The sequence below is a fragment of the Artemia sp. Qi Xiang Cuo genome, chromosome 10 (genome assembly GCF_049724085.1).
Source record: "Artemia sp. Qi Xiang Cuo chromosome 10, ASM4972408v1, whole genome shotgun sequence".
Taxonomy (NCBI): domain Eukaryota; kingdom Metazoa; phylum Arthropoda; class Branchiopoda; order Anostraca; family Artemiidae; genus Artemia; species Artemia sp. Qi Xiang Cuo.
In genome coordinates, this window is record NC_142803.1 from 75,360,401 (window position 1) to 75,648,758 (window position 288,358).

General features: G+C 35.5%; 4 protein-coding genes and 1 long non-coding RNA gene across 5 annotated transcripts; 4 read left to right on the forward strand and 1 right to left on the reverse strand.

Moving 5' to 3' along the window:
* Positions 1 to 2,973: 2,973 nt before the first annotated feature.
* On the reverse strand, positions 2,974 to 21,255 carry LOC148948175 (uncharacterized). The gene is made up of 4 exons (XM_089095723.1): positions 21,096 to 21,255; positions 19,201 to 19,365; positions 8,075 to 8,236; positions 2,974 to 5,571 (listed from the first exon to the last, which is right to left on the reverse strand). Exons 1-4 carry the CDS (start codon positions 21,163 to 21,165, stop codon positions 4,436 to 4,438), a joined length of 1,533 nt encoding a protein of 510 aa, XP_088951849.1. The 5' UTR covers positions 21,166 to 21,255; the 3' UTR covers positions 2,974 to 4,435.
* A 23,028-nt stretch (positions 21,256 to 44,283) lies between these two features.
* Positions 44,284 to 183,362, forward strand: LOC148948176 (uncharacterized). The gene is made up of 7 exons (XM_089096125.1): positions 44,284 to 44,422; positions 69,723 to 69,887; positions 127,794 to 127,958; positions 161,277 to 161,441; positions 167,927 to 168,091; positions 181,730 to 182,188; positions 182,273 to 183,362. The coding sequence occupies exons 1-7, from the start codon at positions 44,284 to 44,286 to the stop codon at positions 182,950 to 182,952; spliced, it is 1,938 nt and encodes a 645-aa protein (XP_088952251.1). The 3' UTR covers positions 182,953 to 183,362.
* On the forward strand, positions 146,140 to 242,890 carry LOC148948177 (uncharacterized). Its single transcript, XM_089095730.1, has 6 exons — positions 146,140 to 146,276; positions 219,834 to 219,993; positions 222,948 to 223,112; positions 227,219 to 227,222; positions 237,038 to 237,051; positions 241,163 to 242,890. The coding sequence occupies exons 2-6, from the start codon at positions 219,924 to 219,926 to the stop codon at positions 242,383 to 242,385; spliced, it is 1,476 nt and encodes a 491-aa protein (XP_088951856.1). The 5' UTR covers positions 146,140 to 146,276; positions 219,834 to 219,923; the 3' UTR covers positions 242,386 to 242,890.
* A 23,071-nt stretch (positions 242,891 to 265,961) lies between these two features.
* On the forward strand, positions 265,962 to 267,929 carry LOC148948178 (uncharacterized). The gene has a single exon (XM_089096126.1). It carries the CDS (start codon positions 266,076 to 266,078, stop codon positions 267,927 to 267,929), a length of 1,854 nt encoding a protein of 617 aa, XP_088952252.1. The 5' UTR covers positions 265,962 to 266,075.
* A 9,270-nt stretch (positions 267,930 to 277,199) lies between these two features.
* On the forward strand, positions 277,200 to 283,621 carry LOC148948179 (uncharacterized). The gene is made up of 4 exons (XR_016142349.1): positions 277,200 to 277,270; positions 278,972 to 279,131; positions 279,706 to 279,865; positions 283,351 to 283,621. It is a non-coding gene; the product is annotated as an uncharacterized LOC148948179 (long non-coding RNA).
* The last annotated feature ends 4,737 nt before the right edge of the window (positions 283,622 to 288,358 follow it).

Consider the following 288,358-nt stretch of genomic DNA (forward strand, 5'->3'; position numbering starts at 1 on the left):
TAACAGCCAGTGAAAAAATTGAAAAATTATGCAAACATTTCGGTCAAGACCTCCGCTTGACCGTCCTCAGTGCAGAATAAAACTGATAAAAATATAAAAACCGAACCTTGAAATAAAAATACGAACCTAAAATTGGACGACCCTTTCTTAGTAACGGAGAAAGGGTAGCTGAATACAAAACACAAGTCTAAGTGGCATTTCGCAATTTCATTTTACGTAAAGCACTCTTAAATACTAATCTCTTTCCTGTTTGATTATTATCGGAGAACCTATTTGATTGCACAATATAATTTTGTGGATGTATGTAAAAATGATCAGAATTAATAGTTTTGTCATTAATGGGACTTAGAAAAGTTTCTCCAGTGTCTCTATTAAGAGCTACCTTTTGTGAATGTGCTTTTTTATTTCAAATGCCTCCCTAAAAACTTGCGTGAGACCTTTAATGAGGCCAACAATGGAGGTTTCATCAAATAAAATGAAATGGTGTGGCCTCTCATACACATGTTGAGCCAAGGCGGAATCAGAAACCTCAGGCCTTTGGCGTAACCTCATGGCCTTGTCGATTGAGGACTTATGTTCAGATAGCCTCTCCTCCAATTGCTGTTGGGCTCTACCAACATAAATACAACCACAAGAAATTCTAAACACCACTACCCAGAATGGGGCTGGTTTTATCTTTGCCATTGTTAAAAAAGTTCTGTGTTATATTTGTATTCTTAAAGGCAACATTAAGTTTATGTTTTTTAAGGATTCTTTTCAATTTGTCACTCAATTTTGGAACATAGGGTAGAACAGAGAAAAGTTTCTTATCATCCACCAATGCGACGGTATTTGTTGGGGTTTGTGGATTTGATGCATTCTTTTCTGCCTTTTTTCGTCTTTAGTCTATAATGGTCTCAAGTATTTTTATAGAGTAGACATTGCAAAATAAATGTCCTTAATATAGATCAATTCTGAGTCTATGTGAGGCTCTGAGCATATTCTTATTACTCGGTCAACCAAAGAAACAACAACTCCTCTTTTTATGCAGGGAGAGTAGTTGGAGGAAAAATGCAAATACCTATCGTTATGCGTAGGCTTTCTACAAATAGAACATTCAAGGCCAGGAGACTTATTGGAAATTAAAACATCTAGATAAAGAAGTTTGTGGTTATGTTCTAGTTCTAAAGTGAACAGATACCGTCCCATTGGTGGATGATAAGAAACTTTTCACTGTTCTACCCTACATTCCAAAATTGAGTGACAAATTGAAAAGAATCCTTAAAAAACATAAACTTAATGTCACCTTTAAGAATTCAAATATTACACAGAACTTTTTTAACAACGGCTAGGACAAAACCAGCCCCATTCTGGGTAGTGGTTTTTATAGAATTCCTTGTTCTTGTGGCTGTTTTTATGTTGTTAGAGCCCAATAGCAATTGGGGGAGAGGTTACCTGAACATAAGTCCTTAATCGACAAGGCCATGAGGTTACGCCAAAGGCCTGAGATTTTTTATTCCGCCTTGGCGCAACATGTGCATGAGAGTCCACACCATTTCATTTTGTTTGACGAAACCTCCATTTTTGCCCCCGTTAAAGGTCTCAAAGCATACACATTTATTGCCTGAGAGGGGGCGCGTTTCCCCCAAAAACCAATAGATTATACACTGGAATCAAAGAACTGTTTGAAAAATAACAGCAAAACAAGAGCCAATTCAAAAACCATCTACTACAACTAATCTAAACTAGGACACTGGCAAACTATAGAATATTTTTGAACACGGTAAATGCTGTCATTTGGGGTCACTTCCGTGTTAACCTTCGTAAGAAAAATCGCGTAAGAAAGAAAAAGAACACTTTAAGGGTGTGCTTGTATAAACCAATAATATGAAGTTTGAATGGAGCTTCAAGTGTTACAAATCTAGTAAGTTGTTTAAGAATAGTTGCTTTTTACATTTTACAAAATATCCTTCCCGTGGACTTAGTCTAAGGGCAAACCATGGAGACCGTCAGTCCGCAACTTGCGAACGAGGACGCGTCCACTAGGCATACTTTTGTATATTTTTCATCTTTATTATTTATTTTATTTTCTTATTGGTGGACTACTTACCACAATTCCTAATATCTATCAGGACTGGCCGGCCAGATGTTACTAGCAGGCCACTTTTTCATTAGTACTTTCTTATTGGTGGACTACTTACTACTATTCCTAATATATATTGGGACTGGCAGGATACCTTTACATAAGCACTAGGTTATTGGTGTACTCAATACCACTATTCTTTACACAATTCCTCTTAAAACTAAAATGAAGTGAACATATTGAACAAACAAGCAACATTTTTAATAGGACAAAGAAAAAAGAAAAAAATCAAATATTTTGGATTTACGTCTGGAAGACTTTATCAACAGGAAAAAAACACTAAAACCTTAGGTTAAACAACATATAAAAAAAGTATAAGAAAAACATGACAAAAAAATACCATACAAAACAAAAAAAAATTAAAAAAATTTCACATCTAGATGAAGTCCAATATGGTATTTCAATTAATATATCACAAGGCGCAATTAGCATGTCTGATGTCTTAACTATCTTCTGATATTATTAACTCCTAATAACTACTAGGAGAAACAAAAATATCTTTTGATATTAAAGAGCCAGAAACAATGATTTCCAGCACTTTTTGAAGCCTCTGTCCAACAGAAGAGATAGTAACACTCTTGGCTACAGTTAGAGCATAAACAAGAGTTTTTTTTTGTAGTTGTATCAAGTTGGAAATTCCAGAAAAAGTTATTTATGGGGTGGCCTGGGAGGGGGGGGGGGCATAGCATTTTTTTTTCCGAACTAAAAGCCATAATAACAAAACTCACTTCTTTAGATTTGAAAATTTTATTCATTGAGTATCCAAATTTTCTTCCTGATTAACTGCATTCCACATTGCATCCCTATGTCTATGTCTTAAAATATTACAATGCTTTTCTTACAGATAGAACACAGAGATCGAGGCGTTTTACTAATGAAGCAGAATTCACCCTCCTTGAGAGATGTGGAGTCACCAGTGGTGTCCCACAGGGTACTGTCTTAGGATCTATGTTTTTCAATATCTGCATAACTGATATTTTTCAATTAACTAGATATTGACTAACTCTCTATGCTGACAACTCAAAGTTGTTTAGTGTTGACAACCAGTGCAAATTCCATTCAAACTACAAGAAGACTGTTTCTCATGCAAACTCTGTCCTAGCACTCTTAAAAAAAGAACTATATCCAGTAACTCTCCCTTTATTTTTGTGAGGTTGTACAAGGCCAGCATATTGCCATTGACAGGAGGGGAAATTAAAAGAAGCTGTTCAAGCCATCTGTCAAAACTCGACATCAACAACAGTTTTTCTCCTGCTGTGTAGGTTGCACAAGGCCAACATATTGGCATCGACAGGAGGGGAAAGCAGAAACTTTCAGAAAATATTAGAGGACAGGCTGTTAAATTAAATCACAAGATACTAATTTCAAAGGGCGAATCAGCAAATACTCAAAAATCGCTAATGGCAATATGTGCTATTATAATTGGTCCATTATGCTTTAAAACTAACTGTTGCTTTAAAATTAATTAAAAAAAACATTGTGTTTATGGTTGCCAATAAGACACCTCGGCAATATATCGAGAACGACTGGGGGTATTAAGTTGAAACTTTTGGGGAATACTACTATCACTATTTATCACTTACAATTTAAATAAATAAAAAGATTGTAAGTGTATCCAGGTTGTCCAAAAGCATAGATAAAATCTTTTGGGAATGACATTAAGTTTTACCTTTCAGGTAAACTTCATAAGCTATAAAATTAAATTAAAAAATACTTATTTTATCAGAATTAAAAATTGTTGCAAAAGTTTTTCAAACATAAAAATAGCAACCCATATTAAGAATTCTTGTAGAAAAACACTGAAAAGATATAAAATATTATTTTTTCCATAAAATAGACTATGTCAATAAAAAACGAACAGAAATTATTCCACAAAAAAAAGTTTTTCAACGAAAAGTAGAGCTCCATTAAGCCAACAATGAGCAAAAATGAAGTAAAACAATATTTCAATGATAAAACTACCACAAATCACCATCAATAGATAAATGAAAACTCAAAAGAACAGAAATTACAAAAAAGAGCCGAGTCAAACTCAAAACGAGCAAAAATTAACATTAACAGGGCTGATAATCCCCATGCCTTCCCAAGACCAGAACACAATTTGTGCTTTACTGAAAACAAACTACATATGAATTGTTTTTACTTTTCTTACTTACATAAATACAAAATTATCAAAAATTGAAGGAATATACCTAAAATATTTATATTTCAATTAAACTGACTTTTTTTTTTTTTTTTTTTTTTTTTTTTTAGCAAAGCGCAATCCATAAGCTTTCGAGAAAAGCTTTTCACATACATAACATTAATTGGCTACTAACCCATATGCACTTGTTGATGGCTGTTCAAGCTGCTCTTTCGAGAAAAGCATGATTTACATACAATGCATTTAAACGGCTTCTCACCTGTATGTACTCTTTGGTGCCGGTTCATATGTGAAGAATGAGAAAAGGTTTTGTCGCAAACATTACACTTAAACGGTTTTTCACCCGTATGCATTCTTTGATGTGTGTTCAAAGTATCAGCGCGAGAAAAGGTCTTGTCACATACATCGCATTTAAATGGTCGTTCACCTGTATGCAATCTTTGATGTGTGTTCAAATTATCAGTGCGAGAAAAGGTCTTGTCACATATATGACATTTAAAGGGCTTTTCACCTGTATGCAGTCTTTTATGTGTATTCAAACTGTAATTTTGCGAAAAACGCTTCTCACAAACATCACACTTAAACGGTTTCTCACCTGAATGCACTCTTTGGTGCACGTTCAAATGTGAAGAATGAGAAAAGGTTTTGTCACAAACGTTACACTTAAACGGCTTTTCACCCGTATGCATTCTTTTATGAGTTTTCAAATTTTGAGGTTGAGAAAAGATCTTGTCACAAATATTACACTTAAACGGTTTTTCACCTGTATGTAGTCTTTGATGCTGGTTCAAATGTGATGAATCTGAAAAGGTCTTGTCACATACATCACATTTAAATGGTCGTTCACCTGTATGCAATCTTTGATGTGTGTTCAAATTATCAGTGCGAGAAAAGGTCTTGTCACATATATGACATTTAAAGGGCTTTTCACCTGTATGCAGTCTTTTATGTGTATTCAAACTGTAATTTTGCGAAAAACGCTTCTCACAAACATCACACTTAAACGGTTTTTCACCGGTATGTACTCTTTGGTGTTGGTTCAAATGCTGCTTTCGAGAAAATATCTTGTCACATACCTCAAATTTATATGTTTTCTTCTTTTTAAGAGTTCTTTGATATATTTCCAATTTTCTATACTTTTTACTTTGCAAGCAACTTTTTAAACCAGTTTTCTGATTTCCTAAGCATTTCCCTTCAGATTCCGATGCACAAGCATTTGAGAAACCACTCGTAGATGGGCTTTTTGAAACAACTAGTGACGTATGTTCCTGTAAGTGTATTCTAAACACGTGTGGAGAAAAGTGACCTAAAATTTAAAAGTCTATATATTTAAAAAAAAAAAAAAAAAAAATGAATAAAACAAAATATCAAAACTCAATAAACCGAAAATAAAAAATAATTCTTTCAATATGTTTTAAAAGTCTACAGAAAAAACAGTATATGTTTCGACATGTTTTAAGAACTAATTTTATTTTCGATCCCTCTTCTCTCCCTCATAATGATAATTATATTAGCTTTTAAAATTAGTTATTCTAAAGCAAGGAAAGAGTGAAAAAGAAACCCTAAACGATCAAAAAGTGCACTGTGTTGTAAATCAAACCATAAGTGACGGAAAGGAAATATTACAACAAATATAATAGGCAATTTTCTTTAGCAATACATTTCTTTTGTGATTTTCCTTAGTTAGAAAATTTGTGAAGCTGTTACCCTATCATAGGCAGCGCGCTAGCGCTGCCTATGATAGGAACGCTCAAATAAAGTAAACAGATTTTTTGCGAATGGTTTCTTTGAGCTGCTCAAAGAAAGTAAACAGATTTTTTTGCGAATGGTATCAAGTTTTCCATTACAGGTCAACTAGAGAAGTTATGAAACTTAATTAAACAGTACTATATGTGTCCAGATTTTTAAAAGGGTGAATTCTGTTAAAAATTGCTGAAAATTTTTCTCTAGCATACAAATAGCAGGCCAAACTATAAAGTCTTAAAAAACAAAAAGATTTAAAGTATTATTTTCATTTTCTCTACAAAGACAATGTCAGAAGAAAACAAACAGAAATTAATTAATAAAACTTTTTCCACAAAAAAAGTATTTTAAATAGAAGTAAAGAACTTCATTAAACAAAAATGAGCAAAACTAAATCAAATAATCTACCAAGCGTGAAACTACCACATATCAGCCTCGATAGATAAATGAAACCCAAAACGAACATAAATTACAATAAATAACCGAACCAAACTCAAAACGAGCAGAAATTAACATAAGCTGTGCGCAAAACCCCTATGCCTTCCCAAAGCCAGAAAATAATTTGCCCTTTACTGAAAAAATATAAATGAATGTGCATTGTCAGTTAAATATAAATATACTGAAATTTAGTAATCAAAATGTTAATATTACTTGATTTAGTACAGTTATAAAAGTAAAAACACTTATATTTTTTCAGTAAAATGCAAATTTTGTTCTGGCCTTGGGAAGGCAAAGGGGTTTTGCACCCAACCTATGTTAATTTCTGTTCGTTTTGAGTTTGACTCGGTTAATTATTGTAATTTCTGTTCGTTTTGGGTTTCATTTATTTATCAATGGTGATTTGTGGTAGCATCAAGTTGGTATCGAATGGTATCAAGTTTTCCATCTCAGGTCAACTAGACGTGGTATGAAACTGAATTAAACACTTCTATTTGTGTCCAGATTTTTAAGAGGGTGAATATCTGTTAAAAATTGCTGAAATTTTTTCTCCAGCATACAAATAGCAGTCCAAATTATTAATCTTTAAAAAAACGAAAAGATTTAAAGTATTATTTTCTTTTTCTCTGAAAAGACTTTGTCAATATAAAACGAACAGAACTAATTAAAAAAAACTTTTTCCAAAAAATAAGTTTTTCAAAGAAAAGTAAAGAACTCCATTAAATAAAAAATGAGCAAAAATAAAATCAAATAATCTACCAAGTGTGAAACTACCTCAAATCAGCATCGATAAATAAATGAAACCCAAAACGAACAGAAATTACAATAAATAACCGAGTCAAACTCAAAACGAGCAGAAATTAACATAAGTTGGGCTCAAAACCCCTATGCCTTCCCAAGGCATGAAAATAATTTGCAATTTACTGAAAAAAATACAAATGAATGTGCATTGTCAGTTTAATATACATATACTTATATTTAGTAATCAAAATTTTAATATTATTTGATTTATTAAAGTTATAAAAGAAAAAACATTTATATTTTACACATTTATATAACACGCATTCATGATCTTTCTTCTAGCAAGAAATACAAAATTCCACATTTTTGCAGACAAAAGCTTGAAACTTCAACAATAGGGTTCTCTGATACACTGAATCTTGATGGTGTGATTTTCCTTAAGACCCTCTGACTTTTAGGGGATGTTTTTCCTTTTTTTCGAAAATAAAACAATTTCTACAGAAAATTTTCATAACCTTTGTTGGGTTAGACTAAACTTGATGAACCATATATATTTGAAATCCTCATTAAATCCGACTCTTTCGATGTATCTATTGGGATCAAAATTATATTCTTTTTAGAGTTTCTTTTACTATTGAGCCAGGTTGCTCCATACTTACAGTTCGTTACCCCGAACTGTTTGGTAATAAAACTTACCAAACTACTTTCTAGTGAAAATTCAAAAAAATTCATGAAAGACTACAAAAACGGTTTGGCAAACAACTGCACATTGGAATAAGATAAAGCCAAAGTTCGATCTTACGATTAAGTCCCTTTATCCTATTTTTGTCCAATAAAATATTACCCAATACATTTCAATAAACAAAAACACAATGTTTCAGATGTACCTTCATTGTTAGAACATTTGGATTCTTGGGTGTCGTGTTCAAATTTACATGGTCCTGATATGCTAGGTATATTAAGCAAAGGAACATCTTCACGTTTTGGTGACAAAAGATGGTTTGGAAAATGAAAGGGCTTCTTGCTGTCACCTAGTATAGCATCTTTAACTTCTAAAACAAAACTTAAATTAAACACACATAGAAAAATTTAACAGTAAAGCTTACTAAGCAAATCTAACGGCTTTTTCTTTTTAGTTAGGTACCGAAGTGTGACCTCGCAGTGACTGAAGCACGATGGAAAGTCTGCGGAGAAAAGAAGCTCAAAGCAGTAAACAGCAACACGACTTATAAGGTTCTGTACAGCGGAAAAGCGGACAGACATGCAGCTAGAGTCGCAGCTATATTGAACCCAAATGCAGCAAAATCTCTCTGCTCGTGGAAGCCGATTAAAAGAGAATCCTGTATACAAGATTTGCATCTTAACATGCAAAGCTGTCGCTAGTCATCTGCCATGCATCAACAAATGATACCGATGAAATCTCGAAAAACGATGAAACCCTCCAGTCCGTCCTAGACTCCATCCTTCTCCATGAGGTCACTTGCCTGGCAGGCGACCTAAATGCGAAAGTTTGTCAGGATAGATCTTATTGCACCGAGATGTTTGGACATCACGGGCTTGGAACTATCAACGAAAATGGTGCAAAACTGGTCAGCTTTGCCATTTCGAATGACCTGTTGGAGGTACATTATTCGAGCACAAAGATATCCATAAGTATACATAGACATCCCCAGACAAAACTGTCAAAAATCAGATTGACCCCTTTCTGATCCTATGACGGTGGAGAACTAGTCTGAAAGACATGAGAAGTAACAGAAGTGTGGACGTCAGGTCGTACCATGAACTTCTTATAGTAACACTGAAGTTGAAACTCCGTTCCAACAGATCTCGCCAACCAACAAATTACAAAGAAATTTCGACGTGGGGAAGCTCAGACACAAGGATGCTAGGAGACAATTCAGCATTAGACTTTCGAACAGATTCGAGGCACTTGTTGATATAGCACAAGACGTCGAAAAAGCTTGGACGGCTGTACAACAGAACTACACAGAAACTGCTGAAGAAGTTCTTGGCTTTAAAAAGTCAACAAAGGAACAGTGGATATCCCAGAAGACATGGGATTTGATCGAAGACCGCAAGAAAATAAAACAGAGCAAGCTCAGTAATGATCCCTCTGCTGATGTCATGAAAGACATAGCGTATAAAGAAGTGGACTTTGAAGTGAAGAAAAGTACTAGATCAGACAAGCGACAGCACCTCAATGAGGAAGCAAGAATGGCAGAAGAAGCAGCCGGACGTGGTGACACGAGAGCTGTGTACCACCTAACTAAAGAAATCGTTGGGAAGACCAACGTCCAAGATGGACATGTAAAAGAGGAAAACGGAAGAGTGCTAACCGATCCCGATGACAGGAAAAATAGATAGGCGGATTACTTCGAAAGCCTTCTCAACCACCCGTCCCCTTCTGTTCCAACAGATATTCCGGACATCCCATTTTTGGATCTCCTCATTAATGAAGACGAGCAAAAGGCGGATGAGATCCTTTCAGCCTCGAATAAGCTGAAGAATGGAAAATCTTTGGGTAGTGACCGTATATCTGGATAAATGGTCAAGGAATCGATCCGCAGGTCCCTTTCGGTGTGGCTAGGCTTCTTTTCCCTCGTCTGGCAAAAAGAAAACGTCCCCAAAGACTGTAGAGCAGGAACCATTATTAAATTGCTCAAAAAAGAAGACGCGACAGTCTGTTGCAATTACAGAGACATCAACCTCCTCTTGATACCCAAAACTCTTCTGTATATTTATCCTAACAAGACTTCAAGCTGCCTTAGACCCGCATTTACGCGAGGGGCAGCATGGTTTCCGACCAAATAGATCTTGCGCCGATCTGATATTCACACTGCGCACCATGCTTGAAGAATTAAACGAGTGGAGACAACGCCTATATCTATTGTTCGTCGACTTTGAAAAAACGTTTGACTCAATAGAACACCCAATACAATGAAGGATCCTGATCTTCTACGGTATTCCTGAAAAGCTGGTTCACCTTATCAAAGCAATGTACGAAGACGCGGAATACTGCGTGAGAGCCTCCAAAGAAAATACAAGATATTTCAAAGTGATGACAGGTGTCAAACAAGGATGTAAATTGTCTCCATTCCTCTTTATTCTCATAGTGGACTACATATTCAGATAAATTGATGGATACAGGATCAAAATTGCAGGCAGACTAGTCCAAGATCTTGACTTTGCAGACTATGTTGGATTGATGGAGAAAGACAAAAGCAAACTTCAAGACTTTTTATGCAAGTTAGCCGATAGGACCGAGCAGTTTGGGTTACATATCAGCGCCCCCAAAACCAAAGCGATGTCAACCACTAACTCACCGATGAATATCGAATTGTGGACTGAAAGCATAGAGCAAGTCACCAACTTCCGATATCTTGGTAGTACCGTCTCGTGTAGTGGCGATTCCGAAAAAGGGCTGAGAACACGAATAGCCTTGGCAAGCTTGGCATTTCAACGACTTTGACCAGTCTGGAGTTCAGCGAAGTACTCACTCCAGCTAAAACTTCGCCTTTTCAGAAGCAACGTCCTTTCGATCTTGACGTACGCGATGGAATGTTTAAAACTCACAGCTGAGCAGTAAAAACAACTCACTGCATATGAAAACAACTGTCTTCGCAGGACAGGAGAGCCCTTCATGCATCCTTTATCCCAGAGTAGGAGGACATCTACACCGCAGCTCATTTGCGGGATGATTGGAGGCTGTTAACGGACGCCCTGTGTGCCTCTGGAGGAAAAGGAAAAGCTAAGGTCTAAGGTAAGGTAAAAATGTAAATATACAGACATTATATATATTTATATATACATAAAATCAGATATATATTCAGGTTTTTATCACAAATCGTTTTTAAAAATCTAATTTTCATAAAAAAAAAAAAAAACAGAAACATTCAAAGCAAATTCACAAACATAGAATGAATAAAAACTTGAAATTCATAACATAGAAAGAGTTGTTGGATTAAATTGACCCAAAATCATAAAACAAAAACTCCAAGGATAACACAGCCCATCCCTCCCCCCAAAGAACCTGGGGACAAGGGTTTTAAGTTAACCCCTGGAACATATAAGGTTTTATGGAAGGGATGGTAGCATAAACTTTAGAGGGGGATCATTCGATAGTAAATCGGAATTTCAAGTTATCTTTTTGAGAGTCAAAATTAATATGGTGGCAAATAGCCCCCCCCCCAACCAACTGTTTTTCCCCAAACGCGTCTGATCAAATTTTTGAGGTTGTCATTTTATCCAAAATAGATCACAGATCATATAGTAACATCTCCGGGGTTTATACAGTCACCCAGAACCCGGGGGTATATGAGTTTTTTATGGAAGGGATGATGGTATAACTTCGACGGGGGCTCATTCTATTGGGAATTGAAAGTTTTAGTTCCCTTTTTAAGAATGAAAAGGCAATCAGCCCTCCTGACTTCTTTACTTAAAATCCATCCGATCGAATTTTTGAGATAGTCATTTTTTTTAAATAACGGGGACTTAAGCCCCCAAGACCACACAAACCTATAATGAGTCTAAGATCTTAGAAAGGTTCATACCAAAAAATGAATTAAGAGGTAATTACACATGTTTGATTAATAATTCTTCATAGCTCTTTACAAAATATGGCACATTAATCATCCAGCCAGAATTTTTTTAAATACTGGATTCTAAATCGCGACCAGCAGTTATAACTTTCAGTCTTGGGAGTTCTGCTGTGGTCTCTTCTTGAAGAGATGTTTCGTTATAGTCAAATAAATGTTTGGTAGTTGCGGTCTTCAAACATTTTAGTACTTTTGCTTTAGTTTTTTCCCTGTGCTTCTGCAGAGTAAACAAGCCGATGCCTCTTTTATTGCGCTTCTTTACCATCTTTCACAAAGGAATTTTGTGAACTAACTATGCCAAGTTCTTCTTTAATTGTCTTTCTCGTCAGTCAAAATCTTTGACCGCAACCTAATTTGACGGAGCAGTCCTATTTGCATAATATGTTGAAACATTAACTTGTAATGTCAGCCGAGACAAGATGAAACGCTGACCGTTCATCACCTAGGGACCGGTATTTATGCCCACCTATTGAAACTAAATATGCAACATTTCAGGAGATTCTAAGATAAAGCTGATGGTAACGACTTTTAGTAGAAGCAAATAAACTGATGAAAATTTCTTTTTTGAATTAATTAGGAAAAAACTTAAAATTCAAGTTGTTCCTTTCAAAATCCTCTATAAGTCCATGTTAAAATCATTAAACTTGTGCATACCATTTTCTTAGAAAAGTTGAAATTGAATTTGCACGAAAAAGCCCAATTTAGAAAGGCCCGTAAAAAAAATAAAAAAAATAGCCAACTCAGGTTATGTTGCTAGATCAGAGGAAAAGATAAAAACCAAAATCGATGCCTTTATGCGTCTGTTATCGCCAGACAAGCGAAAAATATTTAACATGGAAGAGATAGCCGGGAAGTTCTCTATACCGGTCCCCCTTATAAACAGTGAAAAGCGATGACAATAAAAATTTTAGATACTTCGGTCACACATTCAGTGACACTGTCATCAGCAAATATCCGGTATTTTTTTTTTTGTAATTGTTTTTCACTCTCTTTTAAAATGATTTATCCAGACTTGAACTATTATTTGAACGACCTAAGAAAACGTGACTTTCGTCGTTTTTTTTTTTTTTTTTTTTTTTTGATCCAATCGGACTCGCCATGCTCTTTTAGCTATATAGTAGTTCAGTCTAGCTTCTATGCAGTTCAAATCATAATAGCCAATTTTGGGCTTATTTCAAATTCAACTTGAAATCAATATATTAGACAAATTTATCTCTAAATTTATTAAGAAATATATACAATATAAATATGAATTGTATAATCTATATAGAGATGTAGTTTTAAGACTTATTATCAAGCTTATTGAAAAATTAAGTAAATAAAAAACAAGTTTTTTCAACTGGAAGTAAGTAGCAACATTAAAAACGAACAGAAATTATCACGTATATAAAGGGGGGTACCTCCTCCTCGACACCTCATTCTTCACGCTAAAGTTTTTAATACTTTTGAAAAAAGATTCTTATTGTTCCAATTAAAGAAACATAGTGTTCCAGAAGTCCTTCTTAAAAAATTGGAACAAAATTAAAAAGTATGCGCAAAGAGCGAGGTGTTGAGGAGGAGGCAACCCCCTTCATCTAAGAAATAGTTTCTGTTCGTTTAAGTTTTAATGTTGCTCCTTACTTCCCGTTGAAATAACTTTTTTTTAATTTAATTTCTGATCGTTTTATAAATTATTTAAAAAAACTTTCCGAAAAATAAGTTTTTCAAAGAAAAATAAAGGCAATTTTAAACTTAAGATCAGCAGATACAAATACCTGTTAAAATTCAAACTCAAAACGACCAGAAATTACTATTAAAGAATAAATGAAACCCAAAACGAACAGAAATTAAATAAACAATCATAGCAAAAAACATACAACAAGTAATAATATAAACGAATAAATAGATCTTAAAGCGAGTAATGCTTAGATTGAATATGAAAATCAAGCTTAAAACGAAAATAAATATTTTGCTATTAAAGTATAAATGAAACTTAAAACGAACAGAAATTAAATAAACAATCAATGCGAACAAACATACAATATATATTAATGTAAATAAATAAATAAATCTTAAAACGAGTGAAGCTTAAATTGAATATACAAATCAAGTTTGAATCGAATAAAAATAACTACAAACAAGAGTCTGGGTATCGTGTCACTGCAGAAGCCTAAAACCTACTGCGTCATTGGCGCTTTACTGAAAACAATTCTTTGAAATATTTTCACTTTTGTTACTTTAAGAAATCAAAAATCAATTAAGATTTTAGGGAATAAATATCAGCATATGTATATTAAATTGACAATGCAGATTTTTTTTCAGTAAACTCATTTGAATTTTTTTCAGTAAAGTACAAATTATATTCTGGCTTTTAGAAAGCATAGGGGTTTTGAACCCTACTCACATTAATTTATGCTCGTTTTGAGTTTGACTCTAATATTTATTTTCATTTTTGTTCGTTTTGGGTTTCATTTATTTATTGATACTGATTTGGGGTAGTTGTATGCTTGGTAGATTATATGATAGTCCGGACGCCAGGGGTTGAAAATGTGAACCATACCACGAAGGAATGGGGCTACGAGAATTAGCCTACCCTCCACCCCCTAAATTGACCAAGCGGATTCAAAAATACCAAGGGCACTTTCTTGCGAGTGGTGGAACATTCCGAAACTTGACATTTTATTATATTTTGGTGTTTCATGCAAGAAAATGCATGTTCCACAAAGTTTGAGGTGCAGTTTTCCGCTCAAATAAAAATGCCTAGATGCCATAGAATGTTTTCATAACAAACTAACACGATTAGTTTAAAAAAAATGGCAAAACTATATGAGTCTTGAACAGCCTTGGAAAGTATAAACAAAATCAAATTGAATATTAGATATGTAATGATATTAATTGTTGAAAGATCCATCAGTTCAAGATTTTTTTTTCGCTGTAATTTTATTTTTCATTTTCAATGCTGTAAGAACTGGAAAATAATAAATTTGTAATATACGAATAATTCATTTTCAGTGAAGCACCAATGACGCAGAAGGCTTTCGGTTTTTACAGTTAAAGAAGGGGGCAGTATCCAAATTTTGCTTGTAGTGAAACTATATTTGTCTCGACCAATCTTGAAAATAACTAATAAATTAAACGGAATATTTGATGCATAATGATATTAATTGCTAAAAGCCCATCAGTTCAAAATTTTACTGTAATTTTAATATTTATTTTCAATATTAAGTACAAAAGAAAACATTTGTAATATAATTAGTTTTCAGTAAAGCGCCAATGATGCAGTAGGTTTTAGGCTTCTGCAGTGAGACGATACCCAAACTCTTGTTTGTAGTTATTTTTATTCGATTCAAACTTGATTTGCATATTCAATTTGAGTTTCACTCGTTTTAAGCTTTATTTATTCATTTACATTAATATCTATTGTATGTTTGTTTGCATCAATTGTTTATTGAATTTCTCTTCGTTTTAAGTTTCTTTTATACTTTAATAACAAAATATTTGTTTTCTTTTTAAGTTAGCTTTTCAAATTCAACCCAATCATTACTTGCTTTAAGATCTGTTTATTCATTTATATTAGTACTTGTTGTATGTTTTTTGCTATGATTGTTTATTTAATTTCTGTTCGTTTTGGGTTTCTTTTATTCTTTAATAATAATTTCTGGTCGCTTTGAATTTGAATATTTACAGGTATTTGTATCTCCTGAGCTTTAGTTCAAAATGGCCTTTACTTTTCTTTGAAAAACTTATTTTTCTGAAAGTTTTTTTTCAATTAAATTTTTTTAGTTTTTTATTTCAAAAAGTTCCAAGTTCTTAAGGCATGGGGGGGGCTGCTTACTGTCCGAGTATTCTTGACTTTAAAAAACGAATCTAGAACTTTCAGTTTAAATCGAAAGAGGCTTGTTTCAAAGTCTATACGATTACCTCTTTGATAAAAACCTTATATATGAACAATAGACAGCTTGCATAACTTGTGGACAGCGATATACAACAATGAATGGATTGAAAAAATAGCTCCAATAAGGGGGTTTAGACCATTTCACTTGCTGACACAAAGGGATCACGACTGTTTGGAATTGACCTTAATAGGAATTTGTCTGCTAAAGCAATTTTGCATCTGTCACAGAGTATGTATTTTAACCTTATAATTGGATAATTATAATAGATTTCCTATGTGTTCTTCCCATACAAAACCCCTTCCCATAAGTTATAAACACCCTTAAAAAGTTAGGGGCTAGTTGCCCTTCAATCTCTTTTGACTCTTAAAAAGTGAACAAGAACTTAAAAATTTCAATCAAATGAGCCCTCTCTAAAGTTTATACGAGCATCCCTTCCATAAGAAATAATATGAAGGATTCAGAGAATCCTTAAATTACAACCCTTGCCCTGAGGGCTTTGGGGCAGTTATAATCCTCAAAGACCTAATTTGCAGAACTTAAAACTACGTTTAATAAAATGGCTGTCTTAAAATTTTGATTGGATGTGTTTGGGGAAAAGGTGGGCGTGAGAGGGGGGTTAGTTGCCCTCAAATCACTTTCGACTATTACAAAGAGCACTAGCCCTCGGAATTTCCAATCGAATGAGCCTTTTTTGAAGTTTCTACGACACCGCCATCTATAAAAACCTTATATGCCCCCAGGGCATGACTTAAAACCCTTGTCTTGAGGGATGTGGGGGATTGTCCTCCTCAAAAATATATTTTCTATCTGGAAATCAAGTACGCTGAACAAAATGGCTATCTCAAAATTGTGATTGGTTGTATTTGGGGGAAGGATGGGTGTGGGGGGGCTAGTTGCCCTCCAATCACTTTCGACTATTAAAAAGGGCATTAGGCCTTTGAATTCCCAATTGAATGTGCCTGTTTTGAAGTTTCTACGACAACACATTCTATAAAAACCTTATATGCCCCAGGGCATAACTCAAAACCCATGCCCTGAGGGTTGTGAGGGAGTGTCCTCCTCAAAAATATATTCTTAATCTGGAAATAAACTATGCTGAACAAAAATGGCTATCTCAAAATTATAATAGGATGTGTTTGGGGGAATGATGGGTGTAGGGGGGGGGGCTAGTTGCCAACCAATCACTTTTGACTATTAAAAAGGGCACTATCCCTTTGAATTTTCAATCGAATGAGTGTTTTTTGAAGTTTCTATGACAACGCCTTGTATAAAAACCGTATATGCCCCCAGGCCATAACTTAAAACCCTTACCCTGAGGGTTATGGAGGATTGTCCTCCTCAAAAACATATTTTCTATCTGAAAATCAACTACGATGAACAAAATGGCTATCTCAGATTTTTTATTGTATGTGATTCGGGGAACTATGGGCTTGGGGGGGGGCTATTTGTCATCTAATCCCTTTTGACGATTGAAAAGGGCAATATCCTTTCAATTTTTTAATTGATTGAGCCTTTTTTGAAGTTTATACAACAACGCCTACTATAAAAACATTACATGCCCCCAGGGTATAACTTAAAGCCCTTGCCCTGAGGGATCTGGGGGAGTGTCCTCCTCAAATATTTTCAATTGGATGTGTTTGGGGAAATGATGATCGTGGGAGGGGGGCTAGTTACACTCCAATCACTTTCGACTATTAAAAAGGGCACTAGCCCTTTAATTTCCAATCGAATGAGCATGTTTTGAAGTTTCTATGACAACGCCTTCTATAAAAACCTTATATGCCCCCAGCGGATAGCTTAAAAACCTTGCCCGGAGGGGTGTGCGTGAGTATCCCCCAAAAAAAAATATTTTCTATCGGGAAATAACCGCCCTGGAACAAATGTCCCAACAACAATTTGTTATGTGATGTGTTTGGCGGAATGATGGGGGTGGGGGGGGGGGCTAGTTGCCCTCCAATCATTTTCGACTATTAAAAAAGGCACTAGCCCTTTAATTTCCAATTTAATAAGCCAGTTTTGAAGTTTGTACGACAACGCCTTCTATAAAAACCTTATATGCCCCCAGGGCATAACTTAAAACCCTTGCCCTGATTGTTGTGGGGGAGTGTCCTCCTCAAAAACATATTTTCTATCTGGAAATCAACTACGCTGAACAAAATGGCTATCTAAAAATTTTGATTGGATGAGTTTGTGGGAATGATGGGCGTGGGGGGGCCTAGTTGCCCTCCAATCATTTTCGACTATCAAAAAAGGCACTAGAACTCTCGATTTCCAATCGAATGAGCCCCCTTTGAAGCTTCTACGACGACCCCTTCCATATGAAGTGCCTCTGGAAAAAAAAAATAATAAAACATTGGAAACGTATGGCCTTTACTATAGGCAACGCTACAGCGTTGCCTCTGATAACCCCAGGAAATATGGCCTCACCTCAACGGAGAAATACCCTTCTCACGAATATATCCTCTATACAATTCAATCCCAATGAAAGGTTACCCAGGCAACTACCGTTAACAACTCCAAGCGTAAAACTGAGACAGAAAAGAGATATCAAGAAATAAAAAAATTAAAAATGTATAGGAATTCTGGCAAATTCCCAAACTGTATAATGTTCTATGACAAATTCACCCCCTGAAACCTTCCATCCCCATTAAAAGTTCACCCGTGAAAAAAAAAAACAACAAAACATTTCCTTTCTTACCCTAAAATCCATATATGCTTCCCAACAACAAATACTATGCGTAAAGAATGGGAAATTTTTATAACTTAAAGACCTTTCCCATGGAGCTATGGGGGGGGGGGTCATGTTATATCCAAAGGCACGGTTATTGATTTTTTCAACTTTGATGAACAAAATGACTATCTGAAAAAATTTTCGGCCGATTTTGGGGGAAAACGGGTGGGGAGAAGGCCTAGTTGCCCTCCAATCTTTCTGGTCACTTAAAAAGGGCACTAGAACTTTTAATTTCAATTTGAATGAGCCTTTTCACAATATTATAGGAGCATTGGGTTGATATGATTACCCCTGAAAAAAAAAAAAAAAAAAAAAAAAAAAAAAAAAAAAAAAACACCATGATCTTTCTTCTGGCAAAAAATGCAAAATTCCACATTTTTGCCGGTAGTAGCTTGAAACGTCAACAATAAGGTCCTCTGATACGCTGAGCCTGATGGTGTGATTTTCATTAGGATTCTATGACTTGTCAATGGATGTTTCACCCTTTTTTCGAAAAAAAGGAAAATTTGTCAGGCTTATCTATTGGCATCGATATTCCGTTTTTAGAGTTTCAGCTACTATAGAGCCGGGTTGCTTCTCACTTACAGTTCATTACCCCAAACTGTTTGATAATATAACCTACCAAACCGCTATCAAGTGAAAATTTAAAAATGTTCATGAAAGACTACAAAAACGGTTTGGCAAATACCCTTTCCTTTGAATAAGATAAAACAAAAGTTCCATCTTCAGATTAGCCCTTTTGTCCTATCTTTATTCAATAGAATATTATCCAATTCATTTCAATCAACAAAAACACAATGTTTCATATGTACCTTCATTGTTAGAACATTTGGACTCCGGGGTGTCGTATTCAAATTTACATGGTCCGGAAATGCTAGGTAAATTGAGCAAAGGAACATCTTCCCGTTTTGGTGACAAAAGATGATTTGGAAAATGAAAGGGCTTCTTGCTGTCACCTGGTAAAGCATCTTCAACTTCTAAAACAAATTTAAATTAAACAGTCATAGAAAAATTTAACAGTAAAGTTTACCAAGCAAATCTGACTGCCTTGTCTTTTTAGTTACGCGTAAAAATGTAAATATACAGATATTATATGTATACATAAAATCAGAGGTAGGGGCAGGTTTTTTCGTTTTTTAAAATCCACTTTTTATACACCAAGAGAAAACCAGAAGCTTTCAACACAATTCACAAACATAGAACAAATTAAAACCTGAACCCAAATCATGGGAACTGAGCCCTCGTCCTCCTTCCCTCTGGTCAATTTATTCAAGTCAACTGATTAAAAAACAAAAAAATTAACATTTTACAGAGAAATAGAGAGATAGATAGAGAGAGATAGATAGAGAGAGAGAGACAGAGAAAGATAGAGGAAGTGAGGGAAAGAGAGATATAGAGATAGTTAGATAGATATAGAGAGAGAGATATATAGATATATATTGTTTTATATATATTGATAGTTAGTTTTTTTTTTGGTTTTTTATATTTAGATTTAGCGTTATATATAGAGTTAAAGATAGAAAGAATGAGAGATAGATAAAGAGAGAGAGAGACAGAGAGAGAGAGAGACAGAGAGAGAGAGAGACAGAGAGAGAGAGAGCGACAGAGAGAGAGAGAGCGACAGAGAGAGAGCGACAGAGAGAGAGAGAGAGAGCGACAGAGAGAGAGACAGAGAGAGAGAGAGACAGAGAGAGAGAGAGAGATTCCACAGCTGTGGTCCTGCAAAATGCGGAAATAAAGATCCACGTTGAGTACTCCAAGCCTCAGACACTATCTAAGAAGAATATCTAGTTTCATAACAATGATAAAACAAGTTAGACTTATTCAAACATTGATAAACAAAAACAGCTACTTGATAATCTCTTAACTTATAAACGTTTAGAATTTTCATTTTAGTGAAGCAACTCAAAGTGCTATTTTCAAATCTCACCGATTCTCCTAAGACACAAACAACTTTATTTTGTAAAATTTGGACTCTTTTAAAACTTGACACAAAAGAACTAATTCACAACAAACAACCATAAGAAAGATACAGATTGATAAGAGAATGATAGAGGATCATTAGAATTCTTGGTGGAAGTACATTCCTTAGCCTTTTTATAAGACCCAATCCTCTTGCCACTTTTGCTGCTATTACATCATAGTGTTGTTTCCAACTCCAATTAAAATCAAGATAAATCATATAAACACTTTAAGCTTGATTTAAGAATAGGCCATGATTTAAGAATGAGGGCCATGAATCTCTGCATGGCCCTCTCCCTCCCCCAAAAAACTTATTAACAATATTTTATTCCTAAAATCAATATAAACACTATAAGCTTCATTTAAGAATAAACCATTCAGACAAATTTTATCATTTAAAATAATGGGAGTACCAATTCTTACAGAAATCTGCTTTGATAGAAATATTTCGTACATCATACCAGCACAGTGAAGATTGACAGAAAATTCCTCAACCGGATGATTTAATTGTCTCACCAAACTTAAAAATTAAAGCTAATAAATTGAATTTAAATGTGTTTTGCGTCACAAAGAAGGCACTTTATCACCCCTCAGCTCTTAATTATTAGATTCAAGTACATATGCAGTTAAATTTTTTTTCTTAAGACCACTTCATGAGCAAGAAGGAAATAAATGAATAAATATTTTCTAGGACAAAGTAGCTTTTCTTTTATTCTGACACAAAAAAATAAACTGTACAACTTACCGTTTTTAATTAAACAATCCTCAGAAACTGTGATGGGATCGGCCATTTTCAGAATTTGTGGCAAGTCCATTAAAGATCTTGGAACGGAGTTAGTACAAACTATGAGAAGTAAAATACTATCATCAAAACATGGATACAACACAGATTTTAGCCAAGAGAGTCCTAAAATACGAAAGATATTAGGATTGATGACTAATAATAACTTTTAACCACTGCAGAGCAAATTTTATCTTCATGTAGTTGAAAGAAAAGGCTCAACTCCTTCAGCAGTCAAAGGAATTACAAAATTTGATTTTTTTTGGGAGTGTGCTAAAATTCAAAAATCTTTTTGATTAAATTTTAAGTGTAGCTGTGGATTTTAAGTTATAATAAACTTACACGGTAAAAAATCAAAATACAGCTGTCAGCTTTTTCTGTTAGCTGTATTCTGTTAGTAAATTTTCCAATCCGAAAACATGGAAAAATTTGGTTTAATTCCAGAAATGAAAGCTTTATTCATTTTTTAATGCTTTAAACACTACAAAGTGGGGCAGGGAAGCACTTGTCCCCTCGCCCTTGCTGAACAATGTTTATCTTTAATTTTTACCTTCTCTAAAATAATTGATTAAAAGGAATATACAAGGAATATTGCACTTTTAAATATTATATTTCTACAGTTTCTACTGCTTTGCAGGAGAAAAATATCATTTTCTAACCGTTCACTCGCCCTTTAACAGAAATCTTTCACCGCTTTAAACCACTTCTATATATATAATATAGTCATCAAGTTTTTGATTTTGTCTTACATTTTTACAGCCCTCTCCCAAAGGAAAAGGGGTAGTGACATCTTTGGCTACAGCTATAAGTACTTTAGACAAGAGTGTAATTTTATATCGTGACCAAGCCCCTACCCCCTTCCGGGAATCCTTGATCTGCCTTTGCATCAATTTTGTAAATATTAGAAAAAAACTTTTAGTTTGAAAATTTGCATAATTTTCTGCTGCATGGTAGCAAAATTTTTGAAAGTCCCCCCCCCCCACCAGGATTCTTCTGTATTCACGCCACTGCTCTTAAGCATTAAGTTTAAAAAAAATATCCTTGCTCTTAGGCCTCAGGTACGAAATTCAAAATTATGATTACCAGGCACCTAAATCACCAAAATTACAACCCATGCCAAATCTTTCAATAGCTTCATGAAAATAGGTATATAAGCAAGAAGCTTTAGATGAACCAATACCATCATATATCTAATTATTTGAGCAGATTGTAGACTGTTTAATCATGCCTGGTCCATTTTTTTTTCCATTGCTATCTTAAATATCTAATTTGTCAATTCTTTAAATTCCAACATAAAGCTATGCTATTTCAATGTATCAGTAATGGTTTTTTTTTTCTATTGTTTTTTTGTAGCATGTCCACCCTTGCTTGCATCAGGCATTTCTCAAATACAAGGAGGAAGCAGAAAAAAAGTATTCTGAAAGTAAAAGACTCTTAATGGATGTTGAAGGAAATGAAGATAGCATGGAAAAGGGAGCAGTGTAAGATCTATGTTCTCTCTTCCAAGTAAAAGTAGCTCTGAAAAGCTGCCAAATTATGAAAGAGCAAGAAACCAAAATGGAAAATTTTTTTGAAAAGAGAGTGGCAAACTGATTGAAAGCCAAGTTGATGATTTGATAGTCAACTATGTAGTTGAGTCTACTTGTCCTTTAAGCACAGTTGAAAAACCTGCCTTCAGAAAACTGGTTCAAGGATTGGCCCTATATGGAACCATAATGACGTAAAAAGCGCTATATTTGTGTGTTGAATCAAAGTATATGACAATGAAAAAATCCTTGACTGAAAACTGACTATCTTTGCACCACTGCTGACATTTGGAGCACAAATCACAAAAGATATATAGGTGATACAGCCCATTGTCTTGACACTGAAAATGTAAGGAAGTTGGCTGCAATTGCATGGAGAGGTTTAATTGGAACCCATGATTTTTCTGCTTGTGCTTCTGATCTAAACTCAATCAATGAAGACTTCAGCGTATGCCAGACAGAAATATTCAAAACAGTCATGGATGATTGCAGCAATTTTGATAAAACTTTCAAAGAGTATGCTGCTCCATCAGTGACATAAAAAGAGAATGGACTGCCAGTCTTTAGTGTTTTGGAAGATATTGATGATGGGTTTGATGGTGATGAAGACACTGTTGCCATAGACTCTGTTGGTCATATTTTTGACAACAGCATGGATGATATTCACATTGAAAATTTTTATATCCCAGAGTATTTGAGATGTTGCAGTCATGCACTGAATCTGGTTACACAAAATAAATAGTAAGCAAGCATTTGTTAAATGTTTCATTTCAAAGACTTTATCAATCTGCCATGTCCAAATGCCACAAATAATAGTACAAAAGCTGCTAACACGTTTTTGGAAATTACTGGAAGGGGCCCAGTTGTATCAAATGCTACACACTGGAACTCTCTCTATGATGCAGTAAAACATGATGTACAAATATCTCATTCAGAAAAGTTATCCAGTGCCTGAGATGAACTGAAACTTCCAAAGTTGAAGCCAGTGGAGAGGGATCTGCTTAAGGAGTATGTGCTTATAACAAATTCCAAGCCTTAGATTTTTTGCAAGGTTGCTGGTGAAAAAAAACTGCTATCTTGGTGCTTTTCTGCCAGCACTTTACAGTTTGGAGACTAAACTAAAAGGACTTAAGAATATATATATTCTCAAGCATGCTTTGCCATTAGTAGAGACAATTGTGGGTGGTTTGCATGAATGCTTCTGGCATGTTTTCCCAATGGAATTGGAAGAAAAAGCCTTCAGTGAACTAGTAATAGCTACTTACTCTTGCTCAAGTTCCAAATTATGATAGTTGACTCCAGCCTTGCAAGGAAAAAAACGAATAATAGACATAGTGAACTTAGAAATAAAAAGTGGCCATGCTTGTCTCCCGTGATGAGCTGACTGAAGGTGCTGAGAAGTCTGGTACAAATGAGACTAATGATTTAGTTTTGATTATGGAAGATGATGATACTGTCAGTGATCAAGAGATGAATATAGACTCTAGTCTCAAAGCTGAATTCTTAAAATTTCTTCCAGACAAGAGGAGGACCCTTGATTCTCTGAAAAACCATCCAAAAGTTGGAAAACTGCTGAAGAAATTGAATAACCCTCTCCCATCATCTGCACTTCCTGAATGCTTATTTTCTGCTGCAGGAATAAACTACTTAGAAGATGCTAAATTTTGTTACTAAAAGTAAACAAAGATGTCATGACTCCTCACTAAAGTTAGGACTTTTTTTCTGATATCTTTTTTTTTTAAGTAGAGAGATAATAAACTGTGTTATTCATCATTGTGCTATGGTAACTGTTTAAGTTCAGTCTTCATTGACAGATTCTGGTGCCAGATTCCAGAAACCAGACCAATAAAAACCAGTCATTTATTATGACTGGTTTTCATTGGTGGATTCTGGAATCTGACGCCAGAATCTGTCATTAAAGACTGAAATTTAGTCTTTTTAAGTAATTGTAATGTATAGCTCACATTGATGTGATAACCAATGTTACCTCACTACACCAGAATATAACAAAACAGTCATGTAAAGCTAGTATATTGTTCATTTTGACTTCCATATCTTTCTTGGCACATTGACACCATCAATTAAGCATTCTGATTGGTGATGCATGCAAGAAAATAGAATCAAGCTTCACTTTCCTTATTCCTCTTATCATATCAATGTGAACAATAATAAATGCAGCATTCAGACAGGTTAGATAAGGTTCCTGTCATGATTTAAAAATGGTCAGAAATATAAATTAAAAAAAAACAAGTTTTTCAGCTGAAAGTAAATAACATTAAAACTTCAACCTAACACAAATTATTCCATATATAAAGGAGGCTATCTTTTCCTTATCCCCTGTACTTTATGCGAAAGTTATACTTTTCTTGTCATTCTTTCAGAACATGTCCTGAAATATAAAGGCTGTTGAATTTACTGAAAAACTGCAAAATAGCCCTTTACTGAAAAATATACAAATGAATGGGCATTGTCAGTGTAATATATGTATACTGATATTTAGTAATCAAAATGTTAATATTATTTGATTTATTAAAGTTATAAAGTAAAAAACATTTAAATTTTTTCACTAAAGTGCAAATTATGTTCTGGCCTTGGGAAGGCATAGGGATGAGCCCTACTCATGTTAATTTCTGCTCGTTTTGAGTTTGACTTAGTTATTTATTGTAATTTCTGTTCGTTTTGGGTTTCATTTATTTATCGATGCTGATTTGTAGTAGTTTCATGCTTGGTAGATTATTTGATTTTATTTTTGCTCATTTTTTGTTTAATGGAGTTCTTTACTTTTCTTTGAAAAACTTTGGGAAGGCATAGAGGTTTTGAGCCCTACTCATGTTAATTTCTGCTTGTTTTCAGTTTGACTCAGTTATTAATTGTAATTTCTGTTCTGTAAGAAAATAATTCTTAAAATCTTTTTGTTTTTTTTTAAGACTTTATAGTTTGGCCTGCTATTTGTATGCTGGAGAAAAATTGTCAGCAGATTTTAACAACATACACCCATTTGAAAATCTGGACACAAATAGTAGTGTTTAATTTAGTTTCATACCTCCTCTAGTTGACCTGAAATAGCAAACTTTATACCATTTGCAAAAAAAATCTGTTTACTATCTTTGATAGCTTGGAGACACTTATGCTGTTTTGATTTGGTTAAATTTTAAGAGCAGAAGCAGCACTGAAAGTTTGAACATAATACCCTCTGTCATTCTTGGGATACTGCTGAGATGCCTTATTGAAAAATTAGCATTAACACAGTACATCTTGATTTAATCTCAAGGCAACATTTACTTTTTAAACATAATGGGCAAATGGGAGGGAGGGCATGGGAGAGGGACTAGTTGCCCTCCAATCACTTTTGACTATGAGAAAGGGCATAAGGCCTTTCTATTTTCAACTGAATGAGCCCTTTTCGAAATCCATAAGAGAACTCCTTTGATATGAAGTGCCCTGGTCTAAACAAAAAAAAAAGAAAAAATAATAATACCTTGTACCCACATTGATCTTTAATATAAAAATTTCAAGCCTTCCAATAACATTTTACTATTAAAAACGGCCCTAGCCCTTTCAATTTCCAATCAAATGAGCCCTTTTAGAGTTTCTACAACAATACTTTCTATAAACACCTTATATGCCCCAAGGGCATAAATTATTTCCTTGCCCTGAGAGCTGTGAGGGGGTTGTCATCCTAAAAGACCTAATTTCCAGAACTTTCAACTATGTTAAACAAAATGGCTATTTCAAAATGTTGGTTGGATGCGTTTGGGGAAATGGAGGGCATGAGAGGGGTGTTATTTGCTGTACAATTACTTTCAACTATTAAAAAGGGCACTAGCCCTTTCAATTTCCGATCAAATAAGCCCTTTTGAAGTTTCTATGACAACACATTCAATAAAAACCTTATATGCCCCCAGGGCATAACTTACAACCATTGCCCTTAGGGCTGGGGGGGTTGTCATCCTCAAAGACCTAATTTACATTGGGAGGGGGAGTGGGCTAGTTGCCTTTCAATCACTTTTGACTATTAAAAAGAGCCCAAGCCACTCAAATTTTCAATTGAATGAGCCCTTTTTGAAGTTTCTACAACAACTTCTTCAATACAAAGAGCCCTACTCTGAAGGAAAAACATAACAGAATAATATATTGTGCCAACATTGTTCTTATATGCCTGAGGGCTGTGGGGGAGTGTCATCCTCTTAGATATAATTTCTATACCTTTCAACTACTTTGAACAAAATGGCTATCTCAAAATTTTGATTGGATGTGTTTGGATAAATTGTAGGTGTGGAAGGGGTGTTATTTGCCTTCCAATCACTTTTTACTATTAAAAAGGGCACTAGCCATTTTAATTTCCAATTAAATGAGCCCTTTTCAAAGTTCCTACAACAATGCTTACTATAAAAAAAACTTATATGCCCCCAGGGCATAACTAACAGCCATTGCCCTGAGGGCTGTCATTCTCAAAGACCTGATTTCCATAACTTTAAACTATGTTGAACAAAATGGCTATCTCAAATTTTTGATGGGTTGTGTTTGGGGATAAAGTAAGCATGAGAGGAGGGTTATTTGCCCTCCAATCACTTTCAACTATTGAAAAGAGCACTAGCCCTTTGAATTTCCAAATGAATGAGCCTTTTTTGAAGTTTCTATGACAATGCTTTCTATAAAAACCTTAAATGCCCCCAGGGCATAACTTACAACCCTTGCCCTGAGGGCTGTGGATGACTGTCCTCCTCAAAAACATAATTTCTATCTGAAAATCAACTACACTGAACAAAATGGCTATCTCAAAATTTTGATTGGATGTGTTTGGGAAAATGGTGGGTGTGAAAGGGGTGTTAGTTGCCTTCCAATCACTTTCAACTATTAAAAAGGGCACAAGCCACTCCAATTTCCAATCAAATGAGCCCTTTTCAAAGCTTCTACAACAACTCCTTTGATATGACATGCCCTGGTCTAAGACCAAGAAACCAAAAAATAAATAATTCATTGTGCAACATTGTTCTTTACTTAGGCAGTGCTACTGTGCTGCCTATGATTTTAAAGTTGAGTAATAGAGTGCATTTGACTTCAAATTAAATAAGTTATTTTAAATTATCCAAATATATAAAATCTTATGCATGCCTATGTGTCTTTCTCTCCTATAGGCCTACTTTTTACCTGATTGCAAAAAAATTGAAGTTGTTGAGTGCACTCTAGCAAATGCTTTGGGCATAACTTAGGTACAAGCCTTTACCTTTTTGGTTTTTTATCCACACAGTTCAGTTAAGTTTTATTTATATTGGACAACACCTAAATATAGCAAACAGTCAGTATGCTTTATAAAACTTGTTTATTAGCTTCACAGAATTGTTCAATACAAATGATTAAAAAAATAAAACGATTAATACAAATGATTAATAAAATTTACTTTTGGGTGTTGATTTTCTTAATTCTTTTTTCACAAATAGAGGAATAAATCCTTTTTCTACCAAAAAAGCCCCAGACATTCTGTGAGTGAACTAAAATTAAAAGAGACCTAGTGTTGCTCATAGAGAGTGTAGCAGTCATCATAAGTTTAAAAAAGGCCTACAATATATTTCATTCTATATTGTTTTGGATATAAACATGGGTTATAACATTTGTTTCAAACTTACTGTTTCATTATAATCCATTTTGTAAAAGTTGTATAATTCATAAGCATTGATTTGTCAAGAGTTGTTTAAAAAAATTAAGACAAACCTGCCACGTTTTCTTCAAAAATCAAAGCTGAAAATAGAATAGGTTAGGAAAATGAAACATTCAGGGATGGATCTACACAAGGCCATACCAAGAGAGGGGCTAGGGGGTTTGAACCCCACTCAAAATGTTTGACTGACTTGTAAGAATGTAACAAGAATGAATAAAAACAAATTTTGTATGCATTTTTTGGTGTAACCCCCCCCCCAAAAAAAAATTTTTTTTTTAGTAAAACCCCCTCTGAAAGAAATCCTGGTTATGGTATTGGGTCTAGAGGCTAAAGTTTGTCCCGGGAAGGTATTTTGAAGTACCTACCTCCACTCCTTCTCCCTCTAGAGGGTGCTGAAATTAGCCTGTACTCTTGTACTAAACTGACTCTTTTATAGATCTCAAACTTGAGACGTGTTGAAAAAGCTGTTTTTATGGGATGATACAAAACAAAACTGTAGAGAAATACAGTGTATAGCATGGTTTTAATTGTGTATACAATATTTAAAGTGTTGTTTTTTGTTTTTGTTTTTGGGGGGGGGGGAGGTACCTAGGTTAGGTTACATATTTAATATGCTATGCTTTGTCCCCCTAATGTGCAAATATATAACCCAAATTTGTTTCTAAACTAATATACAGTCATCCTATTTCATTTTATTTCATTAGCATTCACCAAACTAACACTAGGGTAAAGGCACCAATGATTCAACAGTGCAATTTTGGAACCACTGTCGAGATTTTCCTTCAAAATGGGATAGCTCTGCTTAGCCGTGACTTAGAGCACCATCTCTTGGAGCCGGTGTTATATTTCGACGGTGCAAAACGTGGACACTATATCCAGTACACCCAGATAAGAAAAGAACATTCAATTTGGTCAGTTTCCTTTTTTCAACATGAAAGGAGCTCCCGACAATTTTTCAGGTATGTAATGTTAAAACTGTCATTACTTGGTTATTTATTGCAAGAAAAAGTTGGGATAAGCGCCAATGTGTCGAAATACATCTGATCTTCTCTGAAATGTAGCCACATTAGCTTTTCTTAATAAAATTAAATGAAAATGGCAACAGAAATTGCATTGTTGAAACTAGGCTCCAAGTGTCAAAAATTCTTGTTTGATGTAGTGGAATACCAGGCGGACTAAAAATGTTCCTTCAGCCGCATTCAAGCATAAATATCAGCTTCTATCAAGGGATTTATTTCTTTGGCGAATATCTCGTAGTAACCTTGTCAAAATTTTGGACAGACAGCAACAGGCCCTGTCAAAATATAGGTGACTTTGTCAAAACTTCACTGAACATGTAAAACAGGTGAGAAATAATAGGTGTTGAAATTCCAGGATCCACTGACAAAACCATAGGCACCATAGCTGTCAAATTTACGGGTGCTTTCTGTGCAACAAGAAATTTTGATGATTATTATTTCTAATAATATTTCAGATGAAAGAACATTTAAACAAAAGATTTGTTTTAAACTTTGAAGTTTTACTTACAGACACTGGATTTTTCCATCATCTGTGGAACTGCTGCTTGGCCTCATACCTTGCAGGGGCATAATTTGCTTTGGGGCAGGGGGGGCAGTTGCCCCCCAGACCTGATTTTGCCCCCCCCCCCCAGATTTTTTTACATTATACCCTTATTTATCCTTCATCCGAATAAAAAATACAAATTTTATTGAATACAAAATCTTATACGAAATGAAGCCTAGGCCTATGTTTAGGACACAACTAAGAATCTGCATATGAAAATAAAATCCAATAAATCAAATAAACTTCTTAAATTTCTTGAAATCCACTCCCATTTTCCTAGACCCTATCCCTTCTAAAATGCTAGTGAAACAATTATGTTAAACTTAATACTTTTTGTATTTAATAATGTATATTAAAATTTGTTAAGTAAATTTTGTTGTACCAAATACTACACACTTGAAACAATTTTGTTAGTTTTATCGCTTCTACTTTTTGCATAGTCTTTTACACTTTTATACATTAAATGAAGTTGAAGAAAAACAAAGAAACAAGAATATACGTGTCAAATACACCAGATTCAGCCCACAAGTATTCCCCAAGTATTTTGACAGGTGTTGAATTGGGTTCCAACTTGTGTTGAAAACAGGTAACTTTTTTGTTCTGTCAAATTTGTAGTTGAAAATGCTGTAATTTCGAAAAATTGGAGTTTTGTACCCTTTCCAGACAAAACTTCAAACTTCTCATCAAACAGTTAAATTCCTAGATGTTTTTCCTACATACTGAAACCCTTTTCAAACAAAAAGTCTTTAAATTAAGACTTCTAGAGTAGAAAAACTGGTTTTTCACAAAAACTGTCAAATCATTGGTTCAACACCCAATACAGGAGTTGAATTGGGTTCTGACGTGTTGAAAACAGGTAACTTTTTTGTTGTGTCGAATTTGTAGGTGAAAATGCTCTAATTTCAGAAAATTGGAGTTTTGTACCCTTTCTAGACAAAACTTCAAACTTCTCATCAAACTGTTAGATTCCTAGATGTTTTTCCTACATACTGACACCCTTTTCAAACTGAAAGTCTTTAAATTGAGACTTCTAGAGTAGAAACACTGGTTTTTTTAAAAAAATGTCAAATCATCAGTACCTTTGCTCTATATAAAAGAGTCCATTTAGTACAAGAGTACCAATTTGCCTACAAGACCATGACCTATCAAAATTTTGACAAAACAACATTTTAACTTAATTTTCAGTTATTTGAGTAGAAGGTAAATATATACTAAATCATATTATTGAGTTAGGACAAAAGTGAATACACCATTTGATGCCTTTTTTATGCTGATTACAAAATAATAAGCATTTCTATTGAAAATGAATTTCAGCCCCCCTAAATAGGCTAATTCAGGTATAGGTTAGGTATAACCTATATAGGGGGGGGGGAGGCTGGAATTTATTTCCAATACAAATGATTACAATATTTGTAATAAGCATAAAAAAAGGCATCGAATGGTGTATTCAATTTATTTGAAAATCAATAAAATGATTTGGTATATATTGACCAAGTAGAATTTTAAGCCATATTAATTTTTTTTCAAAATTTAGTAGGCCTAAATGTATTTGCTTATCTTTAAAACCTTATAAATTAGAATTGAGCAAAGTTGCAAAGCTGAAAACAATTTTGTTGTACTTCATTTAAGCAGAAGATCTATTTTGAAAGGTTTCACTTTTATAACACACATATTTCTAAAGGTCAGGATCCTCTAGAGGGAGAAGGAGTGGAGGTAGGTACTTTCAAAACACCTTCCCATGTTATGCTTTAGCCTGTAGACCCATCCCTAAAAAATTCATTTTATGAGATGAGATACAAGATATACATTTATTAAAAAAGAAAACAAACACTATTTGCCTTTTGTCTGGCAAGAAAGTCAATTTTCCTAGCATAAAAGGTACCTAAATTAGAATTTTACCCTAAGCCTACTTTCTTAGACAGGCAAAAGCCCCTTTGATAGAATTTTATCAGTCAAAGGCATAGTAATTTTGTCCTAGATTACATAAAAAATATTAGCCTATTGTTGTTTTCAACTGTCTTTATTTGGCAATAAGAACAAAGTGAAGATGGGGAAAGGAATAAAATATTGCACCCCTATGAATTTGGGATTCACCCTGGTTGGACAGGGGGCTAGGATACAACCATAACTGGTGATTTGTATGCCTAGAAAGAGAAATCCAATGATAGGCTAGGCCTATGGACTTTGTTTCTTCCTAGTCTATGCAATAAATTCACTAATAGGTCTATAACATGGCTATTGATAAGAAACCATTGCATTTTTTAATTTTCAATATACTTTAATCCAATAAAGTAGACAAAAAACAAACCAAAGGCTATTCAGAGCAAATCCAGCTCAAAACATCTAGGCAAGTTAAGGGGCTTGGCACCAGGGTTGCCAACTGCCAACGTCAAAAAAGAGTGCAAATCAAGTTAAAAAAAAGAGTGCAAGTTGATAAAAGGGTGTGCAAGTCAAAAAATTTGCGCGACCCTTTTCCAGACCCTTCCACTGTTCTGACCATTCTTACGCCATTTACACATAATTACCAGTTATTCTTCGATCGATAAACAAATTATCTTTAAATTTTTCAATTGTATTTTAAATAAAGTTAGGAAATCAACCTCTAAATAATTAGTTAGATAATGATTCTTAGTCTTTTTTTAGCTTAAAAGGTAATGTTCTGCATGAAATTTGCAAATGTTTATTTTGATTGCTTATATCTTTAACTGAATTATAGTTGGCTGCATCAAATGTTTAATTAACGTTTTGTCGCCATTTTACCCAAGCCTTTTGAAAGGAATATAAGAGGTCCATGGGTGCCCATAAGCTGAATTCCAGGGGGGGCAAACCTCGTTTAATTGGCACTGTAAATGCTATATAAAAGAAATATCAGAACAAAAATATAAAAATAAGGCAACATCATTCAGCTAGGGGGCGGGAGCCCCCCCCCATATGGGTGCCCATGAAGAGGTCCAAGTAACTAGTCGTGAACTATACCTGACTTCACTGTAGTCAAGTCTAGTCAGGTTAAGTACCGTACCCTAGCATAGCGAAAACAAAATGGAAGCAGAAACAAAACAGGTTTATCATCCTTTAAAACAGCACAAAAACTTGCGCGTTTATTGCATTTTCATTTGCATTCTATCACGTTGTGCCTCAGTGTCACCCATCAAATTCGGAAACCGTTGAAGAAACGGCGCAAGAGTGTCCACATCTCCAGAAAAGGCAACATTTGGACTTCAGCATTTGAGATTTTCCAACGCTAGGTCATTGAAGTCAATCTGTTTGCTCATTCGTGACCACAACTCCAAAAAAAATTCAGACAACTCATACGGATGCTAAAAACCTGCTGAGCACTCAATAGGCTAGTGTTTTGCCAGATTTTCATGAGGCAAAGTGCATTTGGTCTAAACTTTATACAATCAAGTACTAGAAAATGAGCTGGGCTCAACCGAATTTTAAATGGATCTTCTACCCGCCCTATTTCTTTCTTTTTGACATAGCACTTGAGGAGCAACAAATACGTCTTTCGTGATGTTTCCAAAAGCCTGTGGATCCATGTTCCATCAGCTTGAAGCTTTTTGTTTAGTATTTTGATCTTTTGTAAGACAATTGAAAGAAAATACAAAATAACTTTCACAGATGAATCACGAATAAAATAAAGAACTTTATTAGCCTTTTCTTTGGCTCCTATATCTCCAGCGGAGTCACCTTCTCCATGGTTGGTAAAGAATAAAAGGAGCGGGTTCCACTGCGCAAAGTTCCGTTCAACGGAAGCTTCAAGGGTGAGCCATTATAATGGAGGGGGGGGGGTTCTAAATAAAAAAGGGGGGAGTTCTTGTTTTTCTACCTTAAGTTATCTTTTTGCATATAAATTCCTCATTTAATTATTTCTATTGCTAATTTTCAGTTAAACTCTTAGTTGACGGTTCGTGAGTAGCATACCTGAGCGGAGGCAGAATTTCGCGTGTGAGGAGCTTAAATTAGTGGTTCAAATGGGGAGCTCGTATTAACGGCCATACTGAGTCGAAATCAGATTGAAGGGGTTCAGTTTCCCCTGAGAACGAGTGAAGCCACAAGGATTAGCTCTCTTGAGAAATACTAAGATAAGGAGAATAAAATAAGAAGGTAATGTATTTACTTTAACTCATTGAGTTGGTACAGCTTTTGGTGGGAATATCACAAGCACTTTGTAATAACATACACTAAAAGTTGCTCACTGGGGTAAAACAAATAGCGTTCAATAAATTGTTTTTAGATTTGCGTAGAAATCATATAAAGACTCACGATCAATTTCAAAAAGACTGTCCTAAGACCTATACTCTGAGACTTTAGCCGAAGGTTACATTCAGGCGTTACTAAAGAGCGCATTATACTGATTCTATTGGTTCAAATTTTATGTCCTCTATTACTATTGGCCAGTGATGTACCAATCAGCTAATCAGCTCCCCCCTAATGTGCAAATACACATGGGTGCCCATAGGCTGAATTATAGGGGGGGGGGCTTACCTGGTCTAATTGGCACTTCCAGTATAATTAAATAAAATCTGTATAATTAAATAAAAGCTGTATAATTAAAATCTCAAGACAAAATATCATAGGCAGCACTATTTTGCTGCCTAAGTAAAGAGCAATGTGGCCACAATATACTGTTTTGTTTTTTAGACCAGGGTACTTCTTACAGAAAGAAATGTCACAGGAACTTTAAAAAGAGCTCATGGAGGGCAACCAGCTCCCCTTTCCCCTCCCCCACGTCCCCTTCCCCCTCCCCAAACACATCCAATCAAAATTTTGAGATAGCCATTTTGTTCAGCATAGTTTAAAGGTCCATAAATTATGACTTTGAAAATGCCCGCCCCACCCACAACCGTCAGAGCAATAGTCCAAAGAGAATGTAACAACATACTCAGTAATCAAATACAAGAAATATTTAGGGAGACATTGAACTAAATCAAAAAAAAATATGAGCATGTGGACTTTCAAAATGATGACAAAGCAATATCTCAAGAACAACTTATATTAATAAGTTAGATCTTTAAGAGTACATTGTGGGAGATTTTGAACTAGCCAGAAGGCACTATGTGTGTACTTTTAGTACTACAACTACAGTTACTGTAACTAATGATGCTAAGAGTACTAAGGTGAAGATGACCCCCATCCTCCCCTTGTTCCCCCTTATGGGCGGCTATGCAAATATATGGTCTGATTTATATATGGTAAAATTCTAGACAAGCTATTTGTTGCTATCTTAGGAAGGGGTTAGGTTACAAAAATGAAGCTTTCTGGGATGGGTTTACAGACTAAAGTATGTCCTTGAAAGATATTTTGAAGTAGCCAACCCATTTCTTCTCCTTTCCCCAATAGGGGCACTGACCTTTGATGTCCTTTAAAAACCTTTATTTTATAAAAGTGAAACCATGCAGAATAGATCTTCTGCTTAAAAAAAGTACAAAAAAAGTGTTTTCAGCTTTACAACTTTGCTCAATCCAAATTTGGGAAGTTTCAAAGATGTGGAAATACATTTCCTAAATTTAGGAAAAAACCCTTGATATGGCTTAAAATTCTACTCTAATAACAGGAATTGCATTTTCAAACTAAAACCAGAGAAAAAAACACTCAAATTAAGATATAATGTTATTTTGTCAAAGTTCCAAGACTTAGAAATCAGAAGGGGTTTAACATAGTAGAATGGCAATACCTTCCCAGAGCACGTTTTTTGCCCTGGATTCATCACTGAAAGTTTTGTTTTCCTAACCTAACTCTTCTTAGATATAAAAAAGTAGCTTGTACAGGATTTTACCTTACATATTTCCTGCTCATTATTACACTCACTCTTTACTTAACATTCTGCCCAAAAATTGAATCAATAATGACAAAATCAAGAAACAGAAAATATATTGGAAATATAGAATTTGGGCTAGGCTAGCCTATATTTTTGCACATTAGGGGTGGGGGGAGGGAGTAAAGTTGAATTACAATCAAAATGTGTTATCTATAATTATTTAATTTGCAAGGTTTCACAAGGATTGTTTAAGGTCATCAAATTTCAGTGCTTTCTAAAGGGAGAAGGAGGTGGAGGTAAGTATTTCAAAATATTTTCCTAAGACATTATTAATTATTATCTTGATGCATTCTTGAAAGATTCATTCACCTGACTCAAATATTATCCAAGACAGCAAAAAGCCACTAAACTAGAAATTTACCAAAACATAAATCAAGGTTTATTAGTCTTAAATCAGAGCTACTGAATAAGAAAAATATAAAGAAAATAATTCTCACTTACAAGTACGGAGAAAAATTGTAGTTAAGCTATTTTGAAGGCACTTCCAGTATAATTTACCCCTTCCCTTAATCTGCAAGTATATAGCCCTACTCATATATTTCCCATGCATCACTCTTGTTTAAACCCTTGTTTTTTTTAAATTAAATTAATATTGATGAAGTCAAGAAACAGAAAAACAGAAGGGAAATATACAATTTTGGCAATACATTTGCACATTAGTGGGGTGGGATAAAGTATAAGGCCCGTTTTTTGACATTAAGATCTTACATCTAAGATCTTACATCTTTCTACAACGATAATCGTTTTTTAACTCATCTTTGTTCAAAGATCTTACAGCTCACTGATGCTAGCAAAAAGTGTGAAGACCGCCACTGTTCTGCCATATAGAACAATGATGAGAGAACTTTGATGATCTAATCATCATTGTTCTCAGACCGCTAATCAGAGCAGAATTATGAAAGACGTTTGCACAAAAACGACCAAAGATGTAAGATCTTTGTTCAAAGATTTCACTTTTAAGCGTTTTCTGACAAAAGATGTAAGATCTTAGCACATTGATGAGTGAAAAAACAGGCCTATAGTTGAAGCACCTTCAAAATTCTTAACTACTTTTTGTTTCATATTGTAAAGTAACATTTGTTGTCTTAAAATGTTTCCTTTTCAGTAGCCCCAACTATAGGCTAATACCAAATCAAGTAGTGTGCTCACCCATCCCTGTATCAACTATTGAATTGTATACATCTTTTACCTAAGTTTATTGACCTGCCAAAACCATTTGATCTATATCTGATTGTAGAAGACTTTTAGATATAGTGCATATCAAACATTAATTAAATAGATTTATGAATATAGGTAACAATGAAAATGAACTTGATAATATGATTCATAAAAACACGTTGTATGTTGTAAAGAAATAATTATGTGGTTTGAGTGTTTTTGTTGTCCTACATAAACATATGTCCTAGGCCTATATATGGGACTATGAGAGTTGAAGGATACATTTTTTGAGTGAAACAAGTATTACAATTAGAATTAGAAAGAGTAAAACGTATTTATTAGTGTTCCCCTTGTCCCTAGTTCTGATATCGAAATCTTATTTGAATTTACCAAATGTACCATTCACTTCTTTCCAGTGGTATTTCCAAGTATAGAAATTGCATCTCAACCCTCTAATGGCTGTCAGGTAGTGGTTGCATTTTATGCTGCTCTCATAATTAATGATGATCAATTTTGGCTAGAATGTCTTCCATATTGCCTCAGCCCTGCCCATCAATAATCTCTGTTCTTCATTTGTAAAATAGTTAGTTATTTTCATTATAGTCAGGAGTTGGGTTATAAATAGGCTGAACACAATAAGCCTTAACCAAATTACTGATCTAGTCGATCTAGATAATATCCTAGCCTCTTTTGAGTCTTAAATCTCTTAGTGCCTTCTGGATCTAATTGCCTTTCTTTTTTGTTTTTGTTTTTTATCTGTACGTATTATTTCATCTTGGGATTACGAAGGCTTTTCTGTTAACCCCGTTCTCACGTTTTTTTTAGGCCTGAGTTTAAACATCAAGTTATCTTTAAATATTGTATTGCAACTGTACCAATTAACGTTTACCAAAAATTTTTATGCGATAATAAACCAAAGATATTGTATGTGTTCGGCTTGTAGTTGTTACTAGCGTACGTATTCATTGGAATAAGCTTTATTAAATTCTAAAAGTTAATAAAAAGAGTTCATAGCTGTTTAACCATTATGACGCATAAAACTGCAGCTAAAAACACATGAATTTTGGTGGATCACATAAATTGTTGTTCTTCCGTGAAAGTGGAGCAGGATGAACAAAAGGTAGGCAACCAAGGTAAAAGTAGAATTGGCTTAGAAGCAAAACGTTTTCTGATTTTAACACAAAAGAACTGTTTTAGTGCTACTTTATTATTTTCATCATTGTAGCATGTGCTTCAATTTATAGTACTTTTGTGATATAATTTTTTAATTTTGGAATGAATGAAATGATGAGGACTTTGAAAAGGGTTAAGTAATTAACAAAAACGTTTGGACCGCATTTTTCCGCATTTGTTTTGAGAGATTTTTGCAAAGTTTTGTTTAACCAGGACCACCATTTTGCCGTGTTTGTTTCGATTGGTGCTAAGTTTGAAATAACCGGACAGAAAAACTGATCCAGAACTAATCCAACTACACTTTTCGGGCCATGTGCGTGTCTCGGCGCAAGCCGCGACACGCGCAATTTTTTTTTGTTTTTAGCACGGAAAATTGTTGTGAAACACACAAATTTGGGCAATTTTTGAACTTTATGAACTGACCATGATGGCAGTCTTGTCTTTCAAAGGCTCGGGCTTTTCTTTGTTTGACTTTCTGGCAACCCTACTTCAATTTGTGAATAAACAATTAACAGAATCAGAATTTGGTGCTTAGCTAAAACTACAAATTTAGGTTCAAATTGTCATTTATAGCCAATCAAGAGAGCTTATGCTAACAAAACATTCAAAATTGTAATCCCTATTTATACTGTTACAAGATAGTGGATGAGATAAGCAAAACATTTGCCTTAGTTGGCTTCCCTTTTATGTCTGGTGTTGCATGTTTGCCTAAAATAAAAACAAAACAATTAATGAGAAAGCAAAAATGAAATTTCAGTTTAAAAATGTAAACATAAATGATGAAAAAGTGGAACTTGACACATTCTGATGGGCTGTAATTGAAAATCCTAGACATTGATTTCTAGAGTATAGAAATCCATGTCTAGCCAAGTGCCTTGTCTAGGGTGTCTAGCTAAGCACCAAATTTTACTTGTGAATGGTCATTGCCTAGACATTAAACTCTGGCTAGACATGGGATTCTAGCTAGACATGCTTGTGAATGCGGCTTAAAGCATACTGTTTACCATTACTGTTTTGTCCAATATAATTAATTAATGTTAGGAAGACTAAGTCACTAAGGCTAAGAATAAGTGAAGATGAAAAGGTGACGTTGGGTAATGAAACGATTGATCAGGTGGGCAGCTTCACTTACCTTGGTAGTATTATTAGTAAAGATGGTGGGAGTAGTGAAGATGTTAAAAATTGAATAGCCAAGGCTCAGGGTGTTTTTTCACAGTTAAAAAAATCTGGAAGAATAGGAAGATAAGTCTGCAAACCAAGATTAGAATCTTAGAAGCTACAGTGATGACAGTGGTCAAATATGGCTCTGAAGCATGGACGCTCCGAAAAGGGGATGAAGATTTGCTAGATGTTTTCCAGAGAAATCGCTTAAGGATTCTTCTGGGTACCCGGCTGACTGACCGTATTTCAAACAATAGGCTATATGAAAAATGTGGTTCAATACCGCTTTCTAGGTCTATAATGAAAGAAAGGTTGAGGTGGTTAGGGCATGTTGTGCGGATGAAGGATGACAGATTGCCGAAGATTGTTCTTTTCGGCCAACCATCTGGGGCTAAACGGAAGGCAGGTCGTCCCTGTCTGGGGTGAGAGGACGTCATAAAGAAAGATTTAAAGGAAATGGGAACTTCGTGGGCGGGTGTAAAAAGGGAAGCTTTGAATAGATTGGGGTGGAGGAGGAGCGTGCGCAGCTGTGTTGGCCTCAAGCGGCTTGGTGCTGCGATGAGTTGTTAGTAGTAGTAGTAGTAATATAATTAAAACTGAACTCAACTTTAAGGATAAAGAAAACAAAATGTAAAGGCTTGTGCCTAATTTATGCCCAAAACCTTCGCAAGAGTGTACTCAACAACATCAGTTTCTTTGCAATCAGATAAACAGTAGGACTATAGTTATGCACAAAGGAGAAAAAGAAACACAGACATTAGATTTTTTATATATCTAGATATTTTAATATAGCTAATTTAAAACTATTTTTGAAGTTAAATTCACTTTATTAGTCAAGTTTAAAATTATTAGAAATAAGCAACCAAATCAGAATTTAATATGGAGAATCCTGATGATGTTAACATTGGTGTTGGATGCTTTATTCTTATTAAATAAATAAAAAAAATGTCTTACAGCTGAAAGTAAGCCATAACATTAAAATTTAAAACAAACAGAATTAATTGTGTACATGAGCGGGACTGCCCCCTCCTCAACCCTTGCTCATTTTTCTTATGTCTTAACATCTCTCAAAGTATTTTTTATTCAAATTGTACAGCTCTTGCATTTCAAGACATGTTCCTAAAGAATGGTGAAAAAAAAGTCTAACTTTAGTACAAAATGCAACAGATAATAAAAGGGTACACCCCCTGATATATGAAATAATCTTTGTTAGTTGAAAATTTTAATGCTCCTTACTTTCAGTTGAAAAACTTATTTTAGATATTCAATTTCTGACCATATTTATCATGACAGGACCCCCCCCCCCCCTCTCCCTTTTCTGTATAAATGTACTCCTTGGCAATTCTCCACGGAAACTTTCATCTTCTTGAAAAATTCCCCTATAAAGCTTCTGTATATTTCCAAATAAAATACTATATATAAACAATGTGCAATTTGCATAAATTTCCCCATGGACCATTTTGGGGCTTGCCACAGGGGATACTATTATCCCCAGAGGCATAGTCATTGGAGCTTTCAACTATGAAAAATCAAATAACTATCTCAAATCTTGATTAAATGCCATTGGACAAAAAGCTTGGGCTAAATACCCTTCATCTTTTTCTCACTTAAAAATGGCACTAGAACTTATAATTTTTATTCAAATGAGTGCTCTCCTAATCTTCTAGAACTATGGGTTTGATACAATCACCCCTGGGAAAAAACGAAGAAATTAACATGCATCCATTATCTTTCTTCTGGCAAAAAAACACAAAATTCTACATTTTACAGATAAGAGCTTGAATCATCTACAGTAGAGTTGTCTTATATACTGAATCTGATTGTGCAAATTTTATTGAGATTTCTTTGGTTTTTTAAGGATGTTTCCCCTCTTTTTCAAAAGTTAGACACATGTTCTCAGGCTTGCAGGGTTATTACTTGTCAAAATGTTTGGGGGGGGGGGGGGTGGTGTTATTTTACTGACTAACTAATCATTTTCACACACTATTTATTTTTTATCAGATAATCAGCATAATGTCTTCTTCCAATATGATGCTTGAGAGCACAGATGCAGCCAAAAGCATTGTATAGCCTGAAAAAAATTAGCTTCTTTGTTCAGTTTCTTGTAAGAAGCATATGTACAAATAGCCATTGATCTAGTGGAGAAAGGAGTAAAATAAGAGGAATAAAGTGCTAATATGATTTATATACAAACAAAATACAGAAGTGACAACTTCACAATTCAATTAAAATATACAGATCTAACACAGAATGAAAAATTGCAGCTAGGGTAAGACCCCTGGCAACCAGCCAATGCCTAATCTTGGCCAGATATTCTAATTGAAAACTATCTAATCTTGGCCCTTATATGTAAAGGGTTTGATAGTTATGATTGGCTGATGAATAGGACAAGACCATTTGGGATTGATTGACTACAATCTTAGAAAACATCTGATTTCCAAACATTTGAATTGAGACAAAAGTTGCGTCTACAACCTAGTCTATTTAGATACAATTATTTTGTTTCACAATACTTTTCTTAGATTAATCTACCCAAGGTTGACTGTGACTGTGATTAGGATGTGTTGCTATAACTTCAAGATCTTGTGTCAAAGATTAGACAACATTTTCCAACATTAGATTCAAGCTATAAATGTGTTGTCAAGATTAGGCTCCACTGTTGTCTATCAGTATATTTGAAATTATGAGTGTTGTATAGGCCTATAGTTAAAATATTCAAGCTAAACACATGCTTGTTAAGATGATTTTGACACATTCAATTTTGAAACAATATGCTTTCTAGGTAGTAGGATAGACATTATACAATGAATTAGCTGTTAAAGCATAAATTAGCTTGCCAAGTACTGGGTATCTTACCCTACAATACTTCAATTAAAAAGTCAAACATATTGCTTTGCACTCTCAAAGCACATCATTACACGGTGATCAAAACGGTCATCATCCAATGTTGTGCATAAATATGTCATGACCAGTTTCAGTTGTCAGAAACTTCTTTTCACTTTTGCCAAAGTTGGTGGAACTGTCAAAATCCACTTGTAAATTGACCAAAGAGTTATGAATATCAATTTAAATACATGAATTTCACAGAATAGTGTCTTAAAGATTGTGCAATCAATGAATGTAAAGCCTTTCAACCTCAGTCCTCGCCAATAGGTTTCACATGAGTTTTGCAAGATCTAGGTCTCTTCCCAGAAATATATTTGTGGCTTTGGAAAAGCTTTCATAGCTCTTGTCCATTTTGCAAAGTAGAATTCAGTATACTGGCTCCAGAAAAGAAGAGTTATCATGGATTGTATTCTCCAAGCCATTTATTAGGGCCCTGAGGATACTGCAGGAATTCTTGAAATAGAACAACTTCTAATGATCCAGCAGACTGGCCCTAGGATTAGAAATAGTCTCTGAATAATGAGCAGGTGGATGCCTAGGATGCTTTTTATTCGATTTGAATTTTTTTTAAAGACAAAACGAGAAAAATATCAGTGAATACCAAGATCAATGGTAAATTACCCACAAAAATAATTTCAATATAGTCTCTCCCATACTGCTCTATAGCCAGGAATAAACAGGGGAGAAACAAAACTAAAAAAAAAACAAAAAAAAAACAAATACATTCATCAAACATTTTTAAAATAATAAACTCACATCACCAAACAAAACAATACCCCCCCCCCCCTAAAAAAAAATCCAAGCTAGACAAGGGAGTAATTCATGATTCCACCCACAAAAATAAAGTGCAGAACCAATCCAGAGACATCAACTCATCAGAGAACCAGGAAAAAAATTAATTATTTGCAAGAAAATCTTGAACATACTTTTTGAAGATACCATGTGAGTATCAGCCCTGTGCAGACTCCATGAGATTGTTCCAAATCATGTTACAAGCTATCAGAGGGTTAAAAGTCAGACTGTATTGACAGAGTATAAGGTATATGTAAATTTTTGGAAGTGCAGAAATAATAAGTCAATTGATCAGAAACTAAAAGCATATTATTACTTAGGGCAGCAGGAAGCTGGCCATGTAACCTCAAAAAAATTAAAAGGGGCACATCACAGAAAATAGAGAGATCTCAAGTCAAGCTAGGGTTTAAGTAGGGAATGGTTAGCATAAGAGTCCTTGCTTTATCATATAGTTTTGAAAGTGGCTTCAGTGATGAAGGAAAAGTTGACATCCAAGCAATAGAACAATATGAAATGAGGCTGTTCCTGGCTGTAGAATAGGAATCTAAGAATTAACCCTGGAAAAATGTGTTTAAATTTTTTAAGGATCCCAAGGCTTCTGGAGACTTTTATTTTAATGAGATCAATGGGAGGCTTGAAGAAGAGACTTTGATCAAGCAAAGTGGCGTTCACAAGCGTGTCTAGCTAGAATCCCATGTCTAGACACGTGTCTAGCCGGAATTCAATGTTTAGGCAACGACCGTTCACAAGTAAAATTCGGCGCTTAGCTAGACACTCAGACAAGGCGCTTGGCTAGACACTGAGTTGTAGACTCTAGAACTGAATGTCTAGGATTTTCGATTACAGCCAAATAGAATGTATCAAGTTCCACTATTTTCATCGTTTTGTTTACATTTGTAAACTGAAATTTAATTTTTGCTTTCTCATTAATCATTTTTTTCATTTTAGGCAAATATGCAAGACCAAACATAATAATGAAGCACACTAAGGCTATTGTTTTGCTTTTCTCATCCATTAGCTTGTGACAGTGAAAATAGAGATTACAATTTTGAAAGTTTTGCCCGCATAAGCTCTGTTGATTTGCTAGAAATGACAATTTGAAACTAAATTTGTAGTTTTAGCTAAGCACCGAATTTTACTTCTGAACGGTTGTTGCCTAGACATTGGATTCTGGCTAGACACTTGTCTAGACATGGGATTCTAGCTAGAAACGCTTGTGAACGCTGCTTAAGATGCCTAGGAATCGAATGCAACGTTTTTAGGCCTAATAAGAGAAACTCTGGATACAAGTATTTCATTTAGACAGAACAAGCCCTTGAAATTCTTGAGAAAATAAGAAAACACGACTTTCCAACATGTAAAAGGCAAGATAATTAACATCAAACCACTGAAAAACTTTCAAAAAGGGCAATCATGTTTGAACAGAGATCCGACTCAAATCTACCAGCTGTGCCAAGAGTACGTGTCATATGTAAAAGCTATAAATGTATTGGAGAAGGACAAACTCTTGTCACAAGTAGTGACACATGCAAGTTGACAAAGATAACAGCAAGTAGCAAGTTTTAGATATTTAATCGCATTTATGAGGTGAATTAACATAAATTAAAAAGGGTTTCAGCCCAATTACAGATCCTTTTGGAACACCAAACTCTATTTCAGACGGGTTGGAAAGACAGGATCAACTGAGATAACTTGACCATATAAATATGATAGAAAGCAAGAATAAGTTTTCCTCAAATTCCAATGTGGGATAGTTGTCAAAGAAGAATCTCTGTGCTACTGAATCAAGTGCTTTACATACATCAGAAGAAAGAGTAGCAGGTACCAGACTAGAGTTAAGAAATGTATGTATATAATTCAAAAGATTCACACATGCATGCTCAGTTGAGTGCTTTGCCCTAAAACCAAACTGGGAATCATGAAAAAAAATTTTATTGAGAAAATCAAGAAGTTGAGAAAGCATAGCTCTTTCGAAAATTTTACTAAACACTGATAAGAAAAATATCGGACGATATCTAGCAGGGTCATTCCGTGAACCACCTTTAAAATGTATAATAACACAAGCATGCTTTAAAGTCCCTTAGGAAGACACCATTTTGAAAAGGCATATTGACAAATCTCATAAGAACAGAAACGATTACAGGAAGAATGAACTTGACGACCTTAGTAGAAGTTCTGTCTGGGCTAGAAGATTAAGGACCTTTCAAACCGTTAACAATTCTGGCTATTTCAACTTCATAGGTAGGCTCCAAAACCTTTGATTTAAGATTAAGAGGTCCTAGATAAGATCTAAATCCATTTAGAGAAGAAGAAGGACTTACAGAAGTGGCTGTAGTTTTCCCAATATTAGAAAAGTAAGTGCGTCTTGCACTTTCAGCTCACCCTCTATGATTTTACCATCAATCAAAACATTGAAGAGAAAGAAGGGGGCTGAGAATTTGGCCTGAAAGCAAAATTTATTACTTACCATGTTTTCCTAATGTCTTTACCTCACACAGAGAATTAACTATAGTAAAATAACAATTATAGTTAGTAAATATAGTAAAATAACCGCCTGCTGTGAATTAGAAGAAGAAGAAGAACAATTTAGCCCTCTAGCAAAGTGAATTGTAAACTCTTCTATAAGGCTTAAAAGTTGAAGTTGATAATCACGTGTAGATGACTTAGAGGACCTGTATAGGCCTTCCAAAGACTATTTTTTTCCTACAGCCTTTAAGGAGTCATCCAAGGATTCAAAGGGGTTGTTCTCTTTGATCCTGGATTCAGCTGGGACGCATAACAAGTATCCAATGTATTTTCTTTCAAAGAGTCATAAAAAGAATTCGAAAGTAAATTACATCAGATTTGTTTTCAAAAATACCCGACAAATGACCTGTCCTACTGTGATCTAAGAATAGCCATTTCCTGATTGTTAAATTTTAAAGACAAAAAACCTTTCAACATTCAGTGGATAAAGGTGATCTATTAAAAGTGAAGACTATATTAACTTGAACAACCAAAAAAAGGTCCCAAAACCTCAGGTCTATCACCCCCAACTAAATTTCCCTGGTTAATAAAAAAACTCATGAATTATAAATTAAATGATTTTTTTTATTTTCTAAATTAGCTGCAGTCCGATGACTTTTACCAGCTTTGACCTCATCCTGACTTTTGTTTGCAGGGTTATCACTTGTTCCAGGACAATTATGTAAGTCACCACTGGTTGACAATTTTACCTGCTCCTTAATTAGATTATTATAAATTGAATTTATTCTAAAATCTCCTTCATCTCTATTAATACTTATACCCATATAGATAATTTTTTATCTATGCATTAATTTTTTATCTAGATAATTTTTTATACCCACATACATAATAGATAATTACGTTTTACTATTATAAATTGAATTTATTCTAAAAATTCCCTTCACCTCTATTAATACTAATACCCACATAGATATCTTTTTTTATTCTAATAATTTCTCTAAAACTTTGCAAAAGTCCTATAGACGTATCTACAATGTTTGTTTGATCAAATAAAATATTATCCTGAGGAAAGTCAAATACCTCTACTGCTACAGCTGATTCAAAAGTTTCTGGTTTTTGATTATGTTTTAGTGAGCAATCTATGGCATTTGTGTGTTTATGTGACCTATTTTCTAAATTCTGTTGGGTCCTTCCTACATATAATTTACCACAAGAAAATGAATATTGTATACTCCCGTTTTTATGTTTTTTGGAACCTTTTCTTGTCCATTATTTATCAAAGAGCCTATAGTTTATCCAGATTTAACTGCTGTACTTATATTGTGTTTATTTAGTTTTTTCCTTAATTTCTGTGACAACATAGGGTTATAAGACAAAGTTATGCAATTTGTATGTTGATTTGACCCATCTTCTTCTAATATTACTAGTTCCTTTAACTTTTTTTCTTTTTCAATAATTTTAGAAATCATCTTTTTGGGATATCCATTACCTATTAGAATATCCTTGATAAAAGTTAATTATCTACTCATGTTTTCTGGTGATGCTAGTTTCAATACCCTATCAACTAAAGAAATAACTACACCCCTTTTACTTGGATTGGGTGATTTGATGCAAAAGATAAATAATGGTTAATTTTTGTTGGCTGACAGTTAATTTAAAAAAGCTAGTTCATTATAATTCTTATGGATTCAAATATCCAAAAAATGTAAATTATTCTATGTGTCTTTTTCTATTGTGAAAACTAATTCCCCTCCCCAATTATTTAATTGCTCCAGAAAACCTTCATTTTTTTATTCCCCAAAATTCCAAATAACTAACACATTATGTATCTGCCCCAAAATGTAGGTTTGAAAAAATGTATTTCTGTAGCTAAAGTTTCTACATACTCTACATAGATATTTTCTAACAGCAGACTTAAGGGTCCTCCCATTGCTAATCTTCTAATTTGATGAAATTTTTTTTCTAAACCTGAAATAATTAGTATACCTTCGAGTTATTTTAATTAAATTTAATATAGACATAGTTTCTATTTCAATTCCTGCAGACAATTTTTCTGTCTCATTTTGATGTTTGTCAAATTTTTTGGATAAAACACTTAAATATTTATCAAAATGTAACCTATATATGTATACATGTATTTTATATCAAAACTAAACAGCCTAGATTCATTTGATATTTTGATATTAATAAGTTTATTATTTAAGAATTTTAAGTTTTTTATATAAGAATTTTGGAGATATAATAAAAGTTTAAGTGTCTTTGCTATCTATTTTTTTTTTTATCTTTTCTGTTGGTGAATTAGCTGTTGATACTAAGGGTCTTAGAGGAGACCTATTTTATATATTGTTGGTACACCATATGTTCTTGGGCAGACTGATCCTTTTGGAAAGAACTTGTAATACATCTATGGTGTGATACTTCCATTAGTTTTAAGGCATTCTAAAAGCAGTATCTATTCTATATCTTTGAACGGCACAAGAAACGGGACAAGATAATTGTGTATACAATATGAACGGTACATGAAAAAATACATGGCAAACCCAATCCTTTGATACTATATTTAGACATGGACATTTTAAAAAGCTGGCACGCTATAATGAATGTTATGAAACAATAGTCGAGGTTCTATTGCACAAGAAATTTCACAGGAATGTGCGTCGTAAGTTGTAATTGACATTAATGTCAATTGCACAATGAATTGCACTTCAAGTTCACGTGGACATTTTTTTTTAAAGCTGGCTCGGTATAAAGTAGTCTAACATGGTTTGGGAGTATGGTCGAAATTATATAACTACGGCAGAGGGTTATTTGAGCCAACATCTATTTTTTAAGAGCCAATCGAAGACATTGGTGCTTGCTCAATATACGGTAAGTTGATTGGTGATTGGTTCAAAATAAAAGTACTGGTTTTTTATTCGTCCTTGATATTCTGTATATAATTCTCATATCTTACGATTTAATTTTCATTATGCTTTAACATATCATAGATAGTACACTGAATATTATTAACTTTAAAGCAATGGATACTTCAATTTTCAATCTGAGTAGAGTTTACTAAATTTCTTAATTTATTTCCAAATAAAATCATTTTACCAGTAAATTTAAATTCAGGGGCCTAGGCCCCCCTCCCCTCCAACAATACTAACCTTACAATAGTATGAGTATACTCGTTATAAAACGCAAAGTACGCTTTTTTTTCTATTATGTAAACAAAAACCCTCCCCTACTGCTCTGTTTACGTGGTTAATTCTGTAGTTTTAGTTATTTCCGTCAAAAATGTCAGTTTCCTCATTCATTCTAATTAAAATGCGTTTTCTTTATCTGTTTAAATAGAAGTTTCTGTGTTTACAAGGAAGGGACAGTTTTGGGACCAAATTTCGCACGCTCCTGTTATCGCATTGATTAATGGCACATGTTTTATGGAATAGCAACATGGATTTTGACAAAGAGAGAAATTGCATTCTAGCCTAATTAGACGAAAGATATTCTATTTTTCAATTGTATTCCATGATTAAGAGAGTTTTACGATGTGAAAAAACAAACTATTTCATCGCAAGGAAAGTAAGGGTGAGGGAGGGAAGAGGGGATTCTTTGTGCAGACTAATTTTTCTTCTGTAAGAAAGGGGGGTTTCCAAGGATGAAATTTTCAGGGGGAAATTTTACCAGTTTTTATTTTCCGGAAACGTGAGCTAACTTTCAAATTAAATTTTAGGTCTTTTATCTTAAGAGATTTACTCCTCAAATTTTTAAATTGAAAAATGAGTGTGCTGTTCTATTAGTAAATAGAATTTTTCAAGCTTTTATCATCAAAAATGTGTAATTTTGCAGTTTTGACAGAGTAGAAGGATTTTTTACGGGGATTAATTTTACATGAGGAGGGCGGTTTCCAGGGGTGAAGTTTTCAGGGGGGAAATTTTACCGAAATATTTCTAAAGCACAAACAGTTAGTTTTGGAGAACAGGGTAGCACGCTCGTATTATAATAGATTAATAGCATATGTCTTTGTCTGATTCAAAACACGTTGACTAGCAAAAAACCTGTGTGAATGAGTTGAAATAAAAATTTTTAACAAGAAATCCCTGAATAATTATTTTTTGGGGGTTGGTTGATGGATGCAGGATCTCTTAGAGTACTTATAGTGTGATAGTGGGTGCGTTATTTAATACCCCGGTAAGCATGTGACTAGAAAAGACTGAAGTTGATTTTTTTCCAGGACTTGGATATTCAGATGACAACTTAAAAACGAACAAAGCTTATTCATGAGACACGCAGCACTAACATGAATTCGACGAGAGAAAGTGTTATTCACTATGCACCACAAGCACTTTGTAGCAAGCTAACTGCAACTTCTATGGTAAGCACCATTTATCAGATAGCTAAGGGGGGTTCAGTTAAATGAGGGTTCAGTTAAAGAGGGTTCAGTTGCATGGGGGGATTCAGTTAAAGAATACCTCATCGACAGATATTGTTTTTTTAATGTATTTTATAGCTATTACCAAAACGTTGCGATGTCTTTCTCACACCTACTAGTAAATATTTATCAGGCCTTTATTTTTTCTGTTCAATTATTTTCAGTGTAAGCCAATATACTGTTGGGTAGGGGAATGTCACCTCCTTGACAGTTATTTATTTAATGTATTTTATAGCGATTAACCAAACATTGCATTATGTTTCTCAAACCAACTAGTAAATATTTATCAGGAATTTATTTTTTCTGTTCAATTATTTTCTGTGTAAGATAATAAAATGATAGAAAGGGGGAAATTAAGTTTTGAGTGGATAAAAAAATAAAACAAATTGGCATAGTATTAACTCTATAAAATAATGAATATTTCACATGGAAAATAAAGCCATTTTTACCAGTTCAAGCCTGAAAAGAAAATACAACAGAATAACATAAGAAAACTGGAATTAAAAACAACAACTGACATCTGGAATGCTGTAACATTAAGCATGGAGGAGGAGATGCATCTCGTAGAGTAAACTGCTTCAGTTGAAAGATGGTATAGTTTCGTGAAGAGCTGGGACCATCAAGCACAGTGCTATGAGTTAGACCCCTATTATGCATTTTCATTTTAAATGTTATTACTGATCCGAGTAAAACCAATTCAAATTTACCTCATTCTTTTATTCTAACTTAACTTGTAGGAATAGGATTTCATTCCAACAACTAAATCAGTTTATTTTATATATAATAGTGAAAAAAAAGAAGAAAAAAAGATTATTAATTTTCCCCATTTTTCTTCTTCTCCTGATCTTGCGCCCATGCCTTCTCACTCGGGGTCAGTTTCCGTCTTAATACGCGGTAGAAATTGCATACCCCGCTTGTTCTCCATACCTCATAATATCCGTCATGAGTGATACAGTGAGTGTCATCGATCGTAGGTTCCAGATCTAAACATGAAAATTAAAAGTCTTAAAATATATGGAATATCTATAAGATGAAATGAAAAAAAATTATTACTTCATGATCGATCTAATATAAATAAAGATAATGTATTAAAAAGAACTTCAAAACATTTTTCCCAGGATTGTATTCATGAGAATGTGGATAAAGTATGGTTCTCATTCCCATTGAGCGAAGAAAAAGAATTGGTACTCGGCAATCTAATTGTGGAACCTAGAATTATAAAACCACTGGTACACCAACAAATTCAACCGTTAAGGTGTCGTAGGAAAATACACGTTGAAAATACCCTTTACACATTTACAACGACTCGAGTGATACGAGAAAAAGGATAAGGACACTTGTAAAAATACAGAAAAAGGACAGACATAGCCTTATGTATAATGCTAAAGATGTGAGACGCTTTAGTCAATTAATTCACGCAATGAAATATCGCGTGATATCGTTATGCTAAGCATTCCAAAACAAGAAAATGATTCACCGACCAGAGATTTTTTTTTAAGGTTTCTGTACATTATATTTTAGAAATTAAAGGCTATCGTTATCATGTCAATGTTACAAGTTAAATTATCTAGGATGGCCATGTCACCAAAACAATCATGGGGAGATGTTTTTAAAATCCTCCTTCCCCTCAAACTCAAATTTTCCAAAATTCCACTTTAGAGACCTTCTTAAAATATTTCTAGAGCGCTAAAAACATCAGAATCGTTATTAGAGGACAATTCTGCCAAACGTTTTTCACAAAAGTGTATTTTTATTGCATTCAAAACCCACAAAAATATCCAGCATTTCCGTATACGATAAAAACTAAATAAAAAATATTATTTTTTATTATTGGAATTTTAACGTTAACGCCATGGATTTAAGGAGGATACATTCAATTTTAATAATAAAAATAAAGAAAACAAAATTACACTTCCGTCTCAGGTGACTGACGCTTCTAGAATTTTATTTTTATTTTTATTAAAGCTGACAGCGGGCCATCTAACGGGGAGGGAGACAGTTAAATGTAACTGGTGTCCCTGTATGCACTTTACTGGGGCAAACCCCTTCGATCCCTGGTATCGGCATTTTTTTTAAATCATCCATAACCCCTCTATTCGTTTCAGCACACAAATATCCCGATACCTTAAGCACACACATATCCCAATTCTTTAACAACACGCATATCCCATTACTTAAACGATACACATATCCTATCATACCAACGACACACATATCCCATCATTCCGACAAGACACATACCCCTTCATTCCGACGACATGCAATTTGCTGATTCAAAAACGAGAACTTTAAAATCGATTCGTTTTGCCAAAAACATATTTTTTCGATCAGAAAATGATTAGATATTATATTTATAAATCAAACTTTTTCAAATGAGATTAAGTTTCAACATTAAAGTTTAAAACGAACAGAAACTTGTGACTTCACGAGGGGGCTACCCCTCTCCAGTCCCTCGCTCTTTACGCTAACGTTTTTTCGATTTTTATTTAAGAGAAACAATGAACTTGATTTGTTAATTAATTAAGAAATTAATGAATCAATTAAAAAAATACACCTGATTAGTTGTTTCTGTTCAAGTTTAAGTTCAAGTTCTGTTCACTGTTCATTGTTAAAGGCTCAGTCTCCCCCTTGCTCTAACTACGAGCCGAAACAAAGGAGCAAGCTGGATTTTGTTTTTATTTCTTGAGGTGTATGCAGGAATAACTGAACTATTTAGTACTTTCTTAAGTAATATTTTAAATTTATAACTGCACAATAAAAATTCGCAAAAAAAAGTATTTCAGCAATTTTGAGCATAATTTTCAAAATCAAATGAACTTCACTGAAAAAATGAATGATGATTTGAAACAACTTTGAGGAAAAAGAGTTTCTGAAATTTAAAATTTGGAAGCTTTCTTGCGAGAAGCTTCTTAGAGAATGAAGATAGAAAAGTTCTTCAATAATTAAATATCTGAATATCTGATGGTAGAAAAGCGCAAAATATTAAGAATCTAATTAGTTGAATCTACCAAACTTGTTGCATAAAAAAATATTTTTTATCGTGTTCAGCACACGTGGCGCAATTGGCTATGGCACGAAAAGAGCTGAACTTGATTTCGATCAGAAAACGATTAGATATTATATTTATAAATTAAACTTTTTCAAATGAGACTAAGGAGCAACATTAAAGTTTAAAACGAACAGAAACTTGTGACTACACGAGGGGGCTACCCCTCTCCAGTCCCTCACTCTTTACGCTAACGTTTTTTCGATTTTTATTTAAGAGAAACATTGAACTTGATTGGTTAATTAATTAAAAAATTAATGAATCAATTAAAAAAATGCACCTGATTAGTTGTTTCTGTTCAAGTTTAAGTTCCAGTTCTGTTCACTGTTCACTGTTCAAGGCTCAGTCTCCCCCATTGCTCTAACTACGAGCCGGAACAAAGGAGCAAGCTGCATTTTGTTTTTATTTCTTGAGATGTATGCAGGAATAACTGAACTATTTAGTACTTTCTTAAGTAATACTTTAAATTTATAACTGCTCAATAAAAATTCGCGAAAAAAAACTAAATATCTTTAAATATTAAAAATATAAAAATTAAAAATTAAATATTGTTACAGCTGTAATTTCCAAGATATAACGTATAAAACACGTTAAAAATGGATGATGTACATTCAGTTCCTTCTTACGACTTGGAGCATGAATAGACGAATATATTTTGCGAAACTTGGTGAGCAAATTTATTTTCAGGGTAATAATCTTTGATTGCAAAAAAAAAATCAGTTCCTTCTTACGACTTGGAGCATGAATAGACGAATTTATTTCACGAAACTTGGTGAGCAAATTTATTTTCAGGGGAATAATCTTTGGCTGCAAAAAAAAAAAATGTTTGTGCCTCGTAGGGTGCTGTTCCGTTTTTAAGGGTAGTTTCTGCTCTTTTCGTGCCATAGCCAATTGCGCCACGTGTGCTGAACGCAATAAAAAAATATTTTTTATGCAACAAGTTAGGTAGATTTGACTAATTAGATTCTTAATATTTTGCGCTTTTCTACTACCAAATATTCAGATATTTAATTATTGAAGAACTTTTCTATCTTTATTCTCTAAGAAGCTTCTCGCAAGAAAGCTTCCAAATTTTAAATTTCAGACTCTTTTTCCTCAAAGTTGTTTCAAATCATCATTCATTTTTTCATTGAAATTCATTTAATTTTGAAAATCATGCTCAAAATTGCTTAAATACTTTTTTTGCGAATTTTTACTGAGCAGTTATAAATTTAAAATATTACTAGAATAGTTCAGTTATTCCTGCATACATCTCAAGAAATAAAACAAAATTCAGCTTGCTCCTTTGTTTCAGCTCGTAGTTAGAGCAAGGGGGAGACTGAGCCTTGAACAATGAACAGTGAACAAAACTTGAACTTAAACTTGAACAGAAACAACTAATCAGGTGTATTTTTTCAATTGATTCATTAATTTCTTAATTAAGTAATTAACCAATCAAGTTCAGCTCGTTTCGTGCCATAGCCAATTGCGCCACGTGTGCTGAACGCAATAAAAAATATTCTTTTTATGCAACAAGTTTGGTAGATTCGACTAATTAGATTCTTAATATTTTGCGCTTTTCTACCACCAAATATTCAGATATTTAATTTTTTTTCGCGAAATTTTATTGAGCAGTTATAAATTTAAAATATTACTTAAGAAAGTACTAAATAGTTCAGTTATTCCTGCATACATCTCAAGAAATAAAAACAGAATCCAGCTTGCTCCTTTATTTCGGCTCGTAGTTAGAGCAATGGAGGAGACTGAGCCTTGAACAATGAACAGTGAACAGAACTTGAACTTAAACTTGAACAGAAACAACGAATCAGGTGAATTTTTTAAATTGATTCATTAATTTCTTAATGAATAAACCAATCAAGTTCATTGTTTCTCTTAAATAAGAATCGAGAAAAAGTTAGCGTAAAGAGCGAGGGACTAGAGAGGGGTAGCCCCCTTGTGTAGTCACAAGTTTCTGTTCGTTTTCAACTTTAATGTTGCTCCTTAATCTCATTTAAAAAAGTTTGATTTATAAATATAATATCTAATCGTTTTCTGATCGAAATCAAGTTCAGCTCTTTTCGTGCCATAGCCAATTGCGCTCCGTGTGCTGAACACAATAAAAAATATTTTTTTTATGCAACAAGTTTGGTAGATTCAACTAATTAGATTCTAAATATTTTGCGCTTTTCTACTATCAAATATTCAGATATTTAAGTATTGAAGAACTTTTCTATCTTCATTCTCTAAGAAGCTTCTCGCAAGAAAGCTTCCAAATTTTAAATTTCAGAAACTCTTTTTCCTCAAAGTTGTTTCAAATCATCATTCATTTTTTCATTGAAGTTCATTTGATTTTGAAATATTATGCTCAAAATTGCTGAAATACTTTTTTTTGCGAATTTTTATTGAGCAGTTATAAATTTAAAATATTACTTAAGAAAGTACTAAATAGTTCAGTTATTCCTTTATACACCTCAAGAAATAAAAACAAAATCCAGAAGGCTCCTTTGTTTCGGCTCGTAGTTACAGAAAGGGGGAGACTGAGCCTTGAACAATAAACAGTGAACAGAACTTAAACTTGAACAGAAACAACTAATCAGGTGTATTTTTTAATTGATTCATTAATTTCTTTAGTAATTAACCAATCAAGTACATTGTTTCTCTTAAATAAAAATCGAAAAAATGTTAGCGTAAAAAGCGAGGGACTGGAGAGGGGTAGCCCCCTCGTGTAGTCACAAGTTTCTGTTCGTTTTAAACTTTAATGTTGCTCCTTAATCTCATTTGAAAAAGTTTGATTTATAAATATAATATCTAATCGTTTTCTGATCGAAAAAACATGTTTTTGACAAAACGAATCGATTTTAAAGTTCTCGTTTTTGAATCAGCAAATTGCCTGTCGTCGGAATAAAGGGGTATGTGTGTTGTCTGAATGATGGGATATGTGTGTAGTTGGTATGATAGGATATGTGTATCGTTTAAGAAATGGAATATGCGTGTTGTTAAAGAATTGGGATATGTGTGTGCTTAAGGTATCGGGATATTTTGGGGCTTAAACGAATAGAGGGGTTATGGAGGATTTAATAAAATGCCGATAGCAGGGATCGAAGGGGGTTGGCCCCGGTAAAGTGCATACAGGGACACCAGTTACATTTAACTGTCTCCCTTCCTGTTAGATGGCCCGCTGTCAGCTTTAATAAAAATAAAAATAAAACTAGATACGTCAGTCACCTGAGACGGAAGTGTAATTTTGTTTTCTTTATTTTTATTAATAAAGTCGAATTTATCCTCCTTAAATCCATGGCGTTAATTTTAAAATTCCAGTAATAAAAAATAATCTTTTTTATTTAGTTTTTATCGTATACTGAAATGCTGAATATTTTTGTGTTTTGAATGCAATAAAAATATACTTTTGTGAAAAAAGTTTGGCGGATTTGTCCTCTAATAACGATTCTTATGTTGGTAGCGCTCTAGAAATAATTTAAGAAAGGTCTCTAAAGTGGAATTTTTGAAAATTTGAGTTTGAGGGGAATGGGGATTTTAAAAACATCTGCCCATGATTGTTTTGGTGACATGGCCATCCTAGAGGATTTAACTTGTGACAGTGTCATGATAACGATAGCCTTTAATTTCCAAAATATAATGTGCAGAAACATTGAAAAAAAAATCTCTGGTCGGTGAATTATTTTCTTGTATTGAAATGCTTAGCATAACGATATCACGCGATATTTCATTGCGTGATTTAATTGACTAAAGCGTCTAACATCTCTAGCATTATACAGAAGACTTTGTCTGTTCTTTTTCTGTGTTTTTACAAGTGTCCGTATCCTTTTTCTTGTATCACTCGAGTCGTTGTAAATGTGTAAAGGGGTATTTTCACCGTGTATTTTCCTATGACACCTTAATGGTAGAATTTTTTGATTTACCAGTGGTTTTATAATGCTAGATTCCACAATTAGATTGCAGAGTGCCACTTCTTCTTCTTCACTCAATGGGAATGAGAACCATACGTTATCCACATTCTCATCAATAAAATCCTGAAATTTTTTTTTTTTGACGTTCTTTTTAATACATTATCCTTATTAAAATCAGATTGATTACGAAGTAATAATTTTTTTCATTTCATCTTATAGATAGTCCATATATTTTGAGCATTTTAATTTTCATGTTTATATCAGGAACATAGGATTAATGACACTCACTGTATCTTTCATGATGGATATTATGAGGTATGGAGAACAAGCGGGGTATGCAATTTCTACCGCATATTAAGACAGAAACTGACCCCGAGTGAGAAGGAGGCATGGGTACAAGATCAGAAGAAGAAGAAGAATGGGGAAAGTAAATAATCTTTTTTTTCATTATTATATATAAATAAACTGATTTAGTTGTTGGAATAAAATCCTATTCCTACAAGTTAAGTTAGAATAAAAGAATGATGTAAATTTAAATTGGTTTTACTTGGATCAGTAATAACATTTAAAATGAAAATGCATAATAGGGGTCTAACTCATAGCACTGTGCTTGATGGTCCCAGCTCTTCACGAAACTATACCATCTTTCAACTGAAGCAGTTTGCTCTACGAGATGCATCTCCTCCTCCATGCTTAGTGGTAGAGTATTCCAGATGTCAGTCGTTGTTTGTAACTCCAGTATTCTTATTTTATTCTGTCGTATTTTATTATCAGGCTTGAAATGGTAAAAATGACTTAATTTTACATGTTAAATATTAATTATTTTATAGAGTTAAGACTATGCCATTTATTTTTTTACTTTTTTTTACCCACTCAAAACTTAATTTCCTCCCTTTCTATCATTTTATTGTCTTACACGGAAAATAATTGAACAGAAAAAATAAATTCCTGATAAATATTTACTAGTTGGTGTGAGAAACATAATGCAAGGTTTGGTTAATCGCTATAAAATACATTAAATAAATAACTGTCGAGGAGGTGACATTCCCCCACCCAACATTATATTGGCTTACACTGAAAATAATTGAACAGAAAAAATAAAGACCTGATAAATATTTACTAGTTGGTGTGAGAAGGACATCACAACGTTTTGGTAATAGCTATAAAATACATTTAGAAAAGTATCTGTCGAGGAGGTATTCTTTAACTGAATCCCTCCATGCAACTGAACCCTTTTTAACTGAACCCTCATGTAACTGAACCCCCCTTAGCTATCTGATAAATGGCGCTTACCATAGAAGTTGCAGTTAGCTCGTTACAAAGTGCTCGTGGTGCATAGTGAACAAAGCTCTCTCTCGTCGAATTCATGTTAGTGCTGCGTGTCTCATGAATAAGCTTTGTTCGTTTTTGAGTTGTCATCCGAAAATCCAAGTCCTGAAAAAAAATCAACTTCAGTCTTTTCTAGTTACATGCTTACCGGGGTATTAAATAACGCACCCACTATCACGCTATAAGTACTCTAAAAGATCCTGCATCCATCAACCCACCCTCCCAAAAATAATTATTCAGGGATTTCTTGTTAAAATTTTTTATTTCAACTCATTCACACAGGTTTTTCGCTAGTCAACGTGTCTTGAATCAGACAAAGACATGTGCTATTAATCTATCATAATACGAGCGTGCTACCCTGTTCTCCAAAACTAACCGTTTGTGCTTTAGAAATATTTCGGTAAAATTTCCCCCCTGAAAATTTCACCCCTGGAAACCCCCCTCCTCATGTAAAAATAATCCCCGTACAAAATCCTTCTACTCTGTCAAAACTGCAAAATTCCACATTTTTGATGATAAAAGCTTGAAAAATTATCTTTACTAATAGAACAGCACACTCATTTTTCAATTTAAAAATTTGAGGAGCAAATCCCTAAGACAAAAGACCTAAAATTTAATTTAAAAGTTAGCTCACGTTTGCGGAAAAAAACTGGTAAAATTTCCCCCTGAAAATTTCATCCCTGGAAACCCTCCTTTTTTACAGAAGAAAAAATTAGTCTGCACAACGAATCGCCTCCTCCCGCCCTCCCCCATACTTTCCTCGCGATGAAATAGTTTGTTTTTTCACATCGTAAAACACTCTTAATCATGGAATACAATTGAAAAATAGAATATCTTTCGTCTAATTAGGCTAGAATGCAATTTCTCTCTTTGTCAAAACCCATGTTGCTATTCCATAAAACATGTGACATTAATCGATGCGATAACAGAAGTGTGCAAAATTTGATCTCAAAACTGATCCTTCCTTGTAAACACAGAAACTTCTATTTAAACAGACAAAGAAAACGCATTTTAATTAGACTGAATGAGGAAACTTACATTTTTGAAGGAAATAACTAAAACTACAGAATTAACCACGTAAGCAGAGCAGTGGGGAAGGGTTTTTGTTTACATAATAGAAAAAAGAGCGTACTTTGCGTTTTCTAACGAGTATACTCGTACTATTGTAAGGTTTGTATTGTTGGAGGGGAGGGGGCCTTTGCCACTGAATTTGAATTTACTGGTAAAATGATTTTATTTGGAAATAAATTAAGAAATTTAGTAAACTCTACTCACATTGAAAATTGAAGTATCCATTGCGTTAAAGTTAATAATATTCAGTGTACTATCTATGATACGTTAAATCACAACGAAAATTAAATCGTAAGGTATTAGCATTTTATACAAAATCTCAAGGACGAATAAAAAACCAGTCTTTTTATTTTTAACCAATCACCAATCAACTTACCGTATTTTGAGCAAGCACCAATGTCTCTGATCGGCTTTTAAAAATGGATGTTGGCTCGAAAAACAGTTCGCTTGAGTTATATAATTTTGACCATACTCCTAAAACATGTTGGACTACTTTATACCATGCCAGCTTTTAAAAAAAAGTGTCCACGTGAACTTGAAGTGCAATTCATTGTGCAATTGAAAACAATGTCCACGTGAACTTACGACGCACATTCCTGTGAAATTTCTTGTGCAATAGAACCTTGACTATTGTTTCATAACATACATTATAGCGTGCCAGCTTTTTAAAATGTCCATGTCTAAATATAGTGTCAAAGGCGTGGGTTTTCCGTGTATTTTTTCATGTACCGTTCATATTGTATACACTATTATCTTGTCCCGTTTCTTGTGCCGTTCAAATATATAGAATAGATACTACTTCTAAACCCTTTCTTAATTTTGCAACATACGATTCAGTTGGGTTTGAGTTAAGTTTTTATATATTGAAATATCTTTTAGAATTGTTTATATTTTACTATCGTAATCATCTTTTTCTAGGATTACTACCGTATTGCTTTTATCAGCTTTTGTTATTATTAGAGAATTATCTTTTTTTAAATCTTTAAAAAAATATTTATCTTTGTTCTCAAGGTTTTATGGAAAATTATCAAAATATTCACGATCCGCAGTCTTAAATCATCTTTATTATTAACGTGTTTTGAAAACTTATGAATCCTTTTCTCAACCTTTGAAATTATTTCTTCTATTGGTAATATTTTAGGATTTAATCTGAATTTTACACCTTTCTCAAGCATTTATTTTTATTCTTTGGTTATCTTCCTTTTGCTTAAGTTAATCACACTTGGGCCCGGGAAATGTTTAGGTTTATACACTGATATTTTTTTATGTTCCCATTTCAATTGCAAAAATCTCTGGTTTAATTATTCTCTAGATAATCATAAAACATGTTCAAAAGAATTTTTGAAAATTGATATAATTTAATTGAAATCATAGGCATTACGAAAACCGCAAAGGATATTTAAAATATGTTTTTGGGGAGAAATATCCCCCACATCCAACAAGGCAAGGATTTTAAGGTTTTTAAAGACGGTGTTGTCGTAGAAACTTCAATAAAAGCTCATTCGACTGGAATTTCAAAGGGCTAGGGCCCTTTTTAATAGTTGAAAGTGATTGGGGGGCAAGTAGCCCCCCCCACCTATCTTTCCTCCTAATACATCCAATAAAAATTTTGAGATTGCTATTTTGTTCAGGGTTTTTGATTTCCAGATATAAAACACATTTTTGAGGAGGACACTCCCCCCCAACCCTCAGGGCAAGGATTATAAGTTATATTATGGGGGCATATAAGGTTTTTATCGAAATCTTTGTCGTAGAAACTTGCAAAAGAGCTCTTTCGATTGTAAATTCAAAGGACTAGCACCTTTTTTAGTAGTCGAAAGTGATTTGAGGGCAACTATCCCCCCTCCCACGCCCCCCTTGTCCCCAGACACATCCAATCAAAATTTCTAGATAGCCATTTTATTCAACATAGATGAAAGTTTTAAAAAAATAGGTCTCTAAAAATGACAGCCCCTCCCCCAACAGCCCTCAGGGCAAGGGTTTTAAGTTATGCTATGGGAGCATATAAAGTTGTTATTGCAAGAGTTGTCGTAAAAATTTCAAAAGGGCTTATTCTATAGATAATTTAATGGGCCAGTGTCTTTTTCAATAGTTGAAAGTGATTGGATAGCGACTAATGCCCCTCTCACGCCCACCATTTTCCCAAACACATCGAATTAAAATTTTGAGATACCCATTTTGTTCAACGTAGTTCAAAGTTCTGGAAATTTTGTCTTTTAGGATGATTATCCCCTCAGAGCCCTCCGGGCAAGGGCTGTAAGTTATGCCCTGGGGGCATATAAAGTTTTTATTGAAAGCATTGTCGTAGAAACTCCAAAAGGGCTCATTCAATTGAAAATTGGAGTGGCTAGTGCCCTTTTTAATAGTTGAAAGTGATTGGAGGGCAACTAGCCTCCCCCCCCACGCACATCATTCTCCCAAACACATCCAATCAAAATTTTAAGATAGCCATTTTGTCCAGCGTAGTTGATTCCCAGATAGAAAATATATTTTTTAGGAGGACACTCCCCCAAAACCCTCAAGGCAAGGATTTTAAGTTTTGCCCAGGGGGCATATAAGGTTCTTATAAAAGGCGTTGTCGTAAAAACTTCAAAACAGGCTCATTTGATTGGGAAATAAAAGGGATAGTGTCATTTTTAATAGTCGAAAGTGATTGGAGGGCAACTAGCCCCCCCCTCCACGCCCATCATTTCCCCAAACAGATCCAATAAAAATTTTAAGGTAGCCATTTTGTTCAGCGTAGTTGATTTCCAGATAGAAAATATGTTTTTGAGGAGGACACCCCCACAACCCTAGCCTCCCCCCCCATAGCGTAGTCTAAAGTAGTGTAATTTACTTAATTAACTCAAGTTTGCGTTAATTAAACTTGCTACTAACGCAAGTTTATCAGATCAATCTATTTTGCGCCCCCCCCTAAAAAAATTTCTATCGGATCAACATATTTTGCCCCCCCCCCTAAAAAATTATGGATCCGCCCGTGTGTTATTTAGCTGAAAATTAGAGAGATGCTTGACAATATTCATCAGTAATTTCATATGTACATCGTAATCAATAGTGAACAAAGATATACTTACATTTGAGTATGACATTTTGGCCAATTAATATATGTTAGCTTTCTGTGAACTAAAATTTGACTGGAGAGATTACATTATAGATCAATAATTCAAGTTTTATAACAGAATAAAATGAATTTTTCATTAGCTGTGAAAGAATTGTCTTTCAAAAATTTTCTGATCTTTTTGTTGTTAGCATAAAAACTCGGATCAAGGAACTAATTACTTTTGTTTTACTAATTAAAAATTCATGGCTTATTTAGACATCAGCTGATATTAGATATCAGATATCAGCATGTCCTAGGATGAAAGGATTAGAATGACTTTTCAGTCTTTGACGGAAAGTTAATACAAAACAGAATGTAAAAACAGGGGTTAACGCTAAACCCTATGTTTTCTAAAAGCAAAATGACTGTAAGTTATGCCCAGGGGGCATTTAAGGTTTTTATGGAAGGGATAGTTGTTTAAGTTTAGAAGAGGCTTTGTCTTTTTCCCTGAAGAAGACTTTGTCAATATAAACGAACAAAAATTAATTAAAAAAACTTTTTCCACAAAATAAGTTTTTCAAAAAAAGGAAAGAACTCCATTAAACCAAAAACGAGCAAAAATAGAATCAAGTTATATACCAAACATACAACTACCACAAATCAGTATCAATAAACAAATATAACCCGAAACAAACAGAAATTAAAATAAGTCAATCTCTAAACAAGCAGAAATTAACATGAGTAGGGTTCTAAACCCCATGCGTTCTAAAAGCTAGAATATAATTTGTATTTTACTGAAAAAATTTTTAATGAATTTAGTGAAAAAAATGTGTATGGTCAGTTTAATGAATAAAATAGAATCAAATAATCTACCAAGCATAAAACTACCACAAATCAGTATCAATAAAAAAAATGTAACCCAAAACAAACAGAAATTAAAATATGTCAAACTCAAAACGAGCAGAAATTAATCTGAGTAGGGTTCTAAACCCTATGTTTTCTAAAAGCTAAAATATAATTTTGTACTTTATTCAAAATTTTTTTTTAATGTTTTTACTTTTATAACCTTAAGAAACCAAAAATTAATTAAGATTTATGGAATAAATATAAGCATATGTACATTAAACTGACAATGCATATTTTTTCAGTAAATTTGTTTGAATTTTCTTCAGTTCTTTACTGAAAACGTTTGACACTAAGAGTTCAAAATCCTATTCTATGGCCAAAAAAATTATTCATAATTAATTATATTTCTAAAAACAACCTTAATAGCAGTTGCGTTGTTTAAAGCGGGCAATGATTTGGAGAAAAATGATTCTATAGCCCATGCTCTTGACTTTTTGAATGGCAGGGGTGGATCCAGTATTTTTTTAGGAGGGGGGACTACAAAATAGGTTGATCCTATAAAAACAATTTAGGGGGTGCAAAATAGGTCGATCCGATAAACTTGCGTTAAAAGCAAGTTTAATTAACGCAAACTTGGGTTATTTAAGTATATTACACTACTTTAGACTACGCTAGGGGGGCGCTTGCCCCCCTCGCCCCCACCCCTTTGGATCCACTACTGTCAGATGAAGATCCATCTTGCCCCCTCCCCAATAAAGTGTTGTAGCTACATCCCTGCTTGAGAGCTCCGATTCAATTTTGTAATTCCCAGTAATTTTAACATGACTGTTAATAAGGTAATTTTTAACATGAGAAGAATTGTTATTGTAAGTTAGTCATCATTCGAGCTTAAATTATTACTAGACGCCCACCTATGTGTGTATTTATAATTAGTCAAGAAAATGTGTCAAAAACGGTATTAATTTTTTTTTTTCATTTTAATTTTTCAATTGTGTTTTTATTTTGCATTCACAGAATTTTCATTCCAAATTTTCAAGGGAAATGCTACATTTTAGTCTAAATTACTACGATGCAAAAAAAATAAGCAAAGCTATTTCATTAGATTCGTAGCGTTTTTCGTCCATAAAAGCTTAGACATTAATAATTTGATGAGTCCAAAGACAATCTATCCTTCAAAAATAGTTCAATTACATAGGCTATTATCTATAGGTTTAGGTGTTTTCTATTGAAAAATTCTCAAATTCTATTAAGAATACTTCCTGAGGAATATTACCCCCTCTCCCAGTCATAGTTGAAAACTTTTTTTTAATTTAATTTCGATTTTTTTTTTTTTAATTCATGCCAAGGCTTAACCAGGACATGATGTAACCGAGACTTAATCTCAATAGGGTTCTAAACACTATGCTTTCTAAAAGCCAGAATATAATTTGTACTTTACTGAAAAAAAATTCAAATGAATTTACTAAAAAAAAATCTGCATTGTCAGTTTAATATACATATGCTGATATTTATTCATTAAAATCTTAATTAATTTTTTATTTTCTAAAATTATAGAAGTGACAACATTGAAAAGAATTTTTCTAAAGAATTGCTATGTAAGAATTAAAAAGAAAAAGAACACATTGTTTTGGCCATAGAATAGGATTTAGAACTCTTAGTGTCAAACGTTTTCAGTAAAGAACTGAAAAAAATTCAAATGAATTTACTGAAAAAAATATGCATTGTCAGTTTAATGTACATATGCTGATATTTATTCCCTAAAATCTTAATTAATTTTTGATTTTTTAAGGTTATAAAAATGAAAACATTAAAAAAAAATTTTGAATAAAGTACAAAATTATATTCTAGTTTCTAGAAAGCATAGGGTTGAGAACCCTACTCAGATTAATGTCTGTTCGTTTGAGTTTGACATATTTTAGTTTCTGTTTGTTTTGGGTTTATTTTTTTTATTGATACTGATTTGTGGTAGTTGTATGCTTGGTAGATTATTTGATTCTATTTTGTTCATTAAACTGACCATACACATTTTTTTCACTAATTCATTTGAATTTTTTCAGTAAAATAGAAATTATATTCTAGCTTTTAGAACGCATGGGGTTTAGAACCCTACTTATATTAATTTCAACTTGTTTTGAGTTTGACTTATTTTAATTTCTGTTTGTTTCGGGTTATATTTATTTATTGATACTGATTTGTGGTAGTTTTATATTTGGTACATAATTTGATTCTATTTTTGTTCATTTTTGGTTTAATGGAGTTCTTTACTTTTTTTGAAAAACCTATTTTGTTGAAAAAAGTTATTTTAGTTAATTTAATATAAAACCCAGGTCACAACCTGTAAACAAAAACATATATAAGAACAGAAAAACCCTTAATTCTAGAGAATGTGACAATTGCCATTAGCCATTTTCGAGTATTTGCTGATTCACCCTTTGCACTTAGTATCTTGTGATTTAATTTAACAGTCTGTCTTCTAATATTCTCTGAAAGTTTCTACTTAACTTACGTTGTCAGCTAAGTACTTATGTAATCGATACATGTATTTGATACCGTCACTAATGTATTTAATGTATTACATATCCTCCTTTTTCACAACTTGGATGTACATGCTGTCCTTAGATTTATTGGAGCATCTCCTAAAAGTTTTAAATAATACACTTTGCTGTTCCTAAGATATTGAAAATACCCCCTTTGACAACCTCATTGCATATTATGATTTTATTATACATGCCATGAAAGTTTCAACTTCATACCCCTAACTCTTCTTGGATACTGCAGAAATGCCGTTTTGAAAACATCAAAGTATACAGTGTCGTCTGGTTTAGTTCAACATCATCCTCAACATGCCTAGGTAGTTTTCACTTAGTACTCCTATTCGTTCTCTATATATAGTAATCAGGTGTTTTTCGCGACCAGGATGCATACAGTGTCTTTTGAGTTACATGAACATCCCTCTTATCATTTCCTGAAACCTTCAACTTACGCCCTTTTAACAACCTGGATGCAGATGTTTCATTCAATTTATTTCAGCATCCTTCTCAACACTCCATGAAAGTTTTGACAAGGTAACCTTGGCCAATCTTCAGTACTGAAAGTACGCCCTTTTGACAATTTGCTAGAACATGGCGTCTTTTGAATTACTTGTCTACCCTCCTGAACGTTCCCTGGAATTTAAAATATATACCGTCAGCCGTTCATGAGATATGGCAGATACGCCCTTCTGGTAACCATGATACACATGGAATCTCTTGATCTAGTTCAATATTTTTGTCAACTTGTTCTAGATTTCAACTTAATACCCTAAGCCGTTCCCGAGAGATTGCAAATATACCTTTTCGGCAATTCGACTGAACGTCGTGTTCTTTGATTTAGTTTTAGGTCCTAAGCATGTCTTGCAAGATGTAACTCAATAAACGTAGCCGTTCCTGAAATATAGCCAATTATTTTGATAATTAACATCCTTAAGACTTTTCCTTCTGTTACCTCTCCTATGCCCCCGTTAAATGTTAGCTACCACTATGAAACCAAACCGTGTTTAGGAATTTGAATTTTTGAACGTTTTTGAATTAATGGAGGTTTTAATTTTGGCCCACCGTACATGAAAAATTGCATATTAAGTTTACTTTTATTTGGTTGAATGGCTTTCTCAAAAGTTGTTTTATTTACGGACGTTTTCATTAGTAATAAATATACGTATCTTACAAATTAACTTACGTAACGAACTTCTATATCCATATATTTTTAATACGTATATTAGGGGGTTCGCCGCCTAGTCAATACCTCGTTCTTTATGCTAAAGTTCGAATTTTCTTCCAATTCTTTAAAAATTATTTGAAAAAAACTACGTTTTCTAAACAGTTAAAGAGGCTGAGTTACAAGGTCCAACCTTAAAACGTACAGGGATTAGGAGGCACAGTTGGGGGACTGCCGCCCCCCAAACCCCCCGCTTTCGCAGCCTTTAAATAAAAAAAATTCTTTAAACTGAAAGTAAGGAGCGACATTAAATCTTAAAACGAACAGAAATTATTCCGTATATGAAAAGAGCTGTGCCCTCCTCAACGCCTCGCTCTTTACGCTAAAGTTTGACTTTCTCACAACTCTTTTTTTTAAACAATAAAAACTTTAGCGTAAAGAGCGAGGCGTTGAGGAGGGCACAGCCCCTTTCATATACGGAATAATTTCTGTTCGTTTTAAGATTTAATGTCGCTCCTTACTTTCAGTTTAAAGAATTTTTTTTATTTAAAGGCTGCGATAGCGGGGGGTTTGGGGGGCGGCAGTCCCCCAACTATGCCTCCTAATCCCTGTACGTTTTAAGGTTCGACCTTGTAACTCAGCCTCTTTAACTCTTTAGAAAACGTAGTTTTTTTCAAATAATTTCTGCACGTTTTTGTACAGTTTATTACTTATTATTGCTTGACTAACTGTTAGCTGATCGTGTCAGGAGTTAAAGTTGGGAGGCTGCGCCCCCCAAACCCCCCGCTCTTGAACATTTTTGTGTTAAGGCTTTTAATTCCTGAATACTCAAATCACGTCGTAAAGGGTGCCTCCTAATCCCTGTACGTTTTAAGGTTCGAACTTGTGAGTCAGCCTCTTTAACAGCCCCCCAACTCTGCCTCCTAATCCCTGTACGTTTTAAGGGTCGACCTTGTAACTCAGCCTCTTTAACTCTTTAGAAAACGTAATTTTTTTCAAATAATTTAAAAAAGAAACTGAGTTTCTTTCTAAAGTTTAAATTCAGTATATAAAAAATTTGCTCTGACGGTGAATCAAACCCGGGTTTCCCGCCTGACAGTCTGAAGTATCAAGCGCTGGAGTAAACAGACACAATTGTAATTGTTTTTTAATAAATGGAAGCTATTTTCGACGCAAGCATATTCCCACGAAACTTGATATTTGGTTTTTGGAAAACAGGGAAGGAGTGATCAAATTGAGCTGAAATTTCGAGGATAAGCTACCACGCCCCAGGAAAGCTTATTATCTAAATTTCAGCCCGATCAGAAAACGTTAAAGGGGGGTTGGGGTGGGAAAAATTAACAGGGGCTATTATAGGAAGACGAGGTTTTTCGTAAATGTAAATTCGGGGGATAATTTTTTCGGTCTGAAAATATCAAAAGGCCCTAACAGATCAAATTCTGCTTCGAATGAGTCCTCATTCACCCGGATCAGTCGCCAACTGTGGCCTGTAGGCGTGGCTAAGAAAAAAAAGGCATGATGAATTTTAAGTGGCTAGATTTGTTTTTTTGAAAACAGGGAAAGAGTAATTGGATTGAGCTGAAATTTCGAGGATAAGCTCCCGGGCCCTAGGAAAGCTTAACCTCTAAATTTTAGCTCAATCGGACAACGTTAAAGGGGGGCTGTGGTGGGAGGGTCGAAACTTCTGGCCCAGTTTACCCCATGAAGATAAAGTCGGAGGAGGATGAAATTTTGCAAGTTTCTTAGTTTGAGCTTGGGCTACAAAATGCAATTACCGCCGTCTCTCTGCGACCTCTAGGACCTGAAATCGTTTAACATTGTGGTGGGTCGCCTCTTTATAGAGGCACAAGTGTGCCTCCTTGATGACCCCTTAATCACAAAGGCCGTTAACTAGAATAAATTGCTCTTATGAAAGCACTAAAAAATCTTTGGCTTAAAGAGTGAGGTATTGACTTGGGGGCGAACCCAATCATATACTTAATAATTTTTTTTGTTTTAAGTTTTGATGTTGCTCCTTACTTTCAGTTTGAAAACATGTTTATTTTTTTACTTTCTGATCGTTTTTTTAAGTAATACTGAGAAATCCGGTGCCCCCTAATAGCCATGTCCCTTCCCCCATGAAAACTTCCTCCATGGAAAGATCCACCCACATAACCCCCGACCTCCCCCCCACTACCTGAAAAAAATCCCCCTTGAAAACGTCTTTATGCTTCTCAATAACCAATGCTATATGTAAACATTGGGTAAAGTTCATAACTTTCAGCCCTCTTCCCGGGGACTTTGGGGGATTAAGTCATCCTAAAAGACATATTTATTATATTTTCGACCATGTTGAAAAAATGGCTATCTGATAATCTTGATCGGGTGACTTTGGAAAAAAAATGAGTGTGAGATGGGGCCTAGTTACCCTCCATTTTTTTGGTCACTTAAAAAGGGCACTAGACCTTTTAATTTTCATTTGAATGAGCCCTCCCACGATATTCTAGGACCACTTGTTCGATATGATCACCCCTGGGGAAAAAATAAACACACATCCGTGATCTTTCTTCTGGCAAAAAATAAAAAATTCCACATTTTTGCAGATAGGAGCTTTAAACCTCTACAGTAGGGTTCTCTAATACGCTGAATCCGATGGTGTGATTTTCATTAAGGTTCTATAGCTTTTAGGGGGTCTTTCCCCCTTTTGTTCCAAAATCAGCCAAATTTTCTCAGGCGCATAACTTTTAATGGGTAGGACTAAACTTGATGAAACTTATATATTTGAAATCAGGATTAAAATCTGATTCTTTTGATGTATCTAATGGTATCAAAATCCCTTTTTAGAGTTTCTTTTACTATTGAGCCGGGTCGCTCCTTACTAATAGTTCGTTACCACGAACTGTTTGATTTGCTTTAAATGTTACTGTTTTTTTTCTTTGTAAAAATTAGATTTTTAAAAGCGATTTGAGAAAATAACCTGCATATACATCTGATTTTATGAACACATATAATGTCTGTCAGATTTGCTTAGTAAGCTTTACTGTCAAATTTTTCTATGTCTTTTTAATTTCAATTTTGTTTTAGAAGTTGAAGAAGCTTTACTAGGTGACAGCGAGAAGCCCTTTCATTTTTCAAACCATCTTTTCTCACCAAAACGTGGTGATGTTCCTTTGCTTAATTTACCTAGCATATCAGGACCATGTAAATTTGAACACGACACCCAGGAATCAAAATGTTCTAACAATGAAGGTAAATCTGAAACATTGTGTTTTTGTTGATTGAAAGGTATTGGGTAATATTTTTCTGGACAAAAATAGGACAAAGGGACTTAATCTTAAGATGGAACTGTTGTTTTATTTTATTCCAATGTGCAGGTGTTTGCCAAACCGTTTTGTAGTCTTTCATGAAAGTTTTTAAATTTTCACTTGAAAGAAGTTCAGTAGGTTTTATTACCAAACGGTTCTTGGTAACGAACTGTAAGTAAGGAGTGACCCGGCTCAATAGTAACCAAAACTCTCAAAAATGGAATTTTGTTACCAATAGATACAGCAAAAAGATCGGATTTTATGGTGATTTCAAATATATAAGTTTCATTAAGTCTTACACATCGAAGGTTACGAGCCTGAGAAAATTTTCTTTATTTTCGAAAAAAGGGCGAAACATTCCTTGAAAGTCATACTAATGAAAATCACACCATCAGATTCAGCGTATCAGAGAACCCTATTGTTGACGTTTCAAGCTTATATCTGCAAAAATGTGGAATTCGGTATTTTTTCCCAGAAGAAAGATCACGGAAGCGTGTTTTATTTTGTTTTTCCAGGGATGATCTTACTGATCCAGTGGTCCTAGAATATAGTGAGAGGTATCATTCAAACGAAAATTAAAAGCTCTAGTGCCCTTTTTAAGTGACCAAAAGATGGGAGGGCAACTAGGCCCCGCTCCACCCCTTTTCCCCATAAGAATTTTTAGATGGCCATTTTGTTCATCATAGTTGAAAGGCCCAATAACTATGCCTTTTAATGTAACCTGACCCCCCCCCCCCCACACATACTCACAGCCCCAGGAAAATGGTCTTTAAGTTATAAAAGTTGTCCATCGTTTACGTATAGTATTTGTTATTGGGAAGCATGCATACATTTTAGGTAGGAAAGATGAATTTTCTTCTGTTTTTTTTTCACGGGGGAACTCAATGGGGTGGGAAAAATCTAGGGGGTGAACATGTCACAGAAAATTATACACTGTTGGAATTTTCCAGAATTCCTATACAAATAATTTTTTATATTTCTTACTTTCTCTTTTCCGTCTCAATTTTCCGCGTGGAGTTGTGAAGGGTAATTGCCTTGGTAAGTTTCCACCGGGATTGAATTGTTTAGATAATATATTTGTGGAGAGGGTACTTTTCATGGAGGTTGTGCCAGATATCATGGGACTATTTAAAACGCGATCAGAATTTAAATTTTAAAAACAAGTTTTTTCAACTGGAAGTAAGGAGCAACATTAAAACTTAAATCAGAAATTATTACGTATATGAAGGTAGTTGCCCCCTCATGGGCGTAGGCAGCATTAGGCAGCATTTTGTCTAGGGGGGGCAGTCGATAGTGTGATGGAATTTTATCAACTGTTTTTTCCAAACCATTTGCTTTTTAGCCATATCTAATGTAAATTTGAAGGTCTAGGGGGGGGGCAGCTGCCCCCCTGCCCCCTGTCTATGCCCATTTGCCCCCTCCTCAACACTTCGATCTTTACGCTAAAGTTTTAATTTTGTCCCAATGCTTTAAGAAGGGTTTCTGAAGCACTATGTTCGTTTAATTGGAACAATAAGAAGCTTTTTTCTAAAGTTTTCCTTCAGCGGAAAGAGTGAGGCGTTGAAGAGGATATATACACTGTAAAAAAATTGTTTGAGATTCAGCAAAAATTGTTTGTTATGTTTATCAACAAAAATCACACAAGAGTTCTCTTTATTAATTAGAAAAATTAAATTCAGAGGGTAACATATGTTGAGCATTGGTATTTTTAAGAATAGGGTAGTAGTTTCACAAATTTTCTAGCTAAGGAAAATCACAAAAGAAATGTATTGCTAAACAAAATTGCCTATTAAAGTTTTATACAAATATAATATTTATACATAATTTTTGTATTAGCACTTAGTAGACGTATAAATTCAATTTCATTCAACTCAAACAACCCAAAATTTCAACTCAATACCCTCGGCTGTTCTTAGGCCATTGCTGATAGTAATTTTTAGCAACCCTCGTGCAAATAAAAGGCTCTGATGTTGATCAATAACACCCTCAAAATTACATGAAAGCAGTCGCAATTAGAAATGGTCATAGTCGTAAGTAGTTAATGTCAAATTAATGAATGGTCGCAACCGTTGTTGAAGTAGCTTCAGTAAGTGGCCTGAAAGTTTCAAGTTAAAACCCTTAGCTGTTCCTAAAGTATTACAGATACACCTTTTTTATAAGTCATTTGTACATAGTGTCCTTTGAATTAGTTGAAAATGCCCCTCAGCATTCGCTTAAGTTTCACAATGATACCCTAACTCTTTTGGAACACAACTGGGTTGAAACATACCTCCCTTTCTTAATGATAAATCTTGTGTATAAACAATCGAAAATTGCGCAATTTTTAAATTGCCCAATAATTTGCCTCAAAATAAGCGTATTCTTCATTGTTAATATTTTACAGTTTTTCCTTGCTTTTTTCGGTAAATAAGTATTTTTCGAATTTTACTCTTCCTTTCATATAACTAGGGTGCATTATCTATAATTGTCAAATAATTTACCCTAAATAAGCTGAGTCACCTTCTCAGTAGGGGCCCTCTCCAGGCCACTCAGCGCGTCCCCAGGTGGCGGATAGGGGTGCGCCCTACAGATATGTAGGGTACCTCCATTGAGTAGGAGGCGCGGACCAAGAGGGGACCCAGTCCCTGGGGGTCCTTAATTGAAACTGGGGCACCCTCGCCCGGGGGCCGTAAATACATGTGGAGGAGGAAGAAAGTCTCTCGGATTTACACTTAGCAGGGTCCACCAGCGTGTGGACACGTCCCGTCAGTTGTAAACCTTCTCCCAGCAATAGTTTAAATTGCATGTTGAAGCGGAACACCATCGTGGGAGGATCCCCTATAGGAGGACAACTGTGAAAGGGCGGAGGATCCAGATTTACGGACAACAGCCTCTGCAAGGTGGTGGAGAGTGGCTTGCCACCACCACTCATTTAGCCACCATTGGGGTAGGTCTGGGGGGTACCGGCCCCACGGTCAGGGATCGGCGACCCTGCCCCTAGTCGAGCCGAAGACACCGGTTGGGCAGTGGCCTAGCACGTCGCTCCCGTAGAAAAAGAATGTGCTAAAGAAACGTCAGTGAAAAGCCTCGGATCAAATCCCAATATGATGACGACCCATGCATGCCCCTTGACCAGATTTCTGAACGCGAATAAACCAGTACGAATCGGATTTTGGAACGTACTATGGAGGATCCTGATCTTCTACGGTATTCCTGAAAAGCTGGTTCGCCTTATCATAGCAATGTATGAAGACACGGAATGCTGCGTGAGAACATCCGAAGGAAATACAAGATATTTCAAAGTGATGACAGGTGTCAAACAAGGATGCATATTGTCTCCATTCCTCTTTATTCTCATAGTGGGCTACATATTCAGGCAAACTTATGGACGCAGGATCAAAATTGCAGGCAGAATATTCTAAGATATTGATATTACAGACAATGCTAGATTCATGGAGAAAGACAAAATCAAACTTCAGGACTTTTTTCGCAAACTAGCCGAAAGAGACGGGCAGTTTGGGTTACATATCAATACCCCAAAACCAAAGCGATGTCAACCACTAACTCACCGATGAATATCCAGCTGGGGACTGAAAGCATAGAGCAAGTCACTGACTTCCGATATATTGGCACCACCGTCTCGTTTAGTGGCGACTCCGAAAAAGAACTGCTAACGCGAATAGTCCTGGCAAGCTCGGCATTTCAACGACTTCGACCAGTCTGGAGATCAGCGAAGTACTCACTTCAGCTAAAACTTCGCCTTTTCAGAAGTAACGTCCCTTCTATCTTGACATACGCGATGGAATGTTTAAAACTCACAGCTGAGCAGGAAAAACGACTCACTGCATATGAAAACAACTATCTTCGACGTATCCTAAACATTAACTAGAAGGATAGGATAACAAACATGGAAATTCGCCACTACACAAACCAGACTGATGTCGCTGATGTAGTCAGGTAACAAAGATGGCGCTATCTTGGCCATGTTATCCGTATGCCAAGATTGAGACTACCGAATATGATCCTCCAGTGGCAACCAGACGGCACGCGTCGGCGAGGAAGGCCCAAAAACACGCTTCACATGACATATGAGCGGGACAGGAGAGCCCTTCACGCATCCTTAATCCCAGAGTGGGAGGACATTTACGCCGCAGCTCATTTGCGGGATGATTGGAGGCTGTTAACGGACGCCCTGTGTGCCTCTGGAGGTACAGGAGGAGCTAAGGTCTAAGGTAAGGAAATAAGCGTATTCTTTCTTGTCAGTGCTCTATCAATGCCCCTCAAATTTTTCTTTAATTGATTTTTTTTACTCCTTCCTCAACGTGACTATAAGGGGTATTGCTGTGAGTGAAACAAAATTCTTCTTATCTGTTTGATTTTTACCTTTTTTTTATATGTCTTTTAAAATCAGTTGATAACTTGAAACCCTGCTATTAAAATTTCGCTTACTCATAGAAGGAAGGCTTTTTAAACCTGTTTGCATTCGTCAAAAGATAACCGTCCCTTTTTTGTACAGTAAGATCTCTTCTACATAGATAATATCTGGTAGTTTTGTGAATTTCTATCACTGTTATCAGCATCACCGTCTATTAAAAGGATTTTATCCCTATTTGAACTGAAATTTATCCTATTCTGAAAGATAATTTTCGGTAATCACACAGTCCAGCCTTTAAAAGATTTATCCCTATTTGAATTGGTATTTGTAAGATCTGAGGAAAACGTGACTTTCGTCGTTTATTTTTAATCCACAGCTTTGCGGCTACCCCAAAAGTTTACCTTCAACATATGATGTGTATTCTATTAGCTCTTCCTATTTTAGTTACAATAATTCCTAATATTTGTTTTAATATTTCCTCTTCTTCACTTATGGTTTGATTTACACGACGGTATACTTTTTGATCGCTTAAGGTTTCATTTTCGCTCTTCCATTACATTAGAAAAACTAATTTTAAAAAATCATATCAGTATCACCACGAGAGAGAGAAGAGGGATCGGAAATAAAGTTTGTTGTCAAAACATATCGAAAGACATACTTTTTTTTGTAGATTTTTAAAGCAAATTGAAAGATTCATTTTTTGTTTTCGGTTTATTGAGCTTTGATATTTTGTTTTATTTTTTTTTTTACCCTGTAGTCTTTTAAAACATATTGAAAGATGTGTTTTAGTTTTCGTTTTTTTTTAGTTTTTATTTTTGTTTTATTCTTTTTTCTTTTTTTTTAAGTCTATAAATTTTTAAATTTTAGGTCACTTTTCACCACACGTGTCTTGAGTACACTTACAGGGAGATACGTCACTAGTCGTTTCAAAGAGTCCATCTACGAGTGGTTTCTCAAATGCATGTGCATCGGAATCTGAAGGAAAAGGCTTAAAAAATAAGAAAACTGGTTTGAAAAGTTGCCTGAAAAGTAAAAAGGATAGAAAATTGGAAAGCTTTCAAAGAACTCCTAAAGAGAAAACAACATATAAATGTGAGGTATGTGACAAGATATTTTCTCGAATGCAGGATTTGAACGAGCACCAAAGAGTGCATACAGGTGAGAAACCTTTCAAATGCAATGTATTAAAAAATGCTTTTCTGAACGAGGCTGTTTGAACAGGCACCTAAGAGCTCATACCGGTGAGAAACCGTTTAAATGTGATGTATGTAACAAGACATTTTCTCTGCCTGCAAATTTGAAAACACATCAAAGAATACAGATGGGTGAAAAACCGTTTAAGTGAAATATTTGTGACAAAACCTTTTCTCATTCGTCATATTTGAACTGGTGCCAAAGAGTGCATAAAGGCGAAAAACCGTTTAAATGTGATGTATGTGACAAGACCTTTTCTCAACCTGCAAGCTTGAACAAACATCACAGAATTCATACTGGTGAGAAACTGCTTATGTGTGATGTTTCTGAGAAGTGTTTTTCGCAACCTTACAGTTTAACAGTTACTAGTTTAAGCTTAAGTTACAGTTTAACAGTTTACAATTACAAGCTTACATTAAAGATATAGTTACAGGTGAGAAACCTTTCATATGTTATGTTTGTAGAAAAACTTTGCTATTTATTGCTACTATTGCTATTATTTGCTATTTATGAAAGTAAGAAAAGTAAAATCATTTCAAATGTATTTTGTTTTCAGTACCACAAAGCACAAATTGTGTTCTGGTCTTGGGAAGACATGGGGATTATCAGCCCTACTTGAATCAATTTTTGCTCGTTTTGAGTTTGACTCGACTATTTATTGTAATATCTTTTCCTATTGAGTTTCATTTATTTATTGATGGTGATTTGTGGTAGTTTTACCCTTGAAAGACTGTTTTACTTTATTTTTGCTTAGTGTTTGCTTAATGGAGCTCTTTATTTTTCTGTGAAAAACTTGTTTTTAGTGGTAAAAGTTTTAAAATTAATTTATGTTAGTTTTTACTGACATAGTCTTTTTCATAGAAAAAATAATATTTTATATCTTTTCAGTGTTTTTCTACAAGAATCCATAGTATGGATTGCTATTTTTATGTTGGAGAAACTTTTTCAACAATTTTTAATCCTGACAAAAATAATATTTTTTAATTTTATTTTTTAGCTTCTGAAATTGATCTAAAAAATAAAACTTAATATCATTCCCAAAATAGTAATAGTAGTATCCCCAAAAGTTTCAACCTACTACCCCAGTCGTTCTTGATATATTACTGAGGTGTCTTATTGGCAATCATAATCACAATGCCTTTTGATTTATTTTAAAGCAACAATTAGTTTTAAAGCATAATGGACCAATTGCAATTGTACTTATTGTTGTAATCTTTTTTGAAGCCAGGTATTATGTTGGGCAATTTAATTTAAAACCCAGGTTGCAACCTGTAAACAAAAACATATAAAAGAAAAGAGAAACACTTAATACTAGAGAATGTGACATCCTCTTTCTTTCACAAAAAGGAACAATATACTCAGAGGTTGCGTTTTAAGGGTGGCTTGACTTGGCGTCCACTTCTGGTGGTTGGGACACGCTGTTGTTCTGTTGCGTCTCTAGCCTCTTGGACCTGGACGACGGCTGGTGCATCTTCTAGCTCCATTGGTGGGACATGACGTTGTATTGGTTCAGGTGAGTTCGCTTGCTGCGGATGGCAACAGAGGGTCGTATGGAAGGCTGACTTTCTCGTCTTTCTGCTCTTGTATCTGTTGGACTAGACAGAGTGGTATAGTCTTCAATAGTCTCTCGTAAATGCCTTCTGTTGCGGTGGTATCTTTTCTTGCTCGACGTTTCGATTGTAAACGACCTTGGTTGTTCTGGCTTCTTGATAACAGTCGCCTTTTCCCAGGTACCGTTTTCAACCTGGAGTCTCACAGACTGGCCGACTTGCAAGTCTTTTTGGGTTTTGGTGCGACTGTCATAATTGAATTTCTGGCTTGCCCTTTCTTTTTCTCTTGAGCACTGGAATTCCGCATAGGGGATGATTGTTGGTCTGAGGTGATCGACGGTGCATGGTAGGGTAGACCTCAGATTCCTACTCATAAGAAGCTGAGCTGGAGACGCCATGCCGTCTATCGGCGTATTCCTATATTCGAGCAAGCCAAGCAGCAATTCTTCTTTAGACTTGCGAGTTTTCTTAATTAGGGCTTTTGCGATTCCGACAGCTGTTTTTGCGAGGCCGTTTGACTGTGGGTGGTATGGGCTAGAAGTCAGTATCTTTATGCCCTAGTCCTCTCCAAATTTCTTAAATGTTTCGGCGCTAAATTGGGGTCCATTATTTGTCGTCATAAGGTGTGGAATGCCATGTCTCGCAAAGTGGCACTTCAGGCAATCTATTACATGGACAGATAGTGCGATTAGGCCCAGATAGTCGATTTCGATGAATTTACTGTAGTAGTCGACTGTTGCCATGTGAAACTCGTTTTTATCGTAGAAGAGGTCGACTCCCACGTATTCCCAAGGGTACGTAGGGATCTCATGCTGCAAAAGTGGCTCTTTTGGGTTGGATCTTTGGTAGGTACAGAAGGCGTCACATTTTTTGATGAATCCCTCAACAGAACGGTTCATGCCAGGCCAGTATACTATGGAGCGGGCTCTTTGCTTTGTTTTATCCATGCCGGGGTGTGAGGCATGGAGATTGGTCAAGATTGATTTCTGCAGTGTCTGTGGTATGACCAACCGATCATCTTTCATTATGATGTCTTCTACCACAGTTAGTTGGTCTCTGACGAACCAGAATTTGGCTGCTGCAGCTGGAACCTGGCTCCTGGTTGCTGGACAGCTGTTTTCAATGCATTCCCGCACGGCGGTAAGCTCTGGATCAAGGTATGTTTCTTGTTTTAACTGTGAAAGCTTTTCACTGCTGATTGGAAGTAATCGCATCCCTGAGTGGACGTAGCATTCGAGGTTGGTCTGCATATCTTGGTCTTTTGTAAGCGGGAGAGAGTGTCAGCTAGGGTAATGACTTTGCCTGGTCGGAATTTGATGTTGTAGTCGTACGGCTGGATCTGGAGGAGCATCCTTTGTAACCTTGGGGATGATTTGCTGATGGGTCTGTTTAGGAGTGTTTCTAGTGGCTTGTGATCGGTGATGATGGTAATTGGACGTCCATACAGGTATTGATGGAAATGGTGACAGCCAAACACTATCGCGTAGAGCTCCTTCTCAATTTGGGAGTTTTTTTTCTCGGTATCAGTCAGAGATTTAGATGCGAGTGATACTACTGAGAACTTCTGAATCAGCGCCGCTCCCAAATTGGACATCGAAGTGTCTACTTGCATCTCGACGGACTGTTCAGCAGGGTCAAAGAATGCAACATTTTGGCAAATGGAATCTTTAATCTTTTTGAGAATGGTTACATGTATCGCCGTCCACTCAAACAGTTTTTGTTTGCCAAGTGTTCTAAGAGGCTCGTACTGGCTGGATAGGTTGGGTATGTAGCGAGACAGATAATTCATCATACCCAGGAGCATTTGTAGCTGCTCGTGACTAGTTGGGGAAGGCATTTCTCGGATGGCTCGGATCTTGTTCGGGTCCGGGTGTATTCCCTTGTCAGACAATGTGTGACCGAAGTAAGGGATAGCAGTGGCCTTTAGGATGCACTTGTCTTTATTGAATTTAACAACTTTTTTCTGGCTCGAATTAGGGTGTTTCTGAGGTTTTTGTAGTGCTCAGCATCAGATGTTCCTGATATGATCATATCATCTTCAATGACTGAAAATCTTTCAAGTGCTTCGAAAGCCTCTTCTATCCGCCTCTAAAATTCGTCTTGTGCCGAGACTAGACCGAAAGGCATTGTTTTGAACTTATAACGGCCATATGGCGTGTTGAATGTGGTGAGTTCGGCTGATTTGGATTCAAGGCACAGTCATCAGTACCCATGCCTTGCATCAAGCTTTGAGAATGATGTAGCACCAGTGTGTTTCTGCACGGCTTCTTCAAATGTGGGCATGGGGTGGTGAGGTCGTTTTATGGGCTTGTTTAAGTCGTGGGGGTCGATACACACTCGAAGTGTACCATTCGCTTTTTGCACCGCTACTGCAAAGTTTACCCACTCCGTGGGCTCGGCCACTTTTTCTATAATTCCCAGCATTTCCATTCTACCGAGTTTATTTTTGAACTGCGATTGGATCGCTAGGGGCATCCGCTTTACGGGCTGGATAGAGGGATGTGCTTCTTCTTTTGGTTGTATTTTGCATTCTCCTTCTAGCTTTCCAACCCCTTCAAACAGATCATGGAATTCTTCAAACAGTTCATTAGATTCATCTTTCTGTTTGCAACAAATCCAAGTATTGGTGTGGGCGCTGTCTCGACAACATTGAAGTCTATGGATTGTTCTTTACAGCCCTTGTAGGAGCATTGGAGCTGGATTGTTCCCAGTATTAGAATCTTTTGTCCACAGAAACTTGTAAGGATGTGCTTTGTGGGTTGAATCTTGACAGATGGTGTGAGTTTTGCTGCATGCTGTCGAGTGATAATGCTTGCTTGAGCTCCAGTGTCGATTTTGAAACGCACGTGGAGTTGGTTCTGGAGACACACAGTAGCATATGGCTGATTGTCACTGTTATTCATCTGAACTTCATGGATGAACAGTTCGTCATTGCCTGTGTTGCTGCCTTGGGATTCGATGTTGTTTATGTTTTTTGTAACAGTCCGACAAACACGGGTAAAGTGGTTGGATTTCCAACATTTGCTGCAAACTTTGCCTTTTACCGGGCAATTATGACTTGGACTGTTTTCGTCCCCACAAAAACAGGACTCTGAATTTAAAGGCCTTGACTGCATCCACCTGCTAGGGCGTCTTGAGTGTCTCCTGATGGCATCGATTTCTTGCTTTATTGTTACACTGTGGTTAGTAGATTCTGCCAACATTGTTCCAAGTTGTGCCTGGGTCTCTGTATATGCACGTGCTATTTGTACCGATTCAGATAAGGTAAGGTCTGGTCCTGAGTGCAGAAGCTTTTCTCGTATTTTTTCAGATTTAGTTCCACAGATTAGTCTATCTCGCACTATTTCATCACTGATTGTCACTGGGTATGCACAGTCACGCACCAAGATCTTTAACTGAGTCACATACTGTTGAATTGTCTCTCCGTTCAACTGGTCACGCTTGTGAAAGACAAAGCGAGAAAACATAGCATTTGCCTTTGGATTAAAATGTTCGTCAAACTTTGTCAGATAGGTTTTGATTTTGTCTTTTTCTTCTTCTGCGAGTATCCAAGTACTTAAAGTGTCTCTTCCCTTCTACCTCAGCCAGATGAGGAGATAGGCACATTGCACTTTTCCAATCTTTCCGCTCAAAGGGCCATTGAACATCAGTTGGGCGTGGTTTTTGAACCTCGGCCATGCTTCCTTGAGGTTGGGAGCCTCCCAATTCAGCTCAGGATAGGGAGTTCCAGCATCCATCATGACACCATGTAATCTTTTTTGATGCCAGGTATAATGTTGGGCAATCATAGGCAGTGCGCTAGCGCTGCCTAAGTAAAGAACGATGTGGGCACAATGTGTTGTTTTTTGGGTTTTTTTTCTCCATACCTGGGCACTTCGTATCGAAGGAGTTGTCGTAGAAACTTCGAAAAGGGCTCATTCGATTGAAAATGGGAGTGGCTAGTGCCCTTTTTAATAGCTAGAAATGATTGGAGGGCAACTAGACCCCCATACCAATCATTTCCCCAAACAAATCCAATCCAAATTTTGAGATAGCCATTTTCTTCAGCGTAGTTGATTTCCGGACGGAAAATATGTTTTTGAGGAGAGAACTCCCCCACAACCCTCAGGGCAAGGGTTTTAAGTTATGCCCTGGGGGCATATAAGGCTTTTATAGAATGCGTTGTCGTAGAAACTTCAAAACAGGCTCATTCGATTGGAAATTCAGAGGGCTAGTACTCTTTTTGATATTCGAAAGTTATTGGAGGGCAACCAGCCCCCCCCCCCCCAAGCCCATCATTCCCCCAAAAACATCCAATCAAAATTTTTAGATTGCTATTTTGTTCAGCGTAGTTGATTTTCAGATAGAAAATATATTTTTGAGGAGGACACTCCACCACAACCCTCAGTGCAAGGGTTTTAAGTTATGCCCTGGGGTCATATAAGGTTTTTATAGAAGACGTTGTCTTAGAAACTTCAAAACAAGCTCATTTGATTGGAAATTCAAAGGGCTAGTACTTTTTTTAATAGTCGAAAATGATTGGAGGGCAACTCCCCCCCCCCTCACGCCCATCATTCCCCCAAACACATCCAATCAAAATTTTGAGATAGCCATTTTTCAGCGTAGTTGATTTTCAGATAGAAAATATATTTTTGAGGAGGACACTCCACCACAACCCTCAGTGCAAGGGTTTTAAGTTATGCCCTGGGGTCATATAAGGTTTTTATAGAAGGCGTTGTCTTAGAAACTTCAAAACAGAGCTCATTTGATTGGAAATTCAAAGGGCAAATGCCCTTTTTAATAGTCGAAAGTGATTGGAGGGCAACTAGCCCCCCACCCACGCCCCTCATTCCAAAAAATACATCAAATCAAAATTTTGAGATAGCCATTTTGTTCAGCGTAGTTGTTTTCCAGATAGAAAATATGTTTTGAGGAGAACACTCCCTCACAATTCTCGGGGCAAGGGTTTCAAGTTATGGCCTGGGGGTATATAAGGTTTTTATAGAAAGAGTTGTCATAGAAACTTCAAAACAGGCTCATTTCATTGGAAATTCAAAGGGCTAGTGCCCTTTTTAGTAGTCGAAAGCGATTAGAGGGCAACTAGCCCCCCCACGCCCATCATTCCCCCAAATACATCCAAACAAAATTTTGAGATAGCTATTTTGTTCAGCGTAGTTGTTTTCCAGATAGAAAATATGTTTTTGAGGAGGACACTCCCTCACAAACCGTAGGGCAAGGGTTTTAAGTTATGGCCTGGGGGCATAAAAGGTTTTTATAGAAAGTGTTGTCGTAGAAACTTCAAAACAGGCTCATTCGATTGGAAATTCAAAGGGCTAGTACCCTTTTTAATAGTCGAAAGTGATTGGAGGGCAACTAGCCCCCCCACGCCCTTCATTCCCCCAAACATATCCAATCAAAATTTTGAGATGGCCATTTTGTTCAGCGTACTTGATTTCCAAATAGAAAATATGTTTTTGAGGAGGAGACTTCCCCACAACCATCAGGGCAAGGGTTTTAAGTTATGCCCTGGGGGCATATAAGGTTTTTACAGAAGTATTTGTCATAGAAACTTCAAAACAGGCTCATTCGATTTGAAATTCAAAGTGCTAGCACCCTTTTTAATAGTCGAACGTGATTGGAGGGCAACTAGCCCCCCCCCCCACGCCCTTCATTCCCCGAAACACATCCAATCAACATTTCGAGATAGTTGTTTTGTTCAGCGTAGTTGATTTTCAGATAGAAAATATATTTTTGAGGAGGACACTCCACCACAACCCTCAGTGCAAGGGTTTTAAGTTATGCAAGGGTTTTAAGTTATGCCCTTGGGGCATATAAGGTTTTTATAGAAGACGTTGTCTTAGAAACTTCAAAACAGGCTCATTTGATTGGAAATTCAAAGGGCTAATGCTTTTTTTAATACTCGAAAGTGATTGGAGGGCAACTAGCCCCCCCCCCCACGCCCGTCATTCCCAAAAATACATCCAATCAATATTTTGAGATAGCCATTTTGTTCAGCGTAGTTGTTTTCCAGATAAAAATATGTTTTTAGGAGGACACTCCCTCACAACCCTCGGGGCAAGGGTTTCAATTTATAGCCTGGGGGTATATAAGGTTTTTATAGAAGGCGTTGTCGTAGAAACTTCAAAACAGGCTCATTCGATTGGAAATTCAAAGGGCTAGTACCCTTTTTAATTGTAGAAATTGATTGGCGGGCAACTAGCCCCCCCCCCCCCAAACGCCCATCATTCCCCCAAACACATCCAATCAAAAATTTTGAGATAGCCATTTTGTTCAGCGTACTTGATTTCTAGATAGAAAATAAATTTTTGAGGACGACACTCCCCCAAAACTCTCAGGGCAAGGGTTTTAAGTTATACCCTGGGGGCATACAAGTTTTTTTTAGAAAGCGTTGTTGTAGAAACTTCAAGAAAGGCTCATTCGGTTGGAAGTTCAAAGGGCTACTGCCCTTTTTAATAGTCGAAAGTGAGTGAAGGGCACCTAGCCCCCCCACACCCATCATTCCCCTAAATACATTCAATCAAAATTTTGAGATAGCCATTTTGTTCAGCGTAGTTGTTTTCCAGATAGAAAATATGTTTTTGATAAGGACACTCCCTTACAAACATCAGGGCCAGGGTTTTAAGTTCTGGCCTTGGGGCATATAAAGTTTTTTTAGGAGGAGTTGTTGCAGAAACTTCAAAACCGGCTTATTCGATTGTAAATTCAAAGTACTAGTGCACTTTTCAACTGTCAAAAGGGATTAGAGGGCAACTAGCCCCCCCACACCCTTCATTCCCTCAAACATAAACCATCAAAATTTGAAGATAGCCATTTTGTTCAGCGTACTTGATTTCCAAATAGAAAATATGTTTTTGAGGAGGAGACTTCCCCACAACCATCAGGGCAAGGGTTTTAAGTTATGCCCTGGGGGCATATAAGGTTTTTACAGAAGAATTTGTCGTAGAAACTTCAAAACAGGCTCATTCGATTTGAAATTCAAAGTGCTAGCACCCTTTTTAATAGTCGAACGTGATTGGAGGGCAACTAGCCCCCCCACACGCCCTTCATTCCCCGAAACACATCCAATCAAAATTTCGAGATAGTTATTTTGTTCAGCGTAGTCGATTTCCGGATAGAAAATATGTTTTTGAGGATAAATCTCCCCCACATCCCACAAGGCAAGGATTTTAAGGTTTTTAAAGAAGGCGTTGTCGTAGGAACTTCAAGAAAGCTCATTCGACTGGAAATTCAAAGGGCTAGTGCCCTTTTTAATAGTCGAAAGTGATTGGGGGGCAAGTAGCCCCCCCCCCCCACCTATCTTTCCCCTAATACATTCAATAAAAAATTTTGAGATTGCTATTTTGTTCAGGGTATTTGATTTCCAGATAGAAAACATATTTTTGAGGAGGACACTCCCCCCCAACCCTCAGGGCAAGGATTATAAGTTATGTTATGGGGGCATATAAGGTTTTTATTGAAATCTTTGTCGTAGAAACTTGCAAAAGAGCTCTTTCGATTGTAAATTCAAAGGACTAGCACCTTTTTTAGTAGTCGAAAGTGATTTGAGGGCAACTATCCCCCCTCCCACGCCCACCTTTTCCCCAAACACATCCAATCAAAATTTCTAGATAGCCATTTTATTCAACGTAGATGAAAGTTTTAAAAAATTAGGTCTTTAAGGATGACAAACCCTCCCCCCACAGCCCTCAGGGCAAGGGTTGTAAGTTATATCCTGGGGGCATATAAATTTTTTATTGAAAGCGTTGTCATAAAAACTTCAAAAGCGCTCATTCAATTGGAAATTGAAAGGGCTAGTGCCTTTTTTAATTGTTGAAAGTGATTGGATAGCGACTAATGCCCTTCTCACGCCCACCATTTTCCTAAACACATCGAATTAAAATTTTGAGATACCCATTTTGTTCAACGTAGTTGAAAGTTCTGGAAATTTTGTCTTTTGGGATGATTATCCCCTCGGAGCCCTCAGTGCAACGGTTGTAAGTTATGCCATTGGGGCATATAAAGTGCTTATAGAAAGCATTGTCATAGAAACTCCAAAAGGGCTCATTCGATTGGAAATTGGAGTGGCTAGTGCCCTTTTTAATAGTTGAAAGTGATTGGTGGGCAACTAGCCCCCCCCCCCCACGCACATCATTCTCCCAAACACATCCAATCAAAATTTTAAGATAGCCATTTTGTTCAGCGTAGTTGATTTCCAGATAGAAAATATGTTTTTGAGGAGGACACTCCCCCACAACCCTCAGGGCAATGGTTTAAAATTATGACCTGGGGGCAGATAAGGTTTTTATAGAAGGCGTTGTCGTAAAAACTTCAAAACAGCCTCATTCGATTGGAAATTCAAAGGGCTAGTACCCTTTTTAATAGTCGAAAGTGATTGGAGGGCAACTAGCCCCCCCTCCACGCCCATTATTCCCCCAAACACATCCAATCAAAATTTTGAGATTTTGTTCAGTGTAGTTGATTTCCAGATAGAAAATCTTTTTTTGAGGAGGACACCCCACAACCCTAGCCTCCCCCCCCCATAGCGTAGTCTAAATTAGTGTAATTTAGTTAATTAACTCAAGTTTGCGTTAATTAAACTTGCTACTAACGCAAGTTTATCAGATCAATCTATTTTGCCCCCCCCCCCTAAAAAAATTTCTATCGGATCAACATATTTTGCCCCCCCCCCCTAAAAAATTATGGATCCGCCCGTGTGTTATTTAGCTGAAAATTAGAGAGATACGTGACAATATTCATCAGTAATTTCATATGTACATCGTAATCAATAGTGAACAAAGATATACTTACATTTGAGTATGACATTTTGGCCAATTAATATATGTTAGCTTTCTGTGAACTAAAATTTGACGGGAGAGATTACATTATAGATCAATAATTCAAGTTTTATAACAGAATAAAATGAATTTTTCATTAGCTGTGAAAGAATTTTCTTTCAAAAATTTTCTGATCTTTTTGTTGTTGGCATAAAAACTCGGATCAAGGAACTAATTTAAAATTCTAGGCCAATTCAAATATCGATTTTAAATAATTTACTTTAATTTTCAATTTGTTTCATTTAATTTTTTTTTTTTTTTACCAGAATGAATAAAAATCGAACATAAATTAGATAAACATGATATTAGATATGGCTGTGCTAGAAAAATTCAGAAATAAATATGTTAATTATGATTTTAAAACTTACTTTTGTTTTACTAATTAAAAATTCATGGCTTATTTAGACATCAGCTGATATTAGATATCAGATATCAGCATGTCCTAGGATGAAAGGATTAGAATGACTTTTCAGTCTTTGACGGAAAGTTAATACAAAACAGAATGTAAAAACAGGGGTTAACGCTAAACCCTATGTTTTCTAAAAGCAAAATGACTGTAAGTTATGCCCAGGGGGCATTTAAGGTTTTTATGGAAGGGATAGTTGTTTAAGTTTAGAAGAGGCTTTGTCTTTCTCCCTGAAGAAGACTTTGTCAATATAAAACGAACAAAAATTAATTAAAAAAACTTTTTCCACAAAATAAGTTTTTCAAAAAAAGGAAAGAACTCCATTAAACCAAAAATGAACAAAAATAGAATCAAGTTATATACCAAACATACAACTACCACAAATCAGTATCAATAAACAAATATAACCCGAAACAAACAGAAATTAAAATAAGTCAATCTCTAAACAAGCAGAAATTAATATGAGTAGGGTTCTAAACCCCATGCGTTCTAAAAGCTAGAATATAATTTGTATTTTACTGAAAAAAATTTAGATGAATTTAGTGAAAAAAATGTGTATGGTCAGTTTAATGAATAAAATAGAATCAAATAATTTACCAAGCATAAAACTACCACAAATCAGTATCAATAAAAAAATGAAACCCAAAACAAACAGAAATTAAAATATGTCAAACTCAAAACGAGCAGAAATTAATCTGAGTAGGGTTCTAAACCCTATGCTTTCTAAAAGCTAAAACATAATTTTGTACTTTATTCAAATTTTTTTTTTTAATGTTTTCACTTTTATAACCTTAAGAAATCAAAATTAATTAAGATTTTATGGAATAAATATAATCATATGTACATTAAACTGACAATGCATATTTTTTCAGTAAATTTGTTTGAATTTTCTTCAGTTCTTTACTGACAACGTTTGACACTAAGAGTTCAAAATCCTATTCTATGGCCAAAAAAATTATTCATAATTAATTATATTTCTAAAAACAACCTTAATAGCAGTTGCGTTGTTTAAAGCGGGCTATGATTTGGAGAAAAATGATTCTATAGCCCATGCTCTTGACTTTTCGGATGGCAGGGGCGGATCCATGATTTTTTTAGGAGGGGGGACTGCAAAATAGGTTGATCCTAGAAAAACAATTTAGGGGGTGCAAAATAGGTTGATACGATAAACTTGCGTTAAAAGCAAGTTTAATTAACGCAAACTTGGGTTATTTAAGTATATTACACTACTTTAGACTACGCTAGGGGGGCGCTTGCCCCCCTTGCCCCCTCCCCTTTGGATCCACTACTGTCAGATGAAGATCCATCTTGTCCCCCCCCCAATAAAGATTTGTAGCTACATCCCTGCTTGAGAGCTCCGATTCAACTTTGTAATTCCCAGTAATTTTAACATGACTGTTAATAAGGTAATTTTTAACATGAGAAGAATTGTTATTGTAAGTTAGTCATCAATCGAGCTTAAATAATTAGTAGACGCCCACCTATGTATGTATTTATAATTAGTCAAGAAAATGTGTCAAAAACGGTATTAATTTTTTCTTTTTCATTTTAATTTTTCAATTGAGTTTTATTCCGCATTCACAGAATTTTCTTTCCATATTTTCAAGGGAAATCCTACATTATCGTCTAATTTACTACGGTGCAAAAAAAATAAGCAAAGCTAGTTCATTAGATTCGGCGCGTTTTTCGTTTTTAACAGCTTGGACATTGATAATTTGATGAGTCCAAAGACAATCTATCCTTCAAAAATACTTTAATTGCTTAGGCTATTATCTATAGGTTTAGGTGTTTTCTCTTGGAAAATTCTCCAATTCCATTAAGAATACTTCCTGAGGAAAATTACCCCCTCTTCCAGTCATAGTTGAAAACTTTTTTTTAAATTTAATTTCGATTTTTTTTTTTTTTTATTAATGCCAAGGCTTAACCAGGACATGATGTAACCGAGACTTAATCTGAATAGGGTTCTAAACACTATGCTTTCTAAAAGCCAGAATATAATTTGTACTTTACTGAAAAAAAATTCAATTGAATTTACTGAAAAAAAAATCTGCATTGTCAGTTTAATATACATATGCTGATATTTATTCCTTAAAATCTTAATTAATTTTGATTTTCTAAAATTATAAAAGTGACAACATTAAAAAGAATTTTTCTAAAGAATTGCTATGTAAGAATTAAAAAGAAAAAGAACACATTGTTTTGGCCATAGAATAGGATTTTGAACTCTTAGTGTCAAACGTTTTCAGTAAAGAACTGAAAAAAATTCAAATGAATTTAATGAAAAAAATATGCATTGTCAGTTTAATGTACATATGCTTATATTTATTCCATAAAATCTTAATTAATTTTTGATTTCTTAAGGTTATAAAAGTGAAAACATTAAAAAAAAAATTTGAATAAAGTACACAATTGTATTCTGGCTTTTAGAAAGCAGAGTTTTTAGAACCCTACTCAGATTAATTTCTGCTCGTTTTGAGTTTGACTTATTTTAATTTCTGTTTGTTTTGTGTTTCATTTTTTTGATGATACTGATTTGTGGTAGTTGTATGCTTGGTAGATTATTTGATTCTATTTTGTTCATTAAACTGACCATACACATTTTTTTCACTAGATTCATTTGAATTTTTTTCAGTAAAATACAAATTATATTCTAGCTTTAGAAGGCATGGGGTTTAGAACCCTTCTCATATTAATTTCTGCTTGTTTTGAGTTTGACTTATTTTAATTTCTGTTTGTTTCGGGTTATATTTATTTATTGATACTGATTTGTGGTAGTTGTATATGTGGTACATAAATTGATTCTATTTTTGTTCATTTTTGGTTTAATGGAGTTCTTTACTTTTTTTTGAAAAACCTATTTTTTGGAAAAAGTTATTTTAGTTAATTTAATATAAAACCCAGGTCACAACCTGTAAACAAAAATATATATAAGAAAAGAAAAACACTTAATTCTAGAGAATGTGACAATTGCCATTAGCCATTTTCGAGTATTTGCTGATTCACCCTTTGCACTTAGTATCTTGTGATTTAATTTAACAGTCTGTCTTCTAATATTCTCTGAAAGTTTCTACTTAACTTGCGTAGTCAGCTAAGTACTTATGAAATCGATACATGTATTTGATACCGTCACTGATGTATTTAATGTATTACATATCCTCCTTTTTCACAACTTGGATGTATATGCTGTCCTTAGATTTATTTGAGCATCTCCTAAAAGTTTTAAATAATACACTTTGCTGTTCCTAAGATATTGAAAATACCCGCTTTGACAACCTCAATGCACATTTTGATTTTATTATACATGCCATGAAAGTTTGAACTTCATACCCCTAACTGTTCTTGGATACTGCAGAAATTCCGTTTTGACAACATCAAAGTACATAGTGTCGTCTGGTTTGGTTCAACATCATCCTCAACATGCCTAGGAAGTTTTCACTTAGTACTCCTATTCGTTCTCTATATATAGTAATCAGGTGTTTTTCGCGACCAGGATGCATGCAGTGTCTTTTGAGTTACATGAACATCCCTCTTATCATTTCCTGAAACCTTCAACTTACGCCCTTTTAACAACCTGGATGCAGATTTTTCATTCAATTTATTTCAGCATCCTTCTCAACACTCCATGAAAGTTTTAACAAGGTAACCTTGGCCAATCTTCCGTACTGAAAGTACGCCCTTTTGACAATTTGCTAGAACATGGCGTCTTTTGAATTACTTTTCTACCCTCCTGAACGTTCCCTGGAATTCTAAAATATATACCGTCAGCCGTTCATGAGATATGTCAGATACACCCTTCTGGTAACCATAATACACATAGAATCTCTTGGTCTACTTCAATATCTTTCTCAACTTGTTCTAGATTTCAACTTAATACCCTAAGACGTTCCCGAGATATTACAAGTATGCCTTTTTGGCAACCCGTTTGAACGTCGTGTTCTTTGATTTAGTTTTAGGTTCTAAGCATGTCTTGCAAGTTGTAACTCAATAAACGCAGCCGTTCCTAAAATATAGCCAATTATTTTGACAATTAACATCCTTAAGACTTTTCCTTCTGTTACCTCTCCTATGCCCCCGTTAAATGTTAGCTACCACTATGAAACTACTGGGTGTTACCATCTCAATTTACTTAAAATGGGATTATCATATTAACCATATTTTAAAACGCGAATGAATGTTTGTCGCGTCACATGCTGTCACGAAAACATGAGCAAGAATGTTTTGTCTTGCAATAGTTTTAGCTCGTCTGCAATTTCAGAGGTACTTAAATTGCAGACGAGAAAAATTGCAGACGAGAAAAATTGCAGACAAGCTAAAACTATTGCAAGGCCAAACATTTTTGCCCAATCTCATTGGTAAATCCTTTTGTCATTGTTTTTGGCTTGGTCTTTAATTCAGTGTTTGTTCTCTTTTTGTCGAGTAAACTCCAAAAGGTTAGATTTTTTTTTTCACTGAGGACGACTTGGCCGAGGTCCTTGTCGAAATATTTGCTTGTTCTTTGACTACATGTTTTGCCACTGGCTGACAAAATCCTCGTTCTTTCACCCTTTTTTTATTTTATTTTTCATTTATTATTTCCTTTCCTCTCTTAGCTTCATATAAAAAGTAATTTTAGCTAATGCTTGATGTCAGAAAGACTGGCTAAATTTATTTTACCGAGTTGTATCTTCTTGGAGCCGGAATAATTTTTAAATCAGTACTGTGCATTTTAAGCTACGTGACCATTCTAATATGAGACCACATCAAAATAATATACGACCACGTCAAAATATGCTCTTAGAATAATAAAATCTTAAAAGAAAAATTCTTAGGATAATGAATAAAAAAATTGAGTCTGAAAAAAAAGTATTTCTCTACTGGTTTACTGATTTACCACTTTTTACGAGCTATTTTTGTTATAAATTTTGGTTAAGTTTGCTGTTTCATTTTCTCCCTTCATAGCTAAGGCACAGGAATCGTATCAAAAGCAATTCTTAAACAGTGAAAGTTGAAGCAAAGCTACAAAATTGGAGCTTTCATTTTGTTTCTATTTTTCACAGTTAAAAAGAAATTTCCCCTATGTAAGAGCACCAAACTTTTAATTTTAGAAATATTTTGTAACAAAAATACTATTAGTGCTAAGAATGCTTTGGCCTTTTGAAGACATAACGGTTAAATTTGACAACAATAATTCGTAGTAGTTAGTGTCTGAAATTTGACTCCTTTAAGTTTGGCTAATTTCTGCTCCTTTAAGATTTTGCTACTACTTTATTTTCATTTCATGAATTCTTTCTTGGAAAGTGTTTTTAATTAAATTTTATTTCTTTTAAATTGACATGTTGTTGCCGTTACTCCTAATATTCCTATCTGGAAATTCAAAACTTATGAAATAATTGCCAAAAACCTTTTGCTGAACGAGATTCAATAAAATGATCAAATGGGAAAAATCGGTTCAGTTAAACTTCGATTCTCCTGAAATACATTTTTTTCCCCCTTTTTTTTGCTCATATTATCTTCGAAAACATTGTATCAAACCGTGTTTAGGATTGGTCCTATAGGTCTAATGGTTACAAAATATGTGAAATACGTTAGTGTACTATTATACATAGTTCAGTTAAACTCGGTTTAACTGAACTATGCATAACTGTGTATTTGTTGGCTAATTTCTCTAGCTCTGACGTCCTTGTTTACCACAATCCAAGGCCATACTCGGGGAGGGGGTTCAAACCCTCCTAACTTTTTTGAAAGTTAAATGATCAAATGGGAAAAATCCGTTCAGTTAAACTTTGATCCTCCTGATGTTTTTTCTGATCTTGTCTTCGGGAACAGTGTAAGCCTAAGGGTGACAAAATATGGTGACGAATATGGTAGCCTAATGGTGACGAAATCTGTTAGTGCACTCTGACTATCGCTATCATATAATTGTAAAACTAGTTGCCACGTTGATCTGATGGTAAGTGGAGAAATATAAGTGACATGGAATGTTGAGGAGCAGTTTGAGAAATATAAAGCAGTTGAGAAAGCCTAAGTGACATTCAGCTAATGAAGATATCTTTTGAAAACATGCAGGGAAAGTTCTAAGGCTAGAACGGGGGTGTCGGCTAAAAAAGTGAGGTTTTTCTTAGAAAGACGGAAGATCTAGAAAAGAAACTGTCATATATCAAAGTACTTATCTTTCTATTTCATTCTCTTTATATTTAGTAGGAAAAAGTATAAAGGGATTTACTCTACTTAGAGGCAAAGTTAAATAAAGAGAACCAACATAAGATAGAATAAATAACATTTGTTATCGGAACATTTTTACAATTTGGTAATAAGATAAACATTGATAATGGTGTTCTTGAAGTTTTTATATTCCTCAAATTTGAAGGGAAGAGTAGAAAGATTCATTTCTTTCTTTAGTTTTTTAGAAAAAATCTGGTTTTGAGGGTGAAGGTTTCGTATTTTTTTTTGAAACTTCTCTCCTAGCAAATTTTCGCTAGAAAGATGCTTTACCACCAGTTCTAGTGATTTTTTTATATTGCCTGAAGAAAAAATCACTAAATTAGCATGTAAATCACTAGATTGTTGAAGATAATCACTAAATAAACCAAAAAATCAGTAAAATATAGTCATTTTTATTTGAACAGGTTGCAACCTTACACATCATATTTAAAAGCTTAACACGCGGAAATATTTTGAACTGAATTTGCTTTGAACAGCCTTTGGTTTGTTTTTCGTGTACATTATTGGATTCAAGTATAGCCTATTGAAAATCAAAAGGTGCAATGGTGTCTTATCAATAGCCATGATATAGCCCCATTAGTGAATTTATAGTATATCCTAGGAAGAAAAAACGACCCTAGCCCAACATCAGATATATCTCTAAACATAAAAATCACCATTTGTGGTTGTATCCGAGCCCCCGGTCCAAACAGGGTCAGGGCCAATATTTACCAAGTCATATTATTGAGTTAGGAATAAAGTGAATACGCCATTTGATGCCTTTTTTATGCTGATTATGAATATAATGAGCATTTCTATTGGAAATGAATTTTGGTAAAGTTCTAAATGAAAATCATATCATATCATATAATTAAGACTAAAGTGAATACACCATTTGATGCCTTTTTTATGCTGATTACGAATATAATAAGCATTTCTATTGTAAATGAATTTCAGCCCCCCTATATAGGCTATACCTAACCCAACCTAACCTAACCCTGAATTGGCATATATAGGGGGGGGGCTGAAATTCATTTCCAATAGAAATGCTTAGGCTATTATATTTGTAATCAGCATAAAAAAAGGGGTCAATATCTACAAAATCATATTATTGAGTTAGGAATAAAGTGAATACACCATTTGATGCCTTTTTTTATGCTTATTACAAATATGATAATCCTCTATAATGGAAATTAATTTCAGCCCCCCCACCCCTATATTGGATATACCTAACCTAACCCTGAATATATAGGGGGGGGGCTGAAATTCATTTCAGATATAAATTCTAATTATATTTATAATCAGCATAGAAAAAGGCATCGCATGGTGTATTCACTTTTGTCCTAACTCAATAATATGATTTCGTAGATATTGACCAAAAAAGGCATTAAATGGTGTATTCACTTTAATCCTAACTCAATAATATGATTTTGTAGAACTTTACCTGAATTTCAGCCCCCCCTATATAGGCTATAACTAACCCCCTAACCTAACCCTGAATTGGCATATATAGGAGGGGGCTGAAATTCATTTCTGATAGAAATGCTTATTATATTTGTAATCAGCATAAAAAAAGGCATCAGATGGTGTATTTACTTTAGTCCTAACTCAATAATATGATTTGGTAGATATTGAGCAGGGTCAGATGTCAGTTAATTTTTTGTTGTTTATATTATTGACTTATAAATAAAGTAAACATAGCCTACCATTTGACACCTTTTTTATGCTCTTTCCAAATATAATAATCATTTTTGCTGGAAATGAATTTTACCCCCACCCCTATGGATACAAATTCAGGGTATATATTTGCACATTAGGGGGGGATAAATTTGATTTCTGATGTAAATGATTGGTAATTTTAACCCCCCTCCCACTAATGTGCAAATATATACCCTGAATTGGTATATATAGGGGTTGGGGTAAAATTCATTTCCAACAAAAATGATTAGGCCAATTATATCTGGAAATAGCATAAAAAAGGCATTGAGTAGTATGTTTACTTTATTCATAAGCCTAAGTCAATAATATGAACAATGAAAAATTTACCCTGATGTCTCTGAACTAAACTGTACTACAATTTTGTAGGGTTGCAATATTTGGTAAATTTTCCGCTGTTCATTTTATTGTCTTATGAATAAATTCAACATACCATTTGATGCCTTTTTTTATTCTCTTTATAAATATAAAAAATGCTTCTATTTGAAATGTAAGCCCTTTTTGAGCTCTTGAAAGTGACCAAAATAGTTCTAGTTTTTGGGTGTAAAATGGTTTAAAACATCTGTTTTAAACGTACTGTTTCATTATAAATCTATCTTTTAATGTTATATAATCTACAAGCACTGATTATCCACAATTAAGTTGGATAAATGAAGGTTCAGTAAATAAATTTTGCAATATTATGCTTTTTTCTTCTTCCTTGAAGCCAAATGTTCAAGAATATATTTTCAACAAAATATCAAAAATATTAAAGCCAATGGAACAAGGTTTAGCCACAGAAAAGTCATACATCCTTCTTCACTGTTTTGTTGCTTTCTTGACATAACACTATCATGGGAGATTAGCCCCTCTTTTTGAAAGTCCCTTGTTTCTGTTCTGTCAATAAATTGTGGATTTCTTCCACAATAAAAAAGTGAACTTTTCATTGCAGGAAGAAAGCCAAACAAATCATCTTATGACTGGTATTTTTGGCCAGGAATGTCTTAATCATAATGGACATATAAATTGTGGCTATTATTGACTTGGAAACAAAAGAATGCTTTTGTGTCTAGATAGCCAAATTGTTCAAAGTAGACTGAAGGTTAAATAACTATAATTCCTGCTTTGGAAATGCCCCCCCCACATTTTTGGGTAAGGGCTATAAGTTATGCTAACTGCTCATTGGCATTATATAAGGTATTATGGGCCTCTAAAATAGAAATCCACAATTTTGTCAGAACATAAACCAGAGAGTTTTTAAAAGAGGGGCTAATCCTCCATGTTAATGCCATCTCAAGAAAGCAACAAAAACAAAAAAAGAAGGCTGTACCACTTTTCTGTGGCTCAGCTTCTTCTCCTGGCTTTAACATTTTTGATAGCATAAAAAGGCATTGAATGGTATGTTCACTTTATTTGTAAGAATAATATTAACTGCAAAAAATTTACCCAATATTTGATGCCTTTTTCCATCTTCAATTTGTTCTTACTTCAAATAAAGACTGTTAAAAACAATAATAGGCTAATATTTCTTATGTAATCTAGGACTAAATTACTAGACATTTGACTGGTGAAATTTTATCTAAGGGGCTTTTGTCTGTCTAAGTAAGTAGGCCTAGTTGTGTTAGGTAGGCTAGATGAAATTATCAGGAATGAATCTAGAGCCTCAATGACACATATGAAGTTATTTTGAAGTTCAGAAATAGGTAAATATTTAGCTTTTTGTATTATTGACTTATGAATAAAGCAAATATAACACTCAATGCCTTTTTTTATCCTCTTTACAAATATGATAATTGCTTCTCTTGCAAATTCAAATTTAAGCCTTTTTTGAAACCTTGAAAATGACAGAAAAAAATCCTAGTTTTGGGGGAATACAAAGGCTTAAACCTAAAAAAATCCTAGTTTTGGGGGAATACAAAGCCTTAAACCTTGGATTTCAAACATACTATTTGATTATAAATCTAATTTTTTAAGTTATATAATTCAAAAGCTTTGATCTATCATGTTTAAGTTGAATAAAATATTCAAAACAATTTCTCCACTTTTCTATCTATCATGTTTTTTCTGTTGGCTTTGATATTTTCCAACAAATATGTGAAATAGCAGTTTTTATGCAGCCTAACAGAACAAGAAGACAACATGGCTGATTTGTTTTGATTGTTTATTCAACTTAATTTTGACAAATCAATGCTTATGAATTATACAACTTTAACAGAATGGAAATAGTAAGTGTGAAAAAAAAAATGTTATAGCCCATTTTTTATAAAATAATAAAAACAAATATAGAATGACATTATTATTTTCAAGGATCCTAAAAAGGCTTAAAATTGGATTTGCAAAAATTTCTCCATTTGTTAATAAACAATTAAGAAAACACCGAAAATTAAATTTGATACTGTTTTTAATTTTTTTAATCATTAGTGTTAAGCAATTCTGTGAAACAAATTATAACAAGTTTTATAAAGCATACTGTTTGCTATACTTAGGTCTTTACCAATAGAAGTAAAATTTAACTGAACTGTAAGGATAAAAAAAACCAAAAAGGTAATGGCTTGTACCTAAGTTATGCCCTAAACCTTTGCAAGATTGCAAATCAACAACTTCAGTTTCTTTGCAATCAGATAAATAGTAGGGCTATAGCAATACATATTGGAGAGAAAGACACACATAGGAGTACATTAGGTTTTACATATCTGGATATTTTAATATAACTTGTTTAAAATTAATTTTAAGTTAAATGCACTTTATTAGTCAAGTTTAAAACTTGACTAATGTCAAGTTTTACCCCCCCCCTCTACCCAGGGGGGGGGGTGACTCCCCACACCTCAAAAAATGTTTGTCTGACTTGTAAAAATGTAACAAAAATGGATATAAACAGATTTTTAATATGCTTTTTTAGTTTTTTCTGTGTACCCAACCCCCCCCCTCCCCCCAAAAAAATCTTTGAGTAAACCCTCTACTCTCCAAAAAAAAAAATCCTGGGTATGGCCTTGATCTCAATGAACCAGAAAATGTATGGTATGTGAAAATGAAGACTTCTCTGATATGAAGGATTGTGATGATGTTAACATTGATGCTGGATTCTTAATTCTTATTGAATTAAAAAAAAATTATTTATTTTTTCAACTGAAAGTAAGCCATAACATTAAAATTTTAAACAAACGTAGTTAATTCTGTACAGGAGTGGGGATGGCCCTCATCCACCCTTGCTCATTTTTCTTAAGTCTTAACATCTTTCGAAGTAGTTTCTATTCAAATTCAAGAGCCCTTGTATTTCAGGACATGTTCTTAAAGAATGGCAGGAAAAAGTATAACTTTAGCATAAAGAGCAATGGATAAGGAAAAGGTAGCCCCCCTCATATATGGAATAACTTTTGTTGGGTTAAAGTATTAATGCTTTTTACTTTCAGTTGAAAAGCTTGTTTTTTTTAAATTTATATTTATGACCATTTTTCAAATCATGACAAGAGCCCCCCCTCTCCCTTTTATTTATAAAATTTCTCCTGGAAAATTTCCCATGGAAACTTTCAACCTCATGAAAAATTCCCCCCCCCCAAAAAAATGCTTTATATTTCCAAATAGCAAATACTACATGTAAACTTTGGGCAGATTGCATATTTTACAGCTATTTCCCCATGGCCTATTTTGGGTCTTGCCTCAGGGACCATGGGGGATCACAGGGGTCAGTGACAGAGTAGTTGGACCTTTCATTTATGGCAAATCAAATAACAATCACAAATTTTTATTAGACTTTTTATTGGGGGTAAAGCATGGGCTAACATCCAATCTTTTTGGTCATTTAAAAATGGCACTAGGACTTATAATTTTCATTCAAATGAGTACTCTTCTAATCCTTTAGAACTATTGGTTTCATACAATCACCTCTGGGAGAAAAAAAAATAAACATACATCCATGATCTTTATTCTGGGATATAAGCACAAAATTCCACATTTTGTAGAAACACGCCTTAGCCTGGACATGTATTCTGCCAAGATTTGCCATGCCCTTCGTTTTGCCGAGAGCCATGCAGTTCCTTTTCAAAGAAATTGCAAAGGTATTATCACGGGTTGGTCATCAAATCCTGATCTAGTTAGATCATGGAGAAAAGCAAAATTTTGGTTCAATCTATGGAAAGATTGCAATAAACCGCGATCTGGTATCGTGAATGATCTACGCCTCAGTATGAAAAGACTATTTGTGAAGGCTCTTGCTTTTCATCCGAAGTTGCTTGTCAATCGGAACTCTGCTAGAGCCAGACATGACCGTACACTACTCTTCAAATTGGCTTTCCAGTCACGTAACCACGCCCCCTCTGTGCATCCCTCTGATATTCCTGATGATAAATGGTATGCTCACTTTGAATCGGAGTTTTTGTTTCCTGATCCCCATCTTCAGGATCAGTATGATAAAGATTTAGATGCCTTCTTAGCTTCTTTACCAAAAACACATTACACTGTGACAACTCAATCAATAGAAAAAGCAACCCAAAAATTAAAGTGGAAACCTTCCAGCGGCTGTGATTGTGTGGGAGCTATGCCTCTAAGGAACGGAGGCCCTATTTTTGATCGTTTTCTTTCTTTTTGATACTGGCAATAATCCACAAATTTTACTGCAATATTTATAATTCGTTCACGTAAATGTTTATGTTTATTGATTAATCCTATGAATTATCATAAAATACATTTGTGTTAAAATTTTTGATCACGTTATTATATACCCAACATCTCACACTGCTAATGCAGATGATATTCACTCAATGCCATGTGCCCTCAACATTCTGTATTGGTGACCTTACTCTGATCCCTAAGAAGGGAAAAGTAATACCCCAGTGTACCTTGTTTTGGCCCATAACTGTTGCAACCTCTCTTTGTAAGCTCTTAGAGCTTCTCTTTAGGGACGAACTCGAAGTAACTTGTTATACACCCCCACACCAATTTGGCTTCAAATGAGGAACTGGCTGTGCTGACGCTCTTACTGTAGTGGCAAACACTCTAATTGATGTCGATTCTGCGGGAGAAAGTCTAGTATTGCTGGCCACGACGTAAGACGCGCATTTGACTCACTCATTCACTCCACAATGTTTCTTAGTGCTGGTAGGTGTGGACTGCACCCGGATATAATTTGTACACTTAAGGATATGTATACATGGTTATCCATTGAACTGAAACTTCCGCCAGTGAAGAATTTGCCTCCGATTCCTAAGAAAAGGCTCATACCAGTCTTAAAGGGCACTTGACAAGGTGCAGTTTCTTTCCCCAAATTCTTGAATAATTATGTCCTTGAGGCTCAAGACCAATGCCCCCCTCTTTAATTTTGGCATCTACTAATCTGTCGTTTGTGTGCTATGCAGATGATATTCTGAATCTCAGTTGTACAATACCGCGAATCAGTGAAATTTTTGCTATCCTTCAAGATGAATACCTCAAGGTTGGGCTTCAGTTCGATTCGGCGAAGTCCGATATAGTTCTATTCAACTGAAAGAGTCCTGCACCTCCTTCAATAGCACTTGGGAACTCAACGGTTCAGCCTGCTGATCATATAGTATACTTAGGTCTCCCCATCAGTTTCTCTTTACGTCACACTAGATCTCTTCTCATTGAGTATCTTAACCATCGAATTTCAGCATCTTACGCTTCTATTGTCACTTGCAACTTCCACTTCAATCGTCATCTCTTAGCTAGCCTGTTCAATGCAGCAGCCCTCCCCCATATTTTGTACATTTCCCCCTTTTGGAAAATATTTACAAAATCTGAAAAGTCAAAAATCCATTTGCTGTTTTTCTGTTTTGTAAAATACTTATTACGTCTACCACCTTGGCACAGAAATTCATCTATAGTTAAAATATACAAAATTGCAGACCCAGAAATATCTATCTCTTGAGTTATTGGAGAGCATAATAGAAAAGTAGCTGGTCATGAGCTATGCCCACTTCTAGTGCAATAACTTTGTCTGTTGTTGATTTTTCTTTTTTTTCTTATTTTTTTCTTATTTTTATATATATATAATTATATTTGAATATGTTGATGTTGTATGTCTGAATATGCTTTTTCTTTTTTTTGATTTTATTCCTATTTTATCCTTGATTTATTTATAATTAACGTTCTTATTTGATCTTATTGGTTTTGTTGATATTTGTCTTGTACTATTTTTTTTTTCTTTATTTTTTCTTATATTTTGCTGTCCTTTTCATGTTTTTGTAGACGGGTTTTTGGTTAATAAATAAATAAAAAATTTCTGTTGCTTTGCACTTGAAATCAATCATCCAACACATGTAATTTGTAAATTTTGGAATTGAAATATTGTTACCTTGGATAGGCATTACTCTCCTTACCACCCACAGCTCTTAACCTATCAATCACCTAGCCTTTCAGAAAGCGTAACCATAAACTTAACACTGAATTTAACTGGTACTAATTTCTACCAAATGAGGGTTTCACCTATTCCTTTGAGTCATTAAAACCCTTGCATTTAACAACTTAGATCAGAATTTTTGGAGATGTCATGTCAGTATTTATGTGTTCCTTATTCAACCAAATGAAAAGTTGGGATGCTGTCTGTAAAATCACTAAAATGTTGGTAGAACTACTATATTTACCAACCAAGATCAAGATTACATTACATGTCCTGTTATTATTTTCATATTCTTTATTTAACCAAATAAAAATTTTGGCACTATCCTTGAAGTCACAAAAAAAAACCTGAATTTACCGACCTAGATTGAGAATTAATTAGATTTCAATTCAGTATTTTCATGTTTTTATTCAACCAAATGTAAAACTGTGGTGCTATCTATAAAATCTTGAAGGGAGTCAGTAAAACTGTTGTGTTCACCAACCAAGTTCAAGATTTCTGTAAATGACATGTCAGTATTTATATGGTTTTTATTTAACCAAACAAAAAATTTTGGCAGCATTGGAAAAATCACAATTTTACCAACTCATTTTGTTTTTACCAATTTTCCAACACCATTAAGGAGGGAATCCCCCTGTATATACGACCCTGCAGGCTTGTAGCTTTTAATGGGTGACATTGGACATATGGTAATTGATTTTATATATTTGAAGTCAAGTCAGCACCAAAAATCAATACTTTTTATGTAATAATTGTTATCAATTCCACTTTTTAGACTTATGGTTAATATTGTGCCAAGTTGCTCCTTACTTAGCTGATCCTCATTTATGTGCTTTGCTGTGGACAGCCTTTGGATATCGGGCCAAGATATTCATTAATGGTTAAGCAAAAAAATAAAAAAATAAAAATACCCTCTTAGATTAGAGAGACAACACTCCTTGTCTGGTACTGGGCCATGAATAATTTTCTTTGACCTTGTAATTCCTGCTTGACATAAAAATACCCAAGGGACAATGATGAAATTTTCTTGTGAGGAGAGCCTGTGTTGCATCACTCTTCATTAAACTCTTAATCATTCTGCATTGCTTTCCAGGTAGCTATTTCTGTGCCTTCTTTGACTGCCCATTGATGTAAGACCGGCTTGCTTATTTTCTCAGCTAGTTCTCTTGGCGTGTTGCTTGCTGGCAAAAATGTAGTGCTCAATATTTGAAAAGATACATTCAGCAATCAAGTTTTCCCAAATTTTTTTTAGCAAATTATCCCCCCCTCCGTTCTTAGCAGGCATGTAGATACGATTTTTGTCATTCTTCGTTTTAATTCTTTTTCTGCAATATTCATTATATAATCAAGGTTCTGATCTAGCTGTGATAAAGAGTAGAGGATTAGTAATTCAAGCTAGTGGCCTTTCAATGTTGTTTTGGAAAGGATTTGTGGTAAATGGATAGCAGTTTTTACAGTAGCATAGACAATGTTTTGATATACGTAAAATTTTTCACATTTTATTGTTTAAAATTTAAAATGATTGTGGAATAGAAAAATAAAGAGCTAAATTAGTACAACAGAAACTAAAATGAAAAGTTACTCAAGTTTGAGAGTATTCAGAAGAATTTTTCTATGTTTTAATTTTAGTTAGTCTAGTTTGAATTTTTCCAATTTTAACAAGTTTTTTTCTCAAACTATAACAGATTGACGCAAATATACATGGTCCTGTAATGCCAGGCAAATTGAGCAAAGGAGTATCTTCACATTTTGTTGACAAAAGATGGTTCAGAAAATGAAAGGGGTTCTCGCTGTAACCTGGTAAAGCATCTTCAACTTCTAAAACAAAATTTAGATTAAACGGACATAGGAAAATTTAACAGTAAAGCTTGCTAAGCAAATCGGACAATTTTTTTTCTCTTTAGTTATGTGTAAAAAATGTAAATATACAGACATTATATGTACACATAAAATCATATATTTGCAGGTTTGTTCACAAATCTTTTTTAAAAATCCACCTTTTGTGAAAGAAAAGAAACCCAGAAACATTCAACGAAATTCACAAACATAAAAGGAATTTAAACTTGAAATTCATAACATAGAACGAGTTGCTGGATTAAATTGACCAAAAATCACATAATAAAAGTTCCAGGGATGACACAGCCCCCCCCCCCAGAACCTAGGGACAAGTTTTGTAAGTTATGCCCCAAGGACACATAAGGTTCTTATGGAAAGGATGGTAGCAAAAACTTCAGAGGAGGCTCATTCGAATCTAAATCGGAATTTCTAGTTCTCTTTTTGAGAGTCAAAAGTAATCTGATTGCAACTAGTCCCCCCCCCGTCATACAACCAACCGTCTTTTCCCAAAATGCGTCCGATCAAATTTTTGAGATGTCTAATTTTTACAAAATAGACTTAAGAAGAAAAGACTAGAGAAAAGACTAATAGACTAAATAGACAAAATATAGTAAAAACTCCAGGGTTTACACAGCCCCTTGGAACACGGGCATATAAGGTGTTTTATGGAAGGAACGATTTTATAACTTCGTCGGGGGCTCATTCTATTGGAAATTAAAGGTTCTAGTTCCCTTTTTTAAAATCAAAAGTGACCGGAGGGCTTTCTTTACCTCAAATCCATCCGATCGAGTTTTTTAGATAGCAATTTTGGTAAAATAAGTCAAAAGATTGGATAACAAAAACTCCAGTGTCAACACAAACCCCCAGAGCCATGGGGCAAGTGTTGTATGTTATGTTCAAGAGACATATAAGGTTCTTATGTGAGGGTTTTGAAAATATTTCAAAGATCAGATAAGCCAAACCTCTACCCCAACTAAAAGAAACGAAATTTTATTCTAAAACACAAGCGATCTGACCCCAGGCCTTCTCTGCATGGCCCGACCCCTCCCCCCAAAAAACTTGTTAACGATATTTTAAAAATTATGGCAACTCACCATTGGCCCTCCATGGCCCGACCCCCCCCCATAAAAAACGACTTATTAACAATATTTCATTCCAAGACTTATGGGATTTGACCTCTAATCCCCCATGGCCCGATACCCCTCCCTCCCCAAAAATTATTAATAATAAATCATGGGAAATGAACCCTGGCCCTCCTTTCCTCTGGTCAATTTATTCAAGTCAACAGAATAAAAAAATAATAAAATTAACATTTTATAGAGAGAGACGAATAACTTATTAACAATAATAACGCTTACATCTTCTTTCGACAATCATCCACCACCTCTAGAACTGGCTATAATTACCTGCCCCTTTCATAACCTCACGAAGAGAATTCCACAGCTTTGGTCCTGCAAAACGCGGAAATAAAGATCCTCGTTGAGTACTCCGGGCCTTAGACACTATCCCAGAAGAATATCTAGTTTCATAACAATGATTAAACGAGTAAGACTTAAAAATTTCCCAAAAGCACTCCGGCGAATAAAGATTAAAACATTAATAAACAAAAACAGTTACTTGATAATCTCTTAACTTATAAACGTTTAGAATTTTCATTTTAGTGAAGCAACTCAAAGTGCAATTTTCGAATCTCACATATTCTCCTAAGACACAAACAACTTTATGTTGTAAAATTTTGAATCCTTTAAAACTTGACACAAAAGAACTAGTCCACAGCAAACAACCATAAGAAAGATACGGATTGATAAGAGAATGATAGAGAATCATTAGAAATCTTGGTGGAAACTCATTCCTTAGCCTTCTTATAAGACCCAATCCTATTGCCAGGTTTTGCTGCTATTGCATCATAGTGTTGTTTCCAACTCAAATTGTAATCAAGATAAATTCTAAATATTTAACACCATAAGCTGGATTTAAGAATACACCATAAAGACAAATTTAATCTTTTAAAGTAATGGGAATACCAATTCTACAAAAAGTCATGAAATTCATCTTAAAAACATAAACAGATAGACAGCTAAATCTCATATGACTTGTCAGTTCATTTAGGGATTTATTAGCCTTTTCAATAAAACATTTTTTGCAAGATGATGTTACTGTAAACACAGTGTCATCAAAATTTAACTACAGCTTAAAAATCACAAAAAATTGACAGTCAAAACTAAAAAATGCCAATCATTAGGAGTTTTCTACATTAGTTCCCATAACATAATATACAAAATATTGTCTCCCAAAGTTTAGCAGCTGAATTAAACTAACCTTGTTCATCTCTTAATGACCTTAAACTGACTAATATTTGAATTAATCCAACAAAATAGGTTATTTAAAATTTACTTTAAATTAAGCTTTAAAGCTGGAATCAAACAAATGTACTTGCAACTAAATTCCATGGCTAGTTTATAAAACCTCGATGGAATGTGAAGTTTATGTCTTACTTCATGTCTGAATTTCCTGGTCTTGCAACCTGCATTCCACTTCTTTGACTACCCAACCCCCTAGCCCATCACTCTCTACGCTACAGAAGCTATTATTTCTCATTGCCTCAAGATTGAATCCTCTCACTTAAGAATGGTATAAGCTAATAAAGGTTTTAAAATTAAACGTTTCAATGGACTTCTATGAGAATGAGAGATTATTTATCCTGCTTCCCATCTCGACAATTAAGGAACCGCGTTTATGGACGTATTTCGACATGGTGGGTAAGCATCTCAAACGATCAAAATTTTACTTTAGCATCTAGGATTTAATACTTGATTTTTTTTTTTTTTTTTTTTTTTTTTTTTTTTTTTTTTTTTTTACATAGCCAATTTTCAGGAAACGCAGCTTGTCGTTCTTTAAGAACAGTTTGTTCTCAGGTGTTAGAAGAAAAATAGGAAGCATTTTGTAAAGAAAATGTTTTATATAAAAAGAGGCAACATCTTACAAAGAAAAGCATTACTTATCATTAAAATTTTAATTCTAGCTTTAAATTTCAGACTTTAATTTGAATTAAGTTTTAAATTCCATTTTGTCAATTCCCATGCAGTTTAAGGAGCCAGAATAAAAAAATTCAAAACAATTAGAAATAAACTATCACTTTCCTTTAAAGCTTTGACAAACTTGTAGTTATCATGAATAAAAATAAGCTTTTTTACACGGTGTGGGACCAACATAGAACTTAGCAGCAACGATTAGTCCTTCATTCCTGAAAATCCTTTCTGCTACGGCACTTGTTACCGCCAACAATAGAACTTTTCTTGCCAACGCTGCAATCCATGGCGGCTGAGTAAAATATATTTTTCAGAAAGCAGTGATTGTATTGATTGCATCAACTAGGGGAGGATCGTTTGAACTCCTGGTATGGGCTGACAGGCCTCGATATAAATCTACTTGACGCCAAACTACATCTTCATTTTCATCCTATTCTGCATTGTCGTTCTGACACATTATTTGCTTGAGGAGCGTCGTTTCTATCATGTATGATCATGAAAATATTTATAGTTTCTGCTCTTATGAGAAACCCCACTAGTCACATTCACACAACTGTTTGGGGTAGCTAATCCACTGACAGTACCAGAGATAACATCCTCCTCGTCAGGCTTTTCGAGTGCCCTCTCCTCTTTGTACGAAAGAATTTCTACTGAACTAAAACGCTCACCACAAATTGAAATGCAGGGACCTAAAGTTGATTGGACAAATACGGTTCAAAGGAGATGTGATAAAGTACCTTATGTCAGCCGCCAGCACTAGAGGCTCAACCATTTTGAACAAGAATTCCCTTCTTGTCAGTGAACCATCCAGAAGGTTAGACGCTCATCAGTTTCATTTATCTTGAATGTTTCAAAGACCAAAAGTGCAGCTGTTACCATGAGATCATCCCTTGGGAAGCAAAGTCAAACTTGTTTTTCGCATTTTCTTTCAGAAGCAAAATACAGCTACTATCAATAGGCCGCTCCTCAAGGTGACCTTTTAGGAAGTCCCGCCAGAGCAGAGTAACATTTTGGGTGGGAAGGAATTCCCCCTCAATAACCTCGACTGTAGCAGAAACATTTTGTAGTAGAGAGAAAAGGTAACGCAAAAGTTCATATTCCTCATCATCGAGAACATGATCAGTTTCCCAATTTTACACAAAAACTTGTTTGAGGGCCTTTGTGTTGAATAATACTTTGCATCATACTATGTTGCATTCCATCTTGTGGGCAAACGCCCTTCCAGGGACCTGCATTGTTCATATCTTGATAACATAGGAGGTATATCATCAGCAACCTGCACAATGTGCAACTGAGTATCAACATCAATAACCTCATCTAAATCACAAAATATTTGAAGGAATTCATTGCTATTTTAAAATTGATTTTTTTTAGATGGATGTCAGGAGGACAAAAAATCGTATATAACTTTAGTTCTTCCACTTTGTGCATGCTTCAATGTAGGCTACATAAGTATGAATACATTTTGGGTGGGGAAGTGGGGGGCTAATCATAAATTTTTTCCATCTAGCTTTCAGGCCTAAGTATTTTTGCATATGGTAATTTGGCATTATGGTAATATGGCATTTTTGCATATGGTAAGAAATCAATAAATAAGGTAGTCAAGGAATACCAAGGCTAGTCAAAACTAATTTTAGTTAGAAAATATTCCATTGTAGTAGAGGACAGAAACAAGTGAATGATAATCTAAAGTCCATGGTTGACGAGCGCCATCTCAACACTCTTTAATCTAAGTCACTTCGTAAAATCTAGGGAATCTGATGGACAGATTTTGTCAGCAACGACCGACTATGAAGTATGATTTCCCAGTCACCTTTGTCAAATCTAGTTGCTGAGCAGACAGTTTGTTGGTTTCGACATCTTTTGCGATTAACTGCCGATACTCCAGCTCGGATTCTTTGCGACTTTGAACCAACCAGTGGTGGCTGGAAGCGTCTAAGTGGAAGACCCAAGTTCCAGTGAAGTGATAGTCTTGGGATTTTCCTGGATCAAGCTGGAATTTTTCTGTCTAATGCAGACGTCCTAGCTGCAGACCGTCCCACGTGGAGAAGGCTGGCGATGCTCTAAACGCCACCCAGACATTAGGATTAACAACGTAACATAGTCGAAGAGTAGATCCAAAAACACTTTGAGAGGATCCAACATTTTTGCATGTACTGTTAGATAGTAGATTTTGCATTATATTTGCCTCTCTTTAATATCAAAAAATAATTTGGCACAAAAAATTTCCTGCAGCACGCCACCACCGACCGTATCGGCGGCGACATCGACGCGCTGAAGTCTTTTCAGCGGGGGCGCGCTATAAGCTTTTCGGTGGCGCGCCGCCGGTTTTCGGCACGGCTTCGGAAATTAACTGAATATTGGAGATGTCTACCTAATGGAGATATATTTGCAAATCCAATCTAAAATTTAATCAAGAATATTAAACTGATGGAGTCCTGCTACACTGTATCAACTGATAGGGGGGGGGGGTCATCCCCAAAATTTCTCACTCTTGCTCCTCCCTCTGATTTAAAAAAAATACCTTTTTTGGTAATTTTAGCAGAAAAAGTTGCCCCCTAGATTTTGAAGCATGTATTTTGCCCCCCTTCGTGAACTACTTTAACTTATGAAGGTTAACTTTATTGAAATAAATTAAGTTCAATAATTTCAACCAAGTTACTGTATAAACATTTACATAAGAAATACCAATTACTTAAATTGACATTTCTCAACAAAACTATTTAAATTGATTATACTGTTAATCCTTATGCGTCAATCTGTCATAGTTTGAGAACAAAACTTGTTAAAATTGGAAAAACTCAAACTAAACTAACTAAAACTAAAACATAGAAAAGTTCTTCTGAATACTCTCAAACTTGAGTAACTTTTCATTTTAGTTTCTGTTATGCTAATCTAGCTCTTTATTTTTCTATTCCAAAATCATTTTAAATTTTAAACAATAGAATGTGAACAATTTTACTTATATCAAAACGTTGTCTATAATACTGTAAAAACTGCTATCCATTTACCGCAAATGCTTTCCACAACAACACAGAAAGACCACTAGCTTGAATTACTAATCCTCTACTGTTTATCACAGCAAGATCAGAACCTTGATTAGATAATGAATATTGCAGAAAAAGAAATACAACAAAGAATGACAAAAATCGTATCTACATGCCTGATAAGAACGGGGGGGGGATAATTTGCTAAAAAATTATTGGGAAAATTTGATTTCTGAATGTGTCCTTTCAAATATTGAGCACTAAATATTTGCCAGCAAGCAACACGCCAAGACACCTAGCTGAGGAAAATCAGCAAGCCGGTCTTACGTCAATGGGCAGTCAAAGAAGGCACAGAAATAGCAACCTGGAAAGCAATGTAGAATGATGAAAAGTTTTATGAAGAGTGATGCAACACACGCTCTTCTCACAAGAAAATTTCATCATAGTCCCTTGGATATTTTTACGTCAAGCAGGAATTACAAGGTCAAAGAAAATTATTCATGGCCCAGTACCAGACAAGGAATGCTGTCTCTCTAATCTAAGAAGGTAATTATTTTTTTTGCCAACACTCTAAAAGGTGGAATTGATAACAATTATTACATAAAAGTATTGATTTTTGGTGCTGACTTGACTTCAAATATATAAAATGAATTACCATATGTCCAATGTCACCCATCCAAAGCTACAAGTCTGCAGGGTCGTATGCACAGGGTGGGGTTCCCTCCTTAATGGTGTTGGCCAATTGGTGAAAACATATGAGTTAGTAAAATTGTGATTTTTCCAATGCTGCCAAAAATTTTTGTTTGGTTAAATAAAAACCACAAAAATACTGACATGTCATTTACAGACATCTTGAACTTGGTTGGTGAACACAACAGTTTTGCTGACTCCTTTCTTGATTTGATAGATAGCACCACAGTTTTACATTTGGATGAATAAAAACATGAAAATACTGAATTGAAATCTATTTAATTCTCAATCTAGGTCGGTAAATTCAGTGTTTTTTTGTGACTTCATGGATAGTGCCAAACTTTTTATTTGGTTAAATAAAGAATATGAAAACAATGACAATACATGTAGGGGAGAGGGGGGCCATATCGAACGATTTTTGCTTTTCCTGCTGCTGTAAGCTTATTTTTCAACCAAAAGACCCGGTTTTCACGGAGACTTGAAAGCAGATACTAAGCGTTCTATAGTGATTTTATGAAAATTTTAGGAATCAAGGTAAAGCTTTCACCACCCTAAAACCAGTAGCTTCTCACTCGTTCAGAATAGCCTCCACCACAGGACAAAAGCGGATAGCGTAGTGGCTAGTCCGGAAGGGATAAATATTTCAGCTATTTATTTGAAAAACAACGTAAAAAACAAAAAATGACCAGATTTTCAACTATACAAGCATAAATGGACAACTCGTCACTTAACATTGTAGGCAGAGAGGTCGTATCCAAATACTAGGCCTCTCACTTACCTTCCAGTTCCTCCTGTGAACTGAGGGACTCGGAGTCTAAGCTCAAGATCAGTTTGGTCTAACTCTGCTCTCTCAATTCGCTTAGGGAATATAAATTTCTCGCCACTTCGTGCAGAAAATTCACCGTAGCGCATTCTTTCCTTATTTCTGCGATCTCTCCTCTATAGAAAATTGCAGAATTTCCTTTTTTTCAACAGAGAACTTTACTAAAACAAAATCTCCGAGACTGTATTCCATTGTTCCGTTTTCCTGCTCACTCCTGATGTGAAGTGACTCATCTGAGCCTTCATTCGTACCAGTAAACTCCTCTGCGTCCTCGCTACTAACCGTCTCTGTTTGCTTCTGAGGCTTCTTTACTTTCTTGACTTGTGCTGGGACCTTTGCCTTTTTCGAAGCTTTTGCCTGAGCTTCAAGCTGGTTATTCTCTGGAGTGTCTGTCAGCATCCTGGTCCTTCCGCTCCTCCTAGCACCGCACACCTGCCGCACAATGGTGGTTTTGGGATACGGCCTCACCGCTTCTGGTGTCTTTGAACTTGACCTTGACAGTGCTCGCGTCCTTCGTTGAGCCAGCTGCTTCCTCTTGTGCTGCTAGCCTTTCAGCTTGCCGCAAACTTTCCTCCTGTGGTTCAGCTCTGTCAGTTACACTTGCCGGGAGAAAATCAGACTCTCTAAACACGTCCGGGTTTAATGGTCATATGCCAGTCTTGACAAACCCAGCAGTTATGTTCTGAGGATTAAGCTTTTGAGTAAATGGCACTTTAAAAAGTTGTGCGGCTTCATGCACCGATATCCTTTGGCCTGGGTTTTGCTGAAGCCACAAATCATAGGACTCTTTGACAGCGTGTTTCAAAGGACTATAAATCGACACGTCTAGTGGTTGAAGGTGATGTGAACAGTGGGGCGGTTTTTCCCAAAACCACAATGGTGGTTTTGGGATACAGCCTCACCGCTTCTGGTGTCTTTGAACTTGACAGTGCTCGCCTCCGTCGCTGAGTCAGCTGTGTCCTCTTGTGATGCGAGCCTTTAAGCTTACAGAAAACTTTCCTCCTGGGTGTCAGCTCTGTCTGTTACACTATCTGGGATAAAATCAGACTCTCTAAACACGTCCGGGGTTAATGGCCATATGCCAGTCTTGACAAACCCAGCAGTTATGTTCTGAGGATTCAGCTTTTGAATAAATGGCACTAAAAAGTTGTGCGGCTTCATGCACCGATATCCTTTGGCCTGGGTTTTGCTGAAGCCACAAATCATAGGATTCTTTGACAGCGTGTTTCAAAGGACAATAAATCGACACGTCTAGTGGTTGAAGGTGATGTGAACAGTGGGGCGGGAATATGAGAAGATGGATCCCTTTCTCCTTGCAGAAATTAACGACTTGAATTGAAATGTGGCTATCATGATTGTCGAGCAACAAAAGAACCGGATTTTCAGGAGTTGCTATACCGCTATAACTGAAAACCCGTCTACAAAAACTTGAAAAGGACGGAGCAAAATATAAGAAAAAAAAGAAAAGAAAACAATAGTACGAGCAACAATTTTCCGATGAAAAGCAAGAGCCTTCGAAAATAGTCTTTTCATACTGAGGCGTAGATCATTCACGATACCAGATCGCGGTTTATCGCAATCTTTCCACAGATTGAACCAAAATTTTGCTATTCTCCGTGATCTAACTAGATCAGAATTTGATGACCGACCCGGGATAATACCTTTCCGATTTCTTCGGAGAGGAACTGCTTGGCTCTCGGCAAAACAAATCGCATGGCAAATCTTGGCAGAATACATGTCCAGGACAGGCTAAGGCCAGGCTAAATCAACAAAATGTGAAATTTTGTGCTTATATGCCAGAAGAACGATCATGGATGTATGTTTATTTGTTTTTTTTCCCAGGGGTGATTGTATGAAACTAATGAATCAAAAAAATTAGAAGAGTACTCATTTGAACGACATTTAGGACGACATTCTTTAGGAAGCATTTTGTATAGAAAAGGTTTTATATAAAAAGAGGCAACATCATATAAAGAAAAGCATTAATCATCATTAAAATTTTAATTCTAGCTTTAAATTTCAGAGTTTAATTTGAATTAAGTCTTAAATTCACCATTTTGTCAATTCTCAGGCAGTTTAAGGAGCCAGAATATAAAATTTCAAAACACTTAGCTAGAAATAAACTATCACTTTCCTTTAAAGCTTTGACAAACTTGTAGTTATCATGAATAAAAATAAGCTTTTTTACACGGTGTGGGACCAACATAGAACTTGGCAGCAACAATTAGTCCTGCATTCCTGAGAATCCTTTCTGCTACGGCACTTGTTACCGCCAACGGTAAAACTTTTCTTGCCAAAGCTGCAATCCATGGTGGCTGATTAAAATATCTTTTCCAGAAAGCAGTGGTTGTATTGATTGCATCAACTTGGGCAGGATCGTTTGAACTCGCGGTATGGGCTGACAAGCCTCGATATAAATCTACTTGACGCCAAACCACATCATCATTTTCATCCTGTTCTGCATTGTCGTTATGACACATTATTTGCTTGAGGAGCCTCATTTTTATCATGTATGATCATGAAAAGATTTAGAGTTGCTGCTCTTCTGAGAAACCCCACTAGCCACATTCACACAACTGTTTGGGGTAGCTAATCCACTGAAAGCACCAGAGATTACAGCCTCCTCTTCAGGCTTTTTGTGGGCCCTCTCCTCTTTTTACAAAAGAATTTCTACTGCACTAAAACGCTCACCACAAGTTGAAGTGCAGGGACCTAACGTTGATTGGACAAATACGGTTCAAAGGAGATGTGATAAAGTTCCTTATGTCAGCCGCCAGTACTAGAGGCTCAACCATTTTGAACAAAAATTCCCTTCTTGTCAGTGAGCCATCAAGAAGGTTAGACGCTCATCAGTTTCATTTATCTTGAATGTTTCAAGGTCCAAAAGTTCAGCTGTTACCATGAGATCATTTCTTGGGAAGCAAAGTCAAACTTGTTTTTCGCATTTTCTTTCAGAAGCAAAATACAGCTACTATCAGTAGGTCGCTCCTCATGGTGACCTTTTAGGAAGTCCTGCCAGAGCAGAGCAACATTCTGGGTGGGAAGGAATTCCCCCTCAATAACCTCGACTGTAGCAGAAAAACTTTGTAGTAGAGAGAAAAGGTAACGCAAAAGTTCATATTCCTCATCATCGAGAACGTGATCAGTTTCCCAATTTTACAGAAAAACTTGTTTGAGGGCCTTTGTGTTTAATAATACTTTGCATCGTACTATTTTGCATTCCATCTTGTGGGCAAACGCCGTTCCAGGGACCTGCTTTGTTCATATCTTCATAACATAGGAGGTAGATCATCAGCAACCTCCACAATGTGCAACTGAGTATCAAAATCAATAACCTCATCTAAATCACAAAATGCTTTAAAGAATTCACTGCTATTTTAAAATTGAATTTTTTTCTTAGATGGATGTTAGGAGGACAAGGATATTGTATATAACTTCTTCCACTTTGTACATGCTTCAATGTAGGCTACATATGTATGAATATATTTTGGGTGGGGAAGTGGGGGGCTAATCATAATTTTTTTCCGTCTTGCTTTCACGCCTTAGTATTTTTGCATATGGTAATTTGGCATTATGGTAATATGGCATTTTTGCATATGGTAAGAAATCAATAAATAAGGTAGTCAAGGAAAATCAAGGCTAATCAAAACTAATTTTAGTTAGAAAATATTATATTGTAGTATTCAAGTGATATATTTGCAAATCCAAGGAATCCAAGTGTTCTATCAATGAAGGTACATCAGAAACATTCTGTTTTGTTGACTGAAGTGAATTGAATGATATCCTATTGGACAATAATAGGAAAAAGGGGCTTAATCTTAAGATAGAACTTTTTTTTCTTATTCCAATGTGCAGGTATTTGCCAAACCGTTTTTGTAGTCTTTCATGAACATTTTTAAATTATCACTTGAAAATGGTTTGATAGGTTTTATTGCCAAACAATTCGTAGTAACGAACTGTAAGTAAGAAGCAGCCCTGCTCAATAGTAGCCGAAACTCTAAAAACGGAATTTTGATACCAATAGATACAGCAAAAGGATTGAATTTTTATGCTGATTTCAAATATAAAAGTTTCATTTTGTTTAGTATTACGCATCAAAGGTTACGAAACTGAGAAAATTTTCCTTATTTTCGAAAAAAGAGTGAAACATCCTTAAGTCATTGAATCTTAATGAAAATCACACCATCAGATTCAGCGTATCAGAAAACCCTGACGTTGAGTTTTCAAGCTTCTATCTGCTTCTCTGCTGCCTGAAGAAAGTTTCTTTTCAAGCTTCTATCAAACTTCTTTGCCTGAAGAAAGATCACAGATGCGTGTTGATTTCTTTTTTTAGTTGATGGTTTTTTTCCCAGGGGTAATCGTATCGACCCAGTGGTCCTATAATATTGTGAAAAGGCTCATTCAAATTGAAATCAAAAGTTCCCGTGCCCTTCTTAAGTGACCAGAAAGATTGGAGGGCAACTAGGCCTCCTCCTCACCCCTTTTCCCCCAAAATCGTCCGAAAAAATTGCAGATAGCCATTTTGTTTACTCTAGTTGAAAAGTCCAACAAATATGCCTTTGGATATAACTTGACCCACTCCTCCCATAGCCCCATGGGAAAGGTCGTAAAGTTATAAAAATTGCCCATTGTTTACGCATAGTATGTATTGTTGGGAAGCATGCATGCATTTTAGGGTGGAAAGACAAATTTTCTGCTGAGGGTTTTTCCAGAGGGGAACTATCAACGAGGAAGAAAGGTTGCTGGGGGCGAATTTGTCATAGAAAATTGTACACCGGGGAAATTTGCCAGAATTCCTATACATATTTTTTTCTTCTTGCTTTCTCTTGTCCGTCCCAATTTTACGCGTGAAGTTGTTAAGGGTAATTGCCTGGGTAAATTTTCACCAGGATTGAATTATCTAGAGGATATATTCGTGGGTAGGGCATTTTTCCGTGGAGGTGAGGCCAGATTTCCTGGGATTATACAAAAAACTATCAGAAATTAAACATAAAAAAAACAAGTTATTTCAATGGGAAGTAAGAAGCAACATTAAAACTTAAAACGAACAGAAACTATTATTTATATGAAAAGGGTTGCCTCCTCTTCAACACCTCGCTCTATATGCTAAAATTTTAATTTTTTCCCAATTCTTGAAGATAGACTTCTGTAAACATTTTGATTACTAAATATCAGTATATGTATATTAAACTGACAATGCACATTCATTTGTATTTTTTCAGTAAAGTGCAAATTATGGTCTGGTCTTGGGAAGGCATAAGGTTATGAGCCCTATTCAGGTCAATTTCTGCTCATTTTCAGTTTGACTCGGTTATTTATTGTAATTTCTGTTCCTTTTGGGTTTCATTTATTTATTGATGCTTATTTGAGGTAGTTTCACGCTTGGTAGATCATTCACTTTTATTTTAGCTCATTTTTGGTTTAATGGAGTTCTATACTTTTTTTTGAAAAACTTGTTGAATGGAAAAAGTTTTTTTAATTAATTTGTGTTCGTTTTATATTGACATAGTCTTTTTAAGGAAACAGAAAGTAATACTTTAAATCTTTTCGTTTTTTAAGACTTTATAGTTTGGCCTGCTATTTGTATGCTGGAGAAAAATTTTCAGAAATTTTTAACAACATACACCCTTTTAAAAATCTGGACGCAAATAGGTGTGTTTAATTTAGTTTCATGCCTCCTCTAGTTGACCTGAAATAGAAAACTTGATACCATTCACAAAACAAAACTGTTTACTTTCCTTGATTGCTTTGATACACTTACACTATTTTGATTTGGTTAAATTTTAAGAGCAGAAGTAGCCCCGAAAGTTTGAACATAATATCCTCAGTCGTTCTTGGGATTACTTTCGACTATTAAAACGTGCATAAGCCATTCCAATTACCAATCAAATTAACCGTTTTCGAAGTTTCTACGACAATTCTTTCGATACGAAGTGCCCTGGTCTAAAGAAAAAATAATAATACATTGTGCCAACATCGTTCTTTACTTATGCAGCGCGAGTCTGCTGCTTATGATAGATGGAAAAGTTGTCTCTGGTCCCATGAGTTTATAATTACAATGAGAGGTCCCATTCAAACGGAAATTAAAAGTTCTAGTGGCCTTTTAAGTGACCGAAAGATTGGAGGGCAACTAAGCCCTGTCCCACCCCTTTCCCCCCGAAATCGTACTATAATTTTTTTAGATATCCATTTTGTTCATCATAGTTGAAAGGCCCAATAACTATGGCTTTAGATATAACTTGAACCCCCCCCCCCCACAACCCCAGGGGAATGGTATTTAAGTGATAAAAGTTGTACATTGTTTACGTATAGTGTTTGTTGTTGGGAAGCATGCATACATTTAATTTTTATTAGACTTTTTATTGGGGGAAAAGCATGGGCTAACCTCCAATTATTTTGGTCGTATAAAAATGGCACTAGAACTTATAATTTTCATTCAAATGAGTACTCTTCTAATCTTTTAGGTTCATTAGTTTCATACAATCACCCCTGGGAGAAAAAAACAAATAAACATACATCCATGATCTTTCTTCTGGCATATAAGCACAAAATTTCACATTTTGTTGATTTAGCCTGGCCTTAGCGTGTCCTGGACTTGTATTCTGCCGAGATTTGCCATGCGCTTTGTTTTGCCGAGAGCCACACCGTGTGAAAAAGCTTATTTTTATTCATGATAACTACAAGTTTGTCAAAGCTTTAAAGGAAAGTGATAGTTTATTTCTAGCTAAGTGTTTTGAAATTTTATATTCTGGCTCCTTAAACTGCCTGAGAATTGACAAAATGGTGAATTTAAGACTCAATTCAAATTAAACTCTGAAATTTAAAGCTAGAATTAAAATTTTAATGATGATTAATGCTTTTCTTTATATGATGTTGCCTCTTTTTATATAAAACCTTTTCTATACAAAATGCTTCCTAAAGAATGTCGTCCTAAATGTCGTTCAAATGAGTACTCTTCTAATTTTTTAGATTCATTAGTTTCATACAATCACCCCTGGGAAAAAAACAAATAAACATACATCCATGATCGTTCTTCTGGCATATAAGCACAAAATTTCACATTTTGTTGATTTAGCCTGGCCTTAGCCTGTCCTGGACATGTATTCTGCCAAGATTTGCCATGCGATTTGTTTTGCCGAGAGCCAAGCAGTTCCTTTCCGAAGAAATCGCAAAGGTATTATCACGGGTCGGTCATCAAATTCTGATCTAGTTAAATCATGGAGAAAAGCAAAATTTTGGTTCAATCTGTGGAAAGATTGCGATAAACCGCGATCTGGTATCGTGAATGATCTACGCCTCAGTATGAAAAGACTATTTTCGAAGGCTCTTGCTTTTCATCGGAAAATTGTTGCTCGTACTATTGTTTTCTTTTCTTTTTTTTCTTATATTTTGCTCCGTCCTTTTCAAGTTTTTGTAGACGAAAATTCAGTTATAGCGGTATAGCAAGTTTTTGTAGACTCGTACTATTGTTTTCTTTTCTTTTTTTCTTATATTTTGCTCCGTGCTTTTCAAGTTTTTGTAGACGGAGTTCAGTTATAGCGGTATCGCAACTCCTGAAAATCTTGCTCTTTTGTAGCTATGCAATCATGATAGACCCATTTCAATGCAAGTATCCAATTTCTGCACTGACAAATTCATACCTCTTTTCACATCCACGATTAAACGTTCATATCGCACACACACACACGACTTGTCGGTTTATAGTCCTGTGAAACACGCTGTTAAAGAGTCCTATGATTTGAGACTTCAGCAAAACCCAGGCCAAAGGATATCGGTGCATGAAGTCGCACAACTTTTTAAAGTGTCATTTACTCAAAAGCTTAATCCTCAGAACATAACTGCTGGGTTTGTCAAGACTGGCATATGACCATTAAACCCGGACGTGTTTAGAGAGTCTGATTTTCTCCCGGCAAGTGTAACAGACAGAGCTGACCCACAGGAGGACCGTTTGCGGCAAGCTGAAAGGCCAGCAGCACACAAGGAAACAGCTGACTCAACGAAGGACGCGAGCACTGTCAAGTTCAAAGACACCGGAAGCGGTGAGGCTGTATCCCAAAACCACCATTGTGCGGCAGGTTTGCGGCGCTAGAAGGCGCGGAAGGACCAGGATCCTGACAGTTACTCCAGAGAAAAACCAGCTTGAAGCTCAGGCAACCGAGTCGAAAAGGCAAAGGTCACAGAAAACGTGAATACCGCCCCTACTAATCATAAACACACCGTGACGGGTAGACGAGATGACAGTGAGGAGTTTTCTCGGGCGAATGAAGACTCCGATGAGTCACTTCACATCGGGAGTGAGCAGGAAAACGAAACAATGGAATACAGTCTCGGAGATTTTGTTTTAGTGAGGTTCTCTGTTGAAAAAAAAGGAAATTCTGCAATTTTCTATACAGGAGAGATCGCAAAAATAAGGAAAGAATGCGCTACTGTGAATTTTCTGCGCAGAAGTGGCGAGAAATTTATATTACCTGAGCAAATTGATAGAGCAGAGATAGATCAAACTGATATTGAGCTTGGACTCCCAGTCCCTCAGTACACAGGAGGACCATGCATGTAAAATAGAGACCGAGGATTGGGCTACAACCTCACGTACGACTCGAAGCAGTGACGAATTTGTACCTGGATTCTGGGCTCTGTTACCCTATCGTCATTTTGTGTTTTTCACGTGGATTTTCAAATACATCTATGTAATATTCCGAAATGCAAAGCTATAATATCATATCTATAAGTTCACCATGGTTGTTGTGACCTTCCTAACGAGTGACAAGCTACTGGTGGTCGGGTGGTGAAAGCTTTACCTTGATTCTTTAGATTTTCATAAAATCACTCTAGAACCCGTAGTATATTTTTTCCAGTCTCAGTGAAGACCGGGTCTTTTGGTTGAAAAATAAGCTTAGAGCAGCAGGAAAAGCAAAAATCGTTCGATATGGCCCCCCTCTCCCCTACATGTCTTGTCATTGTTTTCATATTCTTTATTTAACCAAATAAAAAGTTTGGCACTATCCATGAAGTCACAAAAAAACACTGAAATTACCGACCTAGATTGAGAATTAAATAGATTTCAATTCAGTATTTTCATGTTTTTATTCATCCAAATGTAAAACTGTGGTGCTATCTATAAAATCAAGAAAGGAGTCAGCAAAACTGTTGTGTTCACCCACCAAGTTCAAGATGTCTGTAAATGACATGTCAGTATTTTTGTGGTTTTTATTTAACCAAACAAAAATTTTTGGCAGCATTGGAAAAATCACAATTTTACTAACTCATATGTTTTCACCAATTGGCCAACACCATTAAGGAGGGAACCCCCCCCCCCCCCTGTACATACGACCCTGCAGCCTTGTAGCTTTGGATGGGTGACATTGGACGTATGGTAATTGATTTTATATATTTGAAGTCAAGTCAGCACCAAAAATCAATACTTTTTATGTAATAATTGTTATCAATTCCACCTTTTAGAGTATTGGCAAAAAAAAAATTACCTTCTTAGATTAGAGAGACAGCATTCCTTGTCTGGTACTGGGCCATGAATAATTTTCTTTGACCTTGTAATTCCTGCTTGACGTAAAAATATCCAAGGGACTATGATGAAATTTTCTTGTGAGAAGAGCGTGTGTTGCATCACTCTTCATAAAACTTTTCATCATTCTACATTGCTTTCCAGGTTGCTATTTCTGTGCCTTCTTTGACTGCCCATTGACGTAAGACCGGCTTGCTGATTTTCCTCAGCTAGGTGTCTTGGCGTGTTGCTTGCTGGCAAATATTTAGTGCTCAATATTTGAAAAGATACATTCAGAAATAAAATTTTCCCAATAATGTTTTAGCAAATTATCCCCCCCCCGTTCTTAGCAGGCATGTAGATAAGATTTTTGTAATTCTTTGGTTTATTTCTTTTTCTGCAATATTCATTATCTAATCAAGGTTCTGATCTTGCTGTGATAAACAGTAGAGGATTAGTAATTCAAGCTAGTGGTCTTTCTGTGTTGTTGTGGAAAGCATTTGTGGTAAATGGATAGCAGTTTTTACAGTATTATAGACAACGTTTTGATATAAGTAAAATTGTTCACATTCTATTGTTTAAAATTTAAAATGATTTTGAAATAGAAAAATAAAGAGCTAGATAAGCATAACAGAAACTAAAATGAAAAGTTACTCAAGTCTGAGAGTATTCAGAAGAACTTTTCTATGTTTTAGTTTTAGTTAGTTTAGTTAGAGTTTTTCCAATTTTAACAAGTTTTGTTCTCAAACTATGACAGATTGACGCATAAGGATTAACAATATAATCAATTTAAATAGTTTTGTTGAGAAATGTCAATTTAAGTAATTGGTATTTCTTATGTAAATGTTTATAAAGTAACTTGGTTGAAATTATTGAACTTAGTTTATTTCAATAAAGTTAACATTCATAAGTTAAAGTAGTTCACGAAGGGGGGCAAAATACATGCTTCAAAATCTAGGGGGCAACTTTTTTCTGCTAAAATTACCAAAAAAGGTATTTTTTTAAATCAGAGGGAGGAGCAAGAGTGAGAAATTTTGGGGATGACCCCCCCCCCCCCCTATCAGTTGATACAGTGTAGCAGAACTCCATCAGTTTAATATTCTTGATTAAATTTTAGATTGGATTTGCAAATATATCTCCATTAGGTAGACATCTCCAATATTCAGTTAATTTCCGAAGCCGTGCCGAAAATTTTTTGTGCCAAATTAATTTCTGATATTAAAGAGAGGCGAATATAATGCAAAATCTACTATCTAACAGTACATGCAAAAATATTGGTTCCTCTCCAAGTGTTTTAGGATCTACTCTTCGATAATGTTAAGTTGTTAATCCAAATGCCGGGGTAGCGTTTAGAGCTTCGTCAGCCCTCTGCAAGTGAGACGGTCTGCAGCTAGGACGTCAGCATGAGACAGCAAAATTCCAGCTTGATCCAGGAAAATCCCAAGACCATCACTTCACCGGAACTTGGGTTTTCCGCTTGGACGCTTCCAGCCACTACTGGTTGGTTCAAAGTCGCAAAGAATCCGAACTGGAATATCGGCAGTTAATCGTAAAAGATATCGAAACCAACAAACTGTCTGCTCGGCTACTAGATTTGACAAAGGTGCCTGGGAAATCATACTTCATAGTCGGTCGTTGCTGACAAAATCTGTCCATCAGATTCCCTAGATTGTACGAAGTGACTTAGATTAAAGAGTGTTGAGATGGCGCTCGTCAACTATGGACTTTAGATTATCATTCACTTGTTTCTGTCCTCTACTACAATGGAACATTTTCTAACTAAAATTAGTTTTGACTAGCCTTGGTATTCCTTGACTACCTTATTTATTGATTTCTTACCATATGCAAAAATGCCATATTACCATAATGCCAAATTACCATATGCAAAAATACTAAGGCCTGAAAACTAGATGGAAAAAATTTATGATCAGCCCCCCACTTCCCCACCCAAAATGTATTCATACTTATGTAGCCTACATTGAAGCATGCACAAAGTGGAAGAACTAAAGTTATATACGATTTTTTTGTCCTCCTGACATCCATCTAAAAAAAATCAATTTTAAAATAGCAATGAATTCCTTAAAATATTTTGTGATTTAGATGAGGTTATTGATGTTGATACTCAGTTGCACATTGTGCAGGTTGCTGATGATCTACCTCCTATGTTATCAAGATATGAACAATGCAGGTCCCTGTAACGGCGTTTCCCCAAAATATGGAACGCAACATGTAGTTTGACGCAAAGTATTATTAAACAAAAAGGCCCTCAAACAAGTTTTTGTGTAAAATTGGGAAACTGATCATGTTCTCGATGTTTTGGAATGTGAACTGATGCGTTACCTTTTCTCTCTACTACAAATTTTTCTGCTACAGTCGAGGCTATTGAGTGAGAACTCCTTCCCACCCAGAATGTTGTCTTGCTCTGGCGGGACCTCCTAAAAGTTCATCTTGAGGAGTGACCTATTGATAGTAGCTGTATTTTGCTTCTGAAAGAAAATAAGAAAAATAAGTTTGACTTTCGCTTCCCAAGGGATGATCTCATGGTGACAGCTGCACTTTTGGTCTTTGAAACATTCAAGAAAAATGAAACTGATGAGCGTCTAACCTTTTGGATGGTTCACTGACAAGAAGGGAATTCTTGTTCAAAATGGTTGAGCCTCTAGTGCTGGCTGCTGACATAAGGTACTTTATCACATCTCCTTTGAACCGTATTTGTCCAATCAACTTTAGGTCCCTGCATTTCAATTTGTGGTGAGCGTTTTAGTTCAGTAGAAATTCTTTCGTACAAAGAGGAGAGGGCCCTCGAAAAGCCTGACGAGGAGGATGTTATCTCTGGTACTGTCAGTGGATTAGCTACCCCAAACAGTTGTGTTAATGTGACTAGTGGGGTTTCTCAGAAGAGCAGCAACTCTAAATATTTTCATGATCATACATGATAGAAACGACGCTCCTCAAGCAAATAATGTGTCAGAACGACAATGCAGAATAGGATGAAAATGAAGATGTAGTTTGGCGTCAAGTAGATTTATATCGAGGCCTGTCAGCCCATACCAGGAGTTCAAACGATCCTCCCCTAGTTGATGCAATCAATACAATCACTGCTTTCTGAAAAATATATTTTACTCAGCCGCCATGGATTGCAGCGTTGGCAAGAAAAGTTCTATTGTTGGCGGTAACAAGTGCCGTAGCAGAAAGGATTTTCAGGAATGAAGGACTAATCGTTGCTGCTAAGTTCTATGTTGGTCCCACACCGTGTAAAAAAGCTTATTTTTATTCATGATAACTACAAGTTTGTCAAAGCTTTAAAGGAAAGTGATAGTTTATTTCTAATTGTTTTGAATTTTTTTATTCTGGCTCCTTAAACTGCATGGGAATTGACAAAATGGTGAATTTAAAACTTAATTCAAATTAAACTCTGAAATTTAAAGCTAGAATTGAAATTTTAATGATAAGTAATGCTTTTCTTTGTAAGATGTTGCCTCTTTTTATATAAAACATTTTCTTTACAAAATGCTTCCTATTTTTCTTCTAACACCTGAGAACAAACTGTTCTTAAAGAACGACAAGCTACGTTTCTTAAAAATTGGCTATGTAACAAAACAAAAAAAATAATAATAAAATATTAAATCCTAGTTGCTAAAGTAAAACTTTGATCGTTGATATGCTTACCCACCATGTCCAAATACGTCCACAACCGTGGTTCCTTAATTGCTGAGATGGGAAGGAGGATAAATAATCTCTCATTCTCAAAGGAGTCCATCGAAACGTTTAATTTTAAAAACTCTATTAGCCTATATCACTCTTAAGTGAGAGGATTCAATCTTGAAGCAATGAGAAATAATAACTTCTGTAGTGTAGAGAATGAGAGGTAGGGTAGTCAAAGAAGTGGAATACAGGTTGCAAGACCAAGAAATGCAGCCATGAAGTAAGATATAAACTTCAGATTCCATCGAGGTTTTATAAATTAGCCATGGAATTTAGTTGCAAGTACATTTGTTTGATTCCAGCTTTAGAGCTTAATTTAAAATAAATTTTAAATAACCTATTTTGTTGGATTAATTCAAATATTAGGCAGTTTAGGGTCTCACTATCGATCATATGGGTTAAAAGAATGTATGGGAAAAGTTAAGGTTGATATCTCGGCCTTATTTTGTCCGAAGTTCGGTCATGGTAATGAAGCTAAAAATGAATCTTGGACTGAATTCTGATAAAAACTAATACCAATTTAGTTTTCAAAACTTTTTAAAAGTAGCCGAAAAATTAAAGAAATGCCGACAAATTGATGGTGTGTCGCCGAAAATTTTTTGGTGGTGGAAGAATTGTGTCCGCCGCTGCTGAATTTTATTTCGGCGCGGTTTTGATGTCAATTTTCAGTCGCAATATGCAGTTATTATTTATTGTTGAGCATAGCGTGTTAGGAGAATACGAATGGGTTTGAGGCACAATTGAAGGTTCTTATGGCTCCTTCTGAATTTTCCGGGGTATTCATAATCTTCCAAAAAAAAAACAAGCATGAAAAATCAAACGAACCAATGAAAAAAAGCAAAAATTAAAAGATAAATACAACTCATAAAAGCCAAAAATCTTATATTTTACATTGGTTTAATTCTTATAATTTTTGGCTTTAGTGAATTTAATTTATTTATTAATTTTTTTGTCATTGTTTTTTTTATTTTCCACACTTGTTTTTTGGTTTTTTCTTCAGCATTTTCATTGATTATATTATTTTGTTCGCGCCGAAGAAGAGAGGTGGCTGTTCTCTCGAAATATTCGCTTTCTGTGTTTCTTCAGTATTTTCGTTTGACCTTTAAAAACCCCATTTTTGATCGTATTCTTTCTTCATGTTAAAGACAAAAGACTTGTTTTTCTAGAAATATTTCCTAAATTGCTTGAGTTTCACTTCAGATTTAAATTTTAAATTGCTTTAGAAGGTAATTACTTAATTTTCGATTAATTTTTTTAAACAACATTTGGAATAGCTTGGGTTCGCTATTATGTTAAAAAGTTCTCTCCAAATGTGAAAGCATTTCGCTAAGCTAGAAAATATCAAATTGAACGAAACGATAAATCGAACGAAATATCGAATAGGCTGGGTTTAGTTTTATGTTAAAAAGTTTGAACCGAGTGATAGTGATGTAACTGTGATGTAACAATGGATAAACTTTCCGAAATTGTATATCCAAGTAGTGTAGTGTAAAAAAAAAAAAATCTTACTACACACCACCAATGTTATGGTTTAGAAAAATTGTATGTGTTTCATTCCTCAGTTCCAAAAAGTAGACGAACAAAGAAATTGCCCCAAGTAGGGAAGGGGAGGAAATGGATAAAATTTCAAAAATCTTGATATTTTTTACGACTTCCCTAATAATGTCTTATATTCTCCAGATAATTCGCTTATTTTTGTCAATTTGCACTAACGGCACCTTGCACTTTGCAAGACAGCGGCATTAATTCAAGAAAATTTAGGAAAAGGAGGAAATGTACTTTTCAAAATCTAAGCGATTTTTTTCGAAATTTTCAATATTAAAAATTGATAAAACACGATGGCATGTACATAATAAGCCTACACTTTGTAGTGTTTAAAGCATTAAAACCTTGAATAAAGCTTTCATTTTAGGAATTAAACCAAATTTTCCAAGTTTCTGGATTGGACAATTTACTAACGGAATATAGCTAACAGAATAAGCTGATTGCTTTATTTTGCTCTTCATCGTGAAATTTTATTATAATTTAAAATCCTCAACTATACTTTAGATTTAGTTACATCAAAAAGACAGTTTTTAAATTTTTGCACCCTTTAAAAAAAATAATAATCAAATTTTAATGGTAATCAATTTTGTAATGCCTTTGACTGCTGAAGGAGTAGTGCCTTTTCTTTCAATTGTATTAAGATAAAATATGCTCTGCAGGGGTTGAAAGTCATTATTAGTCATCAATCCTAATATATTTTGTATTTTAAGATTCTCTTGGCAAAAATCTGTGTTGTATCCAAGTTTCGATGATAGTATTTTACTTCTCATAGTTTGCATTAACTCCGTTCCAAGATCTTTCATGGACTTGCCACAAGTTCTGAAAATGGCCGATCCCATTACAGTTTCTGAGGATTCTTTTATTAAAAACGGTAAGTTGTACAGTTAATTTTTTGTGTCGGAATAAAAGAAAAGCTACTTTGTTCTAGAAAATAATGATTCCTTTTTTTCCTTCTTGCTCATTTAGTGGTCTTAAGAAAAAAAATGTAAGAAAAAAAATATAACTGCTTATGTACTTTAATCTTACGATTAAGAGCTGCGGGGTGATAAAGTGACTTCTTTGTGACGCAAGACACATTTGAATTCAATTTATTAACTTTAATTTTTAAGTTTGGTGAGGCAATTGAATCATCCGCTTGAGAAGTTTTATGTCAATCTTCACTGTGCTGGTGTGATGTAAAAAATATTTTAATCAAAGCGGGGGTAGTCATGGGGATTCAAATGGGAATATCTAATCATAATACATTTAAGAGATGAACAAGGCTAGTTGAATTCAGCTGCTAAACTTTGGGCGACAATATTTTGTATATTATGTTATGGGAACTAATGTAGAAAACTCCTAATGATTGGTATTTTTTACTTTTAATTGTCTATTTTTGTGATTGTTAAGCTGTAGTCAAGTTTTGATGACAATGTGTTTACAGTAACATCATCTTGCAAAAAATATTTTATTGAAAAGGCTAATAAGGCCCTAAATGAACTGACATATTAGATTTAGCTGTCTATCTGTTTATGTTTTAAGACGAATTTCATGACTTTCGTAGAATTGGTTCTCCCATTATTTTAAAAGATAAAATTTGTCTGTATGGTGGGTTCATAAATCCAGCTTATGGTGTTAAATGTTTAGGATTTATCTTGATTGCAATTTGAGTTGGAAACAACACTATGATGCAATAGCAGCAAAACCTGACAATAGGATTGGGTCTTATAAGAAGGCTAAAAAATGAGCTTCCACCAAGATTTCTAATGATCCTCTATCATTCTCTTATCAATCCGTATCTTTCTTATGGTGGTTTGCTGTGGACTAGTTCATTTGTTTCAAGTATTAAAAGAGTCCAAATTTTACAAAATAAAGTTGTTCGTGCCTTAGGAGAATATGTGGGATTTGAAAATAGCACTTTGAGTTGCTTCGCTAACATGAAAATTCTGAACGTTTTTAAGTTAAGAGATTATCAAGCAGCTGTTTTTGTTTATCAATGTTTGAATCGTTATTCGCCGGAGTGCTTTTGAGATATTTTTAAGTCTAACTCGTATTATCATTGTTATGAAACTACATATTCTTCTGGGATAGTGTCTGAGGCTCGAGTACTCAACGAGGATCTTTGTTTCTGCGTTTTGCAGGACCAAAGCTGTGGAATTCTATTCCAGAGGTTATGAAGGGGGCAGGTAATTTTACCCAGTTCTAGAGGTGGTTGAAACCGCTACCTTCTTGGAAGTTGTTAATGTTTTTTTTTTCTATTTTTTTTTGCGATTTGACTTATAAGTGAAGTTTGAATATATATTAGTAGATTATAAGAATGGAAATAACCATGAAATGCAACCCAATTAGTTTCCCCGATGATTGTTGAAAGAAGATGTAAGCGTTAATATTGTTAATAAATTATTTGTCTCTCTCTGTAAAATGTTAATTTTATTGTTTTTTATTCTGTTGACTTGAATAAATTGACCAGAGGGAGGGAAGGTCAGGGGTCAGTTCTCATGATTCATTATTAATAATTTTTGGGGAGGGAGGGGTATCGGGCCATGGAGGATCAGAGGTCAAATCCCATAAGTCTTGGACTGAAATATTGTTAATAAGTTGTTTTTTTTTCGGAGGGGGGCATGGAGGGCCAATGGTGAGTTGCCATAATTTTTGGAATAAAATGTCGTTAAGAAGTTTTTTGGGGGGCGGGGGGGCGGGCCATGCAGAGAAGGCCAGGGGTCAGCTCGCTTGAGTATTGGAATAAAATTTCGTTTTTTTAGTTGGGGTAGAGATTTGGCTTTTCTGATCTTTGAAATGTTTTCAAAACCCTCATATAAGAACCTTATATGTCCCTTGAACATAACATACAATACTTTCCCCATGGCTCTGGGGGTTTGTGTTGACCCTGGAGTTTTTGTTATTTGATTTTTGGTCAATTTAATCTAGCTACTCGTTCTATGTTATGAATTTCAAGTTTAAATTCCTTTTATGTTTGTGAATTTGTGAATTTCGTTGAATGCTTCTGGGTTTGTTTTCCTTCAAAAAAAGTGGATTTAAAAAAAAGATTTATGAACAAACCTGCACATATATCTGATTTTATGTGTACATATAATGTAATGTCTGTATATTTACATTTTTACACGGAACTAAAGAGAAAAAAATTTTCAGATTTGCTTAGCAAGCTTTACTGTTAAATTTTCCTATGTCCGTTTAATCTAAATTTTCTTTTAGAAGTTGAAGACGCTTTACCAGGTTACAGCGAGAACCCCTTTCATTTTTCAAACCATCTTTTGTCAATAAAATGTGAAGATGTTCCTCTGCTCAATTTACCTGGCATTTCAGGACCATGTAAATTTGAATACGACACCCCGGAATCCAAGTGTTCTATCAAAGAAGGTACATCAGAAACATTCTGTTTTGTTGACTGAAATGTATTGAATAATATTCTGTTGGACAATGAAAGGACAAAGGGGCTTAATCTTGAGATGGAACTTTTTTTTTATTATTCCAATGTGCAGGTATTTGCCAAATCGTTTTTGTAGTAACGAACTGTAAGTAAGAAGCAGCCCAGCTCTATAGTAGCCGAAACTCTAAAAACGGAATTTTGGTATCAATAGATGCAGCAAAAGGATTTAATTTCTATGCTGATTTCAAATATATAAGTTTCATTAAGTTTAGTTTTACGCATCAAAGGTTACGAGCCTGAGAAAATTTTCCTTATTTTCGAAAAAAGAGTGAAACATCCTTAAGTCATAGAATCTTAATGAAAATCACACCATCAGATTCAGCATATCAGAAAACCCTGACGGTGAGTTTTCAAGCTTCTATCTGCTTCTCTGCTGCCTGAAGAAAGCTTCTTTTCAAGCTTCTATCAAGCTTCTTTGCCTGAAGAAAGATCATGGATGCGTGTTGATTTCTTTTTTTAGTTGTTGGTTTTTTTCCCAGGGGTAATCGTATCGACCCAGTGGCTCTATAATATTGTGAAAAGGCTCATTCAAAGTGAATTTAAAAGTTCCCGTGCCCTTTTTAAGTGACCAGAAAGATTGGAGGGCAACTAGACCTCCTCCCCACCCCTTTTCCCCCAAAATCGTCCGAAAAAATGTCAGATAGCCATTTTGTTTACCATAGGCTAGTTGAAAGGCCCAATAAATATGCCTTTGGATATAACCTGACCCCCCCCCATAGCCCCATGGGAAAGGTCAAAGTTATAAAAATTGCCCATTGTTTACGCATAGTATTTATTATTAGGAAGCATGCATACATTTTAAGGTGGGAAGACAAATTTTCTGCTGAGGGTTTTTCCAGAGGGGAACTATCAACGGGGAAGAAAGGTTCCTGGGGGCGAATTTGTCATAGAAAATTGTACACCGGGGAAATTTGCCAGAATTCCTATACATATTTTTTTCTTCTTGCTTTCTCGTGTCCGTCTCTATTTTACGTGTGGAGCTGTTAAGGGTAATTGCCTGGGTAAATTTTCACCAGGATTGAATTGTCTAGAGGATATATTCGTGGTTAGGGCACTTTTCCGTGGAGGTGAGGCCAGATTTCCTGGGGATTATTTAAAAAACTATCAGAAATTAAACATAAAAAAAGCAAGTTATTTCAATGGGAAGTAAGGAGCAACATTAAAACTTAAAACGAACAGAAACTATTAATTATATAAAAGGGGTTGCCTCCTCTTCAACACCTCGCTCTTTATGCTAAAATTTTAATTCTTTCCCAATTCTTGAAGATGGACATCTGTAAAACTATGTTTGTTTAATTGGAACAATAAGAAGCTTTTTTCGAAAGTACTAAAAACTTCAGCGTAAAGAGCAAGGTATTGAAGTACCTTTCATATACGTGATAATTTTTATTCGTTTTAAGTCTTAGTGTTGCTGCTTAATTCCAGTTGAAAAAACTAGTTTTTTTATTTAATTTTCAATAAGCCTTAAAACTACATCTCTACATAGATTATACAATTTATATTGTATATATTTCTTTATAAATTTATAAATAAATCTGTTTATTATATTGATTTCAAGTTGAATTTGAAATAAGCAGAAAGTTGGCTGTTGTGATTTGAATTGCATAGAGGCTAGACTGAACTGCCTATATTGGTAGAAGAGCATAGCGAGTCCGATTGGATTTTTAAAAATGACGAAATTTACGTTTTCTTAGGTCGTTCAAATAATAGTTCAAATGTTTTTACTTTTATTACTTTAACCAATCAAATAATATTAATATTTTGATTACTAAATATCAGTATATGTATATTAAACTGACAATGCACATTCATTTGTATTTTTTTCAGTAAAGTGCAAATTATGGTCTGGTCTTGGGAAGGCATAAGGTTATGAGCCCTACTCAGGTCAATTTCTGCTCATTTTCAGTTTGACTTGGTTATTTGTTGTAATTTCTGTTCGTTTTGGGTTTCATTTATTTATCGATGCTGATTTGAGGTAGTTTCACGCTTGGTAGATCATTTAATTGTATTTTAGCTCATTTTTGGTTTAATGGAGCTCTTTACTTTTCTTTGAAATACTTGTTTTGTGGAAAAAGTTTTTTTAACTAATTTGTGTTCGTTTTATATTGACATGGTCTTTTCAAGGAAATAGAAAGTAATACTTTAAATCTTTTTGTTTTTTTTAAGACTTTATAGTTTGGCCTGCTATATGTATGCTGGAGAAAAATTTGCAGAAATTTCTAACCACGTACACTCTTTTAAAAGTCTGGACGCAAATAGTAATGTTTAATTTAGTTTTATACCTCCTCTAGTTGACCTGAAATAGAAAACTTGATACCATTCACAAAACAATTATGTTTACTTTCTTTGATAGCTTTGATACACTTACACTATTTTGATTTGGTTAAATTTTAAGAGCAAAAGTAGCCCCGAAAGTTTGAACATTATATCCTCAGTCGTTCTTGGGATACTGCTGAGATACCTTATTGGTAAGTAGCATTAACACAGGGCATTTTGATGTAATCTTACGCAAAAATTTAGTTTTTGAACACAAGGTGCAAATGGAAGGGTGGACATGGGCGGGGGGTTAGTTGCCTTTCAATCACTTTTGACTATTAAAAAGGGTATCAGCACTTTCTATTTTCAATTGAATGAGCCCTTTTCAAAGTTCCTACAACAACTTCTTCGATACGAAGTGCCCTGGTCTAAACAAAAAAAGAAAAAATACATTGTACTCACATCAATTTTTAGTATAAAAATATCAAGCCTTCCAAGCTCTTCTACTATTAAAAAGGGCACTAGCCATTTCAATTTCCAATCGAATGAGCCCTTTTTGAGTTTCTACGACAATGCTTTCTATAAACACCTTATGTAGCCCCGGGGCATGACTTATAACCCTTGCCCTGTGGGCTGTATGGGGGCTGTCATCCTCAAAGACCTAATTTCCAGAACTTTCAACTATTTTAACCAAAACGGCTATCTCAAAATTTGATTGGATGTGTTTGGGGAAGCAATGGGAGTGAGATGGGCGTTTGTTGCTCTCTAATCACTTTCAACTAATTGAAAAGGCACTAGCCCTTTGAATATCCAATCGAATGAGCCCTTTTGAAGTTTCTACGACAACGCTTTCAGTAAAAACCTTATATGGCCCTAGGGCATAACTTACAACCCTTGCCCTAAGGGCTGCGGGGGGGGTGTCATCCTCAAAGAAATAATTTCTGGACCTTTCAACTCCGTTGAACAACATGGTTACCTAAAAATTTTGATTGGATTTCTTTGGGGAAATGGTGGGCGTGAGAGGAGGTTACTTGCCCTCCAGTCATTTTCGACTATTAAAAGGGGCTCTAGCCGTTTTAATTTGTAATTAAATGATTCCTTTTTTAATTTTCTACGACAACGCTTTCTATGAAAAAAAAACCTTTTGTGCCCCCAGGGCATAACTTAAAACCCTTTCCCTGAGGGCTGTAGGGCGAGTGTCATCCTCAAAAACATAATTTCCGGACTTTTCAACTACGTCGAACAATTTGGTTATCTCAAAAATTAGATTGGATGTGTTTTGGGATATGGTAGGTGTAAGAGGGTTATCCTCCAATCACTTTCGACTGTTAAAAAGGGCACAAACCCTTCTAATTTCCAATCGAATGAGCCCTTTTTATAGTTTCTACAACATCACTATCTATAAAAACATTCCCCAGGGCATAACTTACAACCCTTGGACTGAGGGCTTTGAGGGGGTTATCATCCTAAAAGACCTAATTTCTAAAACTTTTAACTACCTTGAAAAAGGCTATCTTAAAATGTTGATTGGATATGTTTGGAGAAAAAGTGGGCGTGAGAGGGGGGTCAGTTGTCCTTAAATGACTTTTGACTATTAATAATGGCACTAGCCCTTTGAATTTCCAGTCGAATGAGCACTTTTTCAAGTTTCTACGACAAAGCTTTCAATAAAAACCTTACATGCCCCCAGGGCATAACTTACAGCCTTTATCCTGAGGGCTGTGGGGGGGTGTCATCCTCAAAGACCTAATTTCCAGAACTTTCAACTACGGTGAACAAATTGGCTATCTCAAACTTTGGATTTGATGTGTATGGGGAAAAGGTGGGCGTGAGAGGGGGATTAGTTGCTCTCCAGATACTTTTGACCATTAAAAAGGGCACTAGTCCTTTGAATTTCCAATCGAATGAGGCTTTTTTGAAGTTTCTACGACAACGCTTTCTATAAAAACCTTTTATGCCCCCAGGGCAAAACTTACAACCCTTGCCAGCAGTGCTGTGGTGGAGTGTCCTCTTCAAAAACATAATTTCTATCTAGAAATCAACTACGCTGAACAAAATGGCTATTTCAAAATTTTGATTGGATGTGTTTTGGGAAATTCTGGGCGTGGAAGTTGTGTTAGTTGCCTCCCAATCACTTTCGACTATTAAAACGGGCATAAGCCATTCCAATTTCCAATCGAATGAACCCTTTTCGAAGTTTCTACGACAATTCTTTCGATACGAAGTGCCCTGGTCTAAAGAAAAAAAATAATACATTGTGCCAACATCGTTCTTTACTTAGGCAGCGCGATTCCGCTGCTTATGATAGACGGAAAAGTTGTCTCTGGTCAGATGAGTTTATAATTACAATTAGAGCTCTGATTCAAACGAAATTAAAAGTTCTAGCGCCCTTTATAAGTGACCAAAAGATTGGAGGGCAACTAACCCCTCTCCCACCCTTTTTCCCCCGAAATCGTACTATAAAATTTTTGAGATATCCATTTTGTTCATCATCGTTGAAAGGCCCAATAACTTTGGCTTTAGATATAACTTCACCCCCCCGCCCACATCCCCCGGGGACTAGGCGTTAATGTATAAAAGTTGTCCCGTTGTTACGCATAGTTTTTTTGTGTGGTACGCATTCTTAGATTTAAGGGTTGAATACTTATTTTCTGCTGTTTTTTTTCTCGGGGTGTAGTTCATGGATAGAAAAGGGAATTTTAAAAAACTCCTATAAAATTTTTTTTTTATATTTCTTGCTTTTTCTTTTGTGTCTCACTTTTACGCGTTGTTAAGGGTAATTGCCCTTAACAGTTGTTAAGGGTAATTGCCCGGGCAAATTTTCCCTGGGATTGAATTGTCTAGGTAATAAATCCGTGAAGAGGGTATTTTCCCGTGGAGTTTGTGCCAAATTTCATGTGACTATTTAAAAATGATCAGAAATTAAATTTTTAAAAACAAATTTTTCCAACTGGAAGTAAGGAGCAAGATTAAATCTTGAAACGAAAAGAAATTATTTCGCATATGAAGGTGGTTTATCCCTCCTCAACACTTTGATCTTTAAGTTCAAGTTTTAGTTTTATCCCAATTCTTTAAGAAGGGCTTCTGAAACAGTATCTTTGTTTAATTGGAACAGTAAGAAGCTTTTTTTCTAAAGTACTAAAAACTTTAGCGTAAAGAGTGAGGTGTTGAAGAGGATATATACACTGTAAAAAATTGTTTGAGATTCAAAAAAAATTGTTTGTTACGTTTATCAACAAAATCACACAAGGTTCTCTTTTTTAATTAGAAAAAAATTGAACTCAGAGGGCAAAATATGTTGAGCATTGGTATTTTTTAGGATAGGGTAGCAGCTTCACAAATTTTCTAGCTGTAGAAAATCACAAAAGAAATGTATGGCTAAACAAAATTGTCTATTAAAAGGGGCCTGAAAGTGGCAAGTTAAAACCCTTAGCTGTTCCTAAATGATTACGGATACAACTTTTTGTAAAAACCATTTGAATATATTGTCCTTTGATTTAGTTAAAAGTGCCACTTGGCATTCACTAAAGTTTCACATTGACACCCTAACTCTTTTGAAACACAATTGGGTTAAAACATTCCTTCCTTTCTCAATGATAAATCCTGTGTGTAAACAATCGAAAATTGCATATTTTTTAAATCGGCCAATGATTTGCCTCACAATAAGTGTATTTTTCATTGTTAATATTTAAAAAATGGTCCTTATTTTTTTCTCTATATAAATATTTTTCTCTAAATAAGTATGTTTCAAATTTTACTCCTCCTCCGGGTGCACATAGTGGTTTTCGATTTAGTTCGAAATACCCCTCAGTATTCATAGAAATTTCATATTTAGACCCTTACTCTTTTATGACACAACCCCGTCAGAAAATTTTTCTCTTTCCCAATGACTCATCTTGTATCGCCTATTCTTTCTTGCCAGTGTCTTGTTTTGGAAGCGTATTCTTTCTTGTCAATGTCCTATCAATTGCACTCACATTTTTTCTTTAATTGATTTATTTTCTTCCTCAACGTGATCATTAAGGCTATTGCTGAGAGTGAAACAAAGTTCTTCTTATGTGTCTGCTTTGTACCTTTTTTTTCATTTTGTCTTCTAAAATCAGGTGATAACTTGAAACCCTGCTATTCAAATTTTGCTTCCTCAATTTAAGGACCGCCTTCTAAACCTGTTTGCATTCGTCAAAAGATAACCGCCCTTTTTTGTACAGTAAGATCTCTTCTGCATAGATAATTTTCGGTAACCATACAGTCTGGTCTTTAAAGGATTTATTCCTATCAATCAATCAGTCAAGTTTATTATTAAGCCAAAATATCCAAAAGAATAGTTCTGGCATGTCAGAAAAAAAAGACGTTAAACACTCTGACATGTTATTATAATGTTTACAAAAGCATGGCACAAGAGAATGATCATATCGCACACTACAATTAGCCGGAGGGAGCTTAAATTTTTCTTTTCTCCAGTTTTACCCCCGGTTGGGGCGTGGATTTTCAGGAGCTTGCTGAAAATATGGGAGGATGCTAAGAAAAAAATCCGAGGAACTTTGACGTCTTTGGTGTCTGCGTATTTTTAAGTTCAACGCATTGCATCCTGTTGCTCATAAAACTGGCCATCTGTCTAACAAGAAATTGTCGAGCTTTCATTTCAGCTGTTCCAGAAACGACGATATAATGGTCTAAGAGGTCTAAGAGAACATCGACGTAAGAGCCGTAGGAGCTAGTTGAAACTGGCAGGATGCTGAGAAAAAAATCCGAGGAACTTTGACGTCTTTGGTGTCTGCGTATTTTTAAGTTCAACGATTTGCATCCTGTTGCTCAGAAAACTGGCCATCTCTCTACCAATAATTCGTCGACATTTATTTTCAGCTGTTCCATACACGACGATATAATGGTCTAAGAGGTCGAACGCCTTGACCATGTCCCCAATAAGAACATCGACGTAAGAGCCAGGATTTTCAAGGTGGCTCAAGATTTCTTCCATCACGATGAAAAGGTAGTGTAAAGTGCTGTTATTGGGGCAGAATTCAAATTGCCGTGAATCAAGCGATTTCTTGATGTCATCATAGAGCCAGCTAAATAGAAAATCTTCAACGATTTTTGAGAATTTGGAAGTCTTCGAGATAGGCCAAAGGTTTTTAACTTGTGTAGGGTTCGGCATCTTTGGGATAGGGACGATACAAGCCACCTTCAATCGCTGGGGAAGGTTCCCTCAACAGGACACTGATTGAAAACTACAGCAAGTGGTGTAGACATTTCCTTCACACACTGGGCAATGATTGGGGGGGGGACTTCGAAGGGACATTATACCTTATTCTGGTCCATCTTGCGAATATTTTTCTCGGTTTCTAGGGTATTGATTATCGGCATTTCCATTCAGTGTTCCGTCGAATTCGGATAGTTGCTGAAGAGGTCGATGTTTAGAGTAGATTTTGGCGAAGTAGGAGTTTATTTCGTCTGCTGAAAAGGATCTCCCCTCTTGATCAAGAACTTCGGAGTTCCGAGATTGACGACCGAGTAGTTTCTTGACTGTAGTGTGGAATTTCTTGGGATCTGTCTTAGATTGTTCAACTACTTTGGCTCTGTACTGTCGGCAGGCGGCTCGACATTTGTTCACTACAGCATTGCGCAACGTCCTTGCCTCATTCTAGTACCCTTTGTCAAACAGTTGGTCACTTTCGTTTATTATTTATCTGATTCCGTGCTTCATCCAGGTCTTGTCCAGGGTTTTAAGCTTTTTGTATTTCAGGAAAGCACTGTTGAAATCCTTCGAAAAGGTAGTCCAGAAGAAATTCAGTCATCTCGTTAGCTCCCTCGAGTCTCAGCAACTCAGTCCAGTTCGTCAAGGAAAGGCATTATCTGTAATTCGTGACGCCCTCTTTTGTGATGGAACGGTATTTTCTAATCTATTATCCATTTTTGGCTTGTAACCATTTGGCACCAGGCGAATGATTAGATGGTCTCCTCTTCCAAGTGGGTGCTGAGTTTCGGGCTCACGAAAGTAATCGGCTCAGTTAGTGAAGATACGGTCGAGTCTTCTCTTTTCTGGTGGGACAGTTGACTGTATGTTTCAGGGATAGCGTTTCATACACCTACGATGACTTTATGTCATTAAAATATCCGGCAATGATTATTGCAGCGCAGGGGATATTTGTAGTGAATCCAGTCCGTGCAGTTTTGCAGGCAAAAGAGTAACTCTTTATGGAACCGTCTATTTGTGGGTTAATAAATGACTCCGTAGACAACACACCCAAAGACCTTAGGTAGCCATTGAGGTCTAACCCCTAGCCACTAGACTTCTAAAAATCTGTTTCTTTGAACTGATATTTGCAGAATCCGAGATTTAATGGAAAGCTTTCACAGAAAAACGGACGAATCCTCCATGATGGACTGGATTCTGCCTGCGTCACGCCGTGGTAGCAGATGGAAGTTGTACCCGTCGATTTCTACGAAATCTGCAGAGGGGACCCATGTTTTTGTAATCGCTTCGATGTCGATATTATCACGGCATACGAAGTGTTTGAGTTTCTGAGTCTTATTTCAGAGGAACTGTACGTTGATAAGCGTCATGTTAGGGAAAGAACTGAAAATATGTTTCTTTCTTCCAGGTTTGAGGGGAATCTTTGCATTTACCTCGCCCATGACCTTGAGTGATTCTGCGTCCAAAATATTTTTTTTTTGTGGGTGCATTTATTTTATTTTTTAGGTCAGTTTCTGGATTCCAGTTTGCTAGACCTTCCTTTTTAGAAATTACACCATCGTCTCGAGGATGGTGACCGGAGGCATGGTAAGTTTACCCGGGATCTGCCGGTAAGTGTTCTTGTAGTATCGAGAGTTGGAGTTTGTCGGTACTTGACGGAAGAGGTTTGGATAGTGGTGGTTGATTTTTGCGTTTATTGTACCATAGCTGCGTCTTCCATTTGTTTTCTGTTGACTGCTGGTTGATTCCGGTTCATTGTTCCATTGTTTATCCCTGTTTGTTGGTGGCGGACGTTGTCTGTCGCTGAGGAGCCATTTCTGTAGAAAGTGTGAGTTCGAAAACATTCCTGTTGAAGTTGTTGCAGTGGGTGATGTTTCAGAGAATGTGTCGAGTTTTTTGGTCCTGTGGTATCCACGTTAGCTTTGGCTGTTTGTTTAACTGGTGAAGGTAGGTTTTAGTAATTGCAAGGGTTGAGTTACCCTTATTGCCCCTTGTTGACTTACCCTTATGGCTATTGGAACTGGTATATGTAAGACTTGTGGAAAACGTGACTTTCGTTATTGTTTTTAAGATGCAAAGCTTTGCGGCTGCCCCAAAAATTTACCTTCAATATATGATGTGTATTCTTTTAGCTCTTCCTATTTTAGTTACAATAATTCCTAATATTTGTTGTAATATTTCCTCTCCTTCACTTATGGGTTGATTTACACCACGGTATACTTTTTGGTCGCTTAAGGTTTCATTTTCGCTCTTTCATTGCATTAGAATAACTAATTTTTAATGCTAATATAAGCATTTGCGGTGATATAAGTATCACCACGAGGTAGAGAAGAGGGATCGAAAATAAAATTAGTTGTTAAGACATATCGAAACAAATACCTTTCTTTTGTAGACTTTTAAAACATATTGAAAGAATTTTTTTGTTTTAGGTTTATTGATTTTTGATATTTTGTTTTACTCGATTTTTTTTTTACTCAGTAGGCTTTAAAAAATATATTGAAAGATGTGTTTTGTTTTTGATTTCTTAAGTTTTGATTTTTGTTGTATTCAAATTTTTTGCTTTATTTGAACTCTATAGACTTTTAAATTTTAGGTCACTTTTCTCCACACGTGTCTGGAATACACTTACAGGGAAATACGTCACTAGTTGTTTCAAAGAATCCATCTACGAGTGGTTTCTCAAATGCATGTGAATCGGAAACTGAAGGAAAAGGCTTAGAAAATCAGAAAACTGGTTTGGAAAGGTGCCTGCAAAGTAAGAAGTATAAAAAATTGGAAAGATATCAAAGAACTCGCAAAGAGAAAAAAACGTATAAATGTTAGGTATGTGACAAGATATTTCCTCGAATGAAGCATTTGAACGAGCACCAAAGAGTGCATACCGGTGAATAACCGTTAAAGTGTAATATTTGTGACAAAACCTTTTCGCATTCATCACATTTGAACCGGCACCAAAAACTGCATACAGGTGAGAAACCGTTTAAATGTGATGTTTGTGACAAGACCTTTTCTCTCGGTCAAAATTTGAAAACACATAAAAGAGTGCATACCGGTGAGAAGCCGTTTAAATGCGATTTATGTAAAATGAACTTTTCTCAACTGGGCAGTTTGAACAGGCACCAAAGAGTGTATACGGATGAGTAGCCCAATAAATGTTATGTGTGTTAGAAGTGTTTTTGGCAAGTCTAGAGTTTGAATACACCTTAAATACGGCATACAGGTGAAAAACCTTTCATATATTATGTGTGTAGAAAATTTTGTGTGATTTTAGCAATTTTCACAGACATCGAAAAGTGCATACAGGAGTTTATGAAAATTGTTGTAACACTAGCTGTATCCTCATTGGTTTGTGGCTATAATTGTCATAACAACTTAGTAATACATCGAATTAGTTTTTTTTTTTTCAAATATTTTTTCTTTGTTTTTTTATGTATTTTTTTCAAATGTTTTTCCCTGTAAAGGCTTTCAATTTGCAATCAAATGAGCTCTTTTCGAAGTTTGTACGACAACTCTTTCAGTACAAAGTGCGCTGGTCTAAAACCAAAAAAAAAACAATAATATATTATGCCCACATCGTTTTTTACATAGGCAGGGCTAATGCAGTGCCTATGATTCCAAATACATAAAATTCATCAAGCTACAATTCTGAAAAAATTGCCTGATTTTAGAAAAAGGCGACCCTCAACCATCCGTGGTAGTTTCACTTTGATATCTTTAGCCATTACTGAGATATTACAAATGTATTCTTTTAGCAACCTAGATGCATAAATTGTCTTTTAATCTGGTATAATATCTCCCGCAGCTCTCCTTGAAAGTTTCAACTTCATGCTTTAAGGCGTTCTTAAGATATTGCTGGTACGTGGTTTTGACAACCTGGATGCACATAGTGCCTTTTCATTTTATCAAAAAGCACCCTCAACATTCCTTGAATTCCGTAACTAATGCCATTAGCCGTTCCCTAAAACTTCGATTCATGACGCTTAGCCGTTTTTAGGAATTTGTAGATATACCCTTTCAAAACCATGCCTTTTGGTCCAAGTCGCTATTCCCTAAAAACTTCAACCAAATACCATTAGCTGTTCCTGAGATATTGCAGATATGCCTTTTTACATAGTTTCTTTTGATTTACTTTAACATTCACCGCAACTTCCCTGTAATCTTCAGCTGAATGCCCTAAGCCATTCCTGAGATAACCTAGATGTATTTATTCTTTTAATTTAGTTAATATCCCACTTAACATTCTCTGAAAATTTTGACTTATTGCCATTAGCCATTTTCGAGTATTTGCAGATTCACCCTTTGCACTTAGTATCTTTGGATCTAGTTTAACAGCCTGCCCCCTAATATTCTCTAAAAGATACTACTTAATTTACGTAGTAAGCTAAGTTTATATAATTGATACAAGTATTTGATACATGTTTTACGCGACCAGGATCCATGCAGTGTCTTTTGAGTTACATGAACATCCTTCATAGGATTTCCTTAAACCTTCAACCTTATACTCTACTACTTCTGAGATATTGAAAAAATGCCATTTCAACAACTGGAATGCAGATTTTTCATTGAATTTATTTCATCAAGCTTCTCAACACTCCATGAAAGTTTTGATATGGTAACCTTGGCCTTTCTATAGCACTGGAAGTACACCCTTTTGACAATTTGTTTGAACATGGTGTCTTTTTAATTAATTTCCCACCCTCCTGACCGCGCCCTGGAAGTTTCGACTCCACCGTCATCCGTTTGTGAGATATGGCAGACGCCCTTCTGACAACCAGGATACATATATAAGCTCTTGGCCTTAAGCCGTTCCTGAGATATTGTAAGTATGCCCTTTTGGCAACCCGTTTGAACATTGTGTCCTTTGATTTAATTTTAGGTCCTCCTCAGCATGCCTTGCAATCTGTAACTTAATAAACGTAGCCGTTCCTGAAATATAGCCAATTATTTTGACAATTAATGTCCTTAAGGCCTCCTCTTCTATTACCTGTCTTATGCCCCCCCCCCCCCCCGTGAAATATCAGTTACTACTATGAAATTACTGCGTGTTACCATCTCAAGCGACTAAAAATGGGATTACCATATTCAAGATATTTTAAAACGCGTAAAATACCCCATTTTCCTTCCTTATCTTCTTAAATAATAAAATATTTCCTAAATCGCATTAGTTGAGAGTTTACCTTTCCTCTTTATGCCCAAATTGGGACTACGCCTGTCTGATTTGGCATTCTTCTATTTCCTAGGAATTGTCAGAAAGGATGGAGACAGTCAACAAAAAAATGCCTAAGAATTATTTTTTGTGAGGGTGAAGTCCTTTATATCTCTTTTCTTTGGAAAGCCAATCAGGTCATGCTCAAAGAAAGGAGAACAAAACTTTGCATTTTGCCAACAACGCCTTCTATAACCTCCGGACAAATTACTTTTTCCTTAGTCACTTTCCCCCCTTTGAATTCGCCTCTTGCGGTCTGTTTCAACGAAAATCCTCCTCTTTCCCCCAATCAAATTGTCTGCTCACATACAAGAACTTTTGTCCCGTATATAGTAAAATATTAAATAAGTGAGTCCCCCCTATTTTTTACCTTACAATTGTCTATTTCTTATATGCAAATTTGTAGCTTCCGTTCTTCCTTTTGTAGTTTTTTATAGGTTTTAGTCACAAGATTAAATTGTCCTTTTTTTAGCTTATTCCTTCTTAATTCTGCGAGTTTTCACATTTTGTTACCTTTTTGAGATTTTGATCAAAAACAAATTCTGACTTATATTTGCTTTTTTTATGTGCCTTTTGACTGAAAGGTGTGAATTTGACCCTCTTGGGCTTGTATTAGCAATTTTTTAGAAATAAAATCTTATCCTTTCTCTTATATTGCAGGTAACATTTAAAGAACATGAAAATCGAAACTTGGAATGTTACAACGTTAAAAAATGACTATCGTATCGACATTTTGACTGACAAATTCAGACGATTCGAACTGGATTTATTAGGTGTTTCAGAAACTCATATACCAGGAGTAGGAAGTATGAAATTAGGTGATATAGAATTTGTTTACTCAGGCAGGAAGGATGGGGTACATAGGCAGGGATTAATAATATAAGTAATAATAGAATACTAATTGCTCATTTTATGACTAAAAAGCTCAGGGTATCAGTTATAGTAGTATACGCCCCTATAGAACCGACTTACGGAGATACTAATGATTCAGATGAATTTTACTTACAGTTACAGGAGCAAATAAAACGGTTCCCAGGTAGAAATATGATGTTTTTACTGGTTTGATTCAACGCCTAGGTCGGTAGAATTATAGTTCAGTAAATCTACGTAAAAAATCGACGATCTGGGACAAAATTGCAATATAAATGATTTTTACGCCATTTCGCAGAAAAAAAAAATCTGTACGATATTCCAAAAGTCCCCAGGAATCCTCTTGGCGGAACAGGATGAAAAATGGGGGCAAAGGGGAAAACATGAAAATCTACGACCGGTAGTTTTTGATGCTGAGAATGGCATTCCTGACGCTCAAGCGTCCAAAAAGATCGAATATGTGTTTTTTAATTGCTGTGTAATATGAGACCACATCAAAATATCTAGATAATATGAAACAACATGAAAATATGCTCTTAGAATAATAAAACCTTAAAAGAAAAATTCTTAGGATAATGAATAAAAAATTGAGTCTGAAAAAAGAGCATTTTTCCGCTAGTTTACTGATTTACCACTTTTTACGAGCTATTTTTGTTATAAATTTCGGTTTGAGTTTGCTGTTTCATTTTCTCCCTTCATGGCTAAGGCAAAAGAATAGTATCAAAAGTAATTTTTAAACAGTGAAGGTTGAAGTCAAGCTACAAAGCTGGAACTTTCCTTTTGTTCCTGTTTTTGCAGTTAAAAAGGAGTTTCACCTATGCAAGAACACCAAACTTTTAATTTTAAAATCATTTTTTAACAATAATAGTATATCTCGTAGTGCTAAGAAGCCTTTAGGCTTTTTAAGACATAACAGTAAAGTTTGACAACACTTTTTCGTAATAATTGGTATCTGAAAGTTTGGCTAATTTCACTCCTTTAAGATTGTGTTACTACTTTATTTTCTTTTCATGAATGCTTTCTTGGAAAGTGCTTTTTAATTAAATTTTTGTTTCTTTTAAATTGACATGTTGTTGCCGTTAATTCGTATCTGAAAATTCAGAACTTATGAAATAATTGCCAAAAACCGTTTGCTGAACGGCATTCAATAAATTGATCAAATGGGAAAAATTGGTTTAGTTAAACTTCGATCCTCCTGATTTACATTTTTTTGCTGATCTTGTCTTCGAGAACAATGTACCAAATGGTTTTTAGCAATGGTCCTATAGGCTTAATGCTGACAAAATATATAGAATATTTTAGTGCACTCTGACTGTCGCTATGATATAATTGTAAAACGAGTAGCCACGTTGATCAGATGGTAAGTGGAGAAATAAGATTGACATGGAATGTTGAGAAGCATTTTGAGAAATATACAGCAGTTGAGAAAGCCTAAGTGACATTCAGCAAATAAAGATGTCTTTTGACAACATGCACGGAAAGTTGTAATGCTAGAACGGGGGCGTCGGCTAAATAAGTGACGTTTTTCTTAGAAAGATGGTAAATCTAGAAAAGAAACTGTCATAAATCAAAATACTTATCTTTCTCTCTCATTCTCTTCATGTTTAGTTGGTAAAAATATGAAGGGATTTACTTTACTTAATGGCAAAATTTAATAAAGAGGACCAACATAAAATAGAATGAATATATTTTTTTGTCGGAAAATTTTTACAATTTGGTGAAAAGAAAAATTGAGAATGGTATGGAGTGAAGTTTTTATATTCCCCAAAATCGAAGGAAAGACTAAAAAGAATCAGTTTTTTTCGGGTTTTTTAAACGAATCCATGGTTCTGATGGTGAAGGTTTCGTTTTTTTTCTTAAACTGCTATACTAGCAAATTTTCGCTAGAAAAATGCTCCTGGTTCACTATCGCGCTAAACTGGTGTCTATCTCAAAGCAGGTATTTGGAAATACTGTAAATAGACCCCACCGCAGCATTGAATGCCATTCCTAGTGATTTACCACTGGTTTTAGTGATTTTTTTCTATTCTCTAAAGAAAAAATTAGTAAATTAGCATATAAATCACTAGATTATTGAAGAAAATAACTAAATAAACAAAAAAATTAGTGAAATCTAGTGATTTTTATTTTAACAGGAGGCAGCCTTACACAGCACATTTATAAGCTTAACATGCGGAAATATTTTGAACTGGATTTGTTTTGAATAGCCTTTGGTTCGTTTGTTGTCTGCTTTATTGGATTCAAGTATATTGAAAATCGAAAAAGGCAATGATCTCTTATCAGCAGCCATGATGTAGCCCCATCAGTGAATTTATAGTATAGTCTATGAAGAAACAAGACCATTGCCTGCTTACCATTGGGTATATCTTTCTAAACATAAAAATCACTAGTTGTGGCTGTATCCCAATCCCTGGTCCAACCAGGGTCATATCTCTCTGAACTAAACTGTGTTACAAATGACAGGAATCGTTTAAGCGGCGTTCACAAGCATTTCTAGCTAGAATACCATGTTTAGACACGTATCTAGCCAGAATCCAATGTCTAGGCAACGACCGTTCACATGTAAAATTCGGTGCTTAGCTAAAACTACAAATTTAGTTTCAAAGTGTCATTTCTAGCCAATCAACAGAGCTTATGCGGGCAAAACTTTCAAATATTACAATCCCTATTTTTACTGTCACAAGCTAATGAATGAGATAAGCAAAACAATTACTTTAGTGTGCTTCATTATTATTTCTGGTGTTATATATTTGCCTGAAATGAAAAAAACAATTAATGAGAAAACAAAAATTAAATTTCAGTTTACAAATATAAACAAAAATGATGAAAATAGCGGATCTTGACACATTCTAATTGGTTGTTATCGAAAATCCTAGACATTGAGTTGTAGAGGCTAGAACTCAATGTCTAGCCTAGCGCCTTTTCCAGCGTGTCTAGCTAAGCACCGAATTTTACTCGTGAACAGTCGTTGCCTAGACATTGGATTCTGGCTAGACACAAGTCTAGACATGGTATCAGGGCTTCCACTATGCCTGCATTTTCGGGGATTTCCCCCAAAATCTGTGTCTCCCCGAAAAAATTTATTTTTCCCCGAATCCCCGAAATCACTCAACCATGGTTCAACTCCTAGTGACTATTCCGAGCAAATATTACTTTACATACCATAATTTTCCACTACTCTCTTGTTCGTTAATGTTCGTCTTTTGTGTTACTTTGCATAAGAACCATACCGATTCAATTTAATTATAGACGGTTCTTTATATGTTCACAAACGTATCACTTTCTTTTCTTTATATTAAATAATTTTGAATGCAGTATTCCAAGCGCTATGAGAGTCTTACATTTACATCATTCGTGGTCAAGTTTCTCGACAAAATCAGCCAAGAATTATACTTGAAGTTGTTTAACGGAATGCTCAGTTAGGTTCTGTATTTTGAAATTGAACTTCTAAAGAAAGAGAATTGTTTTGAAAACCAAATCGAAAGTTTAAGTTTGGTTTTCTCTTCCTATTTTGGTTTTGGACATGCTGTATTAATGTTTAATACATAATAATTGAACGCATAATATATTAAAAAAATTGATCTTTTTGCTAGAAATTCTTACCATTTAAATTTTTGTTTCATTCGGTGTGTAAAGTTTAACACCCAAGTCCTTAGAAGCAGCATGAAAAACCAACAATGTTTTAATTTTCGTTAAAAGTCTCTTTTTAATTTCAATTTAAATTTACTTGATTAATTTACATCTTGTTAGTTTTAAGTTTTAATAAGACCCCGTACTTATAGGTTGAATTCGTGTATTTAATTTACATATCTAGAGACCGAAAACAATATTTGTTTTTGTTTTCACGTATATTAAGAAATTATCACGTATAAAAGGGGGGTGGCTTCCCCCTCAACACCTCTCTCTTTACGCTAAAGTTTTTAGTACTTTTGAAAAAAGCTTTTTATTGTTCCAATCAAACAAACATAGTGTTACAAAAGTCTATTTTCAAAAACTGGGAAGGAAATAAAATTTCAGCATAAAGTGTGAGGTGTTGAAGAGGAGGCACTCTCTTTTATGTAATTATTAGTTTTGTTCGTTTTAAGTTTGAATGTTGCTTCTTACTTCCCGTTGAAATAACTTGTTTTTTTTATGATAAATTTCTGGTAGTTTTTAAATAATATTCATGCGTTATTGAGATTAATGACTTAATAAAAAATTGCTACTGGTATTTACAGTTCACATGTATTCACTATTTTTCTTCTTTTTTTAAAAAACAATTTTGAAGTTTTAGCCGCAATATCAGCAATAAGTGTTTACAAATATGGGTTCCAATCCCGGGCTCTGTCTCTAAAACCTTTTTTGTAAAAGGCTTGATTTAATACGCAGATACAAGCCCTACTTGAGCCTGAAAACGAAGCCAAAACCAATTTTGGCTCCCTAATTTTCGCAACGAAATTCCATTTTGTTTTTTCCCCGAAAAATCCTCGAATCTTGAAGACGTGTCCCCGAAAACTCCCCGAATTTTTAAGACTTGTCCCCGAATTTTAACTTTCGAGAGTGGAAACCCTGCATGTGATTCTTGCTAGACACACGTGTTTGTGAACGCCTCTAGAGTGTGGAAGAATTGTAGTTTTTTTTTCTTTTAAGTCTGGAAAAAGGAGGATAAAAGAGGAAAGACTTGATGATAAAGGTTCTCCCCTTGGATAATATGTTAACTAGAATATTTATACATATTTTAAAGTAAGAATTGTTTTCTTAACATGTTTCCTTATCAGAAGTCACAATTCTAAATTTTTACCATAACTTCTCCCCAGCATTACTTAAATTTGTCAACTAGTTGACAATAAATGTTTCCCCAGCATCCAGCAAAACTTTAATTTTCCATCTAGTTGACTAATAACTTCTCCCAAGAAAAAACTGAATTTTTCCAGCTAGTTGACTAATAACATCTCCCCAGCAAAACTTAATTTTGCCAACTAGCTGGAAAAAAAACTTTGCCCCAGAAAACAATTCATTTTCCAACTTGTTGACTAGTAACTTCTCCCCAGCAAAGCTTAATTTTGCCAATTAGCTGGAAACAAACATTACCCCAGAAAAGAATTCATTTTCCAATTAGTAATGTCGGTAAATTTCTTCCAAATCATATTATTGAGTTAGGAATGAAGTGAATACACCATTTTATGCCTTTTTTATGCTGATTACAAATATAATAATAATTTCTATTGGAAATGAATTTCAGCCCCTCCTATATATGCCAATTCAGGGTTAGGTTAGGTTGTAGAAATAGTGGTAAAGTTCTATAAAATTGAGTTAAGACAAAAGTGAATACGCCATTTGATGCCTTTTTTATGCTGATTATGAATATAATAATTATTTCTATTGGAAATGAATTTCACCCCCCCCCCTATATATGCCAATTCAGGGTTAGGTTAGGTATAGCCTATAGGGGGGGGGGCTGAAATTCATTTTCAATAGAAATGATTATTATATTTGTAATCAGCATAAAAAAAGGCATTGAATGGTGTATTCACTTTATACCTAACTCAATAATATGATTTTGTAGAACTTTACCAAAATATATACCCTGATTTGGCATATATAGGGGGGGGGGAGGCTGAAATTCATTTCCAATAGAAATTATTACTATATTTGTAATCAGCATAAAAAAGGGCATTGAATAGTATATTCACTTTATGTGTAAGTCAATAATATGATTTGGTAGAAATTTACCGTAATGTCTCCCCTGGCTGGAAGTTCCCATTTCCCTTAATCTTTTTTTAAGACATCCTCTCACCCCAGACAAGGACAAACTGCTTTCCTTTTAGCCCTATACAGCTGGCCAAACAGGCGGATCTGTGTCAATTTGTCATCCTTCTTCTGCAGAATGTGCCCAAGCCATCCCAACCTTTCTTTCATTATGGACCTAGAAATCAGGATTGAACTACATTTTTTGTACAGCCCACTGTTTGAAATATTGTCAGTCAGGCAGAAACCCAGAACAATCTTTAGGCAGTTTCTTTGGTAAACATCTGGCAAATTGTCATCCACTTTTTGGAATTTTATTTTAGGTTTGTATATAACGATGGCATCATTAGAGAGGGAAGTTTACTTTGTTGTCTAGATGAAAACTAATATATTGAAAAAAAAAACATGAAATGAGAACATTGTTATTTTTATTTTATTATAATATCATGTTTTTTAAGAAGTGCTGCTAAACTAAAATATTACCATTATTTGGAAATTTGAATAATTTACCCTTCTATTCTTAGTGATGTGTGCACTCACAGTTTCAAATAGCCCAGCCTATAATAAATAGGCCAGAGTGAAAACCCATTGACAAAATAAAGTTTTGTTGGAGAGAAGTTACTAGTCAACTAGTTGAAAAATAAATTGTTTTCTGGGACAATGTTTGTTTCCAGCTAGTTGGCAAATTTCAGTGTTGCTGAGGAGAAGTTATTAGTCAGCTAGTTGGAAAATAAATTGTTTTCTAGGGCAATGTTTGTTTCCAGCTAGTTGGCAAAATTAAGTATTGCTGGGGATAAGTTATTAGTCAACAAGTTGGAAAATGAATCATTTTCTGAGACAATGTTTCTTTCCAGCTAGTTGGCATAATTAAGTGTTGGTGGGGAGAAATTGCTAGTCAACTGGTTGGAAAATAAGAGTTTTGCTGGAGAAACATATCTTGGCAACTAGCTGGCAAATATAGATTTCTCCAATAGGGATGGGCAAAATTTTCCAGCTAGATGGCAAAAGTATTTTTAATTATAAGGAGATTGGATAGTACCATTTTATGTAAGATTAGAATCTAAATTTTCCCAATAGTCAAAGAGTGGGTATCAACGAATGACAAATGGGGTGCAATACTTGGTAAATTTTGCAGTTCATATTATTGTCTTACAAATATAATGAATATACCTTTTGATGCCTTTTTTCATGCTATTTATGAATATAATAATTGCTTATATCAGAAATTCAAATTTAAGTACTTTTTGAGATCTTGAAAATGACAAAAATAGTTCTAGTTTTTGGGTATAAAAAGGTTTAAAACATCTGGTTAAAACTTACTGTTTCATTATAAATCTTTTTTGTTAATGTTATATAATCCACAAGCACTGATTATCCACAATTAAGTTGGATAAAAGAAAGTCTCATTAATAAATTTAGGAATAATATGCTGTTTCTTCTTCCTTGTAGCCAAATGTTCAAGAATGTATTTTCAACAAAATATCAAAAATATTAATGATGATGGAAGAAGATTAGCCATGGAAAAGTAGACAGTACAGCCTTCTTTACTGTTTTTGATGTTTTCTTGACATAGCATTATCATTGGGGATTAGCCCCTCTTTTTGAAACTCCCTGGTTTCTGTTCTGCCAATAAATTGTGGATATGTTCTACCATACAAAAGTGAACTTTTCATTGCAGGAAGAAAGCTAAAAAAATAGTTTGATCACTTTTATTTTTGGCCTAGAATGTCTTAATCACAATGGACATTTAAATTGTGACTATTCTTGGCGTTGTAACAAAAGAATGCACTTTTGTCTAGATAGCCAAATTGTTTAAAATAGACTGAAGGCCCAATAACTATAATTCCAGGTTTTGCAAATGCCCCCCCTCCTGCTTTTCAGGGTAAGGGCTATAAGTTATACTAACTGCTCATTGTTATTATATGAGGTATTATGGGCCTTTAAAATAGAAATCCAAAATTTATTGGCAGAATAGAAACAAGGGAGTGTCAAAAAGAGAGGCTTATCCCCCATGTTAATGATATCTCAACAAAGCAACAAAAATTGAAAAGAAGGCTGTACAACTTTTCTGTGGCTAAATCTTCTTCTGCTGACTTTAATATTTTTCATGGAATAAAACAGTCAATGAATGATATGTCCAATTTATTTGTAAGTCACTAATATGGACTGCAAAATGTTATCTACTATTTGACACCTTTTTTCCATCATCACTTTGTTCTTACTGCCAAATAAAGACTGTTAAAAACAACAATAGGCTAATATTTCTCATGTAATCTAGGACTAAACCTTTTGACCATTGACTGGTAAAATTCTATCCTAGGGACTTTTTTCTGTCTAAAAAAGTAGGATTAGTTGTGTTAGGTAGGCTAGATGAAATAATCAGGAATGGATCTAGAGCCTCAATGACCCCTAGGAAGATATGTTGAAGTCTAGAAAATGGTTAATATTTAGCTATTTATATTTTGACTTACAAATAATGCAAATATAACACTCAATGCCGTTTTTTATCTTCTCCACAAATATGATAATTGCTTCTCTTGCAAATTAAAATTTAAGCATTTTTTGAACCCTTGAAAATGACCAAAAAATTTCTAGTTTTGGGTATAACAAAGGCTTAAACCTTGGATTTCAAACATAGGGTAAAAGTACCAATGATTTGACAGTGCAATTTTGGAACTGCTCTTGAATTTTTCCTTCAAAACAGAGTAACTCTGCTTAGCCATAACTTGGAGTGCCATCTCTTGAAGCTATTTTTGTATTTCAACATTGGGAAACGTTGACACAATATCTGGTACACCCAGATAAGAAAAGAACATTTAATTTAGTCAGTGTCCTTTTTTTGACAAGAAATAAGCTCCCAACAATTTTTCAGGTATGCAATGTTCAAACTGGTGTTGCTTGGTTATTTATTTGAAAAAAAAAGTTGGGATTAGCACCAATGCATCAAGATACAACAGATTTTATCTGAATTCTAGTCACATTAGCTTTTTCTTGATAAAGTTAAATTAAAATGGCAAGAAATATTACATTGTCAAAATTCTTGTTTAATGTAGTGGAATAACAGGAGCACTAAAAATGTTCCTTTAGTCAAATTCAAATGTAAACAATGGTTTCTATAAACTGATTTATTTCTTTTTCAAATATCTTGTAGTAACCTTGTAGAAATTTTTGACAGACAGCAACAGGCCCTGTCAAAATATAGGTGGCTCTTTCAAAATTTCACTGAACATGTAAAACAAATGAGAAATAATAGGTGTCAAAATTCCAGGGTCCACTGACAAAAATAAAGCTGTCAAATTTATGGGTGCCCACTACTGCAAAAAACTGCAGAGGTTCATATGGAAGTCATTTTTCCCTTTCCTTAGCACTTATCAATGAAACTAAAAAAAATTCTCAAATTTTGGTGGGAAGTTGAACCCCAGCATGACAAATAATATGCCATTTTCTTTAGCAACAAAAAAAGCAAGATGTCATGTTTTTTTAGTAGGATTCTGGACTTTCCTAGCAAAGGACAGTCAAAACTATAAATTTTCATGTGGATTAGAATTGCTGATCACACTTTGAAATGGCCAAATGCTGATGATATTTGCACTCTCAACATTGAACAAATCTTTGCTGGGCCATTAAAACTGATAGGACGTGGGCCATTCCCGATAGTGTTTAGAGATGCTATGCCTGTGGCATATATGCAACATTTAGAAAAAAGAAGATTTATGTGATCTAGGTCACAATATCACACTCCTTGTGATTAACCAATTTTGTTTTACTAACTGCTGTATACTTGAATAAATTTTATTAGATTTATTAATTTTACTTTTTGAAGTGTTTTATGCATTAAATGAAGTTGTGGAGAAACCAGGACACAAGAATATAACACCAGGTTCAATAAGACCAGGTTCCACTCACAGATATTCCCCAAGTATTTCGAATTGTGTCAAATACACCAGGTTCCACCCACAGGTATTCCCCAAGTATTTCAACACGCGTCAAATGGGTTCTGACTTGCGTCAAGAACAGGCAACTTTTTTGTTGTGTAAAATTTGTAGGAGAAAATGCTCTAATTTTGTAAAATTGGAGTTGTTTACCCTTCTCTTTTAAAACTTCTAATCAAACATTTATTTCCCTAGAAGGTTTTCCTAGGTACTAAAACCCTTTTCAAACCAAAAGTCTTTAAATTAGAACTTCTGGAGCAAAAAAATGGTTTTTTACAAAAACTGTCAAATCGTCAGTACCTTTACTCTACTATTTGATTATAAATCTATTTTCTAAAGTTATATAATTCAAACGCTTTGATTAGTCATGATTAAGCTGAACAAAAAATATTCCAAAAATCTTTCATCTGCCATGCTTCTTCTGTTGGCTGATATTTTCCAACATATAGGTGAAATGGTAGTTTTAAGCAGCCTAACAGAACAAGAAGAAAACATGGCAGATTTGTTTCGATTTTTTAAATCAACTTAATCTTGGTAAGTCAATACTTATTAATTGTACAACTTAAACAAAATGGAAATGTAATTCTTAAAAAAAAATGCTATAACCCATTTTTGTAAAATAATGAAAAAAAATATAGAATTACATTATGATTTTCATGGGTCCTAAAAGGGCTTACAATTGGATTTTACAGTTATTATATTCAGAAAGAGCATAAAAAATGGTATATGGTGGTATGTTCAATTTATTTTTAGGTCAATGATATGAACAAGAAAACATTTACTAATAAATATGTTGTAGGCTATGAGATCTAGAGCCTCAATGACCCCCTAGTACAGTATTTTGGAATTTTGGAATTTGTTGTAGGCCTATTTTATACGTATGAAGATCCCTGCGCTATATGTAAGCAACACTAGGCCTTTTCTAATTTTAGGTCACTCACAGGCCATTAGGGGCTTGTTTTGTGGAAAAAGGATGTATTTCTCCGTTTGTAGATAAACAATTAAGAAAATCAACACCCAAAATTCAATTTGATATTGTTTTATTTTTTTAATCATTTGTGTTAAGCAATTCTGTGAAACTAATGAACAAGTTTTACAAAGCATACTGTTTGCTATACTTAGGTATTGTCCAATATAATTACCTTAAATTACCTTAAATCGCACTTGCTAGCGATAGGACGAATCCTGTGTCCGCCAGCTTCAGTGATGATGGTTAATCATCATTTGTGGCGTCCCAAATGGTGCACCACGGTTTGTTGAGCCACTCCCTATCCACTGATGACTTGAACGCATCCACGCTGGTAGAGGTTACTGTTTTTTCACTAAGGGAGTTCCACAAGCTGACAACTCTATTTGAGAAGAACTTGTTCCTTAGTCTGGTGTTGGCTCGTTTTCGGAATTGCTTTTGAGAATGACCACGAGTTCTGTTTGAATTGTCCGGTTGAAAAAGGCCAGGAATGGTATCCTCAGCATTTAGAAGCTTGTATGCTGTTATCACATTGCCTTGTTTGTGACAATATGTTAGAGATGGTATTCTAAGCTTATGGAGACGGGATGGATAAGGGACATCATAGAGGTCTCTAATACATTTCATTGCCCTCCTCTGGACTGATTCTAGAGCTGCTTGGTCTGTCTTATTGATTGGGCATGCGATACACATTCCAAACTCTAGCCTTGGTCGAACCAGACTCTTGTATAGCTTGGTCATAACAGTTGGAGATCTGCTAGTGAACGTTCTTTTGATTAAGCCAAGAGTCTGGTTAGCCTTTGCAATAGTCGCTTGTGCATGAATATGAAATTTCAATTCGTCGTCTACCAGGACACCAAGATCTCTCTCCGCATGGCTGCTGGAAGTGGCATTTTGGGACCCATCCCTACAATCCATATGGTACTGAGTGTGTGGGTTTTTCTTCCCAAGGTGGAGAGTCTTGCATTTTGATGCGTTGAATTCAAGCCTCCAAATATTAGTCCAGTGAGTGAATGTATTGAGGTCCAGTTGGATCGACTTAATATTCTCTCCTGTGTCTGCACGACCGATAAGTTTCGAGTCATCAGCGTAGAGGCTTACTTTGTTATTTAGGATTTTTGGCACGTCATTTATATATATATTAAATAAAGTCGGACCCAAAATCGTGCCCTGGGGGACACCACTTCCAACAGCGGCCACCTTGGAGAAAAAAGTCCTTCCATCCTCGCCAAATACTTCAACTGTCTGTTTCCTATCTGTTAAGAACTGCATCCCCCACTCAAAAACCACACCCCTCCCCTCAAGAGATTTTAGCTTTATTCGATGTATTTTATGGCATACTTTGTCAAATACCTTTGCCACATCAATTAGTTTGATATCGACTGGAAACCCTAGATATAGAAGATTGGTGATATAACTATAAGAATCAATCAAGTCTGTTTCAACCGACCAACCAGACCTAAAGACATGCTGACATGATGAGACTCGTTTATTGGTTGTCAAGTGTTTCAGGATTGCAGTGTTAACAATCGCTTCTAGTAGCTTCCCGACTGCAGAGGTGACACTGATTGGCCGGTAATTGCTTGCGTCCTCTTTGCTGCCACCCTCATGTATGGGGGTTATGTGGGCCATGCGCCAATCCTGTGAGATACACTTTTCATCTAGGGATTTCTGAAAAAGGTGAGTGAGTGGGCCTGATAGTTCAACATGCAATTATTTTAGAAGCCTTGGTTGAACACCAGTAGGTCCCACCAACTTATTTGGATTCACCTTTTTTCGGCGTGCCTCAACATCTACCCTATGGTCGGGACTTGGAGGCAGAGGGTTTATGAGGGTATAGGTGGGGGGGTCTGGACGAGGGGCATTATCAAGATGAGTCAATACAGATGTAAACTGCATATTTACGGCATTGGCAATTTCTATTGGGTCATCTGTTATACAGTCATTATCTTTAAGTCGCGTAACAGAGTGTCTACCAGGTTTACGGGCTGAGGCATAATTCCAAAAGCGTTTTTGATTTAACTTGCTTGCTGCAGCTATAGCCTCCTCATGTTGTTCAAATAGCTTCTGGATAGATTTCTGACTTGATTTCGTGTCTTGGTATATTTTGTGTAGTGGTTCTTATTGTGTATATTCTGTTTATATAGTTTCCAATACCTTTCTTTTTATTTCTTGCTCTCTTTATTTTTTTGGTCATAAATGGTAGCGTTTTGGGTTTACGAACTCATCTTACTACAGTATTTTTCTCTGAGACCTCTAGAAGTATTTTCTTCATTATAATCCACGATTTATCAACATCATTCTCAATGATAAAGGACCAATCCTGCCCAACCAACTCTTGCATATCAGACGGTAATCTCTATACATATGTTTGGTAAAAACTGATTTTTCTGGATACAGTCTAAGGGAGGATCGTATGGTAGCGTGATCGCTAGCACCGAAGGGCGGTAGTGGGGCCACGTTTAAGAGCGCTTCATGGTCGTTTACTATTACGAGGTCCAGCAATGATGGGGGGTGGCCATCCCGGTGCCTAGTCGGAAAATTTACAGCGTGGCAAAGTGAATAGTTAGCTAGACACTCAAGAAATGGTACAACTGATTTCTGTCCAGAATAGCCACAGCCATCTATCCATTAGACAGAAGGTAGGTTAAAATCCCCGACTATGAGAAGGTTTCCTGTCAGCGCTACTTTTCTATCAATTGATTTTACTACTTCAAAAAGGGACATTTCTAAATTAAGGGAACTCGGACTTCTGTAAATCATACCAATCTGTATTGGCTCACCAGGTAGGTTTATAGAAATCCACACTTGTTCTAGGTAAGGCTCATATTCAGTATTAATATTTCCTACCTGGAAAGTATCTCGGATGTATAGGAAAATTCCCATTCTTTCCTACTTTGATAGGTTGCTGATTATTTTGTTTCCCGGTATCTGTATCTGTTGTTCTGTCAGAGGGATAGCAGTCCTTTTTGGTTTCACTTCACAGAAGGCATAAATATCTGATCCGCCTGATGTAATAACACACTTAATTTCTTGAAACTTTGAAGTTAGACAGTCAACATTGCTGAAAATAACACTAAGGGCACTAATCTTCCCACAGCTTCCACTATCAGAGGGAGTTGATGATCTTTCAGAACTTGGTGAATCAGGGGTTTTTCCAGATTTAGCACTGTAAAAACAATCGTCCAACTCCCCACTAGCAAAATCATCACTTACATCTAATAACGCACTAGCAGAGACTCTCTGTAAAGGTTTTGTCAGCCCACTTAGAGTTCCTTCTGAGTTGGAGGGGCTGGAGGTAGCAAGTTTTTTGATACGAGGTCCCCCCCCCCCAACAAAAATGTTTGTCTGACAAAATGCTGCACACTCAGTCCTTGCGACAAAATATGCGGGCACTTGACCAGTCAATAAGACCTAGAGGACACACCATGAAGCTGTACTGAAAATAGCCAACACCAGACTACAGAACAACTTCTTCCCAAATAGAGTTGTGGGGTTCTGGAACTCCCTAAGCAAAGGAGTAGTCTCAGTCCGTAGTGTGGAGGCCTTGAAGGGAGTTGTGTACAAAGATTGGTTGTCCAGGCCATGGCTTCAAGAATGAGATTCAGCCAACATGTTGGCCCAACATCTTGACTAAGCAGCACCTACAGGATAATTCCTCATTTGCTGGACAATGCAATTTAAGTTAACATAAGAATCTAAATAAAATCAAAGCAGGTAATGTGGCAATGCAGAAGTTGGGCTTTTTCTTTTATTATCTTGTCTTTATTCTCTTTTATTAGCTCTTTGAGTACTTTAACAATAGTGTCAAAGTGGGTTCACAATACTGTCAAACTCTGACCTGAACAACCATCTAGTCATTGACAGATTCTCAAGCTTCAGTATTGGTCCAGCCCTCTCAACTGCTTGTTTCTAAGCAATAGCTCGTTTCATTTGATCTTTAAAAAAGATATGCAGTTCCTGTAAGATTTCGAATATTTTTTGGACTATGGAGGTTTCGCTACAGATGTTCTGTGCAAAGAGATTCTTTCTACAAGCTTTGAAACAAATTTAGCATGCTTGCCTTCCCAGTTTATCTCAAATGTGTTCATTGACACCTTGTCAAATAACAGACATATTACTTGTATATCATAGCTTTTGAACATAAGCACCTTTGCTTGTTCCTTCCTTTCCTAATACCTCCAGATTTTTTTTCAGATATAATGTATAGCCAATTTGATTTTGTTTGTTGCTTGTTTGACAAATGGGCTGCAAACAACCTTCTTAACAGATAAAATCAATTTAGGCTTGCTGTTTTTGTGAAAAAAAGATAGATTCATTCACAATAATCAGTTTGGAATACATTCATGAACCCAAACACTTCATTTTACTTGGTTAGCTATTTCATTAATCTCATGATTTGCACTTGAGATCAATCATCCAACACATGTAATTTGTGAATTTTGAAACTAACATGCTGTTACCTTGGATGAGTATTGCTCCCTATACCACCCACAGCTCTTAACCTACCAACCACCTAGCCTTTCAGAAAGTATAACCGTAAGCTTAACACACGATATAACTGGTTCTAATTTATACCAAATGAGGGTTTCTCCTATTCTTTTGAGTCAGAAAAAACCCCTGCATTTAACAACTGAGGTCAGAATTTTGGGAGATGTCGTGTCAGTATTTTTGTGTTCCTCATTTAGCCAAATGAAAAGTTGTGATGCTGTTAGTAAAATCACTAAAATGTTGGTAGAACTGCTATATTTACCAACCACGATCAAGATTACAGTACATGTCTTGTCATTATTTTCATATTCTTAATTTAACCAAATGAAAAATTTTGGCACTATCCATGAAGTCACAGAAAAAAACTGAATTTACCAACTTAGATTGAGAATTCATTAGATTTCAATCCAGTATTTTCATGTTTTTGTTCAACCAAATGTAAAACTCTGGTGCTATCTATAAAATCATGAAAGGAGTCAGTAAAACTGTTGTGTTCACCAACCAAATTCAAGAGTTCTGTAAATGACATGTCAGTATTTTTATGGTTTTTATTTAACCAAGCAAACATTTTTGGCAGCATTGGGAAAATCACAATTTTACCAACTCATTAGATTTTTACCAATTGGCCACCACCATTATGGTGGGGATCCCCCCCCCTGTACATGACGACCCTACAGGCTTTTATCGTTTGATGGGTGACATTAGACGAATGGTAATTGTTTTCATATATTTAAAGTCAAGTCAGCGTCCAAAGTCAATACTTTTTATATAATAATTGTTATCAATTCCACTTTTTAGAGTTTTGGTTAATATTGTGCCAAGTTGCTCCTTACTTTTTTGCTTAGTTGATACTTATTTAGCTGATCCTTATTTATGTGCTTTTCTGGAGACAGCCTTTGGATATGTTGCCAAGATATTCAAGATATTTATTAATGGTTAAGCAAAAGAAAATTACCATCTTAGATTAGTGAGAGAGAGAGAGAGAGAGAGAGAGAGAGAGAGAGAGAGAGAGAGAGAGAGAGAGAGAGAGAGAGAGAGAGAGAGAGAGAGAGAGATTATTTTGTTCACGCTGAAGAAGAGAGGTGGCTGTTCTTTCAAAATATTCGCTTTGTGTGTTTCTTCAGTATTTTCGTTTGGTCTTTAAAAACCCCATTTTTGATCCTTTTCTTTCTTCATGTTAAAGACAAAAGACTTATTTTTCTAGAAATATTTCGTAAATTGCTTGAGTTGTACTTCAGATTTAACTTTTAAATTCCTTTAGAAGGTAATTACTTAATTTTCTATTAATTTTTTAATTGATAAATAAAATGCTATTACATAATATCATTTTTGATCTAATTTTAGACCTATTTTCACATTCTTCAAGTCCGAAAAGTAAGAATATCTGGATTTACCCTCTTGGAAGAACATGATGACATGTACATAATAGGCCTACACTTTGTAGTGTTTAAAGCATTAAAAAATTTCAAGAATTATACCAAATTTTCCAAGTTTCTGGATTGGACAATTTACTAACAGAATACAGATGACAGCTTTATTTTGCTTTTTACCGTGAAATTTAATTATAACTTAAAATCCTCAACTACACTTTAAATTTAGTTACATCAAAAAGACGGTTTTTTAACTTTTGCACCCTTAAAAAGAAAAATAATAAGTTTTTAATAATGATCAAATTTGTAATGCCTTTGACTGCTCAAGGGGTTTAGCCTTTTGTTTCAACTATATTAAGATAAAATATGCTATGGAGGGGTTAAAAGTCATTATTAGTCTTCAATCCTTATATAATTTGTATTTTAGGACTCTCATGGCTAAAATCTGTTATTTATCCGAGTTTTGATGATAGTATTATACTTCTTATAGTTTGCATTAATTCCGTTCCAAAATCTTTCATGGACTTGGCACAAATTCTGAAAATGGCCGATCCCATCACAGTTTCTGAGGGTTCTTTCATTAAAAACGGTAAGTTGTACAGTTATTTTTTTGTCGTAATAAAATAAAAGCAACCTCTTTATATAAAATAATTATTCCTTTTTTTCATTCTTGCACTTTAAGGCAACTTAACAACAAAAAAAAAAAAATTAATTGCATATGTTATTTAATATAAAGATTAATATCTGTGGGGGTGATAAAGTGACTTATTTGTGATGTAAAACACATTTAAATTCAATTTATTAGCTTTAATTTTTAAGTTTGGTGAGACAATTAAATAATCCAGTTGAGGAATTTTCTGTCAATCCTCTCTGTGCTGATATGATGAACGAAATATTTCTATCAAAGGATGGGTAATTATGGGGGTTTAGATGGGAATATCTAATCATAATACATATAAGAGATAAACAAGGTTAGTTGAATTCAGCTGCTAAACTTTTGGAGACTATATTTTGTATATTATGTATACATGTATGTATATTATGTATTATGTATTATGTATATTATGTATTATGTATTATGTATATTATGTATTATGTATGTATATTATGTATACAACACTATGAAGCAATATCAGCAAAAGTGGCAAGAGGATTGCCACCAAGAAGAGGATTGGGTCTTCTAAGAAGGCTAAGGAATGAGCTTCCACCAAGAATTCTTAAGAGCCTCTATCATTCTCTTATCAATCCGTATCTTTCTTGTGGTTGTTTGCTGTGGACTAGTTCTTTTGTGTCAAGTTTTAAAAGAGTCCACATTTTACAAAATAAAGTTGTTCATGCCTTAGGAGGATATGAGAGACTAGAAAATAGCACTTTGAGTTGCTTCACTAAAATGAAAATTCTAAACGTTTATAAGTTAAGAGATTATCAAGTAACTGTTTTTGTTTATCAATGTTTGAATCGTTATTCGCCGGAGTGCTTTTGGGGTTTTTTTAAGTCTAACTCGTTTTAACATTGTTATGAAACTAGATATTCTTCTGGGATAGTGTCTGAGGTTCGGAGTACTCAACAAGGATCTTTATTTCTGCTTTTTGTAGGAAACAGCTGTGGAATTCTCTCCCGGAGTGTATAAAGGGGACAGGTAATTGTATTCAGTTCTAGAGTTGGTGCAAACCGCTACCTTCGGGGAAGTTGTTAATTTTTTTTTTTTGCGATTGAATTCGTAAGATAAATGTTAAAATATATTAGTAGTATATAAGGATGGAAACAACCATCATATACAACCCAATGTGTTTCCCCAATGATTTTTGAAAGATTATGTAAGCGTAATTTTTAGTTAATAAAATATTTCTCTCTTTCTACTCTCTCTCTCTCTCTCTCACTGTAAAATGTTAATTTTTTTTTTATTCTTTTTACTTGAATAAATCGACGGGAGGAAGAGAGGACCAGGGGTCGGTTCGCATGATTTATGATTTATAATTTTTGGGGGAGGGAGGGGTATCATGCCATGGAGGACCAGGGGTCAGATCCCATAAGTCTTGGAATGGAATATTGTTAATTAGTCGGTTTTATTTTGGGTGGGGGAGTCGGGCCATGGGGGGCCAATGGTGAATCGCCATAATTTTTGGAATAAAATATCTTAATTTTTTTTTTGGGGGGGGGATGGGGGTCGGGCCATGCAGAGAAGGCCAGGGGTCAGCTCGCTTGTATTTTGGAATAAAATATCGTTTTTTAGTGGGGGTATAGGTTTGGCTTATCTGATCTTTTTTTTTATTTTCAAAACCTTCACATAAGAACCTTATATGCCCTCTGGACATCATACGACATTTGCCCCAGGGGTCTCTGGGTTTGTGTTAACCCTGGAGTTTTTGTTAGCCGATCTTTTGACTTATTGTAACAGAAGAGCTATCTCAAAAATTCGATTGGATGGATTTGAGGTAAAGAAGGCAGGAGTGCCAGTTGCCCTCCGGTCCCTTGTGATTCTTAAACAGGGAACTAGAACTATTAATTTCCAATAGAATGAGCCCCCAACGATGTTATACGATCATCCCTTTCATAAAAACCGTATATGCCCCTGGGTTCTGGGGGGCTGTGTAAACCCTGGAGTTTTTACTATATTTTGCCCATATGTCTTTTCTCTATCCTGTTCTCTAGTCTTTTCTTCTTTAGTCTATTTTGGACAAAATAGAAATCTAAAATATTTGATCGGAAGCATTTGGGGAAACAACGGTTGCTTGGTGTAGGGGGAGGGGGTCTAGATGCCATCAGATTACTGTTGACTCTCAAAAAGGAAACTAGAACTTCCTATTTACATTTGAATGAGCCTCCTCTGAATTTTGTGCCACCATCCCTTCCATAAAAACCTTATATATCCTGGGGGCATAACTTGTCCCTAGGTTCTGGGGGGGGGGTTGTGTTATCCCCGGAGTTTTTGTTATGTGATTTTTGGTCAATTTAATCCAGCAACTCGTTCTATGTTATGAATTTCAAGTTTTAATTTGTTCAATGTTTGTGAATTTCGTTGAATGTTTCTGGTTTTCTTTTCCTTTATAAAAAGTGGAATTTTAAAAAAGATTTGTGAACAAACCTGCACATATATCTGATTTTATGTGTACATGTAATGTCTGCATATTTACATTTTTTACACGTAACTAAAGAGAAAAAAAATTGTCAGATTTGCTTAGCAAGCTTTATTGTTAAATTTTCCTATGTCCGTTCAATCTAAATTTCGTTTTAGAAGTTGAAGATGCTTTACCAGGTCACAGCGATAATCCCTTTCAGTTTCGGAACCATCTTTTGTCACCAAAATGTGAAGATGTTCCTTTGCTCAATTTACTTGGTATTTCAGGAACATGTAAATTTGAATACGACACCCAGGAATCCAAATGTTCTATCAATGAAGGTATATAAGAAACATTTTGTTTTGTTGACTGAAATGTATTGAATAATATTCCATTTGACCATAATAGGATAAAAGGGGCTTAATCTTAAGATGGAACTTTTTTTTCTTATTCCAATGTGCAGGTATTTGCCAGACCGTTTTTGTAGTCTTTTATGAACATTTTAAAATTTTCACTTGAAAATGATTTGGTAGGTTTTATTATAAACAGTTGGTAGTACCGAGCTGTAAGTAAGAAGCAGCCCGGCTCAATAGTAGCAGAAACTGTAAAAATCGAATTTTGATACCAATAGATACTGCTAAAACATTGAATTTTTATGTTTATGTCAAATATATAAGTTTTATTAACTTTAGTCTTACGCATCAAAGGTTACAAGCCTCATAAAGTTTTCCTTATTTTCAAAAAAAGAGTGAAACATCCCTTAAATCATAGAATCTTAATGAAAATCACACAGTCAGAATCAGCGTATAAGAGAACCCTAACGTTGAGCTTTCAAGCTACTATCTGCAAAAATGTGGGTTTTTTATTTTTTGCCTGAAGAAAGATCATGGATGCGTGTTTATTTGTTTTTTTAGTTGTTTGTTTTTTCTCAGGGGTAATCATATCGAACCAGTGGCCCTATGACATTCTGAAAAGGCTCATTCAAAGTGAAATTAAAAGTTCTAGTACCCTTTTTAAGTGACCAGAAAGATTGGAGGGCAACTAGGCCTCCTCCCCACCCCTTTTCCCCCAAAATCGTCCGAAAAAATTTCAGATAGCCATTTTGTTTACCATAGGGTAAAGGTACCGGTGATTCGACAGATTTTGTAAAAAAACAGTTTTTCTACTCTAGAAGTCTTAATTTAAAGACTTTCGGTTTGAAAAGGGTTTCAGTATGTAGGAAAAACATCTAGGAATCTAATTGTTTGATGAGAAGTTTGAAGTTTTGTCTTGAAAGGGTACAAAACTCCAATTTTCCGAAATTAGAGTATTTTCACCTACAAATTTGACACAACAAAAAAGTTACCTGTTTTCGACACAAGTCGGGACCCAATTCGGACACCCGTCTAAATACTTGGGGAATACTTGTGGGCGGAAGCTGGTGTATTTGACACGTATATTCTTCTTTCTTTGTTTTTCTTCAACTTCATTTAATGTATAAAAGTATAAAAGACTATGAAAAAAGTAGAAGTAATAAAACTGACAAAATCGTTTGAAGTATGTAGAATTTGGTATAACAAAATCGGTACAACAAATTTTAATGTACATTATTAAATACAAATAGTATTTAGTATAACAAAATTGTTTCACTAGCATTTCGGAAGGGATAGGGTCTAGGAAAACGGGAGTGGATCTCAAGAAATTTAAGAAGTCTGTCTGTTTTACTGGACTCTACTTTCACATGCCGATTCCTAGTCTTGTCCAAAATTTAGGCATACGCATCACTTCTTATAAGATTTTGTATTCGATAAAATTTGTATTTTTTATTTGGATGAAGGATAAATAAGGGTATAATCTAAAAAAATATGGGGGGGGGACAAAATGAGGTCTGGGGGGAGGCAAAACGAGGTCTGGGAGGCAACTGTCCCCCTGCCAAATAGCAATTTACGCCCCTGCATGGTATGAGGCCAAGCAGCAGTTCCTCAGATGATGGAAAAATCCAGTGTCTGTAAGTAAAACTTCAAAGTTTAAAAAAATCTTTTCTTTAAATGTTCTTTCATCTGAAATATTATTAGAAATAATAATCATCAAAATCTCTCGTTGCACAGAAAGCAACCGTAAATTCAACAGCTATGGTGCCTATGGTTTCGTCAGTGGATCCTGGAATTTTGACACCTATTATTTCTCATCTGTTTTACATGTTCAGAGAAGTTTCGACAAAGTCACCTATATTTTGACAGGGCCTGTTGCTGTCTGTCCAAAATTTCGACAAGGTTACTATGAGATAATCGCCAAAGAAATAAATCCCTTGATAGAAGCCGATATTTACGCTTGAATGCGGCCGAAGGAACATTTTTAGTCCGCCTGGTATTCCTCTACATTGAACAAGAATTTTCGACACTTGGAACCGAGTTTCGACAATGCAATTTCCGTCGCCATTTTCATTTAATTTTATCAAGAAAAAGATAATGTGGCTAAATTTCTGAAAAGATCAGATGTATCTCGACACATTGGCGCTTATCCCAACTTTTTCTTGCAATAAATAACCAAGTAATGACAGTTTGAACATTACATACCTGAAAAATTGTCGGGAGCTCCTTTCATGTCGAAAACAGGAAACTGACCAAATTGAATGTTCTTTTCTTATCTGGGTGTACCGGATATAGTGTCCACGTTTCGCACCGTCGAAATATATTGACGGCTTCAAGAGATGGCGCTCTAAGTCACGGCTAAGCGGAGCTATCCCGTTTTGAAGGAAAATTTCGACAGTAGTTCTGAAATTGCTCTGTCGAATCATCGGTGCCTTTTCCCTAGTTGACAGGCCCAATAAATATGCCTTTGGATATGACATGACCCCCTCCCCCCACCATAGCCCCATTTGAAAGGTATTTAAATTATAAAAATTGCCCTTTGTTTATGCATAGTATTTTTTGTTGGGAATCTTTTCTGCAGAGTGTTTTTTTCATGGTAGAACTTTCAAGGGGGAGGGAAGGTTCCAGGGGGCAAAGTATAGTATACACTGGAGAAATTTGCCAGAATTCCTTCACATTTTTTTTTCTTGCTTTCTCTTTTCAGTCTCAATTTTATAGTTGGAGTTGTTAATGGTAATCGCCTGGATAAATTTTTACCTGGATTGATTTCTCAAGAGGATATATTCGTGAGTGCGGTATTTCTCCGTGGAGTTGAGGCCGGACTATCAGAAATTAGAATGTCATAAAGGATGTCATAGGATGTAAAGGAAATGGGAACTTCCAGCAAGGGGAGACATTAAGGTAAATTTCTACTAAATCATATTATTGACTTACGCATAAAGTGAATACACCATTCGATGCCTTTTTTTATGCTGATTACGAATATAGTTATAATATCTATTAGAATTGAATTTCAGCCCCCCCCCCTATATATGGTAATTACGGGTCTATATTTATACAACCTGACCCACCCCTGATTTGGCATGTATGGGGGGGGGCTGAATTTCATTTCCAATAGAAATGACTATTATATTCGTAATCAGCATAAAAAAGGCATCGAATGGTGTATTCAGTTTATTCTTAACTCAATAATATGATTTGGTAGAAATTTACCGACATTACTAGTTGGTAAATGAATTGTTTTCTGGGGCAATGTTTTTTTCCAGCTACTTGGCAAAATTAAGTCTTTCTGGGGAGAAAGTCATCTAGATGGAAAATTAAAGTTTTGCTGGATGCTGGGGAAAGATCTAATTTTAACTAGATGACAAATTAAATTAATGCTGGGGAGAAGTTATGGTAAAAATTTAGAATTGGGACTTTTGATAAGGAAACATGTTAAGAAAACCGTTCCTACTTTAAAATGTGCATAAATATTCTAGTGAGCATCTTATCTAATGAGAGAACCTTTATCATCAAGTCTCCTCTTTTTTCCTTCTTTTTCCAAACTGAAAAGAAAAAAATAACAATTTTTCCACATTCTAATGCGGCGTTAACGAGTATGTCTAGCTAGGATCCCATGCAGGGCTTCCAATCTCGAAAACTAATATTCGGGGAGTTTTCGGGGACAAGTCTTCAAGATTCGGGGATTTTTCGGGAAAAAACAAAATGGAATTTCGTTGCAAAAATTTGAAGGCCAAAATTGGTTTTAGCTTCATTTTCAGGCTCAAGTAGGACTTGTATCTGTGTAGTAAATCAAGCCTTTTACAAAATAGGTTTTAGAGCCAGAGCCCGGGATTGGAACCCATAGCTGAAAACACTTATTGCTGATATTGCGGCAAAAATTGTTTAAAAAAAAGAAGAAAAATAGTGAATACATGTGAACTGTAAATACCAGTAGCAATTTTTTATTAAGTCATTAATCTCAAAAATTCTTTAATAATATTTAAAAACTATCAGAAATTAAACATAAAAAAAACAAGTTATTTCAACGGGAAGTAAGAAGCAACATTAAAACTTAAAACGAACAAAACTTACTTACTCGCTCTTTATGCTAAAATTTTAATTATTTCCCAGTTCTTGAAAATGGACTTCTGTAACGTTATGTTTGTTTAATTGGAACAATAAAAAGCTTTTTTCAAAAGTACTAAAAACTTTAGCGTAAAGAGAGAGGTGTTGAGGGGGAGGCCACCCCCTTCATATACGTGATAATTTCTATTCGTTTTAAATTTTAGTGTTGCGCAATACCAGTTGAAAAAACTTGTTTTTTTATTTAATTTGTCAATAAGCTTAATAATAAGCCTTAAAACTACATCTTTATATAGATTATACAATTTATTTTGTATATATTTCTTTATTCATTTTGAGATAAATCTCTCTAATATTTTGATTTCGAGTTTAATTTGAAATAAGCAAAAAATTGGCTGTTATCATTTGAACTACATAGAAGCCAGACTGAACTGGCTATATTGCTAGAAGAACATAGCGAGTCCGAACGAATTTTTAAGAACGACGAAATTCACGTTTTCCTAGGTTGTTCAAAATAATAGTTCGAATTTGGATAAATCATTTTAAAAGATAGTGAAAAACAATGATAAAAAATATCGGATATCTGCTGATGACGGTGTCACTGAATGTGTCACCGAAGTATCCAGAATGTTTATGTCATTGCTTTCACTGTTTATTAAGGGGGAACGGTATAGAAAACTTCCCGGCTTTATCTTCAATGTCAAATATCTTTTATTTGTCTGGTGATAACAGACGCATAAAGGCATCGATTTTGGTTTCTATCTGTTCACCTAATCTAGAAACATAACCTGAGTTTGGTATTTCTATTTACTGGCCGGTCTAAATTGGTCTTTTTCGTCCAAATTCTCTGTCAACTAGTGTAAGAGAATTGCACATACAACTTTAATAATTTTGACATGGACTTGTAGAGAATTATGTAAGAAACAGCTTGGCTTTTAAGTTTTTTCCTACTTAATTCAAAAAATAAGTTTTCATCGGTTTATTTTTTTCTACTAAAAGTTGTTATCATCAGTTTTATATTAGAATCTCCTGAAATGTTTCATATCTAGTTTCAATAGGCGGGCATAAATACCGGTCTCAAGCTGATGAACGCTTAGCGTTTCATCTTGTCTCGGCTGACATCACAAGTGAATGTTTCAACATATTATGCAAATAGGACTGCTCCGTCAAATTAGGTTGCGGTCAAAGAGTTTGAAAGACGAGAAACGCAATTAAAGAAGAACTTGGCACAGGTAGTTCACAAAATTACTTTGTGAAAGATGGTAAAGAAGCACAATAAAGGAGGCATCGGCTTGTTTACTCTAAAGAAGCACGGGTAAAACTAAAGCAAAAGTACTAAAAGCTTGGAAAACCACAATTACCAAAACTTCTCTTCAAGAAGAGACCACAGAAGAACTCCGAACTCCCAAGATTGAAAGTTATAACTGCTGGTCGCACTTAGAATCCAATATTTTTTTAAATTCTGGCTGGATGGTTAATGTGCCATATTTTGTAAAGATCTGCGAAGAATTATTAATCAAACACTTATAATTACCATTTAATTCATTTTGTCTTAAGAACCTTTCCAAGACCTTAGACTCATTATAGGTTTGTGTGGTTTTAGGGGCTTAGGTCCCCATTATTTTAACAAAATGGCTATCTCAAAAGTTCGATCGGATGGATTTGAAGTAAAGAAGTTGGGAGGGCTGGTTACCCTCCGGTCCGTTTTGATTCTTAAAAAAGGGAACTAGAATTTTCAATTCCCAATATAATGAGCCCCCGACGAAGTTATACCATCATTACTTCCATTAAAACCTTATATGCACCGGGGTCTGGGTGGCTGTATAAACCCGGGAGATATTACTATATCTATTTTAGATAAAATGACAATCTCAAAAATTTGATCGGACGCGTGTGTGGAAAAAGAGTTGCTGGGGGGGGGGGGGTAGGTGCCATCATATTACTTTTGACTCTCAAAAAGGGAACTAGAAAGTACGATTTTCAAACGAACTAGCCCCCTCTAAAGTTTATGCTACCATCTCTTCCATGAAACCTTTTATGCCACTGGGGCATAACTAAAAACCCGGTTCCCCAGGTTTTGGGGGGGGGGCTGTGTTATCCTTGAAGTTTTTGTTTTTTGTTTTTTGATAAATTTAATCCAACAACTCCTTTATATGTTATGAATTTCAAGTTTTAATTAGTTATATGTTTGTGAATTTGCGTTGCATGTTTCTGTTTTTTTCTTTATGAAAATTATATTTTTAAGAACGATTTGTGAAAAAAACCTGAATATACATCTGATTTTATGTGTACATATAATGTCTGTATATTTACATTTTTACACGTAACTAAAAAAAAAAAGCTGTCAGATTTGCTTAGTATGCTTTACTGTTAAATTTTTCTATTTTTGTTTAATTTAAATTTTGTTTTAGAAGTTGAAGGTGCTTTACCAGGTGACTGCGGGGAGCTCTTTCATTTTTCAAACCACCTTTTGTCACCAAAGTGTGAAGGTGATCCCTTGCTGAATTTACCTAGCACTTCCGGACAGTGTGAATTTGAACCCGACACCCGGGAATCCACATGTTCTAACAATGAAGGTACATCTGAAACATTGTGTTTTTGCTTATTGAAATGTATTGGGTAATATTTTATTGGACAAAAATAGGACAAAGTGACTTAATCTTAAGATGGAACTTTTGTTTTACCTTATTCCAATGTGCAGGCGTTTGCCAGACCGATTTTGTAGTCTTTCATGAGAATTTTTAAATTTTCACTTGAAAGTAGTTTGGTAGGTTTTATTACCAAACAGTTCGTGGTAACGAACTGTAAGTAAGGAGTAACCTGGCTCAATAGTAGCCGAAACTCTAAAAAAAAACATAATTTTGATACCAATAGATACATCAAAAGAATCGGATTTTATGCTGATTTCAAATATTTCTTTTAGTTTATTATCACCCAACAAGGGTTATGAAAATTTTATGTAGAACATCTTTTATTTTTGAAAAAAAGGGAAAACATCCCCAAAACGTCAGAGGATCTTAATGAAAATCCCACCATCAGATTCAGCGTATCAGAGAATCCCGTTTTTGAGTTTTCAAGCTTCTGTTTGCAAAAATGATGAATTTTGTATTTTTTACCAGAAGAAAGATCACGGATGCGTGTTTATTTGTATATTTGTTTTTTCTTCCCAGGGTTGTTCATATTGACGCAGTGGTCCTAGAATATCATATAGAGATTATTCCATATGCCCCTTCCTCAACCCTCGCTCTTTTCACTAAAGTCTTTAAGTTTACCCCTTCGCAACTAACGAGATGGTTTGAAAAAGTTCCTGCTTTTTCTCGTCCAAGGCCAGAACATAATTTGTACTTTAGTCAAAAAATATAAATGTTTTTACTTTCATAACTTTAATCAATCAAATGATATTAACATTTTGATTACTAAATATCAGTATATGTATATTAAACTGACAATGTACATTCATTTGTATTTTTTTCAGTAAAGCGCAAATTATGTTCTGGTCTTAGGAAGGCATAGCGGTTTTGAGCCCTACTCATGTTTTTTTCTGCTCGTTTTCAGTTTGACTCAGTTATTTATTGTAATTTCTGTTCGTTTTGTGTTTCTTTTATTTATCGATGCTGATTTGTGGTAGTTTCACGCTTGGTAGATTATTTAATTTTATGTTTTCTCACATTTGGTTTAATGGTGTTCTTTACTTTTCTTTGGAAAACATATTTTGTGGAAAAGGTGTTTAAAAAATTTCTGTTCGTTTTATATTGACAGTCTTTTCAGGGAAAAAGAAAATAATACTTTAAATCTTTTCGTTTTTTTTAGACTTTATAGTTTGGCCTGCTATATGTATGCTGGAAAAAATTTTCAGAAATTTTTTCACCTATCTGTGACAAATAGTTGTGTTTAATTTAGTTTCATACCTCCTCTAGCTGACCTGAGATAGAAAACTTGATACCATTTGCAAAACAAATCTGTTTACCTTCTTTGATAGCTTTGATACACTTACGCTATTTTGATTTGGTTAAATTTTAACACCAGAAGTAGCCCCGAAGGTTTGATCATAATACCCTCAGTCGTTCTTGGGATACTGCTGAGATGCCCTATTTAGAATTAGAATTAACACAGTGCATTTCGATTTAATCTTAAGGCAACATTTAGTTTTTAAACATAATAGGTAAATGGGAGGGAGAGCATGAGAGGGGGACTAGTTGCCCTCCAATCACTTTTGACTATTAAAAAGGGTACTATACCTTTCTATTTTCAGTCGAATGAGCCCTTTTCGAAGTTCCTACAGCAACTCCTTCGATACAAAGTGCCCGAAAATTTTAGTGCCTAGTACATTTTACCAATATCGACCTTTACTATAAAAATGTCAAACCTTCAAATCACTTTTGTCAATTAAAAAAGGCACTAGCCCTTTTAATTTCCAATTGAATGAGCCCTTTTTGAGTTTTTACGACAACGTTTTCTGTTAACACCTTTTATGACCCCAAGGCATAAGTTACAACCCTTACCCTGAGGACTGTGAGGGTGTTGTCATCCTCAAAGACCTAATATTCAGACATTTCAACAACGTTTAACAAAACGGCTATCTCAAAATTTTGATTGGATGTGTTTGGGGAAATGGTGGGCGTGAGAGGGGCGTTAGTTGCTCTCTAATCACTTTCAACTATTAAAAAAGGCACTGTCCCTTTCAATTTCTAAACAAAGGAGTGTTTTTGAAATTTCTACGACAACGCTTTCAATAAAAGTGTACATGCCCCTAGGGTATTACTTACCCCCATTGCCCTAAGGGCTGAGGGGGGATTGTCATCCTTAAAGACATACTTTCCGGATCTTTCAACTCCGTTGAACAAAATGGTTATCTTAAAACTTTGATTGGATGTGTTTGGAGAAATGTTGGGCATGTGAAGGGGTTTACTTGCCCTTCAATCACCTTCGACTAATAAAAAGGGCACTAGCCATATCAATTTCCAATCGAATGATTCATTTTTGAATTTTATACGATAAAACTTTCTATGAAAAAAAACCTTATGCGCCCCCAGGGCCTAACTTACAACCCTTGCCCTGAGAGCTGTGGGGGGAGTGTCATCCTCAAAAACATAATTTCCGGACTTTTCAACTATTCCAAACAATTTGGCTATCTCAAAATTTAGATTGGATGTGTTTGGGGAAATAGTGGGCGTGAGAGGGGTGTTAGTTATCATCCAATATTTCGACTATAAAATAATTTCCAATCAAATGAGCCGTTTTTGAAGGTTCTATAACGTCACTATCTATATAAACCATATATTCCCCCAGGACCTAACTTACAACCCTTGCTCCGAGGGCCCTGATGGGGTTATGATCCTCAAAGACCTAATTTCTAAAACTTTTAACTACCTTGAACAAAATGGCTATCTAAAAATTTTGATTGGATGTGTTTGGGGAAAAGGTGAGCGTGAGAGAGGGTTTAGTTACCCTCAAATCACTTTTGAGTATTAAAAAGGGGACCAGCCCTTTGAATTTACAATCTAATTAGCCCTTTTTGAAGTTTTTATGACAAAGCTTTCAATAAAAAACCTTATATTCCCCCGGGGTATAACTTATATCCCTTACGCTGAGGGTTGTGGGGGAAGTGACATCCTCAAAAATATAATTTCCGGACCTTTCAACTACTTTGAACAAAATTGCTATCTCAAATTTTGATTGGATATGTTTGGATAAATGGTGGGCGTGAAAGGGGTGTCAGTTGCCTTCCGATCACTTTCGACTATTAATTAGGGCACTAGCCATTTCAATTTCCAATCAAATGAGCCCTTTTTGGAGCTTTTATGACAACGCTTTCTATGAAAACCTTATAAGCCCCCAGGGCATAACTTACAACCCTTGCCCTGAGGGCTGTGGGGGGGGGAGGTCATTCTTAAAGACCTAATGTCTAGAACTTTCAACTACGTTGAACAAAATGGGTATCTAAAAATTTTGATTTTATGTGTTTGGAAATAAGGTGGGCGTGAGAGGGGGGTTTGTTGCCCTCCAATCACGTTCGACTATCAAAAAGAGCACTAGCTCTTTGAATTTCCAATCGAATGAGCCTTTTTTGAAGTTTTTACGACAATACTTTCTATAAAACCTCATATGCCCCCAGGGTATAATTTACAACTCTTGCCCTGAGTGCTGTGGGGGAGTGTCCTCCTCAAAAACATAATTTCTATGGAAATCGACTACGCTGAACAAAATGGCGATCAAATTTTGATTGGATGTGTTTTGGGAAATGGTGGGCGTGTAAGGGGTGTTAGTTGCCTTCAAATCACTTTCGACTATTAAAAAGGGCACAAGCCACTCCAATTTCTAATCAATTGAGTCCTTTTCGAAGTTTCTACGACAATTCTTTTGATACGAAGTGCCCTGGTCTAAATAAAAAAAATCATACATTGTGCCAACATCGTTCTTTACTTAGGCAGTACGCTGCTTATGATAGACGGAAAAGTTGTCTCTGGTCTAATGAGTTTATAATTATAATGAGAAGTCTCATTCAAACGGAAATTAAAAGTTCTAGTGCCCTTTTTAGGTGACTAAACGATTAGAGGGCAACTAGTCTCCGTCCCACCGCTTTTTCTTCAAAATCGTACTATAAAAATGCAGAGATATCCATTTTGTTCATCATAGTTGAAAGGCCCAATAACTATGGCTTTAGATATAACCTGACCCCCCCCCCCACATCCCCGGAGGAATGGTATTTAAGTTATAAAAGTCGTCCATTGTTCATGCAAAGTGTTTGTTTTTGGGACGCTTATATACATTTTAGGATGGGAAGACAAATTATCTGCTGTTTTTTTACGGGGGGAACTTCATGGGGAGATAAGGATCCAGGAGGTGAACTTATCACAGAAAATTATACACTAGGGGAATTTTCCAGAATTCCTATAAAAAACAGTTTTTTTTATATTTCTTGCTTTCTCTTTTCTGTCTCAATTTTACTTGTTGTTAAGGGTAATTGCCCTTAACAGTTGTTAAGGGTAATTGCCTGGGTAAATTTTCTCCGGGAGTGAATTGTCTAGATAATATATCCTTGGAGAGGGTCTTTTTCCATGGAGGTTGTGCCATATTTCCTAGGACTATTTAAAAAACGATCAAAAATTTAATTTTAAAAATAAGTTTTTTTTAACTGGAAGGAAGGAGCACCATTAAAAATTGAACCGAACAGAAATTATTACAGATATGAAGCTGGTTTCCCGCTGTTAAACACTTCGATATTTGCGATAAAGTTTTAATTTTGTCCCAATTCTTTGAAAAGGGCTTCTGTAACACTTTGTTTGTTTAATTGTAACAACAAGAAGCTTTTTTTCTAAAGTACTAAAAACTTTATCGTAAAGAGTGAAGCATTAAAGAGGATATATTCATTGTAATAAAAAAGTTGTTTGAGATTCAACAAAAATTGTTTGTTACGTTTATCAACAAAATCACACAAGTGTTCTCTTTTTTAATTAGAAAAAAATTGAACTCAGAGGGTAACATATGTTGAGCATGGGTATTTTTAAGAACAGGGTAGCAGCTTCTCAAATTTTCTAGCTAATGAAAATCACAAAAGAAATGTATTGCTGAACAAAATTGTCTATTAAAGTCTTATGCAAATATAATATTTGTACATACATTTTTGTGTTAGCACTTAGTTAACGTGTAAATTCAACTTATTTCAACCCAAGCAATCAAAATGTAATATTTTCTGTTTTACTTAACTAGAAAATAACTTTTCTTCTGTTTTTCTGTCATAACTCCAATCTTTGATTTGAATTACTATGGAACATACTATTTCAAATGTTACCTTAGTAAAAGTCAATATGATGTTCAAGAAAATTTAATTTTTAGTTAAACTCAATAAATATAAATTTTCGATAGCACAATAAGAATATTGCTGGTAAATTGTTTAGATTAGAAGAAAGGAATAATTGCACTGTTTTTATATCTTTTTTATCCTATACCGAATAAATGATAATAACAAAGTATTTATCTTTATTTTTAATTACTAATTATTTTTTTTATTTGATCATGTTATGTAGGGAATTAGTACGAAAAGTGATTTGCCTAGTTAGTTTTGTTGCAACCTAATGATATACATATTTTTATTTCCATAGGGTGTGTTGTTTCTCTCCATTTCCTATGTTCAATTTTTGTGTACCAAAATAAATCCTTTTATCACATTTCAATTGATTCTCTTTAAATTTTTTGTCAAAATGATGAAATTGATGGCGATTTTCAATAAAAATTTCTGAAACGTAATATAAGTAAAGATCAATAAGGTTTCGCTTTATTAATCATTGTCAGCATGGAAGGAGTTGTAGAAATTTTCCAAGGTGCTCATCAATTGAAAATTGAAACTTTTGGTGCTTTTTATACGAGTCAATGGGACTGATGCCATCCTGTTTCCCTCCCAAGCCCTTTTTCCCTACCCTTAGTGCAAAGATGTTGGATTAAAATTAGGTATTTTTTCCAAAATAGTCAAAACGTCATGAAGTTTCCCCATCACACCCTCATATATTTTGTTATACCCAGGATATACCCCCCCCCCACCCTTTCTCAATTATAAGTACTACATCATAGATATTTGAATCTGAGTTGTCAGTTTGCAGCTCCCTTCCCCTCAATTAGTTTCCAACAACCCTTTCAACAAGCCCTGAAAGTTTCAACTTAATACCCTCGGCTGTTATTAGGCTATTGCTGATAGACATTTTTAACAAACCGCGTGCAAATAATATGCTCAGATGCTGATCAATAACCCCTTCAAAATTACCTGAAAGCAGTCGCAATTAGATATGGCAGCAGTCATAAGTAGTTAAAGTCAAATTAATGAATGGTCGCTGCCGCTGTTGAAAAAGCTGCAGTAAAGGGCCTGAAAGCTTCAAGTTAAAACCCTTATCTGTTCCTATAGTATTACAGATAAACCTTTTTGTATAAGCCATTTGTACATACAAATGGCTCTGGGGCTGAGGGGTATTTAAAAATGCCCCTCAGCATTTACTAAAGTTACAAGTTGTCACCCTTAATCTTTTGGAACACAACTGGGTTGAAACATTCCTCTCTTTCTTAATGATAAATCATTTGTGTAAGCAATGGAAAATTGCAAAATTTTTAAATTGCCCAATAATTTGCCTCAAAATAAGTGTATTTTTATATTTAATATTGAAAATATTTTTCCTTATATTTTTTCTCTCTATAAATATTTTTCAAATTTTTCTTATCCTCAGGGTGCACATAGTGGTTTTTGATTTAGTTCGAAAAAAACCCCTCACCATCCACAGAAATTTTATATTTAGACCCTTACTCTTTTGGGACACAACCAGGTCAGAACATTTTTCCCTTCCCCAATGACAAATCCTGTTTAGCCCATCAAAATATTGGATAATCTATAAATTGTCAAATAATTTACCCCAAATAAGCGTATTCTTTCTTGTCATTGTTCTATCAATTGCCCTCGCGTTTTTTTCTTTAATTGATTTTTTTTTCTTTCTCAACGTGAGTATAAAGGCTATTGCTGAGAGTGAAACAATATTCTTCTTATGTGTCTGCTTCTTACCTTTTTTTGTCATTGTATCTTCTAAAATCAAGTTATGACTTGAAACCCTGATATTGAAATTTTGCTTTCTCAAGTTAAGAACCGCCTTCTAAACCCGTTTGCATTCGTCAAAAGATGATCGCCTCGTTTTTGTACAGTAAGATCTCTTTTGCATAGATAATTTTCGGTAATCATATATTCCGGCCTTTAAAGTATTTATTCCAATCAATCAATCAAGTTTATTATTACGCCAAAATATCCAAAACAATAGCTCTGGCATGTCAGAAAAAAAAGAGTCGTTAATCACTGTGACACGAATTATAATTTTTACAAAATTATTGCACAAAGAACGATCAGATCGCACACTACACATAGCCGGAGGGAACTTAAATTTTTATTTATTCTAGTTTGACCCCCGGATAGGTCATGAATTTTCAGGAGCTAGCTGAAACTCTGGCAGGATGTACGAAAAAGATCCAACGACAGGCACAACCTCCCAAAAGTCATGAGCAACTCTAGACGCCTGGCAGATAGTGTATTAAGAGATGTCTGAATCTCCTCATATGAATTATATTCGTACCCAAGGATGATTCGGCATGAGCGTTTTTGAATTCGCTCGATTTTAAGATCCTGAGCTTTGGTGAGTCCGGGGTGCCTAACCTGGCATCCATAATGCAGGGCAGGAAGAACGTAGGTTTTATAGAGGTTGGTCAAGTTGTGGGGGGATAGTCCAAATCTTCGTAGCTGGGCAAATTGTCTGAGAAGACTGGCTCCTCTCTGAACCAATTCGGAGGTTTGGGATTCCCAGCCAAGGTTATTGTCGATTATGATCCCAAGAATTTTTGCGGACTCCACTGCTTTAATATCAACCTCAGATTCTATTTGTTCAGAAATATGCTTTGTAAAGTTGATTCGGAGGACCACACATTTTTCATATCTGATTTGAAGTTTGGCATTGCTTGCTTGACGTTGCAGCTCCTCAAGGGTGTGCTGGACTGCTTGTGATTTAGACGAGACCAATCGAAAGGTTGGTAGTGTCAAGTCGTCTGCAAATTTCAGTCGATGTTTTGGTTGGATTATCAGCTTGTTTACAGCTATAAGGAAAGCCAGATTCCCAAGTTTGGTACCCTGAGGGGCTCCGCAGATGATAGAGAGGAACTTTGATATCTTTGTTGTCTGTGTATTTTTAACCTCAACGCATTGCATCCTGTCGCTCAGAAAACTGGCCATCTGTCTAACAAGAAATTGTCGAGCTTTCATTTAAGGGGTTCCAGATACGACGATATAATGGTCTAAGAGGTCGAACGCCTTGACCATGTCCCCAATAAGAACATTGACGTAAGAGCCAGGATTTTCAAGGTGGCTTTTGAGATAGGCCGCAGGTCTTTAACTTGTTTCGGGTTCGGCATCTGTGGGATAGGGACGATATACGCCACCTTAAATCGCTGGCGGAAGGTTACCTCAACAGGGCACTGATTGAAAACTACAGCAAGTGGTGTAGACAGCTCCTTCGAACACTTGGCAATGATTTTGGTGGGGACTTCGAAGGGACATGATGTTTTATTTTGGTCCATCTTGTTAATCTTTTTCTCGACTTGTAGGGGAGTGATTATTGGGATTTCGTTTAGTGTTCGGTCGAATTCGGGTAGTTGCTGAAGAGGTCGATGTTTAGATCAGATTTCGGTAAAGTAGGAGTTTATTTCGTCTGCTGACAAGGATTATCATTTCCTTCGTATTCATTTCCTTCGAACACTGGGCAATGATTTTGGTGGGGACTTCGAAGGTCCTCACCTTATTTCTTATTCTTATTGATTAATGATTCCTTATTCTGGTCCATCTTACGAATCTTTTACTTGACTTGAAAGGACGTGATTATCGAGATTTTGTTCTGTTTTCCGTCGAGTTCGGGTAGGTACTGAAGAGGTCGATGTTTGGAGCAGATTTTGACGAAGTAGGAGTTTATTTTGTCTACTGACAAGGATCTCCCCTCTTGATCAAGAACTCCGGAGTTCCGAGATGGACGACCGAATAGTTTCTTGACTGTAGTGTGGAATTTCTTTGGATCTGTATTCGAAAGTTGTTCAACTACTTTGGCTCCGTATTGTCGGCGGGCAGCTCGACATTTGTTCACAACTACATTCCGCAACTTCCTTGCCTCATTCTGGTACCCTTTGTCAAACAGTTGGTCACGTTCGTTTATTATTCGTCTGATCCCGTCCGTCTTCCAGGGCTTGTCCAGGGCTTTAACCTTTTTCTGTTTTTCAGGAAAGCACTGTTGAAATCTTTCGAAAAGGTAATACAGAAGAAATTCAGTCATCTCTTTAGCTCCCTCGAGTCTTAGAAACTCAGTCCAGTTCGTCAAGGAGAGTCATTATCTGTAATTCATGACGCCCTCTTTGGTGATGGAGCGGTATTTTCTAATCTCATATCCATTTTTTGACTTGTAGCCATTTGGCACCAGGCGAATAATTAGATGGTCTCCTCTATCAAGTGGGTGCTGAGTTTAGGGCTCACGAAAGTAATCGGCGCACTTAGTGAAGATGCGGTCGAGAGTCTTCTCTTTTCTGGTGAGACAGTTGACTATCTGTTTAAGGGATAGCGTTTCATGCACCAACGATGACTTTATGTCATGAAAATCTCCAGTGATCGTAGCGCTGTGTTTTTTGCAGCGAATCCAGTCGGTCCATCTTTGCTGGTAAGAGATTAACAATTTCCGTAACTATCCATTTGGGGTTTAATAAATGACTCCTTTGACACGCTCCAAAAGACTTTAGGTAGCCATTGCGGAGTACCCCATAGCCACTAGACTTCTAAAAATATGTTCCTCGGGACTTGTATTTGCAGAATCTGAAATTTAATGGAAGATTTGCACAGCAAACCGACGCCTCCTCCATGATGGACTGGAATTCCGTTAGTGTCACACTGTGGCAGCAGATATAAGTTATACCCGACGAATTCTACGAAATCTGCCGAGGCCACCCATGTTTTAGTAATTGCTACGATATCAATATTGTCATGGAGTATGAAGTGTTTGAGCTCCTCAGTCTTATTTCCGCGGGACTGGGCATTAATGAGCACCATGTTAGGGAAAGAACTGTAAATAGGTTTTTTTTTTCTTACAGGTTTGCGGGGAATCTTCGTATGTGCCTCGCTAACGACCTTGAGTGATTCTGCGTCCAAAAGGTTTTTTTGGTGGGTGCATTTAGTTTATTTTTTTATTTAAGTTTCTGGATTCCAGTTTGCTAGACCTTCCTTTTAAGAAATTACACCATCGTCTCGAGGATGGGGACCGGAGGCATGGTAAGTTGACCTGGGATCTGCCGGTAAGTGTTCTTGTAGTATCAAGAGTTGGGGTTTGTCGGTTCTTGACTGAAGAGGTTTGGATAATGATGGTTGGTTTTTGTGTTTATTGTACCGTAGCTGCGTCTTCCATTTGTTTTCTGTTGACTGCTGGTTGATTCTAATGTATTTTTCCATTGTTTTTCTCTGTTTGTTGGTGGCGGACTTTGTCTGTGGCTGAGGAGCCATTCTTCTAGAAAGTGCGAGTTCGAATACATTCCTGTTGAAGTGGTTGCGGTGGGTGATATTTCAGAGGATGTGCTGAGTTTTTTGGTCCTGTGGTATCCACGTTAGGTTTGGCTGTTTTTGAAACTGGTGACTGTGGGTGGAAGCAATTGCAACGATTTCTTCTATTGCAGCGGCCTGTTGCAAACTTCTTGCATTACAGGGCATGAAGTTTTGCGCATTTGTCTGATTTGGCACCTTCACAACCACCTAAGCTGGAGTGATGTTCACAGATCGACGGAACTGCTGCTGAATGGGAATTCCGGCACTCGTTGCCCCATCTACAGTTTCCGTTTTTAAAATAAAAGCAATTGTTTTCTGCCTTTTTCTGAGTTTCAATTGAAGAGTCGAGTACAATGACTGATTATTCCTTTTTCGAACGCTCAGTCCTGAGTTTTGCCGAAGGCTGGCAAGTCTCAGCTGTTCCTGTAGTTGGGGAGATTTGATGATCAGTAATTGGTATTGTTTTTCCACCTTCTTCACTTGTACTGACAATGCGCAGTGCCTTGCGTACGATAACTGTCTCGTGGGGATCAGTCATAGTACTCGTACTCTTTTGTATTGATAGGCTGACTGTCCGACTCTTATGGTGCGATCGGTTATTTTGTAGAAGAATTTCGATCACGTCCGCGATTTGCTGTTTGTAAGTGGCATTTGTAGCTGTTAGTTGAGCTATCCCCGCCTTATGTTCAGTGATTGTTTAGTTCTGCTACTCAATTCTTGCTGAAAGGCCGTTGATCATAGCTAACTCTAATGAATCTTCCACTTCGCGAGAGGGTTCTTTCTGGATGGAGTAATTGTAGTTCAACAGCGTAAGGGCATTTTCCTTGATATTCCAGTGTGGCTTACGCGTATGACTGGATGAAACGTCAAACAAGAGACGGTTACCCCCCGTTTGGGCCAGTTTATATGAGCGGGCTTGTAGCATCTCGTATTGCGTAGTCCCTGCGTCGTCCCAAAGCATAGAACTTTTTGGTCCAGGTAAGGACTTTGGAGTGCTGGTCGCATTGATACTGGAGAGGTGAGTGATAACTTTGATTTCCTTATCGCTGCGAAAGGGGGTGGGCGGCTCTAGGTTTTACCTTTCCCATGGTTGAAAGTGGCTCGAGTCGCTGATATGATATACAGTGTCAGTAGATGGCGCTAGTCTCGCTGGCAAACAGAAAAGTTCAGCTGTAGAAATAATTTTTCCTTCACTGATATTCGCTTCCTTCTCGTAATCTATGTCGAAACTATGTAGATAATCCGGTACCTTGTTCCATCTGCATCGTGCATCTTGATCTTGAGAAGACTCGACAGATGGGATCTCCGTCAAAGACGGCGACAGCGCCACTTGTTTGCTGACGATGCGACCGCTAGATGCCTCTAGTATCGCCTCGGTCGAGTGTGACCCAGTGATATCCGATACTTTTTGTTTTTCTTGGCTTATGTGTAAGCATGCAGTTGAGTTTAGAGAAGTAAGATAGGACTTATCGTTTTTTTACCGTCTAGTTTAGGGTACCTGTTGTCGCAATTAGGAGTTTCTTGGGACTTGAATGCTAGGGTGTTTGTTATCGGCTATGTCTCTTGTACCACTAGGGCCCACGCAACAAATGTCCAAGTCGGGTTACGTTTGTAGCTCCTGGTGATTTTGATTCCTGTTCATTTGGCATCAGTCCATCCCGCACACGAACAATGCTGGATCACGTGAGAGGTCACTTTTGTGTTGCAAGACACTGTCCGTCCTTTTTTACTTTTGTCATTTTGGCTAATTTATTGATCCCGTTGTCGGGAGTCAATTCGTCAGTCAGCAGGGGTTTATTTGGCTACGTACCAGCGTCGATTTACGGATCCAAGAGGGGTCGTCTTGGTCTTTCAATAAGCCAGTACCAACTTTTAGTCTAGCCTACAAGCAAGAATATATGCAATTAGTGTAAAGGCCAAAACATGCCAATATGTTTTTTAAATATGCTTACTCAGCCAATATGTTTTTTAATTTGAAAATTCTTATTGCCTTCGAGGTAGACAGAATGTGGGAAGTGCAATACTCAAATCACCTATTCCCAGCAGTTTAAGGATTAAAATCCCGCTGGTACAAACTTGGCCTCTTGTTTGTTTGATATTGCTCCCTTCTGAACAAACTATCACCAAATATACGCAAAAACGGACGAGCCAACGTAATCGATGGCGTTTTAATATTTAGCGTTTGACAACTGCGTCTATTGATGGCTGCAGATTCGGAAGAAGAAGGACATTAATTTAGCTTTGATTTGTTTACAAATATCAGCTATTTTTATTATTGAACTAGATGACAAAGGACAAGTCATTTGAGAATAGAAAAGTAAAATGCTCTAACTTCAAGATGCAAAAAAGTAAAGTGACAGACGAAGGGGAACCACTTAATACGGCACTTAAGTGCAAATATAAACTGAAAATGACAAATATGGGTAGAAATAAATGTTCTTTCTCAGAAATTTGGCCAATAATCCTTTATTCAATTTCACACCACCCAGTTGCTGTTGAGTTACCCTTATTGCCCCTTACTTACCCTTATTGCCCCTTGTTGACTGACCCTTAGTGCTATTTGAACTGGTATGTGTAAGACCTATGGAAAATGGGACTTTCGTCATTTTTTTAATCCAAAGCTTTGTCGCTACTCCAAAAATTTACCTTCAAAACATGATGTGTATTCTTTTAGCTCTTCCTATTTTAGTTACAATAATTCCTAATATTTGTTGTAATATTTCCTCTCCTTCCCTATTGGGTTGATTTACACCACGGTATACTTTTTGATCGCTTAAGGTTTCTTTTTCGCTCTTTCATTGCATTAGAGTAACTTATTTCAAAAGCTAATAGTATCACCACGAGGGAGGAAAGAGGGATCGAAAAAAACATTAATTGTTAAAACATGTCGAAACAGAAATCAAAACATAAACTGTTTTTTTTCTATAGACTTTTAAAAAATATTTAAGGATTAATTTTTTGTTGATTAATTTTTTATATTTTGTTTTATTCGATTTTTTTTTTACTCAGTAGTCTTTTAAAAAAATATTGAAAGATGCGTTTGTGTTTTTGGTTTTTTAAGTTTTGATTATTCGTTTTATTCATTTTTTTTTGCTTTCTTTGAACTTTATAGAATTTTAAATTTTAGGTTACTTTTCACAACATATGTCTGGAACATACTTACAGGGAAATACGTCACTAGTTGTTTCAAAGAATCCATCTACAAGTGGTTTTTCAAATGTATGTGTATTGGAATCTGAAAGAAAAGGCTTAGAATATCAGAAAACTGGTATGAAAAGTTGCCTGCAAAGTAAAAAGTATAGAAAATTGGAAATATATCAAAGAACTCTTAAAGGGAAGAAAACATATAAATTTGAGGTATGTGACAAGATATTTATTCGAAAGCAGCATTTGAACAAGCACCAAAGAGTGCATACTGGTGAAAAACCGTTTAAGTGTAATGTTTGTGATAAAAAATTTTCATTAGCAACAAATTTGAACACCCATAAACGAGTGCATACGGGTGAAAAACCGTTTAAGTGTAATGTTTGTGATAAAACATTTTCATTAGCACAAAATTTGAACACCCATAAAAGAGTGCATACGGGTGAGAAACCGTTCAATTGTGATGTATGTCAAAAATGTTTTTCTGAACGGGGCTCTTTGAACAATCACCAAAGACTGCATACAGGTGAAAAACCGTTTAAATGTGATGAATGTGACAAGACCTTTTCTCGCACTGATTATTTGAACACACATCAAAGAATGCATACTAGTGAAAAACCGTTTAAGTGTGATGTTTGTGAGAAGTGTTTTTCGCCAAATTACAGTTTGAATACACATAAAGGACTGCATACAGGTGAAAAACCGTTTAAATGTGATGTATGTGACAAGACCTTTTCTCAACCTGCGCATTTGAAAGCACATAAAAGACTGCATGCAGGTGAGAAACCGTTCAAATGCGATGTATGTGACAAGACCTTTTCTCAATCTGCACATTTGAAAAAACATCAAAGAATGCATACGGGTGAAAAACCGTTTAAGTGTAATGTTTGTGACAAAACCTTTTCTCATCCATCACATTTGAACCTGCACCAAAGAGTGCATACTGGTGAAAAGCCGTTTAAGTGTGATACATGTGACAAGACCTTTTCTCGCACTGATACTTTGAACACACATCAAAGAAAGCATACTGGTGAAAGACCGTTTAAATGTGATGTATGTGACAAGACTTTTTCACAACCTGCAAATTTGAAAAAACATCAAAGAATACATACGGGTGAAAAACCATTTAAGTGTGACTTTTGTGACAAAAAATTTTCTCATTCATCAAATTTGAACCTGCACCGAAGGCTGCATACAGGTGAGTAGCCGTTTAAATGCAATGTATGTAAATTATGCTTTTCTCTACTGGGAAGGTTGAACAGGCACCAGAGAGTGCATATGGGCTAGTAACCAATTAAATGTTATGTGTGTGAAAAGTGTTTTTCTCAAGCTTACAGTTTGAATATATATTAAAGACTGTATACAGGTGAGAAACCTTTCATATGTGATATGAGTAGAAAAACTTTGGTGATTATAGCAATTTTCACAGGCATCAAAAAGTGCATACAGGAGTTTATGAAAATTGTTGTAACATTAGCTGTATGCTCATTGGTTTGTGGTTATTATTCTCACAACCACTTAGTAATACATCAATTTGGTGTTTTTTTTCAAATTTTTTTCCATGTATTTAGTTTCTTTAACAAATTCATCATCATCCTGTGAAAAGTAGTGATACATATTTGCTTCATTGTAACAAAAGGGCGACTGCCCCCCCCCCCCCCCCACACCCATTATTTCCCCAAACACTGCCGATCAAAATTTTGATATAGCCAATTTGTTGAACATAGATGATGTGTCCACAAATTATGCCTTTGAGTATGACAACTCCTCCACAACCCTCAGGGCTAAGGCTGTAAGTTATGCCCAGAGGGCATAGAAGGTTTTTATAGAAAGCTTTGTCGTAAAAACCTGAAAAAGGGCTCATTCGATTAGAAATTGAGAGTGCTATTGCTCTTTTTAATAGTCAAAAATAATCGGAGGGAGAATCCCCCCCACGCCAATCATTTAACAAAACATTTTTGATCAACATTTTGATATGACCATTTTGTTCAACGTAGCCTAAAAGTCTGGAAATTACGTCTTTGAGGATGACAACCCTCCAACCCATAGCCCTCAGGACAAGGGTCGTAAGTTATGCCCTTGGAGTAAATAAGGTATTATAGAGAGTTTTGTCGTAGAAGCTTCAAAAACGGCTCATTCGATTGGAAATTGAGAGGACTAATTCCTAATTTATTATTCGAAATGATCCAAGGGAAAATTCCCCCCCTCCCATGCCCATGATTTCCCCAATCATTTCCAGTCAATATTTTGAGATAGTCATTTTGTTGAACGTATTTGAAAGTTCTGAAAATTATGTACTTGAGAATAACAAATCCCCCCAGCCCTCAGGGTAAGAGTTGTAAGGTATGCCCTGGGGGCATATAAGGTTTTTATAGAAAGCATGGCCATATAAACTTTCGAAGGCTAATTGGATTGGTAATCAGACGCTCTAGTGCTCGTTTTAGGAGTCGAAGTCGTCTTAGGACAAGTACCCCTCCCCCCAAAAACAAACACATAAACACATCGTATTGTCCTGAAATGCATCTAATAGAAATTTTGAGATAGCCCTTCTATTTATAATAGTGCAAATATCATATAACAGGGCTTTTTGGGATGAAACAAACCCCAGAGATTAGGGGTAAGGGTTGTAAGTTATACCCTTGGGGTATATAAGGTTTTCATAGAAAGCTTTGTTGTAGAAACTTAAAAAGGGCTCATTCCATTGGAAATTGAAAGGGCTAGTGCCCTTTTTAATAGTCAAAAGTGATATAAGGACAGCTAACCCCCCTCTCACATCCACCATTTCCCCGAATACATCCAATAAAAATTTTGAGATAGCCATTTTGTTCAACGTAGCTGTAAGGTCTGGAAATTATGTCTTAAAGGATGACAAACCCCAAAAACTGCTAGGGCAAAAGTTGTAAGTTATGCCCTGGGGGCAAATAAGGTTTTCATAGAAAGTATTGTCGTATAAATTTCAAAAAGCGCACATTCAATTGCAAATTGAGAGGCTCCGGCCCTTATTAATAGTCAGAAGTGATTAGAGGGTAACTACCCCCCCCCCCTTTCATGGCAACCATTTCCTCAAACACATCAGCCACCTTTTCCCAAACACATACAATCAAAATTTTGAGATAGCCATTTTCTTCAACGTAATTGAAAGTTTTAGAAATTAGGTTTTTGAGGATGGAAGCCCCCCCCCCCACAGCCCTCAGGGTAAGGGTTGTTAGTTATGCCCTGGGGGCATAAACGGTTTTTATAGAAAGGGTTGTCATGAAAACTTCAAAAAGGGCTCATTCAATTGGGATATTGAAAGCACTAGTGCCCTTTTTATAGTAAAAAGTGACTGGAGGGCAACTAACCCCCCTCTCACTCCCACCATTTCCCCAAACACATCCAATGAAAATTTTTGAGATAGCCCTTTTTTCGACGCTCTTGCAAATTCTGGAAATTAGGTCTTTGAAGATGACAACCCCCCCCCCCCCAGCCCTCAGGGTACGGGATGTAAGTTATGCCATGGGGGAATATAATGTTTTCATAGAAAGCGTTGTTGTAGAAACTTAAGTAAGGGCTCATTCGATTGGAAATTGAAAGGGCTAGTGTCCTTTTTAATAGTCAATAGTGATACAAGGACAACTAGCCCCCCTCTCACACCCACTATTTCCTTGAACACCTTCAATCAAAATTTTTAGATAGCCATTTTGTTCAACGTAGTTGTAAGACCCGGAAATTATGTCTTTCAGGATTGCAAACCCCCAAAACCTCCAGGGCAAAGGTTGTAAGTTATGCCGTGAGGGCAAATAAGGTTTTTATAGAAAGTGTTGTCGTAAAAACTTCAAAAAGAGCTCATTCAATTTGGAATTGAGAGGACTACTGACCTTACTAATAGCCAAAAGCAATCGAAGGGCAAATGCCCTCTCTCCTCTCCCTGCCCATCATTTCCCCAAACACTTCCGATCAACATTTTAGTATAGTCATTTTGTTGAACATAGACGAAGTTTCCTCAAATTATGTCTTTGAGTATGACAACTCCCGCACAGCCCTCAGGGCTAAGATTGTAAATTATGCCCAGGGGGCATATAAGGTTTTTTATAGAAAGTTGTCGTAAAAACTTGACAAAAGGATCATTCGATTAGAAATTGAGAGGGTTATTGCCATTTTTAATAGTCGAAAGTAATTGGAGGGAGAATCCCCCCCACGCCAATCATTTCCCCAAACATTTTGATATGGCCCTTTTGTTCAACGTAGTTTAAACGTCTGGAAATCGTGTCTTTGAGGATGACAACCCTCCCCCCATAGCCCTCAAGACGAGGGTCGTAAGTTATGCCCTTGGGGCAAATAAGGTTTTTATAGAAAGTTTTGTCATAGAAGGTTCAAAAAGGGCTCATACGATTGAAAATTAAGAAGACGAGTACCTAATTTATTATTCCAAAGTGATCCAAGGGCAAATGCCCCCCCCATGCCTATCATTTCCCCAAACACTTCCAATCAAAATTTTGAGATTGCCTTTTTGTACAACGTGTTTGAAAGGTTTGAAAATTATATCTTTAAGAATAACAAATCCCGCAAGCCCTCAGGGCAAGGGTTGTAAGCTATGCCCTTGGGGCATATAGGGTTCTTATAGAAAGCATGGTCATATAAATTTGAAGGGAAATTGCTCTTCTTAAGGGTCAATGTGATTGTACGGCAGCTATCCCTCCCCCTATCTCCCCACATACACAAACACACACACGTTGTATTGTCCTGAAATGCATCTAATAGAAATTTTGAGATAGCCATTATATTCATAATAGTGTAAATATCATATAACAGGGCTTTTGGGGTTAAAACAAATCCCAGAGATTAGGGGTAAGGGTTTTAAGTTATGTTCAGGGGTACTTAAGTTGTTTTATGGAAGGGATGTTTAACTTTAGAAGAGGCTCAGTCTTTTTCCCCGAAAAGGACTATGTAAATATAAAACGTGCAGAAAGTAATTAAAAAACTTTTTCCACAAAATAAGTTTTTCGAAAAAAGTAAAGAACTCCATTCAACCAAACATGAACAAAAATAGAATCAAATAATCTACCATGCATACAACCACTACAAATCAGTATCAACAGACAAATGAAACCCAAAACAAACGGAAATTAAAATAAATAATTGAGTCAGACTCCAAATGAGCAGAAATTAATATGAGTAGGGTTCTAAACCCCTATGCTTTCTAAAAGCCAGAATATAATTTGTACTTTACTGAAAAATTCTTTTAAATGTTTTCATTTTTATAAATTTAAGAAATCAAAAACTAGTTAAGATACCAAGGAATAAATATCAGCATAAGTACATTTAACTGACAATGCACATTGTTTTCAGTAAATTCATTTGTTTTTTTTTCTCTCAGTAAAGCGCAAATTGTGTTATGGTCTTGACAAGGAATGGGGGTTATCAGTCCTAATCATATTAATGTTTGATCGTTTTGAGTTTGACTCGGCTCTTTATTGTAATTAATTAGAAAAAACGTTCCGAAAAATAAGTTTTTCAAAGAAAAGTAAAGGCCATTTTCAACTTAAGCTCATCAGATACAAATACCTTTTAAAATTCAAACTCAGGACGACCGGAAATTACTATCAAAGAATGAATGAAACCCAAAACGAACAGAAATTAAATAAACAATCGTAGCAAAAACATAAAACAAGTAATAACATAAATGAATAAATAGCTCTTAAAGTGAGTAATGCTTAGCGTGAATGTAAAATCAAGCTTAAAACGAAAAAAAAATATTTTGCTATTGAAGCAATAAATGAAGCTTCAAACAAACAGAAGTTAAATAAATAATCAATGCAGACAAACATACAATAGATATTATTATAAATGAATAAAAAAAAATCTTAAAACGAGTGAAACTTAAATTGAATATGCAAATCAAGCTTGAAACGAACAAAAATCACTACAAACAAGAGTTTGGGTATCACCTCCTTCTCTCACTGTAAAAGTCTAAAATCTACTGCGTCGTTGCCGCTTTACTGAAAACTATATGTGTCTTGAACAGTCTTGGAAAGTATAAACAAAATCAAATTGAATATTTGATACATCATATTTTAATTGTTTAAAGATCCATCAGTTCAAAATTTTATTGCATTGTAATTTTTTTTTTCATTTTCAATGCTATAAGAACTGGAAAAGAAAATATTTGGAATACAATTCGTTTTCAGTGAAGCGCCAATGACCCAGTAGTCTTTAAATTTTTACAATTAAGGAATGGGACAATTTTAGGGGTCTTGAACAATTTTAGAAAGAACTAAAAAATTAAACTGAATATTTGATGTATAATGATATTAATTGCTGAAAGTTCATCAGTTCAAAATTTTACTGTTGTTTTAATATTTATTTTCAATACTAAGTACAAACAAAATATTTGTAATACAATTCGTTTTCAGGGAAACGCCAATGATGCAGTAGGCTTTGGGTTTTTATTTACAGTTAATGAAGGAGGCAGTACCCAAACTCTTGCTTGTAGTGAAACTATATTCGTCTCGAACAACTTTAGAAAGAACTAATAAATTAAACTGGATATTTTATATATAATGATATTAATTACTGAAAGCTGATCAGTTCAAAATTTTTACTATAATTTTAATGTTTATTTTTAATATTAAAGTACAAAAGACAATATTTGTAATAAAATTGTTTTTAATAAAGCGCTAATGCCGCAGTAGGTTTTAGACTTTTACAGTGAGAGAAGGAGGCGATACCCAAGCTCTTGTTTGTAGTGATGTTATTTCGTTCCAAGCTTGATTTGCATATTCAATTTGAGTTTCACCAGTTTTAAGATTTACTAAGTTTCACAATCTCAAAATTTTTATCTGATGCAACGGCTATCTCAAATTTTCTATCAGTTATATTTGTGGGAAAAGGGCTAGAGGGAGGGGTTTAGCTGCCCTCCGATCAACTTTGAAACTTAAAAAAGGCACTAGGACTCTCGATTTTAATCGAATGAGCCTCCTTTGAAGTTTATACGGCGACTCATTCTATATGAACTGCCTCTGGGAAACAATAAATGGAGTGTGGTGGAGGCTAGCTGTCCTCCGATCACTTTAGTGAATTACAACTTTCTATTTCCAATCAAATGAGCCCTCTGTGAAGTTTATATGAGCATCCCTTCCATAACAGCCATTATATCCCCAGGGCAAAACTTACAACGCCTACCCCCGAGCCCTGGGGGGCTGTGTTGACACCAGAGTTTTTGTTATCTGAACTTTGAACTATTTTTAACGAAATATCTATCTCAAAATTTTATCGGATGCATTTAGGGCATGGAGAGGTGGGGGATGGGGGGCTAGTTGCGCTTCGATCTCTTTTGAATCTTAAAATTGACCGAGAATTTTCAATTTTCAATCAAATGAACCCTCTCCGAAGTTGATATGAGCATCCTTTCCATAAAAACCATATATACCCCCAGAGCATCACTAACAATGCCTGCCTCCGGGCCCTGGGGGGTTGCGTCGACACAGGAGTTTTTCTTATTGGACCTTTGAAGTATTCTTAATGAAATGGCTATTTTAAGAATTTTATTCTTAAGTAAAGCTAGTTGCCCTGGGATCTTCTTTCACCTTTAAAATATGAACTATAAATTTCAATTTCCAATCAAATGAGTCCTCTCTGAAGTGTATACGAGCATACCTTTCATAAGAACCATATACGCCCCCTTACAATGCCTACCCCTTGGGCCCTGGGCGGTTGTGTCGACACAGGTGTTTTTATTATCTAATTTTTGAACAATTTTTGAAAAACGATGTATCTCAAAATTTGTAGCGGATGGTTTTGGGAAAAAAGACCGTGGGGAGGGAGGGCTAGTTGCCCTTAAATGTCTTGACCCTTAAAAAGTGAACTAGATTTTTCTATTTCCAATCATGAGCCCTCTGTGAAGTTTATACGAGCATCCCTTTCTTAAGAACCATACATGACTTTAGGGCATAGCTTTGAACGCCTTCCCCCGGGCCATGAGGGGGGGGGGGATGTATTGACACCGGAGTTTTTCTTATCCGACCTTGGAACTGTTTTTTTAACAAAATTTCTATCTCAAAATTTTCATCAGATGGGTTAGGAAAAAGAAGGCAGGAGGGGGCTAGTTGCCCTCGGATCTCTTTTGAATATTAAAAAGTGAACTCGAACTTTCAATTTCCAATAAAATGAGCCCTCTGAAGTTAGTACGAGCATCCCTTTCATAAGAACCATATATGTCCCAGGGCATAACTTACAGCAAATGTCCGTGGGCCCTGGGTGGTTTTGTCGACACCTGAGTTTTTGTTATCTGACTTTCGAACAATTTTTAACTTAATGGCTATCTCAAAATTTTCATCGGATGCATTCGGGAAAAAGGGGTTTGGGGGGGACTAGTTGCCCTTTAATCTCTTTTGACTCTCAAAATCTGAACTAGAACTTTCAATTTCCATTCAAATGAGCCCCCTCTGAAGTTTTTACGGGCATCCCTTCCATAAGAACTATATATTCCCCTAAGGCATAACTTACAACGCCTGCCCTCGGGACCTGGGGGCTGTGTCAACCCGGAGCTTTCGTTATATGGTCTGTGAACTATTTAAAAAAAATGGTTATCTCAAAGTTCTAAATAGATGGATTTGAGAAAAAAGGGCGTGGATGGGGTGGGGGCTAGGTGCCCTTCAATCTCTTTAAACTTTTAGAAGTGAACTAGGACTTATAATTTCCAATCGAATGAGCCCTCTTTGAAGTTTGTACGAACATCCCTTCCATAAGAACTATATATGCCCCCAGGGCATAACTTACAACGCTTTCCCCCGGGGGGTTTTGTCGACACTGCACTTTCTGTTATATGATCTATGAACTATTTTTAACAAAATAGCTATCTCAAAATTTTTATCGGGTACAATTGGGAAAAAAGGGCGTGGAGGGGCTGTTTACCCTCCGATATCTTTTGATGCTTAAAACATGAACTAGAACTTTCAATTTTCAATCACATGGTCCCTCTCTGAAGTTTATATGACCATACCTTCCATTAGAATCATATATGCCCCCAGGGCATAACTTATAACCCTTGCCCTGAAAACTGTGGGAAGAGTCTCCTGCTCAAAGATATAATTTCCAGAACTTTCAACTTCGTTGAACAAAATGGCTATCTCAAAGTTTTGATTGGATGTGTTTGGGGAAATTTAGGGCATGGAAGGGGTGTTAGTTGCCTTCCAGTCGCTTTCGACTATTAAAACAGACAATAGCCATTTAAATTTCCAATCGAATGAGCCCTTTTTGAAGTTTATACGACAACGCTTTCTATAAAAACCTTATATGCCCCCAGGACTTAACTTAAAACCCTTGCCCTGAGGGTTGGGGGGGGGGGTTGACATCCACAAAGACCTATTTTCCAGAATGTTAAACCACGTTGAACAAAATGGCTATCTCAAAATTTTGATTGGATGTGTTAGGGGAAAAGGTGGGCGTGAGAGGGGGGTTGGTTGCCCTCCAATCAATTTCGACCATTAAAAAGGTCACTAGCTCTTTTAATTTCCAGTCGAATGAGCCCTTTTTGAAGTTCCTACGACAAAGCTTTCTATAAAAGCTTATATGCCCCCAGGGCATAACTTACAACCCTTTGCATTGAGGGCTGTGGGGGAGTGTTCTCCTCAAAAACATTATTTCTATTATTTCCAGAAATCAACTACGTAGAACAAAATGGCTATCTCAAAATTCTTATTGGAATTGTTTGGGGAGATGGTGGGAGCACAAGGGGTGCTAGTTGCCATCCAATCACTTTTGACCCTTAAAAGGGCACTAGAACTTTTGATTTCCAACAGAATGAGCCCCTTTTGAAGTTTATACGACAACCCCTTCCATATGTAGTGCCTCAGGGGAAAAAAACACATTGGAGCCGTATGGCTTTTACTATAGGCAATGCTACTCTGATTTCTGTTCGTTTTGAGTTTCATTTATTTATTGGCATCGATTTGTGGTAGATTTACGCTTGGAAGATTATTTTACTTTATATTCGCTCATTCTTGGCTTAATGGAGCTATTAACTTTTCTTTGAAAAATTTGTTTTGTGGAAAGACGGATTTTAGAGCAACAACGACAAAAAAGGATTTTGAGAAAAAAGACACACAGGACATATTTTTCTCTATTATAAATTTATTTTTTCTAACACGAAGTTACAAAACCAAGTAACACGATGAGTATTCACCATCAACAACGACAAAAAAAGGAATATGAGAAAAAAAACACTGAAGAACTTTTACATACATACAGCTTTAAATATCACTGTATAAGAAGGGACGAAAACTGATGTTGCTATTGTGTTTCGAAATACGTTTCGATAGAGCTATTGCTGGGTCGGCTATTTTATATTTACGGATTAATGCTGAATTTCAGGTCTACGGGGGTAAATGAAGTAAATATTTGGCAAATTTGAAATATAATGAGAACACTCATATCTTTGCTCATACTCTTTGCACAAATCACATTTAAATGGTGTCTCACCTGAATGCACTCTTTGTGTGCGTTCGAAGAGTCCAGTCAAGGCAAGCACTTTTTGGATAAACCATCTTTTAAACAGTTTTTTACGTGTATAAACTCTTTAGAGCTCATTCGAAAATTTTGATTTTGGACAAGCATTTCTTACATACATCACATTCGATTGCTTTTGAATATTAATAAGGGCAGTAGCCCTCTCAATTCCCAGTTTAATGAGTCCTTTTTGACGTTTCTACGACAAAGCTTTCTGTAAAAACCTTATTTGCCCCCAGGGCATAACTTACAACCTTTGCCCTGAGGTCTTGGGGGTTTGCAATCATCAAATACATAATTTCTGGACCTTACAACTACGTTGAGCAATATGGCTATCTCAAAATATCGATTGAAGGTGTTCACGGAAATGATGGGCGTGAGAGGGGGGTTAATTGTCTTTACATCACTTTCGACTATTAAAAAGGGCACTAGCCCTTTCAATTTCCAGTCGAATGAGCCCTTTTTTAAGTTTCTACAATAACGCTTTCTATGAAAACCTTATATTCCAACATGGCTTAACTTACCACCCTTACCTTGAGGGCTGTGGGTGGGATGTTTTCATCCTTAAAGAACTAATTTTCAGAATTTTTGGCTTTTGAAAAGGGCATTATCTCCTTCAATTTGCAATTTAATGAGCCCTTTTTGAAGTTTCTACAACAACGCTATCTAAAAAACCTTATATGCCCCCAGGGCATAACCTGCAACCCTTGCCTTGAGGGGCGTGAGGGGTTTGTCATCGTCAAAGACAGAATTTCCGGAACTTTCAAGTATGTTGAAAAAAAATGGTTATCCCAAAATTTTGATTGGCTGTGTTTGGGAAAATGGTGGGCATGAGGGGGGGGGGCTAGTTATGCTCTAATCACTTAACTATTACTAAGGGCAGTAGCCCTGTCAATTCCCAAATGAATGTGCCCTTTTTGAAGTTTCTACGACAACGCTTTCTATAAAAAAAACTTATTTGCCCCCAGGGCCTAATTTACAACCTTTGCTCTAGGGGTTTTGGGGGGTTTTTCATCCTTAAAGACATAATTTCCGGACCTTACAACTACATTGAACAAAATGGCTATCTCAAAATTCTGATTGAATGTGTTCGGGGAAATGTTGGGGTTGAAAGGGGTTAGTTGCCCTTACATCACTTTTGACTATTAAAAAGGACACTAGTCCTTTCAATGTCCAATCGAATGAGCCCTTTTTCAAGTTTTTACAACAACACTTTCAATGAAAACCTTATATGCCCCTAGGGAATAACTTACAACCTTTACCCTAAGGACAGTGAGGGGGGGAGGGAAGGTTGTCATCCTCAACGACCTAATTTCCAGAATTTTCAACAACGTTGAAAAAAGGGTTATCTCAAAATTTTGATTGGATATGTTTGGGCAAATGGGGGGAGTGAGAGAGGGGTTAGTTGCCATCCAGTCACTTTCTACTATAAAATTCACTAGTTCATTCAATTTCCAATTGAATGAGCTGTTTTTGAAGTTTCTACGCAATCTTTTCTATAAAAAACATTTTATGCTCCCAGGGCATAACTTACAAGAGGATGCAAATATTTTTTTCTTTTTGTTAGTTTACATCCCTCACAACAAGCTTTGTTAGTTTCAAGTTTAGACACAAAACTGTTCCTAAAATATTGCTGTTACACCCTTTCTGATAACCCGTATACAGAGGGTGTGTTCTGATTCAGTTCATCTCCCCCCCCCCCCTAAAAAATTCACCTTCATGCCCTTAGGTATAGTTTTAATAGTAGTCGCAGTAGAAGTATTGATATTACTAGTAATTTGTATTGAATAGCAGTAGTACTACTAGCAGCAATAGTACTAAGCCATTGTCTTTTGGTCAGTTGAAAATCCCTCTCTTCAGTTCTTGGAAGTTTCAACTTAATACAATTAGGCATTGTTATGACTTTGCTGATATGTTCTATTGATATCCTGTATGTCTATATACTTCTTGAAATATTTATCTCAATGCGCTTTTCCCTACAGGCAGTTGCAATTGATGTAGTAGTAGTTATAGTGAATGTAGCAGTAACAGTAGTATTAGCAGTAGTGTGCACATGTTGCCTTTTGGTGAGATTATCTTTCCCTTTAAGTATTCTCTGAAAGTTTCAACTTAATACACAAATCAATTTTTGAGATAAGCTATTTTGAAATTGTGCATTTAAATAGCATCTTTTTTCTAGTTCAAACTGTAAATGGAGTAGTGTGGTAATAGTAGTAGTTTTAGTTGTTTTAGTATTGATATTATGCAAATGTTGCCTTTTTGATCATTTCCTGAATTTTCCAAATTAATATGCTCAGTTATTCCTGTGTTGTACCCTTTTGACAATCCGTGTGCACATAACGTGTTTTGGTTTAGTTCAATATTCTGTGAAAGGCTTACCTGAATACCATTCCTCTTTTTGGAAAATAAAGTTCAAATATGCATACCTTTTTCAATGACACATACTATGTTTAAACAATGAACGAATTGCCTACCTTACAAGCCTTGTCCTGAGGACTGTGGGAATGTTGATATCCCCAGTGCTGGACCTGTCAAATATGCTGAACAAAATTGCTCTCTTAAAATTTCGATCGGATGTTTTGGGGAATGACAGGCTTGAGGGGAGGGAGGCTGATGTCCCTCCATTCACTTTTGACTCTTAAAGGGGGCACTAAAATTTCTGACTTCCAATTAAATGAGCTCCATCCGACCCAAAGTTTATACAACTACCCGTTCCATAAGAGCCTTATATGCCCTGAGCATAACTTACAACCCTTACCTATGGGCTCTAGAGAAGGGGGGGGGGTAGTCCCTCTCCATCATTTTTGACTTTTAAAAGGGAACTAACACTATACATTTCAAATCAAATGAGCCTCCTCTAAAGTTCACACAACCACCACTTCCATAAAAACCTTCTATGCTGCTGGGGCATACCTTACAACCCTTACTCCCAGACTCTAGAAGATTCTGTTCACCCCAAAAGCCTCATTTTATGATCTTTGGACTATTTTTTAACAAATGGCTATCTCAAAATTCTTAGCGGAAGCATTTGTTGAAAATAAAGGTAGGGGGGAGGCTGCCCCCGATCATTTTGACTCTTGAAAAGGGAACTAGAACCTCTAATTTCCAATCAAATAAAATCCCTCTGGAGTTTATACGACCAATGTTTCCATATAAACCTTTTATGTCCGTGGGGCATAACTTATAACCCTTGCGCTGAGGACTCTGTGGGGGGGGGGGTCGTCCTCTAAGGTACAATTTCCAGACTTTCAAACTACGTAGAACAAAATAGCTATCTCAAAACTTTGATTAGATGGGTTTTGGTAATTGATGGGCGTTAGACTGGTCTTGTTGCCTTCCAATCGGTTTTGACTGTTAAAAAAGGCCCAATCAATTTCCAATGGAATAACCCTTTTTTGAAGTTTCTACGACAACATATGGCCGTCTAAAAATTTCTACCAGATTCATTTTGGGAAAACACGAGGTGTGGGGGTGTATTCACACTCTGATCACTTTGAATGTTAAAAAGAGTACTAGAACTTCTGATTACCAATCCAGTGAGCGCTTCCGAATTTTAAACGACCATCCTTTCTATAAAAAAAAACTCTGTATGCTCTAAGGCCGTAACTTACAACCCTTGCCCTCTGGATGGCGGGGGGGTTGTTATCCTCAAAGACATAATTTTGATACCTTCTAACTACGATGAACAAAATTGCTCTCTCAAACTTTTGATTGGATGTGTTTAGGAAAATGGTGGTCGTGTCAGGGCGGTTAGTTCCCCTACAATCACTTTTGACTATTAAAGGGGGCGCTAGCCCCTTCAATATCCAATTGAAAGAGCCTTTTTCGAAGTTTTTATGACAACAAATGGTCCTCTCAAAATTTCTGTAACTTGCATTTCGGAAAAATACAAAGTATGGGGAGGGGGGTATCTACCCTTTCATCACTCTGAATCTTAAAAAAAGGCACTAGAACTTCTGATTGCCAATCTAATGAGCCCCCTCCGAAGTTTATACGATCACCCTCTCTATATAAACCTTATATCCCCCAGGGCATAAATTACAACCCTTGCCCTGAGGGCTGTGAGGGGTTGTCATCCTCATAGACATAAATTCCGGACCTTTCAACTACGTCGAACCAAATGGCTATCTCAAATTTTAGATTGGTTGTGATTTGAGAAAAGGTGGCCTTTGGAGGGGTGTTAATTGCCCTCCAATCACTTTCGACTGTTGAAAAAAACACTATCCCTTTCAAATTCTAATTGAATGAGCCCTTTTTGAAATTTTTACAACAACTCCTAGGATACAAAGTGCCCTGGTGGAAAACCCCAAAAAACTAAATAAATTATACATTGTGCCCACATCGATCTTTGCTTCAATTCCTTAGTTCAATTTTACCCATCAAAAGCTACAAACCTAAAAAAAAAATTACCAGATTTTTTATAAAAGCAGAGACCACCCCAAAGAGTCAGTTGGTCTTAATGAAAATCATACCATTAGATTTAGAATATTTAAGAACCCTACGTGATCCTTCCAAGCCATTGGCCCAAGAAGATCAGGGGAATACTCATTTGAACAGAAATTGTAAGCTCTAGTGTCCTTTACCTTTTACCAAAAATTACGCCTCGGTAAGGTGGCGTTTTCTGTTATTTTGTGGCATCAAACTACGATTTTGCCCCGAAGAAGACTAAGATACTATTGATTGAGGCTTCAAATTAAACTAAATAATGCTGTACGGTAACACATCCTTTTCTGAAAAGTTGTGTACTCATAATAATACAAATGGTTACCAAAAAAAATGGAAGGCAACTAGGCCCCCTCCCACCCTCATTTTTTTCCAAAGTCCGCCAATCAAATTTTCGAGATAGCCATTTTGTTCACCATAGTCGAAAAATCTAATAACTGTCTTTGAGGATGACTTAATCCCCTACAATCCCCGGGGGAAGGTCCGCAAGCTATGAACTTTGCCCACTGTTTACATATAGTATTGGTTATTCGGAAGTATAGATACGTTTTCAGGTATACAGAAATTTTTCAAGTTCGAATTTTGTTTCAATTCTTTTAGAATGACCCCTGGATGACAAAGGCCGTTTAATTAGAATAAACAGCTCTTTTGAAAGTACCAACAAAAACTAACGTAAATAGCAAGGCATTGACTAGGGGGCGAACCTCCTTATATACGTAATAATTTCTGTGCTTTTAAGTTTTAATATTTTCCTTACTTTCAGTTGAAAAAACATGTTTTTTTTAGTTAATAACAGCAAGAAATAGGACGTCTAATCAACCCACCATGTTGATTGTGTCAGGTTCTGTTACCGATACACACCGTTTGGGAACTGTCTTCAAAGCCAGCTAAATATACCATCAGTTCTACAACTTTTTGTAGTACCTTAACTTCTAACGTCCCCAATTGGGAAAACTTGTAGATACCCGATACTGTGTCTTTACTCTGTGAGTATTTTAATATAAGCAGTCCTTAGATACTAACATCGTTAAGCATTGAGTTTATAACACAAAAAGAGATATTTCAAACATTCATCTTTGCAAAAAGAGACAATTAGCTATATTTTAGAAAATTCTGGAAAATCAACTGATTCCTATTCAAGCACAGATATATCGAGGATGTTGCTGGTTAGCCAGAAGATGCAGGCTAGATCTTTGTAAAAAGCTTAAAACTTTTCCAAGCTTATGCCTTGTTAATAGAAGCTTGGACAAGGTACACATTTTTGGCAAGAAAAAATAATTTAAATGAAAGTGGGAACATAGACCACTAATGGTTAAAAAATTAAGACTATCATTCTATTTAAATTTCGGTCAAAATTTTACAAAAATTTTCAGCAATAATCAGACTATAGAATTTTTGGATGGATGAAGAGGGGGAAATTATTCAAATTAATCGACAGTAAATCTGTTTAATTTGGGACCCCCTATAGGGCTTCGGCCATCCTGACCCCATGCTGTTACAACGAATAAGATGAATATCTGTTTTATTATAAAAATCTAGTCATTTTACATTCTGTTTTAATTGCTTATTTGTTTAAATAGATTAGTTTTTGCCTCATTAATAAAAAATATGTCTTAATTATTGTTTGAAAAGGTAAGAAAAACAGGCCTTCATGAGTCAATACAACAAGATATATTCTGATTCAAGTTCTCTTGGTTCTGGAGCTTCAATTGAAGGTGTGATCGTGGTTAGAAATTTCTAATAGATCAGCCTAAAAAATAAATGTTTCGCACTAAGAATCTGCTGAATGACTTTCTACAAAATGTATTTCCCTTTATTAGTCCATTCCCTTCCCCCACATATAAACTAAAAATTTTAAGTACTTGATTCCCCAGTCAAATAAAGTGTCATCTGGGTTCCTTAAGCCGTAAATGTATCCCTTAGCCAAATCTTAGAGATTGCAAACACGCCATTTGGACATTCTGGATGCACATAGTGTCCTTCAACCAAATTTAGTTTTTATATTTACTACCTAACATTCCCCGGAAGTTTAAGCTCAATACCCTAATGTCCTTCAATCAACTTTAGTTTTAATATTTACTACCTAACATTCCCTGGCAGTTTAAGCTCAATACCCTAAGACCAACCTAAGATATCGTACATTTAACTTTAAAGGAACGTGGAAGCACATAGTTTCTTTCAAGTTAGTTAAAAAAAACCTCAACAATCCACAGAAGTTTCAATTTGATATCCTTAGTCATTCTCGACATATTACATATTACATATTTACATATTACAAATGTACTCTTTTAACAACCTAGATACACAGTGTCTTTTAATCTGCTTCAATAACCCCCGCAGCTCTCCCTGAAAGTTCCAACTTTATACTTCAGCCGTTTTTAAGATATTGCTGGTACGCGCTTTTAGCAACCTGGATACACATAGTACCTTTTCGTTTTATTAAAAATCACCCTCAACATTCCTTGAATTCTGTAAGTTAATGCCACTTGCCGTTCCCTAAAACTTCGATTTAAGACGCTTAGGTGTTTTTTAGATATTCGCAGATATACCCATTCAAAACCTGGATACACACCATGCCTTTTGGTCCAAGTCGCTATCCCCTAAAAATTTGACTCCAATACCAATTGTTGTTCCTGAAATATTCCAAATATGCCTTTTGTCAACCTGGATACAAATAGTACCTTATCATTTTATTAGAAATCACCCTCAACAATCCTTGAATTCTGTAACTTAATGCCATTTGCCGTTCCCTAAAACTTCGATTTAAGACGCTTAGCTGTTTTTTAGGAATTCGCAGATATACCCTTTCAAAACCTGGATACACACCATACCTTTTGGTGCAAGTCGTTATCCCCTAAAAATTTCATTCCAATACCAATTATAAGTACTTATGTAATTGATACATGTATTTGATACGGGTTATTGATATATTACAGATCCTCCCTTTTGACAACTTGTATGTACACGATGTCCTTCGATTAAGTTTTAACATTATACACTTAACAGTTCCTAAGATATTGAAAATACCCCCTTTTGAATGCAAATTATGATTTTGTTATGCATCTCATCAAAGTTTCCACTTCATACCTCTAACGGTTCTTGGATGCTGCAGAAATGCCGTTTTGATAACATCAAAGCACATATCGTCTGGTCTAGTTGAGCATCCCCCTCATCATGTTTTGGTGGTTTCCACTTAGCATTTCTATTCATTCCCTATATATAGTAAACAGGTGTTTTTTACGACCAGGATGTATCCAGTGTCTTTTGAGTTACATGAACATCCCTCTTAGCATCTCCTGAAAACTTCAACTTAATACCCTATTACTCTTTAGATATTGAAAATACGCCCTTTTAGCAAGTTGGATGCAGGTTTTTCATTGAATTCATTTCAGCATCCTTCTCAAACTCCATGAAAGTTTTAACATGGTAAACTTGCACGTTCTTCAGTTCTGAAAATACGCCCTTGTGACAATTTGTTTGAACATGGTGTCTTTTGAATAACTTTTCTACTCTCCTCAACATGCCCTGGAAATTTCAACTCCATACTGTCAGTCGTTCGTGAGATATGGTGGATACACCCCTCTGACAACCAGGATACACATAGAAAATCTTGGTTTACTTCAATATCCTTCTCAACTTGCCCTAGATGTCAACTTAACACCCTAAGCCGTTCCACTTAACCTAATCTAATCTATCCTAACCTAATCTAACCTATGGTTTTTAGGTTCACTTAGAGTGACGCACCACTCTAAGTGAACCCAAATTAACCTAACTTTTTGCACATCTCTCTCACTATGACTGTGTGTCAAAACAGGGTGTGCTGCCATCTATAATGACATGAAATATACTTGTGGCTATAGTAATCGTACTCTATGCTTGCTCTTACATCAGAAGCGTCTTTCCCAGTGGTACTCCATGGTAGGTTATCGAGACTATCTAGTTTATTGCATGTATTAGATTAGTAATTTTCATCCATTGGACGGATAAACACCGACATCATATTTAAAAGGAAGTGAAAAGGAATTATTCGAGGAAAGTGTGCATGCATGATAAAATCATCGTTGCCTCGAATGCTGACAGAGATATATTTGAACTATGAAAAAAGTAGTTGTGGAGATCTTATTGGGAATGTATGCCTACATTGTCATGAAAGTGAGGAGTTAAATTCCTTTGGAGTACTCAAGAATTTCCATAATGCAAATGGTGGATATACGAAAGTATGATTTCCAGAGAAGTTAGTAGTCAAAGAGAATGCCAGCATAAAAATAATAGTTGATGAATAGGGACAACTTCTAGCTAATGGTTCTGGTAGCATGTTAGCCGTTGATAGATCTTATCGTCATCTTTCCGGTGTTAGCATTCGAATGAAAGCAAAGGGAAAAAGAAGACATGCATACAGCTGCACCAACATCATATATCATATCTTTTCAACGTGTCAGAACTGTTACCTTTGTAAAAAAAATATGGTAATAGACAACGAAATCACAGACAAAATAAAAAGAGCATTGGTTGCCAATATCACTAATGAATGTCAAGATAAATTAATGAAGAATAAAGCACAATTGAACATTATTAGTACCAAAGATCATATTGTCAATGAATTAAAAAATAGCAAAGATGAAATGTGTATTGAACCTGTATGTGACTTCCCAGTAAAAATTGCATATGATTCAAAATGGAATAATGATTATTCAAGTGGTTATGAACTAAGAGAAGTGAGTAACTCTATTACCAAGAGAGAACCTAATGATTTATTTTATGGAACAGATTCAAAATGTTTAACTCGACTCATAAATATTAATAATATATTATAATGTATGTGATATGCTTTTAAGTTAATATTCTACATGTTGTTATTTCAATATAGATATTCTATGCATTACTTTGTTATATTTCTATATGGAACAGATTCAAAATGTTTAAAGTGACTCATATATATTAATAGTGTATTATAATGTATGTAATATACTTTTATGTTAATATTCTACATGTTGTTATTTCAATGAAAATATTTTATGCAATACTTTGTAACATTTCTATCATTTAGGATACGTTAGCATGTCAACGCTTAGAATGTTTATTAGAAAAGTCAGTTTTTTTTTATTTGGAGAAAATTGGAATTGAGTCGTGTTCTTTGGTAAAATTCATAAGAGAACTTGAACTTTTCTATCTTCTGTTAAAAATTTTGAAGTATGTTATATTTTTTCATCTCTTTGAGAAAAAATCTGAACTGAAGTAGATAATTTTTATATTATTTGGAAAAATAGAATTGATCAATTACTTATTTCTTTTTCATCGAGAAAATTCAGAATAGAACTTGAACTTTTCTTCACTTCGTTGAGAAAATTTAAAATTGAAGTATAACTTTTTATCTTCCGGGAAAATATTCAAAACTATGCTATTACTTTTTCTATCTTCCATCGTAAAATTTTGAACAGAACTATAAATTACTTTATGTTTTTGCGAAATAAAGAAGTGAGGTGGACGATCTTTATTTTCTCTGGATACATTTGAATTGGATTGTGTTCCTTGATTAAATTCAGAAGAGAGCTCGGACTTTTCTATCTTCTGTGAAAAATTTGTAATTGAAGTAGAACTTTTTATCTTCCCAAAAAATATTCACAAACATGGTATTACTTTTTCTATCTTCCATCTAAAAACTTAGAATAGAACTTTAAATTTCTTTATGTCTTTGTCAAATAAAGAACTGAAGTGGAAAATTTTTATTTTCCCTAGGAAAATAGAGTTAATAAAAAACTTATTTCTTTTCCATAGAGAAAATTCAGAAGAGAAGTTGAACTTTTCTTCACTTCGTTGAGAAAATTTAAAATTGAAGTAGAACTTTTTATCTCCTGGGAAAATATTCACAACTATGACCTTACTTTCTCTGTCTTCCACCGAAAAATTTAGAATAGAACTTTAAATTTCTTTATGACTTTGTGAAATAAAGAACTGAAGTGGAAAATTTTTTATATTATTTGGAAAAATAGAAATAATCAATAACTTATTTCTTTTTCATAGAGAAAATTCAGAAGAGAACTTGAACTTTTCTTCACTTCGTTGAGAAAATTTAAAAATGGAACTAGAACTTTTTATCTTCCGTGAAAATATTCACAAGTATGCTATTTAGTTTTCTATCTTCCACCGAAAACTTTAGAATTGAACTTTAAATTTCTTTATGTCTGTGAAATAAAGAACTGAAGTGGAAGATTTTTGTTTTTTCTGGAGAAATTAGAATTGAATTGTCTTCTTTGGTAAAATTCAGAAGAGAACTTGAACTTTTTTATCTTCTGTGAAAAATTTGGAACAATATTTTAAATTTTTCATCTCTTCGAGACAGATCTGAACTAAAGTGGAAAATTTTTATATTATTTCGAAAAATAGAAATGATCAATAACTAATTTCTTTTTCATTGAGAAAATTCAGAATAGAACGAACTTTTCTTCACTTCGTTGAGAAAATTAAAAATTGAACTGGAATTTTGTATCTTCCTGGAAAATATTCACAACTATGGTATAGCTTTTTCTATTTACTACGGAAAAATTTAGAATAGAACTTTAAATTTCTTTATGTCTTTGTGAAACATAAAACTGAAGAGGAAGATTTTTATCTTCTCTGGTGAAATTAGAATTGAAGTGTGTTCTTTGGTAAAATTCTGAAGTGAACTTGAACTTTTCTTCACTTCGTTGAAAAAAATTATAAATTTAACTAGAGATTTTTATCTTACGGGAAAGTATTCACAAGTATGGTATAGCTTTTTCTATCTACTATGGAAAAATTTAGAATAGAACTTTAATTTCTTTATGTCTTTGGTGAACTTAAAACTGAAGTGGAAGATTTTTATTTTCTCTTGAGAAATTACAATTGAAGTTTTCCTTGGTAAAATTCAGAAGAGAACTTGAACTTTTCTATCTTCCATGAAAAATTTGGAACAGTATTTAAATTTTTTTCATCTCTGAAAAACATCTGATCCGAATTGAAAATTTTTTATATTATTAGGAAAAATAGAAATGATCAGTATCTTTTTCCTTTTTCATGGAGAAAATTCAGTAAAATGAACTTTTTTATCTTCTGTGAAGAATTTGGAAGAATATTTAAAATTTTTCATCTATTTGAGATAGATCTGAACTGAAACGGAAAATTTTTAAAGTATTTGGAAAAATAGAAATGATCAATAATTAATTTCTTTTTCATTGAGAAAATTCAGAATAGAACTTGAACTTTCCTTGACTTTGTTGAGAAAATTGAACTAGAACTTTTTGTCTTCCGGGAAAATATTCACAACTATGGTATAGCTTTTTCTATCTACTACGGAAAAATTTAGAATGGAACTTCAAATTTCTTTATGTCTTTTGTGAACTTAAAACTAAAGTGGAAGATTTTATTTTATCTGGAGATATTACAATTGAAGTTTTCTTTGGTAAAACTCAGAAGAGAACTTGAACTTTTCCATCTTCTATGAAAAATTTGGAACAGTATTTAAAATTTTTTCATCTTCGAAAAAAATCTGATCCGAAGTGAAAATTTTTTATATTATTTGGAAAAATAGAATTGATCAATAGCTTATTTCTTTTTCATTGAGAAAATTCAGTAGAATGAACTTTTTTATCTTCTGTGAAAAATTTGGAAGAGTATTTAAAATTTTTCATCTAGTTGAGATAGATCTGAACTGAAATGGAAAATTTTTATAGTATTTTGAAAAATAGAAATAATCAATTACTATTTTCTTTTTAATTGAGAAAATTCAGGATATAACCTGAACTTTCTTTGACTTCGTTGAGAAAATTGAAAATTGAACTATAACTTTTTGTGGTCCGGAAAAACATTCACAACTATGATATAGCTTTTTCTATCTACTACGGATAAATTTAGAATAGAAATTTAAAGTTCTTTATTTTTTTGGTGAACTTAAAACTGAAGTGGAACATTTTTATTTTCTCTGGAGAAATTAGATTGAATTGTGTTCTTTGGTAAAATTCAGAAGAGAACTTGAACTTTTCTATCTTCTATGAATTATTTGGAACAGTATTTAAAATTTTTTCATCCCTTTGAGAAAAATCTGAACCGAAGTGGAAAATTTTTATATTATTTGGAAAAATAGAATTGATTAATAACTAATTTTTTTCTCTTTGATAAAATTCAGAAGAGTACTTGAACTTTTGTTCGCTTCATTGGGAAAATTTAAAATTGCAATAGAACTGCTTATCTTCCAAGAAAATATTTGCAACTATGATATAGCTTTTCCTATCTACTAAGGAAAATTTTAGAATTTGTAAAATCTGCGTCAAAAGCATATTAAAAAAAGAACTTGTTTTGAATAGATATAATAAAGCCATTTGAAAAGTGTTACTTGATCTTGGGTTATACGGAAAAGTCTTAAAGTAAATTTGCGTGAAAACCTACAAGTACTTCAACTTGTAAAACTTGGTTTAGGAAGAAAATTACGTGAAGAACTTGTTCTGAATAAATATAATAGAGCCTTTTGAAAAGTATTTCTTGATGTTGGGGTATTCGAAAAGCCTTATAGTAAAGTTATGGGGGAAAAGATGAGTACTTCAACTTGTAAAAGGGGTTTAGGATGGACATTAAGAAAAGAACTTGTTCTGAAAAGATATAACACTGCCCTTTGAAAAGTACTGCTTGGTGTTGGAGCATTCAAAAGCTGTAAAGTAGAGTTGTGGGTGAAATGGATGGGTTTTTCAGTTTGTAAAATGGGTTTTGGAAGGACATTGAGAAAAGAAACTGTTGTGAAATGCTCTTTGAAAAGTATTGCTTGGTTTTGGAGCATTCAGAAAGATGTTATAGTAAAGTTGTGGGTGTAAAGGATGGGTGCTTCAATTTGTAAAATTGGATTAGAAATGGCATTAAGAAACGAAATTGTTTTAAAATGTCTTTTGAAAAGTATTGCTTGGTGTTTGAGCATTCAAAAAAGCAATATAGCAAAGTTGGGGTGTAAAGGATAGGTACTTCAATTTGTAAAATGGGTTTAGGATGGGGTTTAATAAAATAAATTGTTCTTAAAAGTCTTTTGAAAAGTATTGCTTGGTGTTTGGGCATTCAAAAAATCTGTAAAGTAAAGTTGGGGGTGAAACGAGTAGATATTTTAATTTGAAAATTGGGTTTAGGAGGGAAATTATGAAAAGAAACTGTTGTGAAATGCCTTTGAAAAGTATTGCTTGGAAAATGGGTTTAGGAAGGACATTAAGAAAAGAACTTGTTCTGAAATGCCTTTTGAAAAGTATTGCTTGGTGTTGGAGCATTCAAAAAGCAGTAAAGTAAAGTTGTGGGTGAAAAGGTTGGGTACTTTAACTTGTAAAATTGGTCTATAAATGATATTAAGAAAAGGCCGGGTTATGAAATGCCATTTGAAATGGATTGACTGGTGTTGGGAACTAAAAAAGCTGTATAGTAGAGTTTTTTGTAAATTTTTGTATATTAAAATTGTAAAAAGGGTTTAGGATGGACATTATGAGAAGAATTTGTTCTGAAATCCCCTTTGAAAATTATTGCTTGGTGCTGGAGCATTCAATAAGCTTTAAAGTATAGTTGTGTGCAAAAAGGATGGGTACTTCAACTTGTGAAATGGGTTTAGGATGGATATTATGAAAATAACTTGTTCTGAAATGCCTTTGAAAAGTATTGCTTGGTGTTGGAGCATTCAAAAAAGCAGTATAGTAAAGTTGTGGGTGAAAAGGATGGGTACTTTAACTTGTAAAATGGGTTTAGGATGGACATTAAGAAAATAACTTGTTCTGAAAAGATATAATAAAAGCCTTAAAAAAGTATTAAAAAATGGGGGCTCCGGGGCCTTTGGGGCGCCGGGGGCCCTTTGGGCGCCCGGGGGACCTTTGGGGACCGGAGGCTTCCTTCGGGGTTGGGGTAGGGGGATCGGAGCCCTTTGGGGTTGGGGTAGAGGCACTCACGGCACTGTTCAAATGGAACTTGTGTATTATAACAACCACAGAGTTTCACCCTCAAATCCTCTTCTAAAACATCTTCTAAAATCATCTTTTAAAATGTCTCTAACTGTTTCGCCGAAATAATTCCCTAAAATGTCTAAAACGGCTTCGCCCAAATAATCCCTAAACGTAATTTCTGCGTGTTCTTTTTGTTTTTGACAACCCTGCGCGATCACATTTCAAATTACTAGGAAACCCTTTCCCGCGTTAATCTCTTCATCTCTAAGATCAAAACATTCGCCCGGAAACAATTCTCCTGGAAGAACTCCAAAGACATTAATAAACATTCGCCTGGAAACAATTCTCCTTGGAAATACATCAAAGACATTAATAGACTTCGCCTGGAAACAATTTCTCGGAAACGTTTTCTCCCTGGGGATTCCAAGACCATATCTGGTGTGGGATCGGGACTGACAGCACAGGTGTTCTCCCTAGGGACTCTATGCCCATATATGGTGCCATGTCACGAGTTATAGGGTCCTCTCTACTAGCCACTCCAATTTCCAATTGAATTAGCCCTTTTTGAAGTTTCTACGAAAACTTCTTCGATACGACGTTTCCTGCTCTAAAGGAAAAAATGATAAATGATACATTCTGCCAACATGGTTCTTATATGCCCTCAGGGCATAACTTAAAACCCTTGCCCCGAGGGTTCTGGAGGAGTGTCCTCCTCAAAAAAATATTTTCTAAGTGGAAATCAAATACGCTGAACAAAATGGATATCGCAAAATTTTGATTGGATGCGTTTGGGGGAATGATGGGCGTGGGGGGGGCTAGTTGCCCTCCAATCACTTTCGACTATTAAAAAAGGGCAATAGCCGTTTCATTTTCCAATCGAATGAGCCCTTTTTGAAGCTTTTACGACAAAGCATTCTCTAAAAACCTTTTATACCCCCAGGGCATAACTTACAACACTTGCCCTGAGAGCTGTGGGGGAGTGTGCTCCTCAAAAATATAATTTCTATTTGGAATTCAACAAAGCTGAACAAAATGGATATCTAAAAATTTTGATTGGATGTGTTTGGGGAAAAGATGGGCGAAAGAGGGGGGTTAGTTGTCCTCAAATCACTTTCGACTATTAAAAAGGACACTAGACGTTTGAATTTCGAATCGATTGAGCCCTTTTTCTAGTTTCTACGACATAGATTTCAATAGAAACGTATGTACACTCAGGATATAACATGTACACCTTGTCCTAACGACTGTGGGGGGATTGGCCTGCTCAAAGTAATTATTTCCTTAACTTTAAACTACGTGGAACAAAATGCTTATCTAAAAATTTTGATTGGATGTGTTTGGGGAAATGGCAATTTCAATTGCACTATCCATTTCAACTTCTAATCGAATGAGCCCTTTTTGAAGTTTCTACGACAACGCGTTCTATAAAAACCTTATATGCCCCCAGGGCATAACTTACAACCCTTGCCCTGAGGGCTTTGAGGATGTTGTCCTCCTCAAAGACCTATTTTACAGAACTTAAAAATAAGTTGAATAAAAAGGCTATCTCAAAATTTTGATTGGATGTGTCTGAAGGAAAATGGGCATGAGAGGGGGGTTAGTTGCCCTCCAATCATTTTCAACAATTCAAAAGGGCACTAGCCCTTTGAATTTCAAATCTAATGAGCCTTTTTTAAAGTTTCTACGAAAATGCCTTCTATAAAAACCTTATGTGCCCCTGGGGAAGAACTTACAACCATTGCCCTGAAAGCTGTGGGGGACTATCCTCCTCAAAAACATGACTTCTATCTGGAAATCAACTACGCTGAACAAAATGGCTATCTCACAATTCTGATTGGATGTGTTTCAGGAAATGGCGGGCGTTGAAAGGGTGTTAATTGCCTTCCAATCACTTTCCACTATTAAAAAGGGCACAAGCCACTCCAATTTCCAATTGAAAGAGCCCTTTTCGAGGTTTCTACGACGACTCCTTCGATACAAAGTGCCCTGCTCTAAAGGAAAACAATAATAAATAATACGTAGTGCCAACATCGCTCTTATATGCCCTCAGGGCATAACTTAAAACCCTTGCCCCGAGGGTTGTGGGGGAGTGTCCTCCTCAAAAACATATTTTCTATTTGGAAATCAACTATGCTGAACAAAATGGCTATCTCAAAATTTTGATTGAATGTGTTTGAGGGAGTGATGGGTGTGAGGGGGGGGAGGGGCTAGTTGCCCTCCAATCACTTTCGACTATTAAAAAGGGCACTAGCCCTTTGAATTTCCAATCGAATGAGCCTTTTTTGAAGTTTCTACAATAACTCTTTCTGTAGATATCTTAAATGCCCGCGAGGCATAACTTAAAACACTTGCCCAGAGTCCTGTGGGGGAGTGTACTCTTCAAAAACATACTTTATATCTGGAAATCAACTACGCTGAACAAAATTAGTTATCTCAAAATTTTGATTGGATGTGTTTCGGGAAATGGTGGGCTTGAAAGGGGTGTTAGTTGCCTTACAATCACTTTCGACTATTAAAAAAGGCCCAAGCCACTCCAATTTACAATTGAATGAGCCCTTTTCAAAGTTTTTACGACAACTTCTTCGATACGACATGCCCTACTCTAAAGGAAAAAAATAATAAATAATACATTCTGCCAACATCGTTCTTATATGCCCTAAGGGCATAACTTAAAACCCTTGCCCCAAGGGTTATGGGGGAGTGTCCTCCTCAAAAAAATATTTTCTATGTGGAAATCAACTACGCTGAACAAAATGGGTATCTCAAATTTTGATTGGATGTGTTGGGGGGAAGGATGGGCGTGGGGGGGGGGGCTAGTTGCCCTCCAGTCACTTTCGACTATTAAAAAGAGCACTAGCCACTCCAATTTCCAACCGAACAAGCCCTTTTTGAAGTTTCTAGAACAACTTCTTCAATACGAAGTGCCCGGGTATGGAAAAAAAAACTACATTGTGCCCACACCTTTCTTTACTTAGGCAGTTCTGTCGCGCTGCCTATGACTTCATTGATAGGGCCAAATTTTTTCTATTGGTTAAAAAAAGAATATGAAAATAATGACAAGACATGTACTGTTATTTTGATCTTGGTTGGTAAGTATAGCAATTCTACCAACATTTTAGTGATTTTACTTACAACATTACAACTTTTCATTTGGTTAAATAAGGAACACAAAAATACTGACCTGACATCTCCAAGAATTCTGACCTCAGTTGTTAAATGCATGGGTTTTACTGACTCAAAAGAATAGGTCAAATCCTTATTTGGTAGAAACTAGTACCAGTTACATCCAAAGTGTTAGGTTTACGGTTACGCTTTCTGAAAGGCTATGTTGTTAGTAGGTTAAGAGCTGTGGGCAGTAAAGAGAGCAATGCCAATCCAAGGTAACGACATGTCAGTTTCCAAATTCACAAATTATATGTGTTGGATGATTGATCTCAAGTGCAAAGCATGAGATTAATGAAAGAGCTAACCAAGTAAAATGAAGTGTTGGGGTGCATGAATATATTCAACAAAGATTATTGTGAATGAATCAATCTTTTTTCACAAAAACAACAAGCCTAAATGGATTTTAGCTGCTAAGAAGGTTGTTTGCAACCCATTTGCGAAACAAGCAACCAAAAGAATCAAATTGGCTGTACATTACTTCTAAAAAAAAATCGGGAGGTCTTAGAAAAGGAAGGCACAAGCAGAGGTGCTTATGTTTCAAAGCTATGATATACAAGCAATATGGCTGTTTTTTGACAAGGTGTCAATGAACACATTTGAGCTGGACTAGAAAGGCAAGCATATTAAATTTGATTCAAAGCTTATAGAAAGAATCTCTTTGCACAGCACACCTGAAGTAAAACCTTCATAGCCCAAAAAATATTTCAAATCTTAGAGGAACTGTATATCTTCCTTAAAGATCAAAGGAAATGAGTAATTGCTTAGAAACAAGCAGTTGAGAATGCTGGATCAATGTTAAAGCTTGAGAATCTGTGAATGACTAGATGGTTGTTCAGGTCACAGACTTTAACAGTATTGTGGACCAGCTTTGACTTTGCTGTTAGAGTTCTCAAAGAGCTAATAGAAGAGAACTACTACTACTAACAACTCATCGCAGCACCAAGCCGCCTGAGGCCAACACAGCTACGCACGTTCCTCCTCCACCTTAATCTATTCAAAGCCTCCCTTTTTACACCCGCCCACGAAGTTCCCATTTCCTTTAAATCTTTCTTTATGGCGTTCTCTCACTCCAGACGGGCACGACCTGGTTTCCGTTTAGCCCTAGACGGTTGCCCGAAAAGAACGATCTTCGGCGATCTGTCATCCTTCATCCGCACAACATGACCTAACCACCTCAACATTTCTTTCATTATAGACCTAGAAAGCGGTATTGAACCACATTTTTCGTATAGCCTATTGTTTGAAATACGGTCAGTCAGGGGGGAACCCAGGACAATCCTTAAGCAATTTCTCTGGAAAACATCTAGCAAATCTTCATCCGCTTTTCGGAGCGTCCATGCTTCAGAGCCATATTTGACCACTGTCATCACTGTAGCTTCTAAGATTCTAATCTTGGTTTGTAGACTTATCTTCCTATTCTTCCAGACTTTTTTTAACTGTTAAAAAACACCCTGAGCCTTGGCTATTCTACTTGTAATATCTTCACTGATCCCACCATCTTTACTAATAATACTACCAAGGTAAGTGAAGCTGTCCAGCTGATCAATCTTTTCGTTACCGAAGGTCACTTTTTCATCTTCACTTTTTCTTAGCCTTAGTGACTTAGTCTTCCTAACATTAATTTTCAAACCAATAGAATAGAACACAGACAAGATAATAAAAGAAAAAGTCCAACTTCTGCATTGCCATAGTACCTGCTTTGATTTTATTTACATTTTTATGTTACCTTAAATTGCATTGTCCAGCAAATGAGGAATTATCCTGTAGGTGCTGGTTAGTCAAAATGTTGGGCCAAAGTGGTGGCTGAATCATATTTTTGAAGCCATAGCTTGGATGACCAATCTTTGTCCACAGCTCCCTTGAAGGCCTCCACACTAGGGACTGAGACTGATCCCTTGCTTAGGGAGTTCCAGAGTCCCATGACTCTATTTGGGAAGAAGTTGTTCTGTAGTCTGGTGTTGGCTTTTTTGCAGTACAGCTTCATGGTGTTTCCTCTAGTTCTTACTGACTGGTCAAGTTCAAGCATATTTTGTTACAAGGATTGAGTGTGCATCATTATGTATGCCATGATGAAGTCCCCACGCTTCCGTCAATAGGGGAGTGTAGGAATCTGTAACATCTCCAGGCGGGATGGGTAGTTTTGGCTTCTACAACCCTCTCATTGATTTAGTTGCTTGACTTTAGACACTCTCTAGTTTTTTCTTGTTGCCTTTATTCAATCAGGTTGCCAAACACATATCAATTCCAGTTTTGGTCAAACAAGTCCTTTGTGTAGCTTTGACATCAGCTATGGTGACCTTTGCAGAATGTTCTTTTTACAGTTCCCAGGGTCCGGAGTGCTTAGGAGGCAACTTACTGAGCATGTTGGTCAAACTTCAATTCATCATCCACAAGTATGCCTAGGTTCTTTTGGCATGGAACCAACCAATAAATTACCCAATACAGTGTATTCTATGTATATGATATTAGATCTTTCATATTCTTTCTGTCAAAATGAATTGTCCTGCATTTCTTAATGTTGAATTCTAACCTCCAGAGTTTTGCCCAGTCAGAGAGTTTGCCTAGATCAGCTCTTTTTGCAGGGCTGAGGATTTTCGAATCATTGGCATACAGGTTCATTTTATTTTCGAAAGATTGTGGGGCATTGCTGATATAGATGTTAACTAATGTTGGACCAAGGATTGTTCCCTGTGTGACTCCACATTCCACCTTTACGCTCTGCCTTCTATCCTTCAGGAATTCCATCACCCACTCAAAAGCCTCCTGGTTTACCCGAATTGCAATGAATTTTGCCTGTATTTGATGATGACATACTTTGTCAAATGCTTGGGCAAAATCTACAAGAATCAGGTCTACTGGGACTCCTCTATCTAGGAGTTATCTAGGCAAATTGTATGCATCTATCAGATTGGTATCAATGGATCATCCTGATCTAAATCCGTACTCACTCTATGTAACAAGACTGCTGGAGGTGAGGTGTCTGACAATGGCAGTATTTACTATTCCTTTCAAAATTTTTCCAATAATGGATGTTATGCTAATAGAGCAGTAATTCGATGGGTCTAATTGGCTGCCATCTTTATGGATAGGGGTAATATTAGCCCTCTGCCGGTCCTGAGGCACTGTTTTTTTTTATCCAGGGATTTTTGAAAAGTGCTGCAAGAGGAAAGGCCAATTCTGAATGAACTTCCTTTAATCTCAAAGGGTGTATTCTGTCAGGCCCTACAGATTTGTTCTGGTGCTGGTTTTTTAGTCTAGCCTCAATGTTGTCTTTACTGACAGTAGTTGGTGACATTGGTTTATCAACTGTATACTTAGGTTGGTTGGGAAGTGGACCTCTATCTGGGGTAGGGAAGACCCTTTGGAACTGATTGTTCAGGGATTCAGCTATTTTTTAGGGCTGGTAATAGATGCTTCATCAACGGAAAGCTCAGCTACTGAGTCTTCTGGGTTTTGGCAGGGAAACATACCTCCAGAATTTCAAGGGATTTGATTTGGAACCATCTGCAATTGCTTCTTCTTACTCCCTTGTAAGTTTTCATGAAAGCTGTCAAGACTTATTACCAATTTTCTTTAATCTATCATAATTTACCCGTGTTGGCATGTCTTTATATTTTTTCCACCGTTTTTTTTTTCTTTTGGATTGCCAGTTTAATATCAAGGGTGAGAAAAGGAAGAGTTCTTGGCTTACAGATCCACAGAATTGTTGTATGTTTGTCACAAGACGATACCTGAATCTCTTTCATTTTACTCAATGAGTCAGGAGCATCTGCATTCTTAATGAATGACCAATATTTTCATGATCATTCTTGCCAAACTTGGTTGTAATTTGTAAACACATGTCTTACATACTGAATAAGCAGTGGAACAAAGTTGGTTAAATAGCCAAAGACAAGTTCTCACTTAAATATATATATATATATATATATATATATATATATATATATATATATATATATATATATATATATATATATATATATATATATATATATATATATATATATATATATATATATATATATATATATATATATATATATATATATATATATATATTAATAAACCTTGTATCAGTATGTGTTAACCGAGTAAAAGTATTGTATTATAGCCAACCTCTCTACAATCTACATTTAGTCTCTCGAATATACCAAGCTGGTACACCTCGTAAGTCCAGTCATAGCCTAAGGCACGTTACCAAAGTTTAATTACCTTAGGGTCATAGTTTATCTCCCCTGTAAAGGGAGAATAAAGGCATTTACAGGTTATATCAACACAAAAATGCGATAGATTGCCCACCAAAACATACTCAAAAACCAGAAACTTTTGAATCAGCTGTAGCAGAACGCGCGTTTGACTTTCCTAGGGACAATATTTAATTTGATCAAACAAACATTGTAGGATCGAACTTTTGTAAAATTTTAGAGAAATTATTAAAAAAAAAAAAATTATCTATGTGGGGATTAGTATTAATAGAGATGAAGGTAATTTTAGAATAAATTCAATTTATAATAGTATAATTAGGAGCAGGTAAAATTGTCAAACAGTGCTGATTTACACAATTGTCCTCGAACAAGTGATAACCCTGCAAACAAAAGGCAGGATGAGGTCAAAGCTGACAAAAGCCATCGGACTGCAGCTAAATTATCAAATAAAAAAATCATTTAATTTATAATTCATGAGTTTATTTATTAACCTGAGAAATTTAGTTAGGGGTGACAAACCTGGGTTTTGTCCACTGAATGTTGAGAGGTTTTTCGTCTTTAAAATTTAATAATCAGGAGTTGCCTATTTTTAGATTTATTTAGTAGGCAGGTCATTTGCCTATTTAGTAGGCATGTCATTTGCGGGCTATTTTTGAAAACAAATCTGATGTAGATTTAATTTCTAAGTCTTTTTATGACTCTTTGAAAGAAATTAAATTGGACACTCGTTATGCATCGCAGTTGAATCCAGGATCAAAGAGAACAACTCCTTTGAATCCTTGGATGACTCCTTAAAGGCTGTAGGGAAAAAAATAGTCTTTGGAAGGCCTACAGGTCCTCTAAGTCATCTACGTGCGATAATCAACTTCAACTTTTTGAAGCTTATAGTGTTATATATAGTGTTATAGTGTCTTATAGTGTTATAGTTTGAAGCTTAAGTGTTTACAATTCACTTTGCCAGAGGGCCAAATCGTTATTTTACTATAGACAATTTTATGTGTTCAGTAAAGACATTAGGAAAACATGGCAAGTAATCAATTCTGCTACCAAGCCCTCTTTCCGGCCCCCTTCTGTCCCTTCAAGTGTTTTGATTGATGGTAAAATCGTAGAGGCTGAGCTGAAAGGGCAAGATGCACTTACTTTACTAATATTGGGAAAACTAAAGCCATTTCTGTAGGTTCTTCTTCTTTTCTAAATGAATTTAGATCTCACCTTAGACCTCCTTACCTTAAATCAAAGGTTTTGGAGCCTATCTATAGGTTTTGGATTCTTCCTGTCATCGTTTTTACTTTTGTGATGCTTGTGAATAAGCCTTTGGTAAATAGTGTCTTCCCAAGGGCTTTAAAGCATGCTTGTTTTGTTATGCATTTTAAACATGGTTCAGGAAGGGACCCTGCTAGATATCGTCCTATATCTTTTTTATCAGAGTTTAGTAAAATTTTTGAAAGCGCTATGCTTTCTCAACTTCTTGATTTTCTTAATTCAATTTTTTTTTCATAATTCCCAGTTTGGGTTTAGGGCAAAGCCCTCAACTGAGCCTGCATGTGCGATTCTTTTGAATTATATACACACATTTGTGAACTCTAGTCTGATACCTGCTACTCTTTCTCTTGATGTATGTAAAGCATTTGATTCAATAACACATAAGATTCTTCTTTGACATCTATCCCATATTGGAATTTGAGAGAGTACTTATACTAGGTTTCTATCATATTTATCTGGTCAAGTTATCTCAGTTGATCTTCTCTTTCCAACCCATCTGAAATACAGTTTGGTGTTCCAAAAGAATCTGTGATTGGGCTGAAACTCTTTTTAATTTATTTTAATTCACCTCATAAATGCGTGTAAGAATCTATAACCTAGGACCTGCTGTTGTCTTTGTTAACATACATGTGTTTGTCCTTCTCCACTTATCCACTGAGAAGGATAAACTTCAAGAGTTTGTCCTTCTCCAATACATTTATAGCTTTTGCATTTGAAAGTCCTCTGGGCACAGCAGGTAGAACTGAGTCTAATCTCTGTTCAAACATGATTACCCCTTTTGAAAGTTATTGAGTTATTTGGTATTAATTATCTTGCCCTAAATGTTGGATAGCCATTTTTTCTTATTTTCTCAAGAATTTCAAGGACTTTTTCTGGTTTAAATGAAATACATGTATCCAGAGGCTCCCTTATTAGGCCTAAAAATGTTGCATTCGATTCCTAGGCATCATACTTCATCGAAGTCTCTCCTTCAAGTCTAACATTGATCTCATTAAATTTAAAGTCTACAAAAGTCTTGGGATCCTTACAAAATTAAAGCACATTTTCCAGGTATAATTCTTATCCTCCTATTCTACAGCCTGGAACAGCCTTATGTGTTATACTGTTCTTTTGCTTGGATGTCAACTTTTCCATCATAACTCAAACCACTTTCAAAAATATATGATAGAGCAGGGGCTCTTATACGGAATACTAACAGTTTCATATTTAAACCCTTGCTTGACTTGAGGTATCTCTATTTTCTGTCTTGTCTCTCTTTTAGGTTTTTTAGGTTAAATGGTTAGCTTTCTGGTGCCCTATATAATAATATGCTTTTAATTTCTGAACAATTGACTTATTATTTCTGCACTTCCAATAATTTAGAAATACCTTGTACTCTGTCAATACAGTCTGACTTTTAACCCTCTGATAGCTTGTAAGATGATTTGGAACACTTTCATGGAGTCTGCTACTCACTTGGTATCTTCAAAAAGTATGTTCAAGATTTTCTTGCAAATAATTAATTTTTTCCCTGGTTCTCTTTGCAATCAGATGAACAGGTCTATAGTAATGTATATAGAAGAGAAAGACACACATAAGCTTGCATTTGGTTTTACATATCTGGATATTTTAATATAACTTGTTTAAAGTTAATTTTAAGTTAAATGCACTTTATTATTCAAGTTTTAAATTATTATATATAAGTGAGCCAATCAAAGTTGGATCTCAATCAAGGCTGTACCCAGGGGGAGGGGGAGGGTCGCCCCCCCCCCAAAAAAAATGTTTGTCTGAAAAAATGCTGCACACTCAGTCCTTGCAACAAAATATGCTTGAACTTGACCAGTCAATAAGACCTAGAGGACACCATGAAGCTGTACTGAAAAAAAAACAACACCAGACTACAGAACAACTGCTTCCCAAATAGAGTTGTGGGGTTCTGGAACTCTCTAAGCAAAGGAGTAGTCTCAGTCCGAAGTGTGGAGGCCTTTAAGGGAGTTGTGGACAGAGATTGGTTGTCCAAGCCATGGCTTCAAGAATGGGATTCATCTGACACATTGGCCCAACATCTTGACTAACCAGCACCTACAGGATAATTCCTCATTTGCTTGACAATGCAATTTAAGTTAACATAAGAATCTAAATAAAATCAAAGCAGGTAATTTGGCAATGCAAAAGTTGGACTTTTTCTTTTATTATCTTGTCTGTGTTCTCTTCTATTAGCTCTTTGAGAACTTTAACAATTGTGTCAAAGGGGGCTCACAATACTGTCAAACTGACCTGAACAACCATCTAGTCATTGACAGATTATCAAGCTTCAGTATTGGTCCAGCCCTCTCAACTGCTTGTTTCTAAGCAATGGCTCGTTTCATTTGATCTTTAAAAAAGATTTGCAGTTCCTGTAAGATTTTAAATATTTTTTGGACTATGGAGGTTTCGCTACAGGTGTTCTGTGCAAAGATATTCTTTCTATAAGCTTTGGAACAAATTTAGCATGCTTGCCTTCCCAGTTCAGCTCAAATGTGTTCATTGACAGCTTGTCAAATAACAGACAAATTGCTTGTATATCATAGCTTTGAAACATAACCACCTCTGCTTGTGCCTTCCTTTTCTAATACCTCCAGATTTTTTTTTCAGATATAATGTATAGCCAATTTGATTCTTTTGGTTGCTTATTTGACAAATAGGTTGCAAACAACCTTCTCAGCAGCTAAAATCCATTTAGGCTTGTTGTTTTTGTGAAGAAAAGATTGATTCATTCACAATAATCTTTGTTGAATATATTCATGCATCCCAACACTTCATTTTACTTGGTTAGCTCTTTCATTAATCTGATGCTTTGCACTTGAGATCAATCATCCAACATATGTAATCTGTGAATTTGTGAACTAAAATGCTGTTACCTTGGATGGGCATTGCTCCCTATACCACCCACAGCTCTTAACCTACCAACCACCTAGCCTTTCAGAAAGCATAACCGTAAACTTAACACTTGATGTAACTGGTACTAATTTCTACCAAATGAGGGTTTCACCTATTCTTTTGAGTCAGTTAAACCCATGCATTTAACAACTGAGGTCAGAATTTTGGAAGATGTCGTGTCAGTCTTTTTGTGTTCCTTATTTAACCAAATGAAAAGTTGAGATGTTGTTTGTAAAATCACTAAAATGCTGGTAGAACTGCTATACTTGTCAACCAAGATCAAGATTACAGTACATGTCTTGTCATTATTTTCATATTCTTAATTTAACCAAATGAAAAATTTTGGCACTATCCATGAAGTCACAAAAAAAATGAATATACCAACCTAGATTGAGAATTCATTAGATTTCCATCCAGTATTTTCATGTTTTTGTTCAACCAAATGTAAAACTGGCGCTATCTATAAAATCATGAAAGGAGTCAGTAAAACTGTTGTGTTCACCAACCAATTTCAAGATTTCTGTAAATGACATGTCAGTATTTTTATGGTTTTTATTTAACAAAGCAAAGATTTTCGGCAGCATTTGAAAAATCACAATTGTACCTACTCATTTGGTTTTTACAAATTGGCCACCACCCTTATGGTGGGGACCCCCCCCCCCTCTCTACATGCCGACCCTACAGGCGTGTAGCGTTTGTTGGGTGACATTGGACGTATGGTAATTTATTTCATATATTTAAAGTCAAGTCAGCATCCAAAGTCAATAATTTTTATATAATATTTGTTATCAATTCCACTTTTTAGAGTTTTGGTTAATATTGTGCCAAGTTGCTCCTTACTTTTTTGCCTAGTTGATGCTTACCTAGCTGATCCTTATTTATGTGCTTTTCTGGAGACAGCCTTTGGATATATTGCCAAGATATTCATTAATGGTTAAGCAAAAGAAAATTACCATCTTAGATTAGGGAGAGAGAAGAGAGGTGGCTGTTCTTTCAAAATATTCGCTTTGTGTGTTTCTTCAGTATTTTCGTTTGGCCTTTAAAAACCCCATTTTGATCGTTTTCTTTCTTCATGTTAAAGACAAAAGACTTATTTTTCTAGAAATATTTCGTAAATTGCTTGAGTTGTACTTCAGATTTAACTTTTAAATTCCTTTAGAAGGTAATTACTTAATTTTCTATTAATTTTTTAATTGATAAATAGAATGCTATTACATAATATCTGTTTTGATCTAATTTTAGATCGATTTTCATAATATTCAAGTCCTAAAAGTAAAATCATATATATTTACCCTCTTGGAAAAACATAATGACATGTACATAATAGGCCTACACTTTGTAGTGTTTAAGGCATTAAAACCTTGAATAAAGCTTTCATTTTAGGAATTAAACCAAATTTTCCAAGTTTTTGGATTGGAAAATTTACTAACAGAATACAGATGACAGCTTTATTTTGCTTTTTACCGTTAACTTTAATTATATCTTAAAATCCTCAACTACACTTTAAATTTAGTTACATCAAAAAGACAGTTTTTGAATTTTTGCACCCTTAAAAAGAAAAATAATAAGATTTTAATAATGATCAAATTTGTAATGTCTTTGACTGCTGAAGGGTCTGAGCTTTTTCTTTCAACTATATCAAGATAAAATTTGCTATGAAGGGGTTAAAAGTCATTATTAGTCATCAATCCTTATATATTTTGTATTTTAGGACTCTTGGCTAAAATCTGTTTTGTATCCAAGTTTCGATGATAGTATTCTACTTCTCATAGTTTGCATTAACTCCGTTCCAAGATCTTTCATGGACTTGGCGCAAATTCTGAAAATGGCCGATCCCATCACAGTTTCTGAGTATTCTTTCATTAAAAACGGTAAGTTTTAAATTTAATTTTTGTGTCGTAATAAAAGAAAATCTAACTCTTTATATAAAATAATCATTCCTTTTTTCCTTCTTGCTCATTAATGGATCTTAACAAAAAAAAAAAAAAAATAACTGCATATGTACTTGAATATAACGATTAAGAGCTGAGGAGATGATAAAGTGACTTATTTGTGATGTAAAACACATTTAAATTAAATTTATTAGCTTTAGATTTTAAGTTTGGTGAGACAATTAAATAATCCAGTTGAGGAATTTTCTGTCAATCCTCTCTGTGCTGATATGATGAACGAAATATTTCTATCAAAGCAGGGGTAGTTATGGGGGTTTAGATGGGAATATCTAATCATAATACATATAAGAGATTAACAAGGTTAGTTGAATTCAGCTGCTAAACTTTGGGAGACTATATTTTGTATATTATGTTATGGGAACTAGTGCAGAAAACCCCTATTGATTGGTATTTTTTTACTTTTAATTGTCTATTTTTTGTGATTGTTAAGCTGTAGTTAAGTTTTGATGACAATGTGTTTACAGCAACATCATCTTGCAAAAATGTTTTATTGAAAAGGCTAATAAGGCCCTAAATGAACTGGCAAGTCATATTAGATTTAGCTGTCTATCTTTGAGGTTTTTAAGAGGAATTTCATGACTTTTTGTAGAATTGGTACTCCCATTGTTTTAAAAGATAAAATTTGTCTGAATGGTGTATTATTAAATCTAGCTTATAGTGTTAAATATTTAGGATTTATCTTGATTGCAATTGGAGTTTGAAACAACACTATGAAGCAATAGCAGCAAAAGTGGCAAGAGGATTGCCACCAAAAGAGGATTGGGTCTTCTAAGAAGGCTAAGGAATGAGCTTCCACCAAGAATTCTAAAGAGCCTCTATCATTCTCTTATCAATCCGTATCTTTCTTGTGGTTGTTTGCTGTGGACTAGTTCTTTTGTGTCAAGTTTTAAAAGAATCCGCATTTTACAAAATAAAGTTGTTCGTGCCTTAGGAGGATATGAGTGATTAGAAAATAGCACTTTGAGCTACTTCACTAAAATGAAAATTCTAAACGTTCTTAAGTTAAAGAGATTATCAAGTAGCTGTTTATGTTTATTAATGTTTTAATCTTTATTCGCCGGATTGCTGGGGTTTTTTTAAGTCTTAACTTGTATTAACATTGTTGTGAAACTAAATATTCTTCTGGGATAGTGTCTGAGGTTCGGAGTGCTCAACAAGGATCTTTATTTCTGCTTTTTGTAGGAACACAGCTGTGAAATTCTCTCCCGGAGTGTATAAAGGGGGCATGTAATTTTATTCAGTTCTAGAGTTGGTGGAAACCGCTACCTTCTGGGAAGTTGTTAAATTTTTTTTTTTTCGATTTAATTTGTAAGTGAAATGTGAATATATATTAGTATAATATAAGGATTGAAACAACCATCATATACAACCCAATGTGTTTCCCCAATGATTTTTGAAAGATTATGTAAGCGTAATTTTTGTTAATAAAATTATTTTCTCTCTTTCTACTCTCTCTCTCTCTCTCTCTCTCTGTCTGTCTCTCTCTCTCACTCTCTCTCTCTCTCTCTCTCGCTCTCTGTAAAATGTAAATTTTTTTTTTATTGTTTTTACTTGAATAAATCGACGGGAGGATGGGAGGACCAGGGGTCAGTTCGCATTTTTTATGATTGATAATTTTTGGGGGAGGGAGGGGTATCAGGCCATGGAGGACCAGGGGTCAGATCCCATAAGTCTTGGAATTGAATATTGTTAATTAGTCGGTTTTATTTTGGGTGGGGGAGTCGGGCCATGGAGGGCAAATGGTGAGTTACCATAATTTTTGGAATAAAATATCTTATTTTTTTTTGGGGGGGGGGATGGGGGTCGGGCCAGGCAGAGAAGGCCAGGGATCAGCTCGCTTGTATTTTGGAATAAAATATCGTTTTTTAGTGGGGGTATAGGTTTGGCTTATCTTATCTTTTTTTTTTATTTTCAAAACCTTCACATAAGAACCTTATATGCCCTCTGGACATCATACGACATTTGCCCCAGGGGTCTGTGGGTTTGTGTTAACCCTGGAGTTTTTGTTAGCCAATCTTTTGACTTATTGTAACAAAATAGCTATCTCAAAAATTCGATTCGATGGATTTGAGGTAAAGAAGCCAGGAGTGCTAGTTGCCCTCCGGTCCCTTGTGATTCTTAAACAGGAATTTCCAATAGAATGAGCCCCCAACGAAGTTATACGATCATCCCTTCCATAAAAACCGTATATTCCCCTGGGTTCCGGGGGGCTGTGTAAACCCCGAAGTTTTTACTATATTTTGCCCATTTGTCTTTTCTCTATCCTTTTCTCTAGTCTTTTCTTCTTTAGTCTATTTTGAACAAAATAGAAATCTAAAATATTTGATCGGAAGCATTTGGGGAAACAACGGTTGCTTGGTGGAGGGGGGGGGGGGGGAGTCTATGTGCCATCAGATTACTTTTGACTCTCAAAAAAGGAACTAGAAATTCCGATTTACATTTGAATGAGCCTCCTCTGAATTTTGTGCTACCATCCCTTCCATAAAAACCTTATATATCCTGGGGGCATAACTTACATAACTTGTCCCTAGGTTCTGGGGGGGGGGCTGTGTTATCCCCGGAGTTTTTTTTTATGTGATTTTTGGTCAATTTAATCCAGCAACTCGTTCTATGTTATTAATTTCAAGTTTTAATTAGTTTTATGTTTTTGAATTTCGTTGAATGTTTCTGGTTTTCTTTTCCTTCAAAAAAAGGGGATTTTTAAAAATGATTTGTGAACAAACCTACACATATATCTTATTTTATGTGTACATGTAATGTCTGTATATTTACATTTTTTACAAGTAACTAAAGAGAAAAAAAATTATCAGATTTGCTTAGCAAGCTTTATTGTTAAATTTTCCTATTTCCGTTCAATCTAAATTTTGTTTTAGAGGTTGAAGATGATTTACCAGGTCACAACGATAATCCCTTTCAGTTTCAGAACCATCTTTTGTCACCAAAACGTGAAGATGTTCTTTTGCTCAATTTACCTGGTATTTCAGGAACATGTAAATTTGAATACGACACCCAGGAATCCAAATGTTCTATCAATGAAGGTTTATCAGGAACATTCTGTTTTGTTGACTGAAATGTATTGAATAATATTCCATATGACCATAATAGGATAAAAGGGGCTTAATCTTAAGATGGAACTTTTTTTTCTTATTCCAATGTGCAGGTATTTGCCAGACCGTTTTTGTAGTCTTTTATGAACTTTTTAAAATTTTCACTTGAAAATGGTTTGGTAGGTTTTATTATCAAACAGTTGGTAGTAACGAACCGTAAGTAAGAAGCAGCCCGGCTCAATAGTAGCAGAAACTCTAAAAATGGAATTTTGATACCAATAGATACTGCAAAAGCATCGAATTTTTATGCTTATGTCAAATATATAAGTTTTATTAAGTTTAGTCTTACGCATCAAAGGTTACAAGCCTGATAAAATTTTCTTTATTTTTGAAAAAAGAGTGAAACATCCCTTAAATCATAGAATCTTAATGAAAATCACACCATCAGAGTCAGCGTATGAGAGAACCGTAACTTTGAGCGTTCAAGCTACTATCTGCAAAAATGTGGGTTTTTTATTTTTGGCCTGAAGAAAGATCATAGATGCGTGTTTATTTGTTTTTTTAGTTGTTGGTTTTGTTTTTTCTCAGGGGTAATCATATCGAACCAGTGGCCCTATGACATTCTGAAAAGGCTCATTCAAAGTGAAATGGAAAGTTCTAGTGCCCTTTTTAAGTGACCAGAAAGATTGGAGGGCAACTAGGCCTCCTCCCCACCCCTTTTCCCCCAAAATCGTCCGAAAAAATTTCAGATAGCCATTTTGTTTACCATAGGCTAGTTGAAAGGCCCAATAAATATGCCTTTGGATATGACATGACCCCCTCCCCCCACCATAGCCCCATGGGAAAGGTCTTTAAATTATAAAAATTGCCCATTGTTTACGCATAGTATTTGTTGTTGGGACTCATGCATGCATTTTAGGCTGGAAAGACAAATTTTCTACTGAGGGTTTTTTCATGGGAGAACTCTCAACGGGGGGGGAAGGTTCCAGGGGGCAAAGAAAATTATATACTGGAGAAATTTGCCAGAATTCCTTTACAATTTTTTTTTCTTGCTTTCTCTTTTCAGTCTCAATTTTATGGTTGGAGTTGTTAATGGTAATCGCCTGGGTAAATTTTTACCTGGATTGAATTGTTAAGAGGATATATTCGTGAGTAGGGTATTTCTCCGTGGAGTTGAGGCCAGACTATCCGAAATTAGAATGTCATAAAGGATGTCATAGGATGTCAATAGGATGTAAAGGAAATGGGAACTTCCAGCAAGGGGAGACATTACGGTAAATTTCTACCAAATCATATTATTGACTTACGCATAAAGTGAATATACTATTCAATGCCTTTTTCTATGCTGATTACGAATATAGTAATCATTTCTATCGGAAATGAATTTCAGCCCCCCCCCCCTATATATGCTAATTCAGGGTATATATTTCTACAACCTACCCCAACCCGAAATTTGCCTGTATGGGGGGGGGGCGGAAATTACTTTCCAAAATAAATTATTATTATATTCGTAATCAGCATAAAAAAGGCATCGAATGGTGTATTCAGTTTATTCTTAACTCAATAATATGATTTGGTAGAAATTTACCGACATTACTAGTTGGAAAATGAATTCTTTTCTGGGGCAATATTTGCTTCCAGCTACTTGGCAAAACTAAGCTTTGCCGGGGAGAAGTTACTAGTCAACTAGTTGGAAAATGAATTGTTTTCTGGGGCAATGTTTGTTTCCAGCTAGTTGGCAAAATTAAGTCTTTCTGGGGAGAAGTTATTAGTCAATTAGATGGAAAATGAAAGTTTTGCTGGGGAAACATTTATTGTTAACTAGTTGACAAATTTAATTAATGCTGGGGAGAAGTTATGGTAAAAATTTAGAATTGTGACTTCTGATAAGGAAACATGTTAAGAAAACAGTTCTTACTTTAAAATATCCTAGTTAACATATTATCCAAGGGGAGAACCTTTATCATCAAGTCTTTCCTCTTTTTTCCTTCTTTTTCCAAACTTAAAAGAAAAAAATAACAAATTTTCCAACTCTAGCGGCGTTAACAAGTATGTCTAGCTAAGATCCCATGCAGGGCTTCCAATCTCGAAAACTAATATTCGGGGAGTTTTGGGGAAAAGTCTCCAAGATTTGGGGAGTTTTCGGGAAAAAACAAAATGGAATTTCGTTGCAAAAATTTGGGAGCCAAATTGGTTTTAGCTTAATTTTCAGGCTCAAGTAGGGCTTGTATCTGCGTAGTAAATCAAGCCTTTTACAAAATAGGTTTTAGAGCCAGAGCCAGCGGGATTGGAACCCATAGCTGAAAACACTTATTGCTGATATTGCGGCAAAAATTGTTTTTAGAAAAAGAAGAAAAATAGTGAATACATGTGAACTGTAAATACCAGTAGCAATTTTTTATTAAGTCATTAATCTCAGAAACGCATGAATAATATTTAAAAACTACCCGAAATTTAACATTAAAAAAACAAGTTATTTCAACGGGAAGTAAGAAGCAACATTAAAACTTAAAACGAACAAAACTATTATTTATATGAAAGAGATTGCCTCCTCTTCAACACCTCGCTCTTTATGCTGAAATTTTAATTATTTCCCAATTTTTGAAAATGGACTTCTGTAACGCTATGTTTGTTTAATTGGAACAATAAAAAGCTTTTTTCAAAAGTACTAAAAACTTTAGCGTGAAGAGAGAAGTGTTGAGGGGGAGGCCACCCCCCTCATATACGTGATAATTTCTATTCGTTTTAAATTTTAGTATTGCTCAAGACCAGTTGAAAAAACTTGTTTTTTTATTTAATTTGTCAATAAGCTTAATAATAAGCTTTAAAACTACATTTTCATATAGATTATACAATTTATTTTGTATATATTTTTTTATTAATTTAGAGATAAATCTCTTATTATATTGATTTCAAGTTGAATTTGAAATAAGCAAAAAATTGGCTGTTATGATTTGAACTGCATAGAAGCCAGACTGAACTGCCTATATTGCTAGAAGAACATAGCGAGTCCGATTGAATTTTTAATGAATGACAAAATTCACGTTTTCCTAGGTTGTTCAAAATAATAGTTCGAATTTGGATAAATCATTTTCAAAGATAGTGAAAAACAATAACAAAAAACATAGGATATCTGCTTATGACGGTGTCACTGAATGTGTCACCGAAGTATCCAGAATGTTTATGTCATTGCTTTCACTGTTTATTAAGGGGGAACGGTAGGGGAAAACTTCCCGGCTTTCTCTTCAATTTTAAATATCTTTTATTTGTCTGGTGATAACAGACGCATAAAGGCATCGATTTTGGTTTCTATCTGTTCACCTAATCTAGCAACATAACCTGAGTTTGGTATTTTTTTTACTGGCCTGTCTAAATTTTACTGGCCGGTCTTTTTCGTGCAAATTCTCTTTCAACTAGTGTAAGAGAACGGTACATACAAGTTTAATAATTTTGACATGGACTTGTAGAGAATTTTGTAAGAAACAACTTGACTTTTAAGTTTTTTCCTACTTATTTCAAAAAATAAGTTTTCATCGGTTTATTTTTTTCTACTAAAAGTTGTTATCATCAGTTTTATATTAGAATCTCCTGAAATGTTGCATATCTAGTTTCAATAGTCGGGCATAAATACCGGTCTCAAGCTGATGAACGCTTAGCGTTTCATCTTGTCTCGGCTGACATCACAAGTGAATGTTTCAACATATTATGCAAATAGGACTGCTCCGTCAAATTAGGTTGCGGTCAAAGAGTTTGAAAGACGATTAAGGCAATTAAAGAAGAACTTGGCACAGTTAGTTTACAAAATTGCTTTGTGAAAGATGGTAAAGAAGCACAATAAAAGAGGCCCCTCTAAAGTTTATGCTACCATCCCTTCCATAAAACCTTATATACCACAGGGGCATAACTTAAAACCCTTGTCCCCAGGTTCTGGGGGGGGGTGCGTTATCCTTGAAGTTTTTGTTTTATTATTTTGGATAAATTTAATCCAACAACTCCTTTCTATGTTATGGATTTCAAGTTTTAATTCGTTCTATGTTTGTGAATTTGCGTTGCATGTTTCTGTTTTGTTCTTTATGAAAATTAGATTTTAAAAAAAGATTTGTGAAAAAAACCTGCATATATACCTGATTTTATGTATACATATAATGTCTGTATATTTACAATTTAGCATGTAAGTATAAAGAAAAGGTTGTCAGGTTTGCTTAATTAGCTTTATTGTTAAATTTTTCTATTTTTGTTTAATTTAAATTTTGTTTTAGAAGTTGAAGGTGCTTTACTAGATGAATGCGGGAAGCTCTTTCATTTTCCAAACCCTCTTTTGTCACCAAAACGTGAAGATGTTCCCTTGCTGAATTTACCTAGCGCTTCAGGACAATGTGAATTTCAGGACATTTCAGGACAATGTGAATTTGAACACGACCTCCGGGAATCCAAATGTTCATACAATGAAGGTACATCTTAAATTTTGTTTTATTGTTGATTGAAATGTATTGGGTAATATTTTATTGGACAAAAATAGGACAAAGTGAATTAATCTTAAGATCGAATTTTTGTTTTACCTTATTCCAATGTGCAGGCGTTTGCCAAAACGATTTTGTAGTCTTTCATGAGAATTTTTAAATTTTCACTTGAAAGTAGTTTGGTAGGTTTTATTACCAAACAGTTCGTGGTAACGAACTGTAAGTAAGGAGCAACCTGGCTCAATAGTAGCCGAAACTCTAAAAAAAAACATAATTTTGATACCAATAGATACATCAAAAGAATTTATGCGGATTTTATGCTGATTTCAAATATATAAGATTCATTTAGTTTAGTCTCACCCAACAATGGTTATGAAAATTTTCTGTAGAACATCTTTTTATTTTCGAAAAAAAGGGAAAACACCCCCAAAACGTCAGAGGATCAAGCTTTGAGTTTTCTTGAGTTTTTTTGAGTTTTCAAGCTTCTGTTTGCAAAAATGATGAATTTTGTATTTTTTACCAGAAGAAAGATCACGGATGCGTGTTTATTTGTATATTTGTTTTTTCTTCCCAGGGATGTTCTTATTGACCCAGTGGTCCTAGAATACTATATAGAGATTATTCCATATGCCCCTTCCTCAACCCTCGCTCTTTTCACTAAAGTCTTTAAGTTTACCCCTTCGCAACTAACGAGATGGTTTGAAAAAGTTCCTGCTTTTTCTCGTCCAAGGCCAGAACATAATTTGTACTTTAGTCAAAAAATATAAATGTTTTACTTTCATAACTTTAATCAATCAAATGATATTAACATTTTGATTACTAAATATCAGTATATGTATATTAAACTGACAATTTACATTCATTTGTATTTTTTTCAGTAAAGCGCAAATTATGTTCTGGTCTTAGGAAGGCATAGCGGTTTTGAGCCCTACTCATGTTAATTTCTGCTCGTTTTCAGTTTGACTCAGTTATCTATTGTAATATCTGTTTGTTTTGTGTTTCAGTTATTTATCGCTGCTGATTTGTGGTAGTTTCACGCTTGGTAGATTATTTAATTTTATTTTTGCTCATTTTTGGTTTAATGGAGTTCTTTACTTTTCTTTGAAAAACTTGTTTTGTGGAAAACGTTTTTTAATTAATTTCTGTTTGTTTTACACTGACAAAGCCTTTTCAGGGAAAAAGAAAATAATACTTTAAGTCTTTTCGTTTTTTTAAGACTTTATAGTTTGGCCTGCTATATGTGTGCTGGAAAAAATTAGCAGAAATTTTTTCACCTATCTGTGACAAATAGTTGTGTTTAATTTAGTTTCATACCTCCTCTAGCTGACCTGAGACAGAAAACTTGCTTCCATTTGCAAAACAAATCTGTTTAACTTCTTTGATAGCTTTGATACACTTACGCTATTTTGATTTGGTTAAATTTTAACACCAGTAGTAGCCCTGAAGGCTTGATCATAATACCCTCAGTCGTTCTTGGGATACTGCTGAGATGCCCTATTTAGAATTATAATTAACACAGTGCATTTCGATTTAATCTTAAGGCAACATTTAGTTTTTAAACATAATAGGTAAATGGGAGGGAGGGGATGATAGGGGGAGTAGTTGCCCTCCAATCACTTTTGACTATTAAAAATGGTATTATACCTTTCTATTTTCAGTCGAATGAGCCCTTTTCGAAGTTCCTACAGCAACTCCTTCGATACAAAGTGCCCGAACATTGTAGTGCCTAGTACATTTTACTAACATCGACCTTTACTATAAAAATGTCAAGCCTTCCAATCACTTTCGACTATTAAAAAGGGCACTAGCCCTTTCAATTTCCAATTGAATGAGCCCTTTTTGAGTTTTTACGACAACGTTTTCTGTAAACACCTTATATGACCCCAAGGAATAAGTTACAACCCTTACCTTGAGGACTGTGAGGGTGTTGTCATCCTCAAAGACCTAATATTCAGACATTTCAACAACGTTTAACACAATGGCTATCTCAAAATTTTGATTGGATTTGTTTGGGGAAATGGTGGGCGTGAGAGGGGTTTTAGTTGCTCTCTAATCACTTTCAACTATTAAAAAAGGCACTGTCCCTTTCAATTTCTAAACAAAGGAGCCTTTTTGAAATTTCTACGACAACGCTTTCAATAAAAGCGTATATGCCCCTAGGGTATTACTTACAACCATTGCCCTAAGGGCTGGGGGGGGATTTTCATCCTTAAAGACATACTTTCCGGACCTTTCAACTCCGTTGAACAAAATTGTTATCTGAAAATTTCGATTGGATGTGTTTGGGGAAATGTTGGGCGCGTGAAGGGGTTTACTTGCCCTTCAATCACTTTCGACTATTAAAAAGGGCTCTAGCCGTTTCAATTTCTAATCGAATGATTCATTTTTGAATTTTCTACGATAAAACTTTCTATGAAAAAAAACCTTATGCGCCCCCAGGTCATAACTTAAAACCAGTGCCCTGAGGGCTGTGGGGGGAGTGTCATCCTCAAAAACATAATTTCCGGACTTTTCCGCTATGTCAAACAATTTGGCTATCTCAAAATTTAGATTGGATGTGTTTGGGGAAATGGTGGGTGTGAGAGGGGTGTTAGTTATCCTCCAATATTTCGACTATAAAATAATTTCCAATCGAATGAGCCGTTTTTGAAGGTTCTATAACGTCACTATCTATAGAAACCTTATATTCCCCCAGGACATAACTTACAACCCTTGCCCCGAGGGCACTGAGGGGGTTATGATCCTCAAAGACCTAATTTCCAAAACCTTTAACTACTTTCAACAAAATGGCATTTTAAAAATTTTGATTGGATTTGTTTTGGGAAAAGGAGCGCTTGAGAGGGGGATTAGGTGCCCTAAAATCACTTTCTAGTATTAAAAAGGGGACTAGCCCATTGAATTTCCAATCGAATGAGCCCTTTTTGAAGTTTCTATGACAAAGCTTTCATTAAAAACCATTATTTTACCCCAGGGCATAACTTACATCCCTTACCCTGAGAGTTGTTGGGGGAGTGACATCCTCGAAAATATAATTTCCGGACCTTTCAACTACTTTGAACAAAATGGCTATCTCAAATTTTGATTTGATATGTTTGGATAAATGGTGGGCGTGGAAGGGGTGTTAGTTGCCTTTGGATCACTTTCGACTAATAAATAGGGCACTAGCCATTTCAATTTCCAATAAAATGAGTCCTTTTTGAAGCTTCTACGACAACGCTTTTTATAAAAACCTTATAAGCCCCCAGGGCATAACTTACAACCCTTGCCCTGAGGGCTGTGAGGGGGGGGGGGTGATGTCATTCTTAAAGACCTAATTTCTAGAACTTTCAACTACGTTGAACAAAATGGGTATCTCAAAATTTTTATTGGATGTGTTGCCCTACAATCACGTTCGACTATCAGAAAGAGCACTAGCCCTTTGAATTTCCAATCGAATGAGCATTTTTTGAAGTTTTTATGACAACGCTTTCTATAAAAACCTCATATGCCCCCAGGGTATATTTTACAACTCATGCCCTGAGTGCTGTGGGGGAGTGTCCTCCTCAAAAACATAATTTCTATGGAAATCGATTACGCTGAACAAAATGGCTATTTTGATTGTATGCGTTTTGGTAAATGGTGGGCATTTAAGGGGTGTTTGTTGCCTTCCAATCGATTTCTACTATTAAAAGGGGCACAAGCCACTCCAATTTCTCATCAATTGAGTCCTTTTCGAAGTTTCTACGATAATTCTTTTGATACAAATTGCCCTGGTCTAAATAAAAAAAATAATACATTGTGCCAACATAGTTCTTTACTTAGGCAATATGCTGCTTATGATAAACGGAACAGTTATCTCTCGTCTAATGAGTTTATAATTATAATGAGAAGTCTCATTCAAACGGAAACTCAAATTTCTAGTACCCTTTTTAGGTGACCAAAAGATTAGAGGGCAGCTAGTCTCCGTCCCACTTCTTTTTCCTTAAAATCGTATTATAAAAATGCAGAGATATCCATTTTGTTCATCATAGTTGAAAGGCCCAATAACTATGGCTTTAGATATCACCTGAGCCCCTCCCCCCCCAGCCCCAGGGAAATGGTCTTTAAGGTATAAAAATTGTCCATTGTTTACGCATAGTGTTTGTTGTTGGGAAGCATGCATATATTTTAGGATGGGAAGACGAATTATATGCTGTTTTGATACGGGGGGGAACTTCATGGGGAGATAAGGATCCAGGATGTGAACTTATCACAGAAAATTATACAGTAGAGGTATTTTTTAGAATTCCTATAAAAACAGTTTTTTTATATTTCTTGCTGTCTCTTTTCTGTCTCAATTTTATTTGGTGTTAAGGGTAATTGCCTTTAGCATTTGTTAATGGTTATTACCTGGGTAAATTTTCTCCGGGATTGACGTGTCTAGATAATATATCCCTGGAGAGGGTCTTTTTCCATGGAGGTTGTGCCATATTTCCTGGGACTATTTCAAAAACGATCAAAAATTTAATTTTAAAAATAAGTTTTTTTTAAATGGAAGGAAGGAGCAACATTAAAAATTGAACCGAACAGAAATTAATATATATATGAAGGTGGTTGCCCGCTCTTCAACACTTCGATCTTTGCGTTAAAGTTTTAATTTTGTCCCAGTTCTTTAAGAAGGGCTTCTGAAACACTTTGTTTGTTTAATTGGAACAATAAGAAGCTTTTTTCTAAAGTACTAAAAACTTTATCGTAAAGAGCGAAGCGTTGAAGAGGATATATTCATTCTAATAAAAAAGTTGTTTGAGATTCAACAAAAATTGTTTGTTACGTTTATCAACAAAATTCCACAAGAGTTCTCTTTTTTAATTAGAAAAAAATTGAACTCAGAGGGTAATATATGTTGAGCATGGGTATTTTTAAGAACAGGGTAGCAGCTTCTCAAATTTTCTAGCTAAGGAAAATCACAAACGAAATGTAATTGCTGAACAAAATTGTTTATTAAAGTTTTATTCAAATATAATATTTGTACATACATTTTTGTGTTAGCACCTAGTAAACGTGTAAATTCAAATCAATTCAACCCAATCAATCCAAATGTAATATTTTCTTTTTTACTTAAAAAGACAATAGCTTTTGTTCTGTTTTTCTGTCATAATTCCAACCTTTGATTAGAATTACTACTGAACATACTATTTTAAATGTCACCTTAGTCAAATTCAATATGATGTTCAAGAAAATTTGATCTTGAGTTAAACTCAATAGATATAAATATTCAAAGCGCATTAAGAATATTGCTGGTAATTTGTTTAGATTAGAAGAAAGGAATAATTGCACTGTTTTTATATCTTTTTTATACTATACCGAATAAATGATAATAACAAAGTATTTTTCTTTATTTTTAATTACTAATTATTTTTTCTATTTGATCATGTTATGTAGGGAATTAGTACGAAAAGTGATTTGCCTAGTTAGTTTTGTTGCAACCTAATGATATACATATTTTTATTTCCATAGGGGGTGTCGTTTTTTCTCCACTCTCCAATTGCTGTGTTAAATTTCTGTGTACCAAAATAAATGCTTTTGCCAAAATTCAATTGATTCTCTTTAAATTTTTTGTCAAAGTGATGAAATTGATGGCGATTTTCAATAAAAATTTCTGAAACGCAATATAAGTAAAGATCAATAAGGTTTCACTTTATTAATCATTGTCAGCATGGAAGGAGTTGTCTTAGAAACTTTCGAAGGTGCTCATCAAATGAAAATTGAAACTTTTGGTGCTTTTTATAAGAGTCAAAGGGACTGATGCCATCCCGTTTCCCTCCCAAGCCCTTTTTCCCTACCCTTCTTGCAAAGATGTTAGATTAAAATTAGGTATTTTTTTTCCAAAATATTCAAAACTTCGTGAATTTTCCCCATCACACCCTCATATTTTTTGTTATTTCCAGGATATACCCCCCCCCCACCCTTTCTCAATTATAAGTACTACATCACAGATATTTGAATCTCAGTTGTCAGTTTGCAGCTCCCTTCCCCTCAATTAGTTTCCAACAACCCTTTCAACAAGCCCTGAAAGTTTCAACTTAATACCCTCGGCTGTTATTAGGCTATTGCTGATAGACATTTTTAACAAACCGCGTGCAAATAATATGCTCTGATGCTGATCAATAACCCCTTCAAAATTACCTGAAAGCAGTCGCAATTAGATATGGCAGCAGTCATAAGTAGTTAAAGTCAAATTAATGAATGGTCGCAGCCGTTGTTGAAGAAGCTGCAGTAAAGGGCCTGAAAGTTTCAAGTTAAAACCCTTAGCTGTTCCTAAAGTATTACAGATACACCTTTTTGCATAAGCCATTTGTACAAACAAATGGCTCTGGGGCTGAGGGGTATTTAAAAAGGCCCCTCATCATTCACTACAGTTTCACGCTGACACCCTAACTCTTTTGGAACACAAATGGGTTGAAACATTCCTCTCTTTCTTAATGATAAATCATGTGTGTAAGCAATGAAAAGTTGCAAAATTTTTAAATTGCCCAATAATTTGCCTCAAAATAAGTGTATTTTTATTTTTAATATTTTAAATATTTTTCCTTATATTTTTTCTCTATATAAATATTTTTCAAATTTTACTCCTCCTCAGGGTACACATTGTGGTTTTTGATTTAGTTCGAAAAAATCCCTCACCATCCACAGAAATTTTATATTTAGACCCTTCCTATTTTGGGACACAACCAGGTCAGAACATTTTTCCCTTCCCTAATGACAAATCTTGTTTAGGCCATCAAAATATTGCGTAATCTATAAATTGTCAAATAATTTACACTAAATAAGCGTATTCTTTCTTGTCAGTGTTCTATGAATTGCCCTCACGTTTTTTTCTTTAATTGATTTTTTTTTCTTCCTCAACGTGACTATAAAGGCTATTGCTGAGAGTGAAACAAAATTCTTCTTATCTGTCTGCTTCTTACCTTTTTTTGTCATTTTGTCTTCTAAAATCAGGTGATGACTTGAAACCCTGCTATTCAAATTTTGCTTTCTCAAGTTAAGAACCGCCTTCTAAACCCGTTTGCATTGGTCAAAAGATGATCGCCTCTTTTTTGTACAGTAAGATCTCTTTTGCATGGATAATTCTCGCTAATCATATATTCCGGTCCTTAAAGTATTTATTCCTATCAATCAATCAATCAAGTTTATTATTACGCCAAAATATCCAAAATAATAGCTCTGGCATGTCAGAAAAAAAAGAGTCGTTAATAACTTTGACCTGAATTATAATGTTTAAAAAATTATTGCACAAAAGAACGATATGATCGCACACTACACTTAGCCGGAGGGAACTTAAATTTTTATTTCCTCTAGTTTGACCCCCGGATAGGTCATGAATTTTCAGGAGCTAGCTGAAACTCTGGCAGGATGCTACGAAAAAGATCCAACGACAGGCACAACCTCCCAAAAGTCATGAGCAACTCTAAACGCCTGGCAGATAGTGTATTAAGAGATGTCAGAATCTCCTCATATGATTTATATTCGTACCCAAGGATGATTTGGCATGAGCGTTTTTGAATTCGCTCGATTTTAAGATCCTGAGCTTTGGTGAGTCTGGGGTGCCTAACCTGGCATCCATAATGCAGGGCAGGACGAACGTAGGTTTTATAGAGGCCGGTCAAGTTGTGGGGGGATAGTCCAAATCTTCGTAGCTGGGCAAATTCTCTGAGAAGACTGGCTCCTCTCAACCAATTTGGAGGTTTGGGATTCCCAGCCAAGGCTATTGTCGATTATGATCCCAAGAATTTTCGCGGACTCCACTGCTTTAAGATCAACCTCAGATTCTATTTGTTCAGAAATATGCTTTGTAAAGTTGACTCGGAGGACCACACTTTTTTTCAGTGCTGATTTGAAGTTTGGCCTCGCTTGCTTGAAGTTGCAACTCCTCAAAGGTATGCTTGTGTGCTTGTGCTTCTGACGAGACAAGGTGGGTAGTGTCAACTCGTCTGCGAATTTCAATCTATGTTTTGGTTGGATTACCAGCTTGTTTACAGTTATGAGGAAAGCCAGAGGCCCAAATTTAGTACCCTGAGGGGCTCTGCAGGTGATAGAGAGGAACTTTGACATGTTTGTTGTCTGCGTATTTTTAAGCTCAACGCATTGCATCCTGTCGCCCAGAAAACTGGCCATCTTTCTAACAAGAAATTGTTGAGCTTTCGTTTCAGCTGTTCCAGAAACAACGATATAATGGTCTAAGAGGTCGAACGCCTTGACCGTGTCCCCAATAAGAACATTGACGTAAGAGCCAGGATTTTCAAGGTGGCTTTCGAGATAGGCCGCGGGTCTTTAACTTGTGTCGGGTTCGGCATCTTTTGGATAGGGACGATATACGTCACCTTAAATCGCTGGGGGAAGGTTCCCTCAACAAGGCACTGATTGAAAACTGCAGCAAGTGGTGAAGAAAGCTCCTTCGAACACTGGGCAATGATTTTGGTGGGGACTTCGAAGGGACATGATGCTTTATTCTGGTCCATCTTGTGAATCTTTTTCTCGACTTCTAGGGGAGTGATTATCGAGATTTCGTTCAGTGTTCCGTCGAATTCGGGTAGTTGCTGAAGAGGTCGATGTTTAGAGCAGATTTCGGTGAAGTAGGAGTTTTTTTCGTCTGCTGACAAGGATTATCATTTCCTTCGTATTCATTTCCTTCGAACACTTGGCAATGATTTTGGTTGGGACTTTGAAGGTCCTCACCTTATTTCTTATTCTTGTTGATTAAAGATTCCTTTTTCTGGTCCATCTTGCGAATCTTTTACTGGACTTGAAAGGACGTGATTATCAAGATTTTGTTCTGTTTTCCGTCGAGATTGGGTAGGTACTGAAGAGGTCGATGTTAGGAGAAGATTTTGGCGAAGTAGGAGTTTATTTTGTCAACTGACAAGGGTCTCCTCTCTTGATCAAGAACTCCGGAGGTCCGAGATGGACGACCGAATAGTTTCTTGACTCTAGTGTGGAATTTCTTCGGATCTGTATTAGAAAGTTGTTCAACTACTTTGGCTCCGTATTGTCGGCGGGCGGCTCGACATTTGTTCACAACTACATTCCGCAACTTCCTTGCCTCATTCTGGTACCCTTTGTCAAACAGTTGGTCACGTTCGTTTATTATTCGTCTGATCCCGTCCGTCTTCCCGGGCTTGTGCAGGGCTTTGACCTATTTCTGTTTTTCAGGAAAGCACTGTTGAAATATTTCGAAAAGGCAATCCAGAAGAAATTCATTAACCTCTTTAGCTCCCTCGAGTCTTAGAAATTCAGCCCAGTTCTTCAAGGAGAGTCACTATCTGTAATTCATGACGCCCTCTTTGGTGATGGAGCGGTATTTTCTAATCTCATATGCATTTTTTGGCTTGTAGCCATTTGGCACCAGGCGAATAATTAGATGGTCTCCTCTATCAAGTGGGTGCTGAGTTTCGGGCTCTCGAAAGTAATCGGCGCAGTTAGTGAAGATTGCGTCGAGAGTCTTCTCTTTTCTGGTGGGAAAGTTGACTATCTGTTTAAGGGATAGCGTTTCATGCACCAACGATGACTTTATGTCATGAAAATCTCCAGCGATCGTAGCGCTGTGGTATTTGCATCGATTCCAGTCCGTGCAGCTTTGCTGGTAAGAGAGTAATTCTTTACGGAACGATCCATTTGGGGGGTAAAAAACGACTCTGTAGACAACGCACCAAAAGACTTTAGGTAGCCATTACGGACTAACCCATAGCCACTAGACTTCTTAAAATATGTTCCTCGGGACTTGTATTTGCAGAATCTGAAATTTAATGGAAGATTTGCACAGCAAACCGACGCCTCCTCCATGATGGACTGGAATTCCGTTAGCGTCACACTGTGGCAGCAGGTGTAAGTTGTACCCGACGAATTCTACGAAATCTGCCGAGGCCACCCATGTTTTAGTAATTGCTACGATGTCAATATTATCATGGAGTATGAAGTGTTTGAGCTCATCGGTCTTATTTCCGCGGGACTGGGCGTTAATGAGCACCATGTTAGGGAAAGAACTGTAAATAGGTTTTTTTTTTCTTCCTGGTTTGAGGGGAATCTTCGCATGTGCCTCGCTAACGACATTGAGTGATTCTGCGTCCAAAAGGGTTTTTTTGGTGGGTGAATTTAGTTTATTTTTTTATTTCAGTTTCTGGATTCCAGTTTTCTAGACCTTCCTTTTAAGAAATTACACCATCATCTCGAGGATAGGGACCGTAGACATGGTAAGTTGACCTTGGATCTGCCGGTAAGTGTTCTTATTGTATCGTGAGTTGGAGTTTGTCGGTTCTTGACGGAAGAGGTTTGGATAATGATGGTTGGTTTTTGTGTTTATTGTACCGTAGCTGAGTCTTCCATTTGTTTTCTGTTGACTGCTGGTTGATTCTAATGTATTTTTCCTTTGTTTTGCCCTGTTTTTTGGTGGCGGACGTTGTCTTTGGCTGAGGAGCCATTCTTCTAGAAAGTGTGAGTTCGAATACATTCCTGTTGAAGTGGTTGCGGTGGGTGATATTTCATAGGATGTGCCGAGTTTTTTCGTCCTGTGGTATTCACGTTAGGTTTGGCTGTTTTTGAACTGGTGACGGTGGGTTGAAGTTATTGCAACGATTTCTTCTATTACAGCGACCTGTTGCAAACTTCTTGCATTTTGTGGGATGAAGTTTTGCACATTTGTCTGATTTGGCACCTTCACAACCACCTAAGCGGGAGTGATATTCACAGATCGACGGATCTGCTGCTGAATGGGAATTCCAGCACTCGTTACCCCATCTACATTTTCAGTTTTTAAAATAAAAGCAATTTTTTTCTGCCTTTTTCTGAGTTTCTATTGAAGAGTCGAGTGCAATGACTGATTAATCCTTTTCTGGACGCTCAGTCCTGAGTTTTGCCAAAGGCTGGCAAGTCTCAGCTGGTCCTGTAGTTGGGGACATTTGATGATCAGTAATTGGTATTGTTTTTCCACCTTCTTCACTTGTACTGACAATGCGCAGTGCCTTGCGTATGATAACTGTCTCGTGGGGATCATTCATAGTACTCGTACTCTTTTGTATTGATAGGCTGACTTTCCGACTCTTATGGTACGATCGGTTATTTTGTAGAAGAATTTCAATCACGTCCGCGATTTGCTGTTTGTAAGTGGCATTTGTTGCTGTTAGTTGAGCTATCCCCGCCTTTTGTTCAGTGATTGTTTAGTTCTGCTACTAAATTCTTGCTGAAAGGCTGTTGATCATAGATAACTCTAATGAATCTTCCACTTCGCGAGAGGGTTTGTTCTGGATGGAGTAATTGTAGTTCAACAGCGTAAGGGCATTTTCCTTGATATTCCGTTGTGGCTTACGCGTATGACTGGATGAAACGTCAAACAAGAGACGGTTACCCCCCGTTTGGGCCAGTTTATATGAGCGGGCTTGTAGCATCTCGTATTGCGTAGTCCCTGCGTCGTCCCAAAGCATAGAACTTTTTGGTCCAGGTAAGGACTTTGGAGTGCTGGTCGCATTGAAACTGGAGAGGTGAGTGATAACTTTGATTTCCTTATCGCTGCGAAATTGGGTGGGCGGCTCTAGGGCTTACTTTTCCCATGGTTGAAAGAGGCTCGAGTTGCTGATACGATATACAGTGTCAGTAGATGGCGCTAGTCTCGCTGGCAAACAGAAAAGTTCAGCTGTAGAAATAATTTTTCCTTCACTGATATTCGCTTCCTTCTCGTAATCTATGTCGAAACTATGTAGATAATCCGGTACCTTGTTCCATCTGCATCGACAGATTGGATCTCCGTCAAAGACGGCGACAGCGCCACCTGTTTGCTGACGATGCGACCGCTAGATGCCTCTAGTATCGCCTCAGTCGAGTGTGACCCAGTGATATCCGGTACTTTTTGTTTTTTTTGGCTTATGTGTAAGCATGCAGTTACGTTTAGAGAAGTAAGATAGGACTAATCGTTTTTTTACCGTCTGGTTTCGGGTACCTGTTGAAGCATGTCATCGCAATTAGGAGTTTCTTATGGCTTGAAGGCTGGGGTGTTTGTTATCGGCTATGTCTCTTGTACCACTAGGGCCCACGCAACAAATGTCCAAGTCGGGTTACGTTTGTAGCTCCTGGTGATTTTGATTCCTGTTCATTTGGCATGAGTCCATCCCGCACACGAACAATGCTGGATCACGTGAGAGGTCACTTTTGTGTTGCAAAACACTGTCCGTCCTTTTTGAATTCTGTCATTATGGATAATTTATTGATTCTGTTGTTGGGAATCAATTCGTCAGTTAGCAGGGGTTTATTTGGCTGCGTACTACCGTCGATTTACGGATCCAAGAGGGGATCGTTTTGGTCTTTAAATGATCCAGTACCAATTTTTAGTCTAGCCTACAAGCAAGAATATATGCAATTAGTGTGAAGGCCAAAACATGCCAATATGTTTTTTAAATGTGCTTACTCAGCCAATATGTTTTTTAATTTTAAAATTCTTATTGCCTTCGAGGTAGACAGAATGTGTGAAGTGCAATACTCAAATCACCTATTCCGAGAAGTTTAAGGATTAAAGTCCCGCTGGTACAAACTTGGTCTCTTGTTTGTTTGATATTGCTCCTTTCTGAACAAACTATCACCAAATATACGCAAAAACGGGCGAGCCAACGTAATCGATGGCGTTTTAATATTTAGCGTTTGGCAACTGCGTCTATTGATGGCTGCAGATTGGGAAGAAGAAGGACATTAATTTTAGTTGGCTTTGTTTACAAACATCAGCTGTTTTTATTATTGAACTAGCAGACAAAGGACAAGCCCCTTGGGAATAGAAAATAAAAATTCTCTAACTTCAAGATGCAAGTAAGAAGTGACACACGAAGGGGAGCCACTTAATATGGCACTTAGGTGCAAATCTAAACTGAAAATGACAAATATGGGTAGAAATAAATGTTCTTTCTCAGAAATTTGGCCAATAATCCTTTATTCAATTTCACACCACCCAGTTGCTGTTGAGTTACCCTTATTGCCCCTTACTTACCCTTATTGCCCCTTGTTGACTTACCCTTATTGCTATTTGAACTGGTATGTGTAAGACCTATGGAAAGTGGGACTTTCGTCATTTTTTTAATCCAAAGCTTTGTCGCTACTCCAAAAATTTACCTTCAAAATATGATGTGTATTCTTTTAGCTCTTCCTATTTTAGTTACAATAATTCCTAATATTTGTTGTAATATTTCCTCTCCTTCCCTATTGGGTTGATTTACACCACGGTATACTTTTTGATCGCTTAAGGTTTCTTTTTCGCTCTTTCATTGCATTAGAGTAACTTATTTCAAAAGCTAATAGTATCACCACGAGGGAGGAAAGAGTGATCTAAAAAAACATTAATTGTTAAAACATACCGAAACACAAATCAAAACATGAACTGTTTTTTTTCTGTAGACTTTTAAAAAATACTTAAGGATTAATTTTTTGTTGATTCATTTTTGATATTTAGTTTTATTCGATTTTTTTTTTACTCAGTAGTCTTTTAAAAACATATTGAAAGATGCGTTTGTGTTTTTAGTTTTTAAGTTTTGATTTTTTCTTTTATTCATTTTGTTTTGCTTTATTTTAACTCTATGGACTTTTAAATTTTAGGTCACTTTTCTCCACACGTGTCTGGAATATACTTACAGGGAAATACGTCACTAGCTTTTTCAAAGAATCCATCTACGAATTGTTTCTCAAATGCATGTGTATCGGAATCTGAAAGAAAAGGCTTAGAAAATCAGAAAATTGGTTTGAAAAGTTGCCTGCAAAGTAAAAAGTATAGAAAATTGGAACGCTTTCAAAGAACTCATAAAGAGAAAAAAACATATAAATGTGAGGTGTGTGACAAGTTATTTATTCGAATGCAGCATTTGAACAAGCACCAAAGAGTGCATACTGGTGAAAAACCGTTTAAGTGTAATGTTTGTGATAAAAAATTTTCATTAGCAACAAATTTGAACACCCATAAACGAGTGCATACGGGTGAAAAACCGTTTAAGTGTAATGTTTGTGATAAAACATTTTCATTAGCACAAAATTTGAACACCCATAAAAGAGTGCATACGGGTGAGAAACCGTTCAATTGTGATGTATGTCAAAAATGTTTTTCTGAACGGGGCTCTTTGAACAATCACCAAAGAGTGCATACCGGTGAGAAACCGTTTAAATGTGATGTATGTGACAAGACCTTTTCTCGCTCTGATTATTTGAACACACATCAAAGAATGCATACTGGTGAAAAACCGTTTAAATGTGATGTTTGTAAGAAGTGTTTTTCGCAAAATTACAGTTTGAATACACATAAAAGACTGCATAGAGGTGAAAAACCGTATAAATGTGACGTATGTGACAAGACCTTTTCTCAACTTGCGCATTTGAAAGCACATAAAAGACTGCATACAGGTGAGAAACCATTTAAATGCGATGTATGTGACAAGACCTTTTCTCAATCTGCACATTTGAAAAAACATCAAAGAATGCATACGGGTGAAAAACCGTTTAAGTGTAATGTTTGTGACAAAACCTTTTCTCATTCATCATATTTGAACCTGCACCAAAGAGTGCATACTGGTGAAAAGCCGTTTAAGTGTGATACATGTGACAAGACCTTTTCTCGCACTGATACTTTGAACGCACATCAAAGAAAGCATACTGGTGGAAAACCGTTTAAATGTGATGTATGTGACAAGACTTTTTCACAACCTGCAAATTTGAAAACATATCAAAGAATACATACGGGTGAAAAACCATTTAAGTGTGACTTTTGTGACAAAAAATTTTCTCATTCATCAAATTTGAACCTGCACCGAAGGCTGCATATAGGTGAGTAGCCGTTTAAATGCAATGTATGTAAATTATGCTTTTCTCTACTGGGAAGGTTGAACAGGCACCAGAGAGTGCATATGGGCTAGTAACCAATTAAATGTTATGTGTGTGAAAAGTGTTTTTCTCAAGCTTACAGTTTGAATATATATTAAAGACTGTATACAGGTGAGAAACCTTTCATATGTGATATGAGTAGAAAAACTTTGGTGATTATAGCAATTTTCACAGGCATCAAAAAGTGCATACAGGAGTTTATGAAAATTGTTGTAACATTAGCTGTATGCTCATTGGTTTGTGGTTATTATTCTCACAACCACTTAGTAATACATCAATTTGGTGGTTTTTTTTCAAATTTTTTTCCATGTATTTAGTTTCTTTAACAAATTCATCATCATCCTGTGAAAAGTAGTGATACATATTTGCTTCATTGTAACAAAAGGGCGAATGCCCTCCCCCCCCCCCACACCCATTATTTCCCCAAACACTGCCGATCAAAATTTTGATATAGCCAATTTGTTGAACATAGATGATGTGTCCACAAATTATGTCTTTGAGTATGACAACTCCCCCACAACCCTCAGGGCTAAGGCTGTAAGTTATGCCCAGAGGGCATAGAAGGTTTTTATAGAAAGCTTTGTCGTAAAAACCTGAAAAAGGGCTCATTCGATTAGAAATTGAGAGTGCTATTGCTCTTTTTAATAGTCAAAAATAATCTGAGGGAGAATCCCCCCCACGCCAATCATTTAACAAAACATTTTTGATCAACATTTTGATATGACCATTTTGTTCAACGTAGCCTAAAAGTCTGGAAATTACGTCTTTGAGGATGACAACCACCCATAGCCCTCAGGACAAGGGTCGTAAGTTATGCCCTTGGAGTAAATAAGGTATTATAGAGAGTTTTGTCGTAGAAGCTTCAAAAACGGCTCATTCGATTGGAAATTGAGAGGACTAATTCCTAATTTATTATTCGAAATGATCCAAGGGAAAATTCCCCCCCTCCCATGCCCATGATTTCCCCAATCATTTCCAGTCAATATTTTGAGATAGTCATTTTGTTGAACGTATTTGAAAGTTCTGAAAATTATGTATTTGAGAATAACAAATCCCCCCAGCCCTCAGGGTAAGAGTTGTAAGGTATGCCCTGGGGGCATATAAGGTTTTTATAGAAAGCATGGTCATATAAACTTTCGAAGGCTAATTGGATTGGTAATCAGACGCTCTAGTGCTCGTTTTAGGAGTCGAAGTCGTCTTAGGACAAGTACCCCTCCCCCCAAAAACAAACACATAAACACATCGTATTGTCCTGAAATGCATCTAATAGAAATTTTGAGACAGCCCTTCTATTTATAATAGTGCAAATATCATATAACAGGGCTTTTTGGGATGAAACAAACCCCAGAGATTAGGGGTAAGGGTTGTAAGTTATACCCTTGGGGTATATAAGGTTTTCATAGAAAGCTTTGTTGTAGAAACTTAAAAGGGCTCATTCAATTGGAAATTGAAAGGGCTAGTGCCATTTTTAATAGTCAAAAGTGATATAAGGACAGCTAACCCCCTCTCACGCCCACCATTTCCCCGAATACATCCAATAAAAATTTTGAGATAGCCATTTTGTTCAACGTAGCTGTAAGGTCTGGAAATTATGTCTTAAAGGATGACAAACCCCAAAAACTGCTAGGGCAAAAGTTGTAAGTTATCCCCTGGGGGCAAATAAGGTTTTCATAGAAAGTATTGTCGTATAAATTTCAAAAAGCGCACATTATATATATATATATATATTTAAGTTGGAATTTGTCTTTGGCTCTTTAACCAACTTTGTTCCACTGCTTAGTCAGTATGTAAGACATGTGTTTACAAATTACAACCAAGTTTGGCAAGAATGATCAAGAAAATATTGGTCATTCATTAAGAATGCAGATGCTCCTGACTCATTGAGTAAAATGAAAGAGATTCAGGTATCATCTTGTGACTAACATACAACAATTATGTGGATCTGCAAGCCAAGAACTCTTCCTTTTCTCACCCTTGATATTAAACTGGCGATCCAAAATAAAAAAAATAAAACGGTGGAAAAAATATAAAGACATGCCAAAACGGGTAAATTATGATAGATTACAGAAACTTGGTAATAAGTCTTGACAGCTTTCATGAAAACTTACAAGGGAGTAAGAAGATGCAATTGCAGATGGTTCCAAAACAAATCCCTTGAAATTCTGGAGGTATGTTTCCCTGCCAAAACCCAGAAGACTCAGTACCTGAGCTTTCTGTTGATGAAGCATCTATTACCAGCCCTAAAAAAATAGCTGAATCCCTGAACAATCAGTTCCAAAGGGTCTTCCCTACCCCAGATAGAGATCCACTTCCCAACCAACCTAAGTATACAGTTGATAAACCAATGTCACCAACTACTGTCAGTAAAGACAACATTGAGGCTAGACTAAAAAACCAGCACCAGAACAAATCTGTAGGGCCTGACAGAATACACCCTTTGAGATTAAAGGAAGTTCATTCAGAATTGGCCTTTCCTCTTGCAGCACTTTTCAAAAATCCCTGGATAAAAAAAACAGTGCCTCAGGACCGGCAGAGGGCTAATATTACCCCTATCCAAAAGGATGGCAGCCAATTAGACCCATCGAATTACTGCTCTATTAGCATAACATCCATTATTGGAAAAATTCTGAAAGGAATAGTAAATACTGCCATTGTCAGACACCTCACCTCCAGCAGTCTTATTACATAGAGTCAGTACGGATTTAGATCAGGAAGATCCATTGATACCAATCTGATAGATGCATACAATTTGTTTAGAGAACTCCTAGATAGAGGAATCCCAGTAGACCTGATTCTCTTAGATTTTGCCCAAGCATTTGACAAAGTATGTCATCATCAAATACAGGCAAAATTAATTGCAATTGGGGTAAGCCAAGAGGCTGTTGAGTGGGTGATGGCATTCCTGAAAGATAGAAGGCAGAGCGTAAATGTGGGAAGAGAAGTCCCACAGGGAACAATCCTTGGTCCAATATTATTTAACATCTATATCAGCAATGCCCCACAATCTTTCGAAAATAAAATGAACCTGTATGCCAATGATTCGAAAATCCTCAGCCCTGCAAAAAGAGCTGATCTAGGCAAACTCTCTGACTGGGCAAAACTCTGGAGGTTAGAATTCAACATTAAGAAATGCAGGACAATTCATTTTGACAGAAAGAATATGAAAGATCTAATATCATATACATAGAATACACGGTATTGGGTAATTTATTGGTTCGTTCCATGCTGAAAGAACCTAGGCATACTTGTGGATGATGAATTGAAGTTTGACCAACATGCTCAGTCAGTTGCCATCAAAGCGCTCCAGACCCAGGGAACTTTAATAAGAACATTCTGCAAAGTTCACAAAAGCTGATGTCATAGCTGTACAAAGGACTTATTTGACCAAAACTGGAATTGATATTGTATGGCAACCTGATTAATTAAAGGCAACAAGAAAAAACTAGAGAATGTCCAAAGTCAAGCAATTAAATCAATGAGAGGGTTGTAGAAACCAAAACTACCCATCCCGCCTGGAGATGTTACAGATTCCTACACTCCCCTATTGACGGAAGCGTGGGGACTTTATCATGGCACACATAATGATGCACACTCAATCCTTGTAATAAAATATGCTTGAACTTGACCAGTCAATAAGAACTAGAGGAAACACCTTGAAGCTGTACTGAAAACAAGCCAACGCCAGACTACAGAACAACTTCTTCCCAAATAGAGTCATGGGGCTCTGGAACTCCCTAAGCAAAGGATCAGTCTCAGTCCCTAGTGTGGAGGCCTTCAAGGGAGCTGTGGACAAAGATTGGTCATCCAAGCCATGGCTTCAAGAATATGATTCAGCCACCACTTTGGCCCAACATCTTGACTAACCAGCACCTACAGGATAATTCCTCATTTGCTGGGCAATGCAATTTAAGGTAACATAAGAATGTAAATAAAATCAAAGCAGGTAATTTGGCAATGCGGAAGTTGGACTTTTTCTTTTATTATCTTGTCTGTTTTCTCTTCTATTGGTTTGAAAATTAATGTTAGGAAGACTAAGTCACTAAGGCTAAGAATAAGTGAAGATATATATATATATATATATATATATATATATATATATATATATATATATATATATATATATATATATATATATATATATATATATATATATATTAATAAACCTTGTATCAGTATGTGTTAACCGAATAAAAGTATTGTATTATAGCCAACCTCTCTACAATTTACATTTAGTCTCTCGGATATACCCAGCTGGTACTCCTCATTAGTCCGGTCATAGCCTAAGGCACGCTACCAAAGTTTAATTACCTTAGGGCCATAGTTTATCTCCCCTATAAAGGGAGAATAAATGCATTTACAGGTTATATCAACACAAAAATGCCATAGATTGCCCACCAAAACATAATCAAAAACCAGAAACTTTTGAATCAGCTGTAGCAGAACGCGTATTTGACTTTCCTAGGGATAATATTTAATTTGATCAAACATACATTGTAGGATCGAACTTTTGTAAAATTTTAGAGAAATTATTAAAAAAAAAAAAAATTATCTATGCGGGGATTAGTATTAATAGAGATGAAGGTAATTTTAGAATAAATTCAATTTATAATATTATAATTAGGAGCAGGTAAAATTGTCAAACAGTGCTGATTTACACAATTGTCCTGGAACAAGTGATAACCCTGCAAACAAAAGTCAGGATGAGGTCAAAGCTGGCAAAAGCCACCGGACTGCAGCCAAATTATCAAATAAAAAAATCATTTAATTTATAATTCATGAGTTTATTTATTAACCTGAGAAATTTAGTCAGGGATGACAAACCTGGGTTTTATCTTCTGAATGTTGATTGGTTTTTCGTCTTTAAAATTTAATTATCAGGAGTTACCTATTCTTAGATCACAGTAGGCATGTCATTTGCGGGCTATTTTTGAAACCAAATCTGATGTAGATTTAATTTCTAAGTCTTTTTATGACTCTTTGAAAGAAATTAAATTGGACACTCGTTATGCATCGCAGTTGAATCCAGGATCAAAGAGAACAACTCCTTTGAATCCTTGGCTGTAGGCTGTAGGACCTAACCTAACCTAGGTTAGGTACGTAGGAACATCTTTCCATGGAAGAAGTTTTCATGGAGGAAGGGATATTGCTATGAAGAGGGTGCCTGATTTCCCAGCATTATTTAAAAAACGATCGGAAATTAAATAAAAAGAAACAAATTTTTTCAACTGAAAGTAAGGAGCAATATTAACTTAAAACCAACAGATATTATTGCGTATTAAAGGCTGTAGGAAAAATGACTCCTTAAAGGCTGTAGGAAAAAAAATAGTCTTTGGAAGGCCTACAGGTCCTCTAACTCATCTACACGCGATAATCAACTTCAACTTTTTGAAGCTTATAGTGTTATATATAGTGTTATAGTGTCTTATAGTGTTATAGTTTGAAGCTTAAGTGTTGACAATTCACTTTGCCAGAGTGCCAAATCGTTATTTTACTATAGACAATTTTATGTGTTCAGTAAAGACATTAGGAAAACATGGCAAGTAATCAATTCTGTTACCAGGCCCTCTTCCCGGCCCCCTTCTGTCCCTTCAAGTGTTTTGATTGATGGTAAAATCATAGTGGCTGAGCTGAAAGGGCAAGACGCACTTCCTTTGCTAATATTGGGAAAACTAAAGCAATTTCTGTAGGTCCTTCTTCTTCTCTAAATGAATTTAGGTCTCACCTTGGACCTCCTTATCTTAAATCAATGGTTTTGGAGCCTATCTATAGGTTTTGGATTCTTCCTGTCATCGTTTCTGCGCTGGTGATGCTTGTCAATATGCATTTTTGAAAATGGTGTCTTCCCAAGGGCTTTAAAGCATGCTTGTGTTATTATACATTTTAAACATGGTTCACGGAGTGACCCTGCTATATATCGTCCTATATCTCTCTTATCAGAGTTTAGTAAAATTTTTGAAAGCGCTATGCTTTCTCAACTTCTTGATTTTCTTAATTCAATTTTTTTCCATAATTCCCAGTTTTGGTTTAGGGCAAAGCCCTCAACTAAGCCTGCATGTGCGAATCTTTTAAATTATATACACACATTTGTGAACTCTAGTCTGATACCTGCTACTCTTTCTCTTGATGTATGTAAAGCATTTGATTCAATAACACATAAGATTCTTCTTTGACATCTATCCCATATTGGAATTTGAGAGAGTACTTATTCTAGGTTTCTATCATATTTATCTGGTCAAGTTATCTCAGTTGATCTTCTCTTTCCAACCCATCTGAAATACAGTTTGGTGTTCAAAAATCTGTGATTGGGCTGAAACTCTTTTTAATTTATTTTAATTCACCTCATAAATGCGTGTAAGAATCTATAACCTACCACCTGCTGTTGTCTTTGTCAACCTGCATGTGTTTGTCCTTCTCCACTTGTCCACTAAGAAGGACAAACTTCAAGAGTTTATCCTTCTCCAATACATTTATAGCCTTTTCATATGACAGCCCTCTGGGCACAGCTGGTAGAACTGAGTCTAATCTCTGTTCAAACATGATTGCCCCTTTTGAAAGTTATTCAGTGGTTTGATATTAATTATCTTGCCCTAAATGTTGGAAAACGATTTTTTCTTATTTTTTCAAGAATTTCAAGGACTTGATCTGGTTTAAACGAAATACATGTATCCAGAGGCTCTCTTATTAGGCCTAAAAATGTTGCATTCGATTCCTAGGCATCATACTTCATCGAAGTCTCTCCTTCAAGTCTAACATTGATCTCATTAAATTTAAAGTCTACAAAAGTCTTGGGATCCTTACAAAATTAAAGCACATTTTCCAGGGATAATTCTTATCCTCCTATTCTACAGCCTGGAACAGCCTTATGTGTTATACTGTTCTTTTGCTTGGATGTCAACTTTTCCTTCATCACTCAAACCACTTTCAAAAATATATGATAGAGCAGGGGCTTTTATACGGAATACTAACAGTTCCATATTTAAACCCTTGCTTGACTTGAGGTATCTCTATTTTCTGTCTTGTGTCTCTTTTAGTTTTTTGAGGTTAAATGGTTAGCTTTCTGCTGCCCTATATAATAATATGCTTTTAATTTCTGAGCAATTGACTTATTATTTCTGGACTTCCAATAATTTATAAATACCTTGTACTCTGTCAATACAGTCTGACTTTTAACCCTCTGATAGCTTGTAAGATGATTTGGAACACTTTCATGGAGTCTGCTACTCACTTGGTATCTTCAAAAAGTATGTTCAAGATTTTCTTGCAAATAATTAATTTTTTCCCTGGTTCTCTGATGAGTTGATGTCTCTAGATTGGTTCTGCACTTTATTTTTGTGGGTGGAATCATGCATTACTCCCCTTCCTGGCTTCGATTTTTTTTGGGGGGGGGAGGTATTGGTTTATTTGGTGATGTGAGGTTCGTTATTTCAAAAATGTTTGATGAATGTATTTGTTAAATAATTTTTTTATAGTTTTGTTTCTCCCCTGTTTTTTCCTGCAGGAGAGACGACATTAAAATTATTTTTTTTTGCAATTTACCACTGATCTTGGTATTCACTGATACATTCTTGTTTTGTTTAAAAAAAATCAAATTCAATTCAAACTGAATAAGCAGTATCCTAGGCATCCACCTGCTCATTATTCAGAGACAATTTCCAATCCTCGAGCCAATCTGCTGGATGATTGGAAGTTGTTCTATTTCAAGAAACCCTGCAGGATCCTCTGTCCCTAATAAATAGCTTGGAGAATACAATCCATGATAACTTTTCTTTTCTGGAGCCAGTATATTGAAGTCTACTCGGCAAAACGGACAGTCAGTTTACCAGTGGATTGTAACAGCTCCACCAACTTTGGCAAAAGTGAAGAGAAGTTTCAGCGAACTGAAACTGGTCATGACACATTTATGCACAACAATGGACGATGACCGTTTTGATTACCTTGTCATGATGTGCTTTGAGAGTGCAAACCAATATGTTTGACTTTTTAATTGAAGTATTGTAGAGTAAGATACCCAGTACTTGGCAAGCTAATCTATGGTTTAACAGCTAATTCATCGTAAAATGTCTATCCTATTACCTAAAAAGAGGACTGTTCAAAATTGAACGTGTCAAAATCATCTTAACAAGTATGTGTTTAGCTTGAATATTTTAACTATATACAACACTCGTAATTTCATGTATAAAGATAGACAACAGTGGAGCCTAATCTTGACCACACATTTGAAGCTGCATCTTATCTTGGAAAATTTTGTCTAATCTTTAACACAGGATCTTAAAATTAAACAGAAATATCCTAATCACCAGTGTTTCCACTTCGAAAATTTTAAAATCCTGTCCTACCGTCTCAAAACCCTGAAAACTCTTGTCAGATGAACTGAAAATCCAGAAATTTTCCTGGCGGGAAATAGTTAGTACCCTGTATAGCTAGCTATATTGATTATCCGGAGCACATTCAATTTCTGTTCTTATTTTAACACGTAAGTGGTGCTTAAGATAATAAAAAGTAATAAGATGTAAAGTCCACGGGTCAGTCTTTAAAAAAATAAGTATTATACATTAACCGGTATTGCTAAACCTTTTTGGAGGTATTTTTTTTTTAGATAAATCCTATTTTTTTATTTCTTAAGTTTATCTGCAATTTAGTGTATTTTTAATTATTCTTGTTACTTCGAATTTTGTAATCAATCTGTGACAAAGAACAGAATCTTATTTTCTACTATATTCAATGTAAGCAGATTCCCTGGAATGGCAGGAAATAATGTTTTGATGTTTCATTACAGTCATTGACTGAGATGATCGTCGAACTCACTTTTGGTAACATTCGTTCCGTATGTATAACAAAAATCTGCAAATCGCAACAACCTTGAAGTACCACAGACTTTGTGTTTGCAAATCTTTTTCATCTCATAGATTCTTAAAAAAAACACCAAAATATTGTCGTATGAATAAAACTTGTCAAGTACGAGATAAATAGTAGAAAAAAAAACATAAAACACGACACTTCGTGGAAAACGGTTCAGACACACCAGCTCTTCAAGACTGCACCCTAGATAAAGTAAATTGCCCAATATAAAATTTCATGCGAGTTACCAAATGTCACCTCTCCCAAGATTTTTATGGAGGATAGGATAACAAGGGCTCTTCTCCGTGACTCGTATTTTTTAGCCAATTCCGAGCTGAGGTTTTCATCTGAGTTTACTTTACCTATCGACTGCAGTCTGAGACTAATTTATTCAATCACATTCGTCAACTGTAGCGTCTGATTTCACATTTTGTATTTTAATCAGAAGCTTTCTATCCAAGCACAAGGAAGTCGATTTCTTTTCGGCACGTCTCATGGCAATTTTTGACTGTAAAAAAGTTCTTGGCATAGCAATTTTTGGCTTTTACACTGTTCTTTTGTCACATTTTTCACGACACTGAAAAAATCTCTTAATAACATTGATAGTAAAGAGAAGACTAAGCAAATACCTAACCATCGTTAGAACATTTCCAAACCGAGGTACCCCAGCTGACGTTCTAACCGTCGCCTCACTCGTCCAAAAATCACTGATGTCATCTTTGTCGGTCATGGTTACCTGCATCGCCCTCCAATCCTTAACAATTTGTTTAGTGTTCCAACCGGGCATCTTGTATTTTTTAGCAAGCATACCAAGAGCTGAGTCACTGATGAGTCGATGGCCTTTTCAGGATCTACGATCTCGCCTAGCCAAAGCATTTTTGATTAAAACACAAATCGTCCTTTTATATGAAGTAAGGCTTCAACATAGAACTTTCTAGCTGCTTCGTGTATCAGTAGTACCGACGACTGTGAAGCTCGTGTAAAATCTGTTGATTGCAAATTCTCAAGACTTTCATGAGCTGCAACACCAAGGTATGTTTCGCACAAGGGTAAATATTCGTCTTCTAGCAGAGGATCCAATTCAAGGGCGACCGTTCCCACCATGCGGATGTAACTGGGTTTCAATAAGGTTATCGCCAGTGTTTTGAGAAGAGTCTCAACCTTCGGTTTGATCTCTTGAAAGTGCTTTTTCACTCTTAATATAAAAATTGAAGCTACAAAATAGTTCAAGCACATAAATTTGAAATTCCATTTGGATCCGGAGTAAAGGGGTTTTTAAAGCTTGAAGGGCACGGTCATTAGTAAGCGTCAGGTCTTCTAGAGATCCTAGCTCAAAATACAGCGCTAAAGCGTTCCACTGTTCCGATCCACTGTGTAGATAGCTATAAAGATTTTTAGGAACAGCAATCTGGCTTGGCCAGGTGCTAAGGTGCTCTGCATGTCTGTCTGTGTTAAAGTTGGAAACTACTCCATGTTAGACAAGTTTTTGGAAATAACACTAAAATGAGCTTAAATAGTTCTGCAAACCTCCTTTAGCTGCTTGCAAGCGTAAGAAGCTACAATATAAATCATGTGGCTATTACACTTTACACAGGTGACCCATGAATACTGAGCTTTAATCCTGCTAACAACAGCGTTGTCAGAGCCGAGCTTAGTATTGCAGTTGTCAGCAAAAAACCTATCCAGTTCTCTAGTGGTATTTGTCTTTTTGTCAGAGAGTCCACCATTAAACCAAAAAGAGTTTCAGATAGTCTATCAGAACACTCTGAGATCTAAAAGATCAACAGAAATATCAAGATTTTCCTCACACCGCAGAACTGCTATGGCAAGCTGTAGTTTTATACCAACATATGTTGTTTCATCCATCATCAGTGAAAACGGGCTTTCTCCAAAATGTCAATAAACTGCTCATTGCAATAAGGACATAGTCGTTAGCAAACCACGTTGTTGAATTTTTGTTTCCCAAGTGACACCTTTTCAAGGAAAGACTTTGGAGGAAGGTCTTTAATCACTGGCAAAGTTCTATCCACAACACTTAAGGACAAATCATTTTCTACAATAAATGCGGCTATTTTTGTCTCTGCGGTCTCCAATTCGTGCTTGTATACATAAAGCATGCGATTGAGTGGTATGGGGCCACGATTTGCAGCATCTTGGCTTCTGACATGCTCTTTGTGGTAATCGGACCCCATATGTTTTCTCAGCTCCGACTTTCCATATGCTAGAGATTTCTTACAATACAAGCAATGGGCTTTTTCATCTGAAGAAGAATCTTTCTTCAGCCAAGACGTAAATTCAGGGAAATGCAGCCAAGCAGGTCTGAATTTTTGTTTCTTTCGGAGTCTTTTTTCAACTTTTCCAGATCTAGGTCACTTTTTTAAGCTTTTGCTCTTGCTCTTTTTTCTTCATTGCTTAAATAACCAGAGTTTTCCTCATGATAATCTGACGAAGTCTTTTCAACATCAAAATCAGACCATAAACTTTCCATCGAAAGAAACAAAAACATTATTCATTGAAAAGTGGAATTCACACAGATAGAACAAACAAGGCTTAGCACAGTGGTTCCACTTCTACTTGTTTTGGTAGTAGAATACTTATTTTTGGACTATTGTAATTCCAAATATTAAATCTACTTATCCACTTACTTTCTACTTATTTTTGGAGGCATCTACTTAATTTAACTTATTAATTCTACTTCTAAATGAAAGTTTTAACACGGTAACCTCTTCTGTTCTTCAGTACTGAAATTACGACCTTTTGACAAGTTGTTAGAACATGGTGTCTTATAAATTACTTTTCTACCCTCCTACACGTGCCCTGGAAGTTTCAACTAAAAACCGTCAGGCGTTCATAAGATATGGCAGATACACCCCTCTGACAACGAGGATACACATAGAATCTCTTGGTTTAGTTCAATATCCTTCTCAACTTGTTCTAGATTTCAACTTAATACCCTAAGCCGTTCCTAAGATTTTGCAGGTATGCTCTTTCGGCAACCCGTTTGAAGGTTGTGTCCTTTGATTTAGTTTTAGGTTTTAAGCATGTCTAGGAAGTTGTAATTCAATAAACGTAGCTCATCCAGAAATAAAGCCAATTATTTTGACAATTAATATCCTTAAGACTTTCCCTTCTATTACCTCTCCTATAACCTCGTTAAATGTCAGTTACCACTATGAAATTACTGGCTGTTACCATATCAATTTACTTAAAATGGGATTATCATATTAACCATATTTTAAATTGCGCACATATCACATTTTCCCTCCTTCAACTCCTTTAACAATTAAAAATGTCCTAAATCGTGTTTGTTGAGAGTTTACCTTTAATTTTACGCAAAATCTTTGACTACGCCTGTCCATTTTGATATCCTGGTATTTCCAATGAATTGTCAGAAAGGATGGAGGCAGTCCATAAAAAGTCCCTAAGAACTATTTTTAATAAGGGTAAAGTCTTTTATGTATCTCTTTTCGTCGGAAAGCCAATCAGGTCATTCTCAAAGAAAGGAGAACAAAGATTTTTTTTTGTATTTTGCCAACAACGCCCTCCATAGCCTCCGGACAAATTCCTTTTTCCCTGGTCACTTTTTCCCCCTTCGACCTTGCCTCTTTCGGTCTGTTTCAACAAAATCCTCCTTCTTACCCCCAATCAAATTGTCCGCTGAAAGATGTAGAAGAACTTTGTCCCGTATAGAGTAAATAAGTGAGTCCCCCCTCATTTTACCTTACAATTGTTTATAATTTATTTGCAAGTTTGTAGCTTCCATTTTAGTTTTTTTTTTATTAAATTGTGTTCTATAGTTGTTAGTCACAAGATTAAATTGTCCTTTTTTTCTTACTTAGTTTATCCCTTTTTATTTCTGCAAGTTTTCACATTTAATAACCTTTTTGAGATTTTGATAAATTATTTCTGACTTGTATTTTTTTGTGCATTTTTTTGTAATATTTTTCAGAAATAAAATCTTATCTTTTATATTACAGGTAATTCCTGTGCATTCACATAGTTTCTTTTTGTTTAGGACCAGAGAATACTATCCTCCTAAACATTCCCCGATGGATTTTCCTTAATACCTTTGCAATATATGCACTGAGTTTAGCAATGAGGACGACTTGGCAGAGGTCCTTGTCGAAATTTTTGCTTGTTCTTCGTCTTCATGTTTTGCCACTGGCTGACAAAATACTCGTTCTCTCACCCTTTTTCATTTTATTTTTCATTTAGTATTTCCTTTCCTCTCTTAGCTTCATATAAAAAATAAATTTAGCTAATGCTTGATATCAGAAAGACTGGCTAAAGTTATTTTGCCGAGTTGTATCTTTTTGGAGCCGGAATAATTTTTAAATCAGTATTGTGCATTTTTAAGATACGTGACCATTCTAATATGAGACCACATAAAAATATGCTCTTAGAATAATAAAACCTTAAAAGAAAAATATCTTAGGATAATGAATAAGAAATTGAGTCTGAGAAAAGAGCATTTTTTCCGCTAGTTTACTGATTTACCACTTCTTACGAGCAATTTTTGTTGTAAATTTAGGTTTGAGTTTGCTGTTTCATTTTCTCCCTTCATGACTAAGGCACAAGAATAGTATCAAAAGTAATTTTTAAACAGTGAAAATTGAAGTAAAGCTACAAAGTTGGAGCTTTCCTTTTGTTCCTTTTTTTGCAGTTAAAAAGGAGTTTCACCTATGCAAGAACACCAAACTTTTAATTTTAAAATCATTTTGTAATAATAATACTATATACTTTAGTGCTAAGAAGCCTTTGGCCTTTTGAAGACATAACAGTAAAGTTTGACAACAATTTTTCGTAATAATTGGTGTCTGAAAGTTTGGCTAATTTAAGTTTGGCTAATTTCGCTCCTTTAAGATTTTGTTACTACTTTATTTTCCGTTCATGAATGCTTTCTTGGAAAGTTCTTTTTAATTAAATTTTTGTTTCTTTTAAATTGACATGTTGTTGCCGTTAATTCGTATCTGAAAATTCAGAACTTATGAAATAATTGCCAAAAACCGTTTGCTGAACGGCATTCAATAAATTGATCAAATGGGAAAAATTGGTTCAAATAAACTTCGATCCTCCTGATTTACATTTTTTTTGCTGATCTTGTCTTCGAGAACAATGTACCAAATGGTTTTTAGCAATGGTCCTATAGGCTTAATGGTGACAAAATATATAGAATATGTTAGTGCACTCTGACTGTCGCTATGATATAATTGTAAAACGAGTAGCCACGTTGATCAGATGGTAAGTTGAGAAAATAAGATTGACATGGAATGTTGAGAAGCATTTTGAGAAATATACAGCAGTTGAGAAAGCCTAAGTGACATTCAGCAAATGAAGATGTCTTTTGACAACATGCACGGAAAGTTGTAATGCTAGAACGGGGGCGTCGGCTAAATAAGTGACGTTTTTCTTAGAAAGATGGTAAATCTAGAAAAGAAACTGTCATAAATCAAAATACTTATCTTTCTCTCTCATTCTCTTTATGTTTAGTTGGTAAAAATATGAAGGGATTTACTTTACTTAATGGCAAAATTTTATAAAGAGGACCAACATGAAATAGAATGAATAAATTTTTTTATCGGAAAATTTTTACAATTTGGTGATAAGAAAAATTGAGAATGGTGTGGAGTGAAGTTTTTATATTCCCCAAAATTGTAGGAAAGAGTAGAAAGAATCAGTTTTTTTTCGGGTTTTTAGAACGAATCCATGGTTTTGAGGGTGACAGTTTCGCTGTTTTTCTTATACTGCTATACTAGCAAATTTTCGCTATAAAAATACTCGTGCTTCAGTATCACGTTTAACTGGTGTCTATCTCAAAGCAGGTATTTGGAAATACTATAAATAAACCCCACCGCAGCAGTGATTGCCATTCCTAGTGATTTACCACTGGTTCTAGTGATTTTTTTCTATTGTCTAAAGAAAAAATTAGTAAATTAGCATATAAATCACTAGATTATTGAAGAAAATCACTAAATGAACAAAAAATCACTGAAATCTAGTGATTTTTATTTTAACAGGAGGCCATTCCTAGTGATTGCCGTTCCTATTGATTTACCACTGGTTCTAGTGATTTTTTTCTATTGTCAAAAGAAAAAATTAGTAAATTAGCATATAAATCACTAGATTATTGAAGAAAATCACTAAATAAACAAAAAAATCACTGAAATCTAGTGATTTTTATTTTAACAGGAGGCAGCCTTACACAGCACATTTATAAGCTTAACATGCGGAAATATTTTGAACTGGATTTGTTTTGAATAGCCTTTGGTTCGTTTGTTGTCTGCTTTATTGGATTCAAGTATATTGAAAATCAAAAAATGCAATGATCTCTTATCAGCAGCCATGATATAGCCCCATCAGTGAATCTATAGTATAGTTTAGGAAGAAACAAGACCATTGCCTGCCTACCATTGGGTATCTCTTTCTAAACATAAAAATCACTAGTTGTGGCTGTATCCCAGCCCCTGGTCCAACCAGGGTCATATCTCTCTGAACTAAACTGTGTTACAAATGACAGGACTCGTTTAAGCGGCGTTCACAAGCGTTTCTAGCTAGAATACCATGTCTAGACACGTATCTAGCCAGAATCCAATGTCTAGGCAACGACCGTTCATATGTAAAATTCAGTACTTAGCTAAAACTACAACTTTAGTTTAAAAGTATAATTTCTAGCCAATCAACAGAGCTTATGCGGGCAAAACTTTCAAATACTACAATTCCAATTTTTACTATCACAAGCTAATGGATGAAATAAGCAAAAAAATTGCCTTAGTGTGCTTTATTATTATGTCTAGTGTTGTATATTTGCCTAAAATGAAAAAAAAAACAATTAATGAGAAAACAAAAATTAAATTTCAGTTTACAAATGTAAACAAAAATGATGAAAATAGCGGATCTTGACACATTCTGATTGGTTGTAATCGAAAATCCTAGACATTGAGTTCTAGAGGCTAGAACTCAATGTCTAGCCTAGCGCCTTGTCCAGCGTGTCTATCCAAGCGCCAAATTTTACTCGTGAACAGTCATTGCCTTGACATTTGATTCTGGCTAGACACAAGTCTAGACATGGTATCAGGGCTTTCACTATGCCTTCATCTTTAGGGATTTCCCCTAAAATCTGTGTGTCTCCCTGAAACAATTTATTTTTCCCCGAATCCCCGAAATCACTCAACCACGGTTCAACCCCTAGTGACTATTCCTAGCAAATATTACTTTACATACCATAATTTTCCACTACTCTCTTGTTCGTTAATGTTCGTCTCTTGTGTTACTTTGCATAAGAACCATACCGATACAATTTAATTATAGACGGTTCTTTATATGTTCACAAACGTATCACTTTCTTTTCTTTATATTAAATAATTTTTAATTCAGTATTCCAAACGCTATGAGATTTTTATATTTACATCATTCGTGGTCAAGTTTCTCGACAAAATCAGCCAAGAATTATACTTGAAGTTGTTTAACGGAACGCTCAGTTAGATTCTGGATTTTGAAATTGAACTTCTAAAGAAAGAGAATTGTTTTGAAAACCAAATCAAAAGTTTTAAGTTTGGTTTTCTTTTCCTATTTTGGTTTTGGACATAATGTATTAATGTTTAATACTTAATAATTGAACGCATAATACATTAAAGAAATTGATCTTTTTGCTAAAAATTCTTACCATTTAAATTTTTGTTTCATTGGGTGTGTAAAATGCAACACCTAAGTCCTTAGAAGCAGCATGAAAAACCAATAATGTCTCAATTTTCGTTAAAATTCTCTTTTTAATTTCAATTTAAATTTACTTGATTAGTTTACTTCTTGTTAGTTTTAAATTTTAATATGACCCCGTACTTATAGATTGAATTCGTGTATTTAATTTACATATCTAGAGACCGAAAACAATATTTGTTTTTGTTTTCACGTATATTAAGAAATTATCACGTATATGAGGTGGTTGGCTTCACCCTTAACACTTCTCTCTTTACGCTAAAGTTTTTAGTACTTTTGAAAAAGCTTTTTATTGTTCCAATTAAACAAACATAATGTTACAGAAGTCCATTTTCAAGAATTGGGAAAGAATTAAAATTTTAGCATAAAGAGCGAGGTGTTGGAGAGGAGGCGATCCCTTTCATATAAATAATAGTTTTGTTCGTTTTAAGTTTTAATGCCGCTTCTTACTTCCCGTTGAAATAACTTGTTTTTTATGTTTAATTTCTGATAGTTTTTAAATATTATTAATGAATTTCTGAGATTAATGACTTAATAATAAATTGCTACTGGTATTTACAGTTCACATGTATTCACTATTTTTCTTCTTTTTTTAAAAAACAATTTTGAAGTTTTTGCCACAATATCAGCAATAAGTGTTTTCAGCTATGGGTTCCAATCCCGGACTCTGGATCTAAAACCTATTTTGTAAAAGGCTTGATTTACTACGCAGATATAAGCCCTACTTGAGCCTGAAGACGAAGCCAAAACCAATTTTGGCTTCCTAATTTTCTCAACAAAATTCCATTTTGTTTTTTCCTCGAAAAATCCTCGAATTTTTAAGACAAGTCCGAGAAAACTCCCCGAATTTTTAAGACTTGTTCCCGAATTTTAGCTTTCGAGAGTGGAAACCCTGCATGCAAGGTTGCCACGGGTAGTACAAAAGTACTACTTTTAGTACTTTTTGATCAAAGTAGTACTTCTTGAATACTTTCTGCAAAAGCAGTACTTTTTCAATACTTTTTGTCAAAAGTAGTACTTTAGACCGAAAAGGGCAATTTTACAAGCATATTAGGAATCAAAGTTATTTGTGCCATTGCCCATTGGATTTTTCGCTTTCAGTTTCGTAGGGATTTTAAAATTTTATGAAGCGGATTTCGTGATATCTTTTTGACAGCGCCTCTTGCTCGCGTAGATTAAGAATAAATTCATGAATGCGACTTTTTAGAACCGATAATTTCAATCTGAGGTAATTTTTATTTCAAATCCTTAATAACTCCAGAAAAAGTAAAGGTAAAATTTTACTTTAGCTACTTTTGACTATCTTGGAAAGGGGTTAGGTTAAGAAAATGAACCTTTCAGGGATGGTTCTACAGGCTAAAGTATGTCCCGGGAAGATATTTTGAAGTACCCACCTCCACTCCTTCTCCCTCTAGAGGGTCCTGACCTTTGATGACCTTTAAAAATATGTGAGTTATAGAAGTGAAACCTTGCAAAATAGATCTTCTACTTAGATGAAGTACAACAAAATTGTTTTCAGCTTCACAACTTTGCTCAATCCCAACTTATATGGTTTTAAAGATATGTCAATACATTTCCTAAATTTTTGAAATAAACTATTTATATGGCTTAAAATTCTGCTCAAATAACTGAAATTGCATTTTCAGAGCTAAAGCCAGAGAAAAAGAAACTCATAACTGAAAATTAATTTAAAATGTTGTTTTGTCAAAATTTCAATGGGTATAGACCTGTCATATAGGCAAATTTCAGGACCCTCTAGAGGGAGAAGCAGTAAAGGTGGGTACTTCAAAATACCTTCCCGGGACATACTTTAGCCTGTAGACCCATCCCTGAAAGTTTTAACCTAACCCCATTCCAAGATAGCCAAAAGTACCTAAAGTAGAATATTACCAAAGTAAATGTAAATCTGTTGTAGAGCTGCCCATGGTGAACAAAACTTATTTTTTACTCTATATTATTCATCCAATTGAGCTGTAAAGTTGCACAGATAGCCTACTGCCCATTAGAAGCAGAACATAAACAAATCACTTTTCACTATATATCCTTTTTTTTTTTTTTTTTTTTTTTTTTTTTTTTTTTTTTAGGGTCTTTGCACCCTACAGTACATGGGTAGCTCTACTACACTACATACTAACCTCAAAAATTTTGAGAATATTGCAGTCCAGCTTCATGGGAAGAATAAATGAAGAATAAATGAATCAATTTTTTATACATCACTGTTCAAATGGGCAGCTCTATGACAGTCTAACCAAAATAAATGTTAAAGGTGCAAATTAGTCCCCCTTCCCCTGATAAAAACAACTTATTTCTTACTGCATATTATTCAGTGGATTGAGCTGTAAAGTTGCACAGATACTGTCCAATAGAAACAGGATATAAACAAATTGCAGTAAAGGTCCTGCATCAAAAGGTAGAATATACAGTAAGAAGTGAGTTGCTTACATCCTGCTTCTACTGGGCAATATCAATGTTTCGCTGGAAGTCGAAGTCCTAAACAGAGACTGGATGCGACTACCATTCTTGAAGAAAGAGCTAGGGGAAGGGAAAGTGTCAATTTTCGAATTTTGGAATTCAGTGTCCACCCTCAAGGGTGGTGCTGGGGAATCTGCTTTTGCTCGCCTACCTATGTTCATAAAGGGCATTATGTCGTTGCCTCATAGCAGTGCTTTCGCCGAGCGTTATTTTTTGCTTTTAAAGCTAGTTCGGACCTCCTCCAGAACAGACTATTGCCAGAAACAATGTCCGATCTTATGCATGTCAGAACAGAATAACCAAATCCGGAGACATCGGACACTTCGATCGAGCTAGCCAGGAATGCAAAGCATTAGACGCGTGAGCTTAAATAATATTTTATTACTGTAAAAATGTGTAAATAAAATTCTCTCACTGAACTTGGAGGATGATACGTTTTGCGCGTTGCCCCCGCTTAGTCCCATTTAGGCAAAATGGGACGGAAAATGGTAGTGTGATGCTTTTCTGAAAAGTGCAAAAAGACAATAAGTGATAAATAAAAGTAGCTTTTAAATGTAGTAGCTCTTAAACAGAAAAAAGGTTAATTGTCTAACTGATGATTTTTTATGTTTTTTTTCTTTTTTTCTTTCAGGTTTTGACTCAGAAAAAAACAGGCTTGATACGGATAACTGATAAACTTGTACAGATTTGTTTCAAAAAACTGCACATTTTGACTGCTTTTCCTGCTTTCTCTTATCTGTCCTATTTTCCCAGAAAAAGGATATTCCGGATGCCATAATACCCTACTAGACAATTACGGACCATTCATAGTGAAAATCCAGAGATAACTTTGATGATTTTGAATGTAGTTGCTTTGCATACCAGTGGCCCTTTTTTGCCATATCGAAAGTCAGTGTTCGACTAGCTATACAGAAATAAAAAATAAAAATTACTCTGGCTTATATGATAAGCCAAAGAGAAACTACGGTGCTAAAATGCCGCGTGTTTGGCGAACCGCAACACGCGGCAAAATTTTAGGCAAGAGTAGTACTTTTCTGTCGTGGTAGTACTTTTGAGCTAATCTGGGTAGTACCAGTAGTTTTGTTGAGGTGGCAACCCTGCCTGTATGTGATTCTAGCTACAGTAAGCTAGACATAAATCAGACGGAGTCATAAATCAGTTGCTAGGAGAAATTGAAAGACGATCTCTTGAAAGGCTCTTCTGGATTAAATATTAAATATTTCGCAAATTTGTGGATCATTATCAAAGAAAACCAAGAAAAAAAAAGGTCTCTCGTGATTGTATTCCTAAGGAGCTCCATATTGGTGTATAATAGGTATAGTGAACTAGAGTTTTGCTGGCTTTTGAATACGTGTTTTTGCTTGGCTTGCTTCTTATTGTGTAGTACTTTAGTGCTTGTTTTATTGCTATTTATTGTTTTAGTGCTTGCTTTTTTTGTGCTTATTTATTTGCTTCTAGGCTATTTTCTGTATAGGCTATTGACAATTTCTCTATTGACATGGGTGAGCCTTCTGCTCACCCATTACAGGGTGATGGGGCTCCTGGGGCTGGGACTGGTGGCCAGACTCCCAGTGTCCTGGTGTGGGGTAAGACTGCTGACAATAAAGACAATGGACCTTTACCCAGGACATGCATAGGATACATAGGAAAGCTACTGTCACAGAATGTATGCAGAGATTTTGGGGTGGTTTGTCCTAATGTAACACTAAGTGGTGCTGTGGAAGTACTAGCCAAGAACAAGGAAATTGCTTCTAAGATTATGTTGCTTAGAGGACTAAAAGTCAACAATACTGAAGTAATCTTCAAAGAGAGGGTTCCTGGAAAAATATGGAAGGGAAAATGTTTCCTTCCCCGGGCTGTTGGGTCAAAAGAGGAGGTCTTAGAAGAGGTAAAAGCTCAACCAAATATAAAAGATGCCAAAATTGCAAATGAAGAGGATATATCAAAGAGTGGTAAGAGACAAGAGTCACATATGATCTTAATCAACTTCAATACTGATGTACCATTTCCAACAAGAATTGCTTTATGGGGTTCCCAGATATATGTTCATGAATATGTACCAAACCCAAGACAATGCTACAAATGTTTGAAATTTGGCCAAATAGCAGTAAACTCCTGGGGAAAAAAGAGATGCTTGATTTGTGCAGAAGCCCATAATTTCAGAACATGCCCCTCAAAAGATGAATCCAACCCTCCCAAAAAATGCAGCAACTGTAATGAGGCTCATACAGCCAATAGCAGAGACTGCAAGCTCTACAAAGAGAAGGCCAATAAATTAAGAACATCTGTAATTAATGGAAGAAGCTTTAGCCAGGTAACAACTGGCCAAACAACCCAAGTCACAAGACCTACTGGGTTGGCAAACCCGCAAATACCCTACAATGCATTCCCACCTCTAATATGTAACCATGAAGAAGAGATGCTTAAGTTGAGAAAATCTGTTGAGAGGTTAACAAAGCTGGTAACCTCCCTTTGCTCAATCCTCCTACAACAAAAAGTTACAAATGAAACAAACAAAGAACTCATTAAGGATATGGCTGATTAGCTCAGTCCTGATGAAGACCCATCAGACATTGCCATGAGTAAATCAGAATCAGAAGATAAAGGAGGAGTAGGAAATGCCTGTAAGAGGGCAAAACTAGGAAACAGGGGTAAAGGAAAAGAGAAAGTGTCAAAAAACAATGATCAAAGGAAAAGAGGGGAAAACACCCATGCAATATGAAGGTCCTACAGCTAAATACACAGGGTTTGGGAAGGACAAAGGTAATTGAGCTCCGTAATCTCATCCTCAGGCTACAACCAGATTTAGTATTGCTACAAGAAACATTCCTTACTGCAGAAAAACCTACACCAAAGTTCCAAGGTTATACTGCAGAAAGGTGGGACAGGGACCAGGGAACTAGAGGTGGCCTCATAACCTTGGTTAAAGATTGTCTCGCCCATATTGAGCAGCCTAGTATACCAGGAAGAAATGAAATAGGATCAATTAAAGGAAAATTCAAGGAAAATTGGATAAGCATTGTCAACTATTATAACAGTTCTACAGGAAACTTTGATGTGAAACAACTTAAGGTGGTTCTGAACAGTTGTGAAGACTCAAAAATATTGGCTGGAGATTTCAACCTCCACAATCCCATGTGGGATACAGTGTCACCTCAGGATCACAAGTCAAATGAACTGACCAACATTATCATTGACCCAGCATTCTTGACATGCTTACTCACCCCCCTGGATCTTGGTACAAGACTTAATAAAACGACTGGAAAAACATCTACAATTGACTTGACCTTGGCTTCCCCAAACCTATCAACTGACTTCAGCATTAGAATCCCAGACACTTTCTCATCAGATCACTATCCAGTTTTAACTACCTTTCACATGCTTGAGGAGCATAGGAACACATACCAAGTACAAGAATTGAAACTATGGAACTTTAAAGAAGAGATGTGGCCAGCCTGGAGATATGAAGTTGACCAGCAGCTTAACAAAATCCAAGATACAGCTGCCATGACTACAGATGAACTGACAGACACAATCACCAACACCCTAATCAGTGCGGGTCAGAAGGTATTTGGTTTTAAGAAATTTAAGGAAAAAAAGCTCAACTCAATCCCTGGATGGAATTCAACATGCCAAAAAGCTCACACTGAGAAGAGACAATCTGAGAACAAGTTCAAGCGGAACCCTAGCACTGAAAACCGTATTGAACTGAAGAAAAAGTTAGCAAAACTCTGCCAGACCATAATCCAAGAAACACCAGCAAGCTAGACCTCTCTAATTGAGACAAAGTTCCAAAAGTCAACTTCTATTAGAGATCTGTGGCGAAATTTCCAAACATTTGTGGGGGAAAAGAAAACAAGGAAGGACCCCCCAGTCCTCCTGAGAAATGGCATCCCAGTTACCTCAACCCAGGAAAAATTCAATGTTCTATTAGACCAGTTCACTGAACAAGCACCAGAAAATGCAAGACATCACCAAAAGACACACTCTACCAAATATAACATACCTTTTGAGCCTTTTACTGCATCAGAAGTTATTCAGCAAACTAAGAGACTGAAATCAGGTGCAATGGGACCTGACTTGATACACAATCAAATGTTAAGGAACCTTAGCCCCAAAACAGTAGAGATCATTACAGCTTTGTTCAACAAGTCTGCAGCAACATCAACAGTCCCAAAGAAGTGGAAGAAGGCCACAGTAATTCCTATATTGAAGACAGGAAAGGATCCAAAACTTCCAGCCTCCTACAGACCTCTAGCCCTCACATCATGCCTCCACAAACTTATGGAACACCTTGTTAAGCTAAGAATCCTCCCAGAACTACCAAATTCACTTCAACATAAACAATTTGGTTTTCTCCCTAATAGAGGAACCACAGATGCACTTCTAAGGCTGGAACACCAGATGAAATTTGGCTTCAAGCTGGGTAAGGAGACACTAGCAGCCTTTTTGGATATGAGGGCTGCTTTCGATATGGTTAGTGCGGATAACATGATGGGAAAGTTAAAGTCTTTCCATATCTGCCTAGAACTGAGGATGTGGATAGAAGATTACTTGAGAGGCCGAGAACTGGATATCCATATGGGGGAGAGTAAATCTCCATCAAGAACAAAGCCAGATGTGGGAGTACCTCAAAGGGGGGGGGGTACTAAGCCCACTCCTCTTCCTTATTTACTGCAGTGATATTAGTTTTGAACATATTCTGGGATGCAAACTGTATTTGTATGCTGATGATATTGCACTTGTTGCAACATCAAGGGATAAGCATGCCCTGCAAGCTGCTGTCCAGAAGGGTCTTGATTATCTTGGTTTATGGGCAACTGTCAACAACATGGAATTCTCTCCTGCTAAATCAGCAGTGCTCCTCTTCACAAGGACAAAGATTCATTCAACGCCAAGGCTCTCAATTAATGGCACTGCTGTCCCAGCAGTTGAAAAGTTCTGCTACCTTGGGGTGACTTTTGACACTTCACTCTCATGGACTCACCATGTGAATTATTTAATCGGAAACCTCAAGAGCAGAGCCAACTTTGTCAATGCTATTTGCTTATCTAAGAGAGGAGCCCCCTTCTCTGTTGCCACCCAGCTTGTGAGAGCAGTTGTAATAAGTAAGCTGGATTATGGCTGCCTCCTATACCGAGAAGCACCTGCCCAACTCCTGAAAAAACTGGATACAGCCCTGCACTGTATACTGAGGAAAATTCTCGGATGCCTAAAATCAACCCCCCTACCTGCAATATACTGTGAACTAGGACTGACAACATTAGAAACTAGAATGAAGAAATTAGAAGCAGAATATTTTACACGGAAGATGTTGATCCCAAATGACATTATCTACAAAGAACTTATTGAAACATATGATCAGAACCAAAGATTCCAACCAAAATTAATTCCACCATACTGTCGAATGGTGAAACACATCTCTGAAACAGCTGCTCCTATCCCAACTCCTGAGGTTATTGATGAGGTAGGTTCAGCTTCTAGTACAGGTATAAAGTCAAATATAGCGCTACCCCCGGTCTCAAGGGGTAGCCCAGAGGAACCACCAGAGATGGCAAGAGCTAGGTGGCATGAATGGGTAGACCAGTGGACACAGACTGGGCATAGAATGGTATTCACTGATGGATCATGCTTTGCCACTGGTGGTGGGGCTGCGGTTGTGGTCCTTGGGCTCAGTCACGCATTCTCTTTTAAAGTAACAGAGAAGTTGTCAATATTTTCACTTGAGTTACATGCACTATTGACAGCGTTTGAATTTATTGCAAGTGTTTTGCCAGTAGGTAAATATTTGATATGCAGTGACTCACTTTCAGTGCTGAATTATCTGATGTATGGCCATAGGCCAGCAAGAAAATCAGTGCTGCTTTTGGAAAATATACTGCTAAAACTAATGACAGCCAAGTATGAGATTGTAGCAACATGGGTACCAGCACATGTTGGAATTAGGGGAAATGAGCAGGCAGATAAGCTGGCAAAATGGGGTGCTAGGTATGGGGAGAATTTAGTATGCCAGTATTCAGTGAATGATTTTTTATGTTATTATGATAAGTTGCTAAAAGAGAAGGAGAAAGAGGTTTTTGGTCAAAGGTCTCAGAACCGGATCCTTGATTTGTATGATTATGGTACCCCACCTCCTGATCTATGTCACCCAGTCAGGCACCTTGCTATCAGTATATTCAGGCTCAGAACAGGCCATGCTCAAATTAGGAGTGTATTATTTAAATGGAAGTCAGTAGACTCCCCATTATGTGAGGTCTGCAATGTAGAAGAGGATGTTAGACATATTTTAATGTATTGTAAAAAGTATGAGAGACAGAGAGTGCCACTTAAAAAAGCATGCCAAAAGTATTTTGGTGCATTCACGCTCAGAAGTATCCTGGGCCATGCACAGGCACCACAATGGGCTAGGAAAAAATCTGTGGAAGCACTCGGCCGTTTTATTGTAGATACTAAGCTACACTTAGAGCTGTAATTTGTATTAATAATTGTATATATAAATATTATTTCACATTATTTTAATATTGTACATGTAAATTAGTGATATGTAATTTATATGTATGAGTATGTGTATCTATTGCAAGCCAAGCTCATCATTTTAAATTGCCATATCAGCCAGTTGTTTTTTAATTGTAAATATGGTGGCTCATTTGTGACACCATTGGCCAGAGTTTAATGCAGCCTGATATTGGCTTATTGTTTTTTTTTTGCCTTGAGATTCTTCAAAACCCCTCCCTAACCACAGTGACAAAGGCCAGATGGCTTTTTTAAATTATTTGACCCTCGGTCATGACAGAATTACCGCTGGACAGCCGAAATTTTGACGTGGAATACCTTCATCCCTAATGGGTCTGATGAAATCATGGAGACGTGCACAATGGGCAGCTTGCCCAGGAGTGCTACAAACAAACAACAAACAACAAGCTAGACATGCTTGTGAACGCCACTAGATTGTGAAAAAACTGTAATTTTTTCTTTTCAGTTTGGAAAAAGAGGAAAGACTTGATGATAAAGGTTCTCCCCTTGGATAATATGTTAACTAGGATATTTATACACATTTTAAAGTAGGAATTGTTTTCTTAACATGTTTCCTTATCAGAAGTCACAATTCTAAATTTTTACCATAACTTCTCCCCAGCCTTACTTAAATTTGTCAACTAGTTGACAATAAATGTTTCCCCTGCATCCAGCAAAACTTTCATTTTCCATCTAATTGACTTTCTCCCCAGAAAGACTTAATTTTGCCAACTAGCTGGAAAAAATCATTGCCCCAGAAAACAATTCATTTTCCAACTAGTTGACTAGTAACTTCTCCCCATCAAAGCTTAATTTTGCCAAGTAGCTGGAAACAAACATTGCCCCAGAAAAGAATTCATTTTCCAACTAGGCCTAGTAATGTTGGTAAATTTCTGCCTAATGATATTATTGAGTTAGGAATAAAGTGAATACACCATTTGATGCCTTTTTTTATTCTGATTACGAATATAATAATAATTTCTATTGGAAATGAATTTCAGCCCCCCCTATATATGCCAATTCAGGGTTAGGTTAGGTTCTAGAAATATAGGTTAAGTTCTACAAAATCATATTATTGAGTTAAGACAAAAGTGAATACACAATTTGATGCTTTTTTATGCTGATTACGAATTTAATAATAATATCTATTGTAAATGAATTTCAGCCCCCCCCCCCATATATGTCAATTCAGGGTTAGGTTAGGTTGGGTTAGGTATATATAGCGGGGGGGGGGGGCTGAAATTCATTTCTGATATAAATGATTATTATATTCGTAATCAGCATAAAAAAGGCATTAGCTGCGTTTTTTTTCGAAGTTCCGTGTTTCATGGTTCATGTTCCAAGTTTAATGTTCTAGCCCAAAAACGCAGTTTTTGTCGCTTTCGTGTTCTCTGTCCATGTTCCTGGTTGAACGTCTAAAAACGCATTTTTAGAAAAAATGTCAAAATATTCAAAACTGTGGAAACATGTGGAAAAATTCTGAGCTTTTTACTTGCCTGTTTTCTTGTACACATATGTTTCACCTTGGCCTCTATTCAAAAACGCATATTCAGCAGGACTTATGTCCATTTTTTTCCTATCTATCTTATCCTTTCTTTTGTCATCTACAGATAACTTTTTTCTATCTGGATAGGGACCAATCGAACACGGAACACGCACAAAGAGCAAGTTCCAAGTTTGAGGAAACAGACAGTCGAACAGGCAACATGAAGTTTTGTTAAAACATGCTGTTACGTGTTTTGTCGAAAACGCAAAAATGGCAAAACATGATTAAACCACGGAACCAACCACGCAAAAAAAACGCCACTATTGAAGGGTATATTCACTTTATTCCTAACTCAATAATATGATTTTGTAGAACTTTACCAAAATATATACCCTGAATTGGCATATATAGGGGGGGGGGCTGAAATTCATTTCCAAAAGAAATTATTACTATATTCATAATCAGAATAAAAAAGGCATTGAATAGTATATTCACTTTATGCATAAGTCAATAATGTGATTTGTTAGAAATTTACTGTAATGTCTCCCCTTGCTGGAAGTTCCCATTTCCCTTAATCTTTCTTTATGACATCCTCTCACCCCAGACAAGGACAAACTGCTTTCCTTTTAGCCCTATACAGCTGGCCAAACAGGCAAATCTGTGGCAATTTGTCATCCTTCATCTACAGAATGTGCCCAAGCCATCCCAACCTTTCTCTCATTATGGCCATAGAAAGCAGGATTGAACCACATTTTTTGTACAGCCCACTGTTTGAAATATTGTCAGTCAGCCAGAAACCCAGAACAATCTGTTGGCAATTTCTTTGGTAAACATCTGGCAAATTGTCATCCACTTTTTGGAATTTTCTTTTAGGTTTGTATATAACGATGGGATCATTAGGGAGGGAAGGTTACTTTGCTGTCCAGATGACATCTAATATATTGAAAAAAAAAAACAGGAAATGATAACATTGTTATTTTTATTTTATTAGCATATCATGTTTTTTAAGAAATGCTGCTAAACTGAAATTTTGCCATTATTTGGAAATTTTACTAATTTACCCTTCTATTCTTAGTGATGTTTGCACTCACAGTTTCAAGTAGCCCAGCCTATAATAAATATCCCAGAGTGAAAACCCATTTACAACATAAAATTTTTTTGGGGAGAAGCTACTAGTCAGCTAGTTGAAAAATAAATTGTTTTCTAGGGCACTGTTTGTTTCCAGCTAGTTGGCAAATTTCAGTGTTGTTGGGGGGAAGCTACTAGTCAACTAGTTGAAAAATAAATTGTTTTCTGGGGCAATGTTTGTTTCCAGCTAGTTGGCAAATTTCAGTGTTGCTGAGGATAAGTTATTAGTCAACAAGTTGGAAAATGAATTATTTTCTGGGACAATGTTTCTTTCCAGCTAGTTGGCATAATTAAGTGTTGCTGGGGAGGAATTGCTAGTCAACTGGTTGGAAAATAAGAGTTTTGCTGGAGAAACATATCTTGGCAACTAGCTGGCAAATATAGATTTCTCCTATAGGGATGGGCAAAATTTTCCAGCTAGATGGCAAAAGTATTTTTAATTATAAGGAGATTGGATAGTACCATTTTATATAAGCTTATAATCTAAATTTTTCCAATAGTCAAAGAGAGGATATCCACGAATGACAAATGGGGTGCAATACTTGGTAAATTTTGCAGTTCATATTATTGTCTTACAAATATAGTGAACATACCACTTGATGCCTTTTCTCATGCTCTTTATGAATATAATAATTGCTTCTATCAGAAATTCAAATTTAAGCTCTTTTTGAGCTCTTGAAAATGACCAAAATAGTTCTAGTTTTTGGGTGTAAAAAGGTTTAAAACATCTGTTTTAAACTTACTGTTTCATTATAAATCTTTTGTTAATGTTATATAATCCACAAGCACTGATTATCCACAATTAAGTTGGATAAATGAAAGTCTCATAAATAAATTTAGCAATATTATGCTGTTTTCTTCTTCCTTGTAGCCAAATGTTCAAGAATGTATTTTCAACAAAATATCAAAAATATTAAAGCTGATGGAAGAAGGTTTAGCCATGGAAAAGTGGTACAGCCTTCTTCACTGTTTTTGGTGCTTTCTTGACATAGCATTATCATGGGGGATTAGCCCCTCTTTTTGAAACTCCCTGGTTTCTGTTCTGCCAATAAATTGTGGATTTCTTCCACCATACAAAGGTGAACTTTTCATTGCAGGAAGAAAGCTAAACAAATCATTTGATGACTAGCATTTTTGGCCTAGAATGTCTTAATCATAATGGACATTTAAATTGTGGCTATTCTTGGCTTGGTAACAAAAGAATGCACTTTTCTAGATAGCCAAATTGTTTAAAATAGACTGAAGGCCCAATAACTATAATTTCCAGGTTTTGCAAATCCCCCCCCCTCCTGCTTTTCCGGGTAAGGGCAATAAATTATACTAAGTGCTCATTGTCATTATATGAGGTATTATGGGCCTCTAAAATAGAAATCCACAATTTATTGGCAGAACAGAAACAATAGAGTGTCAAAAAGAGGGGCTCATCCCCCATATTAATGATATCTCAAGAGAGCAACGAAAACAGAAAAGAAGACTGTACCACTTTTCTGTGGCTAAATCTTCTTCTGCTGACTTTAATATTTTTCATGGAATAAAACAGTCAATGAATGATATGTTCAATTTATTTGTAAGTCACTAATATGAACTGCAAAAAGTTATCCACTATTTGACACCTTTTTTCATCTTCACTTTGTTCTTACTGCCAAATAAAGACCGTTAAAAATAACAATAGGCTAATACTTCTTATGTAATCTAGGACTAAATCTTTAGACCATTGACTGGTAAAATTCTATCCAAGGGACTTTTTTCTGTCTAAAAAAGTAGGATTAGTTGTGTTAGGTAGGCTAGATGAAATTATCAGGATTGATTTAGAGCCTCAATGACCCCTAGGAAGGTATGTTGAAGTCTAGAAAATGGTTAATATTTAGCTATTTATATTTTGACTTACAAATAATGCAAGTATAACACTCAATGCCGTTTTTTACCTTCTGTACAAATATGATAATTGCTTCTCTTGGAAATTAAAATTTAACCATTTTTTGAACCTTTGAAAATGACCAAAAAGCTTCTAGTTTTGGGTATAAAAAATGCTTAAACCTTGTATTTCAAACATAGGATAAAGGTACCAATGATTTGACAGTGCAATTTCGGAACTGCTCTTGAATTTTTCCTTCAAAACAGAGTAACTCTGCTTAGCCATAACTTGGAGCGCCATCTTTTGAAGCTATTTTTGTATTTCAACATTGGGAAACGTTGACGCCATATCTGGTACACCCAGATAAGGAAAGAACATTTAATTTAGTCAGTGTCCCGTTTTTGACAAGAAAGGAGCTCCCAACGATTTTTCAGGTATGCAATGTTCAAACTGGTGTTGCTTGGTTATTTATTGGAAAAAAAAAGTTGGGATTAGCACCAATGCATCAAGATACAACAGATTTTATCTGAATTCTAGTCACATTAGCTTTTTCTTGATAAAGTTAAATTAAAATGGCAAGAAATATTACATTGTCAAAATTCTTGTTTAATGTAGTGGAATAACAGGAGCACTAAAAATGTTCCTTTAGTCAAATTCAAATATAAACAATGACTTCTACAAATTGATTTGTTTCTTTTTCAAATATCTTGAAGTAACCTTGTAGAAATTTTTGACAGACAGCAACAGGCCCTGTCAAAATATAGATGATTCTGTCAAACTTTCACTGAACATGTAAAACAAATGAGAAATAATTGGTGTCAAATTCCAGGGTCCACTGACAAAAATATGTCAAATTTATGGATATCCACTACTGCCAAAAACTACAGAGATTCATATGGAAGTAATTGTTCCCTTTCTTAGCACTAATCAATGAAACTAAAAACAAATCTTAAAATTTGGTTGGAAGTTGGACCCCAACATGACAAATAATATGCCATTTTCTTTAGCAACAAAAAAAGCAAGATGCCATGTTTTGTTAATAGGATTCTGGACTTTCCTGGCAAAAGACAGTCAAAACTATAAATTTTCAAGTGGATTAGAATTGCTGATCACACTTTGAAATGGCCAACTGCTGATGACATTTACACTGCCAACATTGAAAAAATATTTGCGGGACCATTAAAACTGGTAGGAAGTGGGCCATTCCAGATAGTGTTTGGAGATACTATTCCGATGGAATATATACAACGTTTAGAAAAAAGAAGATTTAAGTGATCTAGGTCACAATATCACACTTCTCGTGATTAACCAATATTGTTTTACTAACTGCTGCATACTTTAATAAATTTTATTAGATTTATTAATTTTACTTTTTGAAGTGTTTTATGCATTAAATGAAGTTGTGGAGAAACCAGGAGACAAGAATATAACACCATGTCAATAAGACCAGGTTCCGCTCACAGATATTTCTCAAGCATTTCGAATTGTGTCAAATACACCAGGATCTACCCACAGGTATTCCCCAAGTATTTCAGCACTCGTCAAATTGGGTTCCGACTTGTGTCAAAAACAGGTAATTTTTTTGTTGTGTCAAATTTGTAGGAGAAAATGCTCTAATTTTGTAAAATTGGAGTTGTTTACCCTTTTCATATAAAACTTCTCATCAAAGATTTAGTTCCCTAGAAGGTTTTCCTAGGTACTAAAACCCTTTTCAAACCAAAAGTCTTTAAATTAGAACTTCTGGAGCAAAAAAACTGGTTTTTTACAAAAACTGTCAAATCGTCAGTACCTTTACTCTACTATTTGATTATAAATTTATTTTCTAAAGTTATATAATTCAAACGCTTTGATTAGTCATGATTAAGCTGAACAAAAAATATTCCAAAAATCTTTCATCTGCCATGCTTCTTCTGTTGGCTGATATTTTCCAACATATAGGTGCAATCGCAGTTTTATGCAGCCTAACAGAACAAGAAGAAAACCGGGCAGATGGCATGATTTATTTTGATTTTGTTAACCAACTTAATCTTGGTAAGTCATACTTATAAATTGTACAACTTAAACAAAATGGAAATAGTAAGTTAGAAAAAGAGTGTTATAACCCATTTTTGTAAAATAATGAAAAAAATTTAGAATTACATTATGAGTTACATGGGTCCTAAGAGGGCTTACAATTGGATTTTACAGTTATTATATTCAGAAAGAGGATAAAAATGGCATATGGTGGTATGTTCAATTTATTTTTTGGTCAATGATATGAACAAGAAAACATTTACTAATAAATATGTTGTAGGCTATTGGATCTAGAGCCTCAATGACCCCCTAGGAAAGTATTTTGGAATTTTGGAATTTGTTGTAGCCCTATCTTATACGTATGATGATCCCTGCGCTATCTGTAAGCAACACTAGGTCTTTTCTAATTTTAGTTCAATCACAAACCATTAGGTGTTTGTTTTGTAGAAAAATGATGTATTTCTCCGTTTGTAGATAAACAATTAAGAAAATCAACACCCAAAATTCAATTTGATTCTGTTTCATTTTTTTTATCATTTTTGTTAAGCAATTCTATGAAACTAATAAACAAGTTTTACAAAGCATAATGTTTGCTATACTTAGCTGTTGTCCAAAATAATTAAAATTTAACTGAACTGTAATGATAAAAAGCAAAAACGTAAAGGCTTGTACATAAGTTGTGCTCTAAACCGTTTAAAGATTGCACTGAACGTCGTCCGTTTCCTTGCAATTAGATGAATAGGGCTATAGTAATGTATATAAAAGAGAAAGACACATATAAGCTTGCATTTGGTTTTACATATCTGGATATTTTAATATAACTTGTGTAAAGTTAATTTTAAGTTAAATGCACTTTATTATTCAAGTTTTAAATTATTATACATAAGTGAGCCAATCAAAGTTGGATCTCAATAAAGGCTGTACCCAGGGGAAGGGGAAGGGGTCTCCCCCCCCCTCCAAAAAAATGTTTGTCTGACAAAATGCTGTGCACTTGGTCCTTGCAACAAAATATGCTTGAACTTGACCAGTCAATAAGACCTAGAGGACACACCATGAAGCTGTACTGAAAAAAGCCAACACCAGACTACAGAACAACATCTTCCCAAATAGAGTTGTGGGGTTCTGGAGGTCCCTAAGCAAAGGAGTAGTCTCAGTCCCTAGTGTGGAGGCCTTGAAGGGAGTTGTGGACAAAGATTGGTTGTCCAGGCCCAAGAATGGGATTCAGCTAATACATTGGCCCAACATCTTGACTAAGCAGCACCTACAGGATAATTCCTCATTTGCTGGACAATGCAATTTAAGTTAACATAAGAATCTAAATAAAATCAAAGCAGGTAATGTGGCAATGCAGAAGTTGGGCTTTTTCTTTTATTATCTTGTCTGTATTCTCTTCTATTAGCTCTTTGAGTACTTTAACAATTGTGTCAAAGGGGGTTCACAATACTGTCAAACTGACCTGAACAACCATCTAGTCATTGACAGATTTTCAAGCTTCAGTATTGGTCCAGCCCTCTCAATTGCTTGTTTCTAAACAATAGCTCGTTTCATTTGGTCTTTAAAAAAGATATGCAGTTCCTGTAAGATTTCGAATATTTTTTGGACTATGGAGGTGTCGCTACAGATGTTCTGTGCAAAGAAATTCTTTCTACAAGCTTTGGAACAAATTTAGCATGCTTGCCTTCCCAGTTTAGCTCAAATGTGTTCATTGACAGTTCGTCAAATAACAGACAAATTGCTTGTATATCATAGCTTTTGAACATAACCACCTCTGCTTGTGCCTTCCTTTCCTAATACCTCCAGATTGTTTTTTCAGATATAATGTATAGACAATTTGATTCTGTGGGCTGCTTATGTGACAAATAGGTTGCAAACAATCTTCTCAACAGCTAAAAATCAATTTAGGCTTGTTGTTTTTGTGAAAAAAAGATTGATTCATTCACAATAATCAGTTTGGAATACATTCATGCACCCAAACACTTCATTTTACTTGGTTAGCTCTTTCATTAATCTGATGCTTTGTACTTGAGATCAATCATCCAACACATGTAATCTGTGAATTTGTGAACTAAAATGCTGTTACCTTGGATGAGCATTGCTCCCTATACCACCCACAGCTCTTAACCTACCAACCACCTAGCCTATCAGAAAGTATAACCGTAAACTTAACACTGGATGTAACTGGTTCTAGTTTATACCAAATGAGGGTTTTTCCTAACCTTTTGAGTCAGTAAAACCCCTGCATTTAACAACTGAGATCAGAATTTTGAGAGATGTCGTGTCAGTATTTTTGTGTTCCTCATTTAGCCAAATGAAAAGTTGGGATGCTGTTAGTAAAATCACTAAAATGTTGGTAGAAATGCAATACTTACCAACCAATATCACGATTACAGTACATGTCTTGTTATTATTTTCATATTCTTAATTTAACCGAATGGAAAATTTTGGCACTATCCATGAAGTCACAAAAAAAAACTGAATATACCAACCTAGATTGAGAATTCATTAGATTTCCATCCAGTATTTTCATGTTTTTGTTCAACCAAATGTAAAACTGGCGCTATCTATAAAATCATGAAAGGAGTCAGTAAAACTGTTGTGTTCACCAACCAATTTCAGGATTTCTGTAAATGACATGTCAGTATTTTTATGGTTTTTAATTAACCAAGCAAAGATTTTCGGCAGCATTTGGAAAATCACAATTGTACCTACTAATTTGATTTTTACCAATTGGACAACCCCCTTAAGGAGGGGACCCACCCCTTCTGTACATGACGACCCTGCAGGCTTGTAGCGTTTGATGGGTGACATTGGACGTATGGTAATTGATTTCATATATTTAAAGTCAAGTCAGCATCAAAAGTCAATAATTTTTATATAATAATTGTTATCAATTCCACTTTTTAGAGTTTTGGTTAATATTGTGCCAAGTTGCTCCTTACTTTTTTGCTTAGTTGATGCTTACTTAGCTGATCCTTATTTATGTGCTTTTCTGGAGACAGCCTTTGGATATATAGCCAAGATATTCATTAATGGTTAAGCAAAAGAAAATTACCATCTTAGATTAGGGAGAGAGAGAGAGAGAGAGAGAGAGAGAGAGAGAGAGAGAGAGAGAGAGAGAGAGAGAGAGAGAGAGAGAGAGAGAGAGAGAGAGAGAGAGAGAGAGAGAGAGAGAGAGAGAGAGAGAGAGAGAGAGAGAGAGAGAGAGAGAGAGAGAGAGAGAGAGAGAGAGAGAGAGAGAGAGAGAGAGAGAGAGAGAGAGAGAGAGAGAGAGAGAGAGAGAGAGAGAGAGAGAGAGAGAGAGAGAGAGAGAGAGAGAGAGAGAGAGAGAGAGAGAGAGAGAGAGAGAGAGAGAGAGAGAGAGAGAGAGAGAGAGAGAGAGAGAGAGAGAGAGAGAGAGAGAGAGAGAGAGAGAGAGAGAGAGAGAGAGAGAGAGAGAGAGAGAGAGAGAGAGAGAGAGAGAGAGAGAGAGAGAGAGAGAGAGAGAGAGAGAGAGAGAGAGAGAGAGAGAGAGAGAGAGAGAGAGAGAGAGAGAGAGAGAGAGAGAGAGAGAGAGAGAGAGAGAGAGAGAGAGAGAGAGAGAGAGAGAGAGAGAGAGAGAGAGAGAGAGAGAGAGAGAGAGAGAGAGAGAGAGAGAGAGAGAGAGAGAGAGAGAGAGAGAGAGAGAGAGAGAGAGAGAGAGAGAGAGAGAGAGAGAGAGAGAGAGAGAGAGAGAGAGAGAGAGAGAGAGAGAGAGAGAGAGAGAGAGAGAGAGAGAGAGAGAAAGATTATTTTTTTCACGCTGAAGAAGAGAGGTGGCTGTTATTTCAAAATATTCGCTTTGTGTGTTTCTTCAGTATTTTCGTTTGGCCTTTAAAAACCCCATTTTGATCGTTTTCTTTCTTAATGTTAAAGACAAAAGACTTATTTTTCTAGAAATATTTAGTAAATTGCTTGAGTTTTACTTCAGATTTAACTTTTAAATTCCTTTAGAAGGTAATTACTTAATATTCTATTAATTTTTTAATTGATAAATAGAATGCTATTACATAGTATCATGTTTTGATCTAATTTTAGATCGATTTTCACAATCAAGTCCTAAAAGTAAAATCATCTAGATTTACCCTCTTGGAAGAACATGATGACATGTACATAATAGGCCTACGGTTTGTAGTGTTTAAGGCATTAAAACCTTGAATAAAGCTTTCATTTCTGCAATTAAACCAAATTTTCCAAGTTTTTGGATTGGAAAATTTACTAACAGAATACAGATGACAGCTTTATTTTGCTTTTTACCGTGAACTTTAATTATATCTTAAAATCCTCAACTACACTTTAAATTTAGTTACATCAAAAAGACGGTTTTTTAACTTTTGCACCCTTAAAAAGAAAAATAATAAGATTTTAATAATGATCAAATTTGTAATGTCTTTGACTGCTGAAGGATCTGAGCTTTTTCTTTCAACTATATCAAGATAAAATTTGCTCTGCAGTGGTTAAAAGTTATTATTAGTCATCAATCCTAATATATTTTGTATTTTAGGACTCTTGGCTAAAATCTGTGTTGTATCCAAGTTTCGATGATAGTATTATACTTCTCATAGTTTGCATTAACTCCGTTCCAAAATCTTTCATGGACTTGGCACAAATTCTGAAAATGGCCGATCCCATCACACTTTCTGAGGATTCTTTCATTAAAAACGGTAAGTTGTACAGTTAATTTTGTGTCGGAAATAAAATAGAATGCTATGACATAATATCTGTTTTGATCTAATTTTAGATCTATTTTCACAATCTTCAAGTCCTAAAAGTAAAAACATCTAGATTTATCCTCTTGGAAAAACATGATCTAGATTTACCCTCTTGGAAAAACATGATGACATGTGCATAATAAGCCTACACTTTGTAGTGTTTAAGCATTAAAACCTTGAATAAAGCTTTCATTTTAGGAACTAAACAAAAATTTCCAATTTTCTGGATTGGACAATTTACTAACAGGATACAGATGACAGCTTTATTTTGCTCTTTACCATAAACTTTAACTATATCTTAAATTCCTCAACTACACTTTAAATTTAGTTAAATCAAAAAGAAGTTTTTTGAACTTTTGCACCCTTAAAAAGAAAAATAATAAGTATTTAATAATGATCAAATTTGTAATGCCTTTGACTGCTCAAGGGTTTTAGACTTTTGTTTCAACTATATTAATATAAAATATGCTCTGAAGGGGTTAAAAGTCATTATTAGTCTTCAATCCTTATATATTTTGTATTTTAGGACTCTTGGCTAAAATCTGTGTTGTATCCAAGTTTCGATGATAGTATTATACTTCTCATAGTTTGCATTAATTCCGTTCCAAAATCTTTCATGGACTTGGCACAAATTCTGAAAATGGCCGATCCCATCACACTTTCTGAGGATTCTTTCATTAAAAACGGTAAGTTGTACAGTTAATTTTTGTGCCAGAATAAAAGAAAAGCTTCTTCTTCTTCTCCTTCCAATTCACAGCAGCCGGGCTATTCAGTTGCTACTATTTAGCCCTCTTCTTTTTGCTGCACTCTGTTGGCTACAGAGCTATTGTTTTGGCTGTCTCTTGTTTATTTGATATTCTAAGATCTCTTTCAGTAGATGTTTTGACTCAAGGAGTTCAAATATAAGATGATAGATATCAATTTCTGTGCTCTCTGTGCAGGTATAGTTGGCTAGGCTCTTGGCTGATAGTGAGATTTTGTGGTGTTTGAAGCATTTTAACAGTTTACAAAGCAAGGTAGGCTATGTTGTGCAGACGTCATCATATTGCATTCAAATAGGCAATGGTCAATTGTTTCATTATTCATATTACAATGCCTGCAAAGAGGGGACAGGGGAGTTGAACCACTTGAATTAGAAAACTTATATGAGAATGCAAGAAAATTTAGTCCATTTTTTCCAGAACGAATTCTATGATAAATTTTAGAAAGATACTTATTGGGAAAGGGGGAAAGGGTAGGATAAAAAAAAAATAAAAGAAAAAGCCAGAATAAAATAAAATCTAATTCTTTATATAAAATAATTATTCCTTTTTTCATTATGGCAATTTAATTGATCTTAACAAAAAAAAAAAAATTAACTGCATATGTACTTTAATATAACGATTAATAGCTGAGGGGGTGATAAAGTTACTTATTAGTGATGTAAAACACATTTAAATTCAATTTATTAGCTTTATATTTTAAGTTTGGTGAGACAATTATATCATCTTGTTGAGGAATTTTCTGTCAGTCCTCTCTGTGCTGATATGATGAACTAAATAATTCTATCAAAGGATGGGTAATTATTGGGGTTTAGGTGGGAATATCTAATCATAATACATATAAGAGATTAACGAGGTTAGTTGAATTCAGCTGTTATACTTTGGAGACTATATTTTGTATATTATGTTATGGGAACTAGTGTAGAAAACCCCTATTAATTGGTATTTTTTTTACTTTCAATTGTCTATTTTTTGTGATTGTTAAGCTATAGTTAAGTTTTGATGACACTGTGTTTACAGCAACATCATCTTGCAAAAATGTTTTATTGAAAAGGCTAATAAGGCCCTAAATGAACTGGCAAGTTATATGAGATTTAGCTGTCTATCTTTGAGGTTTTTAAGAGGAATTTCATGACTTTTTGTAGAATTGGTTCTCCCATTGTTTTAAAATTTAAAATTTGTCTGAATGGTGTATTATTAAATCAAGCTTATAGTGGTAAATATTTAGGTTTTGTATTGATTGAATTTGGAGTTTGATAAAACACTATGAAGCAATACCAGCAAAAGTGGCAAGAGCATTGGGTCTTATAAGAAGGCAAAGGACTCAGCTTTCACCAAGAATTCTAATGATCCTCTATCATTCTCTTATCAATCCGCATCTTTCTTGTGGTCGTTTGCTGTGGACTGGTTCTTTTGTGTCAAGTTTTAAAAGAATCCAAATTTTACAAAATAAAGTTGTTCATGCCTTAGGAGAATATGAGAGACTAGAAAATAGCACTTTGAGTTGCTTCACTAAAATGAAAATTCTAAACGTTTATAAGTTAAGAGATTATCAAGTAGCTGTTTAATGTTTTAATCTTTATTCGGCGGAGTGCTTTTGGGAAATTTTTAAGTCTAACTCGTTTTATCATTGTTATGAAACTAGATATTCTTCTGGGATAGTGTCTGAGGTTTGGAGTACTCAACAAGGATCTTTATTTCTGCTTTTTGTAGAAAACAGCTGTGGAATTCTCTCCCGGAGTGTATAAAGGGGGCAGATAATTTTATTCAGTTCTAGAGTGGGTTCAAACCGCTACCTTCTGGGAAGTTGTTAATTTTTTATTTTTGCGATTAATTTATAAGAGAAATGTGAATATATATTAGTAGTATATAAGGATGGAAACAACCATCATATACAACCCAATGAGTTTCCCCAATGATTTTTGATGGATTATGTAAGCGTAATTTTTGTTAATAAAATATTTTTCTCTCTTTCTACTCTCTCTCTCTCTCTCTCTCTCTCTCTCTCTCTCTCTCTCTCTCTCTCTCTCTCTCTCTCTCTCTGTAAAATGTTAATTTTTTTATTTTTTATTCTGTTGACTTGAATAAATCGACGGGAGGAAGGGAGGGCCAGGGGTCAGTTCGCATGTTTTATCATTGATAATTTTTGGTGGGGAGGGAGGGGTATCAGGCCATGGAGGACCAGGGGTCAGATCCCATAAGTCTTGGAATGGAATATTGTTAATTAGTCGGTTTTATTTTGGGTGGGGGAGTCGGGCCATGGAGGACCAATGGTGAGTTACCATAATTTTTAGAATAAAATATCTTAATTTTTTTGGGGGGGAGGGGATGGGGGTCGGGCCAGGCAGAGAAGGCTAGGGGTCAGCTCGCTTGTATTTTGGAATAAAATATCGTTTTTTAGTGGGGGTATAGGTTGGCTAATCTTATCTTTTTTTTTTATTTTCAAAACCTTCACATAAGAACCTTATATGCCCTCTGGACATCATACGACATTTGCCCCAGGGGTCTCTAGGTTTGTGTTAACCCTGGAGTTTTTGTTAGCCAATCTTTTGACTTATTGTAACAGAAGAGCTATCTCAAAAATTCGATACGATGGATTTGAGGTAAAGAAGCCAGGAGTGCTAGTTGCCCTCCGGTCCCTTGTGATTCTTAAACAGGGAACTAGAACTATTAATTTCCAATAGAATGAGCCCCCGACGAAGTTATACGATCATTCCTTCCATAAAAACCTTATATTCCCCTGGGTCCCGGGGGGCTGTGTAAACCCCGGAGTTTTTACTATATTTTGCCCAATTGTCTTTTCTCTATCCTTTTCTCTAGTCTTTTCTTTTTAAATCTATTTTGGATAAAATGGACATCTCAAAAATTTGATCGGACGTATTTGGGGAAAAGACGGTCTGTTGTGGGAGGGGAGGGGGCTAGTTGCACTCAGGTTACTTTTGACTCTCAAAAAAGGAACTAGAAATTCCAATTTACATTCGAATGATCCTCCTCTGAAGTTTGTGCTACCATCCCTTCCATAAAAACCTTATATGCCCTGGTGGCATAACTTACAAAACTTGGCCCTCGGTTCTGAGGGGGGGGGATGTGTTATCCCCGGAGTTTTTGTTATGTGATTTTTGGTCAATTTAATCCAGCAACTCGTTATATGTTATGAATTTAAAGTTTTAATTCGTTCTATGTTTTTGAATTTTGTTGAATTTTTCTGGTTTTGTTTTCTTTTATGAAAAGTAGATTTAAAAAAAAGATTTGTGAACAAACCTGCACATATATCTGATTTTATGTGTACATATAATGTCTGTATATTTACATTTTTTACACGTAACTAAAGAGAAAAAAATTGTTAGATTTGCTTAGTAAGCTTTACTGTTTAATTTTTCTATGTCCGTTTAATCTAACTTTTGTTTTAGAAGTTGAAGATGCTTTACAAGGTCACAGCGAGAATCTCTTTCATTTTCCGAACCTTACTTTGTCACCAAAATGTGAAGATGTTCCTTTGCTCAATTTGCCTGGCATTTCAGGACCATGTAAATTTGAATATGACACCCAGGAATCCAAATGTTCTATCAACGGAGGTACATCAGAAACATTCTGTTTTGTTGACTGAAATGTATTGAATAATATTTCTATTGGACAATAATAGGACAAAGGGACTTAATCTTAAGATGGAGCTTTTTTTCTTATTCCAATGTGCAGGTATTTGCCAAACCGTTTGTGGTCTTTCATGAACATTTTTAAATTTTCACTTTAAAATGGTTTGGTAGGTTTTATTATCAAACAATTCGTGGTGACGAACTGTAAGTAAGAATCAGCCCGCCTCAATAGTAGCCGAATCTTTAAAAACGGAATTTTGATACCAATAGATACAGCAAAAGGATCGGATTTTTTATGCTGATTTCAAATATATAAGTTTCATTAAGTTTAGTCTTACGCATCAAAGGTTACGAGCCTGAGAAAATTTTCCTTATTTTCGGAAAAAAAGCGTGAAACATCCCTTAAGTCATAGAATCTTAATAAAAATCACACCATCAGATTCAGCGTTTCAGAGAACCCTGACATTGGGTTTTCCAGCTTCTATCTGTAAAAATGAGGAATTTTTTATTTTTGCCTGAAGAAAGATCATGGATGCGTGTTTATTTGTTTTTTTAGTTGTTTTTTTTTCCCAGGGGTAATTGTGTCGACCCAGTGGTCCTATAATATTGTGAAAAGGCTCATACAAAGTGAAATTAAAAGTTCCTGTGCCCTTTTTAAGTGACCAGAAAGATTGTAGGGCAACTAGGTCTCCTCCTCACCCTCTTTTCCCCCAAAATCGTCCGAAAAAAGTTTCAGATAGCCATTTTATTTACCATAGTTGAAAGGCCTAATAAATATGCCTTTGGATATACCATGACCCGCCCCCCCCCCCCCTCAGAGCCCTATGGGAAAGGTCTTTAAGTTATAAAAATTGCCCATTGTTTACGCATAGTATTTATTGTTGGGAAGCATGCATGCATTTTAGGGTGACAAATTTTCTGCTGAGGGTTTTTCCATAGGAAAACTTTCAACGGGGAGGAAAGGTTCCAGGGGGCGATTTTGTCATAGAAAATTATACACTGGGGAAATTTGCCCGAATTCCTATACATATTTTTTTTTTTTCTTGCTTTCTCTTGTCCGTCTCAATTTTACGCGTGGAGTTGTTAAGGGTAATTGCCTGGGTAAATTTTCACCAGGATTGAATTGTCTAGAGAATATATTCATGGGTAGGGCATTTTTCCATGGAGGTGAGGCTAGATTTCTTGGTATTATTTAAAAAAAACTATCAGAAATTAAACATAAAATAAAACATGTTATTTCAATGGGAAGTAAGGAGCAACATTAAAACTGAAAACGAACAGAAACTTATTTATAGAAAAGGAGGTGCCTCCTCTTCAACACCTCGCTGTTTATGCTAAAATTTTAATTCTTTCCCAATTCTTGAAGATGGACTTCTGTAAAACTATGTTTGTTTAATTGGAACAATAAGAAGCTTTTTTCAAAAGTACTGAAAACCTTAGCGTAAAGAGCGAGTTGTTGAGGAAGAGGCCACAGTTTTCATATACGTGATAATTTCTATTCGTTTTAAGTCTTAGTGTTGCTCCTTAATTCCAGTTGAAAAAACTTGCTTTTTTATTTAATTTTGCAATAAGATTGATAATAAGCCTTAAAACTACATCTTTACATAGATTATACAATTTGTATTGTATATATTTCTTTATAAATTTAGAGTTAAATCTGTCTATTATATTGATTTCAAGTTGAATTTGAAATAAGCAGAAAATTGGCTGTTGTGATTTGAACTGCATAGAGGCTAGACTGAACTGCCTGCATTGCTCGAAGAGCATAGCGAGTCCGATTGGATTTTTAAAAATGACGAAATTCACGTTTTCTTAGGTCGTTCAAATAATAGTTCAAATGTTTTTACTTTTATTTCTTTAATCAATCAAATAATGTTAACATTTTGATTACTAAATATCAGTATATTTATATTAAACTGACAATGCACATTTATTTGTATTTTTTTCAGTAAAGTACAAATTATGGTCTGGTCTTGGGTAGGCATAGGGTTATGAGCCCTTCTCAGATCAATTTCTGCTCATTTTCAGTTTGACTCGTTTATTTATTGTAATTTCTGTTCCTTTTGGGTTTCATTTATTTATTGATGCTTATTTGAGGTAGTTTCACGCTTGGTAGATCATTTAATTTTATTTTTGCTCATTTTTGGTCGAATGGAGTTCTTTACTTTTCTTTGAAAAACTTTGTTTTGTGGAAAAAGTTTCTTAAATTAGTTTTTGTTCGATTTATCTTGATATAGTCTTACCAGGAAAAAGAAAGTAATACTTTAAATCTTTTTGTTTTTTTAAGACTTTATATTTTCGTATGCTGGAGAAAATGGAGTATGCTATTTGCATGCTGGAGAAAAATTTTCAGAAATTTTTAACAACATATGCCCTTTTAAAAATCTGGACGCAAATAGTTGCATTTAATTTAGTTTCATTTTTGACCTGAAATAGAAAACTTGATTCACAAAAAAAATCTGTTTACTTTCTTTGATAAGTTTGATACACTTACAATATTTTGATTTGGTTAAGTTTGAACGGCAGAAGTAGCCCCAAAAGTTTGAAAATAATACCCTCAGTCGTTCTTGGGATAATGCTGAAATGCCTTATTGGGAAGTTGCATTAATACAGTGCATTTTGATTTAATCTTATGGCAACATTTAGTTTGTTAACGTAATGAGCAAATGGGTAGGTGGGCGTGGGACTAGTTGCCCTCCAATTACTTTTGACTCTTAAAAAGGGAATTAGTCCTTTCTATTTTCAGTCGAATGAGCCCTTTTCGAAGTTCCTACAACAACTCCTTCGATACGAAGTGCCCTAGTCTACACAAAACAAAAATAATACATTGTGCTCACATCAATCTTTACTATAAAAATGTCAAGCCTTCCAATCACTTTCGACTATTAAAAAGAGCACTAGCAATTTCAATTTCCAATCGAATGAGCTCTTTTTGAGTTTCTACGACAATGCTTGCTCGAAACACCTTATATGCCCCAAGGGCATAATTTATAACCCTTGCCCTGCGGGCTGTGAGGGTTTTGTCTTCCTCAAAGACCTAATTTACAGGACTTTCAATGACGTTAAACAAAACGGCTATCTCAAAATTTGATTGGATGATGGGCGTGGGAGGGGCGTTAGTTGCTCTCCAGTCACTTTCAAACAATAAAAAAGGCACTAGCTCTTCGAATTTCCAATCCAATGAGCCCTTTTGAAGTTTCTACGACAACGTTTTCAATAAAAACCTTATATGCCCCCAGGGCATAACTTACAACCCTTGCCTTAAGGGCTGCGGGGGGGGGGGTTGTCATCCTCAAATACATAATTTCCGGACCTTTCAACTACGTTGAACAAAAGGGTTGTCACCAACTGTTGCGTGGATGTTTGTGGGGAAATGGTGGGCGTGAGCGGGGGGTTACTGGCCCTCCAGTCACTGTCGACTATTAAAAAGGGCTCTAGCCTTTTCAATTTCTAATCAAATGATTCCTTTTTGAAATTTCTACGACAACGCTTTCTATGAAAAAAAAACAACTTATTTGCCCCCAGGGCAGAACTTACAACTCTTGCCCTGAGGGCTGAGGGGGGAGTGTCATCCTCAAAAACATAATTTTTGGAGTTTTTAACTACGTCGAATAATATGGCTATCTCAATATTTAGATATGTTGTGTTTGGGGAAATGATAGGTGTAAGAGGGGTGTTAGTTATCCTCCAATCACTTTCGACTGTTGAAAAGGGCACAAACCCTTCTAGTTTCCAATCGAATGAGCCCTTTTTTAAGTTTCTACAACATCTCTCTCTATTAAAACAGTATATGTTCCCAGGGCATAACTTACAACTCTTGCCTTGAGGGGCTCTGAGAGGGTTATCATCCTCAAAGACTTAATTTCTAAGACTTTTAACTACCTTGAACAAAATGGCTATCTAAAAATTTTGATTGGATGTAGTTGGGATAAAGGTGGGCGTGAGAGGGGGGTTAGTTGCCCTTAAATCACTTTCGACTATTAACAAGGGCACTAGCCCTTTGAATTTCCAATCGAATGAGCCCCTTTTCAAGTTTCTACGACACAGCTTTCAATAAAACCTTATATGCCCCAAGGCATAACTGACAACCCTTACCCTGAGGGCTGTGGGGGGGGATTGTCATCCTCAAAGACCTAATTGCCAGTATTTTCAACTACGGTGAACAAATTGGCTATATCAAAATTTTTATTTGATGTGTTTGGAGAAAAGGTGGGAGTGAGAGGGTGGTGAGTTGCCCTCAAATTACTTTTGACCACTAACAAAGGCACTAGCCCTTTGAATTTCTAATCGAATGAGGCTATTTTGAAGTTTCCATAACAACGCTTTCTATAAAAAAAACCTTATTTGCCCCCAGGGTGTAACTTACATCCTTGGCTGCAGTGTTGTGCGGAAGTGTCCTCCTCAAAAACATAATTTATATCTGGAAATCAACTACGCTGAACAAAATGGCTGTTTCAAAATTTTGAGTGGATGTGTTTTGGGAAATTCTGGGTGTGGAAGTTGTGTTAGTGGCCTCCCAATCACTTTCGACTATTAAAACGGGCACAAGTCATTCCAATTTCCAATCGAATGAACCCTTTTCGAAGCTTCTACGACAATTCTTTCCATACAAAGTGCCCTGGTCTAAAGAAAAAACAATAATACATTGTGCCAACATCGTTCTTTACTTAGGCAGCGCGTGCGCTGCTTATGATAGACGGAAAAGTTGTCTCTGGTCACGTGAGTTTATAATTATAATGAGAGGTCTCATTCAAACGGAAATTAAAAGTTCTAGTGGCCTTTTTAAGTGACCAAATGATTGGAGGGCATCTAGGCCCCGTCCCAC

Coding starts and splice junctions, on each gene's coding strand:
- LOC148948176 (XM_089096125.1), top strand. CDS start 44,284: ATGTTTGAACAGAGATCCGACTCAAATCTACCAGCTGTGCCAAGAGTA. Junction 44,423..69,722: donor GTTGACAAAGATAACAGCAA/GTAGCAAGTTTT, acceptor ATTTTGTTTTAG/AAGTTGAAGAAGCTTTACTA. Junction 127,959..161,276: donor CAAGTGTTCTATCAAAGAAG/GTACATCAGAAA, acceptor ATTTCGTTTTAG/AAGTTGAAGATGCTTTACCA.
- LOC148948175 (XM_089095723.1), bottom strand. CDS start 21,165: ATGGACTTGCCACAAATTCTGAAAATGGCCGATCCCATCACAGTTTCT. Junction 19,366..21,095: donor GGATTGTTTAATTAAAAACG/GTAAGTTGTACA, acceptor AATTTGTTTTAG/AAGTTGAAGATGCTTTACCA. Junction 8,237..19,200: donor CAAATGTTCTAACAATGAAG/GTACATATGAAA, acceptor TTGTTTTAGAAG/TTAAAGATGCTATACTAGGT.
- LOC148948177 (XM_089095730.1), top strand. CDS start 219,924: ATGGACTTGGCGCAAATTCTGAAAATGGCCGATCCCATCACAGTTTCT. Junction 219,994..222,947: donor GTATTCTTTCATTAAAAACG/GTAAGTTTTAAA, acceptor ATTTTGTTTTAG/AGGTTGAAGATGATTTACCA.
- LOC148948178 (XM_089096126.1), top strand. CDS start 266,076: ATGTGGGAGTACCTCAAAGGGGGGGGGGTACTAAGCCCACTCCTCTTC.